The 217,068-nt window shown below is 38.6% G+C and overlaps 1 protein-coding gene across 4 annotated transcripts; it reads right to left on the bottom strand.

Annotated features, from left to right (window-relative positions):
• Positions 1–24,332: 24,332 nt before the first annotated feature.
• CBLB (Cbl proto-oncogene B) lies at positions 24,333–159,927 on the bottom strand (the record flags this gene model as incomplete). 4 transcript variants are annotated; one of them, XM_082336900.1, is made up of 19 exons in its annotated part: positions 24,333–26,987; positions 32,329–32,448; positions 34,748–34,885; positions 36,187–36,318; positions 36,416–36,504; positions 41,069–41,212; positions 49,960–50,054; positions 52,593–52,958; positions 55,255–55,440; positions 63,830–64,033; positions 67,883–68,014; positions 70,330–70,417; positions 71,945–72,082; positions 74,444–74,565; positions 78,689–78,845; positions 90,407–90,553; positions 149,176–149,426; positions 158,574–158,732; positions 159,769–159,927. In XM_082336900.1, the coding sequence occupies 19 exons, from the start codon at positions 159,925–159,927 to the stop codon at positions 26,725–26,727; spliced, it is 3,090 nt and encodes a 1,029-aa protein (XP_082193026.1). In that variant the 3' UTR covers positions 24,333–26,724. The 4 variants fall into 4 exon arrangements, with proteins under 4 accessions (XP_082193026.1, XP_082193027.1, XP_082193028.1 ...); XM_082336901.1 differs by lacking the exon at positions 159,769–159,927 and adding an exon at positions 159,215–159,386; XM_082336902.1 differs by lacking the exons at positions 36,187–36,318; positions 159,769–159,927 and adding an exon at positions 159,215–159,386.
• Positions 159,928–217,068: the final 57,141 nt, after the last annotated feature.

Below are 217,068 nucleotides of genomic sequence, written 5' to 3'. Positions count from 1 at the left end.
TACAGCCCGCGCTCTTGCTGACCCTGACCCCGCAAACGGGCCGCCGGAGAGTCTGGCTGGGGCGAGGAGTCCCGGGGGCTCGGCGTGGGGGCGTGGGCCTTCCTGTGGACCAGAGGGTCAGGACCCAGAGAGCGTTGGCGCCTGCTCGGAGGAAAGCGCGTGCCCGGCAGGCGCGTGGAACCGTCCAAAAGCGCACCGTGCAGGTCTCTGCTTGTGACCTGGTTAAAAAAACCACCCTAGCAGTGAATCCGGGGGGGCCTGTTCAAATCTGATTTTGTACACCACAACTTCGGTTTACTCCGCATGGGAAGAAAAAAATCCCTGCTCAGAAACGGTTGAAAAGCACAGCAAGGGGGAGCGGGCGAGAGCCCATCCTCTTGTTTCAGGGGTGGGAAATTCAGACAGTTCGTGGTGTCTGCTCATGGCTGCACGGGGAGCTGCCACTGAGCTTGGAACGACCCAACGGGTTTGTCTGCGTGCTGCAAAGGCAGCGTTGTGCAAAAATACCCCGCCGGCTTCCCGAGCAACTCTGCACGTCCCCGAACAGTAACACCAAAACGATAGCTGGCCTGCGGTGGCTGCGAGCCGCTGTTCACACACTCGCACAGGCACGCGATGACGGCGCAGCCTTTGGAAAACGGTAAGTACTTGGGGTCAACACAGCAAAAGGCAAAGCATCGGGGGCGCTTTGTGCTGGCTCCAAGGGCTACAGAACGGCCGCCGTTCCAGGGCTTTACTGCACCTACAGCTATGGCGCTGCGGGGGTAGCAGCTGGCACGGCCTCAACCGGCCCGAAATGCTTACCTGCCTGCCAGGAAAACAAATGAGCCACACCTGAGCGCCTGTGTGTTACCCATCACTTGCCGGCATCAACCCAGCACTACAGATGGTTTGGGCAATATGTTACACTTTTTCCTGGACAGAGAGTTTTCACTGTGTCACGTTCCGACATACATTTACAAATAAGTAACTCTCAATTCTATATTGATTATTGCTTGAACATTATGAGATACTCACATGAGTTTTACCCATATTGGTACCAGCCCATAGAGACAGACAAAGAATGAATAAATGTAAATTTGTTGTCTTTTTTTTTTTAAGATAAATTTCATCAGGGAACATCCGATCTTCACCTAATATCCTCAGCTGCTGGCTGTTGCAGTTAAATCTGATTTACTTGTAGTACCACATGTAGCTGGATACCTTCCCGTTGACTTCATGTTTAGACAGCCATATGTACGTAATTATCCCAGCTAAGATTAAGCAGTGACATATGAAATGAGATCATGACCTGTGTCAACCACATCTGTGCAACTGTTTCCTGGGTTTTCTTTTGACAAGACTGCATCTCCATCCAGGTGTCTGTTTCCAAGAATTGCCCAAGACGGGTTTTTCAAACAGATTTCTCCTGCAGGCAGAAGAAGATGGAGGGAACACAGGAGGTACGTAACTTCTAGTTACGCGCTTCTCCTAACCCCTGAAGGGCTCCCACGCTCTCCTGGAAAAGGGAAAATGAAATGCCAAAGCACCTTGAGATAAATACCAGCAGTTTAACACAACTATGAACATAAAATGGGCTGTGAAACAGGAAAAAAAAATAGAACATACCCAGCTTCCCATGCTTGGGCTTCTACATGTTCGGATCCATTGTTCTGGAGTCCCCTGGAGTTTCCCCATTTTGGAAAACTTGCACAAAATCTAAGCCACGCTACAAAGGCTCAGCCGTGATACCACAACATACCGAGAGCACCAGTGTGCCTAAGCCTCTTACTCTTTGTTTGTTTGTTTGTTTTTGCTAGCCCTTTTCCTGTCACTCGTATAACTAGAAATAACGTTAAATAAATAACATTAGGAATCTTTGTACTGGAAGGCCAGCACAAGTCTTATGTTTAAGGATGTGGTCTTTTTTCATATATTCCACATATATTCATATATTCCACGTAGTTGTTGTGATGCAAGGATTTATAGCATATTCCCCAGCCCCGGACTTGAGAGAGCAGAGGAAAGAAAGTAACGTCCTATTGCTCTAAGAAGTAAAACAGATTCAGTTCTATTTAAATATAGTCATTTCCACCCATTTGTTTTTCTAGGAAAAAGCAATCCTTCTTTCAATACAAACCTACATTGAACCTCGCTCAGAAAAACTCTCTATTTAATAAAGCTTATATTAAAAGAGGCCAACTACAAATCCAGAACGGGAGCAGTGCTTCCCTCAGCTCAAACTCACATCACCCTAATCCTTTTTCCCCCCGAGATTCTCACCAGCGCAGTCAAGTAATCACCTGCATATGTACATCGCTGATGATGACAATTTGTTTTCTCCAGAGCTAGAAAAGCAAATACAAATTCGGATTGTAAGTGTTCGAGAATGTCTACACACCAGATCCGAGATTTCGTTAATATTTGCATCCGTCACAAGACGAGCTAGTCTAGCATGGACAACAGAATACATTTAAAAGGAAGAACATAATTGAATCTAAATGCAGGAAATGAATTAAATTAAAGAATCAAAACCTCATATAGACAAAATATTTCTACAAATTCAGTTTCAGTGATGTTGATATAAAAGCTCTCTCTGGTTTTATTACTCAAATAAAGAAAGATCACACTCATTTCCATGAATTTAAGAAAGTAAGCACACGCAACAAACACAACTGGCCAAAGTGGCTGCACTTACTAAACCGAAGGAAACAGGATATGGAAATTAGATCAGAGAGACTTTCTGATAACATTAGAGTTAGCAAGGTTACCCGTGTGTGGAATAAGGTAGTTTCAATTCTATGATGTGCAACGTCTTTCTAACCCCCGCTTGCTGTACCTTGAAGTCATCCGTTTTGCAGGACAGCCTGGGTTTGCTGTGTGTCTTCTGCACAGTGCTGGGTCCCAGATTTTCCTAATCCAAAATATATCAGGAGCAACAGATGTTTTTCACTGACACTTTTACACATACTATAGGCAGGGGTAAGAAGTACAAGTTCGGCAACAAAAGCCAGCAGTGGACAGAAGCTCTTGAGAAAGTAACAGTCGTGGGCCACCTCCTCTCCCCGCTGCCTCTGCCTGAAAAATCCATCGTTTGGTCCTTCAAAAAAGGGGTGAGGGAGAGAAGGGAAGAGTGAAATTGCCAATAAATAGGAGCATAACTCACTAAAAGTTATCTTTAGTGACAGCTAAATCTTTTTCAAGTGCAAACCTTAAAAAAAACAAAAAGGGGGGGAGGGCAAAAAAAGAAGCTGAGATGGGAATGATGCTGTGGTCACCACCCTCCAAGGCCGTAGCCCTCAGAGAGGTGCAGTGCTCCATCCCAAGGCGCTCTCTGCTGCTCTCTCTGGAGCAGTTATTCAAACATTTGCTCTCTCCTCATTACGTATATGCTTTTCCACATTTACACTAGCTAAAAGGTGCTAACAGCTATCACCAAGAATGGATCCGGATCCCAAGGCAGTCAGAGCTACCCTTTATAAAGCCGCTACCCTTTACACAGCCGCTACCCTTTACACAGCCGCTACCCTTTACAAAGCCGCTACTCTTAGTGGCCATCTTCAGCTCCAACGGAGGAAGCCATCAAATCTCTTACACAGCTCCAGAGAGGGAGCAATCTATAGTATTGGGCAGAAGTAAATTCAACAAATTAACACATCCATCTAGTTCCAGTTGCAGCACGACAGAGATTTAAACACTGAAAAGTAACTTTAACCGTTACAGAAACCATGCAGACAGTTGGCATTAAGCAGGATATATTTGCTTCCAAAGTTTTAAGGAAGGTCTAATGGCTGAACCAGCAGAAGCACCTGGAGCAGAACGTGTTGAAGCACTAATCCAGCCTCAACATAGCAGTAGGTCCCAAGAGAACTTTTTATTAAACATTTGCATTTCTCCAATCAGTACAATTCAACGCAGAGTTCAGAGATGAACTGAGAGGAAAAAAAAGCTTTCTTGTGATCTGTGAAAATAATCAGGCTGGACAGGATGAGCCTCTTCAACTCTAAGAGATACGGTGACCGAACCCAAACAGCTCAGCTTCCTCACTATCCATAATACTGCCTTTATTATAACAGTTCGGCTTTCAATGCAAAAACATTTACATAAATTTACATGAGGAAAAGTATTCAAGTGCATTTCAAGGTATTAACTAATAAACCCTTCTCAAATGATATTTTAATGTACTCAGTTCTTTCATTCAACTAGATCTTGACACAAGACGTGCATAGTAAGTAATCCGGCATAAAAGTGCATTACTCACCATCCCTAATAAATCCATTTGAAATACGAGGCATGGCCGTTTGTTGCTGGCTGGGCATATGGAATAGACATGGCCAAAAACCAGGGAACGTGGCTATAGTAAGCAGCAAGGGCGAGAGAATTTCTAAGTGGGAAAACAGCCTCTCTGTTTGCAGCATCCTGAAGAGAATTTTGGTGTGAAGATATCACAAATAGCACAGCCATTATGTATTAATGATGCTCATCCACATGGGAAAAACACTAAATTCTGGCTAACTCAAAAACTAACACAGCAGGACAGAGGTGGTGAGAGAGACACTGTCAGGAACCGAGATGGAACAAATAATGAAATGACTCATAAGACATTAAAGCTGACCAAGAATCATTAGAAAAAGACTCAAAGGAAATTAAGTCAGGAATGAGAATTTTCTCAAAAAGAAACTAAAACAACATCTGTAAATTTCACAGGAAGAAAAAATACCAGGCTACCCAGAAAACAGCCTGTCTGCAATGGCAGGTACTCTAAAGTACCCAAACAGATTTGGAAAGCTGATTATAAAGTTCCAAGTAAAAATCTGCAAGCCCCTCCACTCCAAAACAGGTACCGTAATCTGAAACTGGCTGGAACCAAAATATTTACTGGGACATACGAGACACCAAGGCAATTTTTGACCACGTAGGAACTTATGAGCTACAACTAGGAATAAAAGAGCTTTTAAGTTAAATACATCACCTTTAAGGAGGAATTCAAATGATGGCAGACTGCTATGGAAGACAGCCTAAGCGGCGGAGGAATCAGCCTGATATTTAAGATCTGTTTACAGCACTTCCTTACTGTTCGACAGAGAGCCAGTCACGCAAGGTGCAGCTTCAGGAGAATTACCTGCCAGGGAGCTGCCTCAGGGCCTGGCTCTCCTCCTTTACATTGCAGGCTTGAGACACAACTGATAGGGATTATAATGCTTATTGATTAATCAACATATTAGTAATAATTAATAAATCAACCTAATTAACTAATAAGCAGACTGTTATCAATTTATGTTATTTGGCTTGCTGTTACACTCAGCTACAAAGCTACTGTTTATCACTGTTAAATCCTATTAACTACACACAACTACTACTGAAATATGAATCTGCCACCCTTCTCTCCGCACACCACTTAACATTACGGTGCAGGTTATCCCTCTTGGCTCCACCCTCCTACCCCAGGCCTTTCCAAAGCAGACCTGATGGGTAGTTACCCCAAGGGTTTCCCTTGGGCCGGTGGGACAGCTACACCACCATCTGTAAAAGTTCACACTCCTACTGCTGGAAAACCTGCCCTCCTTTGTTTTTCACCTGATCTTTATCTTACTTTCCATTTTTCCATTTCTGAACCCACCTTTTTGCTCCCCTTGTACCTCCTTTTCTCCAGCCAGTCTCCTCCCAAATGAACAACCTACTTCTAATTACTTCTCCACTGGTCCCGCTTCTGATACATCTACCCAAATTCAGTGGCTTCGATATCAGTACTGAAGCAATCTCAGCTTTATCTGGTATTACTGATACAGCTACCTGACTGAGGGTGGCCTTGCAAGACAAACTCCCCTACACCGCCTGGTTCACACCGGTTACCTTTAGCTTCCATGCCCTCTAAGACAAATCACTCTACTTGCGCCTTGATGCCACGACCTGGTTCCAGGTAAGTACAAGCACTTTCCTACCTTCTGCATGAAGAGCGTGCACCTGACAGCAACTTGTTTTTCCAGACCGTTTCCGTTCGCATACGCCATCCTGCTCTCTCTTAGCTGACGGGTTACAAAGCACTGCCCTCGATGAGTGCTTCGGACAATCTGCAGGTTTCCTGCAGAGACCTTAGCGTACAAGACCTGGTATTCCAGCAGGACATCTTGCTCCCTCCCATAGGTTAACTCAAAGTGATCTGAGGGAGGACAAAATCCACAGAGGTCACAGCCAAACGAATCATTTGCGCAACAGGCAGAAGGAGCCTAGCTGTAATGTAGCATAGAAAAGGAGTTGATTTAAATCCACAGCGCTGAAATTCAAAGAGGTAGCAGAAATGTTGTTTCGCTCCCATCACCTTGCCCCCCAAATAAAGTTGACAGAGCATCGTTAACTATGCTGGGTATGCAGCAAAGCAAAGCACTGCGGGGAGAGAGCACCCAAAGCCAGTTGCACCAGTGCCTGAAGTAACCAGCAGAAGCAGAGCTTGCTGCTTTGAGCAGGGAGCGATGTTTGCCCTCTCACACTTCTGGTGCCTGAGCTAGTGCGAGTGAGCATGCTCCGACGGAGCAATTGCCCCGCTTGCACTTATCTGGGGCAGGGGAAAGTTTAAGGTACAATGTAAAATATCACGGTTAACATTAATGGGGGTTTGATCGCAGACAGTTCACTTTATTAGCCACAAAGACCAAGGAATCATCACAAACGTACCCTTCTGATCCCTAATCAGTCTTGACAGCAGGTGGAATTCTGTTTTTTGAATTAGCCGTCCATCTTCCCTCACGTCAGGGATCATTTCCTTCCAGTACAGTCTCCGTGCCTGGAGAGCAAGGCAGCGTTAATAGGTTTCTTTTCCCCCTACTGATGCTGAACAGCCTATGATTAATCACACTGTCACCGGATCCTATTCTGATGAGAAAAGTAAGCTAAGCATTATTTATATTTCTAAATATGTTAGGCATTTACAATATGGTTTTAACAGTTGATACACCGAATTTCTGTGACACTGGTTTGAATGGCAAAATGACAACAGTTCAGTATGTGGAGATCTGCTAGCTTTTTCTAAGCCCTGACTGAAAGTACCCAGGCTCAACAAAAAAATTACAAGAATTATTTTCTCCTTTTCTTCTAAAATCTGTTCTCAGTAAAAACCCAAGCTCCATTACCATTCCAGGTAACATGATGTTGGCAGTTGCTTCTTGCATGCAATTAGCCTCTTCACAAGGTGCTGGCGACTGTTCCCAAGGTGCTGGTGACATTGCTTACTTTAATACTTTCCAATAAAAAGGTTCAACTGTCAGAATCGTTCAGAATTTTTTCAGCATTGAACTGGCTGCAATCTGTGATGGCTTAGCCATTTTTTACGTTCCTATATTCTGCAAAGTAAATCCTTGTACAACAGTGAGCTCAGGGCCCTTCGGCTGGGACATCTGCCCTCCTGAGTGATCACCTCAGGCAAATGACAGCAACCTACCAGATTTTTCCAAATACACAAGTTTTACCTCATTCATTAAAGGCAAAGATTTCCCTCCTCCCTTATTATTATTTTTTATTGCAATTAAATAATTTGATAGTCTTCTGCCTGGTTGTTTACTAAGTCCCTGTGCATATCTTATGATATTTAGCAATTGTCTCAAAGCCCTGTAGCTTGTTCAGAACCTCACGAGGAAGTCAGACGCTATAATTTTATTACCAGTTTCTTATTGAAAGCAGAACGTCAGACTGAAGCTAATCTATTCTGTTGACACAACAAGCTTCAAACTCCTGGCTTGCTCTTTCCTAATCAGAAGCCTAATCCAATTTTACTTGTTAATATGATCTGATTATTAACCTGCCCAGGAAGGAAACATTTTTTTCCCTGGTTATTCAAGTCAGGACCCTCCTGGGCTCACTGCCTAAATCCAGACACTGGCAAGCAGTGGTACAGACCTGCCATCTTGTTTCGCTGGGCTGGGGTTTTGTCACCTCTTAAATAATGGGTAAAACCAGCCACGAATGAGCAAGAGCCCAGCAACCGTCATGCTTGTGGAAAGGCAAGGGTGCTTCCACAGATGGCACTCCAGGCTACGCTTAGATCTCCCACGTGAGTCCCACTGTCTGATGGAGCTCCAGGTCTCCCCCACACATGTCTGCCAGAAAGAGGCATGTGTTGGCTTACAGCCTGCTCCTCCAGCCACCCTCCCCGTGAGGCCAGGTTCTTGCTGCCTCCTCTGCGGCTGGCAGCTACGCCTTAACTGCGCTCCTCTTCGCTTTCTGCCTCTCCCTGCACTGAAGCGTTGATGCAGCTGCAGTGCATCTGAGGGCAAGCAGCCTGTTGCTTTCCACGACAGCGTGAGAGCATCCCACCCTTTGGTACTCATCTGGCAGCGATGAGGTGGCCGGGCGTCAGGGACAAGGAGGAAACCTTCTAAAGAGAGGCTCCGAAGGGAAGATGGGAGGAAACACTACAGAGCAACCACTTCAGACACATCAGGGAGCAAAGGGGTGCAGGTGACAAAAAGCAAAGGAGGGGGAAATGCATTTCAGAAAATAAGGGAGAGATCTAAAACCTGCAAAAAAGCTGAGGAGCCGGAAAGGAGAGGAGAGCGCGGAGATCTGAAAGAGCAGACTAAACGTGCAAATTCAGACTAGAAAGACAAGGAAGGCTGGTGAAGGAGAAAGCGGCTGAGTAAAGAGCCGCAACCATCAGCAAGACAGTGAAACACTAGCGAGAAAGGGTATGCTGCTCTGCAAAGGACAGCCAAGGAATGACAGGAGGACAGAAAAGGACAGGTTTTGGGGAGATGGCAGGAGATTAACATCCTCACCACCTTTTCTTGTTTTGTACAACCCCTGTTAATAAATATTCTGCACTGAATATATACACTACATTTGTCTGTGCAAGGGAGCATTACAATAAAAAGAAAACGGAGAGGGAAGCATGAAACAGTGAAAAAAAATTGCCTAGTGAATTCCATCTTGTGCTTCAAATTTCCATCGGCAAGCACTCCGCACGGGCGAGGTGACTTTTCTGCACTCCTGCTGGGGCAGCGCGGCTACTGGGAGACGGGGAGGGAGGGGAAGGGCTTCGAACATTTCTGAAAAATGTGCACTTCTTCAGAGCACAATCCCTCAAAAAAAGGGAGCAGTGACTAGAGTGAGATAAATTATAACATGCTTCCTCCACCACATAGCAACAAAGATAAGCCCTCAATACAAATTACCTGATTTTTCATCTTTTTGGAAGGGCAATAAGTAAACAAATCCATCTGATGATAGATGGATGTCACTATGCATAGTTCAGGAAACAAAGTATTAAAAAATCATTCTAATTACTGCAAATCTTAGTGGATTTAAAGCATTTGGGGGTCATCTATCAAAATTAAACCATGCTGTGATTAGAGAACTGCATTAGGACAGGATACATCTTGCATTACAAGGGAGCTTTCCAAATTAAAAACAACGTACAGGGAAAAATGTCATTCCTTTGAGCTTTTACTGAAATCTTAGACAACTTGTAATTAATATGCATGCACAATGACTTGTAACTTGGTGGGTAATATCACTGTCATGTGCCTTTTTAAAACTTAGTAATTTTAATGCCATTTTTATTAATATGATTAATGCAAGCTAGTTTGTGTAGATGGGAAGGAACAGAAGCAAATCAAAGTTAGCTATCTGCTTCATTTAAATTCAGATTGCTAGGAATGTGTACTGCTCTCTGGCCTGAGATATCAAATGGAAAGGGGGAAAAAAAAACCCTCAGAGAAACTGAACCGTTACTTACTGAAGAGGATTGGAAGTTGTCATCCATTTAATGGATCTTGTTCATCCATACTTTGGGACATAATTGTACCTTCTGCAAAATGCAAAGATAGTGGATAAGGATTTCAAAGGCATTTTAATAAAAGACAATATTTTGCAGGCTGTAAAAGAGTTCTAGATTGACAAACACCCTGCAGGAGAGAGCTGGAAAATTAGAGGGACAGCTTAATCCACACTGCCTTGATTTAGGCTCACTAGACTCACAAAATATCTGCTGAAATGTGGGGCTGCCATTTATGGGAAACCAAACTTTCTTCTAGAATTTGAGACCCTATTATAAATGAGCATGCGACACTGCAACTCAGGCTCAAGAAAAGAGGAGACAGAAGAGGTTGGCATCTCTGAAAGCCAAGCCTGTAACATCTCAGAGTGAAGTCTTGTAGAGGATCATTTCCACTTGGCCAGAGTCCTTTTGTTATTGAACAGCACTAGAACACAGGTGATCCAAATATGAGCTGCAAGCAGCTTGCTGGGACAATTAATAGTCACCCTGCAGCACTGCTCCAAGCAGCCTCTTCTCCTGCAGCTGTGCTCTCTCTCAAGACCCCCACAGCTCCTCTCGCCTCCCCTCTGTTGCCTGCCACGGCACAGGCATGGAGTAGATGTCTTGTGCATTCAAGCAGCCCTCCAGAAAGTCCATTTTTTTTGTGTTTGCTACACATTTGAAGAACGCATGCAGGGCCAGCCTTGTATTTCAGGAATAGTTCTATTTCAGGGTTTACTATACACACACAGTAAATCCTCTACACTCAGGAGGACGTGTCCTTCATGTCCTCCTGTGCACAAGCACAGAATGGTGGACTGAATGTGTAGGGGATTGGATTTTCAGAAAAGTTCTGGGCAGGGCTGTGTATACACAGAGAGCCTGGCCTGTGCAGATGTGTTCAACTCAGCTTATCAGGAAGCTCCTTTGGTGGAGGCCCCTTGTTTTATAGGACACAGGCTTTTAGTAAGACTTTGGTCAAACAGTTCTGAAGTCAAGGGGAGAAATCACTATCCATATATTCAGCTAATTCTGAACTCTGATGGGAAAGTCTTCACAGAAAGAAAGCTAAAAGAACGGAATGAAACCAGTGCTGAAGTGAGAGTCCATATGGGCGCAGGCGAGCATTAAAGATACTGCATCAGTCCTGAGCCAGCAACTAAGGCAGACAGTCACTGTTTGGGAAGAGCATGCCTTTGGATAAGGTTAGGTGCACTAGACAGTCCATACTTTGGTGCTAAACCATCTTCAGAAGAGCTGTGCATCCACTTATCAACCAGTTCCTGGACTCTTTTTTTGCTTGTTGTTTCTCTTGTTAACAAACCCAGCCACAAGCAGGAAGACTCTTTCTACTTGCCCGCTTCCACTGCGTCCTACCTGTTTATCTTTTGTCCGATCTCCATCCTGAAAAGCCTCCCTCCAGCTAGTTTTTCTCTTGATAGAAAGTGAAGCAAAAAGAATCAGTATTCCAGCAAAACCTTTTTTTTTTGCCTGCCATAAAATTCCCTTCAAAGCATCTCACAATGGCTATAAATCTCTCCCGCCAGCTTTATATATTTGCCATAATTTTATCCTTTATCATCACTGCTGCTGCAATTCTACCTCCTTTCCATCTTCAACTTTGCTTTATTTGATCATTGTCTCCCATTTGTTTTTGATCTCATGGCCATAGATTCGGGTAGTGATATGACTTCCAGTCTTCCTTAAGCATGAGATTGGCACAGGTACTTTGACAAAAGGAGGAGGAAAGTATCCAAGTTCTTGCTTGACCCACACACTCTCGAAAGAAGATGCCAGTTACTGAGGGTGCAGATAATATGAACACCGTGTTGTCAGGAACGACAGCACTCAGGGTGCATACAGCACCTTCTGCAGCAGACAGACAGAAACCACCGCAGCTGCAGAGTCCATCAAAGCACATTCGAAGCAAATTCTTCATTTCCAGCACAGAGTCAAGATACCAACCCCCCTGCAGCCAGACAATGCACAAGAATATTTTAAAAAAGTAAATTAAAATAGTGCGGATATCCCACGAAAGAGGTGGCATACCATTAAACAATCTTTTCAAACAGCAGTGACCAGCTGGAATCCTCCCCTATTGAGTAACAACCAAGTTTTTACAAGGTAGAAACTGGATCATTTCAAAGCACACAAATATACCACATTTCATTATAAAACTTAAGATTTGCTAAAAAGTGGATGAAAAAAAATTGTAGGGAAAAAACCCCACTTAGAAAAAACTCTGTTACCTTCCCAGGCTGTAAAATTAGTCCCTTCTCTTTAACACCATTTCTCTGCACTGTTGCCACCTGCAAGCTCTTACACATTTAAGCTGGTTTTCATATGCCTAGTTCAGTGGGCTCCTGTTTAAAGTGAAACTATATGTTATTAAAATCACCAAGCCAAGTAGATGAGTTGCTATCATTTGTATCTTCCGACTCACCTCAGGAAAACAGCTAGCACCGTAGCCTTCCTGGCTATCACACTTTACTACAACCCACAGGACATGCTAATATCTGCATTTTCATTAAAAAAAAAAAACAACAATAAAATGAAACCCTCTCCTTTAATAACAAGGGGCCAAGATCACCAGCTTAAACCTGCTCCCAGAGGTGGTGCACCACAGTGCCCCCCTACCCATTTTTCTATGAACTTTCCTGGTAAAGGCAAAGTTACCTTACTCTTTCCAGGTAAGACTGAGGCAAGCATGGGGGCTGATGCAAGGAATAATATGGGAATTCTTGCCCAGCCAGCAATTGCACTTCCCTCAGCTTTCTAGCCTCCCTTCAAGTAACAGGGAACCAGGGTGTCTTAGGCTGGTAAAAGCAGTCACATTAGTGTTGCCTTAGACAGCAGCCTTCACCTGGAGTCACCGCAGCAGCGGTGGTCTGATCCGTTGTAGTTGTACAGCCCACACCCTCAGCAGCTATACCGCTGCTCATATCTTACCACAAACCACAGCATGCCTTCTTCCCGAGGCTCCCCTAAGAGCCTATTTAACTTAATTTGAGAGATCCCACACGTTCACAACCTGACACTCCTGCCATCAAGCATTTCACCTATAGATTAGGAGTTACCATTCAGCATCACGGAGAACACTGAAGAGATGACAGCACTATAGAAACATACAGACAAGTATGATTCCAACCGCCAAATACTAAAAAAAAAAAGGGACAAACACGGGCATATTTAAAAGCTTAAGGTTCTCAATGTTGCACTGATATTTGACTGTCCAGACAAGAAATGACTGCACTTAAAGCAACACTTACAGAGCTGGCCAGGCAGCTAAAGGAAGCCAGGTACTTCGGGATGGCACAAACAGCTGAGGAACGGACAGATAATGAACAGCTTCTAATGAGATAACAGTTACTGTGGAAGAAAGGGGCAAGAAAGAAGCAAAGCGTTATTGTCACTGAATGTTCCTAGGCAATGAAAATTGTAAAGGAAGAGGAAGATCACAGGGTAACATGTCAGGATCTTGAAGAGCAGGGCACAAGCTCTCATCAGCTGTGGCACTTAGGCTGCAATAGCCAGCAAGGGTGGGAACACATGATTTCACAATTTCCTGAGGAAAGTCTTAATGACAGGGGAATAGTTTCCTAATGAGCAAAGAAAAGGCATGAGGGAAGCTTAGAGAATATATAAGAATATATAAGATGAACCACGAGAAAAATGTGAAGCGTGAGACTGAAGCAGTTGGGGGGAGACGACTAGCAGAACACCGTGAGAAGAGAGCTGTAGGAATATAATTCAAAAATGTGCATCTGCTTTTACTGAGAATGTGACTCCAGGAGAGAATGAAGGTTTTAAGAAAGATCCTAAAGGTTTATAAAGGTAAGAAGGGCTCCCCCACTGCCATACTTCAGGCATCTGCAAATCAAATTGCATTTCACAAATATCTGCAAAGAAATCTCAACACTGTCCAAAATTTTTCTTGGTTGAAACTCCCATGCTACCTTTCACAGATGTTGATATACAAGAAACGGTGCCCATCAAGATACCATTTGCTTGCACTCTCCTACACGTCTATTTTCTTAAGTTTTCCCTCGTCTTATTCCTATTTTATACTACAATAGGGTATTAATATGTGTTTCTCCCTTCCATTAGGGATAAAATTACTGGTAGAGGACCCGTTTTTTTTTTCTGTATTTTTCATTTGTCCAGCATCTGGTTCAATGGGGTTTGTCTCACCACTGTAACAACAGACTTTGTCCTGGATCAGATAAACAGCAATAATGATAGCAATGTAATTTCACTTCTGTGTTTTCTCTACACTCCCAAAGATGAGAAAAACAGCAAGCTAAAAACACTGCATTTTTGTGTCAACATCCTGACAGTTTCTTCTGCATGGAGCAACCTGTTTTCTCGGGGCAGGGGAATCTCTGCAGTTAGACTCCTGATTTTGAGGCAGTAGAAGTTTGGTTGAGGAAAGGTCAAAGTGGAATAAGAAGCAAAAGTTTGTTCCATTATATTAGGAAAAAGCTTAATAGAAACAAGATATGTAGATTAATTTGAGCATAAGTCCCTTCTAACGGCTTTAGCCCAGATCATCAGCTTTTAATTGTGTTTCATTTCAAATCATGAGGTCTTTGGCCCATGTACCTTATTGTTATCTATTTGATTTTTAGATCAATAGAAGTGAGGCACACAGAAGTCAGCCTTCACTGACTTAAGTGTTTTGATAGAAGCCTAAGAAACAGAAACTTACAGCAAGAGCTTGGAGTCCTAAGTGCTTGAACAAGGTATGTTTAGAAAAACTGAGATCCCTTAACCACAATACAGACTTGTTTGGAACTGCTTTTACATTAAACTTTCCTCCCTTTTACGGCCTTTAGGCATTGTGCAGTCTCACAACCCTGGTATTTGAAAGTGAATAAACAAACTGGCACCAATATATATATAAAAACATATACACAATCAAATTTGCATGATCCATACAGTGATAAAATTACAGTCACCATATCTGGCCATGGGCATAAATATTACAATTAGAGGAGAACTGATTTTGGTCTCTAATAAAAAGTATATATCGGCATGTATAAGTGCTAAGACAAAGACGTTCGGCTTACAACTGAACAGAAGGGCAGATATTGAAACACGTTTTTCTTTTTTTTTAACATATGCTATTCCAGTAGCGTCTAGGAAGGAACACTTGCTTCTGATACATCTGCAAACCCATGTTCCTGCACTGGACACATACTGACAATTTTTTCTCTTTTCTTTCAGCTTCAATTTAATACTTTATTAAGCAATAAGTTTTTTACCTCCTTTCCCTCTAAGCAGTTTCTCTTTCTCCTTTTATTTCCCCACCATTAATATGCAGAAGGCCATCCTTGTGCCACTCGGCTCTAGCATCCTGTTCCTCCTTACACCACAGCAAGTGCTTCATGAGGAACTTTTTCTGAGACTCTATATTCCAGCACAGTGGGAATGCAGGCAACACTGCTACTTGCATTACATACAGAAAATCTGGAGAAATAGGAAGAGAACCTATTAATGGAAAAGAGAACAGTTAAGGGAGAAAGGAAACAAACTGTGGACACCCACATGATGAGAAGCCCTGTCCCTTGGCCCACGTGAACTTTGTTTTCCCAGCATAGGGAGGCAAATACCATTATTTTCACCTACCCTTTGAACTTGCCATGACATCTCCTGCTGAACCCATGACAGTTTGACTCCTCCTTTAAACTGAACTCATCAAATTTTTGCCTTTGCAAAAATGACCCAAAATCACCAATGAGAGATCTTGGACAAACAGTAAAAACAATCCTGTAATGCTTTATTCCATCACTTATCGTCTGGCCTCTCTCTCCCATTGATCACAGTACAATTGTAGAAAGGCCAAACTTCTTATTCTCTAGACAGAACAAGGAATGGGTGTTTTGCAGCTTCCCATTTGCCTTCTCCAGCATTGTGTACAATGCCAAGCTCCACTTTCAGAAATGCAAATAAATGAGCTACACTTGTGTATTTAAATTCCAACTATCATACAATTAAGCTACAACTATGCTTCTCAAGAAACAATATTCTCTCACAGCATAAGCAAAAGATCAGCAAAATGACTGAGATTGTTTCTTAGAGACATAAACCGTCTTCATATACTTGTTACTGCTTGCCACAGGGACACTGCTTTACACCCAAAGGATGCCTCCCTCTATATATGTGAGTTCTGTTATCACCACTCCTAAAATAGCTTTCAAAGCATTTTGAAAACCGAATCTTCTGGAACCTGCTCCCCACCCCCCCACCCAATTAATCTGATAGAGCTTTCATAAATGAAACAGGCCCCTCCTTCCCAATGGGGAAGGGAACACAAACACCTCAGAAACCATGGATTTTACTTAACGGAGTTTAAAGATGAAGAACTTCAAGGTAAGGGATTGTAAATAATTGTCAACCCCCCAGCCAAACTTGCATAACCAAATATTCTGTCGTTATCTTTACCTGATATTTTTAGTTTCAGTCTCAAAGTCCAATTTCTCTCTAAACTGAAAGGCAAGCCCTAGCAAGATCGCCTCCTGTCAGGATATAGCTTTGTAAAACTGATCCCTCGCTTTCAACAGGGCCCAATTCATTGATGCAAACATAGAATGCAAAAAAGTGCCAAAGTCTTAAGGACTTTCCCCTTCTTTCTCATTCTCTAATCCAAGAAAGCCCACTGTCGTTGCAGCTTCAAATGAGCTGACATGCAGCCCAGAGATCAGGCAAGCATTTCTAAGCTTATTATAGGCTGTTTTTTCCGGGAGTCTCCCTCTCCCTACAGGTTATTCAGCGGCCATGCAAATGAAGTATTGTCCGCTTTGTTCCCGAGTTCCTTACACCAATGCAGAAGGAGTGCTCTCCTTTGTACATTTGTAAACTACCCTACCAGCCTGCCTCACACATTTCTGCTGTCTCTAGATGTGTTTCTGTATTTAAACTGAGTGAAATACACATAAATTGTATTTCTTGAGTGACGAAACTCACACAAGCTTTACTAGTATCACAGAAAATAAAACCTCTACAGTGTAGAGATTAAATATTATAGACTCACAGAGAACTAGAAAGAGGGCATCTCCCTCCCCTCTCTCCCGCCCCCCTTCTGCCTTCTACACACTGGAACACCTACCAGGGGCACATTATAGAGTTTCTCTGGATAAATATGTTTAAATTGTGATACCAAAGGCAGCTACTGATTTTAGGTGCACAGATAATTTTAAGTGCTCCAATTGAGAAATCTTAAAATACGCTGGACGATCAGGAAGCCCCTTTTGAAACTGGACCACCTGAAAATGAGGTATCGCAATTGCCCCCAAAATAATTTAATTATATTATGCAATAACAATTTTCAGCATGCCTGATGGCTGCATGATTTAATGCCAATGATGAGCATAAGGCATAATCACAGCATGACTGCTCCGGAGTTGGAAAATTATTTCCACCACTGCATTGAAAAGTGAAACGCAGATTTCAATGCTGAGAAAAAAAAACCCAAACAACCTTCCATTTCAAAGAATAACCTGTTGCAAGTTCTGCATGGAGGAAGAATGAATGTGTAACTGGACTGCAGGCTGCTGGCACTCAATACAGGAAAAAGCATAACCCTGAATATTGTGGGAGTTACATAGCTGGGTAACGCTTAAACTAACATTCCTGTAACATGCAATTCCAACCCCAAATTAAATACACCCTGTTACTTACGTGTGTTATGAGCCTTCCCAAGACTTAAGAGGAGGTCCTCTCCTGTAGTAAGGTCTCAACATTTTCTAGATTTAACAGGTTCTCCAAACTGGGCTCTGATACAAAACTGCCAAATGACAAATGGGGTTTTCTTTGCTTAGTCATTCATTTGCAAGATTTGGTGAACTTTCTCACTATCTATTTCAAACCCACTTAATTTTATGAATATTTTCTAATCTTAGAAGATGTTAATTAAACATATTTTTGTTATAGTATAAGGAACAAATGAAAGGCCCATTCTTTCTGTCTGAGACTTGCTGTTAATTTAAAGCAGGATTAAATAGAATTATTAAGTCGTATTGTCTACCACCATTTGTGTTTTAGCTAATGATGTTATTTACATTTCTCATTTACTTCTGGTGAAAGAATGTTCACCAAATGAACCATTTTCTTTCTTCCTTTTTTTCTTAAAAGTATTTTCTTCATCTGTTTTCATTTTCCTCCTTTGCAGTTACCTGCCACAACCCTCCTTCCCCTGTTTCCTCTGATAAACCTTTTTACCCTGTTGTCACTGACTTGCCACCAGGAGATAACAATGTCTTGTTCAAACAGTGTAGCTGTTGAACAAGCATCGGTACATTGGCATAATTTCAGCAACTATATAAAGAGCAGAAGTTTTTTTAGTTGTTGATTAATCAAGGAGGAAAAAAAAATAGTTGGAGAATATGTGGCTCCATCAAAGCCACTGTTCAATATATACCTTGAAAAACAAGGAAAAAGAGTACCAGCATCTTCCTTTCTTTGAAGGCACATACAATAGCTTCCAAAAACTGAAAATAAAAGCTTTTCCACCATAAAAAAACATTATCTTTAAAAAAAATAAAACGCTTCTCCTGAAATCCCGTTTATCCCACAAACACATGCCACTAACAAATCAGCCAACCAGTCCCCCTCCACACATCTCAGCTATCTTGACAGACTTTGCTACAGTCTTGAAAGGGGGACCAGGCAGTCTCAAAAGGCACGGATATTACTGTAATGGAGTGAGCTCAAATACAATGATGATACAAATAATACAAGGTCCCATAAGGGCAGATCACCGAAAAATAAATTTCAGCTCAACCAACCACGAAAAATCAATCCACACTGCTAAGATAGTTTGTACATCAACAGGAGCCTCTGTGTATTAGCTGTTAGTCCACACTGCTGTACTCATCACTAGCAAGAAATTAACCTTTGTCCTGCACACCCCGTCACAGGAACCTTGTGCACTTCACAAGGCAAATTATATCAACCACTAAATAAGCATGGAAATGACATGGGTTTCTGGACAGGTTGAATTTTACAGCATTATGCTCATGGCACCACACGTGAATACCGCGAGTGACACAGCCACAGAAAGTGAAAAACATACCCACATCATCTTTGAACGAAGCCACAGACAACTTTAATTTGGTCTCAGGCCCTCAGGAATTGTTATGGGATGTGGTTAAAAAGGGAACCAAGAGCCAGTTTGATGGCAGGTTCACAGCCTGCAGCAGTGCCCTGGTCAGCCAGTATCTAACATCATAAAAACAAAGCACAGATACAATTAAGACTCTGCCTCTCCTGATAATCTTGGAGACTGTTTACTCAGCAAGACCAACACATCAAAGGAAAGGATGCCAACGCCTGAAGACAAATCTGTTTAACTCCAAGCCAGCTTTGTTTATTGCTCATAGTCGTCTTGCTGGAACTAAACCTCAAAACATACAGAAAAGCCTCGAAGGGCCTGGAAACCACCACATGTTAAACCACTGGCAAAAAAAATGTTGCTTTGAGAACTGACTGAGCAGTTTGCCACACAGAATTTCAGAGCTGCACCAGAGACGACAGCAAGGTGGGGGTGAAGAGTAGTAGCGTGAGGGTAAATACTAAAATAAGGGTATTAACTATGCTGCAGGTCACCTAGGAATGATACATGCAGATCCATAATGCCCTTTTCATGTGACTATGCTGTGTCCCAAACATGGTGAGTAACATTTCTCCCACTTCGGTGCACCATTGCACCCTACAACTCAAATTCCCTCCTCTACCCATACTCTGAAACACTTAAAACATTTTTCTAATATGTCAGACTTTTTTTTCTTTCTGCTTTTTGCTGTTTGCTCCAGACTTCTACCCATCTTCTCTCACCTGATTCACTCCACACTTCCCTCTTGGCAGTTCCCTGTCACCCCTATTCCCGCCCTCCTCCTTCCATTACACTACTCCTGCTCCCCCAAGATAAACCATGGTTCTAACACACCACCTTCACCACCTCCCTGCTCACGCAGCTTGTACCTTCTCAACCCTTCCCTCACCATCCAGCTATCTTGTCTCTGGACCATCTCTTCTGGGTGGGTAGTCTACATTTGTATAACACCTAATATAAACCGTCCTTTTCTGTTAGATTTTGGGAAAACCATAATGCGTACCCCCCGGGCAGCAGCATGCAAAACCAGGAACCCTCTATCTACAGTCATGCTCACAAACATTGCTTCACCTAAAAAGCTACAAAATTATCATCATCCAGCCAAACTGTGGGCGCGGTTACCCGGCAAATGAAAAATAAAAGTCTTTTGGTGGCCATTGGTGGAATCATTCAGATGTTGCATTTTTACCCTTTCTGTGTGAGAATTTTCAAGCTACATGATACTTATTTGACATCCAAGGTATAGAGTCAATCTTTTATCCTGGCCACACAAGGTAATCGGTTACCTTTATCTGCAAGCAACTTCCCAACTTCACTGACGCATCTTATGAAATTTAGCACTTCAACCGGCACCTCACCCAGTACTAGAAGTAATCAAATATAATTGTGACTTTCCAAGCTACAAACCACATTCATTGGACAAATTTCTTAACTCTCATATTGCGACATAAGCCATCTCAAACACAAGGACTGTTATTGGGAGAGGATGTCTTTATTGGTTTCTTTTCATATCTCAGAAACAGAATAGAGATCTGCTGAAATAAGCAGTGGATTTCATCTCCATCCCTGACAAACAAATCATGAAACATAAGAGCATATTTCCAGGCCAACAGGGGAGCAGGAAAAAAACGCCAGTGATATTAACAAAGAAAACAGGCTTTCTCACAGAATTCTGAATCCATTTTGGACAACTGCGCTCACAGGGGCCATTCAGCTATGGCACAGAAAATCTGTATAATGGTTGAGACAGGCAAGACTAGCACAACGCTTATGAGGGATTACAGAAGAAAATACAGATGTGGCCGCAAGCTGAGATGGGAAACTGTCAAGTGTCTGTCGTTACGGAGATGAAGGATGCGCTGGTGGTTGATGTCACTGTGAAGAGATTTGGGGTGGGAGGAAGAGAGGAGTAACAGTCTTAGAGGGAGCAGATGAGGATGCAAGTGATGCATCTGTTGTGGGACAAAGGCAGGGCTGAACTTGGCCCAAGCTGGGATGTGTGAGAGCACAATAATTTGAATTTCAGTGTATGAGCCTATATAATAAATGTACTGCTGAAAACAGTCGTAGTGAAAAGTACAGAGAATAAAAATTTTGAAATAATGGTCCAAGAATTTTATATGGACCATAGTGAACTGGTAATGAAGATGTAAACTTTAAGAGGGAACACCTGAAAGACACATGTTCAAGCAAGATAATAGCTTCAGAAAACTATGCCAGCCACTACCTTGAGGTATTTCTGAATGGCTGATGATGTAGGCTGGCTTACAGCATTTGACATTCAGTGATATGCAATTAGCAAATTAACAAAAGACAAGTCCTCCTTAGGGCACTTATTGCATTGTGGTCTAATGAAAACTAGGGAGCATTTATTATTTTCAGTGTCCTAATCATTACACAGACACATAGAAGAACACTCTCTATTTTGGAGTAAATATATGCGCCTCCCCAGCTATCTAGGGAGAAAAACTTGCCTTTTAAAACATGGATGACTATAGTAGCTTGATTATTCTGCAGATTCAGTTCAGCTATCCAAAAGCAGCAGGTATTTTGCAGAAGTGAGTACCACGACCTAGTTCTGAACTCCACAGGCTGGCATCAGTGGGAATACTCTCTCCTCCTCCGTGCTTCACCAGACTAGCATGTACATATACACACCCTTCAAAAACCAAGATGATGAGCTTTAAATCTGAGGTGTTTCCACTTAAATCCTTATGAAGCCTTTGGTTGTTTTGCTAGCATCACAAACCATTCTGAGCAGAGTGCTACTTCACACTTCCCTCTGCTGCTAAGACCGTGGCATCCTGTTCCAAAACATTTACAATTTACAAAACAATTTAAAATTTCTTGGAGAAGGACGCAGTAACTGAAGACTGGAGTAATCTTAACAAATACTCCTTCATTTGCACTAGACACCCAGGCAGTTCAAACCAGCTAAATCTTGTACGCCACCAGGAGAGAGGGGCTCAGATTGTTAGGACAGAACTATCATCTTCTACGTAGTTCTCTGCTCCCCTCCCATCTTGCTGGCTACCGTGGCAGTTATTGCAATAAAAAAGCTGACTTTTTTCAAACAAGTATTATTGTAGTTAGACAGGCTGATTCCTTCACAGATCAAGACAGATGCAAGCAGCTTCACAGTCCCAAGATCAGTATTCAATGGGTTTATGCTTTCGTTTCTGGCAGGTCTAGGAAGCAAGAATCTTGTCATGGTTCATATTATTCTGAGGCCTTTAAATTCCTTATGATGTTCAGGAAGGTTATGGGATTAAGTTTCACAAATTTAAGATTTATTTTGCGATTTAAGGTTGAGAGACTTGTGATTTAGGATTTATTTGAATAAGAATTCTCCCTCCTAGACACAGTTTTAAAACCTAAGTTTATCACTTTCCTGATGGAGACTCATTGCAACTGACAAACGGAGGTAGGTATCTTGTACAGAATAAATGACTGGGTCTATCAAACAAAAATTCCGGAAACATTCCTAGAGCACCCAGCTGCTAAAATTTGATTGTAACACAATAAAGTGACAGCTGACTTTCACACTGGAAGAGTAAAAATGAAAGAAATAGGCAGCTATAGTACTACGGACAAGTATACCAAACAGTTAACGTCCCTACTTAGTAATGTGACTAGCGACCTATATAATGGACAAGGATTTAACATAGACTGAAGAAAGAACCATGAAAATCTCATCACTGAAGGTCTAATCTGACCTGCAGGGAATGGTGTTGAGCTTTAAATAGTAATAGTTGTATTGTCATGCACAGTAGAGGGCTTAGATTTTTCTAAACATTTTTCAGAACGCTGGAATACAGTAACAGAAAAAAACGTTTTACACCCCTAAAATATTTTTTACATTAAGAGTACAATGCTTGAGAATGTAAATGCACGGGTTGTTAAAGAAATATCAGTGTGAGCTTATTGTAATTTTCTTCAGGATCCTGTAAATTAATGTACAGTCGGACTATATGTTCACCACTTTGGATTCTAAATATTTAATGATTATCATCTTTCTGCCATACAACTATTACATGCACATTCCAAAATTACTGCCGATTTATAAATTTTTACTACTGAAATTTAGAAATGAAGTAATGCATGGGGATATAAAGCAAATGTCTCAATGCAATGATTCACCTTATTTTAGAGCAAGGCCTCGTTTTTCTGGCTTACAAAACAATGGTTTCTAAGACCCCTACACAGGATAGGCTATGTTTCTAAAGCAGCATATGGAAAGTAATAATATTCAATAACAGAGAGACAGAGTCTTGAAAAATCACGGACCAACCCAACGTTCTGTTAACATTAATTTTATAAAATACCTTACAAGAACAGATAAAGAACTTGAGCTTACATAATAACCAAAATTTAAAAAGAATGTTGAATAAAATATAAATTAATCGAACACATCACTAAGTCTGCCACATGTTAGACAAGTTTATAAAAGGCATTTTCAGATAAAATAGTTATTTGAAAGAAAATCCTTCAAAATGGAAACTACTGAAGTCCTTTTTCAAGAAGTCATTCCTAAAAGAGCTAAATTCCAGGTCAACAGGTAGTACCTGAATTTGCTTAGAATACGGTGTTCATTTGCTTCAAAATTTGTCAAGCTTTAGAGATACAAATTTAAATGCTTTCAGGTCAGAGTCATCAGTGCAAAGTAAAGCTTCAAGCTGAAAATGAGAGAAATATAACAGGAGAAATGATCCTGGTACAAAACTTCCTAAATTCACATTATGAAAAAAACTGTGCCAGATGCACTCTTGAGATACTGAACATTAACAAATTTTACCAGTGGCCATTTTAGGGTTCCAGCCAAGCCCTTAACATGGCTAATCATATTAAATGCATTTATTTTATCACGATTTCCATTTCTTTCTACTCATAGTCTTTGGAAAAGATCCATGCTGCTGATGTCCACTTACTTTGCTCAACTTCCGATTCAGCCAATTTGCTCAAAATGCAGCAATTTAGCCAAAAAGAGATAAAAGGTGAGGCCAACAGACATCAGAATGATGGTCTAAAGCCTGCAATGACATTTAATTGGAAGAAATATGACAGCACATGCTTCTGAGTTTAACCAGCTTTGTTCATTCAAGCACTCTTACTGAAGTCAGTCTTCCTTAAAGTTATATATTGCGTAACACACTGCCAGGCTCAAACCCTTAAGTCTTTCAAAGGTTAAAATATGTTTAGAGAACTATGTGTTTAGAGAACTAGACTGTAGCCAGATTAATTTCTTTTAAGCCTATTAATTCCTGCACAGTAAACACCAACACTCTAGCAAAGCAATTTTGCTCGTTTGACTTTAAAACTATTAACCAAAACAAGTTTGAAATAAGTCTTCACATTCCACTATTTAGAAGTGCACACTCATTTAAAGATTAATGGAACTCTTTTCAAGTTACCACTCAGAATATTGCTCATCAAGCTTTTTTTAACACATACTACAAAAAAGAAGTGTCACTGGTGGTCACAACCAGAAAGGAGAAGGAAAAATTTAAAAACCTTAATCTATCAGGCAGCAGTTCCAGCCTCTAATTGAAACATAAGGCTGCCATTTATACTAAGCTGCTGCATAAAAAAAGAAAATGAGTTCTCCATTACAATTCAAAATTTCAAAACTCAATCTGCAGATTGTTTCCTCATCCTTGTAAAGTGTTCTTTTTTCACTGTCGTCATTGCTATGCTGGCAGTTATGCTAGAACCTCATTTAAGTAATTCCAGTACATAGTATGAATCATTTTGAATTTATAGCTAGCTAAAATGCTGGCGTGATGTTGTAAACAAACCAAATGAACAAGAAGGTTCAAGACTACACAAAACTTTCCCCCAAAACAGAGGAAAGAGATTTACTTGAACTAAAAGCACAGAATATAACTTTAACCAAAACTTTTCACAAGCTGTACTCAAGGAATGAACATGTAAAGGAAGTTGCAAATGCCCTTTTCTAGGACGTAAACTCAGAATCACTTGCTTAAATCAAAATGGAACAGAAGCTCTTCCCTATATCCTGAATTCTCCTGACCATCTTTTATCACTGAAGCAGGTTAATGGTATCCATACTATGCTTTGTGATGCTACAGAATAATTTATTTAATTAGTTGTAAGAATAAGTTCTCTGATGAAACGATGGACTTTGAGATATCACAGTAATTTCCACTGGGTGTTCCCAGTTACTTTGAATCCTGCAATTCAGCCATATGCTGTCTTTAAAAAATCTTTAAACCAAATGCATTGGCTGCTGAGATCTGATCCTGTTAGTGATGTAACTTTTACCACTTGCTCTGAGCGAAGGAGAACACTGACAGCTGAAAGGGAACAACAAATAGGTACCTCACACTCAGCTTAGCACACTGTGAAAATTCTCATATACTGGTCACATCTCAAAATGTGAAAAATATTCTAACTACCACATGGTTTCATATTTTCAATAATAATACAAGAAAATAAGATTTCAAAGTTTCCTAAAAAAACAAGAAAGCAGCAATCTTAAGAATTATTCTGGAAATATTTGGACTCTTAACTTTGAGTGTACTAAGAATAGAGTTGTCTTCTCTCTCTTTTCTAAAATTGGGAAGATTTTTAATTTGGTTTGCATCAATTTGGGTTCAAAAACAAAACATCAAAGCCTGGAGTATCACTAACCATGTAAAGCAAAAATGTATTTTCAACTAAGCAGCTGGAAAGTGACTGAATGAATTTGGGTATGAACCACATACTTGAGTATAGTAAAGTGTACAGAGGAGGAGGTTACTAAAGAACTTCGCAAAAAATATTGCTACAGTAGCATTAGGAATTAACAGTGCATCAAAGATTTAAAGTTTCCATGTTAATACAAACTGATCCAAGCCACAATGAACCACAGGATAATCACTCAAACAAAAAATTAACCGCATTCTACTTTACAGAAGTTAGAACTGGAATTTACCTGAATGCCACAGTATGATTTAAAAAGATTCCTTCTAGTCTGGCATGCCTCAGTTTAAATAGGTCATAGAGAACTGGTGCCATTAGTGTGTAATCAAAACACAGTATTATCATGTGCATTTGGCTTTTTTGAACATTTGCAATCAAATACTCAAATTCAAAAGAGCTTTTACATGTCGGAACTCAGTATCACTGCTGCATGAAGTGTTCTATTTGTTGGTTGGGATTTTTTTGTGGAAACTGTGTATAAAAGACCTTGAGGACTACAGGTCATGGAATTCATGTTAAACAGAAAGCTGCCCAACATTACTGTCAAAATACCTTTAAAAAGGCATTTCCGAGACAGAATAATGCATTTTACATTCAGATATTTCCTCTCTCAAAAGCAAAGGAATCTCAGAAGAAAAAAAAAATCAGTAGTGAAGGCCACATACTTTTTGCATTTGATGAGCTGAAATGCAAAAAACAATTAAAGCATCTTGTAAGAGAAAAAAAAAAAAAACAAACAACACACAGAACTTCTGAAAAGTGATGATTTAGTTGATGGGGTGGTCAGCATGGAAACTGTTGGGAATGCTACAGCAGAACTGACCACAAGTACACGGGAATATGAACAGGAACATAGTACAGGCGTCAACTAGAAAACTGTAACTTGCCAACTTGTAAACAAGAAAAAGCATTTCACAGATTAAAAGTTCTAGGGAAGTAAACTTCTTTAAATTATTTTGTCAGTTCAACCCTGATTTAAAAAAGTATGGCTAGCAAAAATACATAAGCCTCAGCATATTTATAAGTCTTGATCAGAGCAGCCATGAGCCTTTGATAAACGGCTGGAAACAAACACCCTTCTAGTAAGGATGAAAGAAAAATATTCCATTCTCTTCTTTCTCACATTCCCCAATCCATACATGTATATGTAGAATTCACACGCTCCAAGAATATCTTGACGCTGCTATAGATTGAGACGTGGGGAGACCGGTGGAGGAAAACAGACAAATTCTCTTAAAATACTACGGGCCACGTCGACATTATTCTGGGCAATTTCAAGTGCCCTCTTGACTTCTTCAAAGGAATAGCCCTCTCCCATAAGTTTTGCAATTTTTGCATCCACATTTTCCGTGGAACTGTCAGAGCTGTATGCTTTCCTGTGGTGTATTTCTGGTGCAGTCCTCCGAGGAAGAGGTTTAGGGGGCCTGGCTGGTGCTTGTGAACCATCTGTTTCAAATAAAGGAGATAGAAATCATTACCAATTGGCTTAAAACAGTGTTATAGGTAGGTTAAGCCTCACGAAGCAATTTAAAAGGTAAAATTCTAAAGAAACATGAAGAGATATTTTAATTCACTGATTATCTCATTTTAAAATTCGGACAGAAGCTGAATTCCTCAAGAACATCCAAAATGGAAATAATGTAGTGGAATACCATTTTAATATGATAGGAACATGCAAGTTACAATGTGAATTATCCAAACTTGGAAGAAAAAGAAAGCGTGATGAAATGGCAAAGATAATGAAAATAGCCAGTCAAAATTTTAAAGGCTCTCCACTCTCAACCCACAGTTTCAGAACCTTTTCTTAGTCTGTTTTAAAAAGGAAAAAAAAAAAAATGATCACAATTTTATTCAGGACCGTAAGTTGTGCAGAAGAGGAATCCAGCCAAATATGTCTGAGGGAGAAAAATCCGTCACTTATTGGTACATCTTGCAGATTCTGTTCAGTTGGTTGCAGTCCATTTCATGCATAGCAGCTATGCAGAAGTACAGAAATAACTGGTTTCTCAAAAAAACCTCTAGTCCAATTATTTTCAGTGGTGAGAGCAGAACACGATCCTTCCTCTCCAGTCCTCCTTTGGAAATATCTCCCCTTTCCTTCTCTTCTATGGAAAGGTTACCTTCACAGTTAATGCTGGTGCTAAGAATCATAATGTGCTGATGAAAAAAGCTAATATTCAAACTTGCTAATCTTCTCTGAGTCAAGAGTTTTGTGCTCAAGTAAACTTGGTACTTTACTGAAACCTCTTTATCCTCACTGACTCCACAATAAGAAGCTTAAATACAAGCAGGCATAGTGCAGAAAACACTTTCAAGAGCAAAGTATTAAAAAAAAAAAAGTCTTTAATCCTTCAAAAAGAGTTCTAAAAAGTTTCATCAACAGTGACTTTGATAGATAAATTAGAGGAATTTCTGGCTGTGATGCTTCCTGTTTACTTACACTGACACTACTGGCATTTTGCAGTGTTAAGTACTTCAGAGGCAGTTTTTTAGTGATGAAAGAATGCTGTATTTCTAGTATTGCTGTTACAAGATGCTAATTTATCACAACACTGGATAGAAAGAACTGTAATTCAACTGAGTGCATTAAACACTTCAGATGAGTGAAAATAGTTCACATTAGTGAACATCTAAACAAGATGTATTTTTCTCTCAACTTCGCTTCCATGCATTCAGATGAGAGTGTTGCTATAAATTTTAATTCCATTTCTTAATTCAAAGAAAATAAGCAAATAGTACTTTCAGCAAGATGGTGATATTCATACAAAAAATGGATGAGAGCAATTTGATTAAAAATTTACAGTAAGGGGCTAAGATTAATTTTGTTCTAATTTCATTGCCTATTTTCCTTGCAAATAGTTATGACACAACCTGCAGATACTAAGGGCTATTTCATATTTGGTAAGATTTTTTCCTCTCTGAAGATGAAAAGAATTATATAAATGCTAAGCATTCTAGTAAACACACCTGAAGCAGATGCAAACCTGCTATGAAGGTGTGGAAGATCCATGAAACACACTGGTTTGAGAAAGTAACTACAGGTCAGGAAATGTGGTTAATAACTAAAAACCAAATGAGAAACAAATTCAAATTTCTCATTTCACTTATTTTAGAAAACTCAAGACTGTAACAGAAGAATATATTTAAAATAATGGTGTATCGTGTTAAAAACAATCAGTTTTCTTTCACAAACATTTCCAACTGTTTTAATATGCACATTTCATTATGGACTTAATTTCTATAGAAGATGAAACAAAATTAATTTGCAAACTTTACATTTTTCCCTGGGACTGAAGTACATAAGAAATTCCTTATGCATAGATCAGATCCTTCTCTGTGTGTGCTACCTAAGATATTTTTTGCTCTACCCAGTCTAATATAGGCTTATTTCTTGTATAAAACCTTCACTTTGCTGAAGCTTCCAAACAAAATTTCTTAAGCAATCACATCATTTAGAAAGGTCATTTTTAATTCTCTCAGCAGATTTGCAGCATAGGCATTTTATTCTCACTATAGTGACATCTCTGTATAGCACAGACACTTTAAGATCTTCAGCCTTCTCTCTCTAACTCAATTCCCATTATTATTTTTTTAAGCGCTGACATCTCTTTCAATATCTTCACATCCACATAAAATTTTAGCTGAAGCTGGGTACCACATCGGATCCTGAGCTTAAAGATACTAAGCCTAAGCTGCATGTCCATCTGGACACTGAGATAGAGGTATTTAGAGCAGGACTTTCCTTCCCAACCTCCCATCCTCTCTGATGTTTCAGCCACCTTGGATGCTTAACTAAAAATTCAAATAGATTTTCTAATTATGTAATTCAATTAACAGTTTCTACAGCAAGGAGCTTCCTCTATCACTTACATTTCTGTAATGCAGCACTAGATTTAACCCTTAGGTAATGGATTAGCATAAAGGCAGAAACAGGCTCATTTAATATATGTTTAAAAAGCACAGAAAAAGTTGTAAGGTGAGCGCTCTGTGGCACAGTGGGAGAGGGATATTTGTAACGATGGCAACTGTCTATTCCTCTCTGCTGTGATATGGCCCTCTTCTTTTCTTCCCTTGCTGCTTCTCCTGTATGTTCCATGGTCTATCACGAACAGACTGAGAAGCATCAGAGAACCAGGTGACGAAGGCTCGTGGTGCAAGGCCCTCTGTGGAGCAGTGGCAAGCAGCTACAGCTAATCTAACTAGGGTACAGGAACAAAGCATACCCAGGGGACATCGCTACTAAGGAACTGACAGAGCAGGGAGAAAGTGAGTAAGGAGTAACTGCACGTATTGGTCCATCAAGCTCTTAGGTGTGATATTCATATTTTGTATTACTGCAGCAGATTAGTCCCCTTAGGGTTAACTGAAATCCACCCTGAAATAATGTGTGACACCCTCTCCCCAACATTTCCATGTAAAGGAATTTAAATTTGAATGCAAGAGCTTTAATAAGGCCAGGTGAGTGAATAGGCAGCAGAAAAATATACTTTACTAGCCATTTGAAACCACTTCTTACAGAAGAGCAAAATTCAGAAAATACAGCAGACATCTATATTAGAGGCCTAATTTTCTTCTGCCTTTCCCACGTATCATTGCCTGTGCTTAGGTAAAATATGCTAACTATTAGCAATATCTCCTTCTCTTGCTTTTATTGGAATAATTTTTTAAAGTTGTATATAAGAAGTTTGAAAAACTATGCCTTTGGGATAGTTAGGTGCACAGTTGAGAACTATTTCTTAAGTGTTCAACACTAAATACATTGCTGAATTAGAATAAATTTCTCATTATGTGTTAACGATTCAGTTAAACATCATGACAGCAATCTTAAAAACAGTCAAACCAAAGCATAGAAGTTAAAGGACTCCCCATGCTACTCTAGGGAGCCAGTGGCTAAATTATAATTAGATTTGAGAGTGAACTATATTTCTTTTCCAGCTAGTTCAAAGAATCACCATGCAAAAGGGCTGAAATGAAGAATTTCCTAAGTGAACTGATTAGTTCAGAATAAATGCAAAAACAAAAGTTCTGAATAGAGTTACGTCTCTACATTGTCTTTTTAAATCACAGATGAAGGTGAATCAGTTCATGCTGAAGCTCATCAGTTCTGTTCTATGGAATTACTGCCACTGTAAAAACAACTTTCCAATTAAGAGTATGACATGATCTATCACATAGTTTTCATTTAATTGAAATTAAATTGAATATCTTGCTGTATATCATGCTGATTTAGACTGATATTTATAGCAAAGGTTGACACATGTGGGTGTTTTAGAAGATGGCTGTGGGAAACATACAGATAGAAAAGTACTTATTAAGTGACATCAGAATGCTCCAAGATCTTGAGTAGCAAACATCTTGCAGTAATTTAGGAAAATTAAAAATTATTCTACCACAGAATTGCAAGAATTGCAAGAAAACTGTAGCTTTAAAAGGTAGTCATATCATTGTCATAATTTGTATTATAGAAGAATTTAAAATCCCCTAAATAAATCAGGTTAACATTGTAAGACAAATAGATCCCTCAGTGTCACATATAAAACATGCATTATAAAACTTCTTTTTTTTTTCCCTAACAACAGGAAAAAAAGAGAAACACTGCTATATTAGTAAAGGTAGCCTCCCAAAAGTGCTACTATTTATCAAAGGCATCACACTAATTCTCAAATGTGCTATTCATTAAAAATTCTGTAGCACTCTTCAGTCTTACTTAATTTCCACTGTACTTTAAGTTGAAAAAATATATTCTTTCATTCCTATACCACAGCAGAGATGAACTACATATTCCTAAGAAGGAGAGATATAATTACAATTTTAAAAAATGTACCATTTTTCCACTTGTGACTGTTGCAATTAAACACTCATGATCATTACAACTGAAAGACTAGAGAAATAAGTCCCTTCATTTCTTTATGCATTAGAAAAGAGTTTTCATGCACAATTCACTCTTATCTGGAGAACAAATAACGGTTCAAAGCATCATTTGGCTCCTTCTTTGTGTGGTCTCCCCACACAGCAAAATGATGCAGGTGGGACAATCCTTTCCCTTCCCCATATACCATGCACATCTAAAGAAAAGAAAATTTGTCTACAAATTCGTGAAAGTACTTTGAAATACAGGTAATACTTTATTTTATATTTTGTATTTTATAATTATTTTAATTAATTTGAGTAGCTTTCCTTTAAATATTATTTGTGTTGCCTGAAAACCATAAGCAAAATTTCTATGGCAGAGGAATTGCTTCTACTGGACCTGTTCCTTTGCAAATGGAAGACTGAATTTTAATTGGTTTTGGTTCTTCTTGTTTTATTAAAAAACATTTTAAAATTTTCTTAGAACTTCAGGCAAACATATTAGCAAAAAAGATTGGAAAATAATAATACTTTAGAGAGTGAAGCTACTTTTTTTTTTAGGAGCAATGAAACAAAGATGGAAGTGAGATGCGTGTGGTCCCTGCAGGACTTCTGATCTCTTGTGACCTTTAAAGGTGGCAGAAAAATCTCTGCCTTTCTCAAAAAAATAAGGAACACTAGAACACGCATAAGCATTCAGTTTGGCACCTGGTGAAACTGATGCCATAATATCTACACATACAAACAGGTAGTCGCCTCCACCTTTATTGCTGAACTTTAATCTCTGTTATCCTTTGATGATTTTCTATTTTTGCAAAGCAACATTACCATTGCCATTTGTTGCCTGGAATGACAAAAACCTTATTGGACTTCATGGATGAAAGTTTTTTTGCTTCATAAAGTTCTGATTTTCTACAAGAACAGTTGTCTACCTTACCTGAAGAGGGAGGAAGTTGATCATAGTCTTGAGATGTCCTATTTGTTTTGACATTTTCTCCAGTTACTCTACGAGCAGGTGGCAAAGGAACATGACCAGTTATCGGATCAAAATGGGGATCTGTAATAACAGAAAAAAAAAGGTGTCTTAGAATAATTAGAATTATTATATGAGGGAAGGCTGATGCATAGAACCTAGGCTTAAAATTGCCTCCCTTCAGACAGAGGAGCCACGAATCCAAAAATGCATACACACGTATATATCCAAATTGAACACTTGCATAGTAGGCATGTAACTATGTCTTGAAGTGACAAAACCAAGAGCATGGCTCAAAGGTCGTCTGTCCTGCACTGACCATGGCTCTGGTGCTTACATCCATGAGGTACCTTTCAATTACCCAACCCTGACACTGCTAGGATTGTGGCTGGCAAAGCATGGAAGAGGTTGCAAAGCCTGAAGCACCACAATTAGAAGTAACCCAGCTATTCAGTTTGGTTAGAGCTTGGTAACACTTCTATGCTTTGCAGTTCACAAAGACTGCAGGGCAGATTTCCTATTCATATGGTCCCAGCTACGGGTAAATATTACAGGGACTGGTAAAGGCTGTGACCATGCTTTTCAGTTCTCTCTGCTGATTACAGGAAGAGAATTTAAAAAATGAGAGAAATATATAGTCCTGGCATACTGTATCCCCCCCCCCCCCCTTTTTTGGCTATTATCCTGGACCTGGCTTCTGCTCTGGACTCAAGAGTGTTTGTATGTGAGTGCAACTTTTTGCTGTTGTTGATGATGAGATTATTATTCTAATCTGACAGGCTCTGATGGATAGCTGAGAAATCACCCCCAAGACTCATACAGAAACCAATCATCAAAAACTCATCATAAATCATCTACAGCAGTTTGTTTGACAGATGCAAAGTGCGTAATGTGGCTTTAGAAATACCATATGAATAAAAAAAGACCAATCCACACAACCATGTATGCCTAAGTAGATATATACACTTATAAGATTAATGAAAACTGCTGCTGTAAGGTTGTGTTCCCTATGCAAATATGAAGAACAATACATGGCCGCAGATACATTTTCCAGATTCTTAATTAAAAGCTATTAAATGTTTTTTAACACTATCAGTGGTATTTCTTAGATTATTTGGAACTAACACTTAATAATTTAAAATTCTGCATGTTTCTGGGAACTGCACACAGATCGACAGAGCTTGTGTGCATCTGTGTGTGAGGGCTTCTATTTTTTCTCTCCGTTCCCATTAGAACTGAATGGCGCAGCACGTGTTTCTGCATCAGATGATACAATTGAGGCACCCATTCAGGCTGGACTGAATAATAAAAACATTCCATAACAGGTCATTCCAGTTCAGCCTAAACTAGCTCACTTTCCTCCACAGCTAGCATCATTTGCAAAGGTCAGCCAAATGCCCAACAACCTGTCAGGCTATTATGGAGTTGTACATGACTGCTTGTCATCTATATTCTAGCATTCCTGTGACACTATCGCCAAAACGTTTCATTTATCCCTCTCCATACAGCTTCTAAGAAAGGAGGAGGAAGACATCTAACCACACCACAAGTTAGATAATCACTGAAAATATTCCTGGGACAGGTAAACTTAAGACACCAAAATCCTTTGGAAGCTTCCACAGAGAAAAAAAGAGTCACTTCACAGGTATGCACTATAACGCACAAAAATCCTGTTGTAATCTGTACCATCAGCAGCAAATATATTCAACTTAATTAACCTGACAATCAAACACTTTTCAACTCAAAGAAAAAAATCTGTAAATTGTGAAGATAGCTTTTATACCTTTTATAAGCAAAATACTGGACTGAAAAAGTGTCACACTGATTCATGGGGAGAGCTAGGTGAAAAATTGACTTATCAAAAAGGTTATGAACCACAGGCACCTGCAACTGTGTTCACAATTAATACAGATTTGCAGCAAAATTTTACAACAGTTCTAACAAATCAGGATGTCCTTTTCCCTTATTTTCTAGTTTTTCCCCAAGTTCCAACTTGAAAATAAACACCATGAATTATGTTTTACTATAGAAAACAATGGAATTGACAAACGGATACAGACTAGTATTATAGATTACAACAGAAAAATTGGCACTTAACAAGTAACAACTCTTACTAGAAAAGTACAATTTACCAAAATGTCTAGCCTGGTATAAAAATATTGACCTTATTTCATTACTTCATGATAATGAAGTTAAGTCTTCTTATATTCTGAGTTTGTTTCAACTCCACCATTAAGAAAACCCTCTATTTTTTAGTATTTTGCATGATGAAGTATAGACAAAACAGACTTCTGAAGCCTGACGACAACTTTATCACAGAACAGATAAGCTGCTGAAGTAAAGGAAAAGTAAACAAAATACATTCTTTCCTTTGTATTCCTACCTGAATGAAGGAACAGTTCATGTCCTGAAGATGGTCGGCTTCCTGAGCCAGCAGGTTTTGTGTGCTCAATCATGCTGTGCCGAGCAGGCGGTGGCGGTGGTGGTAGTGAAGGGGGTGAGCTATCAAATGCATCTTCACCTGCATTTTAGAAAAGAATTATTAGATGAGCAAAAATTTATTAAGAACTGTAGAATAAAGAGTGAAGCTTAAAATTTGTTTTTCTCTGGCTGCTAAGGCCATTACTCCTAGGCTTCATCTAGCAGTTCAGTGACTCCAGTAATGAAATTGTAAACCTGACTCTTACTATGCACAATCCTCTTCTAAAACATGCTCTGAGTGACCTTTTGCAGTGCTCAGTTTCTTTTGTGGGATGGGGGGAGAGCTTTCTTTTAGTGGCTCAGTTGCAAAGACTGTATTATAATGAAAGCTTTCATTGAATATCATTGTAGAATAACAGCTATGTTTCAGTAGCTAACAAAAGTATTTATATTCAAACATCAATGCTGACTACATTGAATCTGCTACATTTATACTGCGTATTATCTTTATCTGCTGTTCTAAAGCTTTGACCCCAGATATAAACTGAATTTTCTAGGGCTTGGCAAAGAATGTAGCCCTTACACAAAAGTGGTGCAGACAGGACTAGGGTTACCAAGCAGAGTGATTTGTATGTGTTGTTCTGCCTTCAATTCTAGGTACTCTCACAACTCAGGAACACTTCGGGGACCAGAGCGAGTACAGTGCAGGAACATGGCAAATGTTCAAAAGGTTTTATGGAACCAGAAAACTGGATGAGGACACATACGCTACAGTCTATTGATCATGCAGCTGAGTTTGTCAGTGAAGGTATGGGTTGTGGCCAAGCACAGCCCCAGTATATATGCAGAGCTCACTGATTTTTGTGTAGGAGAACAGAACAGAAATCAGGGTTGGAAAAGATGGCTTTTGGTGATTGTAGGCAGCAGAGAGTTTTGAACTGTCCCTTGAAGTGGAAGAAAACAGAAATAAACGTATTAATTTAATTTAGCTTTCTTTGACTTATACACCACCTCTTTGGCATTCTTCTGTGCATTTGATAAAAGAAATGGAATTATTTAAGCTACAATAGGAAAAACCTTCCACTCTTGCATTAAATTGCAATGCTCAAACTTCATATTATGGAGAAAAATTGTAATTTATTTTAGGGAAAATGGTTTTGCTTTTCTTTATAGCTTGAATACAGATTTAGTATGCCTTTTCGTCTGTCTTGCATGAAGGCTTACAGACAGATACCAAGTACAGATCACTGACACAAATGTTGACTTAAAGCTGCAATATTTAGCCCATAGCTTGTTTGGTACTCTTAACATACTCAACATTGGTTGTTTTTCAATAAACATGGCATTTGGTTCATCTAGGCAATGTTAACCATTAAATGTAATCAGTAAAAAGTCTGCAACCTAAAGGGGGCACCAGAAGATCATAATCGGAGGGTGTCCTGTTGAGCAAAGAGCTGTGTTTTGGGTTGTCTCTGGTAGGAGGTCGTGCAGGTGGCAAAGGTACCGGAACAGAAGGTGCATCATAGACATCTCCTGAATGACACAATCACAAGAAGTGAATGTTTTCTTGCTGTACCCCTAGAATAGCAGAGTAAATTTTCTTGCTAAATAGTGAAAAATAAAAACATACCTAACTCTGGATGTTTTGATTTCTTCATCTCAGAAGTAGTACTGTGTGTCCCATTTGTTACTCCAGCACATTGACCGTTCTCACACACCCTGAAGACAGACATTAAACAGGAAGCAATCAACCAGTTATCGTAGTATTAATTTCCAGAATGACCAAGTACCCGAGCTGGCAGTCCATTATACAGAAATGAATGAAAGACAAAATTTGCACCAATTTTAAACTTTATGCGTTTTATATTGAGACCAGATACTGATTAACCATCAATAAAACTCCTTTGAAAGATTAAACTGCTTTCTTGGTGGGATACTGACATGGCTTAACTAACTTACTCAAGGTTGCAATACAAGATAGAGGAAGAACTAACATTAAACATAGTCCTCACTTCAGAACTCAAGTCATCCATTTATTCACACAGCTAAGTCACAGACTCAATCCTATTTCACCTTCCCAGCTGTTGAATTTTCCCTAGCAGAAATATGGTAACGGGAAGTGTGGATTTTGGTAATCATCCATGCTGAAGTACACAGAAAAGTCATTAAACAAAATAAGACAAAACAACAACAAAAATCCCCAAAGAGAACACCACAACACACCACTAGCAATAACAAACTTCAACTAAACTCTTAGCCAAACATTAATAAAATAAAAAATTGAACTAGCCAAAGCAGTTTTGCATGCACCTATTCATTTCTGTATCAAAAAGCTGAGTCTCACTGATACTTCTATCACAGTTTACTAATTTTTTAAGACAGAAGCATATTATGCCCTCAAAATTAAACAATAGTATCAAATTAAATATGATCATCATCTAAACCAAACAGTACAAATTTGCCTATAATCTTGTCAGAAAAATATTGAAGATTATTTTTGTAAGATGACTCCATTTCAAATACTGCAGGGAAAAAACACAGAACAAAAGCCTTTTCATAATTTTAAATATTGTTTAAATAAATGTGAAAGAATTGGAAAATTACTCCTGTCACTGGAACTGCAGACCCTGCATATTCAGAAAGAACCAGAGAGTTTCTTTGGAAAAAGGCCACCACGCTAAACAATTCCAGCTTAAAAATAAAAATCCCAATCCACCATGCAGCATTATTACTAAATACTGGCAAATCTGCTAGAGCTATATACAGCTAAAATTTCCAATCTTGGGTTTTTACCAATAGTACAAACATTAATAAACCTATCAGCTTTGGCCATATGGAAAGAAGGGATGAATAAAGGTCTGGAATCATTTAAAATATATAAACAGGAAAGAGGAAGTGAAATTGTGTTTGTGGTCCCAAGAGTTCTAACTAGGAGTAATGAAATCAATGTAAGAATAATTACAAGACTTAAAAAACAAAACAAAAAACCTAATGGCAAGAGCTATTTTGTTATGAATTAATTTCCCCAGGGAAGTGGTAGAGGAAGTGTTGCTTCTATCTTTGAAATTAGATTGGTTCAATCTCTCAAAGGCAGTGGATGCAACACTTCCTTTGACTCCTCAGCATATACACTAGATAGCTAAGAAAATTTTCTAGTTTCAATCTATTCCGCATTTTCAATAATCTAACCAGCCATAGGCACTAAGATAACTCAACATGGTAGCACTTCAGAAGTCTTCAGGTCATAATGAGCCCAGTTAAGTGATCAGTTTACAGATCATGCTGAAATACCTGTTCACATCAACAGTAAACACCAGAAAAAGGGCAGCAAATGAGTACTAACAAGCCTTCTGTCCTTTTCTTTTCCTTTTGCAAAAAGCTTTATTAGGAAAAGATAGTGAGTGTAATAATGTATCATTCTTCTAATAGTAGCCTAATTAGTAATGCTGAAATTCTTTCCCCTCCATTTCTTATTGCTGACCTTGCCCCATACCTGGAAAAGATCATCAGCTGTAACAAACCAAACAATCAACTGATCTGCCAGAAAATCAGACTGTGAATCATTTTTTGTATTATTCTTGCAATATTTTTAGCATTGTCGTACCTACTGGTAAAAGAGCAAAAAGTCTTAGAGGTAATACAAATTTGGGGGTAGGATGGAAGAATGACATAGTTCCTAAATGACAAAACATCCAGTAGAAGTTTTGTAGGCTCTTTAGTTTACTGAAAACTCTAAGTGCTATCCAAGAACTGAGGAAGCAACACTTAGGAAAGAAAGAAGAGAAAGTGACACTGGGGGACAGAACTGAAAGGTGCTAAAAATTTTGACAATAAAAAAAAAAAAAAAAAAAGTTGTTAACAGTTTTACTAAACAATACCGAAAAGTTAAGCTTTTATTGGCACTCTCCTCCCCATGAGATTAAAAGAAGTGCATTAAAAGAATACAGCATCAACGAGCATCAAGATTCTTTTTGAAAGCTTTATCTCAGCTTTCACATCTAAGCAGTGACATTAGCTAAAAGGAGACATTTTAAGTACATGGAACATCATATATATTCATACACAAATATTCAATAGGATTTTCTTTTTGTTTAATGCTTAGGAGAATGGTTTGGTTCGAGTTAAAATTCTTATCAGAATATATAATAAGAATTGGTGGTTTTAATCCTAGAGCAACCTGAATGGCAAACTGAGGTATTTTCTCTGTAGCAAGTCCTGGATTAATACCAAAACATCCATCATAAGCAGAAGACCAAGCATGCTAGCTAAAAATAAACTGAAAACTAGGAAAAACTGAAAGCTTTCCATCTACAGCCTCTATTAATAATTTTAATGGCCTGGTGAAATCCTGTACCAGCCAATTGAAAGCACTCAACTCTCTTTCCTGCAAAAGGAGGATACCGGAAAATGAGAAGTTTCTCGTTTTCCAGCTGGTTATTTTCTGAAGAATCTTTCAGAGTGCATCTAAATATTAGCATTTTAGTTGAGGTCAGGACTATGGATTGAAACAAATCTCCACAAGTCATCCCCACTTAGAGCACTTTGGTTTACATTGCAGAGAGGTCTCAGAGCATGTGGACTCAATTGCTTCTGGGTGATGTTAACTCAAAAGATGACCTGCAGGAACTCATCTAATGTGCTGCAATTACTAAAGGGTACTCCAGCCACGGGACCACGTTAGGGCTAGTCTGAATCCAAAACTTCCCAAAACATACAGTGTGGATTTGGGGTCCTTGGTCCCCTCTACAGACCCACTCCTGTTGTACCACACTACTTACTAGCCTAGACAACTACTTAATAACCTAGACATAGCCCTCAGAAGCTGCTAAACCAAGGTCATCCGTCCACATGCTGCTCTATTCTGTTGCAGACAACTCCTTGCCTAAGAAAGGTTACATCCCGTGTAACTAGTCATGCAAGCAACTCAGCCTTTGCATGGTACAGAAAGACATTTCCATGCAGAAGCAGAACACACTCAGATAAAAAATGGCATAGGTAAAAAGGATTAGGACCTTGGAATTTTTTTTTCTTCCCATTTTCTTGCTTGACCAACATTGAGAGTTTTATTCATCATTGTTTTTTTTTTTTTTTTAAAGTCTCATAGGGTAGATAGGATTTGAAGTACTCAAGACCAATAAAGCTCAGACAACTGTGTAACATTCACATCTACGCAGTGAAGGCTGGATCAGCATTTCTAATAAAGACAGAACTTTTAACCTGCATGCAAGGAGTGATCAGACTATGACCTTTTCCCCACCTGTTCTAAAGGTCTGATTAAAGAGGTCTAAAAATTGCAGTTGGCTAATTTTGGGATAAGAGACATGTCAAGCTTTATTGGTGGTGGGTCCTTGACATCACATCCTGACAGAAAGAGAAAACAATGGCAATATGTCACTCCATTTCTTTAATAGCAGAAGAGTCTGAACTTTTTAGATCAATACTTGATTTTAATATCATACTTTTTACCTACAAGACCAGTAGAGAATTGGCCTTTCTTCTTCCCAAGACTTATTTATTCTCTTAATTCCAGACATTCAGATTTTTTTTATGAGTCAAAGACCAAGAAGTTCACCAAGAATGACACAGCCTTCAGTTGCCATGTCCCTTGGCTCCAAATCTCCTTGCCATAATCCATTAACAATTCAGAACTGTGACAGTTTGGAGATACTGTTTTAGAACACTTTTAAAGCAAAAGAGATCTATTTCATCTGAATTTAAAAAAGGTTCCCTTCCTGAGAAGCACAAAGAAAATATACTGTGAAACAGGCTTAAAAAGCCAAGAAGACACAGTACACATGGGACAAAAAGAGAATAACAGTACGTACATACAGCTGCCAATTCACATATTTTTCAGTACTGCATTGCTTCTAAAATGAATTATAAAAAATGCGAAAGTTTAAGATTTTCAAAGCTGACTTTGGGAATTTCAGTCACACAATTCTCCTAAAAATTAAATTTGCAAGAGTTGTGGGGGTTGAATCTCCTGGTCAGTTCTGAAAACCTCAGCCTAAGGGAATAAAGGATCAACTGCAGAAATGGTATTCAAAAGCAAAAAATATCCAGTTCTGACACAACAGAGACACAACAAAGTGAACCTCACAGCTTTATGACGGTGGTGGTGGTCAAATGAAACAGAGGCATAAGTAATCCAAGCTTGAAAAGGTAAAACATTTTAGAAGGCAGGCAAGCTCAACCATCATTATAAATGCTGAATCCAGTTAAATTTAGGAAAAAGCTGAGCTTTTGTAAGTAAGTTGCCTTCAAGGCTGCTAAATGACCTTACCGAGCAAGAGGTTTTATATTATGACTATGAGGTGGTTGTGAGCTCAGTATTACAGGATGTGAAGAAGGAACTTTGTATTCATCATCATCATCTGTGTGATCCCTTGCTTTATCAGACAGAGAACTTGCTGAAGGAACAGAGCACCTAAGGAGATGAGAAAAAGATCAGTTTTGCTTCAACTGTTACATAATTGACCTCAGTAGAATACAGAAAATACTCTTCTTTAGCTTAAACATCCTTAATACACACCTGCTACGCATAAGGTAAAAACACCAAGTCAAACTAAAACTTGTAAGGTTACTGGCTTTTTTGTCACTGAGAATGCATAGAGAAAAGGGCAGCTGACCTTCTAAGAGTTAAACAGCTACTTTAAGCAAGCAGAACATAACACAGAATTGCAAAGAATTAGAGTACTAAATAGGCACTTACAAGGCTTAACCTGTTTGTACTTATCAAAAGAACTAAACAAAAGTTAATTCAGGGCAAATAGCATTTAGCAGGGCTCAATGAGGCAGCGGACATTCACCCCTTCAGTGAGGTCTTGTTCCAGCCAGAACATTACCAAGCTCCCAGAATTTGCCTGTATTTTACATTATTTTTACTTCAAACAATAATTGCCTTTAATTGTACTCCCAGACAGTGATTTATATCACTTCTCAAAAGCAGTGGAAGCCCAGTAAAGAGGTAGACTTTACAATCTCCATTTACAGGTAACAAGTTCCGTCATGGAGAATACTGCTGGATATGAGATTTCTTTTAAAATTAAAAACTAACTCCTAGTACCTGGTTTTCTGTTATATGAATGTAAAGAAAATGATGGGCAAAAATTTCATTTTAATGAGCAGCCTGAGGAAAGTAATTTTGTTAGATATTCACAAGCTCAACATATCCTTTGGCCTTCATAAAATATAACTAGCTAGGTTATAGGTCTAGCAATCAACGCCATCTACTCTTTTATACATAGAGCCCTTCCATTTATAGCAATTACTCCAATACATTAAGATAAATAAGAAACTCACAAAACATCTGAAATACAAAAGCTTACATTAAGGACTTAATTTAACTTCAGCTTGATCATACATGAAAACCACAAACAGCAGTTTGATTCTTAAACTAGCTGAACATGAAGAGCAATGAGTGTATAACTTTAAAAATCATTTGGATATTACATTATGCAGTGAATAGCACCTTTATTCTTTGCCACAAAAAAGCCACCAGCTGGAGGACCTTGAATAAAGATGTGCAATGCGTCCACAGACATTTTGATTTGTGGCTTGAAAGAATGACTAATGGCCCCTGAGCTGAACTACACGCTACATTATAAGATACATCTACTTCATGTATCGTTTAGCAAAGGTCTTAAGGACTATAGGGAAATACGAGAAGGGAGTGGACATACTTTGTCTTCCTGGGGTCTAGTTTGATTTTATCATAAGGGCAAGAGCTGAAATGACAGGCCAGGCTTATCTCCTCCCTTTTGTAACACAAACAGCACCTGACTCACACAGCACACTTCTTCACAAAGGAAAAACGTATGTCTCTCACTTTTCACGGCAGATGATGCCACATGACTTCAGAACATCCAGATACTCTGCAAACAAAACCAAATAACTAACTACCATGAGTACTAGCCAGTCACTGAATGAATGAATGAGTAAATAAATAAATAAAGGGAGAAAGAAAAAGAACAGTGAAAGAAGGGGGCAGATGTGCTGCTTTTGTTTCAATATATTCGAAGTCTAGAGCTCCCTAGATACCTGTAACTTCCCAGACACGCTTTCCTTCAATCAGTAATATACTTCTGGCTTCAGAAACAAGCTCCTGAAAGATGGGAATTCAACTTCTTTTGCAAAGACATCCTAGCCAAAGACAGGGGGAAAGAAGATTTATGGCACTGAACTGCAAACTCTATATTGCGGTTTTCAACCACCTTCTGTAGAGGGAACAAAATTTCACACAGCAATACGGTGTGAAATTGCTTTTTCCATCTTTGATTTCTTAGATGGACAGGAGGTTTGCGTCACTGCTGTGCAGCCATTTAAAGAACAGAAGGTAAAAATGTACCAGGACAATGAGAACTCCGTAGCATTCTGAGGCAGACAGTTGAAAGGCCCACAAAGAATAAATCTCATTTCTGTTGGACATGCAATCGTTCTTACATAGCAATCCAGCATGTTCTGGATGTGTTTTTTTATATATACATATAGGTATATATAAGCCTGTGTTTTTTGAAAATAATCACAAATCGAATTGCTGGCTTCTGCAGATGGCAATGTTTGAAATATTAATATGTAGGCCAGAAATCATAGAAACATAGAATTGTTAAGGTTGGAGAAGACCCTTAAGATCATCAAGTCCAACCGTTAACCTAGCACTGCCAAGTCCACCACTAAACCATGTCCTCAAGCACCACATGTCTTTTAAATACCTCCAGGGATGGGGACTCATCCACTTTCCCTGGGCAGCCTGTTCCAGTGCCTGACTGCCCTTTCGGTGAAGACATTTTTCCAAATATCCAACCTAAACCTCCCCTGGTGCAGCTTGAGGCTGTTTCCTCTCATCCACTTGTCACTTGGGAGAAGAGACCGACCCCCACCTCACTACAACCTCCTTTCAGGTAGTTGTAGAGAGCAATAAGGTCTCCCCTCAGCCTCCTCTTCTCCAAACTGAACAACCCCAGCTCCCTCAGCCGCTCCTCATAAGACTTGTGCTCCAGACCCTTCACCAGCTTCATTGCCCTTCTCTGGACACGCTCCAGCACCTCCATGTCCTTCTTGTAGTGAGGGGCCCAAAACTGAACACAGTACTTGAGGTGCGGCCTCACCAGTGCTGAGTACAGGGGCACTATCACCTCCCCGGTCCTGCTGGCCACACTATTCCTGATACAGGCCAGGATGCCATTGGCCTTCTTGGCCACCTGGGCACACTGCTGGCTCATGTTCAGGTGGCTGTTGACCAACACCCCCAGGTCCTTTTCCGCCAGGCAGCTCTCCAGCCACTCCTCCCCAAGCCTGTAGCATTGCATGGGGTTGTTGTGACCCAAGTGCAGGACCCAGCACTGAGCCTTGTTGAATCTCATGCAGTTGGCCCCAGCCCAACGATCCAGCCTGGCCAGGTCCCTCTGTAGGGCCTTCCTACCCTCCAGCAGATCAACACTCCCTCCCAACTTGGTGTCGTCTGCAAAATTACTGAGGGTGCACTCAATCCCCTCATGCAGATCATCAGTGAGGATATTGAACAGGACCGGCCCCAACACTGAGCCCTGGGGAACACCACTCGTGACAGGCCGCCAACTGGATTTGACTCCATTCACCACCACTCTCTGGGCTCAGCCGTTCAGCCAGTTTTTCACCCAGCGCAGAGTGCACTTATCCAAGCCGTGAGCAGCCAGCTTCTCCAGGAGAATGCTGTGGGAAACAGTGTCAAAGGCCTTACTAAAGTCCAAGTAGACAACATCCACAGCCTTCCCCTCATCCACTAAGCAGGTCACCTTGTCATAGGAGGAGATAGGGTTAGTCAAGCAGGACCTCCCTTTCATAAACCCGTGCTGGTTGTCCAATACTGACCAACACCGAATGTCCAATATTGACCAAACCAGGTTGGTAGTATTGTTTGAAGACCTCTTCGAAGGGGAAGAACAACCAAAAAAACCCTTCTCTGAAGGCCCTATCTGAAGCTGGTTATAGGAGAGACTTTGATTCCTGGAATACTGTGAATTAAGTTAATTTTTTTAAGGAAATCTACAGAGTAACTGAGAGCCTGATCATCACCTGAACCAAGTACAGCATTATAATAGCTGGTCTTATCAGCTTCCTGATAAAAACAGTTCTCAGACAGGAAAGCTGGAGGATTTACTTACAGACAACTTACAAACTAAATAAATTTGGTATACTCAAGGAATACAAAAAAAGTTTTCCCTTCTTCACCTGGTTCCTGCCCCTGCTTTTTTTTTATTTATTCAGTAGACACAAGAACCTAACTTACGCTATAACAAAGCTACACCTTTATTCACAGGATACCAGCGTGTACACATATGCCAAAATCCATTTCCCAACATTATTGCACTGCTGAGAAATTGTTACTGATTTGGAGCTGTTATTAAAGACATAAGTTCCAAGTCTCCCACTTCTGAATACTGTGTAGCCTTAGACAAGACCTTCACACTAGTAAAGTCTCTCTTTCCCTACCTTTAAAGTAAGAAAAATATTCAGCAGGTTTCAGAATTCATATTTTAAAAAAATCATATTGCTCTTCCAATTTACTCCAGTTGTAATGATATTTGACTCCAAACATCTTTTGCATTGTTCTGCTAGATTTCTATCCCATTTTCTCCATGATTATTGAAATTTCTTCAAGATCACATTGTTTTATTAAATGTCTATTGTTCTAAGACTAACTCTGTAGTTCTACACAAAAACACCTAGTAAGATAAATAGACAAATATTTTACAGTTTTTTATAACTAAACAGATGAACATTGTCATTATAAGTGAAGACATGAAACACTTAGGCATCTGTTTATCAAGCTGGTGAAATTTTTCTATAATTACACTTCAAAAAACTTCACTACTCTTACATCTTCAGAAGATTTGTGTACAGAGGAATACAAAACTGACGAGTACACTGTATTTATATATTCTCTAGTTCCCCTTCCTACTCGTTAAGCAGAAATATTTTAAAATCGAAAGTCAGAATGTCATTCTGGTAAGTGATGACTTTGTATTTTCTGGTTTGTTGAACAGAAGACTAGATGTCAATCTGTCTTATCCTACTGAGCACCAAGGGCAAAACAGGAAAAGATGTGAGAATTTATTTTTGTTGAGCCACTTAATGTCCAGCTTAGTTGTAAACAGAACTCCAGGGAAACCAAGATCACACAGTTATTTAGGAGTATTTCAGGGAAAGGTTCACCTTCCATCATTTACTGGTAAACTGATTCACAGAACTTAGACATGATGAACTTGCCGCCCATATATTTCAGTCTGGATCAGGACTGTGCTTTTGAAACGAATCCCTTTAATCTCCGCACTTACCATGCTTTGATTTGCACTGAGGAGTGCGCAACTTGAATACGTTTCAGATTAAACCAAAATATATGATAGGCTCCAAGTGTGCCCCTACTATGTTCTGATTGCTAAAGACCATTCATGTTCATGGGACAAGACTATAGCTAGTTGAACTGCTGCCCCATAACATGTACAGTACAGACACCAGGTCCTTACTATCAACTCTTCTGTCCTTTGCAGAGCACTACTTGCTAGTGCAGACAACAGCTTTAATCTTCTAAGGCCTCAAGCAAACTCTGTTTCAGCAAATAAGTGTTAAGTCATATGGACCACATGATGAAGTCAACACTTGTCAACTGCCCTTGAGTGTGCTCTACCCTTAAAACCAAAGTGTATACAAAGCAGTTCACCTTCAGTCATACAGTAGGACACAACTTCCTATTTGTCACAGGGTAAGCCTGCAACGCAATGACAATTACCACTGAAAAGCTGATGCATTCAAACTCACTGGCCTGTCAAGCTACGAGCTAAGGGCATGTTGTGTCCTCCAGAGCATCATCTCTCAGATGTCTAGAACCTGCACGTCAGCAGTGCTCCTTCTAACGCTGCTGGAGAAGCGCCATGCCAAAGGCTGATTTCAAGGGAGCAAGGATTTCCAAGCCACAGTTGCCTTTAATGGAACTATGATTTCACCTTCAAAGTTTCTTAAGAAGATAGAATGGACAGCAGGAGGTGAAACACCTTTCGGTGCTACTTTTCCCTCAACTACCTCAAAGCAACTAGATATTCCTAATACATTTATAGAACACAAAAGGTACTTGGAATTGGATGTTTCATTACATACTCAAAAATAGATGCTCTCTCAAAGAAAACATCACAGCAGTATAAAGCACTTTCAAGACAAAGAGGCCAATTTTCTATTACGTAGCAAAATGGGACCTACCCACAGGAATAAAACAAACACTATTTAAATTGAAAATTTTTAAGTTTTGTGGAAAAACAGTTGCCTATCTTTGACATAAAAATTTTATTTATTTTTTCAAGAATAAAATAGCAATTTGATGAAAGCTGCTAAAAATAATCTCACGTAATTACAGCAGTCCAATAAAAGAATAACTGTTTTAACATGTAGGGTCAGCAACATAGTGGCTGAGTGAAAAATAAAAATCAGATGCTTTGTTAACATGAGTCCAACAATTCATTATTAAAGTATGGTTAATAATAATCAAGTTAGCAAAATGAAAATAAATCGGCACTGTTTCCAGAAAAAAGACACTAGTGCTTTTTTATTAATGTAATTTAGTAAAGAGAAAAGAAAAAAAGTCATATTTGTAATGTCTTTTTCAGGAAAAACTGACAAAACAAGTTAAGTAGGGATATTTTAGAATTGTGAAGTTTCAACTAAGGGTCATTCTGCCTCCTCATTATTTACACTAAGACATTTCATTCATGGTCAATGTATCCTTCAGTCAAACCTTTGAAATTACAGACTTATGATAATAACTAGAAAAAATAAAATGCCTTGCAGCTGTATGAAACAAACTAGCTCTCAAGCCACAACTCTGCAGAGATCGGAAAGTAGAAAAAAAAAATTAGCAACTTGCACCAGATTGATTGCAGTAGCACAGTTGTGGAAAGCAAGAATATACTGGATCAAGTACAGTTCAACAAATTGACTGCACTAAGCCCTCATAAATATAACAGGAGGAAAAAATACGCTGTAAAAACATTCTCTCCCACATTTCAAACGAAATCATGATAAATATTATTTAGATTATCTTTTTGAAAGCAATTATTGTGGTTGGTATAAATATTAAACTTACTATTTGTGAAGGTTTTTGAAGATTCCATCCGCCCCCCCCCGTTTTTCCACATACATATTGCCACACACTATTATAGATTATCAGGGTGTTTTCTAGTGGTAACAAAAATTTGAATTCAATTTAGAATAGATACATTACTGTTTCAAGAAACGACATACAATGATCAAGTTTTAATTTTAACAGCCATTCCATGTGACATTTTAGTAGTTGTTAATTAGATAATTTGAACTTATTACCCTGAGATTACATATTGATATTTTTACATTTTAAAAATCAAAATTTAAAACATGCTGTATATTTTTAAAAGGTTTAAGTACAAAACCAAATCAGAAATGAAAGTTAATTTCTTCCTGGAATGTTTATGGAGTTTGGTTTTAGCAAATGAAGATTTTCTTTTGGCTGGAATACATCAGTTTTCTATTCAGAAAACTTCAGTTAAGGAAGGTATTTCTTTTGACCAAGTTAAATTCACACATTCTAGTTTTGGATTGGCTTGACATGGATTTTGTGCCTGTCCACATTGCTACGATATCCTGTGGAATTTCCAATGAATGCTGTATGATATATGTATACATTGTACCTTGATTCTAAGCTACATTTGCAAAAATCTGAGTAAAAAATGAGATCTTCATGAAGCAGAAATGTTTTGTTATTTCAACACTATGAAAAATAAAAACAAGAATCTTCCCCTCTTCAGAATTCAATTTGCTTTGGAATATGAAAGTATTTAGTTTGTCTATCAGAGTTATTGCTTTCTCTTTCTGACTTGACAGGGTGTGGAACATCCCAGGGGTTGCATTGTATCACGAAAGGAGTAGTCAATCCAAGGAGATCAATCTATAGAAGGGATTGATTATATGAGGTATCCAAACGGTACTCCGATGATACCCCTGCCTCAATCAGGTTACATCACAGCATTCAGTTACAAAATATCTGAATAAAGTTTTAAAATTTGCTTCTGAACTGAAAATAAACATGGAGAACTTCAACTCAGCAATTATTCCACCTGAACACATGCTTCTGAATGAAAAAGTCAAAGTCAATGCTCCACTGCACCCTTACTCTAGCACTTAGGAAAAGAAAAAACAGCATATTAATGAAATGCCGAAATATATTTGTCTTTTATATTACCACTAACTGAACAACAACAGAACAAGTGCTGAAGATATGGCAAAATTACACACTAATGTGAAAATTCTCAGTATTAATATGTACTGACTGCCCAATTATTTTATTTAACAGCAAGAATCACAAGGAGTACATTGGAAAGAAACTGTAGGATAACATCAAACGTTGCGATATGCTCTGATTTTCCTACAAAACCACAAAAAATTGACAAACTACTTTATAGCACTTCCAAGCTTTCTATTTTAAATATCTCTTGTTCTGCAGAAAATCCTGTGTGATTCAGAGTCCAAAGATACTAGCTATGCACAACAATATCTTGGTACCAAATAAACAGCCATGTTACCGGAAGACTAAGAGCAGTCTGCAACTTGAAATGACAAAATTTCCCAAACCAGGTTCTGGAACTCAGGGAGGTTGACTCCATTTAAAATGGATATAAAATGTTTTTGTTTGTTTGTTTTTTAGCCACAACAAAGAAAAGATACTGGTGTGAACCCTGGATAAAGCTCCATGCATAGAAAGCGTGACTAGATTAGGGGCAGAACGCACACAAATCATGTTCTTTACCCTTAGTACTTTCCCTAGAATCTCTCATCTCCTGTGATAAATAGCTCTGACCACACTTCTGTAGTAGCAGAAGCAAAACCAGACAGCGCCTGCTCCCATTGCCAAATGCCTGTGAGCAAGATCTGCCACAATTTATTCTCTCTTCCTATAAAAATGTAGTATGTTCAATTAACATTAGAACTGCTCCCACTTAATACAATTTACATTTCCTTCGTAAAGCCACATTAAAGTTCATGGAAAATGTATCACCAAGTTATATTAGTTCATTTTATTTCCTTCTTTTTCCCGTTTTTCTTTTAGCACCAGAGAATCAGTGCTATTATCTAACATTAATTAACAGGTTTCTTTTACAAATAAAGTTAACTTACTTTATACTAGGGATGATGGAGGCAGCTGGAAGAGGGGGTGAAAGCCGTGGAGGGACATCATATTCTTCATTCATCAGATGACCATTTGAAAAGACCTAAAAATCGCACAAATGTTACAATGGGTCTCTCCTCCTGTTTATCATCAGGGATGTTCATCAACTAAGTATTACAAAATAGACCTTGAGAAGATCAGGGGTAAAGGCTTTCCTAGGAGTTCACACTACAGAGCTGCTATCTGAAGTGACTCTTTTGTACCTGTTTCAGCTCACCCTGTTTGGGACCTGTAGAACATGTTAGCTTAAAACTTCACCAAAAGAGGAAGTTCCACATCACAGTTACTAGATGGACTACTCAGTTACAGCTGCACTGCTCAGGGGAAAATTAAGATTTCAAGATTGCAAACTGATCAAAGTGAGAGAGATAAGTACAGTGGGAAAACAACAGGTACAGCATGCTAAACATATTAATGTTTTTTAAAATTCTGTGATACAGTGCCTGCCAGAATCCACCCCCTACCCACAAGATTGTCTTCCTGATTCTTGGCTTTTACCAATAGCAAAAAGTTTATACTACAATTGATATATGAATCAGGGATGAAAATTCATTAAATGTTTCCCTTGTGAATGTGCATACAGCCTGAAACGATAATTCAGAGTTGTCAGCTGCTCCATTTAACCAAATGGCTTAGATCTATAATCTGAAGATGAGAGTTCAAACAGCATTTGGTTAAAGAAATACATATGTAACTTCTCCAGACTACAACGGCACTTCTACACTGAGAGTTTATTCTGATTTGAGAACGATTCATTCCATCAGCTTCAACACTGTACCAGACCATAACTGGAATGCTATATGAAGATATAAACCCAGTGTAGTTTTAAAATCAGATGAAAAGCTATAGCATTTTAAAAAATAGCCTAGTTGTAAGTAAAATTTTGGTGTTTTGCCTCAATGCTGATAAAAGGACATTTTAATTATACATAACATCATGGACTACTTAAGCACCTTCCATCATATATGTCAATGTTCTTTACCAATACTAATTGAATTTCAGTAACGTACTTCCAAAAAAAAACAAAACATCCATTAAAAAAAAATTAAAATGGAGATAGAATGGTTAAATAGCTTGTGGCCTTGGGAAAAGCAAATAGAGATAAAAATTGATGATTTCTAACCACTGTGACTTAACCACAAATCCATCCTTCTTAGCACAAGCTATGTAGTCTTCTAGAAAAAAAGCGCAGCAGCTTTGAGTTAATAACCTGTTCTATGAATAAATTACTGAGCTGCTTTGATAAAACTGATTAGAGCAGAACTAGGAATTTTTTCTTAGGCCATCACCAGTTGATCTCTTTTCAAATCTAAGCCTCCCCAACTGTACATAGTCTTGAAAGTTGTCTGAAGTTGCCTAATGCCAGAACTACTCCTTCTATACTCTCCTCCCCAGATATCTTCACGATTAACACACAGAAAAAATCCTTCCATCTTTTTGATAGAAGAAACACCATAGTTATAGACATACATACTATTCACTGCAACCAAGGACAGGAAAACATACTTCTCCTGTGGGTGACAAGCGGATGCCCCCTAGGCAAACCAAGCTAGACAAGCAGTGGAAAGGTTGCAAGTGACAACTCCGAACACCCTCAGCACTGAAAATGGATTATTGGACATTTGCCCAAGAGAAGTCAAAAGCTTCTATGAACAAATTACAACAATGGTCAACTCCAGCAGATCAGAACGATTTAAGTACAAAGGAGGAAAAATTCAGCCTAAGATATGTGCATTACTCTAAGCAATTGACAAAGGGAGTTGCAATGCTATTTATCCCAAATGAGGTTTAGAGTATTGATGATAATAGCAAATCAAACAATCCAATACTGAGCACTTTCAAGGATGCTGCCCATATAGCCAGCAGGAAAGACAGAATAAATGATTCTACATTTAGCTTGGCTTTGGATGCATTTGTTTCCTTTCTTAGGGTCAAGGCAGGTTAGATGTTTTCCATTGGAGTATACTGAACATCATGACTAATTTAATGCTGTTTTGAAAATAATGTTTTACTGATGGACAACACAACTGACCTTTAGAATATTTAGCTTTTTATGTTAATGTACACAATATATCTGACAATTTAAGCGTATTTGTACACATCATCATTACATATTGCATACATTACAGATTGAAGAGGTTTCCAAGTTCTCACCTCAACTATGACAGAGGTAACTGGAACATGTACTATTCCATCAGCAAATGCATACACAATTTAGGCATAAGACACTTCCAAAGTGGACCTGAGATGCTATATAACTGTACTACAGCATACAGTGCTATTATCATGCACCAACTGTACGGATAATTTGCTAAAAGAATATAGCAAATCTAGAATTTTCTCTCCAAGCCATTTTTGAAGGTTTCACGTTAAAATTGCAACTTAGACCCTCATGTACTGTTGCTTTACAATTTGCAGTATTTAACAAACCATTTATGACCAGCTTATTATTAAGTATCTACAGGAAAGATTCGGAAACAGCAGATCAACACTGACCAATATAAACAATACTTTAGCCAACGCAAGACAATGCTGCAGTAGGGTGTCAAATTAGGATCAACACATTCATTTGATTTCATACCTTGGCACCTTCTGCAGGCAGCTCGTGACGTCTGTGTTTCCTCATAAATCCTGGATCAGAACTTATGCGGTTGTGCCTTCCATTTATGTTTGAAATTGCAGTCAGTCCTGGTTTGGGAGAAGCATCACTCCCTATTCGACATCCTACTAACTGACTTGTCCCAAACACATCTCTGGGACACCAGCCTTCAAGGGGCATCGGCTGGTCTCTGGAAGGCACGCTTTCCGGATGATGCAGGTGTCTGCTTATCCTGTTGTCTGGTGGAATCGGAGGGGGTCTCTCCGGTGGGGGCGGTGGAGGATCACGCAAGGGAGGTGGTGGTGCTGGCAAAGGTTTGTCTTGCTTCCTCACCATACAAGGAGAAGACTAAGCAACACAGTAAGTTAAAAAAAGAAAGTTACATATAGGCATACTTATTTCTCTCTGGCTTTACCATTTCTAATTGAGATATTTTCAAGGCATCACAAGAGTCCTTGCCAGTAGGTTAAATGTTAGTCTTGTCTTTACATTCTGCAGACAACCTGGCCTCTCTTCAGAAAGGATGCCCCCACTTCTGCTGTTGCATAAGTAACCCAAGGAAGGGGGTGGATGGGAGAAAAGAAAACTGACTGAGGCAGATTTGTCTGACCCATAATTTTCTTCCAGAATCCTTTGCTTTGATCCTTTGAATTACTTATTAAGCTGCTGAAATGAATTCTGAGGAATGTTTGGAAAAAGCTGAAAACCAAGTTACCAGGGGGAAAAAAACAAAACAAAACACAAAACACCAACCAACTAAACTTATACAGGTAGCTGTATAGCTTCTAATAGCAGAAATCTGATAAAATCCAAACATTTTCATTAGGAGTGAATTACTAACAGCATTTTACAAAATAACAGTCGGGCCAGATCTTTACGAAATGTTTTTCTCATACCAGCAGCTACCGTAAGAAATACAGGGGAGATGATTTCCCTTGGAAGGTGTAATTTTCATGGACTCTGGTAAGCCTGCATATTATTACCACTTGAAGAGATGGAGGCCACAAAAGTTTTAAAGTAAGAATAGTATTTGCTGTCACTTCACAGGTTAGCCCACCATTATTCTTCGAGCAGCACCTCAACATGTTACTTAGATTGAAAATAAAGTTATTCTACCTGCAGGTCTATTCATATAAATAGGACAGTGTATTAAATAAAGAAGTGTTTAATTCAGCTGCTACTTAAGAAAAATAGTTATTCTCAATGTCAAAGCAGGAACATAACGGCTAGGTCCAAATTTTTTGTTATAGCTTATAGTTATAATTATAGTTATAGTTTTCCATTGCAGAAAAAGAGAAGAGTTTTTTTACTAAAGTAGTAGTCTTGGCAAGACTAAATTGTTGTCTTTTTTTTTTTTTTTAAACATGAAATTTTTTAAAGTATGAAATTATTGTTTGTTGCCCCCATCTTATTTCCCTTTCACCACCACCACCCCCAATTTTTTTTTTTTTTTCAGGAAAAGTTTCAAGGAAAAACCCAGCATTTTCAAAATAATGTCACCAAAATACTTAAATAAATATTAATGGTATTTCTGATTTTCTGCTTTTTATAAGAAATGAATTTTGTAAAAACACGTTATTGTAAAATTAATTTTAATGGATGTGCCAAATGCTTAGCATATATCCTCAATATGTTATAAATTACCTTGAATAATATAAAAAGTAATGAAAGAAGCTTAAAGAAACAATTCAACCTTCTATTTTTCCCTCTAAATTATGGACCACTAGAATCTCAAAAAGAGGTTGATATTCAAGTTCGAAGTAGAAACCTGACAAAATAAATAGGGTACTTCCTACTGGATTATTATGAGCACACAGGTTTCAAGTCATGTTTTGAACTTGAATTTGAATTCATCATCTAAAACTCAAAATTTAAACCTAATTCCCCCTCTCTATACAGCAATCACAACAAATCAACTCACAACAGAGAGCAACAAACATAGTATTTGTTCTCATTCATGCTTATCCACTCAAAAAATCATTAACTCTTCAGCATCATTAGTTTCACAAAACACAGCGCACAATTTATTAGCAATAGAGTCATTATTATTTCCCTTGAAACTTGAGTCCTAATATGTGCCAGTTAAGGTTTTGAAAGCAGAGTATCTGCACGTATTTTTCTTGTAAGGATACCGTGGGGGGAATTGAGCATAAATAATCATCAGAGCACAACATATAATTTAAATGAGATAACGACCTTAAAATCTGTTTTCGGGAAACTTTCATTCCTATTTATTTTCCTGAATCAGGGTTTATTACAGAATTGATCCATTACAGCAACGTCTTTAAAATTCTGACCATAACCAAGTGCAATATAATCATCAGACAAACAGAGGTCATATTTGACTAACAGATGTAGCTGTAAACATCTGACTATGTAAGGTATTATGCAAAGGGACAGGCACTCGCCAAAGTCAACTGAGGGAGATAAGAGACATAATCAATGTGGATCTAATCTAAAGTTTTTCTAAGCTACAAGGAATTAAAGTTCTTTTAGGCAGAGCAAACTCCTGTAAAAGAAAATACACAAGGAAAATTTCATAATAGTCTATCTTCCAAAACTAAAAACAAGCTTATCTTGAAAACAACCAAATACAACTTCTCAATATTTGTATATAAAGAAATAATGGTTCAATAAGACTTACCTTTGGTGATCCAGTTGGGCTGGCACATGGTGACCGTGCTACTCCCTTCTGAATAAGATCCAGACGAGGAGGTACAGGTGGAAGACTAAGATGTGGGATTTGCAGGGGGTCTGGAAGTGGTTTTCTTCTTTGTGCAAGAGGGGAAGATCCTGGGGAAGTCACTGGTGAATTCTGCCTCTCATTGCACTTCAAGACAGAAAAAAAATATTACTAGTATTTACCTGATGACCAAGTATAAAACTTCCATTCCATGACTAAAACATTTGATCCTTGTCAGGTAGTTACTAATAGTCATTTATCATAATGGACACCCTGCTACTCTTAAGTAATAGACGGTATAGACGCTCAGCTTATGGTTACTGAAAAGGAAGTCCACAAGTCATTCTACCTCAAAACTAAGATCCATGTTAACTGCTGATGAAAATAAAAGAATGTAATATTCCAGTAATTTCTTTAAAAAACAAGCGATCATTGCCATGCAAAAGGAGACAATCACAAACGTAGACAGAGATTCTACTGTAGTACTGCTACTCTTGATGACCTTTTTATTCATAGAGAGTACTCCATCCAAAATTCTATACATGACTTTTAAAAGCCAGATGCCTATGATATTGTCTGTTAACTACAGCCTATTTTCAAATCATAATTCCATAGAAATGGAATGTATGTCTTCTGAAAACTTACAAATCAAAATCGTCAACAAGCCAGCAGGCAAAGCAGTTATTTCTTTCCTCATTTATTTGCTGACTTACAAAAATCATTTTAGGACAATTCAGTTTATAATTTTAGCAGATATTAAACTAATCACACATGCGCACGCACACACACACACTCTTAACATCCCCCCAAGTGACAAATGATGATTTTTTTTTTTTTTCTTCACTTGTCCTTTCAAATTCATCAGAAACAAGGATTTCAATCCTCAATACAGGCTTCACCCATTTTTGCACCTAGTTCCTGAACCTCATCTGGGTGAGTTTTAACAAACACAGTTTAGTTGCTTGCATAAATCAGTTAAAGTTACTTCTGTGAACCCACTGTATTTGTATCAGTGTACTCTAAGCAAACCTGGATGCTTACGCGGTTCTGTGCTTTCCCTGACAGTAGACAGGAGTAGCTGGAAGACATTCACACCAAGCATCAGCCTCGGGCCACTTGTGCCATGGGGCATCCTAGTATTGCCGCTATACAACTTGCCTACAGAGGCTAACAATCTGCCATCTTCTTAAGGCAGGCATATAAAATGGCTCACAAAAATGCCCCCGTCTCTAAGCTAAATCACTTTGATGAAAACCTTTCCCCTCTTTTCATAAGCTTTTTCTCACCAATGCTATACATCCCATAGTGATGACAGGGATGGGACTAGGAAGTTCTTTAGCAAGGTAAACAAGGAAGTAACATTGCCTTTCTGAACGTATAGTCACTATGTTAAAGAATCTGAAAACTTCATAAATTCAAAAGGAGATCCAGGAAAAGAATCTAGTATACTGACTCCTTACCCTATGCACTACAGCTTAGTTTAATATTCTGTCCTATACAATTGGGATTGCTACCAGATTTCCTTCAGAAACAGGAGCTACCACAGTATTACTGGATAACATTGCAAGGAAAAATGAGACAGGGGAGTGAGGAGGTGTTGAAGAGCTAGAAGGCTGAGGTTCAATTCCACTGCCAGAACAAATTTTTTTGTGATATGTAGGGCCTTACCACTTGCTCTACATGTGTAAGCTCAGTGTCACAACTAACTACACATTCGATTTCAAGAGATTGAGAAACTCAAGATTCATGTTCTTCATGGCTACCAGAGGCTTCCCAGTTTCTCCCTTCTATAAAGAAGTGGTCACAATGCTCATATTAAATAGCTTGAATATAGTCCTTAAATTTTCTTTGTTTCCTTTAATTGCTGAATGTCCCTGACCTTGACTGGAAGTCCATGAGGATAAACACATGAATGACTGTGAGATGCTTAGCCTCTCCGAACATAATGGGAAGTTGAATAACTAAGCTAGATATGTATCTTGCAAGCATACTTGAGCAACCATAATTAAACAATTACTATAAACTGAATGTCAATTCATTTTCCTTAACAGAAAGCATCTATCAGTTGAATAGCATAATAAACACCGTATCATTTAATAGCATTAGTTTTTAAAGTTTAGTTATAACTCCATCAAGCATTCCTAAAAGCCAAGAGCCATGTAATGTAATATATTCAATGCTTTGGCTTCAGCATCAGACAGAAAATGAATTTATTTCCCAAATTATTTGAAATAGAACCAAATAAAGAGGTCTCTCACCTCCAAAAAGTTACAATTATTTAAAATAAATGAAAGCGTCATAGTAAGTCTCTACATTTTAGGCGTTGTACAACATACTGTGTCTCAGCAGGGAATTGCTCCAGAAGATCTAAGAAACAACCCTATATATATAATAGCAGATGGGAACAAAGAATAAGAAAAACAGGAAATACTTAAAACAGAGTACTGGGCAGGAAACATTTATTTGGAATTCAAGACGTTGTAGCGGTCATAACATCACATTCATTAACGCCACTTCCTGAGAGGGTAACCTGACAGAGTCACAACTGTCACACTGTGTGTAGTCATGTGAATCCTCAGCCGAATGACCAACACTGGAGTGACAGCATTTTAAGAATACCCATCACTGTTTCTCTCTGACAACCTTCTCGTACGCAGTTCTGCTCTACAGAATCACTAGGCAAAATGATACGCTCTTCCCTCAGTAAGCCCACTGGTCTCATCCACGTGAGAGCTCTTTTCTCCTGCCATAACAACAGTCCGGCTCCAGCAGAGACAGAAATCATGGAAATACTCACATTTAAAACCCACTGGGGACTGATGTTATTTTCAGATTTATGGCAACAAGTGGCTGAAAGATACACCTAATATGTCGTAGGCAATAATAAAACCTAGAGCAATATGACAATTTATTTAAAAATTCAAGATTCTTAGAACCTGACATGGTTTTAATCCTATTGAAACAGGAGGTTAATTTATGTGATAAACTTCTGGTTCCATGTATATTTGGTATTTAGCTATCTTTCCACACCATATTCCATGAATGGTAAATCACAACTGCCAAAATGAAATGGAATTTTTTCGAAGTCTTAAGTGTGTGAAAGGACTTCAATTTAAGCTTACATCAATGTCTTGTTTCAGAATAGCAAAATAATATTTCAGTCCCCTGAACTACTATTGCCTACAGCCACAGTGCTATCAGAGCATGTTGTGGCCCCAGAGGTTTCAAAAAGAGAATTGATGGTGGCCAACAGGTTAAAGGATAACTTACGAGGCACGGGGTGGGGGGAGAAAATAGCCGATAGCAAAAGCAGTTTCTCTGCCCTACAAGAAAGCTTAATCCATGTCACCGCTTGGTGCTGAAGTGAGAGAGAATGCTTTGCTAGGAGAAACTAATAATTATGATTCCTTGTTTAGATCTACTGCAACTAAAAATAAACCAAACTAAACAAAATATTCCACAGCAGCAAACAGGTTTTCTTCAGCATTCAGGATCAGATTTCCATCATATTCCCATTATAAAAATACCCCATATTTTTCCTGTCCACCCCCATCCAACCTGTCTAGCTGCATCATTTGATGTTTGTTGACAGCTAGGCCAACAAGATGGCTGCACGTCATGTGGATGCCAGGGCATTAACAGATGTACATAATACCTACTCTTTTTGGCAGACTCTCTAAGGATGAAGAGATTTAAAATTTTTCTGTTTGTCACCTACCGGAGATTTCTGTGTATTTTCTATTCACTGGAAACAAAGCAGCAATGAGAGCAGCACAGTGACAAAAAGATAAAACAAGCAAGCGATTAAGACACAAACTAATACGAATGAGCTGGCAGTGACAGAAGACAGACCTTCAGCGTACAAAGGGGCTCTGCTGCAATGCACACAGACCTGTGCAATAAAGATGTAATTAAGGAAAAGAACACAGGCTCCTTTGTAACAACATGGCCTTCATCTGGTTGGCATGACTGCTGCCAAGGGAAAAGCAGCTGTGACTTACTTCGCAACTGTATTGCAGAGCAGACCACACTTGTGTTATTTAATCGGATGTATTTATTACTGGGATATACTGGTATCAGTTTGCCCCTAGTGGTTGTGAATTCAAGAATAAGGCTGCTTCTGACATTGATTGTAATTTCTAGTGAAGGTTTTTCTGATGGAAGTATTAGCAGTCAAGCTATTGAATTGAGAGTTTTAGCTTCAAATGCCTTTCTGCCAGATAGGCACATAGGAAAAGCATTCTCAACACAAATCCTAACAAGTGACTGACTGAGGAATATTACCCTGATCGTTAATGTTCTGCTGGAGCGAACTCAGTAATATATAAATTGCATAATGAGACATCTAAGAAGGTCCAAGCAGACCTACACCAGAAGTGGACTTTTCATTTCCAAGTAGTTCCATGAAGTTTATTTATTTATAAACAGATAAGAGTAACTTATATATTTGTTATTTCTTGTTAGGATAAGTTGTGACCTAGACAGATTAGTATAATCTGGACTTAAAAATTTGTATGAGGATATAAAGTTACATCACTTAACACTGATGGCTGTAAACATTTTGTACATAGACAGGTTTGTTCTTTATGTGATCTTTCCTTTGCTGACCCAAGAAAATGCATGTGAAGGGGGGAGAGGGAGTTAAGGCTGTGAGAGTCAGCACCATACTGCCCAAGGGAATCAGTAAAATATATTTTAACTAAGGGAGGCACACTGCCTCCCAGCATTTACGCCTCTTGCAAATACTAACATAACTAAGCAGTTAAGGACTGGCTTGTTGTGTGGCACGATTTTAATAAAGTCCCACAAACCAGGTGTACCGTTAAGAAGGAAGTGATATGTATGTATGAGTTAAGAATGTACAGCTGAAGGGAATACCTGGATATATATTTGAAGTCTTTTTTTACATAGCCCTGTATTTAATATGATGAAATTAAAAACATTATTACTACGCAATACATGCCTTTTTTCATTACCAGAAAAAAGTCAATTTAACAATATGGAAATGAGAGGGAGGAGTCAAAAACATAGTCTCCTCCCATATTTTGAGAACCAAGGTCTTTCGTCACGATTCGTTAAGTCTGACCTAACTCATCTGCTGGAAGAAGCCTAGTCATGAGAAATAGTGGCTTTCAGCTTTGACAATCTCCTATAACTATTTTAAAGTAACAGTGTGAATCAAAGTCAGGTTTTGATGCATTCAGACGGCTAGGAAATTAATTCCAGAGAAGACGGTAGCTCCTCAGACAAGGTAACTTAATCTAGTTTTTAAAGAATGTTAATTCACTTTAAGCTATTGAAAACCTCACAGTCTCCTATACTGCTAGGGCCTTCCTCTATGTTTTCCTGTAACATTATTTGGATCAAACAATTATCTTAGCATTTATGAATTCAAAATTAATTACTCTTAACAAGAACTCCTGCACTATGCATTTTCCTTATTTTCTTTCTTTCTTTGTAAAAGTGTATAAGTTACATCTTGTACAAGGTAAAGTGACGGATAACTCTTAATTCATTAGGACAATGGAATATTAAACATTATGGAATAATAAACGTAGTCTACTAGAGAATCAAATGTCCTCTTTCAAAATGAAAAAAGCCATTTTTAATATTTACCTGAGCCTGTAATCTGCACATTTTTTAATGTGCATTTCATAACGTTGTGCTTGGCTAGCACAAGCGGTACGGAGCTGAGAAAAGGAACTCTTCAGGCAATAACTGCATTAGCTAATCTGATTCCATGGGGCTGGAAATTTCTCAGCGATGAGACAATTAACAGAGGTTTTGGCACCACTCTTCATCTTTCTTTCATAAAGAAATATCTGAAGACGATTTCGAAATTAAAAAAATGCTTGATGAGGCAGATAGACTAATTGCAGTGGATTTCTCTAAAGCCTCTGTTACAGCTGATCTGCTGCTGCTGACTCATATACAACACCTAGCAAGAATGATTCCTTTTTCTTAAAGTGTATCCATTTACTCATTCCATTAAAGAATGAGTAAGTAGCTTTGTGATTATTCTTCTCCTTAAAGCAATTGCAAATCTGAGGTCCCTCAGGGACTTAATTCAGATACCTCTTATACTTTATGAGTACACTTAAGAGACAGAGTGATAAACTGCAGAATTGGTATTATTCTGATATCCAACTTATAGTCATAATTCATACAGGTACAGAAGGTGATAAAAAAAATTGTATCTTCTGTACACTTTAATGACAATTCCAAAAAGTGGTTTTTTTCAGCTTTTCATTTTGTCAAGAGCAGCTCACTTAAAAACCCACCCAGGCCCCTTAATCAGCGATGAACCTGACTGTGTGTGCTTCTAAAATGAGTTTACTGCAACTATGCTTTGCATTATGAATATATTCCAAGTACAAGTCCCAAAGTGAAAACTGGTAGAAGCATCTTAGAAACATTTTAACAGCCCCCCTCCCACAAGGCTTTCAGGACAAAAAGGACTTATTTGAATATTTCCGCAACACATCATGAAGCCCTACAGTGAATTTCATCAGGACTTCATGTCCCTGGAACTTTCCTTTTCTAGCAAGTTTAACACCCCAGCTCACTACTAGCCAGATCTGCCACAAGAAGATTTTCTCAGTAATACCACATGGTCTAGCCAGGTGATTTGAGACAAAAATCAGCCCATTTGATTTTCAAGGATTAACAGGTTTATGTTGAGAAAGCATGTGGCAATCCTTGCAATAAAATAAGAATTGAAAAACTCGTTCCCTGGGATTGCAAAGTCACAACAATATCAGCAGGCTGGCTGCAAGAACTAAATTAGTGTCTATCATCTAACTTCCATTGTTTCAACAAATCAAATGACTACAACACAGACATTATGCAGTACCATGTTCATATTAACAGCATTAACAAGAAACAAAAGAAAAATACAAAAAGTGTAAAATCTTATGTAATGTCATAGAGGGAAAACAAGAATTTCTTCTAGCAGGCTCTGAAGAAACACTAGCAGGAAAAATAAATAATGATTAAAAGAAACAGACAAGGCTGAGGAAGGCATTACTAACAAAAAGCGTATATAAATAATGCCATATTCCACACAGGTGGTGTGGTTAAGAGCATCACTGTATAACCATTGGTAACAGTTTTAAGAAGAAAACAGCAGCTGAAAATCACCAAATGACCTGATAGTTCAACATTTTCAAGTAAGGACTTCAAGAAGCTAACAAAGAGTGGAAAACGCTGTTCCTAAACTTCAGGGATAATTTGTAGGTTTCTTTCACCGAACGATGAAATTAACGACAAAAATAGCAAGCACGAAAGCACTCAAGCACTTGGGGGATACTGAAAACAAGACTTCTTATAGTAAAGCCTATTGTTCCTTCTTTTGATAAAAGCATAATGCATTTTTGCCTTATCATGGAAGTGATAGTGTTATAAAAGCACATCAATTCAAGGCTATCTCACAGAGGTCAGGCTGCAGACTGCAATTTAGGTCCAGGCAGGAAGGATAAACTGTTCCCAAGAGTAGGCCCTGTTGTATTACATACACAACACAAGAATGATTCATATGACTTAAGAGATTAGGAAGCATATCAGAAGTATGTATATTAACTGACAGATACTCTCAGATATGAGGGTGAAACACTTTTTTTTTTTTTTTTTTTTTTTAAAAACCAAATAGAACGATAAGGAAATGGAAGAGTAAGATGTTACAGAATTAATTCCAAGGCAACTATTCAATCTAGATGATCGTAGTAAAAGGTAAATTCTAGAAAATGCACTGTAAAATTCAGTGTGGCGTGGCCTATGACAATATCTATTCAGGGCTAAAATATCGTAGCAAAAACTACCGACATAAAATAAACTGTCGTTAATGATAGTACTTATTTATCTGTGATAAAATCTCCTGTGACTAAAGAAAGATCCCAAAATTTAACACAGAGCGCTTTCAGGACAAAAAACATCCCAAAACACAAAGTCACTATGAATAATCTCAGATATGCTTTTCCTGGTAAAAGTACCTAATACTAAAAACACCGAAAAACATCATAGACAACTCACACGAAACACGATTAAAAGCTACTTGTGTGTAATACGAATTGGGTTCCAAGTCACCTTTACAAAGCAATAAGATTTATAACCTATTTAAAAACTCAAGTTTAATCCTAAAACATTCTGTGCATGTGTATACATACATGTGCAGAAAATTAATAATATATTCTGTATACATGAAATTTTTTGTTCCTTACAAATAAAAGTTCAGGGAATTGTCCATACAGTGTATTTTGGCTAAGTCTCAGCTGGTGCAAACTCAAGCTTCCTCCATTATAAACAGAGTTAACTCAGTTCACATCAGCTGAGAATCTGGAATTTTTTTTTTTTTCCCCTCCTATCCAACGTCGGTATTATTGCTGCAATATTGATGCATTTTGTTTTTTCAACCCAGGAACTGTTCAGTGAGTTGCTGAAACCTAAAGCATGAAGTGCGACCTCTCAATTGGTTAAAGGTACGGCCAGCTTCATTTACAAATGTATTGCTTTATTTGTTGTACAGTATTTGAAAATTTACCTTTCGGACTGAAGCCAAGCGATTCATCATTAAAGACTCCTCTCTATCATCATCGTCATCCAAGTCCAACATGGGCATACTAAAGCTATCAATAATACTGCAACACCTGGAGTTTTCATCCCTTGGATCAAAGGGATCCACAATGATTGGTTCAGTTCCTTTGATTTCACAGCGGCAGAAAGGACAGCCTTGGCCATCAGATTCCTAGAGTAAGACAAAAAAGTACATAAATTTTTAAAAATAAAAAATAAAAGTAATTTAAAAAGTAGGTCTTATATCTTTCTACACAAAAATGCCCTTAACAGGTCTCTAAGAGCTTGTAAAGAAGCACTGGAGTAAACAGGAAACATTCACAGATATTTAACTTTAGTAAATGGTAAAATGACTGCACTTTTAAAGCTGTCTCTCCAAAAGATTAAGCTTCATTTAAAAATAACTAATCAAAATGCAACCATTATATCTACAAAGCACCAAAATTGTAATTGTCTTAGTGTAACAGGTCAGGAAGTAACACTTTGCCTTTTAGGATTACAATTTTCCTATTTCTTCAGAGGAAAGAAGGTGAGGTGTGTAAACAGAGATAATGCATTTCATTATATATCTTTTATATTTAACATAAAAGTATTTATTTTTCATTCTAAGTTAGAAAATGCAGTGAGCTTTAGGGCATGCAGTTCTTATTCTCTGAAGAACATAGATAAAGTCCATCATGGCTGCAACATTACCATCGTTCAACGATATGCAACAGAACATCTAAAGCTACAAACATTTTTTGACATGTTAAGTAACAAACCAGGACTTTACTACATTTTCAACAAATTATGTAAACCAAGGAACTATTTTTATATGTCATCAGAAACAAGAATTACTTGAATTGTAATTTCTAAGCGGTATAATGTGTTAAATGATTTTCAAGCAGCCATATTTCCATTCTTTTTACTCATTTCAGAAATATTTTTTCCTTATCAGAAGTAATCAAAAAGCCTTTAAAGTAGGTTTCAGGCTACTAATGAACAAAAATATCAGAGACAAGTCTTTCAAGCACTTATGAAGAAATTTTTCCATCAAGAGGCACAATGTAGATTTGAATTAAAAAAACCCCACAACCAACAAACAAAAACCAAACCAAACAAAATAACCACACCACACCCAAAAGATCCCTGAAGCTTTGAGAGATCAAGATAATTCGATCTGAATCAGAAATCACATTGTGTCATATTTGCAGTCAGGTAGACAGACAGCTAAAAAGATACGAACATCAAAATTAATTCTAAACAACTTACCTATCCTGAAATATCATCAAGGAAGCACAGCTTTTTGATTTCTCAGAAGTAAGTACAGCTTTAATTTTTTTCTAGCATTATTTTTATCTTGACACTTGCCAGTCTTACCAAACTGACAGATGATTTTACAGTTTGTGGAAGAACTGTATCCCAAGGCCAGATAACTATAAGTGATGTCTCCTGACAACACTCATGTCTATTTACATGGTTAGTACAGGATTTTCACTTTGTATGGAAAGATACGTGTAAGCTACTTTTAGCAGCCTTGCATCCTTATTACAGAGGACTAGTCAACATCACTTACTACCTCAAAGAGTACCTCCAAATTATATGGACCTACTGAAGTAATCACCGTCAAATGAACAGAAGTCCTCCCGTACTCATACAATTCTTTACTGTTTCATTTTCTAAAAACAGCTTTACAGATGAGGCACAGAGCTTTTCATTTTCAAGGCTTTCTTGTACCTGTGTTGTCAAACAGTTCTGTACTAGCAGTTTCCTTCCTTTCTTTTCAAAAGCACTAAGTTCACCAAAATATACTGGGTAACCAATCACAGCAGCAGAGACCTGCATTCAACAGTATGAATACAACTGGGAAATTAAAACTGAGATCCGAGATGTCTATGTGAATACACGCGTTTGTCCATGCCCACAGAAAAGTTATTTAGAACATTGAGAGAGTAGCTATCGTGAACCTTACAATGCAGCATATATGCCCATATGCTTTTAGAATGAAGTCCAGATACGTAGTTTTTAGACAAGAATAGATTTCTGTGGAAGAAAATGACATTTTACTCCTGTTGCATAATACAAAAAGGAAACAGTTAAACTAAGTCTCATTTGAGAGACTGATCTCCATAAAGCTGAACAACTCTGAATCATCCTTAGTATTCTATGCAGATCTGATGTTGCTTATTCAATTTTTTTCTGCTTAGTGAAAACATCTGTATTGGACCTCTTGAGGCATGTCTAATGAGCCATTATATGCTGCCAGTTAAACACTAGCCCACCAGAAGCTCGCAGCAGCTGATGCTGTTACAGTGTAATATTTCTTCATTGCCTCACGAATTATACAAAAGTTGAATTTGTAATGAAGTCCAAAATGTACCTGGCTGATTACAGCCGGTTGCAATGTTCTGATGAAGCTTGATGTTTTCGAACATGTCAGTTCTCCGAGACTAAAATGCTTTGTTGTCCTCTTCCTGAATCCCTAGCCATTGGCCAAAGTACTGAGCTTGGAACATGCTGATAGCATGCTATGAGACACCAGGCAATCAAAAGTACAAAGATTTCAGTCCTTTTGCTTAGTTCTTTCAGCTATGAGGAGGGGGGGCGGGAAAAAGAAAAAAAAAAAAAGGCAAAAGCTACAGACCTCAGAATTTTCTTAGGTCAAAGATTAACACAGTCAAACCTCTATTTTTGTCATTCAGAATGAAACTGGTAAGAACAGCGAAAGGGTACTCCTGAAATGAGAAATATTGTTCCAGCTCAGCAGCTGCTTAGTAGTGAAATGGAATTTTCTCAGAATTTCTGATCTGTGGGCAATTTGAAAGATTTGTGTTTGGAGCATCAAACTCAAATTTCAGAAAGAACACAAAATCGGAAACTACGAATACTTCTTTTTCAGCAAGCTTTATTGCTAATGGAAGGAAAACTCAAATGATAACTTCTGATACATCGTGTCAGCTTGCCAATGATGATTTCTTAATTAGGAATTTGAAAAGAAAAACTATAGTACTTTAAGTCATATCTCAAACATGAGAATGAAAGCTCATTAACTGAGATGAACTCATTTAAAACCAGGTCAAAAATGGACTAGAGTCAAGGACTCTTTTTACTCTTCTCACTACATTTGTAACCAAAGACTGGTGCCTAACTGTGGAACAGAGTCCTTCCTGAGAATGGGATGACCCTTACTTCTCCCCACAAAACACAGATACGAAAGAAGAAAGGGGCCAGGAGAAGGAGGCAGAACTGATTCAGCTTGAAAAGCACCTATTAGGGGAAAGTCTGAAGTTGTAAAGAGCAATGACCTCTGCTTTTGACTGTCAAATGCTTGTTAGCTGTGCTGAACTAAAGGTACCAGTCCTCCCTTTTTCGATGGACTGGTGTGTCCATGAACAAGATGGACAAGACACACCAACCTGTGTCACCAGAAAGTCTCTGAGTTTTTTGGGATATTCTGTAAATGACATTGAGAAATCAGTTTCCCCTCCATTCAATCTTTTACCCCACCAACCACCTAAAGCTAGGTGGTTTAGCGCTTTACATATTATTAACATGAAATACAAGAATCCTAAGCTTATTTTTCCACAGGCCATTTCATGACTTGTACTACTGATTGAATCCTTCTCTCACCAAAGACATCCTGTCTCCTTACAAAATGCTGTCTAGTCAGTTATCCACTCCCAGCTGCTACCTGTCCTCTTCACGCCTTTTGAATACATCAAGAAGTGACCCAGGTGGCTGAACTGGCACCAAATGCCCAGCTTTCACTGTCTGAATAGATACTGTGCTCAGGAAATATTTTCCACTTAGCAGCAGTCAGCAAACGGCCATGGCAAGCCTACAAGTCCAGATTTTAATGACTCCTGGAACTTTATTTTTCACAGATTTTGGTCCACAAAATGAAAAAGTTTATCATTTTAAATATATATGTCCTTGAACCCTCTTACTGAGTACCTGGAAAAGTAAACATATATCCACACTGTAAACAGGGATGTAACAGAGAAATCCATCCTCTTCTCCACTAACTGAACTATGACAGTACCTGCCATGCTGTAAGACAAGAAGTGCACATAAGGTGTCCGCAAGGCTCTATCTTCACATCCTTGTCATTCTCTGCACAGATTTTACACAGCTGGAAAGTGGAACCCATTTCACAGTACAATTCATACTGCTCCTGTAACAAAAGAAAGTCAAGTGATTATTTCTTCACTGTGATTTGTTCACAAAGAATATACTTAAGCACTAGTAGTGACAAACATTTCTCCGAGTCCCCCGTTTTCCAACCCGCTTATTAGTCAAGGAAACTATCGCTACTGATCTATTTAAAAGCCACACTAAGGTTACTGAAACAGCTTACTTTTTTTGCTTCTTCACACCTGTGATACACTACAATACATGCTACAAAAAAAGTTCAAAATATCTGTGCCTGTTAGGTTCTCTATAGACTTCTCACATGTAGCTACTACGCAAGGCATACATCCTGCTTTTCCTTGGTGGCAGTTAAGAGGAAGATAATGAACACAGGGTTGTAAGTGAGAAATTAAGTGATAAATGGGACGAAAATTGGGATTTCCTTTTCTAGGTATGAATTTAGGACTAATAAAAGTTATCGGACTGAAAACTGACAAGCAAGAGGGCTTTCTACCTACAGCAAGGATGTAGTATGGTGGTATGGTTAACTGAGGTAAACCACCCTTGTGAAGGAAGTATGGCAAGCATACCCTCCAGGATAACACGGCAACAGTCACGCACAGATCATTCAGCACTTTGTATCCTTACAAGACTGACAAGAAGGTATAAGAACACCTTCAGGAGGAATAAATAATAGATAAAACTTGAGTCTTCTAGAATTAGGTATTGTTGGGGAAGTGGCAATCAAATGCATTTGTGTAGAAATAAAGCTTTTTTAGTCTTGAAAAACCAAATTTTGAAAGCTTAAAATAAGTAGAATCAAGATCACTGGAAAATAAGCAGCTACTGCTGAGTAAAAGGAGAGGAGATGAGGTTAAGAAAAAGAGAAAATAAAAGAGCTCATATCTGCAGCTGTAGTCAGTATATACAAAAGATGCTTATGGTGGAGCTCTTGCAAAGAATCCATCTGCAGCAATCTAGACCTGCAGCCACTTTTATACCATCTTTTCATAGTTTAAGCAGCTCTAGTGACAGCTTTACACTACTGCAGTTATACATTATTTAAGGCAGCATTCACATAGTTCAGACTCTGTTGAATTGCCATCAGAATTAACTCATGGTGTCCTCATAACTACAAGTTCAGAAGCAACTGGATTCATTCAGTGAATTCAAAATACAACATGATCGGCTTGTGAAGAAAAAGGTAATTGCTGAGAATGTCTAAGCTGCTTTTTCTTTCCTTGAGGAAAAGTAAGGATACGGGTCTAGAAAATTGTTCTGTGCAACACAAATACCTGATATCTCTGCATTACTCTTTCATTACTATTTTAAGACTGCAGGGAAAAGAGGGAAGTCAGGTAAGTGGAAGTACTCAGAGTTTCTTCAGGTAATTGTTTTTAGGAATTCTCTTACTTAGGAAACAGATATTTCCATAATGGTATTCCTGATAATACCGTAGACGGTAATGAATGCTTTTCTAAAGTATTTCTGGAGGTGGAATGCACATAGAGGACTCCGAATTACAGAATATTCAGCAGGTCATCCAGTCTGTTCTGAAGAAATGGAAGACCATCTGAAACACTATGGCTTGTATCTAGTCTGATGTCTTTCCTTGAACATATCCTCAAGTCTTCCTGATGCTTTTGTCAGCAAAAATACTCTATACAGTATACCTTAACCTTCTAGTGTTAATTTCAGCACCATTTTTAATCAAGCATTTGTCTTGTGGTGGCTACTTCCCATTAGTTGAGTATCAGACATCTGCACATTAGTTTATCACATCATCACTTAACAAGACTACAAACACAGCTAGGTATTCTAATTTCCTCTGCAAAGTGTCTCGCTTTAGGCACCTAATTATTTCTGTTGCTTTTCCCTCTCATGCATAACAGACAAAGAAGAAAGGAGAGAGACCCTGGAACTGGTATCTTTGTGATATATGAACTATACTCTTCCTCCAGGACTTGTCAACAAACTGTACCATTCCTATTCAGGCTTCAAAACTACATTTGATCTTGATTCTACTTCTGTATTCCCATCTGCTATTGGCAAGGAAACATCAAGCTACATAAACCTGTAACATAAATATCAGAAAAATCTTTAATAACCATTAACACATTTCTCACTTGGAAGAGGCTTAGAATAAACAAAACTTTTCAAGACATGCCGTCTGCATCACCATCAGCTCTAGAGTTTAAAGGATTATTATCCTGTTCTTCATCTAAGCCCTTCTATCAACAATATAATTTTCACTCTTATGAATTTATTTCTCACATTTTAATAAAAGCTTATTATCACTGCTAGATGAGATACTAAGGGAAGTGAAGATTAAGAAATAACTGACAAACTGCAACATACCTGTGTGACTTTTATGTGATCATGTGGTGTGGGTTCACATAATCCTGTCAAATCAGGATTATAACTTCGTCCATCTGGGAACAGATAGCTGCATCACAAGAAGATTGTTATATATATATATATATATATATATATGCATATTTCTTTTGCTTTATTAGCTAAATAATATGTATGAAATTTCAAAGGGGCAGAATATATATAAGTTACAGGAAACTAACTAAAATGCATCATCTTTCCTCAGCCATCTTTCTTATCTTTTGGGTGCAAATGAATTGCTACGTATGCATTTTGACACATGCTCAAGTCTATTTATAAAAGCACAGGAAAGATTTTGACATCACATGCATAGCTACCACCAGAATGCATCTGAGCTTTGATTAGCAGATAACTTTCTGGGGGTAGCTCAACAGAATATTATTTTAGATCTTCATTTCACTGTGAGCTTATACTTGCGTACGTTCCTAGTGATCTCTCCACTGCAAGCATCACGCTTGGTGACTCTATAGACTATTTCAAGTAATGGAGCAGAAATAGAAGGTAACACACATTTGTGTATATCTGTGTGTATTATGATATATATAAATCTGTGCATATTATGACAAAAATCTACACTGAGAATCCAAGATGCAGACTGGACTGTAAGCAAGAACTGATGGGAGCATTTCAATCCTGTGGGAAATCAAGAATAGGTTAAATGATATTACAGAGACCCTAAGTTGTTCCGTATTTATGTTACTTCTAACTTGGAAACAGTTTCTTGAAAGTCGTGTTGTTAAGTCACACTGAGAGAAAGTTATATTTACATAGGGTACAAAAACTTCACTCTGCATTAAATATTCTCAGCTCTAGTTTTTGTTTGCTCAGTTTTTGTCAAGTAGAAGCAGTACCATTATAAGTGTGTTTTTTATTGCAGGTATGAAATCATCATACCTAGAAAAAAAATTACTGGACTGTGCAGGACTGAGAAAAATTGCAAGATTGTAAAGGGTTTCTCAATCTTTTTTAGACGATTGATCAATTTTCCCCTTTTTTTTTTTTCATTATGATCACGTGAATATATCAAAACATGTATCCCAGTGAAAAGATTCAGACACCAAAAATTTGTCTGTTACTTCAGCCAACCTAGTACAAATGTACTACTTCTCCCTATAAACTTAGAATCTCTTATAATTATAAATCTTTTCAGTAAACTATTAGAACCTGGAAAATGTTCTGGCTGCACAATATATAAAAAAGCAATTACATAGCTTTCAAATCATTGTCCAGAGTTAGACACATGAGTAACTGGCAGTAGCAATTGTTCAATAATCTTAAGTGCATTTGGGAGTCTTGTGGGGGTGGGAGAGGAATCAATGTGACAGCTGCCCCATTTTATTTTCTCCTGGAATTTATCTGCTATGAGATATGGCTTTGGTTAACTTTGGTTAATGGAATTACCTGGAAACAAGTGTTTTTCAAATGAATAAAAGGGATGGTCCTTACACTCCGAAGGAATGCTAAACACCATATCCAGATTCTCTGTTTTAAAGATCTTTAATAACTACCCATATGAGCTTTAGAAGAAGAAGAAAATCAGGATTTCATACCTCTGGTGACTATAGGAATTTGTACTTACAATCCTTCCCGGCTGCCATCAATCAAAGCTTGAAACAGAGGCTTATTGTGAGGTATGGTCTGCAATATGTTCCCATCGCCAGTCACGTATCCAATGGCCCACTGTCCCAAGCGAGTGCAACTCAGTCTGAAAATGTAGCTTGATAAAAACAGCATGAATAAAAAGTCAGTATTAATCGGAGTTCAGCAAAACAAGTGAAGAGAGCAAGGATGGCCTCTGGTTAAGACACTGATTAAGGTCTCTGAAGATTTGGGTCAGATGCCCAATTCTGCCCCGTGTTCTTTGTATCACCTTAAATAAACCTGCATCTTTTATGCTGTCATTTCCTCATGGGCAGAACTAAGGTAACAGTAGCACCCTACCCCCAGCTTTTCATTTGCTTGCTTTTTAGTTCTCAAAGTGAAAGCTGCACATTCACTGTGAATAGCCCTATTACATATATTTAGGCATGCTCATAAACCTTTTCGAGAATAGTGTATTACATTATCAATATTATCAAGTCTCCATAGCTACAACATATACCTTTTGTGCATACACAGGCCAATCACTTGAACGAATGGGAGGGGAAATATAAAACATCTTTAGATGCAACAGAAATGTGAATAATGAATAATAAAAACTGCTCTGCTAGCAATGTTCATTTTGTGTGTACCGGAGGAGGTGAACAGGACAGAAGAAATACCACTTTTACTTCAGAAAATACCAGATAATACCAACCCAACTGGACTTAAATTTAAATACTTTTGTGTGTTACAGGTGATAGCTGGGAGCATACATAACGTGGACAGAGAGCACAGTAGATTACAGGCAACAGTATCAGGCATGTTTAGTTCTTCTTACTAAGAACTCAAGTCCCTTTCATGTCAGACACCATCTTGTATGCAAACACCTCATTCAGAAAAGCGTCCCACAGTGAAATACCACAAACTCAATTTTGTATTATAGAGCAGCTTTTCTTAATTATACATCAATATTTTATTTCCTTCCAAACTGCTTAAGATGAGAAATCTTAGCCTCCCTGAAGTCTGGCGTAGCTCTTACAACCTTCAATAGGGCCAACATTACATTGAAGTAGTAACCATTCATTTGAACAGAATCTTGTAATTTCCAGGATTTTAGACAGATTAAAGAAGCAATTTCACTTCATATCTCCTCTTTCACACTCCAGCACTTCACCTAAGCAATTCAGAAAGTCATTTTCTTTATGCAATAGGAAGTTATCTTAAAACTAACTCTATTTACAAGGAACATAGAGGCAACTTGGGATAATTTCTTTATTACTTCTCTTTTATAATCACAGCATCAAAATCAATAATACAGAAAATACTAAGTATAGCAACCACTCTCAAAATCAACCTAGTTATCTGACTTCCATAATAGTGTTCATGAGTGTCTAGCTAAAAATCAATGTTATTCTACTGGAAACACAAGATTCTTGTATATATGCACTTGACCAGTCAGGTAACTTAACAAGATACAGTATATTATTTGCTAAAAATCAAAAGAAACCAAGTACAGAATGTGGGTGTAACTGTTGCTAGACTTCTCTAACGAGTTTCAAAATGATGCACTTTTAACTACGTATACATGTGATCCTGCAGCAAAGTTAGATAACTAGACATTAGGGGAAAAAGCTTCATAACTGAAAGGTAAAACTAGCAAAATGGAAGTTAACTAACAGAGGATTAAATCCATTAGTGAATTTTTATTTCTCTAATCTGAGTGAAGAAAAAAATAGGACAACAGAAGTGGCATAAATGGTAAAAGTTCAGTTTGAATAATTCGGTATGTATAGCACCAGAAATTATTTTAAAACTCTACGCATCATGATATTTAATCTGACAGATTCCTTTTCTAGGTGCAGAGTTGGTAATATAGAATCATTACTGGCAAAGAAAAAAAACTGAACATAAAAGGAACATATAAGCACTGATTAAATTCGTAATTTAAGTGTGCTACCATGAAAGAAGTTAAGATGATTTTTACTTTACTATTAAGCAACAATTCAATGCCAATTTTGAAAAGCAAATCATATTTTCAAATATGCTTTTCAAGAATGCATTGTTGCACCTAATTCAGAAGAAAGGAAATGCAATGTCATTTCTCTTTTTTCCCCTGTTTATTTGTACTTATTTAGACTTCCGTGTGCTAATACAATTTTTTTTTTTGCTTCATAGCACTGTAGAAGAATTATGGCATAAAAACCAGATCATGGTTACAAAATTCCTATGTCTTAAAATATAAAAGGTCAGCATTTTTTGAATGTGGAGTTCTGAGCTTTACCTACTACTTCTCTGATTCACTCTGTTACAAAAAAACCCCAACCAAATAAACAAACAAACAAAAAAACAAACAAACAAAAAAACACCTAGAAATTCACTCCTTCAATATTGCAGTGAGTGTAAGTATCACGCAATATAGAAGTACGAACGTAGAATAATTATGTAGCTTATGAGACAGCAAGTTTATTTGGAAAGCAATAATCAGCAAAATTCTCACCTCCCAGGCTTAGTGCTGTATTTTTGCAACCTCGCTTTCACCTCATCATATGTCAGGAATGCCATATATCCAGGATGCGTCACAGCTAAGAAGTTCCAATTCCTTAAGATTGAACCCCACGGCTAAAAAGAGAAGACAAACAATTAAACAGATGCAGCCAGGTAGTTACATATTTCTAATAGAACTCAAGTCAATTTGTCAGAGAGACCTACAGTGGTTTAGCTTCAATTGAAAAATACGCACTTTGGGCTAAAGGTCTAAATAGTAAAAAAGACTGTCCTATATACCCAGCTTTGCTACAAGGGTTCCTTCAAAAGAATTATTCCAAGAACACCAAGTATAAATTTTTGGATAAAGATTTTGAAGACCTTGAATTTAAGGGATCTCCCATTTGTAGCTACATAAAATATTAAACATCATATTTAGTTAGAACCTGGAGAGTATGGCTCCATGATGGTTTAATAAAAACAAAATTAAGCCTATTCTTGAGAGGTCCTGAGGCACTTTCACAGTTAATGATAAGTAACACTAACAAATGAAGCCTAATAAAGCCACTAATTAGAGCTGTCATTCCTTTTCTTATTCTCTACTTCTTGATTTCTTCAGTTACCATAATGATATTACAGCCAGAAAACAGAACAAATATTGACAGCACTTCATCACAGTCTTTGCTGACCTGAAGAGCAAATGGTTCAGAAAACTCAGTGAAACATGCCTGATATGCTATCACTTTGAAGAACACAGAACAGTCCTTTACTGTAAATGACGGATGATTTTTTAAGTAGTAGATTTATACAAATATATTAAGTGTTCACTGCCAGCATTTGGAGAGACAAGAAACTGCCTCTGAATGGTTTGGAGATTTTTTTTTATTTGTCAAAAGATCAAGGCAGATGAAGTTAAGCAACACAAGAGAAGAGGCTTGTGTTCTTGTGGGCCCTGAAAATTCCCTTTAAAAGGGCTTCTAAGGGCTAGTAAGGCAGAGATGAAATGCCTGCGTGGCACACTTGAGCAGAGTATCCTAACAGTTCTGCCTGAGATTATGATACATTTCCCAGGCAAACCCTAGCCACTAATTAAATGTGGTTGAACACCTGCTTTATTTTTAAAATTAATACTTCTTCAAATCAGACACATGAACTAGAACAGTAAGGTTTCAGCACAGAGGCTGTAAGAAACTTCAAGTTTTCAAATTTGTACAAAAGAAAGGAGAAAAGAAGTCACAATCCTAGATGCAACACCGCACCTTGCCAGCTCCTCTCTGCACCCTCACCGAAGATGGATGCCAGGAGGCTTCATCACGTCAAAAATTTTAGCTGCCCTAACCAGAGAAAAAAGGGAGTTGGCTCTTCCCCTTTTACCACACCAAGACTGACACTCCCTTCACAACAACACAGCGTTCTTTCTCCTGTTGTGTTACTCCAACGCATGCATGTAAATCAAAAAAGGCTGATTAAACACCCAGTACTTTGATGTTTTGTTGGAGCACGGTAATATAGGCCTGCTACAGTACATTATCAAATAAATTCAGTTAGCGTGCAAATTCCTTGGTTAATCACAACCACCAAGCTTCTAAGTTGACAGTAGACAGTATCTTCCTCAAACACTTGGACTCTCTACAGAGTATCACACTACTGCTATACCTAGAAAACGATGTGACGGTACGACTGAAAAATGAAAGGGCCAGAACTCATAGCTCGCCTTGTGCACACGAACTTAAGAGTATTACAAAAGCAGAAATGTTAAACGGGAAAAGATTTGTACACCTTCTCTCCTATGGAAATATTTTTGCATAAAAGGACAATTAACCGAACATGTTAACAGAGACAGAATGAAGTTCCTTTCCTTCAAAGCAGCTACACATTCTGCCGTGCTAACGTTATCTCTGGTCAGAGCACGCAGCACTTAAAGCTGTGCATGCATACAGAGGGGAGGCAGGGGGAGCAGCTTCACTTTTACAGGATCTCCACAAAAAGTAGTCTTGCTTTCTTCTGTGAATAAGCATCTTTATAAACACAGCTTTTCTGTAACACAACCCGCAGTTGGCAAAACAGTATTTTGATTACTTAAACAATTGGGATCTTCTCTCTGTGGGAGTATGCACACATAGCTACAGAAGCTGTTTAAAAACTAGAGAAGTAAAATGTAACCTCTGGGAGAGGTTCTCAGACCAAGTTCAGTGCAAGTTCACTTCAGCAGTTACGCAGCTATTGCACCAGTTGGTAATCTGTTTGGCGAAAATCCGCTCTCTGCTTCCTTGTTAAATTAGAAGTTTATCCTTACCAGTCTTCTCTCCTTACATGTACCAGTACTCTTTTTCTAGCACAAGGCACTGTAATGAATCAAACCAGCAGTGGCCTCACAAAGAAACTAATGTGAGCAGATAGTCATTGGCTTACAGAACAAGGAAAATAAATCTCATCTGAGGCTTCTGTCCTGAAGTTCGATGCAATCTATAGGACCCCAGATAGGGTCAGGACACACTGTTACTTCTCAGATCACTGACTTCTCACTTAATTTTATATTTGATGTATAGATTAAAACAAAACAAACAACAAAAAAAACCCAAGCCCTGTTATTATTTGCAAGCAGAATGATTAGGGGAAAAAATGCTACCAAAAGGAACCTTAAATAAACGCATTTGATAGAGAGGTATGTTGCAGCCAATGGACCCCAGACATCTTGCAGTCAAGTCTGGGATCAAGATTTAGGTTTGATTACTAACCTGAACACCATACCAGTTTGCCAAATACTGAACAAAAGGAAGAAACTTTGACAGAGTAGAAACTGATCCCAAAGCAGCAACGTTCAGACAGGAATGCTTCATCATATAAAGCTTCACATAAATGGCAAAGCATAGCGGGATTTTGCCAAAGCAGCATAAAGTACAATGATCTATGTTCTCTAGTTTATTATTTCATAAAAGAGAACCCCCAAAGTTTTGTTCAAATCTCCCTAACCTGGGTGTGTTTTAATAAGTGACCAATGTTTGTGGTTAAATTAAACAGAGAGATTACTGACACCATAACATTTTCAACTATGATACAGTTTTGACTCAGAATGGAGAAGAGATGATCAAAATCAAAACTCTGTAAACTAAAACCATCTCCTGCCAAATCTTAATATCAACTTCATAATGGCACCCTTTCCCATAACAGCAAAACCAAGAAAGCTAAGCAGAGATTATCACAGAATAACATGGAAGATGGAACAAACATGGCCCAGGCTTTGACATAAAATTGGTATTTTGAACATATCTCGAACAGGCTAAAGAACAATCATAGAATCATTTAGGTTGGAAAAGACCTTTAGGATCATCAAGTCCTACCGTTAACTTAGCATGGCCAAGTCCACCACTAAACCATGGCCCTAAGTGCTTGGATAACCCCTTCAGTGAAGAAATTTTTCCTAATATCCAATCTAAACCTCCCCTGGCACAACTTGAGGCTCTGTACCAGCTTATCACTGTGTGGGTTAAAGAAAGTAAATGATCAAATAAATGCTTTTATACCTTAAAGATTCCTATATACAAAAGAAATATCCGAAGTGACAAATTCAGAATCAATACACCTAATAGGGATGCAAACCAGCACAGCCTTCTATATTGATTAAAATACTTCAAGTGTGTTCTGTAGAAGGGACACAAGGTTAACAGAGGCACGTAACATACATGTAAGCTTGTTTCAGATAAACACTACCTATTAACAATAATACAATTAACGCTATTCCCAAAGATAGTCCTTTATTGTAAATAAACAGCAGAGCATTAATGGCAAAAATATGTTCATAAAGAAAAGAGTTAGGCCTACATTTAGCCTAAAAAAAAAAGTCACACGCGACTCTCCTTATGTGTTTGTAGAAACACTTCACGTAAGTATATATAGATACAAAAGCACAATGAAAACACAAGTAAAACTTATCTAAGTACCTGAAGGCCTACATTTCTAGGAATGCATTTAAGAACAGTGAAAAATAAGTAGGCAGCAAACACAAAGATATTGTAATCATACTAAATATGTGCAGAAATGAAGCAGGTGTTACTGGATGCTTTCAGGTTTTTAGATGTAGGTGTTGGTGCCCCAAACACCTCTGAAGGACTAAAAAACCGCACAATTTATTTCTGAATTCTAGTGTTTCAGTTATTTCAGTTTTTAAAAAAAATCCGCTTCCTTGGCCCATAGGTACTTGCCTCAGGGCACTAAGCTTCTCAAATTCATACAAGTATCTAAAATTTTCAAATCTTACCTGAAATAATCTAGTGAAGATATCAAATTCAAAAATTGAAATGTAGTCATTGCAGGTCAAGTCAATAGTAGATTTAAGAGCCATTGCTTCCAAACCAGAGCTTATCTGATGAACTTCATGAAGGCACTGCCTGAACACTTTCCATGGCACTATAGTTCTGTGAGAGGGGTGGAAATAATAAAGTTAATAAAACCACATATTTAAAATTTGATACCTCATTTAGACATCAGAACTGGACTTTTAAAGAAGTGGAACATTAATTTGGTTTCTCTACGGGAAAAAAAAAAAAACCAAAACAATCAAGTTTTCTGAAAGCAGCCTAAGCAAACGAAAGAGCAGGTTACCTTCCTTTAAACAGTCAAACAAAGTGTCATTTATTTACAATGATGAATATTCAAGCTCCTTTAGGAGGACAACAAAAAGAACACTGCAGAAACTGAAATATCCTACCAAGCAGGTGTAGCAACCAACCTCACACCTTCTCAAAGATAATGTAAAGGACCAGGTCTGTGCTTGGTAAAGAGCTCCTTCTTCACAGTCTCTCTTCTCAGAATGATAAGCATCAATTTAGTATCTACTGTGATGACTTTTTTATAGCTAAAGCTCATAAACACTGGTCAAGTAATGTGATAGCAATCAACCAAATACCACCGATACTGGTCCAAGGCCTGTCGTAGCCCATGATAGTTATGTGAATATTAGAAGACACATCTTCTCAGATCTTCACCTTCACACATTCTTGCAGGATGGGGAGTATTTTCAGAGAGTAGTGAATGTGGGAAAAGGTGGGAAATCAGAATAAACGGAAATTAAAATTACCTATTACATCCAATTATACAAAGCCCTGTTATGTCAAACTGTTTCTATTTGCATAGTCGGAGATAATGCAAATTAGTTATTTTGCCAACCAAGTGCTTGTATTTGGAATCTGACATGAGGCTGATCACTTGAAAGTGCTCTGTTTTATCACTCTCAAAACTATGAGAAATTGTTCAATTATAGCAGTTCTTCTTCTCATGTCATTAGGGTCAAATCCAAATTGTACAAAGCTACAACACCTTCTCTCAAAAAAGTTCTGCCTCACATTGAGGGCAGATTATATGATATTTCAAAAATACTTTAATTAACCAAAATATAACCAACATATAACTATGTACCAATATATAACTATTTTCAGGACTTAATAAGATCTCACATATTCATAGTAATATTCTGTTAATAACTGCTGAAATGACAAAAGACACAGGCCTCACAAACTTGTCAATATTTCTTGCAATTTTTATTAGTTCATATGGCCTTATTTTTATAAGAGCCAAAATATTTTATTCCAGTTTTTCTAACTATTTTCTTATGTGGAAATGTATATTACTTGGTAGTACAGTACTGTTGGAAAAAAAAAAAGACTGACTATATTAAGTTGGTCCTGCATAATAACTATTATGCAGTTAACCTAAATTGAAACAAGTAGTAATTTGAAGTACAACACTAAAGACACGCTCCTGTATTTCTACCACATCAGGCATTCACTACATTTGTAAGTGCAAAGAAATCTACTTGTTACTTGGAGGCTTATATTGAGAAAGTCATAAATGATAAAATGTGAAGTTTAATAGATCTCAGCAGATACTTTCATCTGTGTACGAAAAACAGGAAACCACAAAGAGCTGAAGAGAGATACCACATCAGATGCCATTTAAGAAAGAATGCACATCAAATTTTGATTATGGTAAAGAGAGAACAAAATGTTGCACTAAGTTCAGAGAACAGATGTCAGTGTTTTTGTGGTGTTAAAGTTGTCTTAGTTCAAGTGCCTACTGCTTATTCAGGTCCTGTAACCATGACTCTGAAATGTTTTCTGATTTTCTTTGTAAACCACCCTAAATGGTTACAGCACTGGGATCATGCTGAAATGGGGTTAGAGAAGTTTTTGGGGGATTTTTTCTTTTTTGGGGAGGGGTGGGGGTTGTTTGGGGGTTTTGTTTGTTTGTTTTGTTGTTTTGGTTTAGTTTTTTTGTTTTTGTTTTTGTTTTTAAATGCTTAAGACAATAACACTTAAATAAAAAACAACAGGGAACCTATCAGGAATGATTATAGCCATACTACACCTTAAGAACTGCTTTTTCATGCCTCACCTGAGACAGTTTCATGAAACCATGTTGACTAGATGCAATTCATAAGTAGGATCTTTCGCTATCTATTCACTAACACCCTGCACCCCCAAAACACCACTAACAACAGAGAAAAACAAAAGTCTTCAGGAGAGTACATTTTTAGAGCTCTGTTGGCTAGTACTTTGGCTAAGACAGAAACCAGATGTTGGGAAATGAGTGATTAGCTAATGAAATAACATCTAAAGTTATTTTGTGGGACTTGTCCAAGAACAAGTGTCCGAAAAAAGCCAATTTAAAATTCCCTAAATTAATAAGATTTTTTTCTGCAGCTTTGTGGAGTAGGTCTTTCATCTTCTGCTTTCTTAAGTAAAGGTGAGAATTGGTTGTTGAAACACGTTAACTCCTATTTCTCAGCAGCTACGTTTATACAGCTATCATTCCCAAATACATTGAAACAGCACCAGCCAGGGATCATTTCTCCCTGAACATCTCTCTCCAGTTCATATATACAAATTGCTGCGCTATTTCGAGACCTTGCAGACAGCACACACTCACCCAAAATAAGGGTGTTACCGAGCCTTCACAAGGTGAAGGATTCTGCAACACCCTCTCCTCCTGGTGCTACAGCACCGAAAACTGGTGACCTTTCAGGCACACTGAGAAACGTCGTCCTCTGGCAGAGATCTAGGCGGGGGTCACGCACCATGCTTCCCACAGTGATGCGGGGGTGAAAGAGGCTTTCGCAGATGGCTGGCAACTTGAGTTTCTGTTTGAATTAACATTTCGCTGCTGTTGCTTTCTTGTGTTTTAAGGGGTGTACAGCCTTTGAAGGCACCTTTTCCTTATTAAAATCTAAAGAGTTATTTTAATTGTTTGGGGAGGTGGCAGGGTCAGTGGGAGGGGGAAGGGAACAGGACCAATCAAACCAAGGCTGAGATTGGGACTGTCCTAGTTAACAGCATGCTTAGATTGTTGTTTAAATATATATATATTTTTTTAAACAGAAAAAAAATATTGCCTTTATAGAAAGAAAAAACAGGATCCTGTTTGTAATGAAATACTGCCTGCAGCATTCAGCTCCTGAACTGTAGAAGGTATCTCCTATAAATATTTTCAGTGATCTTTATCCTTGTAATATTTGTTGCATCATGCCCTAATGATACCCTGCACTGGAGGCTGGCAGGTATTCTGCACATGCCTCATGCTATTAGGCTAACCTGTGGACACTTGTCTAGGAGGAGATGAGTTAGTCAGCTCTGCTACAGCTCATCAGAAAGATGTGATTCGACATCCCGGTAACATTAGTTCTCTCCAGAATTAGGCTGAGGAAGTGCAGTGTCTCAGTCGTTCAGGTATTTGATCATAGTTACGTAGCTGCCCCGTGCAGCAGCGCACACACAGCTCCAGCTGAGACAACGTCCTGGGGAGTAGCTCACGCGAGAGGACGGCACTACACGGTGGCTGGAATTCCCTCCAATGTTTGATGCCCAAAGTTAAGAGCCCTACTACACATGCACATATTATGAACAGATACACCCAGGGCTTTGGTAACAGTTTGTCTTTTTATAATATAATTTGGGGAAAATAACAGGACTCTGCAATAATACAAAAATATCTGACTACATTACATGTACATACTGTTATTGTGCTCCATGTTACTTTATTACAACCTTCAATTAGTTCAAAAACTTCGGAGAAATAATTTTAGAAGGAAACAAAAATATGAAGGAAGCTGAAACGCACGCCTTACACAGCAGAAGGAGGTTATGGAGGACCTTTTACAAGGAAAACCTAATCTCTATCTGCCAAACTTTTAGGAAACGATTCATCCCTACAGTGTCTTTGTACTGCCTTTCCTCATCATTAGAGTAGAACCAAGCCCATACCAATTTAAGGAAAGAAAAAAACCCCAAACAGATAAAACAAATGATCCTAAATATTTTTTCCTGAAGGGGCTTTCTGCATACATCTTATCTCTCAAATCAACAAAACCATCTGTATCTTGGCATTTACCTTGGGGCTGTCTTCTTATTTAAGAGTCTTGTCAAAAACCCTAAAATAAGTCATTTCGCCCCCAAGCCTCTCAAAATGACACTACTTCTCCATATTTCTTCTGCAATAGTAAAATTAGCAAGTGTAACTGAAGAATGATGAATTAAAAAATGCTCTGATTGAAGTATAAGCTTTTTAAAAATACTTTTATATAGGATGGTATCTATTTACTATTATTGACACATGCCAAAGGGAAGTGTCACTCTATAATCTCAAATACAGCGTTTTAAACACCACCCACACAACTTCCATATGCGTAAAGGAGAAGGATTAGTGTCTACCATGTAATTTTCAAACAATTTAGTAGAGGAATTTAGGTCCTCCCTTCCCTTCTGCCCTGATCATGTGTACATAGGATTTCCTTAAACTCCCTGAATGTTGCTGCATTATTAAAAAGCAAAAGACATTAAAATAAACCTGGAGAGGAAGCAAATATTTTCTGAGCGTGCAGAGTATGGCACTTCACTAGAACTGCAGTGATGCAGCTATTCTGGAATGTCAAGTGACACTGCTCCCATTTGAACCAGAGCAGACCACAAGTATGCCTAGGAAGGTAAACACGTACCTGTGTAACTTACACTTAGAGCGAACATTCTGTCTGCAAAAGACTCTCTCAAATGTTGCCAGAAAACATAACATGAAAAGGGCATTACTGTATCCCGAGCAAACTCAAAAATATTCAAGTAAATACTGACCCAGATAGAAACAACATTCTTTGCAAGTCTGCAGTGAGCAATGTGGATTTTGGTTTATCATCACTGAACAGAGCATTTTCTTAAGACTGCTGCTTCAGTTTTAAGTGAGAGGCCACATGTTTTCATTGCTTCTGAACTGCAGAGCAAACAATTGACACACAGAAGGCTTGAGGAGTTCAGTCCTAAGGGAAAAAAGGAATTCTGCCATATCGTGCCAGTACAATCGTTAAATAGTGACGTCATGCAGAAAAAATACAGACAAATCTAACATGAGAAAATGGGCCTTATGAACTGGGGGAGACATACCACCAAAAATATCCACTTCGAAAGCCGCATGAGAGACAGCAAGTCAGTACTTCCTTAGGGGACGCAGGAAGTCTGCATTTCCGGAAGCGTCCCACAGGGACGCGCTTATCTATATATTTCCAACTCTGATCTCTAACCACAAATCCAAAGCACACCCATGCTTTTGCACGTCCTTTTATACTCAAAACACCGCCTCTCCCGCGCATCCATCGAGAATCTGTTCTCTTGTCTCACTATCTTGTGTGCCAACTTTCTTTTCTCTATCCTTTGTACGTGCAATTGTAGCCACCCTGAAAAGCTGTGAAGACTGTTGTCCTTTTCTATTTTTCAATCATATCTTGCAACTTTCTATTAACTAGCTCTTCTCTATAATATTATCTACCTTCTTGTTCAAACTTGTTTATCTCGCATTTGTATGAAAAAGATCTAGCAAGATTCATGCCTCACTAGCACCCAGGGAACGGTACCTTCTGCCTCTAGCTCAAGTTTTTAAACAAGGGTACCAACAAGCCTATTTCCCGTGCTGCTGATCAGCCAAGGGAGAAACCATCCTCTAAAGGCCCTGTTCCCTGTTTACTTCCTTCTCTTCAGGAGTTCCTGTCACCAAAGCGCCTGTCCTGATGGTGACAAAGGCTATGGCACTTGGATCACTGCCGCTTCCGCCTTCATCTCTCTTTATCTTTGGCTTCCCTTTACACGTCAAGTTCATACTCAGGTTTGAAGCCCTCTGGGCCAGGACCACCTCTTCAGTCCATCTTTTTACAGTGTTCAGGCAACAGTAGGGCTCTTGGGGACTATCAGCAGCAAAAACAGGAAATCAAGTAATAAATTAAGGGCATCAACAGGGTGTTAAAACCTAGCTTATCTGAGGTCTCACTTTGTGACAGCTAAATGTTTTCAAGTTAAGTTGTGCATTGTGGTCTGTCTGTTTTACTGCTTCTTCTCTGAACCCAAGCCACAGAGCCTATGCTTGTTCCATCCTGAGCCAAAAAGCACTGACCACAGCAGAACCACAACTACTCAAAATTTAGAGTATCAATCTGAAATACCCTGTTTAACTGCTACTGAGAAATCAATAGCCACATTTTTTCCTAAATTCCAATAAAAAATAAACACATTTCAGGCCTCAGCTGGGGGGTGGAAAAAGGTATCAGTGCATTAAAATAGTAATGTGTTTGACCCTAGCAAGGAAAGAATTTCTCTTTCCTCAGAAACTAAAGGGTGGGGGGAAATCAATTTATCTGACAACAATAACAGAAATGCTTTCAATTTTTTAAGGTTTCACAATGAAGAGTAAAACCTTAAAAGTTAAAATAAATGGCAGAACTATGGAGAATTGAAAATCTAAGAACATTGACATTTCGCTGCTGATTCATTCTGCAACATGAAGACAGCCACAAATCACAAATTTCAATAGTTACAAAGCCTTGCATGACTTCACCATAGCTTTCAAATTCAGAGGCTGGAAAGACCTGTTAGGTCATCTCACCCACTCTCCTTCTCGGTTCAGGACCAGTCCCAGTGGTATTTTGCGCATTTTTGCTCAGAACAGAAAACGAGTAAAAGATGTAAGGTGCTATTAAAATGAGTGAGGAACCAGGGGAAATTAACATCAAGCACTATACAGTGATAAAATGCGGATAATGAAGAAGCTATCAGATTATGTTTTATATGCATATTTACAACACACTGGGGGTTACTAAAGTATCCGTAAACAAATGTAACTGCTGATTACATGCCTTACAATTTCACAGTTCCATTTAACATTACTGTTTAGCTGTACATTTAACTATCATTTGCTTCAGCGCAAATATAATGGTAAACCATGGGTGAAGATTCACTCCACTAAAACCACTTGCTCCAGTAATTGTATTCCAGTAAACGGTACAAATTCAAAAATCACACCTTCTCAATTTTACCGCTCTCCTGCTTTTGACACTATCAAGCTCTTTCTTGGTATAGATCTTAACGTAAAATTCTGACCTTGACCATGGTGTAAAGCTTGTATCAATTTATTCCTTAGTTCTTTTTCAGCCAATTCCTTTAAGAGGCTCTCTTCCTCCTCATAGCCCGTGAATATGCCACAGAGCTCCATTCTCAGCCTACTCCAGTCATTCAGCCTTTGGAAAGTTCTCACTCATTCCTGATTTTTGTTTTCACAAAGCAAATCCAAAATTCTCTCTATTCCCTCATCTCCCTGATAGTTTTTCTCTGTCAGCTTCTTTGACAAAGTCAATACACCAAAACTATTCTGGGCCTTCTATTTGACGCTGCTGACCTCCTCACCTACCCCCTAATTTGGATACATATTCTACTTTTCCCTTGCAGAGCAAACAATTCCTCCATTTCTTCCTTCGTCATACTGCTATTGTCCACATTCTCCTTCCCCCAGATAATCAAAATGTCATTATCTCCCACCTTGATTTATCAATCCTCCCTATACATTCCTAAACCTCACATTAGTCTCTCCAGATCCTTTCCAAACATCACATCGCTTCCAAGGTTCCCCCTTCACCTCTGAAAGATGTGATACTGGAAAACCTCACGATTGTACGGGCTCTGACTATTTACTCCTTTTGCACTCTCTGCCTATGTGAGGACTGATTTCTGTTATCGAGGTATCTGCTGTTCTTACAAGCACCGTAACATTCTCTCCCATCCAAGCTTCTCTAGCCACTGTCATTATCTAGAAGTTTTGTAGAGGTGCACCAGAAACGCAAAAGTTGAGGAGGTATCTGAAGGCCAAGAACATGTGATGTTATCTCAGCACATTGCTCTGACGGAGCCATTCAAATTGCTTGCTGAGTTCTACTTCTGGGTTTTCTACAGAAATTCAAAGAGCAGCTAGATGTGTGATCATCAGAAACTTGAAATAGTTAGCTTAGCCATTTATTTTGCTAATGAGTTTGAAGTCATGTGAACATACACCTGACTAGCTTTAAGCACAAAAAGAATGACTGCATTCTATGATACTTATTAATAACAAGATGAATAAACTTAGTTACAGCTGCACAATTTTGCAGCAAGTGTTCAGACAGACAAGCGTAACCAACAAAATTAGAAGTTCCCCATTCATTGGGGAAGAGCAGTGAAAGAAATCAGATACAGATTTTTTTTTTTTTTTTTAACTACAAACTGGACCCTTGGAAATTGTATCTTTTGGATTCTATTCCTCAGCAAATTATAATATATTGCTTTCTGTAAGTGGAAGTGTAGGTCGCATTTTCAAAAATTGAAAGCCAAAGCGTCGACTTAAAAACATAAATGGCTATTGACCTCTTTCTTGCTATTTAGAATATTTCAAATTAAAAAATAAAAAAAATTAAAAAAAATTTTCTTTCAGAAAGAAATCAAGGCAGAAAATGGATTATATAAAAGCTTTCAATTCATTATGTTTAGAAACAGGAAGATTATTTTTATGACATTATTATGCTGAAAAAAATCATAAATTAATCTAATAGTTCCAGTTCCCGCCTTCCAATCAGATCAAACAACGCATCAGAATTATTTCTTGTGCTACAGTTTACCCATCAGAAGCCAAGACCCAGCACAACTTACTTTTTATTTATGCTCTAATCTTAAGCAGTATTACTCAGTGACCTCAAAGTAAGGGCTGCTTTTTGCAAACAAGCGAGGAGTCCAGGCTGGCCCTGTCAAACAGAGATGCAGCTAGGGAACATGCTATATAGTTCCTCCCTGCGCTCCTTCATTGCACTGCACACCTAACCAGCGCTGGAGGTTTCAGATAGTCCTAGGGCCTATCTTTAGGTGGTCAGGTTAGAAACAGATTTTATCAGTTGTTTGCAACACCCAAAATCTTTGTGTAGGCTCTGCTTCTAGGGAAGTGATACTAGCATATTTGCAAACTAATTTGTCATAACAGGCCCATTGTAAAAGATGTGGCTTACAGGCATACCTGTCACATATTTCTAAATGGATTAGAAAATAATGAATGTTTAAAAAGCTTCAGGCATTTTGTTTAATGAGGAGATTAAACATAATGCCAAATAAACCTTTTTCTCTTCTGTTTATTTGACATACATGCTATTACATGTTTTACAGTTACTTAAGCACAATTAACTAAACCTGAGATAATGGCAAGGCTGCCAAGCACAGATCAACTGTTCACTGCTCAGAAGACAGGTAACTAAACCAGCTTCAGTTTCTTAGGAAAGAGCTGGGAACACTAAGAGAGTGTTATTTACCTAGTCTGAAAGTAAAGCACCTGACAAGACAGAGCTCAAAAAACTTCCAGGCTATACTAGATGACCAAGGTTACATATGTAATTAACTGGACCTCCCAAAACTGCCTTGATTCCTAAGCATTTTTGGTGTGTGGATTCCTTAACCAATTAAAAAAAACAAACAAACAAAACCAACAACAACAAAAAAACCCAACCCAAAACCACCAAACACCAAAAAACCCCTATCAAAGTACCTATCAGGGAGAGAGGAGGAGGTCACAGTGTTAGTACTGAGAGTTCATATTTGAAGTTGCATTTTATGAAGAAATTTACATAAGCAGGAGAAAAACAAAGCATAAAAAAGGCACGGCAAGAGCGCTGGGGCCCTGAAAAGGATTAGAAAGAAGCACTCCAGGGGATGAGTCAGGGAAGAGAAGAGTCAAGTGTGAACAAAAGAAAGACAAGGGTAGAGCTGAGTTGTTCAGATGGACCGAGGCAGTTGAAAAATTCTTCTTACCAACCTTGTTCTGATAAAAACTTATTAATACATTACAGTTTCCTACTGTCTGACACCTCAAGTACCTATCTATTGTGAGATCTTGAATCTCACACAGAAAATCCAAGTTAGTAGAGAAATACAAAGAGGAACATGATACTGAATAGGGAAGCTGATGAAACCAGTTAAGATGAAATGACAGAAAGAAACAGCAGCTTGCAGAAGACAAGATCTGTAAATCCCAATGACAGAAATGCAATTTGCCATCGAGACAGCTGGTAAAGGTCATTCAAGGACAGAGCCCAACAAGAGAAGAGAAGGACCATGAGGAGATTTAAATTCTGAGAGTTGCTAAGCAAAGGGGAGAGAGAGAGGAAGAGAAAACAGAAACACTGAACAAAGATGATCGTTAGTACTTTTTTCAAAGCTCCTGTTTTTCTTTTTTGAACTGACGTGTTTTTTAAAAGCCTCATCTGACAGAGCCCCCTACATGTCGTGTAAACGAATCCTTCAGATACCTACAAAAGTTCAGATAAAGGTATTTTGAACATCATCTTCACATTAAAATGGGTAACACAAAACATGGTCAGATTCCTTTCCTCTAACAAAAAGAGGATTAATACAGCAACTTGATCACACTCTAACATTATCTACACGGGAAAGAAATTTGTTAGAAGACTGAAGTTACCAGATAACACTATAATGAAACCAGAAAGCTGGAAGGTAGCAGTAGCTGTGTTTAGACTAGCACAAAAAAGGAAGTGAAACCCTTGTAAATTCACACTGAACAAAATTAATTTGCAAAAGTGCCAACCTACTAGGCTGGTATTCTAAATAAAGAATGAAAGACTTATTTTAAAGAGCTGCTCTTGCTCAGAAAACGTAACAGATTGTTGCAGGAATTGTTCTGTGCCTTGCTATGGCCTACATTGTGCAAGATATCGGACTTCATGACCATAATGACTGCTCCATTATCTTGTAAAATATACAAACCTCTTGCCTCATCCCTCTTATCTTACTGTTAGGCTAATAAACATTCCATATGAGAAAGTGATGAAGCCTATCTCTGTATCATAAACAAAATTGTTTCCCAGAAACAAACAAAAAACCCCACACCTGCCTACTTTTACATTTTCAATATTGTATTTGCTATCAGGATTTAATCGCGTATCTACAAGTCACACTTTGCATTCATTTTATGACCCATTCTTGAACTATAAGTTTCTCCAAAACCTGCTTTTGATTAAACCTTCTGACATACCTCCAGTTATTCTATCTCTTTCTGCAACAGAACTTGAACAAAAGAAAACATTAGTCCCCTGTGACTACCTTATAAGTAGTACAGTTGTAGAAAAAAAAAGTTTTGATTATAAGGGATAAAATCATTATTTCAAATGCCACTAAATATTGTAGTAGTTAGAAAGATAAAGATGGGATAAGGAAACATACTGTCCATGAGACCAATATCAAGTTCCTAATTCAGACTTTAGAGTTATCATTTGTAGAATATATATATACATAATATGAAAGGACATGATTTGCCATGTACATTATGAAAACAATGTACTATCTTTACCCTAGAATGGAACCAATAAACTCCATGCAATGTAGTCTAATTTATGATTGAGTGTAAGTGCCCTTGACAGAACTGCCCATACATTTTTATTCATCATTTGAGCGAATTACAACAGTAAAAAAAAATTGTTAACAATGAATTTAGCAGTTTCAGCCAATTTAAAGACTTAGACAAGAAATTACCTTTGAAATGCCCACCCACATACTTAGAACCTTTATTTGGATTTTTGAAAAATATCATTCTTTTTCATGCTTATGGTTAGAAAGAATTAACGCTTTTGCAAAATGTTAGTACTTACTTATCTCCAAAGAATTTTCTCCAGAAATCTGCAGCATCGGCTTTGGTGATACGGAAGTTATCACCCTGGAACTGGCCATTTGGAAAAATAGCCTTGATTTCTGCTAGCATGTGGCTGAAGATGAGGGACAGCTTTGTTAGGTTTCTCCTGTGGATATAATAGGAAAAAAAATTCACATCAAATTCTTAAATTCACATCAAATTCTTCACATCAAATTCACATCAAATTCTTAAAATTGAATAAATTGAATCAAATCTTTCACTATCTCATTTATCCTGCATATGTGTAATAATCACTGTGTGACACAAGAAAAACACTGAGCTTTCAACTGAAAACACATCAAAGAAATACAAATCAGTAGTTTGTGTTTCCATGCACTTCCTGAGGACATATTTATCGTAAGTCTCCATGAATATAAAATCATTTGTTCAGCAACAGAACAGATTTGCATTCTCAACTGCATATTCCAGATACATTTCTGACCCCCATAAAGATGAAGCTTGTGCATTTCTATTTCATTTAATCATTGCAGAAGCAGGAATTTATACTAATTAGACAGCTAATACATTAAAAAAAAAAAGAAAAAAAACAAAAAACACATCAAAAACTCAAAATATAGTTTTATATGTGACATCACACCTATTTCAGTCCAGGTTTCTAGAAATATAAACACAGCACAGGACTAGGTTTACTCTTTTTTCCTATGACAATTTTATTCTTTTTATTCTTTCCAGCTTTCCCTTTCCGCAGCTACTTCCTATTCTCTTTTTAAATGCCTTCTCTTTAGTTAAAACTTGCTTTCAGTTTTCAGTAGCTCACTTCCATAAGCTTTCGAGACTTGTATCAGTTAATCAAAAATTATTTAGTTTTTGGCATAGAAATCCCATTTAGTATAGAGCAAAGGGCATAGCATCCTTAAATGCAAATAATCCTTTTGTGTGGAAAAATCTGCAGGAGATGGTGGGGAGAGGAGAGAGAAGAAAGGTGAAGCAATCTTTATAAGAGTTTCCTTCTGGAGATTCCTTAGATCATCCTTGCAGTAAAAAAGGGGTATTTTCCCACCTGATATATGAAATAGAGACCACCCAGGAGACTGAGCAGTTTCTGATGAAGAATTTGTATTCTTAAGTATTTTAATGAGTTAGAAGTGTCCTGTGTCAAGCCCATTCACCTTTCACGATCTCAGGCACTACTTAACAGCGCCTCAAACAATTTTATGAAAAATGTAATAAAATGCTTATCAATCATGTAATTTATAACTGCTTATAGACAGTATTTTAAATAAACCCAAACTTATTCACAAGTCCCTAGCCACATGAAAAGATTAAGATAGATTTTTACACATGCATACCAAACAGCTTTCAGAACGCTCAAAATGTCAAAAAACCCCAGTTGAACAGATTTCCTAGTGTCTTACTCAAGGAACACTCAACTTAGTACTGAAGCAGTAATTATTTCAACTAAATACGTGACCAACTTATAATGAAGATTCCTGTGCAAGTTGTGTTGCAGATTTTACTACAGGTTTTGCTACCAGGAAAACTATGATAAAGATAGTTATTTTGAAAACATAAGTAATTTAAAACAAACAAACAACCCCCTGATGAACACATTCTCCCTCCCCTCAAGATTCGGAATGGTTGTAGGGCTAATTCTTTCAGAGTCCTTTAATTCCTCCAGTATAATCAGATGTCTATAATTATGATGCCCAACTGTTCCTTATTTTCTGGATTTGTTCCTTGCTATCCCCCTTCCTATTTCCTTTGTACTTTAATTACACACATGTGTTCTTTATTATTTTACTCCTCCAGAACTCAAGCCTGATGCAGAGAGCAAGCAACAGCTATTTTAACGTGGCTTCCTCAGCCTGCCCCAGACCAAGATTTAAGCAAGCAGCTTTCTGTACTCAGGACAGATGGGAACATGATTTGGTGCAAGTTTGAACAGAGCCCTCCCTTGCCTGGTACACCACGCATCTGTCTACATTAGCAGTGTACTGTGCTGCAGGGGTTCTTTGCAGGTACAAATTTACCTAGTGAGCATCTTGGATTCGTGAGGCTTGAGCCCTGTAGTGAACTAAGGGATGAAGTCACGTAGAGGTGCCCAGAGGGGAGCGTGTGCGTGTCCGTACGCACGCATCCATCCACATGCATTGCCTCTTAGGTACAGCTGCACAGTGTGCGACCAGAACCAACAACTGGTAGGAACTGGACAGCAAATGCACAGTACAGACAAGCATCCAAATGGTTGTATGTAAATCTCGAAGCCCGTTCCTTCCCTCTTTGAACAGCACTAGTCACTAAGTGCATCTTGTTTCATTATACACGTTGGTTAAAAAGTAAAATTAGTTTTTGTTTGTATTTGTATAAACAAGAAAAAAAGTTTTAATATCAAATCAAGATATCGTCTTTTTATCTGCGTGCAAAGCTGAAACTTGAACCTTATCTATGCTTGAACACACATCACAGCATGCATGCACAGCAGAAAATGGCAAATTCTTGATCATTTATATATATGGTAGCTGTGTTTTCTCCTTAATTTTCATTCTTGCTGTACCAGATGATTATCTCAAGTCCTTCTTTGATATCAAATAATCATAATAAATTGTGTCTTTTCACTTATATATTTTTTCTTTAGAATTGTAAAGCACATATTGCACTGTTTTTGCCTAGATATGCTTATGTGGTACCAGATCTCCCTAACTTGCTGAGAGAGATACAAAGCTCAATGATTTTAGAAATGGTTTTCAAGAATTGCACAAGGTGCAGAGATGCTGCCAGCAGGGTGGGCCAGTGATTCTCCCTACCTGTGCATTTCACTCTTCTGACAATGTCTATCCATTTTAGCACATGTACTTCTGCTGCCTTGTGGAGGGCTTTCCCAGGGCATCTCAAGAAGAACATACTCCACTATCTACCTGGCAGTCTGTGCAGCTCCATTTTCTAAGTTAGGATGACTCCCTTTTCTACCCCCATATAAAGATGGAGCAGTGTCAAAAATTTTCCGTCTTATTTTCCATTCAAAAGTGTAAGACAACGTATTCAAGTCCCATTTATTTGAAAAACAACTAAAACCATCAGCCTCAGCATATTGGTGAATAATCCCAATGGAAGCCAAAGAACTGGTCAATCTGAGCCACTGATTTTAGGTCTCATTCCCACCATGAGACTGTAAAGAAACCAATCTTTATCAACTCAGTCTGCATCTCTGACCGTGCCACAGGCTCTTCTTCTCCTGGTGACAGTGAAGACTGTTGTAGTGGCAGAGGGACAACTGTACTGGCAGTCCGGTGGCACAGAAGAGCTGAGCAGATACGTGCTCTGGAGACACCCTTTGACTCACTAGATTCTAGCAGGGGAGAAATATCTTAAGGGATCATATTGGAGCTACAGGTCCAAAAAGTGCTATCCAAATTATAGAGAAACAATGGTTTTAATGCCTCAACAGCCAGCCTTCAGGGTTTAAAATTACAATGTACTTTCACTGGAAACCTGGAGCAGGTTAGAGGTGGGATTTCTTTCCTCAGCTGTGTTATGCCTGGTACAGAGCACAAACATCTCCTTTATTTCTGCAGAGAGAATGGGTTTCATGCTGGTGAGAAAAACCTTATTTTTCAGAAATCAAAATCAAACAACACTGCCTCTTTATACCAAATTGAACTGAGATGATCAATTCTCCACAATATAATAGCTACTGTGGTGAGATTTAAGAATATTTTAACACTACATGATGCTGTATCAACTGCATTTTATGTAATGCATAGTGTAGGTCTCTTCCATATTATTTGCAACATACTCAACACCTGTTACTTGCTGTTTTTCCTACGATTCATGCTTAGCTTTTGCTAACTTTCTTTTGCTAACTCAAACTGATGCCATACAGTTCAAACCCCTTGTAGAATTTGATTTCTGAAGTACCAGTTTTTCAGTCATACTCTATTATTTGTTGCCGTATGTGCTTGTACATGACAGATCTTCTGAAGAATCAACAAGGTTTGAACCAATCCCAGAGCGCCTAAGATATCAAAATTAAAAATTGAATGTTCATTTAGTATAAACTTGTAAAGGTCCATTGAATCAGTAACCATCTTTTGGTTAATCAGAAGAAAGATGCATTTTCTTGGTTTCAAAATTAATCTGTCTTTTGGAGTTATACCTCACCAGCAAGTTTTCTAAAATGCAGGCAGTAAAGCCTGAAAACAAGAATTTTAAGTTTGTTCACTTTTCAGTAAATGACTATATTCTGAATCAATTTTCTCTTCAACTCCAGGGAGGGGAGTCAGGCTAGGGAGTACTGCAAAGAGTTCACAGCTGAAGGACTTTTCAAATACCGAGTCACACGCGATTTGAAACGAGGTCTTAATAATGGGAATATTACAACATCCCAGCTATAACCAGAGCAGCGGCAGCCAGTAGTAGAAGGTCTGAAGCAGTCCTACCCTCTTGGATCTATTAAACAGGAAAATGAAGCATGACCGGCATGCAATAACACAGATAAGTTTTGGCTGTGTTAACTTTGTAATCACCGTATGAAAGCTAATTTTCCTTTTTGGAAGGCAATGTGTCTAGCACACAGAACTGGCTAGGGAATTGGGCAGTGTCACCTCCTTTCTGCCGCTGGCCGGAGCGACGAGGTGGGCGGAACACCTGTGCCCTGCGTTCACTGCCTGCCTGGGCGGGTGGACCGGCAAAATACTCAGAGCTCCAAACTTGAAGAGCTCCAAAACAAACACGTTTGGCCGAATCAGCATATAGGTAAATATACAGAGCGAAGCACACATCTGTGCCTTGATCCTTCATAATTACTGGATTTCACAGATGATAAGCAAGACAAAGTCATTTTAGCAATATGTACTTCTACCTCATGCAACAGCTTGCAAATGCATAAACCTGCTTACCTACTCTATGTATATATCTTTTCTGCTTTCATGCTTGTATATTGCTATCCCCCATGAAAAACAATTATTTTTATTTTACAACGATACGTATTTCTAGAAAAAAACATAGTGTAGAAAGGAAGTCGGACTGTATATCTTTGCAGTTCTGCCATTCCACAAATTAGGTTACTGCTGGATTTCCTTCTTCATTGCATCTAGTAAGTGTTTAATCTTTCTGAAGCCACATAGATATACTTTGTTAAACAACAACCTGCTGTAATAAACAATACATCAACTTTACAGGCTCATAATATATAACTCAATCCCCTGGCACAGAAAACCAGTCTTTAGAGCTAGAATAAAATCTGTTCGGCAGCTAGGAATATTTTCCAGATAGATCTGACACAAAAGTATACCAGACTATTACTAAATTGTATTACTCTACAATTCTTATTTAGAATAATAGTCAAAGACAGCTCTGTTAGCTGGCAAAACTGCAAATCATAACTGCTTATGAACCAGGATAAAAGAAAGTTTGAAACGCCTTCATAAGGTGAATTGTTTATTTTAACTTTGAAAAATCCCCCCCCCCCCCAATATTAAAGCTTCAAAATCCAAAGCATATGTACAGACCTCATTTCACATAATTAGTTATATACAAAACAGATTTCTGATCCATATGCTCGAGTGGCAGTAAAACACAGAGATCCTACAAAATACATGTAACTAATTCGAAGGGACAGAATAAAGTCTTGTGATTCAGGTCCAAAAGAGAGAAGCGGCGACCCATGTTCCGAGCTCTTCCACTCTGCTCTCCGAGAGTTCAGCATTTATGTTTTCTGCCCCAGGCTTCCATTCTGTGAAGAAAGCCCTTTCCAAATTATTTCCCATTTGTATTTTGCTACCATGAGGAAAATCATAGCTTCGCATAAAGCCCCTTGACAGATTGTACTTCTGCCATTAACTACTGACAAGTGACACAGACAGGAATGCACTACGTTCAGGACAAATCACAAAAAAAAAAAAAATTTCTGAAGAAACATGAATTTCTGAAAATCTCCAGAAGGCACAGAAACATGACTAAAAATGATATATGCTGCTATCAGTTCACTCTTGATAATCCAGTATAACCCTGACTCATTTATCCCCCTTCCTCTTCGAGAATTTCCCCTTTCACAGACAGTGAACATAGGAAGAAGAAAAAAAAAAAAAAAAAAAAAACCAAAAAAACACCCCAGCGTTGCTGTTTCAGAAAACTACAGGTGTAGATACAGTCAGATAGGCTGAACAATGGAGCTCTCCTTAACACTTCAGAGGAAGTAAAGGAAACCAAAGGTTCCTGTCAGCATGCTGCGGAGAAAAAAACCTGTCTACCCTCATATTTGGCAATCAGCTCAACTCTGGATCTGTGCAATAATTATCTTTAAAAGCTATATAAGGACAGGGTATTGTTCAGGGACCAAAGTATACGGGCCTGTTCTTGGGATGAAATATTCTTGAGACTAAGTGTGAGCTCCATTTCCTACTTGTGCCACTGACTCATGGAAGGAACACAGACAAATAATTTAACTTTTTAAGTATTCCTCATCTGTAAGCCCAGAAAAAAAAAAAAAAAAAAGACTGCCTTAAACATGGTGACATTCAGCCAATAATTAAATTCATCCTATGCTAAACATGAAAAACAAGCATAAAATTGTGAGAAACTAGCTGGAGGCAACTAGGACCTTTCCTTGAATCCTGGAGGAGTTTGCTTATGAGTAGGAAAGCAGTACCCTTCTTTGAGTGTCTCCCCATCAGCCTCTTTCTGACAGATACAAGGAGTATTGTGCAAGTCTATTGCAGCTGTGCTATTCACGATGGATACCAGAAGGAGAAAATGGCAGACTTTGGGTAAGATTTGGGCAAGGATGTTTGGGAAAACAAAGAAACCCCATTACAACATCACCTTGAATCTTCCTCCATCTTTTCCTTTGCTTAAAAATCATTTTACATTGATATACCACCTTCTACCAGCAGTCTGATGAGTCTGTCTACTCACTACTCTCTCTGATCTTTCATTTATGAACTGGTATGCCATTGCACTTACCAACATCTCTTAAGCAAAGTTCTATCCAAGGATTATATTTGGGTTTTGCTAAGTAAACACTCCATACAGCAGCAATTATGAATAGCTCTCATCAGCTGGGCTTTGCAGCCCACATTTTGAAAATTTCACTATTTCCAGTTCTATCCAAACGACAGTTATCCAGCACAGATGAATGTCTCAAGGTACTCCTAAAGCGATTTAATCTCTTTTCTCACTGGTACTCAGGTACACAAGGTAACAAATATATCCATGAAATGAAAACACAGAGTGTTAGCAGGAATTAAAGTAACAAAGGAAATACAGTCTGCACAAAGCAGAATGCAACTTGTCAAAAATGAAAAAAGGTGTGTTGACAAGCTAAAGATCTAGTAATTTTCCCCATAAATAGTTATTATCTGTATTTACTTAGGCAACAGGACAGAGGTAACCAAAAAAAACCTCTAGAGAGTGCTACTCACAGAAATAAATTTGAGTAAAACTGATCTGAATTATTTACAAGTATAAATACTTTGTAAAGGATAGTCAATCCTATGACATTATAAGTAGCAAAATAAACTAAGAGCTAACAGATTTATTGATTTTACTACCGAAACTTTTAATTGAGCTACTATATCATCCTTTACAAAACACATGGTTTAAAATACTTAATCTGATATGTATAAAGATTAAAAAAAAATAGAGATGGACACTGGTTTGTTTAGTTTTATTTGGTACTTTTTAACAGTCAGTTGCTTTTACGGTATGGTTCCACTGATCAGTATCAACATGTTATTTAGCAACATTCTGCTTCCTCCACCCTCCCCCTGTAGATGTCTTTGTCTACCAAGATCCAATGTTATTAACTGAACACTGACTTAAGTGTAAAGCCAAATATCTGCATCTATAAACGAAACTGAAGTTGTCACAAAAATCCCCAGGAACAAGGGTAAATCCAGTTTCTGAAAAGTTGAATAAGTCACTGAATGCATAAATATGTAAGACTTTTTAAAAAACATGAGTGAATTTATATGAAACAAGGAAGAAGCAACCCGCATGCTTTCACCATCTTCCAAAGCTTTCTTCAAGCGGAAAGAATATTCAAAAGAACACTTGGCCAAAATAAGCAGGCTGTTAAAGGCAGAGGTGTGGTCGGTATAATTTTTTTAGTACCTGATTAGGACAGTAAAATCTTGCATTTCTTTGCAAAGTGAGGTCACTACTATAATTCATACTATCTGCGTGCTATAAGTATAACTGATAGCATCAACGGGCGTTAACATTTCCCCGTATAATCATCAGCCTCATAATTCTTGTGAGGATTACTTGGAGATTATCCATGCCAGGCCAAGCAAAGCTGCACGCAAAAAGGGCCACTTCTGTATGTGGACCAACGCAAACGACTCTGGAAAGGATACAAGGCTGAGTTTGGCACAACTCCTGCCACAGCCAAGGGCAGCAGCCCAAAGGCCAAGGATGGCACGAGGCAGTACTGATGTGACTACATGCTTTATCTGCTTGGCAGCAATCGAGCACGAGCAAAGGAAAGTGGTTTAGTTCTGTGTTGTACTTCATCTAGTTTGCTGTCATGCAGCACCAGGAAACTCAGTGGTTCTGAGGTGCTAATACCAGCAAAGCACGTGTGCCGTATAGCACCCTGAGTACATCTCTTAGTATCCAGGTCTGCCTGTTATCTGAGCAGCAAACAATTGATTACGCTTCACTTTTCTGGGTTGCAGTGTGCTATTTTCTTACACAGAAGCAGTCCAGAACATGTACTGCAGGCTTGTTCTTTTGGAATTTTCTATGTAGACTCTATTATCTCACCTTAAAACATGCTGTTATGATGTCTTCTAAGTGAAATAAATTAAAAAGAGACTCCATAGAAATGAGCATCCTCAGTGATAGGCGATAGAAAGTACTTGATTTTAAATTCAAAACCTACTGAATTCTGAAACAGTGTAGTTTCTTGTGTAGACAAATCCTTCTGATTGTTAAACAGTTAATCTAAAATTTTTCAGGCTTACTGCTCGTCACTCAATGACTGTGGAAAAAAACTGCAACATAATCTAGCCATTTCTGAAAGCAGGACTGGTAATACTTTTTGCTGACATTAAGAAGCTTTGGCAAACTAATATGCATTTGTGTCTTTTTTCATATCTATCATTCTCAAGTACTTAAATCCAATTTTGATATTTAACAGGCAATGGTCTTTGGATCATATGTGCCTCCCGGTACTCTTGTGAAAATTTACACAAATTTGGCCAAGTGATGAAACTGAGGGAAATCTTATCCAAGAGGCCCCAAAACAAAATTCAAAATTCTCAGCTCCTATGGTTGACTGAACTACATACGAAACATTTGCAGACAGCAACTCAGCCTGAGCTAGCTTGTAGCTGTGGGGCACAACTCTAATTCTTAAGTAGTGGGCTTTCAACATCAAAGAGGATAGGATAAGAAAATTCTTCTTCATTTCCCTCAGTGAAGCCCATAATGAACTCAGAAAGAAAGGCAAGATGTTTGATTCAAGGGCACAGACGACAGAAGCTAGAGAAGGGAGATGGAAAGAAATAGATGGCAACATCAAACTCAGTGAAACTTGAATTCAAAGGTATGATAATACAGACCAGCATAGGAAAGCCCGTAAGAAAACGCCAGCACTTTTAGAGAAGAACTTGAACAGCATGAAAAAAACAAAACCAAACCAAACTATAAGGAGATGCATTAAATATCAGGAACGAACGTGTATATTTTATGGTCGCTTGCTAAATGAATAGCTACCCTGTGCATTCAGGCCTACCCAGGCAACAGTTCCATGGAATAAGAAAATGTCATACTGTATTTAGAGACTATCACAATGTACAAATACAAAGGGGAACAACCATGGTCATGCATATAATCTTATTTCTGGCAATTCTTTTGCGATCTTACCTTTTCAATTTTAAAATATTATAATTTAATTTTTTTTGTGTGTCATAAGAAGTGTAATAGTATTTTTACCAGTCAGATCTTCTGATACAGATAAGGGATCTGAATGGAAGTTTTAAAATAACTTAGCATTCACTTTCATGCATTAGGAGTGTAAAGAAGTATCAAAACAGCTGTATTTTTTTCAGATTATTTTTAAAATGTGCCATAACCTGCAGAGTGCTTATTACCTGCTGTGTCACACATGATTTCCACTGAGTGGAAGTCATGCAAGTCAACAAGCTGCTCCAACATTCCTAAGAGACTGGCCAAAAGGGAATTTTCCTGGCTGAGCTGCTTCTGAGACTTGGTCAATAGACAATGCTGAGCTGCACATTTTGCCCTAGAACTCAACTTTTTCTAAAGTCCTTGGATTTTACTTTTTGAGCCTCTCGTACATCATTACTTCTATGTATTCATTCCATGGTAGTGGCAGGAGCCTCTCATTAAAAGCAGAATTCCTTGTTTTACAAAGACTAACCGTCTTCATCCCACATATCTTCCTGTTAGAACTATCATCATTGAACCTCCAACTCTACATCTTCACAAATATATTTTTTCACAGAACTTCAAATATGTCAAAATAAAAATTTTCACCCTAAGCCCTGAAATAACATTCCATGTAGGCAGCCACTCTCATTAAAGCATTCTGAGAATTGACATTAAAGCATTCTAAGGGTTGTTTTTCATGTAGTCTAAAATACATGATATTTACTAAAATGAAAGTCCAAGTGAGAGCTAAACCACCCACTGAAACATAATAATTAGCCTTCAAACCATGTCTCAAGTAATTCCTAGAGCTAGTTATTGAATTCCTATCAAACATATAATAAAAATTCCCATTTCCTCAGATGCACTTTAATCAAATCCAGCTGAAATCATTCACTGAAAATGATTTAAACATTACTTAGTGCTGAGATGCAGCCTGTTTGCAACACTCAGTTAACAAAAATCTGTGTCACATAGCTAAGCAGTGTCACACAAATGCATACGGCACAGAAATATACAAAATACGATAGATGAAGTATTGAAACTGTATGTGGGTCTTAGAATAATCACTGTGTGTATTTACTGAGAGAATATAAAGTGACTTTCATTCAAAGAAGAAAGTTACCATCTCTGGCCAAAAGCAGTAAACAATACAAATCTACTCTATTCACTTTCATATACACCCTGAAGCAACGAGCCTCCTGTCCTCTCGCGTATCAGGAGCACTTCTAAACCATTTAAAACCAGATACATCGCTGCCACGTTGTGTTAGGAACTTTATCTGTTCTGAACTCAGTTCCAAACTGTCACTTGAAATAGTTTCATGATGCTATACCTACTTACAGTCCATGAGGATCAGGTCAGTAGATATCTAACAGGACAACTGGAAACAACCGGGCACCAACTGGGAATACAGCACAGACCTTGACAAAAGTCTAGATTTCCTCTTTATAACAAGGTGTGTGATTTCATACTAACGAGAAAAAATAGAACTGGCTGAAATATTTTCATCAGTAATTTCGATTGAATAAAAGCAGGCGCTAAAAAATGCAGGGACATAGCTAGACAGACAGCTGTATTTTTCATGAGAACGGAGGCAGAATCTTTACCTTCAGGAAGTACTGATGCCAAATTTCAAAACAGAAGCTGCCTGTACAAATCAAAATAAAGCATTTTGCTTCTTCACTCCTCATCTCACATGAGAAGCGACGAGGACAAAATGAACAAGATTGGAGAATTATTTTTCTTTTTTGGTCTAAGTCCAGTAACCAATGAAGAAATTTATACCCTGACCTGCTTACTAGATTTTTTTCCCCTTTCAATATTAATAAGCTTATCCTATTTCAATGACTACATTTAAAAACATGGGTCATCCCCCACTGCTTTCAACCAGTGGTGATATTTTCATATGCGGACACTTCAATATGGGAGACAATCAAAACATTTTAAAGACAGCTACATAGCCATGGCCTAAGAGGGATGGTCTGGCATGAATAAATAATTGGGCTAAAAATACTGGAAGCAGAGGGTAAACAATAGGCGTTTGTGCTTGAAATGGAGGGAAGTACCAGCTGAGTTATACAGGGACCTGCTCTGTTCAGCACATTCACGGGAATGCAGCGAGCAGCAAGGTGACAAAGTTTGCTGATTACATAAAGCTATCCAAAGGCTATGAGGCTGACAGATAACTGCAAATAGCTGCAGAGTGACTGAACAACAAAAATGGCAGATGAGGTTCAATATACGTGAAGGCAAAATGATGTATCTGAAAAAATAATCTTGACCTGATGCGCAAAAGGGCAGGCTCTGAGCTGACCACTGCCACCCAGAAGCAAGGCTTTGGATTGTGATAGGTAATTCCATGACAATATCGGCTCAGTGCTCATCAGCAATAAAAACACAAATCAAATATTACGAATTATTAGCAAAGGAAGAGAAAAAAACAGAAAGCATAATTATGCCACCATATAGAATCACAGTCACCTCTTATCAAACCCGATAGATAATAACAGATCTATAAGAACCAGGTATCTAAGAAACATCAAAAGACAGCAAGGATTATCAAAGGTAAGAAATGGCTTCAAACTGAGGACGAACTGAGTATGCTGGGGCTAAATACTTGTGCAGTTTTGCCTAGCAATGCAGTTTACTTTGCTACTTGAAAAAGTAAACACTTTCTATGATTATGGATTCCTGGAACAATCAACCAGCCTCTGAAAACAAATTGCTTTGAAACAGGAACATAAAACTACAGACAATAGTATTGCTCTATCAAACACCGAAGCATTCCAGCTCTTGCTACCAAAGCAAGTAAGAACAGAGAAAACAGCAGACACAGAACTCACATCTTAAGTTGAAACAAACAAACAAACAAAAAAATCTCTGGATACTAAGAAAATTCAGCTGTAAGTTTCTAACCACTCTTTTTCCATGAATCATCTTAAGATCACTGCACTACATATTCTGGCGAATTCTTGCCACCTGAAAATACCTATATTAAGATTATATGAAATTGTATATACCATCTTTAGTTTGGTTTAGTTTGTGGACCCAACATTTCAATTTCTCTAATTACTTGAATGCTGTAGCTAAATTTAAAAAAGCATATATTCTAAAGAACCACCAGGCTAAAATATTCACAGTCAAAAACATATTCCCACCTCTGGTTTTCAGATTGGGATAGGAAAGGAGCATTAATTCTCAAAGTGTACCATGTATTTAATTGCCCTTTTATACTATGAATAATAGGAAGACTGTTTAGATCTGAAGTGAAGGGAAACAGAATTAAAAAAATAAAAGCGCATTCCTTCCATCTCTGGGAAGCTCAGAGCACCAGCTACCACGGCAGATGGCCTGCTGAGGTTTGGCACGGTTCAAAATACCCATGACAAAGAGCTCCACTCGGTGTGGCATATTTGGTGTTGGAAACCACTTTCACTCATACTAGCAGTTTTCATCCTACACAAATGACATCTGACATGAACTGGCTGCCATAAATACTATTGCTGCTCTAAGTCATATCTGAGTTACTATAACAAATATTTGTGATCAATAGCTGTCGTTCAACCTTTTAGTCAAACAAATTACAAAGCCGCTATCTGCTGAAGAGAATGAAAAAAATCATCACCAAAATAAGAACTATTACAGCTGTCTACAACAGTTATATACTAAAGAAGCTTGTGCAGCCAACTTTAACAACATCTCAACCTGTATCAGCAAAAAGACAGCGTTCTGGAGAGTTTTTGTGCCCCAAGTCCCCACACCGCCTGCCCTGTCCCTGGCCGGCTTCCCAGAAAAAAGCAAGGCCCTGTACACCAGTGTCCACCAGAAGTCCCACAGTACTTCTTCACTCCTCCTATTCCCTAATGGCTGAAAGTAAATTTTACACTGGCTCCCAGAGAAGAGAGAGGAAAGAAGGTGACAGACAGACAGGAAAGGGGGAACAGAGGAGGCAAAGGCCAAATAGTTTTCCTGGGGCTTCTTGCCTCCCACCCACCAAGCCACATTCCGCAGCTCCACAAGGGAGTGCCCCTTCTTTAGTACAGAAGATAAAATAGTATCTGACATACAGTGTTCTCTTACAAAACGCTCATCCATAGAAAAGACTGAAGCAAAACATGAAACATCCAGTGTGTTGCAGTCACGCGCTCTCATACCAGTCTAAATCCCATCAGATCACAGTAAACATTTGGGAAGGGAAAGAACCGTACTTCATGTTAATATCCTGAGCATGTATAATTCCCAAATACTTCTCCAAAGAGCCTGAGGATTAAAAGGCCTGGCTGGCTTGTCATAGTGACTCGTTGCTTAAGTCCAGAATATTAAAAGATTAGCCAGCCAGAAGAAACTTCTATTTTGCCATGAGTGGTGTTAGTTAAAAGGTAAAGAGATCTAGAGAAGGTATTGTGAGAAAAATAGCAGAAGAAGGAATTGAGAAGGACATTAAAAATATTTTTTTTAAAAGGTGGGGAGAAAAGAAGGATACTATAAAACCCTTTGAAAGCTGAAAAATGAGAGAAGGATAAAAAGGCAGAAATGAAAACTGGAAAATATATGTTTCTGATTCTTCCTTCAGAACTTTATGGTTCACATTTTCCTCCAAGTTTAGTCACCTTAATTGCACATATGATTCACAACAGGCTCACTTGCTAGTAACAGAAGATACATGACTAACAAGGTAGAGTAAGTTTTTATTTCAATAGCTAAGCAAGACCTCAGTATATCTGAAAAATTTATTTCAGTCAAAATGTACAACTAGGTGAAAAATAACTCTCAATTTTATTTTTCCATTTCTTGGTCTTTCTACAGTCTGGCTGCAAGGAGTCTAGTAATAGCAGCAACAATGCACTAACACTGCACAGTTCATCAACATCTCACACTAGCTGTATATAACTTTCCTGGAGCATATGAAAGCTATTTATTTCCAAAAGCAAGCCCTTAGTATATGCTAGGAACAATGTAAATAATTTTGAATTGAGACTGTGCTAAGCAACAGTTTCAATTTGCAGTATTTACTCAAAGAATCACAACCATGGAAATAAAGTGTTCTCAAAGTATTTAATTCTGAACTGTCTGCTCCGGCTTCACTTAAATGTTTCTAATAGCATGTTTAAGCAAAATGCCACTGGGACAACATAGCTCCTTTTGGAAGAAAGAGCAATGCTAAATGAATCATAGCTAATCTAAACTCTCAGCTCAATGGTAATTTTGAGTGGAGATGAAGCCATAGGAATGTGCTGAAGAGAAGGATCGCTTTTCCTGCAGAACAAAGTTGAGTCCCCAGCTACAGAGTTTAATCAGTCAAAAGAGAGCACATTAACATTGCAGAGGATCTCTCTGAAACAGGTGTGACCCTGCAGGTGCTGGGAGGTCACAGACATCTTGCTGCGGGCTGGGGACTTCGGTACGTCATGGGAGGTTCTAGCTTTCCACACTCGCACCTGTGCAAATTAAGCACCACCGAGTGTAAAACATCACCAATTCCAACTCTGTACAGCTGCAAGTAAGTGCGCAGGTGCAGCTTCCCTGTGACTCAGGGCCAGCATGTTTAATGCCGTGACCACATACCACCATTTCTTCCTCATGCAGTCCACAGCCAACCCTCTACAATGGGTATTTAAATACTTACAATGGTTATTTTTATCATCAAGGCTGTGTGGGGGGAGCTGGAGGGGGAGATCCTGGAAGCATTCAATAAAAACATCCATCCCATTTGTACACGGGAAACTTAAGCCCGCTTTCAAGCTGTACTGAAGTAATTTCACAGTCAATTCATAGTCTTGGCTGAAAACAAAGTTCATCCCACTGTAAATCTGGTGCTATATTCAGATGGCCTAAATTCCACCTAGCTTGCTATGTGCTTATTTTTGAAAACTCAGGAAGCAAGGCCCATTGAGAACCTGCAACTAAAAAAAAAAAAAAAAAAAAAAAAAAAGGCAAAAGCAGCACATCATAATCCCTTCTAAATTCCTTTGATCTATGCTTTTCCCCAGGTATTAGGAAGGTCATTAAAAAAGACTTCTCTTGACTTAAAAATATTAAGAAAATCATAGACATTTATGAATTCAAAAATTATTATTATCAGAGCACTTTTTTTTTATAAGTCTTGTTAGACACTTTACTGAATACTATCTCGCAAACCTACAGAACTGCAAATATTTCCATTTAGGAGAAAAAAGAAATTTTCCTCTGCTTCCTCTCCAACTTTCCCTGTTAGAACAAAACCAACTTAAGAATTTTTGCTCAAAAATTGAGGATTTGCAAAAGTTTCAGTTCAAATACTTTCAGGAAATCACTGGAAAGGGACCTTTATGAAAATTTATGGACTGTGATGATAGTTGACACCATATACTCCATCTCTCTCTACATTAACCAAAAAGACCCTTTCAACCTACAAATTCAGGAAAATCCTGAAATAATGGAAAGGCACGGAATATAAACCACTGTACAACTTGCTGTAATAACAGCTTGCAAACATCCATATATGTCATTGAAGCATTAGTCAAAACGCAATCAGTCAACATTTATCAGACTGCAAGGACTTATTGACACATCGGAACTCAAAGGGACACTTGCTATTTTAATGGGAGCCACAAGAGCTGTGAATCTGACAGGTTAAGCATTAAGGGGCAAACGCTTCATCTTCAATGCTAAAAGTGTACCTTGTATCCATGTGTTAATTTGCATTAGTTATTCTATTATGAATTCCTAATCCAGAGTTCTCTAATCTTACTGAGACTAATCATGAGTCAACCTCAGGCAAGGGTTATAAGGCTATTTTTTTTTTCTAACAGAACTTCCTTGCAGGTACCCTGCCTCTACCAGAGCTTTATGTGAAGCAACTATCTCACACCAACTTTCCATTAGTTTCATTAGCACCATCTTTAACAGCAAAGCCATATATGTAAATTCAAACAAACCCAGAAATCCACTTTTCATGAACAGCTACAGTCTGCGGCGTCCAGCACTATCTACTGAAATCTTGCCCCAGTATATCTCTTACACAACAGAGATTAAAAATAAAGAGGTCACCATAAACTGTGGAGTGATACTTCTTATCTGTCTTCTGACAACAAGTAATAAATCCTTATCCTATTTACTAATCCTTAACTACTGACTTTCATAATGATCAGCTTCCATTATATTTAACCAAAAGAGTAACAAGGTCCCTCAGAAGATAGTGACAGGAAAGCCAAAACCATGTAAGACGACATTGATTCTAGGTGGATGTCTCCATATAGATGGCTTGCTCAGGTGTAATACTGCTAAACAGACAACAAAAGTCAATGGCAGAGATGCAGTGGATTCTTGCAAGGTCCTCCAGAGAGGACGGCTCGAGAACGGTCTGGGGATCTAATCAGTCTCTGTGCCATCCCTTCTCACCACAAAATATTTCATTTCCTCAGTTTAAGAATTCCTCATCCAATCCTTCACTGTTCATACAGGTTTCCTGGGATTAGTTCTCTCCACGTCTGAAAAAGTTTCAGCTTGTGGTGAGGGGAGGGATAACGGCTTCCTGAAACTCCATCAGAACCAGCGTGTTTGTTCTGGGATGCCCTCGGGGGCACTTACTGCCCCTTCTGCACCATCATTCACCCTCTGGAGACTGTGCAGCTTGGCAAAAAATTTCTTCAACAGAGAACAAGAGACTGTGATGTTAGTTATCCTTCATCACACAGGAGGAGGTGATCCTTTTATTACCAAATTCATACAAGTCATAATACCAAGAATATATGCAATATATGGTGGGATTTACCCGCAACCCATGTCATAAAAACAGCATGCTGCTTCCATGTGGTAAATGTCACATTAGCACATTATATAAAAAATAACATTTTCTTCTGTTTCTAACTTTATATGATCTTCCTAGCCTACCACATTCACCTCTGCCCTTCGGTATTTTCTTTAGATTACTTGCATTCATTTTAACATTTATTCAGTTGAGTTGAAACGCATTTTTCAGCTACGAGTAGGAGTGAGGTAAGTATCAGCTATGTACATAACCAACAAACTAGTTCTTTCCTGTATGCCTTTTGGTGTCAGAGGGTATTGAGATACACACACATACACACACATATATATCGGGGTGGGGGTGCGTCTGTGTGTACACACACCCTCTCTATATAGATGTAATTGGCAGTTAGCTGAAGAAGGTGACAGTAGGCCACTTCCTCTCCAACACTGTAAAAAAGACTGAACTGGACATGTGTTTGTTCAGACTCTAGGGCCCAAACATTTTCTTTGAGTATTGCCCCCAGCCCCACGCTCCCCTTGCACGTTCTCAGTTGCAATGAAGACTTCTTAGGTGCAGGACGTGTTACAATCAGACACCAGTAATACACTGTCATACCTTGCGTCAGATTACACGTTTTGCCCCCTCAGGGATGAAAAGCCTTCCCTTGCGCTAACCAGAAGTCATTCTCTGCTCTGTGCTACCAAGGCACCTCAAAGAAAAGGCAGGATGAGGCAGCGGTTCCACCACTGCCACCGCCTACAAGCAGGGTCACAGCCTGTGGGGAGAACAACCAGCTCCACCTAAGCCCTAAAGTCGGCACAAAGAGCCTTTGCCCCTTCTTTCACAGAAGACTATTATTATGCAAATAACTTAACTAAGAGGTTAACGAGCCTCTGCGCAGCAACATGTCACAACAGCGTGACTGAATTTGTTTTAAACAGGGTGTTAAAATGAACGGTTTGAACAGTTTTTGCTATATCGGATAGCAGATACATGGCCAATGTTTGCTTCCTCGATTTTAGGAAAAAGTGAAGAAGGCAAAGATACATTTTTAATAAGTGTTCAACAGCCCTGATCACACTGGCTATAGGTATCAGGAAACAAAACATGGCCAGGGCATAAGCGCTCCTACCTGCAGGCCCTACCGTCTCCCTGCTCATGGGTGCCTTGGCACGATTCTGGCCCAGGTCAACGAGCGTTTTGCCATGCAACACCTCGGTACCATACAGGTGACCGCTCCAGTGAAGGACTGTTCCCAGCAGGCCACATGGATCAGGTCTCCCTGTCTTGAGAGAAAGGCATGTTCTTCTAGACACACGTCATACCACACCATTGCCCCTGAGGATCACACAATGAGTCAGCCTGTTTTATTCATGAGCGCAAAAATGGCCATCAGTTACAGAATGGAAATGACATCTAGGGAGAACTGGTAACCAGGGATCTAACTCAGGAACATACCTAAGGCTCACGGACAACAGTGAACCTCAGAAAATGTCGAAGTGCCTGATCAATTAAAAAGGAAGCCTAAAGATATCTGAGTTAACCCATAAAAAAGGTTAGTGGTGATTCAACCCAAGCTTCTGTAACGATCATTTCTGTTGAAGAAAATATTTCAGTTGTGAATGCCAGCAACTGAAAGCAAGAAAAAAGAGTAAGGGAAGAACAGCTTGTGTTTTTAAATAAAGGGCAAGAAACAACTTGGCATGCACCTTTTCTAATAAAAATGTACCAGTAATTTTACAGTGTAAAAACCTGAATATTCACTCTCAGAAGCACAAAGGCATTTCAGCATCTGTTGAAAACACTGCATTATCTCAGAATGTAACTATGACACAAATATATAGAACTATAAATACAATTACATCTGTAGTTTTTATCTAAAGTAATCAGAAGTTATGCACGAGAATATCAAAACCAGAAGGAAAACATCAGGTTTTGATAAAAGTTGATATATTCTAGGATTTATGTGGCATTAAATTTTGCTCTAAATCGAGACAGATCAGTTCCTAGCCTAAAAAGGGAGAAATGTCAAACTTCATGAAGTCCACTTGACTTTCCAGCACTGCCATTGTTTTTACAGGAAAGATGGTAATATGTAATCAAATATAAAAACATGAGAGTTTGCAGGAAAAGAATTTCTCCTTTGCCTATACTTACAAAGTTGTATATTTTGTTTACAGTTGAACCTAATATTTTTTAAAAAGAACATGACACAAATATTAAGGAACAATGCTACATACTCAAAGATTACCTGTAGGATGAAAGCAACCTTATGAAGAATTGTTAGTTGTTTATTCTTCTGCTATCCAACATTTGTTGAGACCACTTGGTAGAAAAACCAAGAAGATCCTCTTCCTATTTTAAATTGTGGAATTTTTTTACCTACTTTCTTTAACTGAACTCTCTCACATCACTAACATTAGATTTTTGCTCAAATGAAACTACTAGGGAAAACCTGTCCTCTGAAAGTGACAAAACCAAGTAACTTCCCAAAAGCGAGAGTTGTGTTAAATTTCCTTACTTCTGAACATCCTGTTCCAAATTTTCCTCTTTTAAAATCAATAGCAGTTTCCATACTGAAAATGAGTCACCCCAGTGAATGCGTAGCAATTTCTATCCAGTTCAATAGGGTCAGAATTTGAGCTAGTAGGAAACAACACACCCTTCGTGAAAAGTAAGCCTACGATTGCTAGACAGTTTTCTGCATGGAGAAACTTCACAAATCCACCAGAGAAATGCATCAAAACTCTATATAATGATTCTTCCAGGCATGATTTATCAGGTGGTATTATCACAATTTCAAAACAGAATGTTAAAGTCTACCTGCAGCTTTCTTTTTGCATACGCCATACTGGAAATCATTTAATGTAATTACACTTTGAGGTGCAATTTCATAATTCAGCTCCTCTGATATCCAGGCTGATGCTAAACAGGTTGCTTCCCAGTGGTCCCTCCCCACACGCACCGCAACCCTTGCATGTGCTGAGAGCCCCCTTCACCAGCACTGTCCCTCCCATAGCCCTGCGGTCACACAGCTCAGCCAGGGGATTCCGCAAAGGGGCGGGGGGCAGAGCAAGGATTAAGTTCTCTAGCCAAATCATGACTTTTCTTCTTCTCCTCCTGCCCTAAACTTCCGACAAAAGAATTTCAGGAGAGGTTAGGGAATGAGGTAATAGCCCAACCACAGATCTTACCACCAGGAATAAAGGTCTGGGTTTTGAGGGGGTTGGTTTGGAGTTTTTTGTGTTGGGGGCTGGCAGGTGAGGGTTGGTTTGGGGTTTTGGTGTTGGGTTGTTTTTTTTTCCAATATAAGAATCAGAACACCAAGTTAAGTTTTCCCTTTCACACTTTTTTCAACTAAAATATGAGCAAATTGGTTTCCCCTGCAATTTTACTACCAAGTTGCAAAACCTCTCAAAACAGAGGTATCTAATGGAAATTTTGACACATGCTTAGTTAGAGCCACTCTAGTCAGTGCTGGCTTGTGCAAGTTCTTTCCATTTAAAGGCCTTTTATTTTTTCATACATGAGAGTTTTTCCTGTAAAATTCTATATTTGGGATGGCTTTTTCCTCTCTATTTAAAATCACTGATGTGCTCTTCCCTTACAGAGGTTGTTGAAATACAGACAATTGGTTTTTTTTTTTTTTTTGGGGGGGGGGGGGGGGGGCGGAATTGAATGCATTTTCTTACAGCTAAGAAGAGTCAGATGTCTAACACTTAATTGCTTTGCATCCAGTGCATGTGAAACACTGCCAAGTCAAAGTGGCAAGTGAAAATAGCAAGCAGAAACCACTTTGGACATATGTAAATAGCTACTTGAAGTAATGGAGAAGAAAGGCTTGCAAGGGCTAATTGGCCAGTCTAAAGCCATATGATGTATAGATCTGTAGATATTTCTTAGGTGCCAAAAGCAGCATTGTGCTTTAAATGTTTTTGGGGAGTTAGCAACTGACAGAAAGCAAATCTCTTTCTGTTTATATTCTGATGAAAAAAAGATCTTGGTTATTTTCCTGTCTTCCCACTGACTCTTGCACTAACACCATAATATTTGGCTATAATTCACTTTTGTAATGATCAAGTATAGTGGAAAACTGACTTCCCCCTCCCCTCCCACCCGATCATTAAAACTGAAGCAAAGAATACCTAGCTGTCTTTTCAACTTGCATAAATCAAGACTAGAGTTCCCCTAACACTACATACATATTCTTGAGCATCTTAAGGTGGGTCATTTACACTCTGAGTAAGGAAGGTGTTAGTGCTTGTCTTACACAAATGACTGAGCAGTTACGCAGCAAACAGGAGAAAGTTCCAGAGTTCACCTTCCCTAAGCAGTGGATATGTTGAGAATGTTGGGGGTTTTAATTATCTTTTTTTTTCTTTTCATAAAAAGCATGGAATGGAAACAAAGTGACTAAGAACACTAATCAAATTGAAAATCTGATGATTACAAATTTTTGGATGAGATACAATTCTTCAACTGGGTATAAAGTTTAACAATTAAAAAAAAAAAAACCACACAGAAAAAAATGGAAAACTGATTGGAAGCTTTATGTCACCACTGAAACAGAAGCACTAAAAATACATAGTCCCCACCCAAATATCATTTCCCACTGTCTTCCCTTCCTGTCTGGAAACAAAACCAAACCAGCCAAACCAAAAGGTTCAAGACTCCATCTCACCCTACTCCCTTAGCTTACCATGAGCAAAAGTTTACAAGTCTCTGATTTCTTCATCTCTGAACAGGAATGAAATTCTCATCATCAGGAGCAGAACCATTTTGCTAAAGTGGTACGAGATTATCCTACACCACATGATACGGAAGGCAGTTTTACTCAGTTTTACTTTAATAAGCAGACATTTCACCTGCGGAGCTGATAAACAATTCCCAATGCATTTTCAGTTTGCAACAGGAGACAGAATATTTACAAGAAATACATATTTTGTAGGTCCTCATTCCTATAATAAAAACAAAGTAGTAAAGTACTATAATATGTGATCAGTAAAAGCAAGCCCATGAAGGCCTTTTAAGTTCATTCCAACCCTAAAAAGATGCATCTCATTTAGCTGCTTTAAAAAAGAAACGTATTACTATTTGCAAACTACATACTGCAAATGAAGCAAACGGAAATCACATTCTCCAGATAAAAATCAATTAGCGTGATGCATGCTATGTTCCCTGGTTATCCATCCCATATTCATACTCAACAAATGAAAAGTCATACTATGAAGAGCTAGTTCTTTCTGTTGGTATCCTCTGCAGAAGTCACAAAGGTGGCCCTGCCAGGATCCTTATTTTATAACAGGAAACTGAGCAACAGGAACTCCAAGCGAGTTGACCCAAAGTGGGCCAAGGGGCTGGTAGGAAACTAGATGGAGGCTGAAAACCTGGGTTCCAGGCCCTTTCACTACCTGTTAGAAAGCATGAGCTAGGAAAGTAAAAGACACCTGCCCTACTGTTTGAGCCACACCACACCACTGGTATTTGCATAGCAATTTAAGGAAAGGTAAAGTTCTGATACTTTCTGTACGAGCTTTTCCCCCACCTCCCAATCCATAGCTTCATGTAAACTGTTTTTGCTGTGGCAGAAGTAAATGCTCACACATTTGCCAAAGACCCTTCAGGAAATGAAATAACTACTCTTGGTCTGACACTAACAGAGCATAGCACTCACATAACTTAGATCCTTCCCCACCTATTTGCTTAAACAGCTTCAAGTTCTTCAATAACAGCTGAGCCTGTTCTTGATAGCTTTACCTGTCATTTTAGATAAAATTTTAACTTCTGACTTCATGTATTTAAAACATGTTTCATATATTTTCATTTTCCCATTCTACTTATAAAGCGCAATCTGTTTGGCATCTACAAAATTTTTGTTAAATTTAACATTATTAAGGTAAAGCCTGAAATGGGCAGAGAGCCCAAGCATGGTTTTGTGGCTTGGCTTGAGTTCAGACAGAAAGCAGTAATGAAATCTGAAGGCAAGGAAACCCACCTATCCAAGTCAAGACCATTATCAAAATGGCTCTGAAGCTTTTCTCTTTCCCTCTCTATAATCTTCGAGAAGTCGTGGAGATCGGGGGATGTCCCAGAGGACTGGAGGAAGGCAAATGTTACCCCTATCTACAAGAAGGGCTCAGGGGAGGATCCGGGTAATTATAGGCCCATCAGTCTTACTTCAATCCCAGGGAAGTCATGCAATGGATCCTCCTGGGGGCCATCACGAGTCAAATGAAGCACGTGATTGGGAAAAGCCAACATGGCTTCACAAAAGGCAGATCGTGCCTGACAAATCTGGTGGCCTTCTATGATAAAGTGACCTGCTCGGTTGACATGGGGCGAGCGGTGAACGTTGTCTACTTGGACTTCTCCAAGGCCTTCGATGTGGTTCCCCACAGCCTCCTCCTGGAGAAACTGATGCATTATGGCCTGGACAAATGGTCTGCGCAGTGGGTGAGGAACTGGCTGATGGGCCGTACCCAAAGGGTGGTGGTAAATGGCTCTTTTTTAAACTGGCAACCCGTCACAAGCGGGGTCCCCCGGGGATCGATATTGGGCCCAACGCTGTTCAATATCTTCATAAGTGATCTGGATAACGGGATCAAGTGTAGCCTGATGAAGTTCACAGATGACACCAAATTGAGTGGGGAAGTAGACACTCTGGAATGGACAGCCACCCTGCAGGAAGATCTGGATAGGCTGGAAGAGTGGGCTAACAAGAACCTTATGAAGTTTAACAAAGACAAGTGTAAGGTCTTGCACCTGGGAAAACATAATCCAAGAGTGCAGCTCAGACTGGGATCCACCTGGCCAGAGAGCAGCTCTGTGGAAAGGGACCTGGGAGTCCTGGTGGACAGGAAGCTCAACATGAGTGAACAGCGTGCTGCCATGGCCAAGAAGGCCAATAGGATGCTGGGTTGCATCAAAAAGGGCATCATCAGCAGAGATAAAGGAGTCATTATCCCACTCTACTCAGTGCTTGTCAGGCCACACCTGTCTCTGTACAGTTCTGGTCCCCATTATACAAAAAAAGATGTGGACAGGCTGGAGGGGGTCCAGAGAAGGGCCACCAAGATGACCAAGGGTCTGGGAAGCCTGCTGTATGAGGATAGGCTGAGAGAGCTGGGTTTGTTCAGCCTTGAGAAAAGGAGGCTTAGAGGTGATCTCATCACCGTGTACCAGTACTTAAAGGGGAGCTACAAAGAAGATGGAGACTCCCTTTTTACAAAGAGTCACATGGTGAGGACAAGGGCCAACAGGTACAAGTTTCTCCCAGGGAGATTCCGATTGGACACGAGAGGTAAATTTTTCACAATGAGAACAGTCAATCATTGGAATAATCTCCCAAGAGAAGTGGTTGACTCTGCTATGCTGAACATGTTTAAGACTCAGCTGGACATGGTGCTGGGCCATCTCATCTAGATTGCGCTAGAGAGGTTGGACCAGATGATCCTTGAGGTCCCTTCCAACCTGGTATTCTATAATTCTATGATTTTCTGCTCAACGCACCCACTTTCTCTATAGATGCTGCAAAAATAAGGCCCAGACCCCATTCTGTCCTCCCCAACGTGTACCGCCCTTAACTTGAATGACAGGGATGACAGACCACAAGATACCCAAGCTGCTCTTTCCTGCCTTCTACAGTGGCATGAGTGAAAAATAACCACTAAAACAGGTCTACTGTATCAGTGCACAGACTGTCCTGAGCAAGGGAGGTACTGACTACATTTGAAAATGCACTGCCGTATTATTTCTCATTCAATGATAATGACCACAGACCTTATATAAAAAAGTTCAAGCAAAACATCATAGAGCTCCCCTTCAAAGGGATAATTATCCTTCCACTTTGCCGAAGTGCAAACTAGCAGAATCAGAGCCAGTTAATTAAAAAGCCACATAAGTTACGTGGTTATTTTTTGCTACCCTGCTGTGCAGCTTCACAGTCACCAAGTAAGGGGAAAGAAAAAAGCAGGGAAAGTATTTAAAAGTGACAAATTAAGGACTGTATTTTGCAACCAAGAAGCAGTTAATGATGGAATTAGTTTATAGACCCCTTGGGAATGAAGGCTTGCTCACCGGCATGAGGAAGGATTACACAATCTGACAGAATGGGCTGGGCAAACAGATGAGGAGACAATACACACCAGGAAGCGCACTGAGAAAAGTTACACACACATGAGATAAACCAGTTGATCAGTTTAATTAAATCCTTTTCGTTCAAACACTTTTGCAAGGAGACATTCTCTATCTCTGTGCCAATATTTTTAATTTTTTTAATAACATTTTCAGTTATTTTATTATTATTTATTACTTTCCAGACTCTGAAGAGTGAAATTTCCCTGAATCTTTTCTTTCTCTGTGTGCCTCTTTTGTGCTAACCGGTTATTATCTTTTCCAGCAGCTCAAATCATTGCCTTAAGTTTACTTTTTCATTCCAGTGCAATGACCAAGAAGTCAGGCTACACTGTCAGAAATGTCCACAACTTCAACCACACAATAGCAAAACCTCTCTCAACACATGAATGAACACCACTTAGTTTTGCTTTCAAAGTACTGATTAATTAGCTATATTGTGAGACAGTAGACAGCACATAATCAGAAACAGTGCACTGTACATTCTGTAAGGAAATATAATCGTGTACAAAGCATACCAATTTTTAAAAATAGCCTTTCAGAGCCCTGAGGATGATAGTGCACTTGAAAAAAACCAACATTTAGCCATATCCCATGTTTAAGAGTGCCTGTGGAAAGTTTTATAGCAATGAACTTCCACAAAAGCTGCACTACATTAGATATGATTAAAACTCTACATTAATACACACTATTGCCTTTGTGTTGCCTAAACATTATAGTAAACATAGTATCAAAAGTGACCTTCCGAGTTAGACCACAGTTGCTTCACATCCAGAGCTCACAGTTCTCACCCTGAACATCTGAGCTTTAGTGATCTGTGCCTAAACAATTTCCAAACATGTTTTTCTTTGTTTACGATTCATTAAGTACAAATAGGTATTTACAAATACTGATACTATATGTCCTAATGAATGTTTAGAAATATAAAGACTTTAAGAAATCCTAGCAATGTACTGACTCTACGCATGCAGTTGTTCTTCCAAGGAAAGATTAAATGGTTAAAACTACTTTAAAATTCTATGGGTTTTTTTTTCCCCTACACAAAATACTTCAAGTTGAAGATCTTTGCTCCCATCTTAGCCAAATTAGATGAGAAAATAAATATGAAAGACTGTACAGAGTATGTAACTCCATAGTCTATTCATCTCATTAAATCTGTGAAATAATTAATCCAAGTTAGGTTAATTAACTCACTTTTGTGACTCAAGTAAAGCTACCAAAGGACGACTGTTACTGCTTAAACACTGATTAACGCTGCTGTAGCAATACCCTGCGTCAAACAGTACCAAACCCTGCAACTTTACTCTTTCTGCTGAGACGTAGCGTACCATCAGCTCATGGCTCATGTACATTTATGACTACACTAGAAGGCTGGAGTAGGGAGGAGACGCAGAAGAGAAAACTGTAAGAAGTCAGCACAGTCATGGCTGGTTTATACTCGCCATTGAAAATGCTTAATTTATTTCTAATATCACTACTTTACAGCAATGATATCTTGACATGGCTGAACTTGTTCCTTGTCTGCATCTGTTTTGGTATATTTTGGTTTTTGCAAGTAAACTGTTTCATAAACCAGCCACACCCCAAACATTTTAAAATCATACCATAAGCAGAGAATTAATTTTTACCTAGAGCACTAAACTTTTTATTAGCATTAGAAAGCTTCCTATACGTTTAAGTGCTTATTTTGAGATTTTTCTAACTATTTAGCCAAAACTTGGCTGAGAAAATGAATGACTTCTTACTTCAATTAAGGAGGAAGCTTTTCAGGACAAGTGGACTCTTAAGAATACTTCGTAAAGTTTGTGCTTGAAATAATCTTTTTTTTCCTTCCAAATGATAAATACAAGCATGAGACTGAAGGAAGACAGATTGAATAGAAAATTGGATTTTCAACTGTACAACCACATACATGGCTTCCCGAAGCAATATTCTGAGTGTCAGAAAATTCACCATCCATTGTCTGACACAGATTTTTAATACCTCAAAACTGGCAAATACATAGTTTTTAAAGATCAAGAAAAAATTAGTCACAATACTATCATCGCTCTTAAAATATTTTATTATGCATTAACTGTAATACTTTGTTTCACTAAGTCTTTTCACATCATAGTGCTGAGTGTTTCTACTCCTTTTTAAAATAAGTCAAGACAGTAAAAACATCATGCTACTGGTGACAGTTCCTAGGAATAATAATCTATTAACAGAAAAAAAAAAAAAAAAGAAAACCCTGTTACTTCAATAATTAGCAATGTCTGTGAAAACTACCACCATCCAAAGTATAAAATAATCATGTATTTGTTTGCATTGAAAACCACTACAGGTTGATTAAATTTGATTAATACATAAACACTCAAGAAAACCCTGACAAACATTTATTAAAGTAATAAGGAAACATCAATTAAAGCAAAGATTTTCAGCTAGCCCACCCTCTTCTGATAGTAGTTTCTATCAGTAATCATTTTATTTCCTTTGCAATTGTACACCTCAAATGCAACTTGCTGATGAACACTGGGTTAGATGTTCAGTTTACCACTAAAACGAGCAGGAATTAGAATCACAAATACCTTTGCTAATGGCTTTCCCTCAATATGCAGGAAATACATTACGTAGTATATAATATGACCATCCATTACATATATTTCCTCAAAATGCTTTGGTACTACGCATATACTTTTGCAGTGTAAGGAACATCACCAAAAATCTGCCGTGTTTGCTGTAAAGCCACATCATGTATTGAGCCTAGAGATACATATGTAAGTAAAGGAACTTTCCACTACATGGAACATAGCATGTACGTTCGCTGGATCCGAACTGAATCTCTTACACAGTAATCAGTACTGCAAGTTGGTCACAGAAATGTTAAAGCAGCAGCTTTTGCCATGACGTGGAAAGTCTGACAAATCCAAAACTATTTTTGAACAGTTAGGTTATTTCACAATATGTTAAGATCATTATGACGTCTCTTGGGTGCTTCACACGGTTACTTTAATAGATGTCATTTTCTTTCCCACAAATAGCTTGCTTTTTTTCTCCCCCTCTTTTTCCTCATTATACATTTCAAAGCTTACAGTGCTAGTCAACTGGTCTGTTCCTGGGACCCTCTCAGAAACATCACCCACCAGTTTGTTCATTCATTAATTCACTTGCTGCATGCAAAGAAATCTAAATGTTTTCTTTCTGATTACTTACTTTCCCTAAAATTATCATCAAGTCTATTATTTATGGCAGCAGTAGTAAGCATCTTCTCCCAGGAACAAATCCAAGGTCTGGGATTCTTTTTTGCCTACTTCTGATATCATGTTTGACATTTTCGTACCTTGGGATGGGGCTTAGTTTTTACTCCGTATTACGTCTTCAGACATAGAAAGATGTCAGCTTCCTCTCACTTTTGGCTACAATTAATTTTTTGGGAAATGATTTAAAAACACCCCACTTATCAGTAATTCAAAACCTCATCCTTATAATACACTAGTTCAGAATTTCTGCAAGACAGAGAACAGCGAACGCAAAGGCTGTCTAACAAATAGGTCTCATCTTTTTGTTTATGATGATGATGATTACTACAACATAGCCCATTTCAGAATTAATCTGGTAGAAAGGTGAAAGGCAGGTTATTTGGTTTTTTTATTCATGACACACTATTCTTCAGGTTTAAGTTATTCTCTCCAATTTATAGTAGTTAGAGTAATTTTTCTTTTAATCCAAATGAGAAATCTTTTCTTCCCCTTTGTAACTATTTTCAAGAATTATTAACTTTTTACTTTCTCCTCTAAAAGCATAAACTCATTTGTTTTGCGACCAGTAAGCGGTACAGAAGAGGAACACTGAAGATTTCTTTGCCCAGCAAATTAAAAGCCAGATCATACAAAAATAGAACCTCCTACACAAACATACTTTAAATATATTTCTTAGAAGATAGCCAGTAAGCTATTAAAGAACAGTCACGATACATGTGAGAAGCTTCACTTCTCTGAAACAGTGAAAGCATTCTCTCTCTGCATGTACCACGTTCGTTAGCAATATCAGAAAAAAGTTTTCCTTCTCCATATTTAGGCACAGTATTTTATATTAATTTCCTAGATTGATCCTCCCCTTTGATGTTAAAAAGATTGAATACTTCATGATAAAGCTCCTAGTAATACCAGTAGAAATAACCTGTAACAGTTGTCCATAACCTTATAAACAGGGAGATTAGCATCAACAACCATAAAAGTTTAACTGTTTAGGCAGCTTGAAGTTTCCCTTCCAGAAGCAAAAATCAGCGCTAGAGAAAAGTCAGTTGGAAAACAGAATTTCAAAGCACCGCCTGAAACAGGAGAGAAGTGAAGGAGGACACTCCTCGGCAGTCAGCAGCACCAACAGCAGCAAAGGCGTCTGTCAGCAGCAATACTGAAAGTGCCGTTAGCATACAGACTACAGCAAAGGCAGCTATTATAAAATCAACTTTACATCCTCCCGCAGTCAGTCGGCATAGGTAAAGATCCAGTCCTGCGCTCAGGCAACACAACAGCAATTGAATTTCAGAACATACTGTACAATTCCTTATGCTTTAGATGACTGCAGTAAAGAAATGCATCTTATAGCAGCTGGAGCACCTTCTGTTTCTCATACTTCCTTATCTGGTGCTCCTGGGGGATCTCCAAAAAAAGCAGCCAGCCGCTGATATTCAGGTTTTCTGCCATTTGCCTAAGCAATTCACGAGACAAAGCTATTCTTCGGACTATACCTCAGAGCTCTATAACCAATTCCGCTACTCAACAGCAAGATGAACATTAAATACGCTCCCAGAAGCACCTGCCCCGTTCTTTTTAGGCTACAGCAGTACTCTGCTGAAGTTTAACAAGACTTCGAAAGAGGCTTTGTGAGAGTTAAGGTATTGTTTCCCATTCTAACATGGCTACAGCAGAAAAGAAAAGCTCACCCTAAATTAAAGCACAGCTCAAGAAGAAATACCATTTCTCAACCACTTCTGAAGTCACTAACCTAAAATTAAGACTAAGGAAAGCTGTTTGAACTGTGAGCCTTTACAGGGTCTAGCATCGCAGATCAGACCAGAGATTCCTGCTCATTCAGGACGCAGAAAGGATTGCCTCTGAAAGTGGTCTGGCATTCACGAAGCTGTCTGTGACTATCAAACTCCTGACTGAACTGATGCTGGTGTGGAAACCTTCAGGCATGTCTCAATCAGACAAACAAAATTAATGGCCGCTTACCTTCACTGTTACTCTTTCAATTTCCCTACCAACAGCTATCCTCATGTGAATGCTCTGAATAAATATTATTGTGAAGCACCCGGACACTACTGTGCCCTGTTTTTACTGTGACAGATACCATAGTAGAAATTAATAGTTTAATATTCAGTAATGGATAAGGCCAATAGGCAGAAAAAAGTTTGAGATTACACAATGCATAAGTAAAATAAAAAATACCAAAGGATTCTGAATTTATTAGGAAATATTGGGGTTATGTAAATACTGTGCAATGATAATATATAATGCTGAATATGATGTAAATGAAAACTGTATCCAAATGCATACATAAAAAAGGGGTCCTGAGGTATCATATCATACAGATGCCCAGAATAAAAGTAACTCTCTCCTTTCCTGAAAGAAGTGGGATATCTCCAATCTTTTGTACCAAACTCATAAGGCCAACTAAAGAAGCAATCCTTGTTTTTCTTAACTTTCAAATACTTGGTATCGTAACTTTAGTGGTTTTAACACTTTCTAAAATTCATGTTATACTGGCACAGAGTCTATGAAACAAAGAGTAACAGCAGACTTTGCAGGGCTGTATTTGTGTAAACGAACAGAAACAGAATAGAGAGGTATTTCAACTACATTACAGATTAGACTATAATCAACAAAAAGATAAAATATCACACTAAAGAAAGAATTTACTGCCATTGTCTTGTATCTCAACTGAATGTTTTGAGCTCAAGACCACCTCTTTACTTCAAATTCAGTCACAAGGTTGTATAAATACTGATCCTGAAATTGTGTCCTTCCTACAGAGACAAGCAATAATAAAGGAAAAGTTCATTTTTCTCCTGTTTCAATATTTGTGCCCTTAATATTTTGATATATTAGTATAATCTTAAAGAAGGCCTGACAAGCCAGTCCACTATACTTCAGAGTTCCAACTCCTAAGTTTGGCTCTTCCATTTAGTGCTTCTGCTTCAAGCCATGGACATAATTCATATTCCTCAAATGACAGTCCAACTTTGGGTTAAAAACAATCCTCGTTTTAATTGAATGATGTTTTTGCTTGACCCATCAAAAAATATATTTACAGAAACTGCGAGTAGCTGTAGTTTTCTATTATAAATGCCAATCTTTCTTAAAAGATTTGTTAGACAACATTCTAGTCTAGAAAGCCAAATCAAAATTAAATGCTTTAAAAAAATTCATCCACTGTAAAATAATTCAGCAAGGGACCGAGTAGCAAAGGAGTGCTCACAAAAAACCCTAGCACAAAAAGATACTCTATTTAGTGGCCAACTCAAAAAAAAAGTTTCCCTGAATAAACTGGAAATACATTGGGAAATATCTGAGACTACCTTGTAAAGTCCAGTCCTGTTCTTATATCACCACAAGTTTTACTTTATTAGCCTGTTTTACCAAAAAGGATTTCTTAGGTTGGCTAGTTCCAGTCACTAGCAGAATCACTAGCAGTAGATTTCATAGAACATGAATTTGTCTGCTTACCCTTTTTTTTTTTGTTTGTTTGTTTTCTGCAGAAGCTATTATTTCTGTTAGTATAGCACAGAGAGGCCCCAATCAAAACTGAGGCCTTTTTTTGTTAGACTCTGTACAAACCATAACAGGAAGCCCTAAAGACTGCCAAACAAGGATGCATCCTTGGCAAGTCTGCAGATGATACAAAACTGGGAGGAGTGCCTGATACGCCAGAAGGCTGCGCTACCATCCAGAGGGACCTCCACAGGCTGGAGAAATGGGCTGACAGGAACCTCAGGCAGTTCAACCAAGGAGAAGTGCAAGGTCTTACACCAGAGGAGAAATTACCCCATGCAGCAGTACATGCTGGGAGCCACCCAGCTGCAAGTTGGCTTTGCAGGGAAGGACGTGGGGATCCTGGTGGACATCAAGTTGAACACAAGCCAGGAAAGTGCCCTTGCAGCAAAGAGGGCTAACGGTATGCTGTGCTGCATTAGGAGGAGTGTTACCATCAGGTCAAGGGAGGTGATTCTACTCAGCACTTGTGAGGATACACCTGGAGTACTGGGTCCAGTCCTGGGCTCCTCAGTACAAGAGAGAGCCAGAGCTACTGAACAAAGTCCAGCAAAGGGCCACAAAGATGATTAAGGGACTGGAGCATTTCACGTATGAGACAGCTAAGATTGTTTAGCCTGGAGAAGAGAAGGCTTAGGGGGGGAATCTCATCAATGTGTAAAAATACAGAAAGAAAGACTGCAAAGAGGACGGAACCAGGCTCTTTTCAGTGGTGCCCAGTGACAGGACAAGAAGCAATGAGCACAAACTCAAACACAGGAGGTTCCCTCTGAACATCAGGAAACACCTTTTTCCTGTGAGGGTGACCGAGCACTGGCACAGGTTGCCCAGAGAGGTGGTAGAGCCTCCATCCCTGGAGATACTCAAAAGCTGTCTGGACATGGACCTGGGCAACTGGATGTAGGCGGCCCTGCTTGAGCAGGGGGCTGGACCAGATGACCTCCAGAGGTCCCTTCCAGCCTCAACCACTCTGTAATTCTACAATTCTGTGGTCCTTTTTTATTTTACAGACTTGATTCAACATAATTATTAATTATGTAAGGAATCCTATGACTCATTAATTCTAGGAATGAGTGCATGGTTAGTAGTATCACACTCTGACAGTAATCTAAGAACAAAACTGATGCAATACCAAGAAGTTTATCCTTAATTTTACAAGGTACAAATATCTATTGGTATTTTAGGTGATCATGTAAAGATTCCAGGTTACTGTGAGAAACAACTGGTGGAAGTCTCAAAATATACATATTCATTTATATTTTTTAATAATTTGAGAGCAGGGGAAGAGTATAGGAAAGTACCAGAGCAAAGTAAGAGCACGTAGCAACTTTTAACCAATGTTTATGTATGGAAACTTTATTATACTAAAAAGCCTCAGTTCACTTTGATTGTCATTTATTATTATAAACTTAACCCCGTGCCTGAGTACTCTCAATTAATTAATAGCTCAGTCTTTATCACTGTGTCATATGATGGGTATCTCAATTTCCAAAAATGCTTACTTGCTTTAAACACTCAATTTAGCAAAGCATATTCTTAACTTTAAAAGCAAAACAGAAGCATCCCTTTTGGAAGTCACAGACTGTATATATAAAGACGCAACTGGTTATTTGTGTGTCTGATGCCTAAAACCATATGCTAGTCAGGCACGGACACAAAGATCCTGACTGGATCATACTCAGGATACAGTCATAGAGTTCCAATAACACTTCCTTATAGACACAGACAAAAACTAATCAGCTTTACAGACACAGATAGCTGCTCTAGAAGTGAAAGGAGGAGTGAAAGGTTAAACTTTCACAGCTTATAAAGTTTTATACTACAGCTGGCAAGGGGAAAAATTAACTTTAAAAGGCCTTACAGAGGTGTTTTACTAATTTAAGCTTAAACATCTCTTTCAAAACAGTTAGAAAGCTACAAAATTCCTCCCTGTGCAAGACTTCTGTAATGCAATAGCACCCTGAATACTTTGCCATACAGTGCAGTCCATTGACTTTTGTCTCGCAGGTCTCTGGGGGAGAGGAAGTTAGGAACTGTGGAGGGGCTCCTGCTCAGCACATACTCAGTAACAGCTCAATAAGGGGCTGACCCTGTCAAGGCAAGATTTAATCAACAGCATTTGAAATGTAGTTAAGACTGCTGTGCTAGCAGAATTCATCCAAACATCTCACAGGGAGGAAGCAGACCACGACAAATATTTCTTTTTACTGGCACTATACATAGAGATGAACAGCTGTTACAGTGAAGTACAAACCTGCCTACTATTTTCAGCAGAAGCAGGAGGACAGTCATTCTTTGAGCTGTATGACCTCTCTGACGGCAGAAGTTGTTGAACTGACTTGCTCTGTGCTGCTGTTTGGCATAACTTTGGAGTCTACAAAGCAGACTTTCCAGTTTCATGAAAGCCGGCCTTTAGGCTGAAGGGCGTAACTGTTATGGATTCTATAAACTGACTATATGCCTTTCATAGCCCAGATCATTAATGGCAAACCGTTTGCCATCAAAGTGTAATAAACAGTGAAAATGCAATAAACATGAATTTAAGGTAAACACTTATGGCGAAGATGCTGCGGAGGATGTTCGGATGACGCGCAAAGCCGCCTCAGAGAGGCACACTACAGCCTTCCCGCAGCTGCGGGTGCTGAACCAGCCCTTCAGCAGCAGCACTCCCACAGCCTCTTGCTCCAGAGAGAGCGGGGATGGCGCTGACAGATACAGATCACCCCTCGCTGTTTTAATTTACCGTATGTTTTAAGGCACGGATTCCCTCAGAGCCTGCTGATGAGACTGGTCTGCTTCCTGTAGCCTATGTGGAAAGCCCTTTCCGAAGACTGCTCTACAAATGATCATGATGATTACTCATACAGCTCAGAGAGCAAGCAAATTCAGTGAAGGAGCTACTGATTTAAAAAAGCAAAGTGTTCTGGGACGTGCAGTGGCAATAAAATCCTCTACTCAGTGAACTACAAGAAATTTTCAAGAAAGAGCAAGCTGTATTAAAGGAATCAGTAGAAGTTTCAAAGTCATTCAGACGTGCTAATATACTGAAGTCTCCAAGTTTAAAAAGCGTGAAACTAGAACTGCATACTATTGCTAGAGGAGTCACGTTTCATCATAGGGCCTTAAAAATTATTTCACCCTACAGAACAGCTTACTTTGAATACCATAAACATGACATTTACAGTAAAAACCAGAAAATATAATACTATGAGGAGAAGGAACCTAGATGCATATATTTTTAAAGATCACAATATAAAAACTAATTCTCTAACAGCTACAGACTGGGAGTCATGATTATTCAAAATAATAGAGCTTTTCATTGGCAGAAGTTACACAACGTGATTCAAAACATACTTTATGGAAAGGAAACAAAATAAACATAACATTTACATTTGATATTTTAACTATTTGTCTTCAAATACTAATGTTCTGTGCATTTTTTTTTTTTTTTAATAGAAAACTTAAACTAAGATGCTTTATTGTTATATACACTTAGAAAGACTTCACACACGTTGACTCCAAGCAACTTTTAAGGTGGTCTGGAAGCATTATATTCTTTTTACAACAACCAAAACCAAATATCTAAAGAGGAACCTGATATAAAATTATACAAATTTTAAGTAAGTGGAAAACACTTAGTTCTAAGTGGAAAACACTTAGTTCTCTCCACACACACATTACTTGTCCAAAACCAAGTTTATCCATTTGCTTTAAAATTCTAAATGTGGCAAAAGAAATCTGACAGACAACTATACATGTGCACACACACAACCCGCACCATGAGCGGGCATGTTAACAAAGCGTATGCATGTAGAGACCTTAACTAGACACACATCTGGCAATCGCCCAAGCACAAATAGCAGAAGTGCACACTTATATCATAGCAATCTCTCTAAATGTTGGCCAGAAATTATGAACACCTTGTAGCAAATACAAAGAGGGAAAGTCAGTAGAGGACTAAAATCCCAAGGAGTTACAACACTTGCCATATTAAAAAGGATCACAAAAGACACATAGTGGAAGAGAAGTATCTCAGAAAGTCACATCCAGATGTGCTTGCCTAAACTTAAAGCCAGCTTTTCAGTATTTCACTGACAAACACACATCTTACTTACAAACTTGCAAATGTACATTGCATCACTGAGGCTACGATCTCACTATTTGTAATCTAGTGGACTGCAACCACTTCTTACATCAGCAAGCATAAATAGAGCAGCTCAGGTAACCAGTCCTCACAAATTACCTTCCCTTGCTGAGGGTTTATATACTTCCCTTCAGAACACAATATGAGAAACGACTCCTGGGAGCAAAGATGGCAACACAGGACTGGTCAAGAACATCTTTTGAGTTATTTCAGATCAGTAAAAGTACACATGAACTTGAGATTTGTTTGAATTCATTAAAGGCTTTTCAAGAAAATAAGCATGTCTTACACATTAGAATACATCCCGAGCTTTAAAATGTTGGTCTCTCACTGTATTATATTTATAGTCTAGCAAATTTATGTTCTGCTCTTCCAAGCACAACTAAATCCTGCAGCTTAAAAATCTGCATGGCTGATGAGTTTTGAAGTACAGCCTTGTAAGGGACACATTTCACCTTCAACATGGACAGGCCACTTACAATGAAGGACTTCAGGGCAATACTATTATAGTCAGAGCTCTACCACCTTCAGACATACCCTTCCAAGAAATGCCATAGGATTTCTTCAAACTTTCCATAACTCTACCTTTTCTTCCATACATCTAAATTTTATTAACAATTCTCTCTCTTGAAACACATCTAGACGATGGGTTGCTTCCACGATTATTCCCTCTTCAAACTAGGGGTGAGAAAGGCATGTTGCTATATCTCGAAGGTCTTTCTCTGTTCTTTATTTTGAAAGCCACAGGCTGATTTTTAGACTAAGCAGGCCCAACACCCTGTGCCCACTGCATGGCTGAAAAGAAGAAAATTGTATTATTGATTTTTACCTATTTATACCATTTTGGTAAGGCTTTGGTCTTCCATCTACAATGTTTCCTTGCAGCTCAACTGCACACACCTTTGTGTATAAAGCAAACATATAAACTAGCAGACACAATCAAGTAACCTTGCATCATGCTAGCTGCCTTCTTCCCTCCAAATGTGATTATGTTAGCTCAACAACTTTTACAGCTTAAAGACTGAACAGAAGTCATGCTGCCTGAGCCACTTGCTCATCACCAGGGAACATTTTTTCAGCGTATCTTCTCCCACACTAAGTTTCCTCTGTTCCAACATCACTCATTTCTCGTAAGTCACATTACCCAAACTAAAGGTTGCTGGGAGGTTTCCTCTCCAGTCATTTGAAACTGAGGCCTAAATTTCTGTGTGGTTAGGTGAGCTTTACTCAGTCTGTGTTTTCAGTGCTACTATCATCCAGCTGGTGTCTATTAAACACACACAGTGGATGATCATTCATTGAAGGCAGCATCAGATCTTCTCCCACCCCCAAACTCCCCACAGAAGAAAAAAAAAAAAAAAAAAAAGAAAGAAAAGAAAAAGGTGTGTGGGGAGGAAGGCTGGGGGAAAGGGACAGGAAATCTCTATTATCAATAGATTACATCCTGTTAACTTCACTCACATGAGTATGTGATACATACTCAGTAAGTGTTAAACTGAAACCAAAAAAATCTTCTACTTGATGCCAGCTGCTACAACATTAAAATAGATAATATTTGAGGACAGTTATTTATACATAGCTATGACTGCTCCCTGTAAGAACCAAAATAAAAGGCCAGAGATGGACCTTCCCCCAAACTTGTGAGGAAAACAATTTGTTTTCTCTCGCTCTTTTTTCTTTTTTTCTTTCCCCCCCATTTAGTCCCTGGGCAACTGGCTGCAGGTGGCCCTGCCTGAGCAGAAGGGTTGAACCAGATGATCTCCAAAGGTCCCTTTCAACCTCAAGCATTCTGTGATTCTCAGTTATTTAAGTCCTAAGATCAGCATGTCCACTGGAAATGCAAGTTTGCCAAGATGTAAAATTGAAGAATTGACTCTCCAACACTAATATCAATTGCTTTTTCAGAAAGAGACTGAATTTCCATTACAGAAAGGTAACTAAATGTATATCAACTCAAAAAAAGAGTAAAAGACGAATAAGATTCCCATGAGATGCAATTCATGAGCTCTGTGAATCAAAGTTTGAAGCTAGTTTCTGTGTATCCCCAACTTTGTCCCAAAGTACTATTTGTTCAGGAACCGCAGTCCAGCTGGGAGCATTTCTCCACTGAAAATGGAGACACTCAACCTGAGATGCTGTGGCACTCCCTACACTCAGGCAGGCACAGCAACAACAGCTGACGCAGGGAGAATCATTGCTCTTCTCAGGGCAAGATCATTTTTTGCCAACAGCATTTCTTCATTCAGTACTGCTGAAGTCAAAATTCAGCGTGACCTTTGGAAATAAAAATTACACCATAAAAAAAATTAAAAAAAAAAAATCAAGGCCTGTTCAATTTCATTTTAAAACCTTCACTCCCTCTTCATAGACATTTGAATACTCAGATATAAGAGTAGTAGTATGAATATAGGTTTAATCATGAATGAGTCATTAATGCCTATTGACGAGCTTGGTGCCTTTTTCACATGCTGTCACAAAACATTGTATCTTACCTCTACTACATATAATTAACTCCAAAATGCTCCATTTCCAGTTACCGTAGCAGGAACTAAGTTTATTCTCCTGTTTTCAAGCAGTTAAAAACCAAATGCTTACAACTGATTAAGTCCACTTACTCTTGCTCTGTTCAAGAAATAAAATCAGAAAAATCTAACTTTTCATGGAAATTTAGCTATGTACTGTGGTTCTACTATTATTCATTACATCCACTATGTGCGTGCATGATGCCAGGCAATGTCTAAAAAGTTTTTAATCCAGCTTGGCGACCACACAAAAAGCAAATCTGTCCTAGTGACTCTACATCTTATGTGCTAGTTCCTCCAGGAAAGACTGTCCTGGTGCTGCAGCAAATCCCTAGATCAGCAAGGGGTTCAAAAAAGTCAAACATCTTCTTATGTATCCTCCCCTTTCTAATCAAAATATGTAAGCAGCAAAATCTTTAGCATGACACAGTAATACAGAAATTGAAGCAGGAGTCTGAAGATCTGGAGACACTGGTCCTGGCACTGCAATGAACAAGCTACATAATCCTAGGAAAATTACTTTCACACCTCTCTCTATCTCAATTTCCACAATTTCTAGTTGAAGAAAACACAAAAATGCTTTTAGATTTAAGAATTAAATACCATATAAAAGCTAGGAATATGATCAAAATCCTGCTTCTACTTATTTCACACATAACACTAACAGGTAGGCCTTTGTGCAATGTATATTAACCACTGGGGGCTGAGAGTGGGAATTGAATGCTCCAGAATCCTTGTCTACATGTTGGACGCTATTAGATATGATCATGTATCAACTTTCAGAAATACAATGCAACGATTATTTAAAAATACTGTTTAAAAAACAAGTCTGCATGTGCATTTATCTTTTGTGACGTTTTAGACAGGGACATGACAACATGTATGTAACATATGCATGAAGTAATTCCTCATATAAACTTATTACTAAAATAATTATGCAAAGTTTAAACAGGATCATTTAAAAAAAAAAAAAAACCAAAATAACAAAACTTAATCCGAGAACACTATTTTGCCAAGTCAAATTTTAAGATTTAGAGCAAACTGCATCTCCAACAGGGAAATAAATAATATAAACCAAGAACCGTAGAACGCAGCTCTCTGTTATGCATATTTGTGTTAGCTGGGGTGATTTCCCCACACTCTCCAATTCAAAACAGTTCAGTGGGGAAAAAAGAAAAGCTCAACTTCTTACATCCTTAATATGACCTCTCAGTCGGTATTACAGGTAGAGCAGAACTTTGCTAATTCAAATACATTGGGATAATAAAATGTGTCTTGCCAAATGGTGCTGCAAATATTCTTCAGATGAGTTACCGAGGTCATCTTTGCCCTGAAAACGAGCATATTTTATTCTGCAAACCAGAAGACACACCGACTTCCAAAAGCATGCCCTCACAACAAACAGTCTTTGGACAGCATGGCGGCAGGAGCCAGCAGAGGCAGCGGTTCGGACGGGCAGGATCTCACTGTTCAGAAGATTTCTGGACAACCATTGTCCAGCATTCCCCTTAAAACTTATGGTGTGGGACAGAGAAAATGAAACCAAAGCACTTCAATTATGCCACTTCATTTAAGTTAAAAAAAGAACACATGACCAATTAGAACTTTACTGGGGGGTAAATTAGATTTGAATAGACATTCAACTGTCTAATAAATCTTACTTAGTTCTTCACTGTGAAGAACACTCAAACCCTTCAACTGGCTTTGACTTAAGAGAGGTGGATAAACTTAGTTCGTTCTCTGATTTACCCACAAATTCCAGATTAAATAGATACCATAAGCCAAATAGAATCAAATTAAATTACACATGCTGAAATACTCCTTGGAGAGAGCTATTGACTCTGAGTGTTGATGTTTGAGTAAAAAAAACCACTGAGGTCACATATAGCAAGGGGAAATGGAGACACGTCCAGTCACAGGCAGCATTTTGCGTGTTCTCCTTGTGAACACTGTTAATAAATTTAATAAACTATTCTAAATGACTGAGCCTCTATCCATAAAAAGAGATTCAGAGAGAAGGGAATCTGAGGAGTTACTTGCTTTTATACTAACTAAATAACTGATCATGGGCTATTAAACATATAACCTTATAAAAGAAAACAGAATAACGCTGTTCACTTCATGTTTACTGTTTTTGCCAAAAAGTCACAGGCCACAAAGTTATCAGATTCAAGTGTGGGTCAGTCAGGACTTCATGTATTTTCCCCCTCCTTCACTCTTCCCCTGCAAGCTTTTATGCTCCGACTCTTTCTGGCCATACCTAACACCTTTTAAAATCGTTATTCACAAATGCAGCACAAAGCCAAATGTAACATATCCCAACTCTGACTGCACCAAATTCAGCCCACTTACTTACGGAGGGGCAGAAATAAACTGTTCTTTTTTTAGCACTCATCTCCATGATGTTGCTTTGTCCCACACTTTACAAATAGAATTTCAAATCAATTTTCAGCTTTAATATCGTCTTAATATTTTGTTAGAACCAGAACAGTGAGAAAAGGTTTCTGCTATTTAATTTGGAAAGCACAAATTTAGGCTGCATCAAGTAGTTATCCTCTAGTGGTTCACTTGCAGATTTCTCCAAATTATACTAGACAGGGCACATATTGAATTGAGAAGCAAAGCAAAACTCCCAGTGCAATCAAGTATCTAAGTTAAAAAGCTAAAGTGCGGTTGTTTAAAAATAAATCTCTCTGAACATAAAAATCTAACTATCCTTTGTAACACCACTTTGAAGAGGGAAAGCACTATACAAATAAAACTGCCACTCAAATATTAACAACATCAAAAAGAATAAAGTAAGCTTTCTGTGAAGGTCTGGTGAACACTTGCTGGACTAGCAAAATAGAAACGTATTCTAATTATTCAAAGATGAAAGAGTGTCTATTTAAATGTGTGTGATTGTTTGAATAGTCCTTGATGGGACAGCATTAGTACTACCTATTTCTCTCCATTATAAGCTAAAGAGCATGTAAAATCTCAACTGCCAGTGTAAAACTACAATATAACACTGCAGTCGTGGACAGCTGTATTTGCTGACTATATTATTTTTCCTCCCCAGGGGGCCATACATTCATCCTAAATTCACAGGGGAATCAAGCCTTGTGGAAGAAGAAACCCTGGGGACATTTTAGCAATACTGTGGTGGGGAGGGAAGGCTAATCATGAAAATGAGGCAGAATTATTACAATGGAAGCTCCAGGGCATGTAGGACTTGTACAGAAATTAAAGTAGTAAAATAAGAAATATGACTAATCCAAGGCTACTTGAACAACTTTTTTTTGTTATCATGATGGGTACATATTTTACCATCCAGCTAGTTACACTTGAATGGAATATGCTGTTACAAATAAAAAGTATTTGTGTAATATTAAATCCAGAAAATGTACGGTCTTCATGAAAAGTGCCAAAAGGATACATAAAACCAGTACGTTATCAAGTACAGTTTGTTAAGCAGAATCAAATCTATATAGAATATAAATAACTCTCAAACTCCCAGAATCTTTTCAAACACTCACAGACTTGCATATGCATCCATCACTGTTCCAATATTATTAGATGGTATCTTAAAGAAAAAAGGCCTAGAAGAAGTTTTTATTTTGTCTGAGGTTACTGCAAGTTGCTTCCATCTTTGGTGTAGAGCATTCAGAGGAAACATGTAAATATGAGCACGGGCATCAGACATAGGAATTTAGTCAGACATCAGTGCAGTCCGGTGTTAAAAAGATAGAAGCACTTATAAATGTGAATAAATTAAGTAAACAATCACATTTTGCAGATAGAGAAAATTAGGACCCAGACTACCTGAGTCTTCCAATGACATTTATGACCATCATCCTGCAAAGGTATTTGCCGCAGAACACAGCATTTGCTGACCATCTATGCATATTTATTGCACTCTAAATTAGAGCTTTACACAAGATTTAACGCCTTAGTGACCTGCAGACTACATTACGGCCACACAATTTTCTTGGACTAACATTAAAAGGAACTCAGACTACAGTGATTCATCTAATCAGAAGGGCAGTTGGACTGTGTAGCCAACACATTAACGTGCCATGAGCTCTGCTGGCTACCCGATTACATCCAGGTCATCACCTAGATCATTCTTCCCTTTGCAACCTCCATCCACCCCAAAAACGGGCCAAAACATTACACTACTGTTTGCTTCAGGATTTAACCTCTCCAGGTCACGGAGGCAGCTAAGCTCTTACAACATCTGGGCTCGTTGTTCTTTGTAGTTAAAGTTTCAGGTTCCAGAAGATTCTCTGAAGTTGGGGGGGTTTATTTGGTTGGTTGGTTGGTGGGAGTGCGTTAACAAGGGGTTCAGAACAGAAAAAGGAAATCTCGCGTTGCTGTCGATTCGATATTCCTTTACAATGGGTATCAATATTTACTGGTGTTTCCTAAGGGAGGCACAAAAACTAAATAAAAAGTCAGTAATACGCATATTTGCTGTTACTATGCAAATTAACTGATATATTGCTCATGTAGTCCCTCTCAAGAGGTTCAAGCAAGCCATGAGTAGGATTCATTCCATATAAAACAATAATTAGAAGCATAATGTACCACTCCAGAAACATGGGACCACCTATCTGGATGCCCTAGCATGACCAGTAGAGCAGCACGACAGAACTGTTTCTACAGGAATGTCCCGCTCGCCCACCCTTCCTATCAGGGATGTACAGAGGAGCTCTTTCCAGGGGTGTCAGTTCTCAGCTTGGATTTCAAAACGTGGCAGAACCTTGATTCGCTTATCTTCAAACTGCAAGCTTGTCTAGATGGCCTGCTGTTGCTCAAACACAGGCCTACTTACAAAACCATTTGCCATTTAGATGGAGGTTTTTAGATGGCATTCAACCAACCAGGGCTGAAACCATATTCTTTGAAAATAAAACTGCTGTTCAGCAATTATAATCACACGTAAGTAAATCCTAGCTTTATAAGATGACAACATTTTAGTCATGGCTTGTAGTTTTTGAAACTATAGCAGCAAGTTATTGTTTTAAGCACATAAACTGAACGTTAGAAGTCTGGCGATTTCAAAATCCAGTCTGAACTCTGCTCCTACACAGCCACCCACATACTACAGAATCAGCATGTCCTGCCACACACTTGGCCCTGCTGCGTGTGTTAAAGAAGACGGCTTCCGGATTAGAGAAAGGCTTCGATCAAGAAAATGTTACAACCTGGGGGAACACAGTTTAAATACAAGGAAACCTGCCACAGACTTACCCCATTTTTCACTATATAAAAAAAAAAAAAAGACTAATTTGACATGTAAGGGAGACATCAGTTAATTCTAGACTATTACGATGATGGGGAAAAAACCTCAATCAGCTGAAAGAAATTCAGTGAAACTGGAAGTTCCTCATACTCAAATGTAACTATTATAAAAAAACATCATCGCTTTTTAGACTACGCAACGGTCACAAGACAAAGCGCAAGGCCACCTCTTTTTACTAAAAATCTCTTACAGTTCTTCAAAAATAGCGGCATCCCCTATAGCTTCAGTTCAGTTAACGATAAGGTACTGCTTCAAAGTTAAAAAAGTAAGAAGAGTCTACCATGACACCATGCCTCTAGAGATCTTCCATTCAATTTGCATACATTAACTTAATTCAGCTTATGTTCACCTGGCAAAAATTCACACTTGAAAACTACAATGGCTGAGACTATGTGTAAAGTTCCAACACAGAGACAACTTTCATACGCAGGCTAAAACAAGGCTCTTAAAATAGGGAATTATTCTGGAAATGCTGACACATCTTTAACGCTGTGAGTGGGCGCCAATATAATACACACATTGTGTACACATATGTTGCTGTCTTCCTGGGAAGCTTAACTGAAAGCCCACATGGTTGATGTGGGACAGCAGGAATGCCTCTTTGAAAGCACTCATCCTGCTTATTCATAATATCTCAAATGAAACCCAAGGCATATGGTAAAATTATGCCGTTTCACAAAACAGCACTTACGACAGTGAACAATCCTTTTGAATCAAAACTACCCTTGATATTTCAGCAAAAGAACCCCACCTTGTTGACAGAACTTAGACACAATATTAAGCATTTAAATAAAAACAAATCTTAAGAGCTAGAATTTTTGAGGTCATCAACACAGTTTAATAAATTGAACTGCATCCATTACAAAAAGACTTATTTTAGTTGTCCTTTTTCTTGCTAAAGTACACACCCACTACAGAGGGTCAGACTCCCAGAAGAATAATGAAACAATAGATGGACCATCTGCTGCTACATAAAGCAAACTGAAAATCCAGGAATAGAGTATATGGGAGTTGTACTAAAATCAGCATTACCTTTCCATTTTCTTTCACACTAGATTCTTATCTTTGCTAAGCTTTTAAAAACAGAAACAAACAAAAAAGCTGCCACACAGAAAGTTGTAAGAGGTTCCCAGGCATAAATGTACAGGGTAAAGTACGACATGACATGTCCTTTGAGAAATTTTATTTTTCTTCTCTTGGCAACAAGGTTCCAGTGACGAATATTCTGCCTGCTGGTTATACAGCAAATGGCTGGCATTTATGGAACTGGTGTTCCACAAGGGTAAAGAAGGATGTGATAGGTATCTTAAATACCCCCTCCATGGATTTGGACAACTTACACAATGTCTTCACAGCTGTCAGTTGATCTCACTGTAAGGCTTACTTGTCATTGTCCTCTCCCCAGCTTATTTATGCACATCAAGCATAAGGCAGTCAGAACACCCTAATAGGCTTAAAACAAGTGTGAACAAATAATTGCCCAAGGAAAAGATTGCCTTGGAAAGACTTGCTGCAGAGTGGAGGATTACCTGAAAAAGAAGTGCAAATAAACACAGGAACAGTACATTTACAGTTCCTTTCTTCCTGACAGCTGTTCATAAATTCGGCCTCAAACTGCTGTAACAGATATGATTCTTCTGTTCCATTATATTGGAAGGATTTAGCCACTAGATACTTGTACCATGTTATGACAGGTACTAGGAGGTGGGTGTTGCCCTTTTGTTCCTTTGTTTGTGTTGAGAAAACACAAGCTATTTCTGTAATATTTTAGCCATTCATTTCTTCCCTAGCTATCACCTTTCCAGTAGCTGGGTGGGTGGGGCTTACAGGTTTTGAGAAAGTATTAATGTCAAAATTCCTTTCAGTCATCCACTCCAAAAACAAACCGCATTCCCAGAAATCACAGATTTAATAAAGAACTGCTTTTTAAAACAAATATCCAACAGTCTGTCCTCTAAATCCATTTAAAAATATATTTTAATATTCTAACAAACTGTTTATCTTTTATGTTGCTCATTTCAGTTTAGCATTAGTAACGCTAAATTCGTACAGCACAAACAAATGAAAACTCTTAAAAACCCTTAGCCCTTTCGGAAGAGTATTTTGTATTGACACTTCCTTTCAGCCACTAAAAAACTGCTATGTGGTGTTCAAACATGTCTCTTTCTGGCATTGGGCTTCATTAAAGAGAATTTCAAAGTGACTGCCAGGATCATGATCCTCACCCTCACAGAACAGCTTTGCTCCCCCATTTTTGTCTCCCTCCCAATGAAAGTGGAAAAACGAGAGGAAAAACTACTCTTTCTCAGTGGCACTTAGACAATCTCGTAAGGCGAGGTTCCTTTTAGACAGTCATTACCGGCCTGTCAGACAGATATGCGTGTAGTTCATGAAACCACATATGCACAGACTGGAGGACAGCTGCATACCAACTGGGTCACCAGTGATCCATACCACTGAACACCTCCCAGATGAGCACTGTCTTTTTACATTACTGTGCTCTGTAAGCGATTAGAGCCCCATTCCTCATAGGGCATTAATTATGGGGATTAACAGTAAAAGGAAACACATGAACAGGATGTTACGTCCTTTTTTTTTTTTTTTTTGCTTTGAATCTCTGTGTATTTGCTACAGCCATGAATTACGGAGTAAAAAGGACATGCAGAGTTCTGAACAAAGTAAGACAATATAGTCTTCCAGTCTGCTATCCTAAAGAAGACCATTTAAAGAGAGCATGGGGGAGAGGATTTGAGCCTGCTGACATATAACTTCCTCAGCTAGATTAAAAAAATGGGCTATATATGCCACATTTTCTGTATTTTCCCAATTGCAGCACAGAACATGTATCATTAAGTTGCAAAAACACTGAAGCATCGGCCACTGGGAATGAGCTGTCAGCAAGATGCAGTTATGAAGTGGATTAAAAATTTGTATGAAGTTAGAACAGACACAAGCCTTTCTCCGTGCTCCTGTCATCCACCAGTACTCTGCTACTATAGCCAAAAAGCATAGAACCCTAAATAGTACTCTCTATTCTACGAAAACCTGAAAGTGCTGCACTGTGAATTAAATTGCATAATACTTAACAGACATAATGACCTACGATGATCGAGGTAACCAGTAAAAAGTAACCTAACTAGAAATAAAGCATGGGTGCTGAGACTCTCTAGAGACAAAAATACCAATGCGGCCTGTTAATTATGACCCACTCGGCGTTATCAAGATAACCTAGCAACTGAATATGTACTTTTCATATTTTAGTGTTTCAGAGCTGAAAGCTAGGACAATATTTCATTACAAAAACACTAGGTTTTTTCCTAATATTTTAAAAACAAATACTTGGAAATAAAAAAAAAAAAGATAAAACCAAGCTAAGTTATAACATAAGACATCTCCTTTTTTGCTAGTATATTAGGTGAGCAGATGTTCTTAACAGAGATTGTCATAAATTTTAATAACAAAGAATATTTGGAACACAGGCTCAAGGTCTGCAACATCAGCGTCCACTTCAGAATTTTCACAACAGGCTGTATATTTGAACAACAGCAAACAGAAATGTTTTCAGGCTCTATTTGTTGCATTATATCTTCCTTAAACATGCATGACATTTATAGACTATTAAATACAACTTACACAGCTCTACTGTAAGTGTACTGATGGAAGGCCTAAATACCATATTTGCTGAAACTCACAACTTTAAAGAAATTGTTAATTTTTCTGCTGTCGAAACTAAGCATTCTCCAAAAAGAACAGTGTGCAGAGAGTTTGATATTAAACCCTAAATAATCAGTAATATGATCATTTCATTCTTAAAAGTTATGTAATGACTAATCCTCTGTAGCCCCATAAACCTTTTTAAAATCATAGAATCATAGAATCGTTAAGGTTGGAAAAGACCCTTAAGATCATCGAGTCCAACCGGTAACCTATCACTGCCAAGTCCATCTATACCATGTCCTCAAAATGTTGACATGCAAAAACCTGAAGGCACTTCTCCATCTCTACACACCCTCCCACCAGAGAGTAGTTAGAATTAAGGGTCTGCTCTTGGATGCACACCTGTAAGGTCTCACCAATTAATGACTGCTTTAAAAAAAAATTAAACCTTGCTCTTACAAATGTTCTTAGGTACAAGATGTTTTATTACTGACCCTGCATTTCATACTTCCCATGACAGACATTCATGACTCAGAATCAACTGAGATGAGTTCACAGAATATTCTGTTGGCTAAGGACCATTTTCCACTAGAACAGTTTGAAAACAAATGCTAATAAGTTTGTCTGTCTTGCATTAATGTCCTTTAACTTTTAATAAGAGGGGCAAACTTCTTCTCATGCACTTTTTAAACAATACAGTACTGCCCGAAATGTACTGTTTTAAGAGTGATAACTAACAAATGAACTTATCTCCTCTTAAAAAGGCAATAATATTTCTGATACAGAGCTAACAAAGCTGTTTGGTTTTTTTTTTTTTTTTCAGGACAAATAAGGAGGCTAGCAAAAGCCTTTAGGATATCACTAGGGTCTGGCACACACAAAAAGAAACAAATTAAGCTTATTAAAATGTTTCTTGTTTCATAGTGTAAGCAAAACCAGAATTTGTTACAGAATAATCCTCTATGCAAGCTGGGGAGTGATCACAGATTTGCTAGTAAGTATGTAGGTTTCAGTTCTTTGAACAACTTAGTCAACAGATGCTAGGGAAAAAAAAAGCAAACACTGGACCCCAGATCTAACTAATCAGGCTCTGCAAGAGACACTTATTTTACTCACTTGTAAACAAGCCCATGGATCCTGTTCTTTCTGCCACCAGTACCCAGGGTCTAATCCAGTCATGCAATATGCCAAGTACTTTCTGAGAGAATCTAGATATTCTCCACTCTCGGTCATATCAATATGAACAGATACTGTGCAATACATTCATTCTGAGCTCAAGAGAAGGAGGGACAGCAATTAAGCAGAAGCTGATAAGCCTTCCATAGCTTATTACTCAGTATTTCTTCCTACCAGGAGGCATATTTACATTATGCAAGGTAGATGCAAAATGGGGGCTAATATTTAAAAGGAGATACGGTTGTGGATTTTATTTCTTTATATGCATCTGTTCAGTATCACAGACATAACAAATTCAGGCTCTAAGTATTACTAGTGACAGTTTCATGTAAGAATTGTGGAATAGATACGGTAATCTTGCATATGCATTTTTGCTACAGAAGATAGGAATCGTTTTCCTATTTATTGTTGCTCCAAATCTCAAAGCCATATATAGTTTCATTATTTTATCTTAGGGGAAAGGAAGACATTGTTTTGTGAACACTCCCACAATGCTATCAACTAGAGGGGAAAAAAGTAATTAAATTTAATTACTTTTCCCGACATTTTTCTCCCACTGTACATTCACAGAGCTTGCCAAAGATCAGCTAATAACAGTAAAAGACTAACTCATCAGGTGGGCTGTGCAGGTTCACAATGGAATCCCAATATATACGATGCATCAGATATTATGCTGAAATTACATCCGTGCTGTCTGACCAGTCAAGAATAAAAAATGAAAGTCCCCTTATAAGAGATCGTCTTACAGAGAGACCACAACAACCTTACACACACAGAAATTAAACTTAGCTCAATCAACGTCTTACCATTGATTATAATCTCTCATTTCATATCCCAAAAATGCTTGTTTCTCAAATATCTGCTACTTTCATGTTTCCCTTTTAATTTACTGTGTTATATCACATTCAGAAGAAATACAGTCAAAACTACCTTTACATCAGACATACCAGAAACAGTGAAGTCATAATTATTATGACCAACTATTACTGAAATTAACTAACATAATTAATTATTTGTTCACCAATGTTCTGACCTGTCAAGATCTTTGCAAGTATAAAGTCAATACGTTCTTCAATATATATTTCACTTCACACAATGTAAAGAATTGGGTAATAAACAGATTATGGTTACGATCTTCCATTACCAAACAGGATAGCTCTGTAATTCTGACGTGGGAAATCTAAGCAAACTATGGTGAAAACACACAATGTTTTATCATATGCTAGAGACAAATACAAAAATATTTCAACAATAAATCTTTTAGCTCTGCCTTGGTTGCACTCAAAACAGAAAAATTCAAAATGTATTATTCATCTATCTTACAAATGAGATACTGATGACAGTCACCTGGCTGCTTGCTCAGGAAGTTTTATTCCTCATATAAGATCACTTACTGATTTCTTTTTCATGCGTGCTATGTACTAAGATTGTGTTTCTTTTCAGACACAATTTACTGTTGGTCCTGTGTGTGCTATTTCTCCTGTTTGTTTGGAATTTTTTTTAATAGTTGCATTCATTGCACAGTGTTTTATTTAAGTATCACATTTTCTTTCAAATCAAGGAAATTATATTCCTGAGCTGGCTCTCAGACAACATGCTGTTAAATCATTTGGAATTGTTCAATATATAATAAACAAAACATGCCAACATATTCATCTTACCACTAGCAAAACTGTTTTGTGCAAACAACAGCAAACGTACTTTTTGAACTAATAATCCTTGTTCCTCCAACATCAATTCATATTAAAGCTTTGCCTCACTCTAGAGCATGCATAATATTAGTGTATAATACGTAAAGACAAAGTTAACCCGAGAATGTGAAGCCACTGATAAAACCCCAAGCATAGAAGGTACTCTGCAACTTACTAAATAATTATACTCTTTGGTGCCATTTTTAATATGACTAAAGTAAATTCACTTAATATTGAAGTGAAGAACAGAATAGGAAAAGCTTATTTATGTCAAATGATTACAAAATATTCTAAAAATTCATGAAATAAAAGTACTCTCTCTTTCTTGCACTTTACATTTCAACAAATGGAACTGGTAGTTCCATCCATTATCATCTCCATCAATATCTCATTCTGTCTCTTTTGTTCTGAATTCAGTCAAACTTCAACTGCGTTAATCAAAACATAATTTCACCCTTTTTCAGATTAAGATTATTTCCTACTCTGTATAGGTTAGCGAAACTTCCTTTACTATAGGTTTAGATACATAGGAAGCATGTCTTCTAGCCTGATTTTTCATCAAGCATTCTTTGGATAAAAGGATTATCACTACCGCATGTCTGTTTTTATAAACTGGCTTTACTTTACTTTCATCAAAGACAGGCAAAAGAGCTTCTATTAACCAAACAGCAAGTGTACCACTTGAAAGTGATTATTCTCAACTTTCTTTTAATTTCTTTATAAAATAAAAGCAGATTTTCATTCTTGCATGATTCTAATTTTTAATGAAAAACAGTGCCACAGAACATTAGGGAAGGGAAACCATTTATTTTTATAACCTGAAATTAGAATTAGATATGCTTACATATTTAGACATACGTTTCATAAAAATGGACACTTTCTTCTAAAAGCTTTCTTTGTGCTGCTTCTTGCATGATAAATAGCTGCCATCATGAGGCTAGTGTTGAAGGCACCGTAAAACAAATACCCAATCACTGAATATAGAATACTTCTGACACAGAGAAGCAAAGACCAAATTTTCTAAAAATCAACCATGCATTCAAAAGTGAATGATGAAAGATCCCTTCACATCCATTACAGAAGCCTTCCTTTCTACACAGTAAATTCAGGAGTCAGTGCTGTGTGTTCTTCAAGAAGATCCTAAAGTTGCTATCTTGATACGATCAGCTGGGCTTTATCATACCTAAGAACATAGCTCTATTTATAGTTGGCAACCATGGCCTGCCTCCACAAGCACAGCCGTTCCCTGTAGAGACCATGCAGACAAGTATGGTGAAGGGATGTGAGAAAGAGAGCTGTTAGAAAGCAAAAATGGGTACTAGCATCCTCACTGCCAAATCAGATAGAGTATTTCCAGACCTCTCTGACCAAGAGTACTTTATTTTCAGAAAAGCATCTATTCTTCCCAGCTCATTTTCTCACCTGATATGGCCTTCTAAAGCAGAAACGGAACAATGTACAAAACTATGTCAAGCATCAGTCTCATCGCATAATCCTAGTAGGAGAACTGTCATTGGCTTGATCACAAAGGAAATTACACATAGAAGGTCGTGAGGACCGATTCCCCATAACTCTGCGCTTTTTGAGAGCTTTCACACCTGCACAAAGTGGGTATAAATGTTATGGCATCTTAAGTTGGCAACATTGCAATATACACTTTTCACGGGTATAAATGATTATACAAAGTGCAACAAGGAAGACATCAAACTGTGTATGTCCTCTCACAACCAGCTGAACTCTGCTCAGGTGTGACTGTCAACACCACATTACTTGTAAAAAATGTTTGAAAGAGACCTTGCACTAGCACAGAAAATGCTGCCTGATTTTATAACAAGAGTAAAAAGTAAAAGACAAATGAAGTGCACATATTACCTCTCTTTTACCCAACTATATATAAATCAAGGATCTAAATCAATTATAAGAATTTACAAGCCATTATTTTTTCATTTAAGATCTTTTATAGTTTTAAAATCCTTGTCTTCCTCTGCAATCTGTATAAATAGTTGCCTTTAAGTTATTTTGGTACTAATACTTCCTTTATTCTCATTTGGCAATACACTCCCCCAAGCAGTGAAGATGATCAAAAACATCTAAAAATTTAAATATTGCCTTACAATAACTGCAGTCACACAGCCTGTTTGCATTTATGTTGAGAACAAGCTGTCATAACACTGCCCTACCATTTGTAACCTCCACGTGTTCTCACCTGCCCTCTGCAACAAGAGTCTCTTTGTCTGAAAGGTGTGTTTGTGTAACATTCCTTGTTTAATTTAGACTAGAACCAGAAATAGCAAATGGCTTGTGCTTCACTAGATTTGCACTAAACTCAATTACTCATATGGTTCAGGTACACCAAAGGGTTTCTTAAAGCTGTTTTGGTTCACATCTAAGGAACAGGGAGGAGAGAAGAGGGTGGAAATTCTCACCATAACATAAAAGCTTCCAAAAAAAACCACCAAACAACAAAAACCAACTCATTGCATTTCTTTCTCCCATGCAACCCCATCCAATTAGTCATACACTCTCTTTTCCTCAGAAGCAGCCTCTTTATTAGAGGTTATTTATTGTAGCCAAGTTCCATTCCCAATTACCATATTATAGGTTATACACTGAAAAAGAAAGTTTCCTCTTTTTTCTAGGGACAGCACAGGAGGTCACACAATGAGTCAACACTCCAGAAGCCTTTCAAGCAGAGTAAGGTGGCTTCTTTTCCTAAAAACCTAGTGAAGGAACCACCTAAAAATACAGGTAAATAAATACAAGAGAAGAAAGGACAAATACTAGATTCTTTTGCCTCAACTTCAGTAAGATTAGAATAAAGCAGTCAATACATTTGATCTCTAAATCACGTTGATATAGCTTAGGGGTTTACAGATCATGCCAGACAACAGATTGATGGTATGTATAGCCTAACTGTTCAGCTCAGAATTTACTGAAGACCAAAAGCTACATAATATGCTTGGAAAATGGGACAAATCACAAGATTCTAAGGAGCAAATAACTTCCACCATAAGATCACAATTTCAAATCCAATCCACTTTGGTGAAGGCTGCCATCCTTACTATCCGACAATTACTGAGTTATCTACATGATGTTAACCAATAGCCAAAACTGGCTCTATGAAAAGAGCCATTAACATCCTTTTCTGAATCCGTACATTCTATTTGTCAAACAAGAAAACCATCAGCCAAAACAATCTTAACTTATCCAAATAAAATCACCCTGAATTAAAAATATACTCTTCCTGATCCTTCTCTCAATCAACAAAATCTCCTCTGTCTGGAGACACAAACAAATTACCAGGCTAGCTAAGTTATAAACTTCCTAACATCCTGTAAATAAAACAGCAAGTTTGTGGTACAAGATGAGGTAATTCAAAGAAGTTAAGTAAGCTGCCTCCCATTTACCACGGGACAGAAGTACACAAATGGCTGTTACTGCGTCACAGCTGACATAACTGAAGTCCATCCTGATGCTTACCTGTGTAACTTCTTATCAAGTCCGTACTTTTAGAATAAGAAGGGAATGGGCTAGAAATCTCAGCAGTAGAAAGGCCTCTACCGAGAATGCTGTGTACTTTGATGTGCCAGTTCAGGAACTTGATTTGAGAACCTTAACTGATCTCAGTTGTCAACACAGACTGAAGGAAGGGAAATGGAACACTTTATTATAAACTCACTAGCCAACATAAACAGTAACAAAGGAGAACCTGATCTATCACATGAACCACAGGTATATTCTCTAAATCTCCTAGGGAGGTCTTATAAGAACTCTGCACTAACAAAATAGTTAAGCAAGCTGTAAAATCTAGAAGCATGCAATTTGAATCAAGACACCAAATGACCAGATGTGCAAGAGAATTTAGCAAGACCTTCTGTACAGGAACAGGAGTGGTTTTCTGACCATCTTGAAGGATTTCCTTGACCCTGACTTTCCCTACATGCACATCTCTCTCTACATCAACCCCAAAACAACCTCAGCTCTTCTCCTCTTGCCATCTTCATCTGTACTGCCCACTACCTAAGACACATCCATCTTTCATCTTATCTTCCTCTTCCGCTTCTGCAAAGCCACTTAAAATCAAGTAGCCAACTAATTTTGGCCGAATCAAGCAGCATTTAAGAGATTATTAAAAATAAGCGTACACCCTGGTTTTATACTTTTCCTCTTCTCATATAAAGGGCATATAGCAGAAGGCATGCAATATTAAAACAGACAATGAACACGTTCCATCAAGATGTATTCCTCCAAGGACACAAGAAAGCTCACGCTTGTCTCCATTACTAAGAAATGGCTGTGTTAGCCATGAAGACCATGTCCAGCTTCTTGAATGAATCCAAATGTAATCTCCCCATTGCCACCTTATTCCTCCTCTATTCTTATTATTGTAACTTAAGGGCTTGATTTCTACACCTGGCTAACATATTTGTCTGAAAAAACTGCCAGCCTACAAAGTTTTTATTTTTAATGGATGCATAATTCTGGAATGCAGCAAGACAAAAGGAAGTTTGGACTTCACAGAAATGATGCCTTCCAGCTTTAGCCTACTTTCCAATAAACAACAAAGGGGGAAGAAAAAAAAAAAAAAAAACCAAAACACACACACACAAAAAAAACCAACCCCCAGACCCTCAAAGACACAGAAAGCCTTTTAAGAAGAGTAGATGTACCAGAACCAATAATTTTGATAAGCTTGTGTTAATAACCTTTAAAAAGTAAAATCTGTGACAAAAAAAAAAAAAAAAAATCTTTAAAATTACTTCATACATAGAAAAACTTCTGTGCAGTCTGCGTCTAGTACAGTTTACAGAATTTATGGAACATCAGCTCTTACTTCATTAAGCAAGAGGACTATGAGAGGACATAATTCTATACTAGATACCATACCCAGAAAGTAGATGCAATTCATATACAGTAAACAAACTTCTAAGCCATACTTTCTCTGCCTAGCAAGACTCATCCCATAGAGTACAGAATGACAGCACCATCTACTCTTACACAGCTATCATATGTGTTTGACGTGGAACACAGGACAGAGAGGCAATACCATCACAATGTAAGCTTTTGGGTTTTGGGGGTGGTTTTTTGGTTTTATTTTGTTTACTGGCACACTATCGTTTCATCCACAGGCTCTTTGAGAACCAAAATTCATCACAAATTCTTCACAACAGAGTAATTTTGGTGTCATCAGGCAAATAAAAATCACATGTACATTGGCACTGGTTCCTAAATTTTCCATTACTATAAAATTAAAAAGATTATTCAATAACCCTAATAGGTTAAAAGTATACCAATCAAATATATATAAAGAATGCTTCCAAATGCAGCCCGTTTCTCTTTTTCTTGATGGCCTTTTATCCAGAAACCACAGAGACACTAACAGAAAACAAAACAGAAATATAAGATTGAAAACCGCAGAAACTGGCCAGATGTCAACATGAGAGGCTTTTGGCTTGCCCTTTTTTTTAAATTGGCTACATTTCAATTGACAATCATTTTAGAAACATCTTCAAAAGTACTTATTTAAATGATCACTCCTACGTTTGCATTATAACATTAACAAATAACATACTTAGGTTAATGCAGGCATATTTGGAAGCAAAGAAGCTAGAAACATTAACAGCTTCTTTTACTAACTTAGCAAGAATTAACATGATTAAGTACGCTGAAGTACTGCAGAGTAAACAGGTACCTAGACATAGGGCTCAGCAAACAAGTATACCTTCATTCAACTTTAAATTAGGACACGCATACAGATAAAACACCACCAGCAGATGACAGAAGGTACACTGAAGTCACAAAGATGTAGACTAACTTATAAAGGCATGAACAGCTGGAACATTGCTTACACTTTCTTTTTTGTCCCCTTTAAGTTTGTACAGGAAACACAACTAACAATTTTAGCACAGGAGAAACAGTTCTATTGTACTCCCTTTCTCAAGCTTCAAACTCCATCAGTCAGGCAAAAATAATATACTTGTCACCTTCCAAAACACAAATTCAGAGATCCTAAAGTAGTTATTGTGATTCAGTGCACTTCATTACTATGTTCTGTTTTAAAATCCTTCCTTTCCAATCATCTCACAAGAACAGCCCAAATAAATGACAGTAAATATGCTAACTGCACCTTCTTCAAAAACTGTTTGCTTCACAAAAGACATCCTTATATCACCACTGTTACCCTTATGCAGGAAATGAAGTGGGTAATTGGAAAGAAGAAAGCAACTCTAACAACTAGATACAGTTACTAAGGCACTGTCTGAATGACTGTACAGAGCATATAGCAGACTTTGAAAAAGTGACACTGAAACTGGCTTTAATTTATTGCTAACTGTAAGTAAAACCATAAGTAAATCTGGGTTTCATACAACATAGGGAAGGCAAAATAAAACTTGTTTACATAATGCAACCATTTATGTCAAATTTCCCTTACCATAAAAAGTTCTTATTTCCTTTGCAACACAATGACTTCTGTACATATAACAAATGGGATATTAAAAAAAGAACCCACAGGTTCAGTGCTGAACAATTCTTCCAGAGGTCCTGGTAAGAATGCATCTACAGTGAAGATGTTCCTTTACACACTTATGAACTCAAACACAAAAAACACTCATCAAAATCTTTACTCATCATTAAAATAGTTCAAACTCTGTATTTTGCTCCTCTTAGGCAAATTGCTCCCAGTATATTCACAATTGGACAGTCTTTACACACTTAAAAATCCTTAAACATTAAGCAAGCTTCAGACTCCCTGTCAAGCACAGGAGACTACCACAGTATACTGAATAGCTATAAGCATTGCTAAAGATCTGGAAGGAACATATGTATAAATCAAATAGAACAGCAGTGACATTTACAAGAATGTAGACATTTCACTGCTTCTACCAACACTTTCACCAGCTGTAAAACTATACTGCAACCCTGCCTCTGAGCTCAGGTGCAGACAGAATGGCAGGGATTCAATCCTCCGTTCACTTCCTCTCCATCTCCCGTTCTCCACTATCTCCTTTAACAAGGGGAGACTCTGGAAACAGCATCGTATCTTTTATTTGAATAGATTTAAAGATGTACCACACATGGCAGCATCTAATTGCCACAACACTGCTGTAGCCCTTCCCAAAACAAAACTGTAGATCTTGCACAGAAGTTCTTGAAATATTATTTTTAAAATAATAGGTAATAAAATCAAAAACCTCTTCACCCACCACTAAGAGTACACATGAAGTGGACATTAATCCCTGTTATTAAAACTGAACCACTGCAAATCAGGAATCCATTAGGTTTCTGAAAAGGCTTCTCAGCACCAAACTAGCATTGTCATCACCTTATGCTAACATTACAAAATATCTCAAAAATGTGAATATAGTTTTGCTCCATTTCATCACTTGTGAAAGCTCTAAGTCAATATCCATCGTGGCTCCCACAGTTTTAAGAACTGGGGTAGGGAGGTCAAACTCAATCCAAGCAACAATCGCTCTCTCTCTGCCAGAGGAAAAACTACATATTGTAAGGCCCTGTGAACAAGTAATTACAATGAAATGAATGTTTTATGAAGGAAATGCACTTGGTTTTAAAGGTCACAAAGTGACAGATAAGAGTACACGGTGGAACAAATCCAGCAAATTACTGATTGACCTGCAGGGTCAATGAATCCAAACAATAAATATTTCTGCTCTTTAAATAATTAAAAATGTCAAACACAATGGCTGCAGACAAACAGTGTTAAGAATGCAGACAGGCCAGACAATCTACTTCATATTTAAATATTTCACTTACCTGTCCTGTGACTGCTCCTCATACATTCTTTCCTTTCCTTCTTTGAAGAGTCTTATAGCCCGTTTTGATTTTTTCATGAGACTGTCAATGTAGATTTTAAAATATTCATTCTCGCTGAGTTGTGCAAGTTTCTGGTTGTCATCATATTTGCTCAGTATAAGCCGCAAATGTTGATAAGTGTCAGGTAAAATGTCAAGTATGTAAGGTGGGCTGTTTTTGAGTTGAAGCTTTGGGTTTTGGCACAATCTTACCTATAAGCAAAAACAAGAGAATGTAAAAGACAAGAAATATGTTGGAGCAAAAACTGATTTGACATCTTAAAACTAATAGGTGTAAGCATACTTCTCTAACCTCCAGGCACAAAGAATTAAATCCTACTTCATTTATATTCCATGAAATCCCAACATAGTCTCTAAAGTCAAAGGATGTAAAATTTAACTTAATCCCGTCACATCTATAAAAAGCAAACAAGCTTACTTTCATGGTTTGGGGTTTTGCTTTTAAAGAAAGAATGTCTTTACCTGCCTACTATATGCTAAGGAGTATATTATCAAAACACAGCACGCAACTAATACCAAGAGCAGTAGTTTCGTACAGATCTGTTTGCTGCAGGTGAACTTCCTTATGGATGTTCAAATGTCTACCAAGACCTGACCCTATAAATTACCTTGTTATCTGCTGGCTCTCTCTTTTCTCTATCCAACAATATAACCTCTTAGAACCTATAGGAATTTAAAGTTTGAGAGGTCTACACATATGAAAATGGTCTGAACGTTGCCAGTGGTTCAAAAGCTATTAGCTACGACAGACAGAAATTAAGTCACTCACAAACAGATATCATAAACCAGGAAACAAAACATTATAAACTCAATGTTTTCCAGTTCATGGTTGTAATAGAAGATAACATCTTAATAGACTTGGAATCATCATGTTCCTAAATGGCACAAAAATTAATTGAATAATATATATTACTTAAAAGAATAAGCTTCAGATGAATTGAACACCTTTATTTGAATCTAGTCTCCAGTGGAAATGTCTCTGGAAGAAGGTGGTACTGGGTTTGTTTCTTGAACATATACAATGTTAGCGTAATTATCTCCTGGCTACCTAAATTCTCTAGCAGTTTGTTCTGTAATGTTCTGTACTAGAAAGTGAAAGGGATCGAAACTAATGGGTAGTTTTTGAGTGCTATTGCATTGAGCTACCCACGCTCAACTGAAACACTGCAGAGGGACACGTTCTAGGCATGTGTGTGCAGCTGTACATATGCAAATACTTATGAAAAAATTAAGTCCATGTGGTATAGAAGTTTTATAGGCATCATTTGGAGATTGCCACATTATATATTAGTGACTTTGACATTCTTTTGAGGTAACTAACGAGGCTGTAAAAACATCTTAATACTGCTGAAAGCACTATTCCTACTAATATATCAACCTCAAAAAAGTGCAGTCTTGAGCATTTCCGGAGGGGAAACAAACTTGTATCCTATAACATTCACCTCTCTAAACTCAAAGCTATATTGCTATTGCTGACCCCTCCTTCAATTTCTAGATCTACACCATTAAGAAATTCACTGCCTTAAGACTGTTGCCACTAACAGACCTTCATGCACCACAAAGAGCATAGCAAACACGTAATTGTTTTTATTCTGGAACATAAACACAAAAACACACCAGGCAATTAGATGTAGGTAACTGGGGTCATAGTGGAGATAGAAGAGTGGACAAGTCAAACCCTAACAAGTTTTAAAAAAAGAAGTCTAGCACTATTAGAACAGTGCAAGCTCATAGCTACTATAGAAATGTTAGCACCATTCAGAAACTATTTAAAACATGACATTTGCAATAGCTGCGCTCATGTCACTGATCCACTGTTACTTTAGTAATTGCTATTATTCCTTCACCTATTAGACCAAGTAATGGATCAGGAGCCCTTCTGATGTGTTGTAGAACGGAGAGTCCTTCCCACAGACAAATTGCCCATCCCAGTAGGAAACAAAAAGATAGCGGATGGATGCAGGCAAATACGAGTACATGAGCACAATACTGTTCAACATACTGAAGAGTGGTTCAGGGCACTAGCAGTTGAGTATTTCTAGATATAAACAGCAAAGAAAAGTTTCAAGCCAAGCTCTAAAATAATTTAGTGCCTCATAAAGGAACTCCTCCTAAGTTGAGGAAGAAGCTGGAAGGAAACAAAAAAAAAAAAAGAAGTAAAGCATAAGAATGCTTGGTCATCTCTTCATCAGGTGATGAAGTCTGGAACTGCAGTCGCAAGAGACTTTGAAACTGAAAATAGCTTGTTTATATTTCATGTGATAAAGAGAAGGTTATCAGGATAAAGAAAAGAAGAACACGGTCCAAGTCATGGGTTAGGAGATGCCTGCAGCAGCAATCTCAAAGAATAAACGTTGGATATGATGGCATTATTTCGAGGTCAGAAAAGCAAAGCTGAACGTACTGATATACAAAATAGCAACTGGATGAGAGTTTTAGGTGAATGGATTGATGCAGAAGGTTGTATTTGTCTCTGAATCACATCTCAATCTGAAATATTCAGACACAACTTTTAAAAGAGCAGTTCAAGTAAAGGAGTTGCCTGAGTGAAGGCAGGATGATGGTATCACACCAGAAGATCAAGAAAGGAACTAACAAGAGAGACTTATGAAGGAGATTAAACATTTTCTTCTAGTTACACTGAAGTTAAGCTGACAGATAGAATTCTTTAAGGAGATTTCAGAAACATGAGCAAAGAATTTTACATGTGTAGACAGATCTGAAGATCATCCATGCCGAGACATACGTGAATTTCCTTTTGTAGAAGAGTTAGAAGAACTGGAATCCCAAAGACAGAAGTGAAAACCTTTATGAAAAACGTAGACCTTTTTCATTGGAACTTTTGTTCTCTGTGATTTCTGATTTAGTGAAAACTTGAAACAAGGTTGACATTCTCCCAAAGCCAACTATAGATGACACAAATCAGTATCACTGATTAGGCATTACAACTTTCTGGAGCAACAAGCACAAAGGAAAAAACCAGCTGAAAAGAGGAAAATATTTATTTAGGGGAAAAAGTGAGCAATGAAAGACCACAAGCAGAGAAGGCTGCAATCATTCTGAATTGCCTCTTTATCCTAACTTAAATCCCATGATCAAAGAATTAGTTCTCTTTCTGAAGCCTATCTTTTCAATCAGATGTGCCAACAAACAGAATATAAGTGATTTCATACATATCAGAAATACCATTAAAAATATAAAAACAACGGGAAAAAGCAAATTGCTTATGCTGGTTGGTGTATTTCCAACAGTTGGTCAATTCAACTATACAAAAAGAACAGTTATAAGGAAGAATTAGTTTCTCTTTCAGATGTTCCAGAAAGTCTTCTTCAGTCCAGTATCATTACACACAGTCATACACACATCAAACCAGGATCCTGGGGTCATCATGGTTTACAAGGCTTCACCTTCTGCTGACTTTATAGAGGCAAATACAGCACACTACTAGAACCTTCAACTCCAGAACAAGCCTTTAAGAAAGTCATACAAAAATGCTTCTACAGTATAACAGTCTTACTCGTTCTCATTGAAAAAATGCTAACATTTAGTTCAAGTCAGTGATCCAGTAAAGTAGTACAAGGCTTTCTTCACTTTATAGAGCACACAAGGTTTCAGTCCAAAGGAAGTAAGTTTGCACAGAGATGGTTGGTAAACCATATGGTTTCCAGAGTCAGGATGTCCTGACACATACCACAGCAGTTCACAATTAAAAGTAAGCAATAAGAAATGACATCTGCTGACGCAAAAGATTTACCAATGCACCAGAAGTGGCACACATACCTTTCTTCAAAAGAAAACAGAACCCAAAACAAAACAACCAAAAATAAAGACCTCCATATTGTGCTTTACAAAGCAACCCTCACCAACACTTTAGGAGCGGACATGAATCATATCACTGTATGATTTGTGTATTGTTATGACTGGAAGTAAGCATGTATATATTTAGCAAGCATTCAGTCTAAAAAATGAAAAGTAGTCAGTCAGCAAATTAGTAAGAAATGTCTCTCTCATTGAGATAAACTGAAACAAAGCTGAGTTCCTTTCACTACCTCGCTGAGGGTAAATCCAAGTATTTACTCCAGAATCACAGCAACAATAGAGTGTAATTCTTAGTGAGAAGAACTAAGGCATTACCCTAATCTACCAGAAAGAGATTTTGAAACAGTTAACTCGGGAACTTCCAGACAAGCTTACCCTAGTGCCTATGGAGAAAAAAAAAAAAACAAACAACCCCCTCTTCCGACCTCTCCTCCTCCCCCCCCCCAACCAAAATAAATACCACTACTCATAACTTTTTTGAAAATATTTGACATAAATTATGAGGCATTATTTCATAGCATCTTCAGAGATGAGACTAATGGATGCCTATTGTATTTAGACAATGAATTTCTTAAGGAAAACTGTATCTTCTAGTCACTTTTTAAAGCAAACAATAAAGTTGAAAGCCCCGGACTCGTTTGACAAAAGAACTTTTGTTCAAGCACAGTACAGCAGCCCTAACACAATCTGTTTAAACACCTAATGCTAGTCAAAGACAATACAAGGAAAGTAACACAGCTTAAAACAGAGTAAGTATCTAATGAGTAGGACATCCGCTAAACATTGTTTTCAGCTGCAGTGAATGGACTAGAACAATCAGAGCACCAGTGCTCACACACTTCCAAAGTCACACTTCCAAACCGACTACTAACCTAGCATCTTCCACCATGCAGTACAAAAAAAGCCCATCACTTTGACACAACACAGACAGCGTACAGGTAGCTCTGCAGTAAGATACCGAAACAATTCTCCAGAAAACCACAACACCAAATGCTACCAACAATGAATTCTGAAGAACTTAATGAGGGAGGGGCTAATCAGGAAATGGAGGACATCTGAACATTATGCTCCTCCATCATATAGGCCCCTGCCAGAAATTACATTAAATGCAATGCATTTTATTTTCCACAGAAGGATGGAAAGATGGGTTTTCTTTCTGAAAGAAGCCTTCTCGTCAAAATATAAGTAGAGGTGATAGATCACTGACCTTTTCAGCTGAGAATACAGTAAGTGCTTGTTCACCAGCTACCACACTGCAATTGTGCCATACGTCTCCATACTGAAGAAATAAGCAATAACAATGCTGATGCTACATATTCACAAGGACACCTGGCTGTGGAGGGTCATTTATACTTTCTTCTGATTAGAAAATGAGAAGCTTCCATTTCTCTGTTTAATTTTTTTTTCCCCGCCACAAACAGTGTACGCAGGACATAAAACTTCCTGTCACCTTTGACCAGGTAACACACTGAAGAATACCATGGTTATGATTGATGATTGTCTTTTCTAGGTCCTTTGTGGAACAATGACCTTTAATTGACTTGGAAGGTTGCACATTAATGTAACAATTACATAAAACGTTGCAAAGAATAACCGATGCACACATAGTTTCAACTACTGTGCTCTGTATACTCACTTAGATGCTGCTGAAAATTTGGATGCTGACAAATGTTCATTTAAAGAAAACCACATTACTAAGTTAGAGAGGTAATACAGCTTTTACTCACTAAGTATGAGCTTTGGAGACACACTCTAATTTGCTCTTAGGTAATTATTAAATAGCAAATCAAATTGCCATCCCCATTTATATAGTGAGAGTCAAACAACTGGGTGGGCCATGACAGAACGCCCAAACAGTTTAGACAATATTGTTAATCCCCACAGCACAAAACAGAATTATTTTCAGGCCCAATGCATAAGAGTACTGAAAAGTAATTGAAAGTTGCTGAAATATTCCTGTTTTAAAAAATCCTGTTCAGAATGTGTCACAATTTTATCAGCTTGAAACCCACAATAGTAAAGTGTGCACAATAGTACTGCCAACTCTAAATAGCCTGAGCAGTAAATTAACTTAACTACTCCCATGTTTACATACTAGGCATTCTCTCCCAAAGTCAAGATAACCATTATCCTCTAATAATAATGCACAGCTAGTTTCTAGGTTTTAAAATCATTAGGTTTAGAATCTCAGAAAAAAAAATACTATGTAATTTATGCATGGTTTAAAGGAAGACAGACTTATTTGTTAACAATATTTTTTTTATTTATTTACAGGATATGAACTGTCTAAAACAAACATCATGTTTTAAAACAGTAATTTGCTTTCTAGAAGTTCAGAGATATATGGTCAACTTGCTTATACAATGCTAGCACTGAAAAGCAGGGCTCGCTTTCCAAACCATAAAAGGAATATTACCCTTTGCATTGCAAAGGAATTAAACAAAATATTTTTGGCTCTTAATGGTAAAGCTACTGCTTACCCATGAGAAAAGCAGCAGGGAAACTGGACATTGATGCTAACAGCTGATGCCCCTTTAATAATGCAGTTAGTAAATTCATATAAAAAAAGACATAGCAGTAAACCTCAAAAAGTTCAGATCCCAGTGGATGAAGTATAAAAAAGAAGACGCAGATATAAGATACACAAACTGGTAACAATTCACATTCACTGATTACTTACAGCAAGATTTTTTTTTTTTTTATTCCCTGCAAGTATGTTGCTTACAGTACTTGTACAAACAGGGCTCTAACCAAGAGCACCATCCCAATATTATGTCCTGCTAAAGAACTCTTTCAAAACCCTTGATTTTTTCAAACCGGTAACAGAAGTTTAAAGAGAAGACACTTAAGCAGAACTGCAACCTTCTGCCTATTCTAATAGCTGAAGCACCAGCCCATGAAAAACAAACATTACCATGAAATCTGAACAATTCCAAAGCTTGACATACAACCAATTCTACACAGATAAGTTTGCATGGTATCTGAGTAGCCAAAACTTTTATATACATCATAAAACCACTCTCATAGTATAGTTCTTATAGAGTAGCAACATTTGCAGTATTGATTAATCCCTTATTGTTGAAAACAACTCACACAGAAAATCTCATCTGCCAAAGGAGGAAATTACAGAAAGAAATGAAGGAAAGGTAAAGAATGGCAATTTTAAAAAAAAGAAAGAAACGTACACCAGAAATTATTGAGCTCTGCCCCTAGTTTTTAAGGCTGTTCTTTTTTTATCCTTTGGTCAAGATAATAGCTTTGCTTTGTTTCCATTCTCCCTTTCCCTAACATCTTTAGAATGGGAGAAAACTTTAGCTACCTCATTGCAGAAAGAAGATGGTTATCACAGCTATTATAGTTAAAGAATAAACAAGGATAATGACTGTTTTTACAACAAGCAAAATAGGCCTCAAAGCCACAATCTTACCATGGGTGGCACCCCACCGACTTTGCAGAGCCTACTGCCTTCACTAGGTATTAATTTGATCAGTGACCCACCACAGACATCAGTTGTAGGACATGCTCCAGAAACAGGATTTGAAAGAACAGTCGATCAAGTAGGTTTCTATTTCTGATTTTAATCCCTGGTTTTGATCTAGGCAGAGGAGAAAATGACCTTCCTGTGCCTACTGCCACATAAGGCTAAGAGACTTAAATTTGTTTGCCAACATATTAAATTTGCTCAAACACATCCTTTCACTATAAGTACCAAAGGCTAAAAACTCAAGCAGCAAGCTACAGTATTCTCACACTATGACATCATCCTGTCTGGTATACTTTAATATAATTTGGAAATAAAATTTGATTAACTGAGAGCAGCTTAAAGAGGATACATTAAAGATCCAAATTGAGGACACTTATCCAGTAAAATGAAAAAGAAAGCACAGCGCAATGTCCAGCCTTTCCAGTGACTTCTACAGAACAGGCCTTACTGGCCGTTCTGATGCTCTGTTGCAACAGTGACAAATACGGTTATCCTGTATTAGCTGAGTAAAAGCAATCCAGAAGTCCAAGCAGGGGGGTTAAGATTTTCTGGGAACTGTGAATGTACAAACCAATCAGGGAACAACCTTACCATATAGATTTGTAAATGGCCTGTCACAGAGGGAAATTAAGCCGTACATTCCCCACGTGGTTTCAACAACAACGAACCCGATTTCTGGTTTCCAAGCCAAAAACTTCCTTCTACTGAAGAAGAGTGCCTGCTTCCAAGTATTTATACTTGCAGTTCTTATTACAAGATACTTGCTGTTTACAGCATCCTAATTGTTAACAGGGAAATGTCAACAAAGTCTTTGCGATAATAACCATTTCTATCAAGGCTGGTTTTTAAGTTTATCATCATCATCAGAAATTGTGGTGGAAATACAGATGCTATTCTTGGAGCATCAAAAAGGAGAGCATACCAGGACTCGGTCAAATACTTCGAAATTACCACTTGTCAAGGCATATAGCATGAAATGATCCCCACCATGTCAGTATAACTGCTTATGAACTTTAACAAATGCTAAACATCTGCATTTTACTAGAGCCACAGGGAAAGCAAACAGTTACACTAATTTATGAAGAATCACTGAGTTGAAAACTCATAACTCTCTTACCATACAGACTCAAGGCTAACAGGTAGTAATCCTCACTCCCCAGCATTTTCAAGAGGAAACTCTGAAGCGTCACCTCATATGCAAAACAGAGCACCTGCATCTCCTGAACAGTTATCCGTGTTATAATCAAACTGTTCCTGCCATTGGTAAGGAACTCTCCTAGCTAATCTATTATCATACAAGCTGTCATTTTGTATAATACTAGACAAAATGTAACAGGCTGGTGCAGAGAACTATACCATCTAAAAAGCTATGGTCTATCCTCCCACTTCCTGAAACTGAGTTTCAGTACAGTGTATTTCTAGTTTCAAAATGAAGAGCAGAAGCACTTAAAAATCATTAAAATGCAGAACACACACTTAAAAGTTAGGCGTGCCATACTAATCTGTTTACTAAACTGACAAGAGTGACATCCCCCAGTCCCCACACACATTCCTAAAAACACAAACGTATCTATGTTGCCATCATGAGCATGTCTCACAGGACAATTAGCTTAACTGAAGTTTCATACTTCAGAGAGGTCTTGTTTGCAGACTAACAATGTGATCCAACACCAAGCACACAGAATATGTGATGACAAGTCTAAGTTAAGCAGCTTTTCGTTAGGACAGCTCTTCAAGTTTGAGTCATTTTAAAGGATCCGAAAAAAACAGTAGCCTAAGGCAAACACAAACATTTGTTTTCCCTCCACAAACCAAGATTAAAAAAAAACATAGCCAGAGGCCATAGGAAAAAAAAAAAAAAAAAAAAAAAAAAGACAAATGGTGCTTAAATAACCTAAAACATAAGCCCCCTTACTTCCCGAGGCACAGGCTGCATAGCAGCTAGAGCTGCAGGAAGACGCTGTTTCCCCATGTGTACCTATTTAAATAGCCCCATTCTTCCCTGCGCGCATACAGGAACGCACACAGACACTCACCACTTTGTCCATAAGCTTCCAGGTCTTCTCCACCGTCCTCCGGTCGGCAGCTGCCTGCTTGGGGGGGCCCACAGCATCCTGGATGGCATCAATGAAGCCCAGGATCCGTCCCTTGCGCGGGTTCCGGCCGTTGAGGGAATTGGCCATCTGGGAGCCAAGCTGGCCGCAACGACAGAGAAACACAGACTCACAAGGTGCTCCGAGAACATCTTGTCATAAAACTCGCCGCAGCCAGTGAGGCAACACTTCCTTCTTCACAGGCAGGAAAGGGCAAGACCAGGGCATGTTTAGGAACAAGTTTAACTTTTCACGACAAACAGCGTAAAACCCACCTGGCCCGAGCTTACACTGGCAGAAGCGATCCCGGATTTACTGTCAACACCGAGAGGCGGGAGGGGGAACCCGCCCGCCGCTGCCCCGGGGCCCGGACCCCCGCGCCCCTGCCCCCGGCCCGGGACCCCGCCGCAGCGGCGGGCACATGCCCCTCACCACACAACAAAAGCGGAAGACGCGCGGCGGCGGGGAGGCAGGAGGAGAAGGGGGGAGCAGAAGAAGGGCAGCGGGCAGGCAGAAATCCTGCGCCCGGGCAGCGGGGGCGGGCGGGCGGGCAGGGACCTCGCTCCCGGCGCAGGCATACGTACAGACCGGCACCGCGCGGCGTCGTGCCAGGAGCGAGAGGAGCCGCCGAGAAGAGCCAGGAGCAGGCGGGGGGGAGGGGGGCAGGCTCCTCAGCCCCCCGCGGCGGCCGCTTCCCCCGTCCTCAGCCCGGGGCGGCGGCGGAGCGGAGCGCAGGCGAAGCCTCTCGTCGGACCCGGCTCTCCTCCCTCCGGCGGCGGCGGCGGGGCTTCACTGCCCCGGGAGGCAGGCGGAGCGCATCCCGCGCCCCGTCCCGGCCGCCGCGCCCGGGGCGGCCGTTGGCGATCGCCACGCCGGCTCCGCGCACACGCCGGCCGCCCCGCAGGACTCTGCCCTGTGGCGCTGCTGCTGCTGCTCCTGGTGGTGGTGGCGGGCGGCCGCTGCCCCGCAGGGCAGCATGGGGAGCTACTGCCCCGCCGCCCGCATCGCCCTGCCCGCAGCGCAGCCCGGCCCGCCCGGTGGGTGGGTATGTGCGCGCGTGTGTGGAGAGAGCGAGCGAGCGAGCGCGCGAGCCCTACAGACACATGCAAGAGAGAGCTACAGATGCATGCACACGCACAGGTCCGTGTGTGGCACCGCTGGCAGCCCCCGGCAGGCTGTGGTCTCCCCTCACTCCTAGAAAGTGAGGCTGGCTCCCGAGCGGCGGCGGCCCCGCTCCGGCTGCCGCTCCCGCCCCCTCCCCGCGGCGCTCTGGCGGCCGCTCCTCTCCTCGGAACATGCCCGCCCCAGGACAACACTCGGCCCCGCGCATGCGCGGCGGCAGGGCGGGCGGCAACGCCGGGGAACCGAGCCCCCTTCTCGCAGGCGGGAGCCACCACCTCGGAACAGCCAATCAGAAGAGGAAACCGTGTTTGATTGACGTGGCCGCCAGCAAGCGAGCGTGGAGCTGGGAACGGGGCGGGGTGGCGGCCGGGAGAGGGCTTGGGAGGTGGGGAGGGGGCGGGAAGGAGCGGGGCTGGCCGGGCTGAGAGTGATGGGAGAACGGACCAGTGGTGGAGCTCGGAGGGAGGGGGGCGGAGCTTCCGGTCCCGCCTCGTCAGGGCTGCCCGCCCAGTTGGGGGCTGAGGGGGCCGCTTGAGGCCTCTCGGGGGCGCGGGGGGCGCCGGGCGGGCCCCGGCTCCGAGGCGAGCCCCGGGTTGTCCCTGGCTACAGACACGGCTGGGGCTGCGGCAGCGGCAGCGTGTCCCTCCCTCCGCTGGGGAAGTTGTGGTGCCCCTGCCTGCTGGAGCACTTGATGTGCGTTAAAAATGCATAGTCGTTATTGCTGCCTTTTTCAGTGTTCTGCATTTGCACTTCCCCTTCGCGCTTTTGAGAGTTTGTTGTGTTTTGTTTTGTTTTTTTTTTTGTGTGGCCACAAAGAAGACGAACTTCTTTTCCTTCTGTGTCTCTGGTTTCTTTTCTTGTTTTTTTGAGAGGGAGGGAGGTTTGTTGTTAAGCAAGTGCTGGGATTTCCCATGTTGGAAATGGGCTGGAGAGCTGCGTGGAGGTGTGAGGGCTGCGGGGCTTGCTCCGACAGGCCGCGAGGGAATACGTAAACACTTCCTAGTTAAAAATGCCCCTTTATGTATGTTTATTTTAATACGAGCACCTTCCCTGGGGATATGGTAAATAAAACCCAAATGATTAGTGTGTTACGCTTCTATTTTAGGGCAAGTTTTCCTCTCAAATTTGTACATTACCTGTGAATGCTGGAAAGGAAGGAGTGAGGCTTACCTGCATAGGGTACAAGGTATTTGACTTCAGAGTCTTTTGAAGATGTTCCAGGGAGTAATTATGCTTTACAAGTATTAATCTTCTAATTAATTATCGTACAAGGAAACAAAAACACAACACTTAAAAACTTTGAGGCTGTTTTCTGAAAACAATTGTATTAGAGGAGTGTTTTTAAGTTTCGGTTTTCTGAATATTGGCAAGTGTTTTTTCTGTAGTAGTTTCCTTTGTAAAGATTTTTAAAAAATGGTTTGCCCTTTTTCTTGATTTTTTTTTTCCCCTAGTTTTTCTGATTTTTAGCTTTTAATAAAATAGGAGTCAGGAGAAACAGTAGAAAAAGTCGTAGAGTGTTTCAGTGTCCCTTTTATTTATATTGTCATTTATTGGTATTTTTAGTGCAGGTATTTCCCCGTTTATTTAAAATGTGTCAAGTTACTCCTCTGGGCACACGTACAACAATAAAATCATATCAATAATGTCTTCCTCAAAGGTCATTGTTCCTCTATAGCTTCAAAATTTGAATTGGCAGGTACTTGCCTTAAATGGGTTGGAAGCTTCTCATTTCACTGTCAGCTCTGTAAATTATTCCCTTCCCTGTGTTGTTTAAAATGTTGGTTTACAACTCTTCCCTGGCAGCTCTCCCTATCCTTTTTTTGTTCAGAGCTCAACTTGCATAAGATTAGGTTGGTAGTGACTGCTCGCATTTTTGCTATCTCTTGTTTGGTTGTGGATAAAGCTGAGGATCTGACATTTTTTCTGAACTTGTTAAATCATTGGTTCTTTTTCTTGATTGTTTTGTTTTCATTGTTGTTATGTCATTCTCTTCATATTCCACACGCTGCCAAGAGCTATGATCTGTGAGTTGCACTTGGTAGCTGTCTGGAGCTGAGTCATGTTGTCTTGCAGTTCATCTGAGTGCAGAGCCAGGAGGAGCGAGCAGCTTTGTTCCCTGCATCCCTGTGTATGTGTGTTGTGTTTTTAAGAGAACAGCCAGCTCTGTGGGGAAAGTGAGTGGTTTTCAAACAGCCTTTTTTCATTGCCTGTGCTGTAAGTACAGATATTCTGGGAATTACAGTCCTCAGAGGGTCATATGAACGTATGTTGGAAGCAAGCCAGCTGGGAGAAGCAGGTGAAAGAGATACCTATGGCTTCAGTATCAGGGGTGTTAAAGATGGGTCAAGCTTTTGCATGCTATGCTATGAAAGGAGTAGAAGACAGAGCATTGCTTTTGTGGTTTCAAGCACGCAGAGTGAAAGGACTGTTTGATAGAAGACAGCTGAGAGGTAAGGCTGAGAGAGGGGGAGCAAACAGCTGCCATGTACTTGAAGTTCGAGGCATGTGCTTGTTAGCAGTGGAGAACATAAGGACGTATCTTGCCCACTGGATCTATGGGGTGCATAAGGAGAAAAGGCCCTTGAAAGGGTGGCGGCTGAAGGCACTGGCCACCTGGAATATTTCGATGTAGGCCACCAGCAGTATATTTATGTAGCTATCCAGAGGGACATGTGAGAGGGTATTCCCACTGCCCAACTTAAGGCTCTCTAACAGCCTCAATTAAGAAGCTAGTCTGCTATGTATATAGTTCCATTGAGAGACCACAAGGTGATTCAAAGCAGAAACCTAAGTCAGATACTTTGATTCTCTTTGGGAAGGAGCGTCTTTCTGTTTGGGCTATATGTAAAGTGCATAGGTAAATTTGATATCTAATTAAGGCCCCCAAGTTACATACCTACAATTAAAATGCCTCCACAGATCTCTCTTACTCATAAGCTCTCTGACTAAATATTTATTTTACTTGTTATTATACTAAAGAACATGACGGTTTGGATCTGCTACTTAAAAGTGTTTTAATCACTGTACGAAAACACTACAGAATGGAAATGAGGTAAATCTGAGGTGACAAATTTTGAGAATTCCACATTATGTGAGACTGAACCTCAACCTAGTTAAGGTACTACCCAGTCATGTAATGATGTCTGGATGACTGCTGTAAGGATTTGGTAAAATCCTGTAATGAAAATGCTGGAGTGAAGGTGGCTGTGACTCAGGATGTGATAAAGGAATCAAGACAGTGTGAAAGAAGCCTTGTTTTGAACTCTTAAATCCCTTTGTAAGGTAAGGATTTCAGATCTAAGCGTTTTACTGAAAGGCAAAATTATGCGACTTCTTGAAAAGCCCAGCTGCTTGGTAGACAGGGAATAAACAGAGATACAACAAATTAAAATTAAACTAACAATTTATCCATTGCAGTATTTTCCTATCTGTTAACTGCTTTTGGTTTTGTTGGGTGGTTTGTGTTTTGGTTTTTTTTTTTTTTGGTTGGTTGGGGTTTTTTTTGCTTTGCTGGTGACTCTCATTCCTCTGGAGCTGTTAGAGTGGTTAGCCTCGTGAATGAAACTTTATGTTGCTGCTTTTGAATGAATTCCATCAAAGAGCCATTGACAGTAGTTGGAAGCAAGAGAGATGTTTTGTTTTGGTTTTCTTTGTTCACCAACTATTAAAATATTATTGATTTTCTGCAGTCGGTCAATGTATGTGGTTTGGCAGCTGTTTTCATTTGTGTGGGTTTTTTGCCATGTTTCAAGTGACTTTTTGCTCAAATACGCTGAAATATAAGAACAATGAAGAGGTCAGATGTAGGTTTTATTTATAGCCACGTAAGTAAGATAAGGTATTGCCCTCATGTATGGTATGATTTTTCAAAGGTTAATACAGTATACAGTATGCTGAGTTAAGTGATATGGTAGCAATACTTGTAAAAGCTTAAGTCAGCTATTTCAGAAGTTGAACGTGAAGTGGCTTCTTGCTAATTGTAACACAATACCCTGGCTATCTCAGCATCCTTAAACTTTCAAATCTCTTGGTGTTTTGACTGAATACGTACGATATTACGAAAAGGCAGCTGTTCACAGGGGTGTAGCATTCTGCGGCGTACCGTCGGGCAGTGGTTTAATGGCTGAGCTCTGACAAGGTCACACTCTTCACAGGGTGCGCAGTGCCCCAGCAGAAAGCAGCTCGTCCCTCTTTGCAGGGAAGCTGAGGCTCTAAGGGCCACTAGAACCCGCTGTTGTCTTGGTGCCCTACATCCGTTCTGTAAAAACACCAAACAAACCAAAACCAAACAAACAAAAACCAAAACAAAAATAAAACACACCACAACCCAAACAAACTAAAGAAGGTAAAAGATAACTATTGTAACAACAGATACCTTGAAGTTCCAGGACTATTTGCTTAAATACATTTTCATTAGCCCATTCTAGAAATGTACAACGTCTTATGAATATTCCCCCTCCAAGTATCCAATTATTACATAGTCACCTGTAATGGCTTTTAAGAATATTAAAGTGGAGCAAATAGGAAATCCTTTCATGTTATTATTTTACAGTGCCCTCAAGGATGCTGGGCTCTTCAGATCTACAAAAAAAACCAATTAAACTATTTCTTTATGATGTTGGGGGTTGTTAAGCTGCAAGCCACCATTGTGGGTAACTTTTAAAGTAGATTGCAACATATTTACCTGTTTCATCATAGCAAACTCGGAGACAGAAAGCAAAACCAGTCACCTGTGGCACTCAGAATTCTGTTACTGATAATTTAAGTTGGTATAATAATAGATGCTTTTACTGCCTTAGTGGGTAATTACTTAGAGAAAAATGGTGGTAACAATGGCAGTTTGTTTTTAGATTATTATCCAGCTAATTCAGCTACTTCTAACTATTTTTCCTCTATCTGCTTAGATTATGTTTTTCATGGTCACTGACTCCTCAAGCCTACTTTTTTTTTTGTTACTGGTTTCTAGAAATGAGAAAAGATTATTTTCATACATGAGATATGAATAATGTAACAGTTTAACCCACTTTGCTGTCTAACTACTGTTAAAAAAAAAAAAAGACTGCTTTTCAAAGTTTCTGTGCACTGCAGAAATCTGTCATTGCTCCAGCGGGCTATTGCAGTACAACTGATGATAATACAGTGTTCCTGCATTAGTTCTCTCTGCTGAGGATTTAAATCCTCTTTTTATCCTTGATTTGGAAAGACAAGCTAAATGTAGCTCTGTCTGTACCTGTAAATAAGATGGGCCTGGCACTGTTCTGGGGCCCTGAGGCCGGGCAGCGTGGGCCGACAGGGCTGGTTGCCACCATTCTCACTGAAATGGCACCACCACTACCAGCCCTGCCACGCACACCCCTGGAATACCTGCGTCCAGGGAGTGATCCCTGACCTGTGCTAACCCTGAACCTCCCTGGGATTTTTTTGGGAAAACACCAGCTGACATGGGCCAAAACTACTAGGGAGTATACTAATACTTTAACGCTACAGATCGTCACGTGCCTCGGTCATCATGACTGTAGTAACTGTAAAGAGATATAGTTTGAGTGTGTGTGTGCATATAAATATACACACGTGCACACACACACGCTGTAATACGGAGCCTTTCATCTTTGTTAATTTTGGTTGGACTTCAAATAATGAAATTTACTTTCAGCTGGCTTCTTGAGGAGTGAACTCCTTAAAGGGCATGTTGGAACTGCTTTGGCAAGAATTTTACCGAGTAAGGCTCTCAGGCTTACATTTTCAAATCTTTCATTCACACTAGGAGGAAATCAACTTAAGTATGATATTGTTTCCCTTGCAAAATATAGCAGAACAATTTGTTTCACTATGAGCAATTAGAAAACGCATTATCTGGTTGCGGAATGAGTATGAAAACTAATTGTGGGGCCAGGCCTGTGTTTGTCTATACACCTTGCTAATGAGTTCGTTTGCTGTAAACTAGACAGCCCACTTCAAAACACATCTCCACCTTAATATATTGTATTAAAAAAGCATGTCAGCTTAATTTTAAAACAATGTAACCCTCAGGGAACAATTTTACTCGAGTTCTTCTGTTTCTTTTCTGTTATTAATTGCATCCATCTGCCAGAGCAGGTGCAAAGGCTTTAACTAAGTTCTCTCATTTTAACACTACCTCTTGAATTTACCCCATCTGTGCAACAGCATAAAAATAATCAATGTCAATATCATAGGTTTTTTTTCTCCTGCTCCTGCCGAGTGCCGTGATCTTAGTTTTTCCTAATCTCAGTCTAATAAAACAATAGCAGCAATATTTAACTCCAACATCCTATTTAATATCCTGCCCCAATACAACTGGGATTTCTTGTTTGAATTGAGAATTAGGAGCTTTCGTTCTTTTCCATTCAAATATCTCTGCTTTCACTAGAATTTCTAAGATTTTCAAATTGTGGTAAGTGGTTGTAAAATATGTGCCTAGGGACTTTACATTGCCGTCTTTCTCTGGAGTAAGAGTTGTACTTTGACAGGAAACAAGCCTATGTCTATTGAACACAGTTTAATGTAGTAAAGACTTCCTCTGTGCTTCTGCAAGTCGAAATAACCTCAATTAGTGGACATTTGAACTATATTACTAGCAGCTTTAATAGAAATATTCAAATGAGATGGTCTCGTATAGACTTTTTGCAGCAAGCAGCAATGTTTTCAGTTTAGTAAGATAGTGTCTTATAGTTAAACAGGGAAACCATGGAGCGCTAGGAAATAATAACTTAAGCATTATGATCTATTTGCTTGAATTTCTTCTTCTGTGCCCCTCATTATTGTAGCTTCTATTCTGTCCATCCTTCTAAAAGAAGACAACTTTTTGTGCTATACTCTGCTTGACTCCTTTACTACAAATTTGTGGTGTGTCTTGTGTTTCCTGTATGCCTCAAGTTCTACCAATATTTTGTTTGTGAGCAAAGACGGGAACCTTTTGTCTTTGGCTGGTGCAGTAAACATGTTGGATTCCCCCACCCCGCTTACTTACCTTCGTTTAAAATAAGTTATTTTTTCCAAACTGAAAGTAAACCGTATGCTTTGTAAGACAAGTCACTATTTTAATAGAACTGAGTAATTTTTGACCTTTTGCATGGGTGATTTGCAAACACAAATTGAATGCATTTGATATTTGTATTTATTTGCTGAATGCTTCAGAGCATTCAGTTATTCTCCAACTGAGTTTACAAGATTTCTGCATCAGTTGCTTGTTCTACGTAATGCAATTGGTGATTGTATTTTTCTACTTCATTACAAGACTGATTTTTTTTTTTTTAAAAGGAAAATGAAAAGTAGTGAATCAGACTTCTGGGGAGAGGAATAATTGATTTTTGCCTTTCTGAAATGTTCATTTTAATGCATTAAGCAGTCATATTTTGAACAACAGTGAATACTACATGGAAATGGGCTTTTTCATTATTAATTCTATTGTATGGGACGGTGTAATGCTTGTTTCCATTGAGTTTCAGATTAAGGCATGTTGTGTCACATGAAATATAAAGAGGTCAAAGTAAAACTAATAATGAAGTGAAGCTTGCATTAACCTTTTTCGCTGAATTTATGTCATTTTCCTGTCTCGTTTTCAATGTATCCAGTTCTACATGGATGGCCCCATTGTGTAGGCAGTCAGAAAGCGTCCAGCAGAACATTGTCACTCTTGTATCAAACAGCACAAAAGTGGCTTTAATTACTGAGAATGTGATTTTATTTGGGGGCCTGTTGGTTTTTTTTGGTGTGGGTTTTTTTTTTTTTTTTTCTTTTCCTCTGCAGGTCTGTTTCTCAGTGTTTTTATTTTGTTCAGTTACCAGTTACTTGTTGGTCAATCAAAAACCAGCTATACTGGCTTATAAGCATGTTGTGTTGGTATTTTCTGCTCTCCTTTCTGTTATTCTTGGTTGGTTTTTTTGTTTGTTTGTTTTTTTTAAAGTATCTGGTATTTTACAACTTTTCTTTAAAGAGTGTAGCGCTATAGGGCATAACCAAAAATGTCGTCTTATGTAATTCAGTTCTTCTCAAACTCTTACTTCATCAGAGCTGAAGATGAACAAATAATCTAAGACAGTTTCTCTACCTAGCCAGCAGTCCTTCGTCCTCAATGACAGCTTCTCATAGGCTTTATCCTGCTCTTGCACAAATTAGCCAGACTGTGTCCCAGTGCTCACTTTTTAAGGAATAAAGTGTTCATGATTAAAGCCTTGTATCTCTGAATAGCTGTATAATTTTGGCACCAGGTATGGTTGGTACTCTTGTCACATTAAGTGAAAATTTCTCTTCAGTTTTTCTATGTAGATATGAATAAAAGACAGTCTTCATAATATTTCCTAGATTGTCCCTAATTTTGAAGTTTGACTTATTTTTGTGCTTTTCTCTTTGTGAAAGAAGGATAGTCTAAATGTTACAGGTTTTCATAAGAAATATTTTTAATATTCATATGTGTTAACAGCTTGGAGAGTGTGTTGTGCTTAACTCAGTCTTGGTAGAAGGGAATATCAGCAACGGAGTTTTTAATGTTTGATGTTGTTGTCCAAGCTACAAAGAAAGGCTGGAGGAAGTAGGAAAGTCCTATGTCTTGGAAATTTTTTTCACGTGTTTTTCTTTTACATATAGGCAATGTACCTGGAATTTTGAAAAGTAAATAGTCATCTGTTTAGATGCCCATTCATGAATCCTTGAAAAAGCAGGCTGATCTTATAAAAGCAGATATTTGGTGATTTCTGAAAATTTACTGAATGTGAAGGTTTCTCTTTCTGAAGGCGCATTACGGTGCAGTGTTGCTTGGTAATTCTAAAAAACTTGGATGCTCCATTCAGTGACACAAAAAGCTAAGTGTAGTAATTTTGACCCTTTTTTTTGTACAATCTCAACACAGCTTCTAGAGATGCGTGGGAATTTTTACTACCTTTCTTCTTCTTCATAACCCTGTGGTCAGCTAAAGCAGCGTAATAGCAGGAGTAATTCACTTTTGTATACCCTGAATAAAGGCACGTTCTGCTACTCTTAAATTCAGTGAGACCTTACTCTCAAAGCTTTTCGACCCAATTTCATAACCTTGCACAGCCTCATGGCATAATGAAGTCCACAGAGTTACCTTGGCTTTGTTTAGCTGAGTGTCTGTTCCTGCACATCTGCCGTATCTTCTGCCCATGCAGAATATCTATTTTAACTTACTGGCACTGGGATTATATGTTGTTGTGACTTTTATGGAAACCAGGCAGATCTGCACTTCTACAAAGCAGAGCATGGTAGATACTGGGGTGTGTGTGACAGAGTGCATGCCAGTTTAAATATTTTAAAAATGTGAAACACTTTGTAAAGGGAAAAAAATTATAACATGCATCGCTTTTTTTTTTCCTTTGGCCAAGGCTGAAAATATTCTCTTGTGAACTTGCTTCCCTTGACTCATTGGCTTTCTATATTTTTTCCTTCCACTTGACTAAATTATGCCAGTTGGATTTTAGATCTATCAAACATGATTACTGAGCAGTGAAGCCTATGAAGAGTGTAGTTGGTTGAGCCAAAAAGCAAAAATATAACACATAAACTACTCAGAAATCTCCTTAGGATAAATGGGGAAAATTTGCAGAATTTATCATGGATGAATGCTAAACAACTGAAGTTCTGGAAGGGTACTTGGAATAACATAATTTGGACAGTAAATAAAACTTTTTAAAAATCTTCAAGGAATGCAGTGATTACATAAACACCCTCATGGAAAATGTGTTCAATTCCAGGTTCTCTTGTGCAACTGTGAAAGGCAGAACTAGCAGAAGGCTGTAATATCTTCACATGCAATTGTACCAATGACCTCTGAAGGAGGAAGAAAGGAATCGAAGAAGAGGCAAAATAATCACAGAGAGCAGTCAGAGGGAAGATGCTGTAAGCAGTAAGTTGAGATTGAAATCTGTTTAAAAATACAGGCATGTGGCTCTAGTTAAATGGCTTGGTTTCACTGACATTATACAAACATCACCATTGGATTTCATTCAAGCAAAGTGCTCCCAAGCATTCACCGGTTTGGATGAGTTGAGGGGCCCCTTCCTCAGCCAGACTAAATGAGTAGAGTTGTTTTCAAACAAACAGAATAGTATTTATACCAAGTCCCTGTTCCTTTTAATGGTGTAGGTGACCAGTTTATTACAGCTCAGCGTTGTGCTGATAGCAGCAATGGTGTGAAAGCAAAATGTCGCGGAAGACTCCATACGGTTAAATCGAATGCATTTGTTTACCACGTTTTCCAGAGTTTCTGAACTCTTCCTGGTAGGTACCACAGCTAAAACTGTATTTATGAAGGTGATACTTTACTAAGATATTTATTTTTATAAGAAAGAAATGTGGGATCTTCTTCACTGTTTATGTGAATAGCACTTGATCTATTCCCAATTACTTGCATAGCTTATCTGTCAGTTGGTTTATAGTTCAGCTTCTTTTTTAAGAGATACTGTACGCTGATGCTCACTCAAGCTTTCTGCATTTTCACTTTGACCGGCTTATCTGTTTGGCATTAGAGAAGCCACAGTTTACTTTGAAAGAGTGCTTGTTTGCTGAAATAGTGCAACTTGACTGAATACTGGAGGCAATGCCTGGGAAGTGAGTTTTGAGCTCAAAACCCCTGATATTCTTTGTGCATATTGGAATGTAACTCCTTCATCCACTGAGTAGAACAGAAAAATGTCATGAGGCTTTTTTTGTAATTGGGCCTGCCAGCCAGAATTTCAAATATTAAAATACTCTTTATAAGCTGCTTGTGAATAAGGAATAGAATAAGAATTAGTCTGAACTTTGGCAATAATTTAGAGTGTAATACACTTGCTGCAGTTACCGCTCTTCTATGAAGTAATGTACCCACAAATGGAGTTGTTACGTGAAGCCTCGTTTGGACCTTGCTTGCGCAATTTTATTGTATTTTAGTGGAATTTTAATATAATCTTGGAAATAATTATGTCAGATTAGCCCAAACAAACAGTAGAAAAATGCAGGACTATTCTTTTCAGTGAAGTTACTACAGGCTCATAGGACTGTGAGTAACATTAGGTAGATTTGGTTTTCACTCAGCTGATGTTATTTTCAGAATGACAAGCTTGTAGAATCAGCAGGAAAAGCATTGGCACTAATTATGACTAATGTTTAACTGTATTGCATGATGCATTGAAGCACTCTGTAGTCTGAGATATTCAATTTTACATGTTCTCAAAGCTTTTTTTTTAAATGGTGGTCTTACAATGTAATGTTAGTATGGTATTTGTAAAATACACTGAACCTTTTTCAGGACAGCTGTAAAATGAGAGTAGATTGATGTCAGTGGGACTGTCTTGGTTTTAACCAAAATGTAAAATGTGCCTCTCCGGATTGGCTGAATTTTCACTGTGGCTTTTCAGGAGTGGTTAGCAGCATAAATGTAAAAATGTGTGTTTGTAAAATGTGCATGACTTCTACAGGAAATTCTCCATTGTTTGGGATCGATCTCTCTCTGTCTATATATATGTGTGTGTATGTATATATGTGTGTGAGGACTAGAAAAACAAACTTAGGCAACTTCTAAAATCTTATTCGTACAGGCAGAACTTTATCCTGAGGAAAGTGGACATGTTTTGTTTCAGAGTTTTTCTTTAGATGAGCTTGCTTAAATGCAACTTTGAATCTTGACTGCTTGGTTGTAACTCTCAAAGGATTTTTTTTAAAGTGGACACCAGAGGCTACTTAAAAATAAGACAGGCTCAATTTCTTTGAGCTTTTTCTCTTTTTGAGTTAAAACTTACCCATACAGCCGAATGAGTCAGTTTCATCGTCTCTATGTACAGCTGGTATGATGGAAAGAAATGGTCTTTTTAAATAGCCATGACAGTCGTAGTTATTGCAAAAGGGTGAATGGGGGAGGAAAATGAAAGAAATTAATTGGGAAAAAGTCTAGGCCAACGATGACTAGTAGTGTGATAATTTACAGTAAAGAGAAAATGACTTAAAACATGACATGAAAGCCGTGTATTTATAAAAACTCATAGTAGCAGTGCTCTACATTATACTGGCATAATGACTGGGAGAACTCGAGTCTATGAATTCACCATTAAAATTAAATTTTAAAAAAACCTTACTTATCAGACTTAACATCAAATCATTAAAACCTTTTGAAATGCTAAGAGATGAATAAACCTGTTTTACAAATATACAAATAATGTAAGAATGGAAGTCGTCACTATGCACAGTTCTATGTTTTGTTTTTAAGATGAGGAGGCTTACTTGTATCCTGAGGGTGCTGTATTCCTATATTTGCCCAGTCTTCTCAATAATGACTTCACCAATTACAGGATCATGCCTAGTTTTTACACAGATCAGAAAATACCTTGTTCAGTCAAAGTGCCATCTAATTTTCCCATATGCTTTTAAACTGCACAGTTAACTAAGACCTTGAGTCTGTGTTGAATTCACACCAGCATTCTTAGTTTGTCTTGCACATTATTTTAGTAAAACCTGTTTTACATGACTATCCAAGGGACAAGGGGAAAATAATTGCCTATCAAAGAGAACTTTTTTTAAGAATAATGGATGTTCTTACTGTTTATTTTGAGGGGGGGAAAAATCTGTTAGACTCGCCAATAAAGAATTAAACTATTTAGAAGAGATCTTCAATAAAATTCTAAATCCACTTTGAAGTATTGGAAAAGGCATAGAAGGAAGGTCTGCCCTTTGTTTCTGTCACTGTTTGTTCTTTTTTTTCTTCTATGCCCTTTTCTTCTCGGGTCCCCAGAGGCCTTTGCTTACAGTGTGATAGTGATATTGTGTGTATCACGAAAAAGCAAATACAGTAGTTCAGTTGTAATCTTAGCTCCTACTGCCCACACAGATTCACGAACTCTCTTCCCTTAACCTTGCATATTCGTAACTGGGAAGCTTGGAAGGACAAATAAGAGAGAAAAGAAAGTTATGTACCATATTGAGCTTCTGTTATTCCTTGTTTTTCAAAGGTGACGAAAAGAAATTTCTCCCCCCAGAAAACAGATAAGAGAGTTGAAATGGTTCCTGCCAGGTTGTTGCTGATATTTCCGGGAGAAATGTTCTGGGTAAGATTTTACTTCTAGTTCCTCTGTCGTCTTCCTGCCTAGCCCCCCTAATCTCCCACGTCAGTCACAGGCAGAAGTGCTGAGCTCTCTGTTCACTGAACTAGGTTATGAAATTATGCACCTGCTGAATAGGAGATACTGTGTTGATATTGTTGAATAGCAAGCGAGAGACTGGACTATGACTAAGGGCATCTCTGTGGATGGGCTTGGCTCTGTGTCTTCACAGGGCTTTGGGTTCCATAGCAGTATGTCTAATGGAAAAGAAGAATAAACAGGAGAACTGAGCTCATTTTTCTACAGAGCATTCACCTGGAGCACGTTTCTTGAGTATAGCACTGCTGCGGACTTGCAGCTGCTGTAACGCATGCTAGTAGCAGACTGACAAGCAATGGTGGTCAGCCATGGTGTGAGAACTTCACTGTGCAAAAACTTGCCGTCTCTGATTATTTCAGATCAGTTTGGTATTGGACAACTGGCTGTTCAGGGCAACTCGGATGGAAATTTAATCTGCAAAAGATGTTTACTGTGGCATCCTGGGAACCTTTTCAATACCCAGCACTGCTTTCCTTTTGTGCATAGTCAGAGTTTCCAAAATAAATGGGCCTCTTAAGTAGGCATATACTTTTATTCATTATTTCCTAGTGCCAATGCAAATTGCTTCAACTTCAGAGGCACTGAAAGGCCTCTTTCACCTTTGTGGAAGATATTTTCATACAATTGAGTGTGCAGAGCTGTGTTGCTGCATCATACGCAAGTATCTGGAACCGTAGAAGTCTGCTGGAATGGACAGTGGAGCATGGCCACTGTGGATTGTGATGAGATGGTTCCTTGTTATTTTGTGAGACTGGATGTACCACTTTCCTTCCAGGCTATCAGCCTGTTTACTAGGCATTTAGGCATTGGAAAGAAATGCTATAGACATGAATGCAATCTGTCACAGCAAAATATCTGTTGGAGTCCAGAAAATTAAGTTAGAAACTAATTACCTTCATGTTGAAGGCAAGGCCTATTGAAATTCACATAACGTAACCATATTAACACCTGTGGTTATTAATAGAAATGGATAGTACAGTCATGCTATTTCTAGGCTATTTTCAAACAGGTCTGTCTCCATTTCCTGGCTGTATGACTTTGAAAGAGCTTGTCAATAGGTTGCCTGAGCTGAGCTGCTTGTCTTGTGTATTCCTACTTACTGCTGTTACTGGACAGTTGGGTTGTAACCCTATGACTTTTTAAAAACAGCAACAAAAAAGGGCTCTCACATCTGTTTGTGTCTGCAGTTCTGCATTGTGTCCCCCTCCAAGGCCAACACAGCCTTGTCCATTGAGAAATGCTCCAGGGACTGTTCCTTTAAAACTCTTTGTGATCCTCCACCAGCATGAGTTCAGTATTTCCTGGAACAAAACTTCTTTGCTCATTTCAGAATTCAGCTGTTTATTTTACGGGTGATGGATCTTCGAATAAACCATAGCTGATAACAAAACTGTAGAAAGCCCGGATACTTACCGTCCTATTGCTAGTCTGCTCTCTTTCTGTTCCTACACTTTTGAAAAACATTAGCACCTTCTGTTCACTTAGCTGTGACAAAGTTCACTTCCAAAGAGCCTTTTCTGCCTTCCCCCTGGGGTGCCGAGAGGTTCCCTAAGTTACTATCCTCAGCGCTGCTGCTCCGTAGCAACGGCAGGTGCGTGGGCGGCTGACTTCTGTGCAGAGGGAAGCAGCCCCTGGATTGGTAACTGCGTGGGTGTGCTTTCAACTGGATGCCCCTGGAAGGCATTCGTGGGCGATGTTATCCCTGATGGGAGTCGCACCAAATACAGGCAGACAGTGGGGAATGAGGGAGATGCTCAGTTTTGTTGTTTAGCAGCATTGTCTCTGCCAGTTGATGCAGGAATAAAACAGAAGATGGTCCTGAGAGAGCTGCTTTTTCTTGCAGTATGCATACCAAACTGAACTGCTATCTTTGATTTTGGTTATCTTTTTTTATGACACGTATAAATAAGGATAAAGCGCATTGCCAAATTAGAGGAATTCTGCAGTGCTTGTTCCAGAGCTGTAAACACTTTGAAATGCTTTGGGACGCTTACCTCATGAAATCTCAACTTCAGTAAAAGCTGAGTGCAGGAACTAGCCAACATTCACTTTTTCAGGTGTTTTTGCTGTCTTTATTTGCTCCTTCAAATATTGCATATTGGATGCAATCTGTTTAACTTTTAACCTACGTGGGGTATGCTAGAGTTTAAACTGCCTAACTTGCTTAACGCAAGGGCAAGAGAAGGGAAAGGAGAATGAGTGTGAACAGCAGAGCAGGCATAAAGACAACAAACTTAGCTGACTTCTGGAATTGCAGCTGGAATGTTGTGGAATTTGATACAGATGGAAAATAGCAGTTGAAAAGCGTAAAATTTCCAGTGTGGGTGCCATTTTGAGTAGGCTGTGTGGGTGGAGAATGGTGCTAAATGCCAAGCGGGCAAGTAGAACTACAGGTCCCTTTCCAACTAGTAACAGACAGCTAGCAATGGAAAAAAGAAAAAAAAAAAAAAAAAAAGTTTAAATGTCCCAATGCAGCTGTTTTGTAATAAATCACTAATAGTTACTGGTAAAGCTCAGCTCATCAGCATTTGCTGCTTTCTTGTCTATAGAGTTCTTTTCCACAGTAGTTTCAGTATGATTTTTATGACATCCTTATTTAATATCTTACCGTATATAGTCAGTGGTTCATGTGGCTCTGAAATCTTTTTTTGGTCAGACTATATGACATATAGCAGGTCAAAAGTGTTTTTGAGTATTCTAGTTAACTATCATTTTTCACTATTAAAGTAGCATTACTTCTAAGAATGAAGTGCTGTTCCTTATAGGGTGAGCATGTAATACTAGTGTTACTGGGCATCTCTGCTCCTGCTTTGTTCTCAGATCCTCGGTTCAAGTTCTGATGCTTTGTTTTGGCATCAGGCCCAGTTCCAGGAGCAGATCTTTTCTCTTCATTTGCTCCAGATGTATTTCCTGTGTGTTCATGTGACTCTCCTTCAAAAAAAGAATAAGCATGCAGCAAACGATTCATAATTAAAAAAGGAAAAAGGTGGCTTCCCCTTTAGGAAACAGCTCCAGTAACTTTTAAGAGGCAGTTCCCTACCTTGAGAAGGCATGACAATACCTAGGCTGATGGGTACATTATCATACGGAGGAAAAGGGGAAGATCAAAGTTATTCTGCTTGATAGTCACTAAGTATTGAGAGTGTCCTTGGCTACTTGTCAATCAAAGGTAGACCCCAAATGACCTGAAAGAATCTGATATTCAAGATGGACTCATGCACCTTTAATGGCAGAAATCCTTTGTAATGAATAGCTCAAAACTTTTCTTCCCTCATGTGAGGCTTTAGAAGAAGCTGTAAAAGCTTTTGAATATTTATATGTATAATAGTTCTGGATCAAATTTGAACTAAGCGGAGGTCATTAGTAACAAGAAAGTGTTCCTTAATTTTTCAGAAGGATCTGACTATTAAAATGCAGAGCATCTCTACTGTAATGTGAAGTTTCACTGTGTGTGTGTGTGTAGTAAACGAGTTATAAAGGTTGTAATCACTTGGCTTTTATTGTTCTATGAGAACCTTTTTGTTAGTCTCCAGCTTCTGAGGGGAAGGTGTAGTTCTCCCAATCTGGTCCTCTACAAAAGACTACAAGAATCCCTCACAGTAACGTTTAAAAAAATCTGCTTTCAGCTACAGCCAGAAAATAAGGCTCTGCTATAAGTAGTGCATACCAGAAGTAGAAATGACTCAGTTCCACAAGCTTCCCAAATCTATAGGTGGTTCTCTTCAGGAGAACTGACACTGCAATGCATGTGGTGATTATCTGTGAAAGAAGCACACATGCCCTTGTGTTTGAAATTTAGAATTTAAGAGCAACGTTGGGTGTGAGGCAGTAATTGGGAAGTCATTTGAGATGCAAAAGCAGTGAAAATGGGATGGGTCTGTATACAACCGGAAACTATAACCATGGGTTGTTGTTCATAAATAATACTAACATCAAGTTTTCCTTCCACTGAATTTTAAATGGTAAACATAGGGCTTGGAGGAGGGAGGTTGTTTCTTCTTTTATCCTACGCATTTGTAAAGTATTTGGAATGCAGTCTTGGTGCTTCCAAGTCTTCCCACTGCAGCTGGGGGAGAGATGTCGTAATGCTGATGTCTGCTCACGACTGGCTATGTTTTGAAATCATAGCCCAAGCAAAGGGAAATGCATAATTTTACCACCTCTCCCAGCTGTCGTCACAAGAAACACTGACTCAGACACACCTGTGAGTCAGAAATCCTCTTGTTTCCTTCCTGCTGCCTGTAGTAGTAATTTGCCTCTTATTTCAACTGTAACCTTTACTGCTGTTCTCAACCTCTGCATTGTCTCGCTTAATCTGAACAGGCAGCAGAAGTAAAATTAAGCTGTCTCTTACTGTCCTCTTCCAACCCATCTATTCTGAAAAGAGGGCAAACAGTCAGAAAAGTACTCTCTCCCTCTGTGCTTGAGCACAAAATTTGGGTAGACAGTAAAGAATTATAAAGGGACTTCTCTTTTTCTCTGAACTGATAAGTAACCAAGTCATAAGCTACATGAACAGGAACTGGACTGAGGAAAATCAAAGGTCACGATGTTTCTTAAATGCAGTGGAGACTCTTACACAAGCTGCCCCTCTGAAGGATACCATGTGGTCTATTTAAATTAGTTTTCTTTCCTCTTGTTTCACAGGCAGTTGTGCTGTTGACTGAGCCTCTGTTGTTGCATTACACTTTTACTTTCCAGAACATAATTTGCTATTGATTTTTAACCTTTTCTTAAAAGTACCCACTCTTTCAGCTTATTTTTTTCAAACATGATCCATTTATTTTGGTGCTTCACTTTTTGGTTGTCTGCCTTGGTTCCTCCAAAGGGTCTGATAGAAGTCTTGAATCGCCTATTTTGTTGGGAGGTTTCAAGTTGGGTATCTGAAATAAGAGATGATTTAGGAAGAAGAATTATGTCTTTGCATTGATAATTGTAATGGTAGAATACCTGCTTAGACATGCAGACAATAATCTCTAGCAAGGAAAAAAACCTCCACCCTACAATATATTTAGACATCAGTAAGAAATGAAATGAGTTAGCAACAGGAGAAACAAATAGTCTGTGGTTAATTCTATCACTTCCTTTGCTACAAAAAAGCAATCATCAAGTTTTAGAAGGCTTATTCAAATGTGACGGGGACAGCCCCTAAGCAACAGTAGCAGGAACATCCACCGCTAATCATTTTCCTTTGCCAGTTTTTATTCCAGTCCTGCAATTGTTCTGCTCACAAAAAGGAAATATGACAAAGATGGTTTTATTTGAACAATGACAGTCAGACTAAATGTTCAAAAGTACAGCTGCTGAAACTTCTTAGAGACTTAACTTTTCATTAAAAAATACTTTATGATAAAACATAACGTATGTAACATAACTAACAAACCTTGTGCAGAAGTTGGTTTTGCTTTCCTTTTATTAAGCACAACGTGCTTGAAGCTGGGGAATACTGGAACAAGAAGTAAGGATGTTAAAATGCTAAGTGCCTTTTGCTTTAGGAGAATAGTGGGACAGAATCAGACAATCCTATACAAGTTTTGGTTCCTTAAAATTCAGCATGGTTTGGGTTCTAAACTATACACAGAAATTTAAATTTGAGATGGAACCAGAGATGAGAGGCATATCTTATGGATCTGATTCTGAGTCAGATTAAGAGAGCAGAAAGCTTAAAAAAAAAAAAAAAATCATTAATTTTATCATCTAACCCAAAATCTAGTAATGACAGTCTAAGAGCTTGGCCCTGGCAGATCTGAAACAACTCTTATCCTGTTTCAGTATCAAGTCTGAATTTGGCTGTTGTTCAAAATACAGATTAAGAGAGTACATCCATGGCAGATTTTTCATTTTAAACAGTTTATTCATTATTGGATAAGCAGAGTCATTATTTCCCCTTCACGCAACATCCCAGTGTTTTCACACTGCGTGGCCATTTCATTACGCATTAACTTTTTACATACAAAAACGTCCTGTTTAAATTCGCAAATTCAGTATATGGAACTGCTCTTTCCCTTTATAAACAATTGGAGTATTTCTGCAAGCATTTAGTATTAAAACCTGCAACTGTTTTTCTTTGTAAAACACTTAACTCTTAGGAGTTTGTTGAAAAGTTTGGTATTGCTCAGCAAACAATCCTTTGGGGTGTTCTGCTAGGTTGAGAGACAGTCTGCCTGGATTTGGTATTCATTCAGGACTTCTCACCTTCAAAGGCTTGTCTTCCTGAGCAGTTGCTAGATTCTTTGCTTACTTTGCATCATCATCAGTGTGCAAGAAATTTCACAGTAAGTAAATGCAACCCACTCACCAATGACCTACACTGAAGAGGCTCAAGAGAAACAGGCCAAAGCTACCAAGTTCTTAAGGTAAAAAGACCAAAAGAGTTAGCCATTAGGAATCCCAGAGCAAAAGTAACTTCTGTAATGCAACACAATATCTACATGTGTGGAGCTCTGTCAGTGGATACGTTTCACGTCTGTATGACATTTAATGAAAGCTTTCAAAGAAGAAGCCTCTTAATCTGATTACTAACAAAAGATCAGCACTTTTGCTAATGGTAACAGGCTTTCAGTGTATTATCTTTGCACTACAGCAAGAAAAATGCATTGGTCAGTAGTCTTTGTTATAGATACATATAATTTGCTGTCTTTCCATCTTGGGACAGAATTTTGATCTTTATTTCATTAAAGTTCTCTACCAGATATTGTATATTCACCTCTTTTAGGATGTGAGACCTAATTTTGCATTTTTTTTATGTGTCTGTGTGTGTGCATTTTTTGTGAATTTGCTTTGGATGATGCTGGCCATCCTCCTGTTGTCTTCTGCGGTGAAAGTGGGCATTTGCAATTGAGAAGCTGCTAGCATTTGCAGCGAATCTTTTCTTAAGCACCTAGTCTTGCATGTAGTTGAAAGTATTTTGGTTTGGGGTTTTTTTGGTGTTTTTTTGGTGTTTTTTGGGTTTTTTTGGGTTTTTTTGTTTTGGTTTGGTTTTTTGCCAAAAGCCATAAAAATCTCCTAGGACAGCTACACAAAAAGTGTGAAAGAGAACTAAGGGGAAGAAACAGAGTAGTCATTACATTCTTTTTATCTTGTTTTTTTTTTTTCCTTCTCATTTCAACTATGTTGCATTTAATTTAAAGACTAACATACTGAATCTCCCAGTGTAGGTGGAGATATTGAGGGTAACTGACATGAAGTTTCACTAGTAACAAATAATTATAATCTATAAACTCTTCCAAAGACCTTTTTCTGTCAGATGAGTAACCAGTTTGCAAGAAGAGTTGTGGCAAGTGCAGCATAAACCATGAGCATGGTTCAATTAAAAGGAGGTACATTGAATTAAAGAATACACTTTACTTGGGTATTCATAAGTATATTAATTCAACAGATTATATTCCTTTAGCAAGCCATTTGTAATAGTTTATTTTCTGTGTTATTGCTGTTTGTATTATTAATGGACTGCCTCCACACCTGAGCTCATATCCTCTGTTAAACTGAGTAAGAGTCTGCATCAACCAGCCCCAGGAGTGGCATTGATAGTCCATTCTCTCTCTTCCTCTTTTGGGGACATTTACCACTATAGCTTATACTTCTGGAAGGCACCTCAGATATAAGTTTTTGACTGCCATCTGGCCAGTCTACTTTCAAATGGGCTCCAGATCCTGGGATGCTTACATTACATAGACCATTAACGCATGGAGGAATTTTTTTCAGAAGCAGGAAATGGTAGCAGCTGAATAGGAACATATTTTTGTTCTACCAAGGGTTCAAAGCATACTTTCAATGCCCAAGCATGTTTTTCTGCTTGCATTTTGATTTCTATTATTTATTTATATGCTTTTGGAATGAGCTTGTGCATGGTTTTCTCCATGAATTGGGCCACCAAGTATTTGGGTCAAATAACTCCTGCCTGCTAGAAAATATTTCATCGTGGCTGCATTATTTTCAGGATAGGTATATACAACTTAACAGGAAAATACTTAAAAGCTCTTAATTTTATTGCATTTGGAAGTCTAAGACTCAGTGAAGGTGAATGACACGTGATCTTGAATGATAGAAAGTGGCAATAGTAATACACTGAAAGTAAGCGTAGCTCGTATTTTAAAATACATAGAAATTATATATATGTAGTATTTTGCAGACTCCGAAAAACTTAATCTCTGACAGCTGTGGAAATCTTATGGTTTCTTTAACCACATACGTGCTCCACACCCCTAATAAAGATTGTAGTCGTCGTGCATTCATGTTCTAAAGAATTTCATCAGTCCCTGGCCATGTGGCTTCGTGAAGATCTTGACTCAGATTTTGAAAGATGCCTGTGGTTAGTTTTCAAGAGTGACTTAAACTCTTGGGCTGCAAGTTCCCCTTATAAATAGGAGTTAGGAGCTCCTATTGAGTCCTTTCTGTTAGGTTATTTCTAGTAAGTCATGAGTGGGTGTTACAAGCTAACCTTGTAAAACAATTTTATATGATACACTCCGACTATGTGCATAAGCCTAGGCTAGGTCACTTACATGCAGGCAATCATCGATGTGTTTGCAGGATTGACATCTAGAGGAAGCGAGAAAATTGGGAACATGTGGTGAACTTAGTTCTAGCTCTTTGCTCGATGGTTCCTGTTAAAGATTTATATGTCATAGTGATTTACAGTGACGTGAGTGTTCCCAGTCTCTCCTGGTCATCCTGTAAAACAAAGCATGTCTGTCTCTGGCTGAGAGGCGAGTGGAGGGACTTTGCAGCCTGTACCACCAAACCCAATCCAACTGCCACATTGCAACAGTCATTTCTATTGCTAAAGTCCTTGCTTCTTTCAAGGAGTACTTACTGCTCCAGTTTCACCTTAAGTGTAATGGATCTGGAAAACATAACAGATCCTTTTCCAATAAAAACATCTCTTTGTCTCTTCTTTGGGAATGCTGTAAGGAAGCATACTGTATATAAAAGGACTTCCTTCCAAATTTAAGCAGGAAGAGAAGTACATGTTTGTATACAAGGAGAGAATTAATTGCAAACCTTCCTTTCCTCCCCCCTCCTGCTTTGTTTTTTTAATTCTCTAGCTGTCATCAGAATGACAGCAGGAGAGAACTCATGTTTCCTACTTTTTGTTTTACTGCAGTATAATTTTTAACGCTGCTGACAGACTTGGATGCTGAAATTCAACCTCTGGTTATTCACAGAGCAGATATAACAGACAGCTGCAGTCGCATTTTCTTGAGACTGTTCCACAATAAGACTTCTCCTCGATCTTTGGGGACCATTTACTTGGGAAAGTGGAGAACTTGGTGTCAGTATTTATTCAAGCCTTGGACTCTTTTCTAAGGTTATGCAAAATGTCGAGGCAGCATTGTCATAGCAACCACCACTCACTCGAGACTGAACATTGACCACCACTTTTACATACAGCAGCATTTTCTTTCAGTCATGTACTGAGTGGAGCTAGTGACCTGTGGGTAGAAATGCTTCCTATGCCAGCATCGACATGCTTAGCTAAAAGCTAATTTTATTAGAATATAACTGGTGGCAGCAGTGAAGGGAGGTAATTTCATGCTTGATTTTGACACTAAGGTGCCTATTTCTCTCAAATGAGGGGGGGAGGTGGGCTCATAAGTTTAGTTTTCTGAATTGTAACAAAAGTCAAAAGTAGATTAATCCTCCTAAATATGTGCACTGTAGAAGTCTCCAGTGCTTGCGAGTGAAGAGACAGCATAAGGAAGTCACCGAGTACCTGCCTAGCCGCACTTTAACTCCTTCGCAGTCAGTAAATGTGCAGTCACTTTGGCTGTAAACTCTTGAGGACTGGGAGGCGTTTAAATATTTGTTTAGATATTGGCATATTTTTATACACTTTGGGCCGTATTATTCCACTTTTATTTAAGTGCAGGATCTTAGAATCTGGTCCTACATAGGTAGTGAAGTGGTATATATGCTTATGATAGTATGTGAACATTTAATTTATTTAATAGAAGAATGTAATTGAATGAATTTGACCCGTATTTATGGTTTTAAGAGCTCCTGGAGAATAATGGGTGAAGACAGGAGAAATTAAGGTTTACAGTAATCCTGTTCCCTCTTGGGTCCTTTCATTATAACCCATACTAGTGTATTTAAGTAACCCTGTATCTATTCCAGGTCTTAATGATTCATTCTGAACATATAAAATAAAACTTCCATTTATGTAGACAGCTGCGTAATTTCTGAAACTTTTAAGGGTTTGGAATTGTCCTGCAACGTGGTTAATTCCCATGTGGTGCATATTTCTATTCCTTTTCTGTGTGAACGAGTATGTTTTGGTTCCTCCTTAACGTTTACAGGAACAGGAAGCACCAATGCTATTACTGCGCTGGGCCTGGATTTTGGTTTTTTCCAGACAGAGCTCCTAGCCATGAGAGTGAGTATGTCACTTGGCAATTTGAAAAGCTGTACCTTCTTGAAAAAGAAGTTACTTGCAGCACCGTATAAGGGCATGAGTTCTTTCTTGTTCAGCAACAAGTTTTTGCTAGTAGGGACTGTTATTTCTGTCTCCTGGAACATTCAGGTTTAACAACTTTATACTTTTTCCACAGCACTTCTGTGTACAGAGAGAAATTTTCAGATTAGGAGCAGCCTAACTTATGGAGCAAACTGCATCTGTAACAGAATAGGAAGCAAGTCAAACAGCAGAAGTCTTTTACCACCACCTCTGTAAAACAAAACAGTCAAGCTGGGATGGAGTTTCAAAGGGTGGTTTCTAAGCTGTGTTAGGTTTTAATTAGTGAAAGAACCTAATGACTTACATCGTCACTTTTTTATGAATTGTATTATTTACTATATTAAAACCATGTAGATACATTTTATGTTAGACTGCCACTTCAATTCTAGTTCAGTTTACAGTTTTTACAGTTTTTCAAGTTTTACTTTCTTTATTTTAAAAAGATACTTCAACCAGTATCAATAATAAAAATGCCTTAATAATTAAAGTTTTCCACCTGAATTAATTCCCTCAGTGTAATAAAAAGAATAGATTAAAAGTTCTGATTATTTAAATGGCATTCCAGCCTATAATACAGCAGCCACTTAGCAACAGTCCAGCAACTGTATTTCATTTTAGGGATGTTCTGAAGTCCTTCCTTCTCTCTCTCTCTCCACCCTTGTAACATTTCTTTTTTGCCCTAAACTCGAGGGATTTAAAAAAAATACTAAAATAAAAAAAAAAAAACCCTGAATCATCCTTTGCGGGACAGTGACTCCATAGTTCTGGTTTTCCTCATTTAAAAATCTGACTAAAGACCATATCATAGTGTCCATTGCAAGGAACACTAATGAATTGGTAGAAACCCTGGCTATTAGTTTGTGTGGAAAGAGGAAGGAAATAGCAACCTGTGAAGCATTCTTCCTTACCTAGTAGAAGTTGTCTTATACCACACTGTCTCAGGGTGGGGAATCCTATATGATTTTTGGAAAAAAGTAGGTTCCTGCCTGCTACGCAGGGAACAGCATTGTCAGCTCTCTTAATTTTATTACACGTTATAGAATGCCTGATGTAGTTACCTGTACTCAAAGGTCCAGCTGTGCCGATTCAGGTTATTACCTCAGAAGCCCCTGAATTCACTTTTACAAAAGCTCCTGTCACAACAGCAAAGAAACACCTTGGAAGTATGTCTCCTGAACACCCCGACAACAGAAGCAAATTCATTCTTGCAACTGATTATTAAAAATGGCAGCCTCAACCCAAACTCTGTGATAGTTGAGTGTTTGGGGCTGCCTAGGACTGTCTGTTCTGAAACCAAGAAATTAAACCCAACATAGAGGTTGAGATGGGAACTTAGAGGCTTTAAAAGTCAGGTGGCCACAGAGTCCTTATTTCCTAAACAAGGTGTCTTACGGGGCAGAAATTCTGTGGTGCACAGCATATCCTAAGCCACAGTTTGGGTCTCAAACTCCAGTCTCAGCATGGCTGGCTCGCAGAGTTCAAAGTCTGCAGAAACAAGCTAAACAAGGACTTACACTTTATAGCTCTGCTTGTCTAGTTTATGGTGGCTTGCAAAACTGTGCATTGACAGGAATACTCTAAATAAAGTAGTTTTGTAGCAATGCAATGTATTTTTGGAAGTTGTCTTGCCCTTTTATGTATCTGCAGCTTCTTGCCCTCCCTCTCTTTCTCTCCATTAAAAGGAGATATTATAAAGTTTGTTCTTTTTACTTATTCACTTTTTTACATACTTTTTATTTTAATATGAACAAGGGTTTTTCCTCCTGGAATGTGATTCAACAGAGCAGTCAACCATTTCTTTAGCTTTAAAGTTGTTAAAATGGACTCCGGGTTAAAAAGAACTAGTTCCCAGCCTGTTTCTATAAACAGTTGTTTTAGGCTAAAAGCTGAATTTCCTTACTTGAAGGAGCCTGGAGGATCCTTGTTGTAGTCAGATGTGTTACGTGATTATCTAATGAGACTTGCCCTCTTCCCTTCTCAGTCGAGTTCAGTGCTACCTGGTCTTAAGACTTTCAGTACTCAGTCCTGTACCACTGTTTTGACTGTCATGTTTTGAGAGTGACTGCGTTCCCCTAAAATGATACGGGGATCCCATTTTGCTGTCACAGGGGTGAGCGGTGCCAGGCATTTAAATTGTTGCAGACTATGGGTGCTCCTGTCCGTTATTCTCTTAATGATACAAATAAAATGAAGGCCATGCTAGTGTCATGAGCCATTTTGTCTTGCCTTTCATTTGTAGTCTGGTTGCTACTAAATACTACATATTCAGTGAAATGGCCTAATAGGAAACACTGATTTTTAATTTAAACAACTTCTTCCCCCCCCCCCCAAGTTCACTAGTAGCTGTTTTTATTTTGATATACACATAAGGTCAAGCGAATTGCTGCTTGAAGTGGTTGTTAAAGTGTCCATTATATCAGCGAATGACCTAAGTGTAACTTTGGGAAGTTTTTTTGCATGATTTCCAGGAGCTGTAGGGCAACTGAAGTAATAAGCAATGATGACTCATAAGGAATAAAAGGACCTGAAGTGGGAATTTACAGGAAAGCGTGTAAGCTATGGCTTTTCCCCTCTGTGATTTCAGGGCTATTTTTATTAGAGGCAAGGGAACTTTTGCATGCCTAGAGAAGGCAAAATGACAAGGGAAATAGATAGGCTTAGAGAACTAGGTAGGTGCATGGACTAAGGTACTAATCATCCCCAAATTTTGGTGCAGGAAGAACCAGGAGCTAGCCTTTTTTTTCCTACAGTAATGGAATCTGTTGAGGTTAAGGTGCATCCATACTACCTTCAGGGCCTCAACAGTTGAAGTTGTGTAGTTTGCAACCAAATTCTTCAATTTAGAGCTACTGAAGGAGTTGACCGCTGTCCTCAGTATGACTGGACTGTGGAAACCCCTATCTGGCTCTATATTTTACTGTAACGGGTGAAGGATGCAAAACGTTATGACCAGTGTCTTCCCGAGCCCTGTGTTACACATAGAGAAAGGCTTGCATATGCAGAAGCTGTTCCTGAAATTAGGATAAAATAGACATTACTGTTTTCAACAGAACAAACAGAAAAATGGCAAAAGCAAGCTAGATGTAATTTCTCGTTAATACGACATCCCTTCCATTCCAATGTCTGCCAGGTTTTCAGAAAGCTCTTTCTGAAACAGACAGAACTGCTCTGTATAGCTGGCTGGATTCAAGGTGGATGTTCTTGCTTGTGTATCTGTGAAGGCCTAGCAGCCAAGAAAGATTTCATCATTTGAAAGACTAAAAAGAAAAAAATGTATTTTAAGGAAACTCATAAGATAAATTCTTGTGTTACAAAAGCTCTCTTCCTACTCCTCACTGTGAACACAGCAAGGAGGTATCTACCTACAGCTGCCCTGTGCGTAGCCTGTGTTAGCATAACTCATCCACACCCACAAAAGCACACAAAACTATTTCCAAGGCTTTTGCTTTGTGCTGGCACAGTGCCATCCAGAAGTAACAGCCAAAAGAAAAAATTCCTTTCAGTAACATTCATTGCCCTAAGCCAGAAACAAAGTAGAAAGATATCTTTCTCTTTCACGCTTGCGAAGGTAGAGGCAGTGCCAATATAAACCATGACTAAGGCTCTGAAATGATGCAAGTCCATGTCACTACTTGAAATTCAGTGACACAACCTGAGTTTACATTAAGTAACTTACTTTTAAGGATTCAACCAATTTAAAGCCTTTGGACAATGAGAATTATCTGAAAACATTCCTACTGGTTTATTTTTCTCATTTACATGTGTTTGCTACCTGCATCTCATTCAAAGCAGGCAGGCCTGGTTTGTTTCTGTTTGCTCTGGAAATTTGCATTAAGAACTATTGTTAGAATCAGCGCTCTGATCTAAGGCTATCATGAAACATGTTGCACTCCCACTTGGAAACTGGAGAGGAAAATGTTGGTATATACATGTAAAATATACTAAAACAGCTGATGTTAACCTTTCAAGGTGAAATAAAAAGCTATTAACCCGAGAAGCAACAGATAGTTTCTTTGTCATCTTTGGGGAGAATGTACTGTTCAGTATCTTGGTTCTATACAAACTCCTCAGACTTTTGAAGTTATGTTATCAGTCATCCAACCGAGCATTCATTGCATTATGTGTTCCCCCAAAAATAGATTAAGTACTGAACACAAGACCAGACAGGTAAATAATGCTAACATGTCAAATTAACTTCTAAATATATATTTTTTGGCTGTTTCCTGTGCACTTTGTGAGCTCTGCTGTACTTCAGTGAGAGGAATGTCTTCTAGCCTGGACTGGAAGATCAGGCCAGGTCTACCTGTTGCAGCATCTTTTGTTACAATACCCTCTGGACACCAGAAGGAATTGCAGATTCGTAAAACATAGGTAGTAGAAAAGTTCCCTCTCTTACTATTTTTCTTCTTTTTTCTTTTTTTTCTCCTTTTTTGCCATACAGTCTTAAAATGAAGGACACACTTTTCTGGCCTTTGGCAGATTGCAAAGTACTCTGGGCAACTGGGTATGGAGAGCATACTGGAAGATTTCACATTACGTATATTATACTTGTTTGAAATGATAATTTCACACCTATAGTATGCTGCAGGCTCAAATGTAGCCTGTGCCTCAGGTATTGTGTTTTATGCCTTTGCTTTTTTTATTACTTCCTTGAAAAGCTTCAAAAAGGAAATGAAATTATACTCCACAGAAGGAACGCTGCTTACCTCTGCTTGTTAGGGTCTGTATTTTTCACTGAAACCAAAGGCAAGAGTCTTACTGACTTGAAGAAAGGGGCTTCAATTTATCCTGGCTTGTTTACCAATGAAGAAATGTGAAAGAAATATGTGTCCTTGAATCTGAAGAGAAGGTGAAAAAACAGCTGATGTGAAGAACACAAAAATCAGTTGGGGCAGAGTAATTTGAGACTGCATCTGAACTTGGAGACTCTGACCACCTCAACTTCCAGATCTAGATGAACAATAAACATTTTGGCTGCAGTCTGAGAGCCAGGTGCACGCAAGCTCCCCCAAGCCAGCCAGTCTTCCCATGACCTGACAAAACAGAAAGGTGTGCACATAACCAAATAAAAGCCATAACTTTTAGCCAAGTTCTTGACCTGAATGATGAGTGGATCAGGACCCAGGAGTTTAGATGTTTACATGCATATAGTTTATATGCAACCTAAATAAATACTGTAGTCAGAGGACATAAGGGCAGGTTTTGGAATTGTCCCTGATACAATTTGTCAACTGTGCTCATTCACCTGAGTGATCTGATTCACCTGACTGATCACCTGAGATCTATTGATCTAAATTTAGCTTTTAGGAGTCATTGTCTCCTATGCACCTCTCTATTCATCTCCAGGTCAAGTTTATTTTGCCAATAAAAAATAAATAGAAATGCTGAGACGAGTGATGATTATGGAACATAACCTCAGCGTGTTTATGCAGCAAGAATAGTCAAAGAAGAGGTATTCAAACCTCAAATGGTGTAGTTCACCACGCATTTTGATTGCATGCTAGAAAAATATGAAACGTTCTAGAAATCAATTAGCATATGGTATGTTAGGAGCAGTATAAAACATTTTGTGCTTTAATGTACTAAACTTCATTATTCAGCATGGAAAGCCATGTTAGATAATAGAACACCTCTATAGAAAGATCATCGCAATATTACAGGGAAAATTTATTTTTGAATCTGTGTCATTAAAACTGAAAGAATTCAATATATCCTTTCTGAATACACACAAGGTGGAGGAGTTCACCAAACCCACAGAGGAATGGATTTTCTCACCTTTTTCATGTGTATTTAAGATTCAGATTACTGGAAGGCAAGGAGAAATATTTCTCTGCTAGGCAGGATTAATATTAGTTTTGTTTCAAATAGTAATGAATACTCACTAAAATCCTTTTACTAATGACTCTATGGAGGAAACTTAGGTAAACCAGTTGTTTTGCTCTGGAGTGGAGTACTTACAAGTTTTCTGCACGTGGCACAATTTTAAGAAGTCTGTGCAGACAGCATTGGCAACACCGGGCCTCAAGAAAAAAATAAGCTACTATGCCTGTGATTTATGTAAGGCTTACCTGAAAAAAATTCATCTCTCTCTTGATGCAAAGCTACCTGCTTTTTCTTTGCAGAGCTGTTCACTTTTTGGATATCTGCATTAAAGAGAAAAGCCAAGAAACTTAAAAAAAGTGTTGTATTCATTCTCCAACTAGTCATTAACTCACTAAGGAGAGTGAAACTGTAGATGCCTTTGTTCATTATTATACAAAAGCTTTACAAATTAGAATCAGCTCTAGACCCTTACGCCATTCCTAACTTCCTTGACATTCTGCTCTGAAAAAAAAACTTACAAAAAGTTTGACTTTTCTATCACAGAAAGAGATTTAGTGTAGGCAACTAAACCAGTAATATCCAAAAAGTGTGAGGTCCAAATGGCTTCAGAAGGGAATTTTACATCCGATTGAGAGGATTTTTTTGCTTACAAAGCAGAATGACTTCTAAATTGCAATGCTCATTTCTTCTTCCGTGGAAGACATGTTCACGTTAATTACTGAAGTGGCTCGTGCTCCTATCTCTTTTGGTTTGGTTTCTTTGATAATATTGGTGCCGTATTTTTCTAGGTCCTACGTGTTGTTTAATAATTTGTAAAAACATCCAAAGTTCAACATCAGTGAATGAAGCCTCTATAATCAACATGTCAGCTGAGGATCTGGCCTCTCCTTTTCAGACCAGAAACAGTATCTACCATATCACAGCACATTTCTGTACATACTCTGCCAGCTTGTTACAAGCACCACAGCTTTGCTGTTTTAACACTGAAAGTTGCGTACAGGTCGTGCAACAACAGAGGCCACCGCTGTGGCCTGAATAATGACTTTCATCTGGGGCCACTGCGCAAGACAGAGAAATAGTCAGATGCAGTCTTATTGCCCCTTTTGCTTTGGGTTGCTGTTCTGGAAGGTACATGCTAAGCAAGGTACAAAGGCAAAGTAATTACTGGGCAAACCGTTTTAGGTAATGTAATAGAGTAACAACAAAGTTATCCTATAGGTTCTGGCCAGAGGACAGAGAGGAAGGCTTTCAGAGGGGGCTGAACTCGAGAATTTCTTGAAGTCTCTCCTCCTAGCCATACATTTGCATTGTCTCTTATAATTGAAATAGTCCAGAAGCAGTATGAGTGCTTGTCAAATTCATGCAAATGTTAATTATTCTCTTGGGAGAAAATCCAAACTAAGGTTCATTGGTGCAGAGCACGTGACCGAAGTATACGTTTTGGAGGTATAAGTCACCCCATGGTTCCATCTCTTGCTGATGTAATTCTGGTGAAGGCCTATTCAAACTACCATCTGTCTTTTCAGGTACTTCAGCAGGTAAGTGGATTTTAATATGTTTGATGATATACTCCCCGCATCAGAAGAATTGCAAAACACTTAAACAAGGCGCTATATTGAGGTGAGAATCATTATTTTTTGCACAATTGGTGTAGAATGCACCATGTTTGCAGTAATCTGCCACTTACTCCTGGTTTCCTCAGCTGAATCTACCCCATACTCAGGTTTAGTAATTTATGTAAATAGATCGGTATCCCATTTCTACAGAATAGCTATTTGATCTTTCAGAATTTTTTCTCATTACTGACTTAACTAAAGTGAAATACTTTTCCTAATAACTTCATAATTGTGCCTCACTGTTTGTTTCATTTTTCTTTAAGTGGATCTCTAGTTTGGCAGTATATGAATGCTAAGAATATTTCAAGTCTCAGAGCAGAGATTTCAAGAAAAGCAAATCTAAATAACATTAGTGTCAAGAAAAGTCATTCTGATTGCTGTCTTCTTTGTCTGTTATTACTAGGCAGAGAAAATTCCATGATGACAATTTTGCCTTAAATGTAGCTTATTCACCATAGACAAAGTTTAGGCTCAATGCAAATTTTCCTCATAGAATAACTAACAGAAATATGACTCTTGTGTACCTTTTCGGAGCTAATTGATTAGGTCAACTCTAACCACTAAGCCCCTTCTCAGGTTATTTCTATCGGTGGCAAAAAGCAATCAATCAACCTTGATGCCAAGCAGATGAGCTTATTCCACAAGGTCTCTTGGCTCCACCCTTGTTAAATGAAATCTGCTGGGATGGGGTCATCTGACCTTTGCCACGTAGGAAGCTATATAGGAAACGTGAGCATGGGGGCATTGTTAACACCAGTGGAATTTGAGGCTCAAGTTACTTGTGTTGTGGGTTGCTTTCCTGCTATGGTGACATGGACTCAGTACTCTCTAGTGGTTTACCCTTTCCTCGTGATTTCTGTAGCTTCTGTGAAATAGTTTTAGAGACTACATGAAGTAGTGACGTTATGCGTGAAATGTTGGTGTCTTCCAAATACAGCAAGACCCTGGTGGTGCCACTTCACTGTATAAACTTGTTGGAAGTAGCTGAAGTTTGGAAGCTGGCAAGTAAGTGTTCCTGTGTTGTGCTGTTGTCGTTGAGGAGTACAGGCTTCCTTCACCTTATCTCTTTTCAGTTAAATTACTTAGATTGATTCTGAACTCCTTTTTTTTTTTTTTCTCACCTCTGAAAAAAAGCTCAAGTGCATATGGGTAGGTTTGATCCAGAAGAACACTGTTAAGCGTTTGTTAAGATTTAACAATAACTTGTGTGAAAAATGTACCTTAATGTGGATTCAAACTTTTCCTTGTGGCTGAACCAAATATTTGGGCCTGTCCTTGAGCTTGAATGTATTTTTAAAGTAATACCTTCTTATTAATGTGAGACATGCTTTTCCACTTGTGCAGCTAAATTATTGTGGGGAATGGGGAGACAAATAACATGCTGGGTTGGGGGAGGGAAGCTAAATTGACTGGGGAAAAATGTAGAGCAAATTCAACAATTTACAAAATGCTGAATTTTTCTCATGTTCTTTGTTATTTGTTTTATGAACTCAGTGGTTAAGTGATTTTATTATGTCATTGAACTAGTTGCCCTGTTGGAGGATAAATACTGGCTATATTTTTATTTTCCCTGTCTTTCTCTTTGTATGTATTCACCAGTTCAGTCTTATGAAGTACTGGTTTTTTGTTTTCAGCAATGCCAAGTAGGATTATCCCCTGTCCGTTTTGGTAATTATAAAATATTCTTCTTTGAAATTATAAAGGAAGTTTGCAACATACAGCCAAAAAGAAGTGGCTATTTGAAATAATACCTTGAAAAGTGATGAGAGATGTGTCACTTTTAAGATTTTTATCTTAGAACATCTTTATTCTTAAAGTATCTAGGATTTAAATGCTGTTTTATCAGATTTTATGTTCCTTCCTAATTCTGGAATATGCTAGTTTTAAGTGATAAATCTTGAATTTGTATTTAGAAATTTATTTCAAAATTTTAACAAAAAATAATTGGTGCTGAAAGGAAAAAAGTCACTATCACTATTGTTGATGCTCTTGGCATTTTTAAATTTTTTTAGTAGAATGTAGAAGAGAGTACGCTAGAGTGTTTCCTTCTTAGTTTGTAAGTATCAGATAGCTGTATGTTTATCGGTGTGAACTTCTTGGACCACAACAGTTGTTTCATTAGTAGTCAAACTGGTTTCATTGTCTTTATGAGCTGTTTTCAAAGATTTGGGGTAGAGGGGATTCAACACACTTAAATGCAAGCAAGAATCTCACCAACTGCCATTTGAGCTCTGAGCAGCAACGCTTCTGGTACACTAGGTAACTTTTACCTAGTTGCTTAATTTTAGTTTTGTTGGAAGATACAGCCTATGTTTATGTTGCTTTCTGTTTGTATAACATTAAAAAAAAAGTTGCTATTAAAAACAATAACCTAAAGGTAGTAACTGCAGTGATCTAAAACCTACTGATTTCCAAGGGGTTTCAAAAGAAAGAAAGGATTTGTCGCTGTATGAATGAATATTGACTTGGGGAATAGTATAGTGGTTTTTGTTATATCAGACTGTGACAATGCATATTGGTTAGCATTAATATTGCTTAATTAACATAATTTTAAGGGTAATAATCAGAGTCTTCCATGTTTAGCTTGAACTATTGTGTCAGCGTGTGTTCAAGACATTGAAGGGTTTCTTTTTTAAATGCCTTTACTTTGTAGATTATTCAAGGAGCGCTCATGCACAAAGAATTTGTGGTTAATTTCTGAAGTAGCGCTTAGGAATTATTGTGTATATGCAAATCCTTGCAAGCAGAAATGAATTTGTTCTTGTATTTTGTTTGATTTTATTTTCTTTGGGATATACTTCAGTAACAAGTTCCTGTAAATCTGTATGTGTGTGGCCTTAGTGAAGATTTACTGTTCTTGATAAGCCTTGTCCCAAGAGTCTTGTGTCAGACAGAAGGAGAGGAAGGAGCCTTGGGAGAAAAGTGCCATTTAAAGGGATACCTTTTGCTTCTTTGCAGAAGAATAAAATGAGTTAGTAGTATCAGTACAAATAAATAATTCATGAATGACTTAGTAGCAATGTATAGACAAATGAAACTGTAGTCAGAGGCTTGTTTTGGTTGCCCAAGGCTAATGCCGCTAGAGCAATACAAGCTCATGCACTGGGATACCTACAAACTTGTGTAGATTCTGGGAGTGTGCGGATTTGCTTTCGTTGTTACCATCTACATGATGTGCTGAGCGTGGAGTTTAGTTTCTGTATGTGTAATACGGGAATAATCATCCTCCCCATTGCTAATGCACACCTTATAATAAGTAGCTGCTTCTTATGTCTAACACCAGCTACAACCTCTTTTCATTTGTTGTCTTTGGTGTGATTGATTACAGCAGAAGCAGATCTGAGGTCCTAAGCAGAGGGAATACATCCGGACGTGCATTCTTTAGGACCCTTTTTTTCTCAAGTCTGGAAAAACTGGGAATAGTAGGTTCAAGCAGAATTGCAGACCAATAGTACACTTCGTAATATGCTATTCTGTACTTCCAGCATATAGGTGCATTAGTCCCAGGATATCACATATTTCAAAACATTAAAGAGCCATAATAGGGTGATATATTCATATAATTACAGCTAGTGGCAGGAACAGAATTTGGAACCTGTTCCTGGGCACTTACAAGGGCTGTGCCTGGGGCAGCTAAACAGAACCAGCTGCTTAAGACCATGATAGGTACACCAACTATCCTTTAAAAACACCTCCAGCAGCTTCTGCTTCCCACCACTGCTGTTGTGTCAAAAACCGCTACTGTGGCGATGCAGACAGTGCTTTCCATCTTTCTTGTTCCCAACCTGTTAAAATTCAGATTTAGCAGTCTTTGCCTTAGAAACTTGTAGTGGTGGCAGTAGTCTGTAGTGTTATATTGTTAATCTAAAAGCACATTCTGTGGCTTTAAATACCAGGCAACAGAATTCTCTCTAATAAGCTTTTTTCATTTTCTTTAAAGAAAAGGAAAGGGAAAAAAAAAACCAACACCAAACCAAAAAAACAAAACAGAAAACCCACAACTGAATACAGAGCTTAGCAGAACAGCTTTCCAATTATAAGAAAATAATGGATATCGGAAATATGGTTGAATCCTTCTTCCTGACATGGGACTTTTCCCCTCCCAGGGATGTAAAACCGTTCACTGCATTTTGTCTTTGGTGCTGAGCACATACTTCCAGTTTCAGTCATAAACTGTATTTGGACCAATGGGCTCCAATGTGTGCGGATCTGATGGTGGTTTCACCAGAAATACCAGGTGAAACCATAATTTCTAGACTAATTAGATGGTAGTTCTGATTATTCTCTTTCGGTTTCTCATTCCCACATTAGTTTTAAACCTGGAAGGTGAGCTGTCTTTTAGAGCTAGTAACTGATTTGTAGGGAGTTTGTGAATGTCTGTCTGGAGATTATTCTCCCATAGGCAACTCCCTTGTCCACTTTAAAATGGAACTGTTACCTAGCACTGGATACAAATGGGTGGGTTTGGTATAAAACTCAGGGGGATGTTATTTTTGCATGTCTGTGTGTTCATGTTGCAGGGGGGCTGGGGGGTTGTTAGTCATACTATTGTTTCTGCTGTCTTTGACAAAATAGCAGCTGGTTCTACTAATGAATGTTTAAGGTGCCCATTTTCTTCTCTTCAGTCTCATGTGTGCTGCAGGGAAATGTATTGCGAAGGTAACATTTTGTGACACAAGCATTCATGAAATGACAATATAGTTCCCAAGGCGTAGTCTCTGCTCTATTTCCTTGACAGAGCTCTTCCACTGGTTCCTTCTCCTGTGGTCAGCCTCACGAAAGACAGGGATGAATAACCATGGGAATCAAATCACCTTGAACTTCAGACAGATTCACATCTGAATAGGGATAGTGTAGTTTTCTGAATGCAGAGGAGGATTTGCAAAAATCATTTGGTATTCCTCTAAGCTTGCCACTGGGAAAGTCACTGGTAAAACTCTTGGACTTCAAGGAGAACATGGCTATGTCAACATTGAACCTTAGTTGTTCAGGTTTGAAATGGCTTGTATAAGCAAATACGTGTCCATCCAGAGTCTTGGCAATGCTATCAAACTGTTTTTCTTCATCAGTGCATGCTGTCCAAATTAAAACTTTTTCTAAAAGCAGTTGACCAGCTGATGTATTAAAAACTGAAACTAATTTCTTTAAAGTCATCTTCTTGAAACAATAACTTCTAGTAATTTATAGGCTTTTGATTTACATACTGTGAAAACAGCAGTGACTTACAAACAGTGTATTCTCACACAATTTCACTTATTTTAATGAAAATTACACAAAAGCCCCACTGCAATAAGCATATAGGATAGATCACTGCTTTAAGCTCTGCAGTAACTGTAACTTCACACGTTCACAAAACCTAGGTTAAGAAATAAATAGCCCACTAACCTATGGCTTTTGACTGTTTTTCTGTGTTATATTCATGATTTCAAGCTTTTCTCCAGAGGGCCTAGAATTCCTTCTACTTTATTTGTAGATGTTCAGTTTAGCAGTGTGATTTGGTGAAGATGTGCTGAATATTATGTTACTTCTAATAAAGGGTAGAAAATCCAGTGTGTAACCTGATACTTATTCCTTTCATTACAAATTCATTCAGTATCTTTTGAACTTTTATCTGGCTTGCTCTTATGAGTCATGTTATGATAACACCTATAGTTCCTGTTGGAAACGAAGTCTGTACTGTATTAGGACTTTGTACTGTAAGAGAACACCCTCTCTAAAACTGCCTGCCAATTCCAGTGTAGAGTTACCCTGGGGCGGTTTAGTCATTGTTTTCTTCTCTCTCTCTCTCTCCCCCAGATGCCACCAGGAGCTAAGGATTTAGGTATTGTTTGCTTATCTTTGGTGAAACCTGTCTTCCACTTCTCCAACCAAGTGTCAATTCACTTCTCAGCCCGAGGCTTCAAATCAGCAAGGCTCACTTCCAAAAAGAATGCCTGAGCTGTGCTTGTATGGGCTATGAAGGCTGTTGCTCCTTCTTAGGGAAGTCTTTAGGTGGAAGATCTTAAAGGTTTGGGCCAGAGCTCAAGACTTGCACATACCTAGAGTAAAAAAAAAAAAAAAAATCTTATTCAAATTTATAGTGAGGAATAGTATAGGCAACATACAAGGTTAATGAATGAGACATAGATTTACCAGTAAGGATAGTAAGGAGGTAGTGACACCTCCTGCTGTGGCCTCTATCTCCCAACAAAGCAATGGGTGAGAGCAGTGACGCTGCTGCCCTTAGCCATCTATTTCTTGGATGTATCTGCTGCTGATGTAGACTATGAAACAGGCATTACTGGCTGATAAGCTCCTGAGAAATGCCCCTGAACAATTGCAGGTGACACAAATAATGCCTTTTGTTTGAATGAATGCACATGTGCTTTTCAGGCATTTGTTCATCTCTAATTGCCTACAGCCCTTTCCTACTTCACCAATTTTTGGACTGCCTTGGTAAAACCAAAAGAGTCTCTCCCAGAGTTTCTACACAACAGAGACACTAGTAATTGAAGCTTAGCATTATCCAGCTCTTAACACTTGGAAGCATTGGCTCTGGGTTTTGTTTCCTTTCCTCCTGTCCACCTCCCACCTTTTTAAAGGATAAAGTATGAAAAGGGATTATGCTCTTTTAAATTATGTCACTGATGGGACGTAACAACAATGCAGATCTTCCAGCCTGCCTTCTGCCTACCTGAAATGAAGATGTAAGAGGCGGCCACGGGCTTCCATTACATACAGTAAATCTGCAGGATCAGTAGGGATCTGTTCTGCTTTTATGAACACATGTGCAAGCACAAATTATAAACCTCTGAAATGAGTGAGTTATTTAGTAACACTCTGCTGTGTAAATGTCTCTCTCCTTTATAATTTTCAAAGCGCTGTAGAAACACTGCATGTAGCTATCATGATCAGTGGTAATTTTACCTAGCCCTTTATTTTGCAGTATGAACATGCATTTACCTATTTTATTGATCCATAAGCTGAAGCCAAAAGAGGAAAAAAGCCCAAGCTGTCTCTACTAAAGCCAATGGGGAGGTCTGTACTGCTTTTAGAACAAATTGGATCAGATTATGAGCATCTTGCCTGAGGCCATTTAATAAATAGTTTATACAGGTAGGACTGGAACAAAGGCACTGTACATCCTATAATAATTGTGTTCTAAAAGCTCAAAAATGAAAGCATAGCGTTAAATGTGTCTTTTGTTAATGTCCTTTTAGCATCACCACTATCAACTCCATAATTTTTTTCAGGAAGCAAACCACATATTAATTTTTTTCTTTTGATTTTCTAATGTTGAAGAGATTCTTAAAGATACATGGTCAAATTCCATCCTTTGTGCAGTTGGAAATTAAGTATAGCTATCAATGGAGTAATGTATCATGCGTTTTCACTGGTGTATCAGAGAGAAAAATTGGGCTCTTTTAATGGCAAATAAGAAACAAGTGCTCTTAACTGGATAAAACTGGGTAAGATCTAATGGTCATCTGTTTATTACTGGGTTAAGTGCTGAGCTGTAGATTTGGAATAAATAGTAAATTATTCCTGATTTCCACATGGCCATAAAGCAGATATTTAAGCAAAAAAACCCACAAAACCCCAAATATGTTTGTTCTTTGTGCCTTTTTTGTCTGCCTGTACTTTATAAAGGGAAGAACTTTAGGTGGTAAGGATGATGATGTGTTTGCTTTTGACAGTCAAAGTGCGTTGAGCTTTTGACTCCAGTGAGGTGCCTGTGGCAGCATGAGTAGAAGATGGAAAAAGAATCTCTTCAAAAACATTCAGAAATCATTTTGATAAATCTGTATATCCTTGCTTGACTCGACAGTTTTATTTCTTTGTAGTGCCACTTGCTATTGCTGTCTTTGATTCTCCTAACTCAACTTACTGCAGTAAAGCATTTAATACCACAGAATTTGAATTTTTTTTTTTTTTTACTAAGGCAAAGTGAGAGGTGGGGGAGGAGAGGCAACAAAGATGGTGGATTTAGTAAGAGCTGCAACTAGCTCATTACAGGGCTTTGAGTTTTGGTTCCTGTTGGGTCCCTGTGGTAATTCAGCTTTAAGCGACAGAAGTCTTGAGAGATGGTGACATGAAAGCCTCAAGGAAGAACAGGGAAACAACCTGAAGCAGATTAGGCAGTAAGAAGATATATATGCAGAAGAAAGAAAAAACTGTGATAATCCTCTACACTCTACATCAATATACTCATTGAGTAATTCCCCCCCCACCCCGCCCCAAGCCACATATAATTGTTTCAGCTATGCTCTGTGGCTTTTGATGCCATGTGTTCACTTGGAGCTCTTCTTTTTCTGATTGCATGCTGCTCAGTATACGCACAGTAGTGTGAGAAGTAGTGTATCGAGCTGCCAGACTATGTCCCTCTCTTTTAAAGTAGTTGGGAAGTATGCGTAATGTCCTGGGTTGTGCAGAGGAGCCAGAATGGAAAAAAGCACTTCCATCGTTAGCTTCAGGATCTGTACCTTCTGAACTGCTTCTTGTAAAAAAAAAACAAAACAAGACAACAAACCAACCAACCAACCAACCAAAAAACCACACTTGGAAGTCTTAGGCCAGAAGGAGGAGGTTATGGTAGCCATGAAGTTGGTCATAAGCAAAAATAGTGGTTGTTCTTTGCCATATGGTAACTGTCTTGTGCCTGGAATTGCTGTTCTCCATATTAATAGAGGAGTGGTCCCCTAAGTGGAGGTGACGAGAGTCAATTTTTTGTTGTTTTCTGGACTCCCCTTGGAGTTTATGTATAGGAAAACTTGATGAAGAGAAATGTACTCACTAGAGTTGGGAATCTCATGTAAAGATTTTGTTTGCGTTTTTCTATTTTTATTGAAATAACCAAGAGTGAAATTTTATTTTCTTCTTCCATCAGCCCTGTATTCAAGAAATCAGGCGAAAGGGGAGGGGTACCAAACTGGCTCTGGGCAGAACAGTGGCAGTACTGGCTGTATGGATATCACTTATGTGCTGTTTAAATTTAGACATCAGCAGTTTTGACAACGATAACTGGAATGGGAAAGGTACTCGGAGGTGGGGAGCGCTGTCATTCTCGTCATGCAGCACTGGGCTGGTGGGATGGTATCACTGGCATAAGCGACAAAGAGTTGCAGTACCAGATCACTCTAATTTTCTCACTCTATATGTTGAGGAGAGAAATACTGGGTATGTCCAAAGCTTTATGAGGAGCTACTACTGTTCCTGACCCTGCTGTCTCATTTGCATACTGTTTTAAGAGCTCTGGCAGAGCTGTTACCCAGGCTTATGACAAGGTGAGAGAGGAAAGAAAATGAAATTCGTGCAACAGCAGAGAAGAAAAGGCAGAGAGAGAAAGCCTGGGGGAAGAAGGAAAACGAATATGCCATTTGGGGATTTTTGAGACAAATTGCCCCCTGAGGGAGGTTGTGCTCGGCACATGCTTTGCTCAGTTACTCAAAACTGAGAGCTATTTTCAAACTACAAGCCTATGCCATGTGACTGTGCATGTAACGCATCTGCCCTGCCACACTTGCATCTCCTTTGGGGGTCTCTGCCGCTATGATCTCCTAACTAAGCAAAGCACGTGAAAATAATGCAACTAGTTACCACTGCCAAATAACTGTAAATTTTGAAATCAGCCCATATCTGCTCTAAGTCATTCTATTTTAATTTAGACCTAATGCACCACACAGAGATATGGCAACACTTGGCTTAAATGAAGCAGTCCATTACGTAGACCTATCTATGGGTCTATATCCAAGCCTACAGTACTGTGGCAGAAAACAGCTCTGGATTTCTCTGCAACTTGGTAAAACTTTAATTAATTTTTTATTTTATGGACTTGCGATTATGCTAGAAATCGAGATTACACAAACTTGCAGTTGATGCCTGTTATGTGGCCCCTGGCCAATTCTCCTGGTGTATTATCCATAGACTCTTCTGCCAAAATCCTGACTATTACAAGCTGAGAATTTAAAAAATGCAATGCCTGTAGTTAGTCCCCAAGTCATTAGGTACCTTAAATGCATGTAATAGCCAAACATTAGATATCAGGGCATTAAAATTCATGCTGTTATTTATAGCTGTCAGTGTGTACATACGTGACACAGGATACAACTGAATAGCTAGCATGAGATAATGAATTCTGAAAAGTTCTAGAATAAAACTGTGGATGCTTGCCTGGTGTCTTATGAGCAATCGTAACTTTTGCCAAGAAAGCAGACTTTTCTTTTAGAGTATATCTCTCTGCTCTCAGCAGTAAGAAGAGAGAATATATAAACTGTATAACAGCCAAGGGGCTTAATATTCAGTTTTGCTACAACAGATTTGTAAGGGGGGGGGAGTGGTTGGGGGGAACATTCTGCTCGCTTTGCTCTTTCAGAGTTATAACTTTGGAAAATGAAAAACTTTATTCTCTTTGCTATAATACTTTTGATATTGGCACTGGTAGGCAAGAGTAATCTTCACTTACCTGCTTCATGCACCCGTGAAGTTTTTCATGGCAGTGCCTGTGCAATTAGATAATACTTCTGAAATTTTCGGTGTCTAGTGATGGGGCACAAGTGAGAACTTGTGAGCTGAAAAAGCGCAACAAAGGGTGGAACCTAACTAGATGATATCTGAATTAGAGAACCAGTTTGACATTCAGATCAAATGAAAAAGGCAGCAGAATTGTGAAAAGTTTTTTCCTCTGAGAGACCCAAGTGAGCAAAACCTAATTTGAATATCTTTATTAAAGTAATGATTTGCAGATAACGTTCAGTCTTCTAGGCTGCATAAGGCTTTGTATCAAATCTAACCATGTTTGATTCTGAAGAGGTCTTAAACTAAGGGTCCTGCCTGCAGGAAACTGTCTGAACAAGGAGGCTTCAAGGTATTCGGAGGTGGTGGTTGTCCTGCAGGCTCTCCTGTCAAAACAGGACCAAGACAGAGACGGAAAGGGAATGCTTTGTAGCTTAGAGCAGGAGGAAGGAGAGAGAGAAAGAGAGAGAGAGGATGGGAAGAGATTGATGCAGAAGTTTGGGGAGGCTTTGATGCAACCTCTGCTGTAGGCACTTGTTTCTAAAATGACTGCCTTAGAAGGCTGGGGGAACTAACAAGAGGGTGGGTGGAGGAAGGAGGGCTTGCTGGTTTCTGTGGACAAGGCATCAATCCTTATTCTTCATGGCCTCCCTGCTCCCTTGTCCTGTCACTTCTTCTTAGCCAAAATGACTACATGACAGTTAGCCAGCTGCTTCGGAAGCGAAATACAACTAAAGCCAGGGGAAGAAAGTATGATAGTGACACACCCCTACATCTATTCATCTGGCAGAAGACTGTGACAGCCAATCTCTCAGCTGCTCCAAAGCAGGTGTCTTGGGGTGCTCATAAAGGCTGACTACTATAAATTTTCCAAAAATCTATGAATATTTCTGTACCCATAACATAAGCTAAAGATTCATTATGAGAAATCTGGTCTATTCTTTATTCAGTTATTTTCCCCACCCACAGTGGGACAGCTTCTGCTGCTTAAAAATGAAAGTGAGAGTGGCAGGTGAGATGGGAGAGACATTTTGCATACCTGACACGTAGTTAATTTTTCACATCTGAAAGTCATGTTCATGTTTTGAGTGCTGTATTCATTGAAAGGTGATTTATCAGCTTGGCTAGTTTAATAGCTGCTTCCCACTAGGTATCCACAAACCCCCTCCCCCCCCCATGATTTGTACCCGTGTACTTGGAGGTAACAAGTTACACTCTGTCCTCTGCCTAACATGTGAATAGTAGTACTTGGAAATGTCTGTTTTATGTAAGGCATGGAGAGTGTTCTGTGAACCACAGATAAAAAGCGCTGAAGATGTAAAGCAAAGAACCTTTTCAATACTGTTTGCCTGGCAATGAAAATGCCCGCATTTTTCATCGGGACAAACAGTCTGGAAGTTAGAAGAAGCAATAAAAGAGGTCTTCCTTAAACAACTGAAACAAGCCTCATGTTTTCAGGCCTTAGTCTTCATGGGAACTTTAACCAGCCTGGTATCTGCTGAAAGCTTAACACAGAAGGGCTCAAGCAATCCAGAAGGTTTCTGGAGTGCATTGATGATAACTTGCTGACACAGCTGGTGAAGGACCTGACAAAGGGAGGCACTCTGCTGGGCCTGATACAAATGAGGAAGAACTTGTCAGGAATATGAGGGTAGGGGCAACCTTGGCTGCACTGATCGTGTGATGCTGGAGTTCAAGATGCTGAGAGAAAGAAACAAGGCAAATAGCAGGATCGCAACCCCTGGACTTTTTGGCCTGTTTAGGAGTCTCCTTGGAAGAATGCTGTGGGATACAGTCAAAGAGAGCTGCTTGGGTTTTTTTGTTGTTGTTTTCTTCTTAAGGATCGCCTCCTCCGAGCTCAAGAATAGTCCATCCCAACATGCAGGAAGTCAAGCAGAGGTGGTAGGAGGCCTGTACGGATGAACAATGATCTGATGAAATTAGACATAAAACAGAAGTGTACGCAAGGTACGAGAAGGTCAGGTGACCCAGGAGGAGTACAGAGACCAAATGTGCAGGGACAGGGTTAGGAATGCCAAAGCCCACCTAGAATTGAATCTGGCAAGGGACCTTAAGAGCAACAAGCACAATATTAAGCACTTTATCAGTTTTTTTTAAATACAGGTATGTTATGTACACGTCATGGACGAAGAACTGTCAATGACATGCACGTGACACACTATCAACTGACACACTAACATTTCTGTCAGCATGGTCAAACTGGTGGTGCTTGGCTTGGGTCTAGTCCCTGGGACTCTTTCTGGTGTGTATAGTTTTCCTTTCAGGTGGTAAGAAATGGTTACTTGGGCAGCTAGCCCATACTGCTGGGCTTTATGTGCTTGGCCACATGTAGACAGAGACATTTCTGCATCTATGGAGGGTGGGAGGAAGTGGTATTGGAGCCAAACCTCTTCTGTATGAGTCCATGAAAACATTGTTTGCAAAGAGAAGTATCAAAATGTGACTCTCCTCTTGTCTGCTGCATCCCTTTAACTGTGGGACTCTTCCTGTGTTCGAGCAGGGCTCCCTGGTTTGATTTTTTTTTTTTTTTTAAAAAACATCTGGAAATAGTAATGGTAATATCCATGTTTTGGAATAAGCTTTAGATAAGTAAGGGTATTCACTCTTCTTACATTCCCTTCCTGTACATTTTCCTAATTTGAAACCTCCTATAGGTCTAAGGCAAAAAGGGGAAACTGAACAGTGTATGCCTAGTGTCATGGGAAAAGTTCTACACTTTTCCTTTATGCCTCTAACACTGTCACCAGTACTTTGGCTCTAAGCAATTTCATCCCTAGTGGCAAGTGGAAGTGTTAATGCAAAGTTGGTTTTCCTTGCTATTGGCTCATCTGGCTATTGATTTGGTTGATTCTTGCTATTCGGTTGTTTTGGTAAATCTGATCAGCTGGCAGGGCAAGACATGTCTTCAAGTCTGAGAGGGGCACCTATCCTCTCCACATCTGGTTTTACGAACTACTATGTAATAGAGTGGATATTTATATTATCTATATGTATATTTAGTAACACTGTGTGGCAAACCTATGGTTACATACAGTAAACCCCCAGTTATCCAAACCTCCATTTATAAACAGTCTCTGTAATTCCCTCTTCTCTTGATTGCTGATCATTTGAACTCGGGATTATCCAAATAAGCTGGATAAACCAAATGTGGTTTGGCAACCAGGCTTCTATTATATTTAAGCTTGATTCATAATGTGGCAATAGTCTGGTAATGATACATATCCACTTTTCCATAATGTACTCAAAAACCTGTGGATAAAGCACAGTTGCATAAATGCTAGGACTGTTTTGCTTCAAATTACAGTGGTGGGAGAAGAGAATATTTTTAAGAGCACACCAAAAAAATGTTTCCTGCTTACTCAGTTACAAGGGACCGTAAGGAACAGTGCAAATGCCTCCATAGTGCTTTCTGTGATGCTTTCCCCCACTTCCCTGCAAATATTCTGGATATGGAACCTCTTCTTGAGTGTGAATAAAGCCATTTGAATCTGACCCCTTTTTTCTATATTGCTACAAGCTAATTTTCAAGAAACTGGTAGCATGCTCCTCAGCTGCCACCTTTGTCCACTACCTAGGCTCTGGCATAGTGAAACCACCTCCACTTTCCTTCCACTGCAGAAATTGTTCCTTCCCAGCTGTTGGCCTAAATGTGCCTCCAGCCCAACCCTCCGTTTATATCTCCTGCTCTGAAACAGGAGATTATAATAAAAATTTCCTGAGGCTTCTGCCATGCCTGAGGAAGAGAGAGCTTGCGTGATTCAAACTCTTTACTTTGCAGGCTTAGTCTCCTTCTGCTGAGAGGGGTACGACAACCGCGTTCCAGTTCAGTAACCCATGGAAGGGAGGCAGGGTTCACTCTTCATAGCTTTTTGCCTGCTCAGCACCCTCAGATGCAAACAGCCTTACTCACAACTGCTTCAGCTCTCTGATGCTTCCTCGGGTGCCTGTTGCTGGAGGAATTCCTCTGTGTTTCTCTGGCAAGCAGAAAATGCTCTCAAGCCTGTAGTCAGCAGTATCTGTTTCTGTCGAACCTCTAGGCAGCAGTAAGTTAAATAGCTATGTTTTATCTTTAACGATCTTATGGTAACCTAGCTGTGTGATTTATATACACTGTGACTGCTATGTGAAGCCTGACCCAAGTTTATGGCAAAGTAAAGGTACGCCCAGTAGAAACATATTACAGGATTGAAACCTTTGTTTCTCATTGTGGCAGATGGTATAGGTTTGTTTACCAGTGGTCATGTGCTGCTAAGCGATGTTTCCTTTTTTTTTAAAAAAAAAAAAAGGCATTGCTGGGCAACACAGTAGGGAGGTTATATGTGAGGCCCCTTGTTTGCTTTGCTGTAGCTATTCCTCTGAGGTCAGGTAGGATATTCTGTAAGGAAGGGAGATGTTCCCTTCCCTAGGGTCCAGCAAGTCTCTTTGGGAAAGAAATGTACCTTTAGGGTATGAGAGGGGAAGCCAAAGAGTGGAAAAAGGTGTGCCTGTCTCTCACGTATGTACACCCAGCTCAGAGTCGGCATCAGGAGCAGGGAGGCTGGTGGAAGAACAGCAAGGGGACTAAAAATCAGGCTTCAGGGGTGAAAAAAAGATATATTTTAACAGACTCCTCAGGGAGACTCTACAGAGTTTTCTGTAGCATGGAAAACCAATTAACTTACTGTTGGAAAGGGAGCACACCTGAAAAAAGGATCCTTCCTACTAGCAGACAGGCATATTTGGTTACAGTATTTCTATACTGAGTTTTTATATATACATATATTTCTATAAAATGTTTTGAACATATTGTTCCAATAAAACCTAGTCTCCAGGTTTCAAAACCCGTTTGATGTATTTTGAGGAGTTCAGCTTGTGAGGGAGGTTCAGGAAGATTCTCTTGAGAGTTCTTGCTGATGCTAGTCACTTTGAATTTGAGTAGGTTTACAAAAATTCCTTCCTGAGGACAGTAAAACCTCAAAAGTTTGTGGGTATTTTTTTGCTTTTTTGTTTGTTTTAAAATTGATTTTTTTCTTACCTAAAGCAGGGATACCAAATTCTGTGAGTATTTGAATACTTTAAACCAAAAACCCTCTGGAACTTCATCTGCAGCCTAGACTAAATTTCCACAAACATTTAAATAAATGATTGTGAACACATTGGAAGTACCATTTTTCCATGGAATGTCACCATTGTCTCACTTAATGAGAAGATCCTGCCTTTCTAATAGTTGTATTGGCTCACTGAATTTTTTTTTTAACTGTTAAAGAAATTCCTGCTGGTGACAAATTGTCTTTGTATGAAGCGTGAACCAGAATCTTTCTGACCGGTTGTGCTTACCAAAGTTCCCACGCTATTTTTGCAATAACAGTGGAAGTGTATTTGTTTGCCAGACTATTCAGTCCAAAATTCTACTAACATTAGCTATGCTTTGCCTAACAAACATACTCTCCTACTTCCACCATATTCTCAATGCAATTTTTAATGGAGTCTAATACCATTCCTTTCGTCTTGTCTAAAGCCTTAGCATTTTTTTTTTTCTTCAGTAAAACACGTGGATTCAAAAAAGCTCAGATTCAAACTGTAACTTCACTGCAAGTTTACATAGCTGTGACAGTTCACATCACTTAATGATAAGGGCCCCTCAAGTGCTTGATTTTGGGTAATTGGAATAGATGGACCCGAGTCTTTTTCTAGCCCTGTGGTTGAGAATGAACACTTTGGTTTGGATTTAATGTCAAGATCCTGCTGAATTCAGGAGAGAAGGGATTAATACCTGGAAGTGGCTGTTGGATCTTTGGTCTGTGGAAGATACAGAGAAGTCTCTCATTCTCTCGCTCAGTTAGCGTGTGACCTTCAATAAGTCCTTCCACTTCTGCTTTCTCCATTTTCAGTAGGTAAAGGATGATAATGGTTACCAAATCTCTTTAGGTTTATTGTGAGAATTAATTGACTAGTAATTTTAAAGCCCTCCAGCTCATCAAAAGATAGTTCAGACTATTATTCCCCCCCCCCCCCCCCTTATTAATGACCTAAGATGGGTTTGAACTAGTGAAGCAGAGGTGAAAATATATATCCCATTATTAGTTCCAAGAAACATCCACCACTTCTAAATCATAAAAAGGAAGCACAAATTGTTTGGCCAGGTCTCCAACACTGGCCGTGACTGATTCTTAGTGAAATTGCTGAATCATTCTGCACAATGTTTTATGTTCTTTAAAAACCTGCATGTTCAGTAAATCACCCTGCAACTCCAATGTTACTTAAATTAACAAATGAGTTTTATCAGGCCATTAATTCAGGCTTTTAAAAATTTTATACAGCTGCTATACATTTGTGTAAAGTATTCAATATGCTTGATCATTCTGCATTGATTTTAAAATTCAAAAGCATCAGCCCGAGCTTTAACAGCACCTCGTTTGTTTGAACCTCCTTTAGCTTAATGGCCTTAATTTACTTTAACTGATACATGTTCAGTGTGGAAAATTTAAGGACCAAAGTAAAAATGGTGAAAAGCAACAGAACTGTAGAATAGCTTTAGGAAACAAAGGATGTGGGATAAAGGAAGATAAAGTGGATTTGGGCACAGTCCAGTTGGAAGAGAAGATGATCAAAAGAAGCAAGTATATATGATGCTCCCAAAGGCCACAGGTGGCATGGATGTCGTGCTGCCATTTGTGCCTTTGGAAATCTCCTAAAGCCTTGATTCTTCTCCTCTTAAATTCAATAGCAAATCTCCTGATGACTTTGTTGGAGCAAAATCGAGCTTTAACCGTTTGAGGTATCCCACAAACAGGTCAAGGAGCAGTTGTTTCAAAGGGTATAGGAACAATTAATAAGGAAGTATAGGCTGTAGTTGAAGAACAGATGGGATAATTGCCCCTTTTTACTGCACTGATAGAGAAAGCTGACAGAATGAATCTTTAGCTTATCGACTGGATACTTGTATACATGCAAATCTTACTGTAGTGTGGCCATTTACTAAATTTAGTAAATACCTCAAAGTTTTTATTATGCTGTTAACTTTCTTTAGTTGATAGGCATGCTATTTCTGGGGATGAATGAACAGATACCGAAAGGTTTAATAGTAGAAGAGTTGTTGGGTAGTTTGAATGATAATCAATACAATTGTTCTAAGTTAGCATCTCTTCCCTCCTTCTCCATTGGCAGAACTAAACTTGGAGAAGTATAAGGGTTTTTTTAAGATTGTAACTCATATTGCTTGCTGAAGCCTTAGGACATCTTTCTCCTAGGAATAAGTGGTGTAATAGCAGTAAAAGTCTGGCCAGTACATTTGTATGACCCCAGTTGCCGTCCGCTGCATCTGTTACAGTCCAGGTGATTAAAGACTTTGTGACCAGCAGCCATGAGGATCCTGTCACTTGGTCCTGTAATCTTCTAAGCCAGCTCTGTTGCTCATTCTAGCAGCAGTTCTTCGTGGCTCACTGTCTGGTTCAGATTTCTGACTTGATATCCTATTTGGGAGTAATGATGCTATTGCTCAGCTATCTCTAAATCCCATCAGCAGTATTTTTACATCATCTCCAGATTTCCTCAGTCACTGTTGTATGCTCCAGCTTACTGGGCTTCTAGGGGGAAGATATAAAAGATGTTCCACTCTGAAAGCATCTGAGAGTGATTAGAAAGTAATTGCTTTGAAATAATAGAAGACTTGAGAGAAACATGTAGTATAAGCACACCACTTCTGGGATTTCGGGATATGGCAGTGCTTCTTCCTGGTCAGAGGCTGTGGTGATGGACGTTTGCACATCACAACAGTTGTACAGAGCTTGCTTCTCCCAGGTGAATGCTGAATTGCCCTCAAACTGTGCCCAATCCTACGTTCTCTTGGTCAGAATGCCCATCTTTCACAGTGATGGGCTGATGCCTGACAGGCTAATGTTGCTAATGTTCATAGAGTTGATTGCTTGTGTCTTTTTAGGGATAGCTACCTGTAGTGTTTTCTGTTAGGATGCTGTTGGTTTTGGAGAACAGGTAGTCTTTTGTCTGGCACAAAACACAAGAGGGAAGACTAGTACAAAATAGAATTTGCAGTTTCTTTCAGACATGTCTCAATCTCTTTAAAATATCCCTGCTTAGCAAACTTGTAGCATTTGCTTTTTAAATCCCTCTGGAATTTACATGTTCCAGAACTAACCTATGCTTTCCACTAACTATCCACTTTTATATTTGTGGAAGAAGTAATAGTGGGTATACTAGTAGTAGCCTGGTTTGTCACTGTACTGAGAGAGGATAGCATGGCCACAGAAATGGTGCAGAATGGCTGAATCTTGGGACAAAGTCTCTCATTGAATCTTCTTGTCCTTAATAATCACTATTATCTTTTGGTAGTTGAAAGTAGAATACTTTCCTAGCTGCAAACTCTGTTATGTATGATGAAATGCTGTACTAAGAGCTCCGGAGGAATTAACTTTCTCATTTCTGCCGCCTTTTCTGTGCCTGAGATGATATAGTACCAAATTTCTGCACCAACATTTGGATAGAATATGTTTCTTGTTCCGTTAGCATCCTGTTCCGGCGAAGGGGATTAAATGCTTGTGGAATCAGGTGCTTTTCACTGTGAAGGAGGAGGTCAGTATCTCATCCTAAAGCATCATAGATGTGATGGTGGGTCTTTAGAAGCTGGATTCTAAGAACAAGTGGGCTAATTGGCTCTTTTACAGCTCTAATAGAGAAAGCTGACAGTGGTTGCTGCCCCTGTACCTGTAAGGAAAGTTCTGTGATGCTACTGATGTCTCACAGCTAACGTCTCACCTTTCTTGTCTGGGAAATCAGATGCAGTTTCTAATTCTTTTTTCCGTTTTGTGGTGTCACTCTAGTGAACAACTTGAGAAATGCACTCAGTTATGATTTTTTTTTTTAATACAAAACCTGTTTGGGCCAGGATAGAAATCCAGCACTTCAACAAGCTGAAACCCACTTCTTGCTTGCTCTGAAACTGGAGATGCAGGTTGAAATTCTATACCTAGTAATGGGCCACATGGAAATACTTCTAAATTTTGATGGAGAATCTGGGTTGAAATCCCAGTCTGAATTTTCACATCATATATTCTCTTTTTTACTTTTTCTCCATAGTTTCCCAAGTAAATTTCCAAGCTTTTAAAACCTTCACATTTTTAATGTGTTTTTTCCTTTGTTTTGACAAAGGAAGGTGTTTTGACAAAGGAAGGTGGTGTTTAAGGTGGTTCTTGCAACAATTACTGGCATGTATAATCAAATTTCAGACTAATAATGGTAAATATCACTTCTTTCAATACTTATCCTCTGTCAATATTTGTAGACTTTTTCACAAAGGTGAAAATCACTTCTGTGCAGCAAACCATGCAGTCTGTTGGTGAGCCATTAAGTTTCATTAACTTTTTTGGGGAGATGGGGAGGGAGTTTAAGAAATGCAGTAGCTGTGTGCTGGCTCTTAGGGGGAAAGAAGAATTTTTTTTTAAGTGAATGTTCCTCTTGAGTTTTCTGTACTTACAGCTCTAAATGAGGCTAATCTGTGGTAGGTGTGAGACTCTCAACAAGGCAGGGTACAGTCTGGCCTACAGACCTACCATGGACCCGTTTTGAATGGCGCTTGCAGGAAACACCATGGCAATAGACTGGCACGTTTTTCACAGCTGAGGTCTTTTGAGCTCTGGCCTTTAGGTCAAGGTCTCTTGCTGCTAGGCTGTAATTGCTGAATTTGTGAGCAGCTTCTCAGGTGACCTGTGGTAGGATGCTGTTACTTGCCTGTTGGAGAGCAACAGTGGGAGCTGCTGTGTGTTTAGATCTGCAATGCTGAAGATTCAGTAAGTTCAACCTGCTTCCCAGGGGGAAGTTGGGAGGGTCATAGACCATTTCCAGTACTTTTGTCCCTGTTATGATTCAAATGGCTATACAGAAAATCTTTATAGATCTTTCTTCCTCAGGTCTCAGAATCCTTTCCCCTGTTATCAGCAGAGCATGAACAAAAGCTTCAAAGTGTTGAAGAAGGAAAGAAATGGGATTTGTGCCTGGATAGGACTAGACTAGCTTAGAAGAGGCAATGGAAATGTACCTGTCGGGGGGGGGAAGGTCAGTTTCTCAGAGGTAGTATTTCTGTGATGTACTTAACTAGAGAGAATTGTTTCTTATCTATCGCTTTTTGTATTCAAGGTACTGCAGAATGCTTTGCAATAATGAATTAGAACTGCAACACCTATGTAAGCAAATGTAGCTGCAATTATATATTTGGCAAAAACTTGCATTGTGTCTAGAACAAGTCGAAGGCGTTATAAAACACAAAGATGTTTGGTTCAGGACTAGAGTGTATTGTCCTCCAAAGTTGTCTTGTAGTCTTAAACATCTGTCTAGAGCCAGTGGCAAGTGTCAGACTCTCTTAATGTTTCCTGAGCATGTGCCTTTATTAGACAAAAGTTTATTATACAATGCCAAATTCATTGTAATCAAATATTCTAGCTGAATCTGAACCCATAGAAGCTCACACTTTGTGACTTGTTATGTATTCTTCCAAAAATATTAATCATTTAATATGTACTCTTAAGTACAGATACCTGGACAAACTCATGCAAAATTGTTGAGAGATATTACTGATGTTGGACTATGAGTAAATAGGTAATGTGGGAAAGAGTAAAATTTACTCAAATTAATGTAGAATCAGCCTCAAAACTATTCTCATGCTAATGAACGTTTCCCTCAAATTGTCAGTGGCTTTTTAATAAAAAATAAATTAAAAAAAAAAAAATCTTGCAATCCCCTGCTCAAGCAGGGTCAGCCAGACCAGGTTGTCCAGCTGGGTTTTGAATATCTCCATGGATGGAGACTCTGCAGCCTCTCTGGGCAACCTGTGCCAGTGTTAAATCACCCTCACAGTAAAAAAAGTTTCTTCTTTTGTTGCTAACCTTTTTTTTTGTATTTCAGTTTGTGCCAGTTCCCTCTTGCACTGCTATGTCTGAGTTTTGCTGTACTTTCTCTAATAGCTGTTATAGTTTGTATACGTAAATGTTGTCAAAACAGTTAATTTCTCAGTTTTGATTTTGAAAATGTTTACTTGCTAACACCCTAGTTTCTTCAGGGAAAACAGATTCCATAAAACTGAAGATTTTAAAAGAGGCAGGAGAGGAGTCAACAGGCTGCAAAAAAGATCTTTCTCTAAACAGACAACAGTAGTTTCATTTGTTTCTGTTCTGATTGTGCCATGGTTATAATAGAGGCTGCAAGGGGAGATACCCGCGCGCCCCCCCCCCCCCCCCAAAAAAAAAAAAAAAACCCAACCAAACAAAAAAAACCCCAAAGACCTTGATTCAAATGATTCTGGGCCTTTACATGTAGACAAAGTAGATAGGTACTTATGACAGCCAACTGATGGCTCCAGTAAAATCATAGCCTTAAGGAAGAGTGCCATAAGAAGAAATTTTCTTCTTTTTTTTTTTTTGTCTTCAAGAATGAGGGTGTGACAAGGTTTGTCCTTACCCCGAGGGCAAGATAATTAAATTTTGCAGTCACAGCAAAATTATTTGTTGAGGCAGGCACCCTTTCACTGTATGGCTAAGGACAGCGAGCTCAAACAAACACCCCTTTGGAGATGCAGGCCGACAGATGAAAATTGTTGGGTTTTTTCTTTATTTTTTTACACCAGCATAAGTAGATACTATATATTTTCTGTGCCTTTGTCCTCGCTGTGCCTCCCCATTGGACCCTCTTCATGACCCTGCTGAAACTATTTAGGAGTGTTGGTTAGGAAAGAAAGCTGAGGGAAGTGTGGCTGGTTTCTATCTGCTGGTTATGATCCCCTCCCTCCTGGCTGGCAGAGCCAAATGCAGCGTGGGGCCATGGCTTTTCTTTTCTTTGAGAAGTAAAATGCAGTTTTGTGTATAATGTGGACAAAAGCTTGTGCTAGTTCTAATCTTGACTACTAGCATGGAAAAGACTTCTTCCCAGGCCATTACAACAGCTAAAACTCTGTGCATAACCTCAACTGTTCCTCTTGAGCACTTCAGAGAAATGCATTAGTTAATTACTAACTATTATTACTGCCAGCTGGTACCTGGTTAATTCTGCAGTTTGTTTTACTGCAGCCTACTGTGGAATAGTTCTTCTGTTCCGTGGTATGCAGATGTTTTCCTTGAACCTGAGAAACTCTGTGTAGAGGTAAACACACTGGCTGTTCTTAGTGGGCAGCTCTTTTGTGAACCCTTAGTTCTCAGCTATCTGTTTCCCATCTCTTCTGTTACTGTCTATGAATTTAGTGCTAGGTTCTACGCCTGCATTCTGCTACCTGTGGATGGCATAGCGTAGGCAACAGAAGTTGCTTCGTACTCTTTTGCAGAGGTGGCGCTTGTAGGAACATCTCCATTTAATGGTCCCCACCACATTAATTCATTCTTGCAGCAGTAAATGCTAAAGATGCAAAATCTGATTGTTAGCTATACCTCTGTCACATAGTAGCTCTGGTTTACTTATTTCAGTAACTATAACAACATCCATGCCTTTCATCTGAGGGATATCAGTATGATAATGAGCCTGTACGAATTATAAGTTATCCAGTTTAGTGGCCAAACTGGGTTGGAAGGAAATAATTTCAAGTCAACAAAAGCATACTATTTACCTCAAACTAAATTTTTTTTTTTCCTAAATTGCGTAGTGTCTATTTCTTCCTGTTTCTTCTTTATTAGAAATCTTATGTCAGTTTTTGGAACACAGCATTTAGATTTATAGAAGTCTTTTTTCTATTGGAATTCTCTAAATTGTGTGAATTGCTATGGTAAACTTCAAATTGACAACTTCAAATGACACTTTTATTTATTTTTGTAGTATATCAAATATAGCATTTACTTGGTTTTATTATTCTGTCTTGTTGCAAGTGTTTATACACTCACTAACACAGCCGTATTTATGAACTAATTAGAAATCACTTGGACCCAGCAGAGGCTGCATTCTACTAAATGGATGAAGTGTAACAGAGGCCCTTCTCGATTTAAGAACTGTTTTTCACCTTTCTGCTGACAGAACCTCATAAAAGTACAGTTTATCATACCGCAGCCTCCCCTTAACTTAGAGAAACTTATTCACTGTATTTTCAATTCTTACTGAAATAAATGTTTCATAATACAGCAGTTGCTAAATGACTTCTTCTAGTGACATAACACGTTCATAATGGCAATTAAAAAAAAGTTGTAAATACATTTAATAGAACAGTTCAGAGAAGGGTGGGGGGCAAAGGCAAAATAAATCCACAAGAGGTTTTAGAATGAGGTAGCAGAGATTTTTGACCTTCAGTTTTTGTGTGAAGTATAAAAAAGGCGGGAACAAGAACTTTTCTTAGTATCTCCTTCCCTTCTCTGCCTCCCCCCGTTCGGCAACCCTCAAAGCATTAAATTGCTTTCTAGTTTTGAGTAAACAAACTCCTCATATATTACACAGTGGCAGATAGAACAGGGGCTACAGTGAGGCTTTAGCTTTAAAACAACCAACGAACCAACCAAGCAAATCTTGTCTCTCTGGCTTTACAGTTTTGTGTGTGCGTTAGGGGATTCTGTGTTGGTATTGGTTTGCGAAATTGTTCATAACGGAGCATTTACGAACACTTGGTGTATACTGAGTTTCTGACTTATGAAATGTGCCTAGTGGTCAAAAGATTTATGATTCATATCAGTAATTTATGTGTCTGGTGGCACCTGATTTATTAATCAAGAAAATGATTTCCCAGTCAGGCAACTGCTTTCTGAATATGACTGATTTATAAGTGTAGGAAATAATGGATAGTTCATGTACCTGATTTATAAGTAGCATTACTGTCATACAGATGGTTTGAAACTCTATACTTTGGATGTAAATATCTATTTTATTAATAAAAATGGACTGATTTATATGACTGATTTGTAAATCCTGATTCTAGATTTTAGCAGAAGTCATGCTCTGATGTACTTTATTTCTCAAACAGGTTATTTTCCAAGGTCCAGATTTTGTAATCACAGTTTAGTTTATGGATATTTATTTTACATTCTTCTCGCTTCATGTTCTTACCAAGATGAATTACTTTCTTTGTCCTTTTTAGGGTACTGCCTTGATGAATGTTGTGGATGGGTATTTTTCCATCACTTCACGCCTTCTCTCATAGTGATGCTTTATGTACAGCCTTCATATTTACCAATAATTTCTGACCTCTGTTTTTGTCTGGATGCCACTTCAAGAGCATCTAGTGCTTTTTCTTAGTAGCTGCCTGCAAATTACCACAGCAAACAAACTAATGAATGGATAGAAACGGTAGCCAAGGTTGATAATACTTCACAAATCTGTTAGAGGCTTGGGAATTTGGGCTATAAACCAAATACTTTGAGATAGCAAGCTTTCAGTTACATAACCAAATAGATTTGTTCCATCTGAGATCAAAAGGAAAAGAAGGTGCTTGTAAGGTGGATCTTTCTGCTGTTTTCAATCAGTATTGAATCGTATCTAAAACTTATATTGCAGTATTTAATCTTATTTTTTTTCTCTCCATACTGTTTCTCTGTTGAAGACCTATACTTAATTTTTATTGAACTCTGTACCCCCCAACATATTCTTTTCCACAGTGGAACTCTTGAATTAAGAGCAAAAATCTTGAGCTTTTTATTTAAAACAAACAAACAAAAAACCCCAAAACACCCTAAATTGAGCTTTTAACTGTAAATGATAGGGCAGATTTGAGTCCATTTTTGATATAGCTTCAAAAATATTAGTAATTTGGAAGTGTACAACCAATACTTTACACAAACATTTTCTGATTGAGCTATTCATAGTGGGAATTCAGATCATTATTGAAATGCTTGTTATTGGTCATCTATTTTTGTTGTCTGATTAATGGTTTAATCTTCATATAGTCTCAACAAATGGCTACTAAATGAGTTGTGATTACAGTCACTACAAACATATGCAGGAACAACAACTCAAGCTTACTCATTTCTGGAGGAATACTGTAGATGGGTCAGGAAGATGGGGGGTGAGTGAGAATTTGCAGCACTAGTTATATGCAACATTACAGCAGTATTTTGAGGCCCTGACTTAAGTTTGGTGTCCCTCATTTTGCAAGGCAACTGTCAAGGAGAAGAAAGAACAGTTCATGGATATGAATAACCCAGATGGCTTTCACATTTAAGTTGGGGACAGATCCCATTATATGATAAATGGTACATGGGGAGTAGCAACATGCCATGAGAGAGAAAATGGGAGCTATGACCCCTTTAGTCAACATTTAAATTCTTGACTGTCTCAGCAGGCATCCCAGTTAGTATACCAGCTTACTGAGAATTTATATTACAGTGAAGGTGGGGCATGATCAAGCAAGATTGCCATGGAGTAAAGCCCAACAGAAAGGGTCAGGAATACAAAACCTTGCAGGAGCTGTGAAATGTCATACAATCACAGCCTGACTGCTGGTCATACCCCTGACCTGTAGAGCTTAAGGTGGATGAGATATATCCGTGGGGATGGAGAGGAATTCTGGAATTTCAAAGCAATGAAGTGATTGGCCCAAGGCCAGAGGTGGTGAGAATGAAACCCAAATATCCCCGTCCTGTGATAAGCAGTCTCTCACAGATTTATAAATAAAACTTGGTTCGTGTTCTCCCTTTTCTAGTCTTCAGTCATTCATTTTAAAACAACATGAGCCACAATAAACTGTAAAGGGATTTGCATGGCAGAAACTTCAACCAGATCTTATGTTAGTTAGAATAAGCTTGAGTAGCTTCAGATCTTGTGAAGAGCATCATTTTTATGATCAAATTCATGTTGAAGAGATTCACTAACAG

The sequence above is a fragment of the Platalea leucorodia genome, assembly GCF_965183815.1.
Source record: "Platalea leucorodia genome assembly, chromosome: 2".
NCBI classification, from domain to species: domain Eukaryota; kingdom Metazoa; phylum Chordata; class Aves; order Pelecaniformes; family Threskiornithidae; genus Platalea; species Platalea leucorodia.
The sequence above is the reverse complement of the archived record's forward strand: the minus strand, read 5'-3'. Positions and strand labels throughout refer to the sequence as shown.